The sequence below is a fragment of the Callospermophilus lateralis genome, chromosome 4 (genome assembly GCF_048772815.1).
Source record: "Callospermophilus lateralis isolate mCalLat2 chromosome 4, mCalLat2.hap1, whole genome shotgun sequence".
NCBI classification, from domain to species: domain Eukaryota; kingdom Metazoa; phylum Chordata; class Mammalia; order Rodentia; family Sciuridae; genus Callospermophilus; species Callospermophilus lateralis.
Window position 1 is genome coordinate 13182149 of NC_135308.1, and position 265082 is coordinate 13447230.

The following is a 265082-nucleotide window of genomic DNA, read 5'->3' on the forward strand; positions in this document are numbered from 1 at the left end:
CTCCAGCTTGCATATTCCATTCTCGTCCAGCTCCTCCTCCAGCTTGCATATTCCATTCTCGTCCCAGGCACCTGCCCCCATCAATTCTGTAGGTGACTTACTAACCCTGCTTTTACCACACCCCTCTCCTGGCACTGCGATGCCTCCTGGAGCCCACCCCAGAGACCTTATGCTATGAGCTCCTCCCAACCCCCAGTAATGTGCACTCTGGGGCAGGTGGCATCCCCAGCCTGCTCTGGGTACAAAGTTCAAAACCAATTGTGAGCAGAAGCAGAGGCATTTCAAGATGCAGAGCCTGAGCAGGGTGAAGGAACGAAGCTGGGTCAGCCTGAGGCTCTCAGCTTCTCTGCCCAGAAGCTAGGGGGTGCCATCTGATCCCCATGAGGAGATAGAACCCTTCTGGGCCTTTGCTCAAGCATTCTCCTCAACGAAAACACAGTTCTTCTCTCTACCCTCTTCACTGGACAATACTTCCTTATCTTTCAAATCAGCCTCATACCACTGCCTCCTGGAAACTCACCAGAAACACCCAGGTCAAATCTGAGTTCCTGCTCTTTATCTATCTGTGCTCCCCTAATAAGACCAATCATGCTGCACTCTGATTGGGTGCCTCTCTTCCTAGCAATACTGAGAGCTTCTTTAGGGAAGAGATGATGCTCAGGGCTAGGGATGGGTAGTTCAGTGGTAGAGCACTTTCCTAGCATGCGTGAGGCCCTGGGTTCCATTCGTAGCACCACACATAAAAAAGAGAAAGGTTATTTCTCATGCGGTTCTGGTGCCTGTAGCCTAGTGCTTCAGCATGCACACAACAGACTTTCAATAAGTGTTTGATGGGGGATGAACATTCGGGGAGAGGAAATTGAGGTGAGAAGGGACAATGCCACAAAATGGCTACTCACATGGTATTCGGAGAGATCTTCCATGAGCTGTGCAGCCTTTTCTCTGGGTTTCCATGGCTCTGTGTTTCCTGTGTTCAGGGCCAGGGGGAGGCAGAGGGGAGGAAGGGAATGAGCACATTGAGAGTGACCCAAGGGAAGGGTCCATCAGCCCAAATGGCAACATGACTGCTGCTGTCTAAGGGAGTCAAGGAGCCAGGTAAGAGGCAGGAACTTGGCCATGGCCAGTCCCAGGCTTGAGGCATTTGCACATTCGGGACTGGTTGGGTAATTTGGAAAAGAGCAGTCAGCTGTCCATCAGAATGCTTGGATTCTGTGCCAAGGAGCTGTGTGATCTTGGACAAGTCCCTGTTTATGCTACGGATATGTGGTGTCCCCCAAGAGTTCATGCATGAGACAATGCAAGAAAGTTTAGAGGTGAATTGTTTGGGTCATGAGATCCTTAATCTAATCAATACATTGATCTGCTTGAATGGATTAACTGGTGGTAACTATAGGCAAGTAGGTGTGGCTGGAGGAGGTAGGTCACTGGGGTGGGGGTGACTCTGGGGTGTATATTTTGTCCCCGTGAGCACTCTACTCTACTTTCTTTTTCACTCTCTCTCCCTCCCTCTCCCACCCTCTCTCCTCCCTGAGCTGTTTTCCTCTGCCACACCCTCCTACCATGATGTTCTGCCTCATCTTGGGCCCACAGCTATGGACTTGGCCATCTATGGACTGAAACCTCTGAAACTTTTCTTCTTTGAAAGTTGTTCATGTCTTTTAGTCGCAGCAATGAAAAAGATGAGTGAAACAATCCCTCTCCCCTCTGGGCTTATTTTCTCATAGACAAGGGTCAGTAAACATCAAGGCTCATGTCAGAGCTGACTTCCAATGCAGTACCTAGCATGGAAGATCCAGATTTTATTGGTAGTCCTTTTCATGGGGGCAGATCCTGACCCACAGTGGAACTCAGCACTGTATCAGCTGAGAGCTGCTAATGTGGAGACTGAACAGAGAGATATCAGGAAGAAAAAGTGGGAGTAGACACATGGTAAGAGACATAGAAAAGCTAATTCCACAATGGACCCCACCTTGAGTTTCCTTAAATGGAGAGTCACTGTCTTGGATTCAGATAAGCCAAAGAAATTCTAGAACTTCAGCAGATCAGTAATGATCAAGAAAGGCTTGGAAAGGCCACTGGACACCTCTGGCACAGTTAGCACGGTATTGATATTTGGGGGCGGGTGGGGATAGTTGAATCCTATAACAATTCCCCCAGGGACAGGGTGTTGACAGGTTAGGAGAAAACCAATAGAAGAAGAAGCCCCCAGGAATGAGAACAAAACAAAGCAGAGGAGCCATTGCCTCCGTTGACATCAACCTTGAACCAGGCTGCAGGACTCTGGGCCAGGAGCTTAATCTCTCTGGTCTCTCCCTGGGGATAACAGTACCACTTCCCTGAAGACAATAGATGGCTAGCTGACCTTCTCACTGTCCCTTCCAGTGGTGGGATCCCTCTAATTCTTCCTGAACTTCAATCTGCTGCCCCTCGCAAATCCTGTCTGTAGGTGTAGGGGGACCTAACTCCCATTTGTGTCCCTGCCAACTGGTCCCCAAGGTGGAAGCAGATAGCACAGAGGGCATGGGGTGAGACTAGGGAGTGGAATTCTGACAGTGTAAACCATCAGGGTGTGAGAATCCCATGTCCACCTTGGCCCTAGTATCCTGTGGGCCACCTGAGAAAACCAAGGAGAGGTCAGGGGAGACAGGACAGGGAACATGAGTGGGAGTGCTTACTGGGATCTCCAAGTCCAGTTAGACCCTTGCAACAGACCTTTGGCCACACCGTGCAGTGAGCAGAGCTGCCCACAGCTGGGCCTGCAGAATCCACTGGTGCAGTCTGGTCTGGCCAGTCCCCCTGGCAGAGGGAGTGCAGACCCTTTGTCCATTCCCTCCGTGCTGTCTACCTTGGCTTGCTTCCCAGGAAGCCACGGCTGGCCCAGGACCCTAGGAAACATTCTCTGCAGCCTCAAGTGGCTCTTCATTCAGTAGAGAAAGCCAAGCTCTTGTTGGTTTTTGTCTCTGAAGAGCTACAAGTGCTGCCACTAATGCCACCATGAGAAGCATGCCAAGGAAACGCGGGATACGCAGCGGTGGTGCGCATCTGGCCCTCGCCTCCTGGGGTGGATTTCTCAAGACAGGGCCCACATCAGGTGGGCTTGCAGCAGAAAGAAACCAGTTGGTGTTGCTTCTGCCCCATTTGATAGGCCAAGAAGAAAATACAAGAGGGGCCAACAACACGACCCATGGCCGGTGCTTCTGGGCCCAAGAATTCTTAGCTTCTAGCAAGCTGCAGACCTTCTGAGCAAGGCCAGGCCCCGTCCCCTGAGCCCTCTGGAGCTGAGAGTGTGAGGCTTTGAGGAGGCTGATCACCCAAAATAGATGTGTTTTTTTCACAACTTTTTTTTATGAGCATTGGCATCTCTTGCAACATGGGGGGAAAAAATAGCCTCAACTGTTAACAAATAAAGATTATAAAAAGCCCCAACTGTTCGCCATGGGTGTCCATGTGGCTGTGGTGTTTGGTGGAGAGGGGAGGTGTGCCCCCAAAAGCCCCTGCTCCCTTCTCTCTGGCCCACTTTCCCCCTCCCACAGCAGTTCTGAGAGCCCAGGGGTCATCATCAGGACCTTCCGATGTGGTCCCCTGGGAGCGGGTTCACGTGTTCCGCCCTGGGAGCCTTCTTGGCACCTGGACCTCCAGCAAATGCAAGGAGGAGGGAGTGTAGAAGCCCCTGAACTGAGTCGGGAACCGAGTGTTCATCCCTGCAGGGTACTCAGTAAAATACAGTGCTGGCCTGGGTGACTCCTGAGGGGTCTTTGGCCCTGACCGTTAGCAGTCAGAAGGGAACCCTTCTGGCTCTGTAGAGCTCTCTGTCTGCACAAAGTCTGACATTTGTCCAAGACCTACTTCTCCCACCTTGGTCAGCTCTGCTCTCCTTCCCTCTCCTTCCCTCCTTCCCTCTCCTCTTCCTTTTTGTTTCTGTCCCCTGTCCCTTTCTCTCCCTCTCCCTGCTTCCTGGGCTAAAGTTTCTATAAAAATAAATGCATGGGCCAGGCGCAGGCACACTTGTAATCCCAGTGACTCTGGAACATCTGTAATTCCAGGGACTTGGGAAGCTGAAGTAGGAGGATCACAAGTTCAAGGCCAGCTTCAGCAATTTTAGGAAGGCCCTAAGCAACTTACTGAGATCCTGTCTCAAGAAAAAAAAAAAAAAAAAGAGCTGGAGATGTGGCTCAGTGGTTAAGACCCCCTGAATTCAATCCCTGGTACCAAACAAACAAAAAAATAAAATAAAATAGCCCTACAAGACTCTGGCTTAGTTGGCCTTCAGGGACACCAGAGTGCCTAATGGGCATTATTCAACCCTAGGTGGTCTTCAAATGAATGTGGCAGGGGATGCTGGGTGGTGACAGTGATGAGGAACCAACAGAACATCCGCACTGTCCCTGGCCTTCTCGGGACCCCACACCTTCTCTCGGGCTCCCACTGGCTGGTTAGAAGCCATTTCCACCCCCTTCTGCTACTCAGGGAAAATCCCACTCCTTCCCAAGTGGCTGTGGTGTTTGGTGGAGAGGGGAGGTGTGCACCCAAGAGCCCCTTCCCAAAGTTATGGATTTTAAGTGGCTGAAAAGGGAGGAAAGACTGGGGGAAGGGGCAGGGATTCTGAGAGTCCACTTTGACCTGTGACAGCCAGAGTGTTGCTTGGCAGGGCACGGTCATGCCCGGCATATTGCCTCCACTCACGGGGGCAAGGTACGCAGTGAGAGGAGAAAGCAAGAGCAAGCCTCGGGGGGCTGGTATGGGACCCAGGGACCCAGGGACCCAGGGTGTGGAGAGGGGGAGGAACTGGTGCTGAAACGGAAGCTTTCCATGGAGCAGGTGGGATGCGTTCCACACGTGACCTGGGTGCAGGTGCCTGGGCAGAGGGGCAGGGCACTGGCTGCTGCTGGGGGCCCTTGGAAACACAGTTCAGGGTTCCTCAGAGGCCACTGAATGCATGCCTCTGAGTTGTCTGAGGCTTATCACTTGAACTGCAGAGTTCCCAGCCAGTCACCCCACCCTCCTCCCAACCCACCCTCTTCCTCCTCCTTCCTAGGTGCACCCACAGGGAACTCTCTGGGAGCCCAAGTGGTAGGTGAAAGTCCAGGGCTGGAAGCAGCCCCAAGAAGAGCCCCAAATGGAGAATGTACTGCTGCCCTCAAGCCGAGCAGGGCCCCTCCAAGACCTTGGCTCGGATCACTCCATTTTACAGAAGCAGAACTGAGGACCAGGGAGCCGGGGGCTAGGAGGAATCAGAGCCAGTGGCTGAGTTCAGGTGTCCTGACCACAGGCCACCTTCCAGGCCGCAGAGGTTGGGGAAGAGGCAACATAGAGGCATTAAGAGCCCTGCCAGGCCAAATCAGGGTGACCAGCCTGTGCCACCAAGTCACACTGCCTAACCTGGCCTTCCCTTTTCTTTGAAAACAATAAGGCTTTTGATCCCTGATTCCTGTAGGTACTCTCTCTTTCTTTCACTTCATTTATCAAATGCATGTTAAGCTCCAGCTAGGGCCAGGCACCGCAATAGATATGGGGAGGACTATAAAGTGATGCAGGTGCATCGGTGTCATCAAGGAGCTTAAGTTTGATGACGATGATGATATTAATGAATGATTATAATTTATTCAGTGTTTATTATGTGCCCAATATTTTTTTTTAATTTTTTTTTTTTTTTAGTTTTCGGCGGACACAACATCTTTGTTTGTGTGTGGTGCTGAGGATTGAAGCCGGGCCGCATGCATGCCAGGAGAGTGTGCTACCACTTGAGCCACATCCCCAGCCCTATGTGCCCAATATTCTACTACAACTACCACCCCATGAAAACTTCAAAAATAATCTTGTAAGGAGAAAGTATTATTATTATTATTATCCCCAGTTGGCAAAGGAAGCAATAGAAGCTTCCAGAGGTACCAGGGATGCAAAGCAGGCAGACAGCATGAGGATTCCCACAAAGCAACAGGTTCAAGAGACTCCCAAGGGGACCAGCCTCCCAGCCTCCAGCCCCTTCCAGTCTCAGACCCGAACACATTTCTAATTCATATGAGAATGACTCTTTCCTTTACAAGAAAACTGAGGCCCAGAGCAGGAAACTACGTGTACAAAGTCAAAGAGCTAGTTTGTAGTCGTGTGAGGCATGATTTTATCTCAGTTTTCTCCATGAAATGAAAGTTACTCCTTGAAAGTTTCATTGATTTCTCACATTTTTAAAATCCTGACAGTGTGATGTTATCATATCGTATTTTCTGCCATCGGGGAGAGTCCACATAAAGCCAATGGCCAGAGGGGGACAGAAAGCAGAAAAGCAGGAATGGACAGAATGAGACTTGCCTCAGGACCTCCTCCAGGCAACACCACCTCAAGGTGTGGCCAGGACCATCCTTGCCCCGCAGGCTGCCAAGAGTGTGGGCTGTCTTCCTGCATCCAGGCAGGGGGCTGTTAGTCCAGTGACCAGCCCAGGAGCTGACTGTCTTAACACTTGCAAATCAGGAAGTGTGCCCTCCAGGTGGGGCAAGAGGTACAAGATAGGAAATTCCTTCACTCACTCTGAGCCTGGGGCCAAGATAACTGTGAACCTGGGCAGCAAGATCCTTAAACTGTCACTTCTGCAGAACTTCTTAGACAGCCTAACACTTGGGCAGGACCTGTGCCCTTCTCTGCCTTTGCCCAGACCCAGCATGGCTCAACTCTCACCTCAACCCCTTGTCTGAGTCATCCCTGCCTGGCTGGGACACTCGCAGGCCCCAAGAAGCCTCGGTGGCAAGCCTCCCTAGTCCTTTTTAATGATAAAGGAGCCCTTTACTCAACTAGGACTTTGCAGTAAAGTGACATGAGTGTTGGGGCGGGGTGGAGGGCCTGGGTTACCCCAGAAGGCCTTCTTTCCTAGTGCAAGCCCGAAAGCTTCTGGTCAGGTGGGACTGGGAAGAGGGACAAAGTCCAGGATTGGGGCAGGAGAGGAAGAGAGAGGATCAGGGGCACTGCTCAGTTTCTATTCGGATGAATGGATCCTACTGCCAGAAGGGAAGGGCCATTTAGTCAGGGGACACTCGGCATGGGGGAAAGCGGGTATAGAACATCTGGAAGGCTGGGCACTAGCAGAGCAGAGACTTCCCTGTACAAGTCAGACGCAGGTGGGGGCCCTTCAGGTGGGGAGGCAGGAGACAGACTGGCCATGTCTGGTGCCAAGGCAGCTCCAACATTGTAAGCTGTTGCTGTTCCCCTTCCTGGCCAGGGGGCCCTTTGATGGATGAGAATTCAGTGTGCTGAGGGGCAGCCTGGCGGTGGGCAGGGGATGGAAATCATCTTCTTGGCTCCCTGCCCACTTCTCCTTCTATTCTGATTAGGTTCATAGGAGACAGTGGAACCCAAGCCTGCACCAGTACATGGCCACTATAGACCCTCCCAGGGCAGGTGGAAGCCCCCTGCCCCCTGCCACAGGAGGCTGCTGGGCCAGTCAGAGGGCTGCTGTCCCTTATGGGTAAGACAACTGGCTCCTTAGTCCATCCATCCCTGTCCTGCTTTCACACATCACCTCTGAGAAGAGACAGATGTCCGAGAGCTTCAAGTCGTACCAAGCGCCCAAATGACAAGGGGAAGACAGGTAGAGCAGCCAGGGCCTGAGTAAAGACCCAGGGGCTACAGACTTACCTGCTGTCTGCCCTCTGGGGTCCAGCAGCTGGGTCGCTCTTTCCTGGCCAGGTCGGTGGGAGGGGATATGTAAGGCACAGGCAGGCAGGTTTTAAGATCCAGAGCCCAGCCTGTGGGGGCTGGGGTGGGGGACCAGGTGAGTGCACTGCTTATTATATCCGGCGTGTGACCAGGAAGCTGAGGCTGGCCTCCTAGTCATTTCCCTCCTGTCTCCAGGACCTTAGAGAATCCAGAGATAAGTTACCAGTCCCTTCTTTGGCCTGGGGAGCCTTCTGGGTGCCTGGCCTCGCCCCTGTCCCTTGTCCTCAGGCTCCTATTCTCCCTCAAACCCTGGCCTGACCTCCTGGGTCCCCGAGTGACTCACCGCTTTGGAATTTCACTCTCTGGCCTTTCTGAAGCACATGGGAGAGGCTGGCCGGACCAGGGAAAAGCACTGGTTTCAACCCCACTGGTGATTACTTTTGGCCACCTGAGCTCCAGGCCATAGAAACTGGGGAGAGGGAAGGCATGGCCGCGGAAAATCCAGGTCAGGGTGGGAAGGCTCCGCTCCTGCCTTGCTCACCTGCCACCCAGGTAGGAAGCAACAGCACAACGGCAGGAAAGCTATCCGTGGGAGTGGTCAGCGGGAGTGGTCAGCCAGGAAACACAGGGAGACAGAGTGGACTGGCCCCTGTGCGTCTTAGAGTGGCTCTCTGGACTAACCCTTTTGTGAGTCTTAAAGCTTTGAGGTCCCCAGATTTTTGAATACTAAAAACTATCACCTCCTACACACCTGACAGTCCTCATGTGTCACTCCAAATGGTCTGAGCTCTGTTAGCCACCCCTGTCACCATTTTTTCTATTTTTTTGTACTGGGAATTGAAGCCACAGATGCTCTACTACTGAGCCACACCCCCACCCTTTTTGATTCTTTATTTTGAGACAGGGTCTCACGGAGTTGCCCAGCCTAGCCTCAAATTTGTGATCCTCCTCCCAAGTAGATGAGATTGCAAGGCAAGTAGATGGGATTCACAGGGCGCCACCATGCCCATTATCCCCTCATTTTGAATACCACATGAGGGGTTGGCCCTGGTGGAATTGTGGAGAATGGGAGGGGAGAGAACTGTGCTCTGGGCTGGGTACAAGGAGACCCAGAGTCACCTTCAGATTGCCATCACTTGGCCTCCCCGAAGGCCCTCACAGTGAGATGAGACAGGATTAACAGCCCCCACGGTGCTCACCTCCACTGGGCCCCTGATGGTCACTTGAGTGGCTATCAAAGTCCTGGCTCTGGGCCCCACCTCCATTCCTTGGGAGGCAACTGCTTCTCCCACTCCCTGCCCACCTGTCCTTGGTCTCCTACCTCCCCGGCCTCCCAGACCTGGGACCCCACAACCCGCCTCTGTCCAGCCAGCCCTGTGTGGAGAAGAGCTCTGTGCTCCAGCCAGGCTGGCCCGTGGGTTCACTAGAGAGTGGGCCAGGGCCAAGGGACCCTGAGTGGATTCTGGAAACAATGCCCTTGCCCCATGGTCCAGCTCCTAGGGAGTCTGAAGACCAACAAGCTTAGAGGTCTGGTCAATCCTCTCCTTGCTGCTGAGCGGATCTGGCTGGGCATGGCTCTCCAGAGGGGCATGGCTTCTGCACCCCTGCCCTTCTCCGTCGTAGCTACACTCAGGGATCTCCATCACCTGGGAAGAGGCAAAGGAATAAGAGGTAAAGAGTCAGGGGTTGGGGTTGGGGTTGTGGCTCAGTGGTAGAGCGCTTGCCTAGCATGCGTAAGGCACTGGTAAGGCACTGGTTCAATCCCCAGCACCACTTAACAAGTAAAAACAAAATAAAAGTGTCGTGTCTATTGTAAGGTCAGGCAACCTCGGCCTCCAAAGGAGGCAGATTTAAAAAGTCCTTCCTTCGGCAGGAAGGGAAGGGCCTGGGACAGGAAAAGGGATTTTTAGAGTCCCCTGTCCCAGTGGAGTTGGTCAGGGGAATTAGCTGAGATCCAGGATTGGCCAGGAGACTCTGCTGATTGACAGGCAGGCAGTTCCATCAATGCCTGATTGACATTTCTTTAGCGCACACGCAGGCTGCGACTCTGCTCCTAATTCCTCAACATGACAGTTCTGGGAAGTGGGGCCTGCGGAAGGTGTTGGGGTCCTGGGCTGAGCTTTCAGGAATGGATCAAAGTGCCTCAAGGAAGTGAGTAGGTTTCTGTCCTCTGCAAGAGCAAGTTGTTAAAAAAAAAGTTTACCCTTCAGGTTTTTTTGTTTGTTTGTTTGTTTTTCCTCTTCCGCACATGCCTATCTGCCCTTCCACTCTTCATCAAGAGCAGAGCCGCCTGAGACCCTCAACAGAATCTGAGCAGATGCTACAGCGTGCTCTTGGGCTTCCCAGCATCCAGAGCTGTGAGCCAAAATAAACCTCCTTTCTTTATAAATTACCCAATCCCAGGTGCTCTGTTCTAGCAACAGGAAATGGACAACTAGACTCTATACCCATACCAATGACTAATAGGGACTTTCCCCCAAAAAGTACCTTTAATACCCAACAATGTATCACGATCATAGGGTGTGATGAACCCAGCCTCATTCCATGTTAAGATTGGGAGCCATCTTGTCACAAAGTCATGAAAAGTTAATTTCTGTTTTACTATAAATAACTGCGATTTCTGAACTTGTCTGGAATTCCTGCCCGTGCCTTGAATTCGCTCATGCCTGACTCTCCCCGACCAGAAAACAGCCCTTTCTGAAACCTTGGCGGTGCCTCATAGATTCTGATGTCGGGATCTGAATTTACTCCCTACCTTGAAAAGAGCATGCCATATAGATCATTAACCTACTATCTGCCTTTGTATTCTGCTTGTCAAAATCCTATTAACTATAAGTTCTCAAGACACCCCCCTTTGCAACTTTTTGTGCTATAAAACCTTATTCCTGGAGAGCTGGGGCTGATCTCTGGCCCAGGGTTTTCAGGAGAGACAGTCCTGCCCAGCTCCAGTGTACACAAATACAAGCTTGCTTTAATTTGATTTGAAATTGAAGTCGGTGGTCTTTCCTTTGTGTCGTGGTTCAATAGGTGTAAGAGTTTGCAATCCTAAATGAAGGGGCTCACATGGAAGGTGGCCCCCTTACAGATTTTGGATATGCCTCCTGTGTCCTTTCAGAGTCATTAACATTTTTTTTTCTGGTGCTGAAGATTGAATCCAGGACCTTGGGTCCACTAAACACAGAAACTGTCCCTGAGCTATGTCCCTCAGTTCATTACTAATATTTTAAATCATATAATATATGATACATGAAGATGTTACAGAACATAATAAAGTTGGGTATGGTGGCCTATAAAGCCAGCAATTTCAGAGGCTGAGACAGAAGGATGGCAAATTCAAGGCCAGCATGGGCAACCTAACAAGACCCTGTCTCAAAATAAAACATAAAAAAAATAAAAATAAAAAGGACTGAGGATATAGCTCAGTAGTAGAGCTCCCCTGGATTCAATCCCCAGTACTGCAAATTAGTAATAATAATAATACCCAACATTTGTGAAGCCCTTATTTAATATACTCCATGGTGGAAGCTACAGATCTATAATTCCCCATTCCAACTTCTGACTTCTCCAACAGATGGAACCCTATTCTATATTTTGAACTTGTCATTCCTTTGCTAATTTAAAATATTTTGTATCATATTGTGTGGGCATCCCTAAATAACATGCAGTTTAGGCTTGTTTACTGTTAAATTTTGAGAAATTTTTTCATACTGTATGTACTGCATCTTGTGGACTTGTTTTTTTCTCTCAGCTTGATGTTACTAAGATGAGCACCTTGACGTGCCCTTCATTTTCAAGGCAGAATAGTATTCCAGGTCCAGTTGTTTGCTGTTATGAAAGCTGCTTCTTTGAATATTCTTTTGCATGTCTTTGAGTTGATGTGTTTGAGCAGTTCTCCTTGGGTCTATGCCTGGAGCTGGAATTGCTGGGTTACAGAGCTCATGCTTGCTCAACTACATAAAATAATGCCAAGCCCTTTTTCCAAGTGGGGATGAATGTGGTATTCAGACATAAATTTTGGCCTCTCTGTTGGGTGCAGAATGACAGCTCGGTTGTAAAGACTGTGGTTCTCTGATCACTAACAAGGTTGAGCCGATGTTTTCATACATTTGGGTACATTGGTGCTTCTTCTTCTGCAAGACGCTCATTCATGATCTTTGCCCAACACTGTCGTTTTCTTATCATTGGAGATTTGTAGGAGTCATTTGTATTCTGAAACTCATGTCTTTATTGAGTTAGTTACATGTGTGACAAATGTTTTCTCCAGGAATGTGGCTTGTTTTATGACTTTATGGGGTCTTTTGATAGAAATCCATTGCTTTGCAGTTGAAGTTATCAAGTTTCCTTTCATAGTAATATTTTTTCTATCTTCATTAAGAAATTCTTTCTTATCACAAAGTGCTAATGTTTTCTTTATTTTTTAATCAGACATGTCAAATCTTGCTTTTTTCCTTTTAAATCTGTATTTCATCTGCAATTGGTTTTTAGCAGTTGAAAGGAGTTTTGTTTTGCCTGTTTTCATTTTTAAGATTTCTTTTTTTAATTGATGATACTGGAATTGATGAATGGCCTCGCAAGTGCTGAACAAGCACTCTACCATGAACTCATCCCCAGCCCAAGGGGAATAAAAAACAAAAACAAAAACATTTTTTTTTAAGTACTTAAAAAAAAAAAATACTTTTCTTGCTGGAAGTGTAGCTCAATGGTAGAACACAGGCTTAGCATGTACAAAGCCTTGGGTTCAATCTCTAGCACCAAAACTGAAATAAAATATAAGCAATAAATAAAAATACATTTGGCACTCCAATCAACAAAGAAAGCTCGGAAAAAGTGAAAAAACTAGCACCCACTAAAATTTTCATATGATACATTTATTTTATTTCTTTATTTTTGATACAAGGAATTGAACTCAGGGGCACTTGACCACTGAGCCACATCCCTATTTTGTATTTTGTTTAGAGACAGCATCGTGCTGAGTTGCTCAGGGCCTCGCTAAATTGCTGAGGCTGGCTTGGAACTCCCAATCCTCTTGCCTTAGCTTCCTGAGCTGCTGGGATTACAGGTGTGTGCCACTGTGCCCGGTTACATTTTTTTTTTAATGTACTTTTTTCTGATTGTTCAAATTTATAGTATAACATTCAGAAGATGGAAAAGAAAGAAAGGGGAAAAAATGAGTGTTTCATGATATCTGAAAGTTAAATGTTCCTCCCAACATTCTCACTGGACATGCAGGAGCAGAACTCTGCACTGGTAAGAAGATTCCAGATCATGGTCATCACTTCCATCAGCATAAATGTGTCATGAGGGGAACCCTCTACGACCCAGTAAAATTCCAAACAGGGCTGCTCAAGTTCCAGGAAAAAGAAAATTATTCTGTTGAATATTAATGGAACCATCCAAAGGAGCTAAAATTGGTTATTTAAATGACAGAAAGACATGCTTCTATTTCCTCTTCACACTAAAAAAGGGTTTTTTTTCTCCTTAAGGTAGAAAAGAAAAATACAGGTTAGAACCAGCATCACCAAAACCAAGTATTCCCTCCCCTCTGCCCCATACCTTACCATTATGGGCCAGGCTATATGGGCAATGACCAGACAGTCTCCATTTTACCCTGAGACTCCATGCCATGTAAGAAATGCTTCTCCCGTGGGAACACCCGCCTCTGTACCCACCAACAGTTGCTTAGCACAGCACATTGGCAACACAAAATGGCAATTCTTATATAACGTATAATTGTTCTCTTTTTGGTTCCCATTTTTCTCGGACAATGGATTGTCAGAGAATGACAGTCTAGACGTTAGTAACCATTCTTTAACTTGTGCTCAACTAGGGTTGTTTTGACCCACTTCCCCTTCTGCTTATGATTTTAGATCTCATGATGCTTGTTTATGGTTTTGAATCTTAGCAACAGCCACTTATGGTTAATGTGGTTTGGGACTAGAAAGGCGTACTGGGACCCTTGGAAGGGGTCGAAGGGGTCGAAGGCTGTAGACTTGCCATCTGCCCCTTGGCCCACCAGCTGGTGAGTAAAGATAGTTCTATCTCCTGCGTTGAGAGTGAGTGGGTGATTTATTTCAATCTCTCCATAACATTGCCTCCCCGCCTCCCTTTTTATGTAGACCATTTGAATTTGGCTCATTGACTAATGTAAAGGAGTCTACTCACAGTAGGTACTTGTCTCTCTCCTGGGTGGCAGGTGGAGCTCACTGGCCTCTTCCCCACCACGTCTAAACCCACATCTTGCAGTCAAGGCACGGCCCCTGCCAATGGGTTGCACTTTACACAGAAGCTAAAGTAGAACCTGTTGGGAGTTCCACCTTGGTCCGTGCTCGGGTCTGAACGCAGCGCCCCCTTCATATATTGATAGAATCTGCGGTGTGGTGGTCATCTTAAAAGGCGGAGCTTGTGAGAGGTGATTAGGTCATGAGGCCTCCACCCCCATTCGTGGGATTAATGCCCTTATAATAGACGCTCAAGAGAGTTGGCCCTTCCTCCATGTGGGGACACAGCAAGAAGGTGGCATCTGTGAGGAGCAGGCCCTCATCAGACACCCAATCTGCTGGTGCCTGGATCGTGGACTTGGCGGCCTCCAGAACTGTGAGCAACACATTTCTGTTGTTAGTAAGTGACCCACTCTAAGGGATGTCACAGCAGCCTGGAGGGACTAGGACAGAACGCAAGAAAGACCTGAGAAGGAGGTGCGTGGAGGGGGCAGGGGTGGCCACGAGGTGGTAGAGCAGAGCCCTCCACAGCAGGTGGAAAGGCCAGGAGAGGGTGAAGGAGGGTTCCAAGCAGCACTGCCCTCCTGCCCAGGGCCTTCCTCGGCCAGCGCCAGAGTAAAGGTGACAGCACTAGCCAGTGGCCTCTGAGTCTTCCTGCACTCAGGGTGGGGGGGAGGGTGAGAGGACAGAGCCAGGGATCATCAGGAGTCTGGAGGGTTCTCTCTTCTGGGCCACTGGTCCCAGCGCTCACCCTCTCCAGCCATGGTCACCACCATTTATACAGCGGGATCTTTGAGATCCCAGTAGGGAGTCCTGGGGCTGGGGGTGGGGTGGGAGGAGTGGACGGGGCGCTGTGGCACCTGAGCAGACAGTGGTACTGCTATGGGGCCTGGGCGGCAGCCATGAGGCTGAGGCCCCCGCCATTGGGGCTCAGCTGACTGGGCTCAGGGCCAAGCTGAGGCCCTGCATGCTCCTGAGACAGCAACGCTCTCTGCAAGAGCTTTCCAGCCTGGAGTGGCCTGTTGCTCATTTTGCAGACCTGGAGGGCCACGGAGCCACACAGGGCAGGCTGAAGGAGGAAGGGTGAGCAGATGCTACCTGCCTCTGTCCCCTTTCAGCCTCACCTCCCCACCGAAGACCTCCCAAAGGAGCCTGCACTGGCCCCAACTAACTACAAATCCCCTGCAGGGACCTGGCAGCTCATGACTCCGATTGGCAAAAGACTCAGCTTTGAGAACCAGCCTAGTTGGAACAGTCTCCAGGGGCCTGCCCTAGTGAGCGGAGTCTCAGGGCGCTGCAGAAGCAAAGGAGGGCGGGGCCGGAGGTTGCTCACTGCGGCTCTGGAGGGTCCCACTCTGGGGACAGGCTAAAGGCAGCTCCCCCAGGGTGTCCTGAGCTCTCATTCTCTGGGGGGTGATAAAATTCAGCCTAGGCTTCAAAATAGCTGTCACCGTAACCACAGCGAAGGAGCCATTTCACTTGGGCCAGCGGTGGGCTCACCTCCAGTCAGTATTTACTGGACTAGCTATGACTGGCACGGTGACAGCCAGCGCTGACATTTGCTTGGCCTTAGGAAGTGAGATGGCAAGAGAGAAACATAATCCGACAAGCCGACCTTCGTGTACAGTGAAGTAGAATTCTGGAAAACACTTTTGTGGATCTCAGTGAAAAATCAGCAGGAGGTTTTAGAGTGGAAAAGTTGTGGACAAATTCTTTGGCTTTAATCTCCACAAACAGATAACATGTCACACTGGAAAGAAGGTGGCACAGAGCAAGTCGCTGTTTCCTTTTGATTGGCCGTGGCGGAAAGAGAAAGTTAAATATAGGAAATTTGAGCAAACTGAAAAATATTGTTTTTGGGTCACAGCTCAGGGGCTGGGTGCCATTAATATAATCCAGTTGAAACACGGAGTTATAATTTGGGATTTCTAAAGTATTTGGGACACCGCACAAAGCTGGTAGATTAGATGCCTTGGAATTTAGAGCTCTCCTTTTAAATGCCCTCACAGTTTTTTTTTTTTTTTTTTTTTTTTAAAAACTTGGGATTGGATGTTAGTTGAAAATTTCACTTTGAAGATAGTTAGGATAACAATCAAAATTGTCCTGATTAAATGAACTGGCCCTTCTGGTTTTCAAAATTATTAAGGAAATTGATTAAATGAATTCTTTTTTTTCTCTCCACACTGGTAAGATAAATATACAACTTGTTCACTGTTTGTCTTCATAAATATTTTAATGTGATACTTTGAGCATTTAAAATTTGAAGAATTTTAATTTACTTAGAAATTATTTTTAGCAAATAAAAATAGGCAAAGAACATGCAGATATAATTCAGTTAAGAGGCAATAAATGTGGAAATATTTTAAAATGGTTTTATCTCAATAATAAAAAGAGTGAAGATTAGATTAACTTCAACTTATCAAATCAGTAAGAACCTTGGGTTTTGGGTTGTTTTTCTGTTTTTGTTTTTGTTGATGTTAGAGATTGAACCCAGGGCCTCACACATGCCAAGTAAGACTTTTCTTAAATGATAATACTCTGCTCCCTGCTCGGTAGGAACATAAATTAATATAACATATCTGGAAAACAGATAACATGTGGGGGTCTCCTCAGAATCCCAGAGTTGGTATAAAACCTTTCACTTTAACCATTTCATGAGCCAAATACTTCTTTTGTTGATTTGTATGTGCACACAAATAACCATTTTCTTCTGTTACTGTGACTCTCATCAGCTTAAGTTACAGACCCTAGAAACTAAACATAACAGGGTAGAGAAAGTTTTTCCCCCTCTCCTTCGTATATATAAAGAGGCTTTCAAAAATTCATACACTTTGATCCAAGAAAATTCTAACCACAAAATCTAAGGAAATAATCAGAATTCAGGAAAAGATTTACATATAGGATAGTCACAAAACTAGTGATATTGGGGAGAAATGAAGACAAAAAAGTAAACTGCCCTACTATAGGGAAAGCTTTAACTAAATGATGGATGTCCCTATAATGGCCTGGGTGTAGCACACCCACTGCCAGTGCCTGTACACACACACGCAGGATGGGATTACTCATCAGGATGATCTCAACTGTTAAAGAAAAATTCCTGCATGAATAAAAGGATAGAAAGACATTGCAAAATTTCTAAATGGTGAAATATGGATTTTAAATTTTTCTGCTTTCTGTATTTTTCTATATTTTCAGATTTTTATAATAAACATGTAAAAACTTTACATTGATAGGGAAGAGAAGCACAAAGCTGCTTATTTATTATTATTTGCAAAAATAATTTTTAAAAATTAGTTACTTTGGACGGAAAGAGGGAAGGAAAGAAAGGAGGGAAAAAATGTCTGCCAAGCTTTTCTTTCTGTTCTAAATTGTCATGAAAGCCACAGATTTAGGTGAATTTTTTTTCCTTAAGGTACAAACAGTATTTTAATTGTTTTATTGCATCCCAAAGGTCAGTGATAAAGGAAAAGGTAATATAAGCAAGGTAAAATACAAAGTTGCAACTTGATGTTTAGTAATTAGGTTTGTAAAGTCCAGATACACACATAACAATCGTGCCCTACTTGATGACAGGTGAGAAACAAGTCATCAGGAGATTTCGTGTGTGGACTCACACACACACCTGGATGGCACAGCCTACCTCATACCCAGGTGTACGGGAGGCACATAGGGCAGGGCCTGTTGGTCTAGGGCCACAACCAACCAGCTTACATTAAGCACAAGAGAAAAGGGCAATCAAGAGACACTCTCAAATCGCAATAAAGAGTGTAGCAAACATATAAACCTAGTTGTTTTTTATTATTATCATCAAGTATTAGGCACCATACATACTTACATGTGATGCATGGCCAGTTTGTTCACACCGGTGTCACAAATACACAAGCAACGTGTTGCTCTCCAGTGTTCTGCTGGCTATAGTGTCACTAGGAGTCAGGGATTTTTTTTTTTCTTTTTCTTTTTTTTCTTTTGGTACTGAAGATTGAACCCTTGGTGCTCTACTTACTGAGCTACATCCCTTCCCCCTTTTATTTGCTTAGGGTCTTACCAAGTTGCTGAGGCTGGCCTTGAACTTGCAGCCCTCCTCCCTCCACCTCCTGAGTGACTGGGATTACCAGCATGCACCACTGCATCACACGGGGTTCAACTCCCTTGTCACCCTAGGGGATCACTGTCACACTTGTGGCCTGTCCTTAACTGCAATGTTTTATGGTGTGTGTCTGTGGGTGTGTATATGCACATGTTGTGGCAAAATATAAGATAAAGGAAGTTATGCAATGAACTGCTTATTGTAAATAACTTTTTAAGTATACTTTTCAGTCAGGTGTGGTGACATACACCTATAATCCCAGAGGCTGAGGCCGGAGGATTGCAAGTTCAAGGCCAGTTATAGCAATTTAGCGGGGCCCTAAGCAACTTAAGGAGACCCTGTCTGAAAATAAAGAAAGAAATAAAAAGGGCTTGGATGTGGCTCAGTGGTTAAACACCCTCTGGGTTCAACCCCTGGTAGGGAGAAAAAGAAAAAAAAAAAAACTTCAAAGATAAGAAAACAACAGGAAATTAAGTAAGAAAGATCTGCCATGATTTCAACATCAGAAAGCCAATTATTTTCAGTTCTTCTATTCTCCCAGGTAGAAGTGCTATTGCCTGGGGATCTGTCACTGAAGCAGAATGTCCTGGGGGACAGCTGCTCTCAGACTGTAGGAATCCCTGGCTTGTCCTCAACACACTGCCTGAGGCAGCCTCATAATTTTAGCCTAAAGAGAGGATCGGCTGGTGTGTGGTGCAGGCCCAAAATCCCATGAACTCGGGAGGCCTAAGCAGAAAGATTGCTAGTTCGTGTTCTGAAGCAATTGAGCGAGACTGTGACTCAAAACTTAAAAAAATAAAAAGGACTGGGGATATGGTGGTGGCTTTGGTCTGCACGGAGCCAGCAGTAAAACCACTGCTTCTCTGGCTGCTCTCAGGGAAAGTGACTTGAGCATCTCCCCCACTGGCTAGAGAAGTCTTTGTTCTGCTCTTTTAAAGTAGAAATAGTGTGGGACAGATGGACGGGCTGGCCGAGGACAGCAGCATCCTCGGAGGCAGGGCTGAGTTGGGGGTCTAGGGCACAGGCAGTTCTGTTGTGATTTTTGAATGCGGTGCCCAAGTGGGACGGCACTTTAGGAGACATGGCTTGACTCTCAGGGGAGAAGCATAGATGTAGGTTTTGGGGTCAGTAGACTGGGGGCAGACACGGGGACTCTGTCAAGGGACGTCTACCTGTAGGGAGACTACTGAAAGAGGCTTGAGGGCCAGGGTAGCCATTGAAGTGGGGACCGGGCCACTCGGCCAGAGAATCATTTATCTGGTCACCGCGTCCACAGGCCTTCAAAGTAATGGGGGCTCTGATTAGTACCTCTTGGCGCACCCTACCTGGGCCAGGTGGCTGCGGCAGCCCTTTCTCTCCCCCTGCTGGTCATGGGGTTAAATTATGAACTCAGGAAAGGAGATTCCCAGGGGAGGGGCCCAGTGGCTGATTAAAACTCTACTGACTGCATTTCACAGGCTTAGACCTCCACTGGGGGACCTAAGCCTCTCCCTGACCTGTGCTGCGGTGAGACTCGGGTATTAGGGCCTCGGGGGAGGAAGACTAGGGTTGGAAATGGGGGTAGTGAAAGGGAGGAGGCCACACCTGGGGCTTTCTGTTGTCTTGGATGCTGGGGAGAGAGCCCTGGGCCTCTTGAGTCTCAGCTCTGGAGCTCCAGAACTTCCGAACCCGGCTTGTCTGGCCACCTCACCCTTGACACTAAAAAAGGCACAAAGAGCCAGCAGGCCACCCTGCACCCGCACCTCGCCTCTGCCGTGTGACTGTGCTTAATATAGGTCAAATGAAAACAGCTCCCAAAATAGACCTTCTCTGAGAGGCAGCTGCAGTTGTGAAACGCTCCACAGAAAGGAAAAAGGTGTGGGTGACGCCTGGTTCTCCTCAGGTGTTATGTAACGGGTCTCGGAATCGGGGCCAAACATCTGCTGGAAAAAGCGAGCTGGTCCCCGCCCCTCCTGTGGCCTTTCATTGTCCGCCGCAACCCCCAGACCTGGGAATGAACCTTCCCTGGCGAGGAAGGAGCTGGCTTCCTTCTGGAGGCAAGGTCACCCCTCAGAGCATCACTCCGGGGAGCCGGTCATGCATGCCTAAGTGGTCACGTGACTCCCAGCAGAGCTGGCCCGGAGCCCCAGGAAGAGTCAGGTGACTCCCTGGAAGGGCTGGTGCCTGGGGTGGGTTTCATCTGACCCAAGTGGTGCCCTGGGAGGGGAGGGGAGAGGGTCAGGACCCAGCAGGAAGGGGCTGTTGCTCCTGTCTGCAGAGCCCCCGGAAAGCATCGTGGAGGAGGGGCTGCCCCTGGGGCTCCCCAGAGCCTCTTCCTGGGACTTTTTTCATCTGTGCCCCCATGGGAGGGCGCGTCTGCATTTCAGAGCTCAGCCTTCCTCACGGCTCCTGGCTCCTTCTGTCAGTGGTCATTTCACGGGGGCTGCCGTTGGCCACGCCCCACCCAGGGCCCTGCAGGCACAGTGTGAAGAAGACACACCCCTCCTTGTCCTCCAGGGCCTCAGAGTTTAGGAAGCCAAGGAAGCAGACAGGTGGAGTTCAGGGCAGTAAAAGCAAGGGAGGGGTGTGTGTGTGTGTGTGTGTGTGTGTGTGTGTGTGTGTGTAACCCTGGGGGGTGACACAGTCTTGGGGGTGGGTACACCATCAAGACTACTTTACTGAAGAAGTGACATAGGAGAACAGACAGGAAGGTAGAAAAGGAGCCAGCCAGGTCAGGGGCGGGAGCAAGGGCTGTAGATAGCCCAGACCAAGAGAGAAGCACATGCAAAGGCCCAGAGGCCAGAGGGAGAGCACTCAGGCCTCCATGAAAAACTGCAACTCTGTAGAACTGCCGGCAGGCAGATTCAAAAAGGCAGAGTGAGGGATGAGGCTGATAGGGTAAACAGATGGCATGTCCCTAAAGGCCTTGCAAAGCCGCATGCACTTTAACCGCACAGTGACAGTGTCAGGGAAGGGCTGAGCAGGGAGGTCTCTAAGCACAGGGAGCCAGATCAGGGTAGAAAAGCACATTGCCGCCCCTCCTCCCAAATCTGGGCATGGGGTCCTGCAGTCTGTGCTCTCACCAGCCCCTCCAGGTGGCTCAGATGCATGCTCACTTTTGAGAAGTGCTAGCACAAGACTTTAACACAGGCCAAGGTGTGATCTGCTCACAGAGACTCCTGTGGTTGCCGCGCAGGAAATGGTTTGCAGGTGAGGAAGACTGGAAGCCCAGCAGGAATGAAGGGCACCTGGGGGAGGGGAGGGCCCAGGGGCTGGGCCAGGGTACTGGTGGGACCGTGACATCTAGTACATAGAGGAGGAGCAGACTCACAGAAGGAGATGGAACCATTTGTCCCACATGGTTCCAGCGCAAGGTGCCTGAGAAAGAGCCCAGGAGGCAACTAGCCAAGCAGGGCAGGGGCCTAGGTGTAGATGTGGAGGTCACTGCCATAGAGCAGGTGGCTGAAGCCAATGAAGAGCTGAGGCTGTCCAGCCGGGAAGTGAGAAGACGAGAATCCAGAACCGTCAGAGGCAGCAGCGCCTGCGCATTAGAGGAAGGAGCAGACAGAGAGGAAGGAGTAGACAGAGGTGGAGGAAAACCTGAAAAGTGCAGGGTCAGCCCAGGGAAGGCCGTGCTGAAGGGGGAGTGATAGGCAGAAGGTACAGCAGGGGGCAATGGAATGTGTCCCTTGCTGAGGTACCAACAAACACGGTGGTGTTGGCTTTGACCCAGGAAGGTGTGGAAATCGTCTGGGAGCTGAGGTTTCTCCTCCAAGAGGTTTGCTTGGAAGGAAAGGAGAGAGATGGATTGTGGCTGGTGGGAATTGGGGGGGGGGGGTGATGAGAGTGTCCTGTGTTGGTTTCCCGGGAAACGGAGGCCGGGATGGGGACTCACAGGCAGGAGATTGGGGGAGTCAGGAATTATGGAGGCAAAGGAGTCGGGGAGTGGGGTGCGGCCCAGGGAGAACGGAAGCCTCTTCAGAGCTCTGTCACAGGGCAAAGGGTCTGGTCTTCACCCTGGGTGTGGACCGTGCCTTTCTGCGGCCTGTATTTTCGAACACTCTGACATCAGGGGTCCTTGGGGATTCCCCAGAGCTAGCTAGAGGCAGCAATGAGCCCTCTGTCATTTAAAGCGTCCAATTCAAAATCCATGCCTTTCAGTCACACCCGTTTTGGGATCAGGCACCAGACCACGAGGGAGAGTCTTCCACCCCAAAAGCTCTTGGAAATCATTCAAATTAAGCCAATTTACCCTGATTTCCCTGTTTTCCAGAGGCCATCTAACAAAGGTTCTCAGCTGACCCTCTGGCTTCTCCATGTGGTTTTGTACAGCGAGTGTTCTGAACTTTATACCCTCTTTTTGTTTCTGAGGATTGAACCCAGGACCTCACACCTACTATGCATGCACTCTACCCTGAGCTACACTCCCTGATGTCTCCTGTGGCTAAGAATTCCAAGTAACAAAAGTCTTTCATGACAGTCATTTCTGTCTATGTGTCTTACCGTGCCAGACTGAAATAAATCCCAGCAACTCTTGAAATATCCTGTCATGGCTGGGTGCAGTGGCACATGCCCATCATCCCAGCAGCTCAGGAGGCTGAGGCAGGAGGATCAAACATTCAAAGCCAGCCTCAGCAACTTAGTGAAGCCTAAGCAACTTAGTGAGACTTCTGTTTCAAAATTAAATAAATAAAAAGGGCTGGGGATGTAGCTCAGTGGTTAAGCACCCTTGGGTTCAATCCTGGTACCAAAAAAAGAAACCCCTAAAATCCTTTGTTATGGTTTAGATTGGTGCCCCCCAAAAGCTTACATGTGAGACAATGTAAGAAGGTTTGAAGGAGAAATGATTAGGTTATAACCTTAACCTAATCAGCTAATTAATCCCTGATGGGATTAACTGTGTGGTAACTGGATGTAGGTGGGGTGTGGCTAGAGGAAGTGACTCATTTGGAGACATGGCTATGGAGTGTATATTTGTATCTGGAGAGCAGAGTCTCTCTGCTTTCTGATCATCATGTGAGCTGCTCCCCTCTGCCACACTCTTCCTCCATGACGTTCAGCCTCACCTTGAGCCTCTAGGAATGGAGTTGGCTGTCTATGGATGGAGACCCCTGAAACTGTGAGCCCTTCAATAAACTTTTCCTAGTCTTTGATTGTTCCGGTCGGGTCTTTTAGTGATAGCGGGAAATAGCTGGCTAAAACACCCATCACAAACCAGCCACGGGATGCTGCCTGCCTTGAACAGTAGGTGTCGCCTTGAGCGAGGGTGTTGCCCCTGGCGAAGCCCAGAGGGGCTGATTGGTGAGCTGTCAGCAACCACTGCTTACACAGGAGAAAGGACCAAGGGGCGAGTGTGGACAGGAGGGAGAGGTCTGAAGCCCTGGGCTCAGAGAAGCAGGGCTTTTCCGACATTGGGAGAAAGGTGGAGGAATCCAGGTGGCTCTTGATAACAGCTTCCTTTCCCCACTCCCCCCACCTTTTCTGTAAAATAGAAAGGACTAAGAGAAAGAGGGAGGTTTTTGGCCTGGCGTGGTGGCACCTGCCTGTAGTTTCAGCGCTTGAGAGGCCAAGGCAGGAGGATCATGAGTTCAAAGCCAACCTCAGCAATGTAGTGAGGCCCTAAGTAGCTCAGCAAGACCCTGTATCTAAATAAAATACTGATTTTATTTAGATGGGGCTCAGTGGTTAAGTGCCCCAGGGTTCAATCCCTGGTACCCAAACAAACAAACAAAGATAGGGAGGTTTATTGAAGGTTTGTAAACATGGGTGAACGGGAGAGTAAGAAATGACATTGTGCAACAGTGAGGGCCCAGCCGAAGGTAAAGGCTGTCACATTTTAGTGGTGACTATCTGTGGAGTTGCATGTTTTCTCAGCAGAGTGGGGACAGATAAGGCTGGAAGTTGTACTCCCCCGAGGGGTGGAGTTCGGCTGGTGATTTCAATGGGGTCAAGAAACAGTTATGGTGGGAAGAAGTGAGTGGATGGAGAGTGGAAGGAGGGGGCTGGGAAGTGAGATTTCAGATTGCAGAGGTGGAGTGGTTCTGGGAGACCAAAACGTTAGGTGTGACCTGAGAGGGGACAGGGAAGATCCTTGGAGGTATGGCACTCAGAGGTGAGGCAGTAAGAACTGGGAATCCGTGGGTTGGACAGCTCAGACTTGTGGATGCTGAGTTCCTCTGGGTTCCAAAGTCATCAGGGAATGAAGAGGTGGGATGAGGAGGGCAACAGATGGCATTGAGAGGGAGGCATTGAGGGCAGCATGTCCCAGGGGCTGGAAGAGGGACCTTAGAAGTCAGTTGCAAGCACTGTGCTTGCAAGGAGTGATTTTTCCAACTACTCTTCCTTGTTTGTATGTCACTATTTAAGTCCTGAGCTGATCTGCCTTGTCTCATGGCCATTACCGTGTGTTACAAGGTCTGTAAGAAAAGAATTTGTGATTCTTCTTGTAAAGGAATTTTAGAGCAAAAGGAGCTTCAGCATCCATAATATAGTTTTACCTATTTGAATAAAATCTAATGAGCTGGGGTGTCAAGTCCCATGAAGGACATTGTATCCTCAGAGAGATTCCACTATGCCTCCTCTTTCTTCTTTACATCTTATACCTATCTGCTCTCCTGTATCCCAATCCATTTATTTACTGTCTTTTTAAAAATAGATTTACTTTGTTTATTTTTATGTGGTGCGGAGGATCGAACCCAGTGCCTCACATGTGTGAGGCAAGCACTCTACCACTGAGCCACAACTCCAGCCCCTAATGTCTCTTATTATAATAGCAAAGCATGTTTATTTTAGAAAACTTTGAAAGAAAATAATGAAGAAGAAAACACAAGAAACTATGACTCCCTGTTTCCCCAAATAACCATTCAGAGCTCTACCACCCCCAAAGAAACACCTATGAATATATTGACCTTTTTTTTGCAGGCTTCTAATTTCATCTTCTTAAGACCATGACCTATATATAATGTTTGCATTTGGGGGAATTAATATGTTTTGGGGCAGGTCTGGAGGCTGGAAATCCAAGATCCATTTATAGACCGGCTTGGTTTCCCCCGAGGAGCCTTTCCTTGGCTTCACTTAGCCATCTTCTCACTGGTGTTTGCATAAGGTCATTGCTCTGTGCAGATATCCATGGTGTCCCTGATTTAGGGAATCCTCATTTTATTTGTATAACATTTTTAATTCAACAAACACAAAAAGGAAATTTTATATAAAAATGAACCATACTGAAATTTTCAGCTCGGGTAGACCACTGCCTGGTGTTCATTTAAGAGAGGGGGCATCGTATTGTAGATCTTGTTTTGTAACCTGTTCACTCTGTTTCACTTTGTATTGTTTCACCAGGTGTCCTGTGAGCCCTCGGGGTCCTCTCTCCATCTTCTCTGCTGGCTGTCCCAGGAGGCTGACTGTGGAACAGCCTTGTCCTCTGGCTTCCTCTGCCTCGGGTTAAGGAAAAGCCCTGAAGAAAGAGGACAGAGGAGCATGGGGGCAGGGGTTCGTCTCAGGCAGCCTCCTGGTGGGGTCACGTCGAGCTCCCCGCTCACCCCATTAAAGTTCATCGAGGGCTTTTCTCTGAGTCTTGGGAGCATCCTCACATCTTTGATGAAGAGCAGACACCCACACAGCCCAGGTGGGGACAGGGTGGCTTCCTTGTGCCTGTGGCCGGGGACAGAAGGAAAGAGCAGTGAGTGTAGTTTTTCAGCTGAGCAGCCGAGCAGGACCAACTGGCAGAGGTCACCGGATGTATAAAGCCCAACGCAGGGATCTGTTCAAATAACAACCCACAGTGAAATTTAAGCAGAAACAGGATATTGCTATGATCTCAAGGTGTTTCCTCCCACAAATTTAATAATTACAAAGGAGAGTTTACACACAGGATTTTTGTAGGCACAACCTTAACGGTGTGATCAAGGTCAACATCACTGGTGATGCACATCAACATTGCGTACCCCTGATCCAATGCATTGTGGATTCCTCCCCAAGGAACATACATGACCTCCATGTAGTCATGGAAAAATGTCCCATCAAGTATCTGACCGGTACACTTGGGAAATGTCAAGGTCATAAGGAAAGATGGAGGAACTCTTACAGACTGGGGCGAAGAATTCATCATGGCGATGAACGTGACGTGGATCCCAGATTGGGTCCTAAAACGGAAAAGAGCATCAGTGTAAAAGTTAGTGAAATCTGAGATAATTTAGTGGTTTCCTTAATAGTATAGTACCAAGGCTAATTTTGATAATTGTTCTATGATTATGTAAGATGATAATTATCATTGGGTGAAGCTAAGTGCAAGGTACACAAGACATTCTCTGTATTATTTTTGCAATTTCTCTGTATAAAATTAACTCAAAAAAAAAAAAAAAAAAAGACCCTCCACAAACCCATGGGGGTGGTTGACAGGTTGACCAAAGGTGAGCACCAGCAAGGCCCCAGAGCTCTTGGTGTTTGTCTCCAATTGGGATTGTGCCCATTTGTGATTAGCTTTTGACACCTTCATTGGTCCTTGAAGAGGAAGCTCTAGGAGCTGTGTCCTTCCAGATCCTCAGTACCCAGCGCAGAGTGGGTGCTAAAGATTGAATGAACGAAGAACGAATGAATTAGATCCTGGTTTTCATGATGGAAGCAGAATTGGCCTCTGCAATGATAGTCTTTGGAGCCACTGCAATTGTTAGGGTCTATGGGTTGGTCTGGGGTCCTGAGGAATCAGACATGGAGCCAGGGTGGGGATGAACTTGGTTTGGGGTGAATCTCCAGGGCCAATTGTCCCTGTAGCTTCCTTTGCTTGGTTTTGGTGGCGCTGCTCTTCTGAGAGGCTCTCAAGGGGCAGCCAGAGTCAGCTCCCAGGTGATTTTACTCCCAGTTTCCTCTTATAGCTCCCCCACTCCCCACCCAACTACCACACACACACACACACACACACACACACACACACACACTTTGGGATTGTTGATCTTTTTCTTATCTGATTTGGAGGAGCAATTTATAAATCCTGAATGTGGGCCCTTTAATGGGTATGTGCAAGGTGCGACATTTTAAATCGAGAGTCGATGATATTCTAAATATAGTCAAACCTGTGGATCATTCTTTGTATGATTTATGGGGTTTTTCCAAATTTCCTATCTTACCTTAAGTCCATGAAGATATTTTCTTCTAGAGGTTTTAAATGTTCCACTTTAATATCTTATTTTTTTAAGTCCATCCAAAATTTGTTCTATATAAAGTGTGGCTTCATAACCCAATTTCACTTTTTATTTTCCATAGGGAATTCCATCATTTCACCCTGCTTTTGGAAGAGGCTGCCCTTTCTCATCGACTTCACATGCTGCCTCTGTCGGGTAGGAAGGTTTGTAATAAGATATCTGGTGTCTGTAATAGAAAACTGTATTTGGCTACCCTGATACAGTGGCACACACCTATAATCCCAGGGACTTGGGAGGCTGAGGCAGGAGGATCACAAGTTCAAGACCAGCCTGGGCAACTTTGTCTCAAAATAAAAAGGGGTGGAGAAGGGCTGGGGTTGTGGCTCAGGGGTAGAGTGCCCCTAGTTTAATCCCCAGGACTGAAGGATACGGAAAACAACAACCCCCAGGGGGAAAAGGGGGGGACAACAAGCCCCAGGGAGTAGAGGAGGACAGTAGGTCCAGGGAGAGAAGGAAAACACTGGGCTCTGGACTTTCACCATTTCCAAGCAACAGTGGGCTTTGAGCTATCCCCCCCACCCACCGCCCCTGCTATGAGTCAGTCTAACTGAACCCTATAAAACTTAGACCCCTCATAACCAGTTGCCATTTTCCTCCTGAAAATGTGCCCTTCCACTGCTTACTAAAGCCCGGCTGATCTGTTGAGGTCTGTCCCCATTTCTTTTACTTCTGTTTTTAAGTACCACAGGGGAAAAAAAAGTAAGCTTATATTTGGGCCAGTGCCGCTTCCAGATTCTGATTCTTTTCTTGGTTTGAGCTATTTTACAACTTCTTAAGTTGCAGGTAACTATTAGCAATATGGGGTAATTCTTGTGTATAGACAGGTACAAAGTTCTGGCTGCGGAGGTTCCACTGAATTCCCTCTCCTGCTGTGGAAGAAGCCAGGGCTGCAGCCAGTCAGGTGTTCATTCCAACATTCCTGATCTACTAGTGTGGCCTTTCCTTGGCTTGCCCTTTGAACTGGTGTGAGAGCTTATCAGTTCCCTCATTGTAAAGAGTTCAATGAAACTGGTCCTTTAAAGTTGCATATCAGTGAAAGGGAACACAAAGCGATCAAGTTAGCACAGGAGGGCTCTCTACTAGCCAGGAAAACAAGCAAACAGTCCATATTCTTATATGTATCTTCAGTATTCCAAGGGAGCTTTTCCATCTGTGATAAAGGCATAATCACCACTGCACATCTGGCATGAAGGGTCCTGACTGAGCAGAGAAAGGTGGGCACTGTCCAGGAGCAACCCACATTCATCCATCCACTCAGCAAATATCTACCATGTCTACACTGAGCTGTTTTTTGGTGTCAAAATGCAATAGAAAAGTAAAGAAGAAAAAGCCTCTTTGATCTGGTTAAAATTGATTTTCTAATTTAAAAAGGAGAAACTGAACCACTCATGGGCCCTACCTAAAGAGATATATCATGATTGGTTAGGAGAGGCTATATTATGATGTCATGAAATTAGATGATACCAAAAAATATGACATTCTTACTGGGTATGCGTGGGTCAAAAAGTCAGTTGTTTATCCCAAGTTGCGGGAAGCAGTAGCATCATCTGTTAATCTGGTGTGCAATCTGGTGACCAGAGGGAGACTGCCTCATTATCTAGGGGCATCTGCTTGGGCAGCCCAAAGCTGGTCACAAGGAGGCTCTCCCAGGGACCTCACCAGTTCACAGAGCAGCTGCCAAGGAGAGACAGAAGGTCTACTTGAGAGGACAGTCGCTCTGCAAGTGGAAAGTTAAACGATGGAGTATGGTAAACAATTTGAGTGTGTCCCCCCAAGTTCCCGTGTTGGAAACTTAATCCCCAGTGCACCAGGGTTGGAACATGGGGGCCAATAAGAACTTATCAGGTCCCTGGAGTCAGCAGGGCCAGTTTCCAATCCAGCCGCCATGGACTGCTGTGGACCTCAGGCAAGGTTCTCAGACTCTGTGTCCTTAGCTGAAGAGTGGGGATAATCGTGCTGTACCTCACGAAGTATTTGTGAGAATAAAAAGAGGCAACACGGTAAAGAACATTGATAGAGGAAAGTGAATAGTGGTTCCCCTAAACAGTTCTTAGATATTTTCTAGCAAAATTATTCTTTTTTTTTAATACTCAAAATAGAACCCTAACATAGAAAACAGATCAATGCTCCAGCTAGTCAGCCTTTCCTCCCCACACGTTGCACCCCGATGATTCCTGAAACACTTTCACAGAACAGGGGTTGAAAAAACAACGTCTTTGCCCAAGAGGACAATCTCTTCTGCAAGGTCCTGGCAGGGCATGGTAGGGCTGGTGTCTGGACACTTTGCTCCTGGTCCCCCGGGAGTCCAGCAGGGGACTGGTCTTCCTGTCAGTGGTTGCTGGCTTCATGCCTCTGGCTAGCTCCATTCATCTCCTCTCTGGAGCTTCAGAGGATGAGGAGGCTCCCCAGACTTTCACCTGGGAAATAATAACACAGGTGGACCCTACACGTAAAAGGAAGATGGTCCAACTGAGTTCCAGAAAGATCTACCCTGACCTTAGCAGGCACCTTCCTAATGAGGCCCCCTCCCCAGGTAAGCATGCTGGATGAGGCCAGGCGTAAGAGGAAGGTGAGGAGGCCCAGGAAGCCCACCCTCATTTTTCCTGTGAGGTCTCAGATGACTTTCCCAGGGAAGAGCAAGAACCCAGCTCCGTCCAAGGCCGGACCTTTGTTCCTTGGCTGGTGTCTGTGAATCTCTGACACATGGCCAGGCCTCTCAGGCCCCCAGTCTGCACTTGCTGTAGTGGTTTCAGTCTTAATGACTGGCACCTTTACTCCTCCACCATGCAGCGTCACAGCAGTGCTGCTCCAAGGGGACTGGTACAAGGACTCCCTGGAGAGGCGCCTTGGAGGCCCCAGGCATGAGCACTGAACCGGGGGCTGCGTGAAGAGCGCTGTAAGGCTGCGCCGTGCATGATGAGATGCAAGGGCTTGGGGCTCAGGCAGGCCCTGACAGATTCAATGACTAGCCCCCCTCAAAGAGCAAAGGACAAGGTCAGAGTGCACAGCCCCTGAGATTCACTGCAAACGCCCCTCCATTGTGAAACCTTCACTAACTCAGGTCTCACGAGCTTTCCTACTATTTAGTTTACTCCTTGATTATAATTCTTATCACAGTCTCTCTTATTTTTCTGTTGGTTAAGCAAAAGCCTTTCAGATTAAACCATGGAGGCAAACATGTGCTGTGTGTACCATGGTGAGAGTCCCCAAAGTCTAGACACTGCTCTGTACATGGCCGGGCCTGGAGGACGTTTAAATGGAATTGACAACTGCCCCACCCATGTCCCTTTTTTTTCCCCCGCTAATTGCACATTGATGATATAGTGGAAAGGAGTCATGCAGCCTCAGAGACGGTGGCATCTGGCCCAGAGGAGACCCCAGAGAATAACTGTTGAATGTGTGAATGAGTAAATAGGATGGGACACAGGAGAGTGTCCAAGAGGGTGGATCCAAAATGTCCTGTGACCACTGCAGTTTGAGACTCAGAGAGATGGAGCTCGTTATAGTGAAGAGGGTGCTAGAGGCCTGTGGAAGGAGGCTGCAGTTCAAGCGGCCCAGGATGGCCTAGCGCAGAACTCAGGCTCTGCATGCAGACAGGCCTGGGCCTCTGGTTTACTAGCTGTGTGGCCTTGGGGAGTTTTCAAGCAGACCACACTTCTGCTATAAAGTGGGGACGAGAAAGCCAAGGTCAGAGGGCTGCAGGGAGGATGAGATGGAGTGGGGGGTATACAGGCTCACACACTGCCTGGCACACAGTGAGCGCTCAGGGAGTATTTCCACTGTCATTGGGACAGCTGCAGTGGCACAAAGCGTCGAGTGGAGCAAAACTACTGGGGCCAGAGAGCAGAGCTGGAAAGACTGTCTCCTGGCTTTTCCTTTCTGCAGAGGGTCAGGACACCTATGGGCGGCTGAGCTCCTGCAGCCTGTTGTGACCTCTTTGCCCTGCAGCTTCCTCCTGAGGTACTTCAGGAAAGCCATGAAACTTAGCACAGCTCAGTGACGAGGCTGGCACTGGCTAGCTGAGCCCAGCTCAAGGCTCCTCTGCAGGTCAGCACCCCGAGGGCCCCCAGATGGCAGGGACTGTCTGGAAGAGACACTCTTACTAAGCTGTTCCCACTGGCACCTCGTGAGCTACCATCTTGCAGGGGCGTCATCTTGTTTTGCAAGCTGGGGAAGGGACCAGGGCCTCCACTATGCTGAGCAGGTGTTGCACACGGAACTACACCCCCGCCCCATCTCGCAATTCCCATGGAACGTGTCTCTTTCTGTTCTCATCAGATGTAGGGAGTCTTCCTGGTTCAGAGGGAACAAGATAGAATCAAATTTATGATGTGACCAGCACTGGGCTCAGCATGTTCCCCAGTAGCAGGTCCTGCTCCTGGTTCAGCAGCCTGGTGTCCTTTCAGCCTCAGTGTCTTGCATGACGGACGCCTTCCTCCTGTCCCCATCTCAAAGGTTTCCCTGCTCCTCACCCTGTAGGAAAATCACACTGTTGGTCTCAATTGTCTTCGTGGGATTTAACTTACAGCAGTGATGAGTGAGGACAGGGGGAGGCCAATGCCTTCCTTTAAAGGGAAAGGACGGGCCACACCCCACCACACAGGGCCACAGGGGGAGTGCCTGGGTCAGTCAGAGGGGACGCATGGCCAGAGCTCTGGGGCCCTTTTTGTAATTTCTGAGGGGAAGAAGGGACAGGCAGGTGGGGCAGCTAAGCAGGCTTAGCACTGTTAGTTCTTGGGTAATGCTGGTGGGCTCTGGAGCATGGGGGTGGTCTTCAGCTGTCTGGAGCCGGACCCCAGGAGTCTAGGGTAGAGGGAAATTGGCTTGGCTGTTAGAATTGATCCAGGAGGCGGTTGGGTGTGACTTGGTTGCTTTGTCTATGACAGGCGTCTTTATTAGGAAGTTGTCACTACCTCCAGGAACCAGCTGGCCCTAGGAGGGACAGTCTGTCTCAGGCCAGGAAGGCCTCCTAGATGCCAAACCTCATCAAAATCAGAAAATAAAAAACCCACTCAACACACCCTCCTCTGTGCCTGAACTCTGCACACCTGTTGGCCCCTTGGGATGGCCCCACTCTGTCCCCCAGTTGGGACCTCTGAGGAAGTTTGTCGGTCCCTCCTCACCTTTCTGCTGTCTGTGACCATCTGCCTTTTGTGCTCAGATGCTGGACGTCTGTCTTGGGATGCTGGTCCCAATGGTCATCTTTCCCTGGGCATCTGTCTACAGCTTTCCTGTGGCACATCTCCAGTGTCCCTGTGCCTGCCCACCGTGAGCCTCAAGAGCAGGAGGAACAGGAAGAGAACTGTGTCTGCCATTTCCACCTAGAATCCTTGGAAGGAAGGAAGCTGGAAAGCTCTCCTGTCCTTTCCCTATTCTCTTCCACCCTCCGTATTAACTCCTCTGTGGAACTTCCCTGGAACTTTCACTAACTGCCTCCCCAACAGCCAACTGCTGTCCCCTCTCCTGTGCTCCAGGAACTTCTCAGACTCTCAACACCAGCAGACCTTGCCTGCTTGAAGGGCCACGCTGTGGGGCATCCTGGAGGGAACTTCCTTCCCACCTTCTCCAGCCCTCAAGCCTTCTTTCCTACCCACAGCCGCCACCCAAGAGCTCCCGCTCTGCTCTAGGTAAGTGACGCAGGCTCTTCCTGTTGATGTGAAGCAGGGGTTTTCTATAAACTGAGAGAGAGAGAGAGAGAGAGAGAGAGAGAGAGAGAGAGAGAGAGAGAGAGAGAGAGAGAGAGACAAGAGCTTGACCTAGTGTTAAGAGTGGTATTTCCTATTTCCTCATTCTAGCATGATCGGAGGATCTTATTAGGGGCATTTCTAGGTGTTCACCTCTGAGCATCAAATATTTCTCAAACTCTGCCCAGAAAGTGCACTTGGGTACATTTCTACTGCTGGAGTTGTGGCTGGATTGAGCAGTACAGACTTCAGCCAGGCCTTGCTTCTGACAGAGTTAGCAAGGATTTTTCCTTTATGGGGTCCTCGTTTCCTCTTCCATGAGACAGGAAGAAGAACCCCTCTTTCCTCCATCCTTAGACCTGTGGGGAAAACAGAGACTGGATCTGACCCTGAAAGGAGGGTAAGGTTGGGTTTTAATGAAGTCTATTTGCCTATTTTTACTTGAATTGCCTGTACTTTTGATGTCATATAAAAACCATAGAAACCATTGCCAAATCCAGTCCCATGAATCTTTCCCCCTCTGTTTTCTCCTGAGATTTTTATGGTCTTAGCATTTAGATCTTTGAACCATTTTGCATCAGTTTTTATATACAGTATATGGTGAGTCCAACTTCATTTTTCTGCGTGTGTCTGTAGAGAGCAGGGACAGAGAATGGGAGAGCAGTGACTGAGACTGGGGTCTCTGATGACCTCGTGGCTATGGCACACTTGGTGCCTGGGAAAGTTTCTGTGCAAAGGTGCAGGATAGCTAGCTGCTCTGGTAATTCCCTGCATGAGAGGCTCTGTGCTAGAATCTTATCAGCTCTGACCTTGATCTCAGGCACACAGCTCCTGGGAACAGAGGAACTTTCTTGCTTGACAACCACAATGTTTCACCAGCTCTGCTGCTCCTGAACAATGGACTTTCTTGAAAGCTACACAAAGCTCCTGACATTGCATATGGCAACTGTAGAATGCCACTATGAGAAAGCTGCATAATGTTGCTAACCTTGTAACTTTCCCGAATACAAAGAATAATGCATAATGCTTGCAAAGTCTTTAACCTGATAATGAGACATATAAATCAAGATTGCTGGCGTAATTCTTTAGACGTGCTTCTCCATCAGAGAGCAGCCCTCCACCTGACCCGAGCTGAATCTTCAAAAGCATCTATACATGTGTGAGTCTTTATTTTTCTTATCCCCCTTTGCCCCTCGCCAGAACCTGCTAGTTTGGCCGTACTGCTTGTGGCATGTGTCTACCCAGGTGTCTCAGCACCATTTGTGGACGTGACTGTCCTTTTCCCACTCATCATTTAATGGTTATACAGATAAGAGTTTATTTCTGGGCTCTCTGTTCTATTCCATTGACCTATTTATGCATCTTTATGCCAACATCACATTATTCTGTTTGTTTGTTTTGTGATTCTAGGGATTGAACCCAGGACCTCACACATGTTAGGCAAGTCCTCTACCACTGAGCTACATCTCCAGCCCCTTTTACTTTGAGACAGGGTCTCACTAAATTGCCCAAACTGGCTTTTAACTTGTGATCCTCCTGCCTCAGCCTCCTGAATAGCTGGGATTATAGCTGAGTACCCCAGTGGCCACCTCAATGTTTTAATATTGTAGCTTTTTAAGTGTTAGTTTTCTAACTAACTGTGCTTTTTTTTTTTCAAGTTTGTTTGGCTAATTGGAGTCTCTTGAGCTTGCATATGAATTTTAGGATATGCAATTAACCACATCATTGGGATTTTATAGGACTTGCCTTGAATGTATAGATATTGTCATATTAACAATATTAAGCTTTCCAATTTGGATTTCTTTCTGTGTAGCTCCTTCACATCTTTTAGCAAGATTTGTAGTTTTCAGTGTACAAGTCTTTTTGCCTCCTAATTAAATTTATTTCTACTTGTTCTTTTTGATGCCATTGAAGAGTTGTTTTCCTAATCTCTTATTTGAATTCTTTGTTGTTAAGAGGACAGAAATGCATTTGATATTTGTTGATTCCGTATCCTGCAACTTTGCTGAATTTGCTTATTAGCTCTCACAGTTTTTCTTTTCTTTGAATTATTAGGATTTTCTGTGTATGAATTCATGTCATCAGCAAATAGAAATCATGGTTCTTCCTCCTTTCTAATTTGTATGCTTTTTATTCCTTTATTTTGCATAATTGCTAGAGTTTCCGGAATATATTGAACAGAAGTGACAAATGCACATATCCTTGTGTTGTTCTTAATCTTAGGGAAAAACTTTTATACTTTTGCCTTTTATCTCCATCATTAATGGAGATATGAGGTTTTCATACATGGTCTCTCTCTCTCTCTCTCTCTCTCTTTCTCTCTCTCTCTACCAGGGTTTGAGCACAGAGGCACTTAACCTGAGTCACATACCTAGCCATTTTTATTTTATTTTATTTTTATTTTGAGACAAAGTCTCTCTAAGTTGCTAAGGCTGACCTTAAACTTGGGATCCTCCTGCCTCAGCCTCCCAAGCTGCTGGGATTGCAAGCATGCAGCACCACACTTGGCTCATACACAGTCTTTAACATATTATGAACATTTCCTTCTTTTCCTAGTTCATTGAGGGTTTTTATCATGAAAGTATGTTGAATTTTGTCAAATACTTTTTCTGCATCAATCGAGAAGACCATGCAGAATTTCCCTTCCTTCTGCTTATGTGGTGTCTTACATGGGTTAGTTTTTATCTGTTGGACATCTTGCATTCCAGAAGGAATCTTCCTTGGTTATGATGTCTCTTCTGTCATGTGCATTTAAGTTATTTGCACTAGTATGTTGATGATTTTTGCATCAATGTTCATAAGGGATATTGGTCCGTAGTTTTCTTTTTTTGTGGTGTCTTTGTTTGACTCTGGTATCAGGGTAATGCTGGCCTCATTGTATGAGTTAGGAAGAATTCTCTCAACTTCAATTTTTTGGAAGGGTTGGAGAAAGACTGGTGTTAATCCTCCTTTAAATATTTAGTACACTTACCAGCAAAACTACTTGGTCCAGGACTTTTCCGGTTGTTTTTGGTGACTTTTCCTATTGTTTATAGTGCTAGGGAAAGAACCCAGGACAGGTTAGGCAAGAGTCTACCCCTGAGCAATTCCTCTTGCCCTTTGTGAGAGGTCTTTGAATCTCAAAATAAAAAGGATCAGGAATGTAGCTCAATGGTAGAATGTCCCTGGGTTCTTTCCCCATCACTGCAGAAACCAAAAACAAACAAACAAAAAAACCCACTCATTTTGTGGCTTAATATATGGTCTATTTTGGAGAATATTCTATATGTGTACTTTACGAACATACGTATTCTGCTTTATGGACTATTTGGTGTGTGTTTTATATATCCATTTGATTTGTAATGTTGTTCATGCCCTCTGTTTCTTTATTGCTCTTCCATTTAGTTTATATATTATTATAACTGGAGTATTGACATTATCAACTATTATTGTCAATTTACTATTTATTTAATTCTGTCAATGTTTGCTTCATATATATTGGATTCTGGTACTTGGTGTTTGTAAGTGTTATTTCCGTATTAGTCTGTTTTCTGTTGCTAAAACAGAACTCCTGTGGCTTGATAATTTATAAAGAAATTAGGTTTGTTTCACTCACCATTTTAGAGGTTCAAGAGCATGTTGCCAACATCTGCTCAGCTCTGGTGAAGGGCCCCTTAGATCTAAAGTGAATCTATTGTAAACAGCATATAGTTGAACCATGTTTTTTAATCCAATCTGCCAAATAACTTTTTTTCCCTATGACTTGGGGAAATTAAGTAATTACTTACAGGCAATCAGTTCTTTCTTTTCTTTCTTTTTTTCTTTCTTTTCATGAATGAAGATCTTCATGTTTAATTGGTTTTTCTTTTTTCTTTTTCCCTGCGCTAGGCACTCATTTCCTTTTGTGTATGCTGTATAGATACATTTCTTGGTCACCATGTAGATTGCACATAACATTCTAAAGTCATAAGAATTCAGTTTGAGGGCTGGGGATGTGGCTCAAGCGGCAGAGCACTCGCCTGGCATGCGTGCGGCCCGCGTTCGATCCTCAGCACCACATACAAAGCAAAGATGTTGTGTCCGCCGAGAACTAAAAAATAAATATTAAAAAATTCTCTCTCTCTCTCTTTCTCCCTCCCCCACTCTCTCTCTCTCCCACTCTCTCTTTAAAAAAAAATTAAAAAAAAAAAGAATTCAGTTTGAGTTGATACCAACTTAATTTCAATCACACACGAAAGCTCTATTCCTGTAAAGCTCTATGTTCCTCTCCATTTTATGATATCGATGTCACAGTCTACCTCTTTCTATATTGTATACCCAACGACATTGATTTATGATCATTTTAATTCATTGTCTTTAAGTCCTGTATTTAAGAAGTGGAGTTACAAACCCAAATTATAATAACTCGCTTTTATGTCTGCCTATGGGTCGACCCCAATGAAGGACTTTTTATCTTCAACCAATTTCAAGTTACTCTCTGAGGGACTTCTGTTGGCATTCCTTACAGAGCAGCTCTTGTGGTGATGAATTCCCTCTTTTCTTTCTTCTTCAGCTCTGGGGATCCAACCCAGGGCCTCACCTGCGCTAAGCAGGGCTTCACCGCTGAGCTACACCCTCGGCCCGTCCCTCAGCTCTTGTTTACCTGAGAATTTTATTTCTTCCTAATTTTTGGAGGCTAGCCTTGTTGGGAGTAGAATTCTTGGTCCATACTTTGTTCTTTTAGCACTTTAAATACGATCCCAATTCCTGCTGGCCTCCAAGATTTCTGCTGAGCAATTGGCTGGTAATTTTTCAGCAGTTTGCTTATGTGTCTCAGAGTAGGTCTCCTTGAGCTGACCCTACTTGGGATCTTCTGAACTCCTTGGATTTTTAGATTCATGTCTTCAAGTTTGGGAAGTTGTGGCCATTTGTCTTCAAATAATCTCTCTGTTTTTTCTCCTCCTTTATCTTAACCTCTGCAAATGTTGGTCTGCTTGATGGGACCCCAGAAATCCTGAGGTTCTCTTCACTCTTCTTCATTCTTTTTTTTTTTTCCTTTTGGTCCTCAGAATCGATGATTTCAAATGTTGTCACCAATTCTTTCTTCTACCTGCTGAAATCGGCTCTCAAATCCTTTAGCTGAATCTATCACGTCCATTATTATATTTTTCAGCTCCAGAATTTCCCCTTGGTTCCTGTTTGTGATTTCTATCTCTTTGTTGACATTCTAATATTGTCATGTGGCATTTCCTGGATTTCATTTCAGTTTCTGTGTTTTCCTTTAGGCTTTGGAGCATACTGTTGTTTTAAAACTCTTAGTGTACCAAGTCTGATGTCTGGGCCTTCCTAGGGGATGCTTTCCATCAATTAATTTTATCTCTTTGAACCGAGTGTTTTGCCATTTGGTTTTCTCTCTGTTTTTAGTTTTTAAATTTAAATATATATATATATTTCTTGTTGGTGATTTTGTTGTTATTGGAAACTGGGCATTCGAGGGAGACATGGCCCCTTCTCCCCGTCATGGCTGGCAGCTCTATAGGGGCCTTCCTCAGTTCTCTGGTCTTGGTCTAAACCTAGGGATCGGTGGACATGGAAGCTCTCTGGCCTTTTTCAATTTTATTTTGAGTCAGAGTCTTTCTAGATCACTGAGGCTGGCCTCGAATTTGCCCTCATCCTGCTTCGGCCTCCCAGACAGGTGGGGTCACAGGCACGTACCACTATGCCTGGCTTAATTCACCAGTGCAAAAGTGTACATGTCCGTTGTTTTCAGATTATGTGCAACTTATCACACAAATTTAGAACTTCTTCATTGCCTCCAAAGGAAACCCCATACCTTTTAGCCATCATCCCCAAACCTCTCATCATCTCCTGCCCCCACCCAGCTACTGGTCTGTTTTCTAACCCTACATATTTGCCCATTTTGGACATTTCATGGCAGTAGGATCATATCTAGGGAGTCTTCCCTTCACCCACACTTACCCCACCCCCTTACCCTGGCTGTAGAAGGCACAGGACATCAAGAAGAACAGGACCAGGCAGACCCCTGGACAGGTCCCAAGCTGGCATTGTACCCTGTGGCTGCAATGCCAGGACTAGGGGAAGGACCCGAAGCTGTTGGCCTGTAAAACAAAGTGTCCCAGGACCTAGGCACCAGATGGGAGGTAGTCAGAGTAAGCAAGGAAAGAAAGGAAGTGTTCAAGGACCAGAGCGAAGGTGGGGGTAGCTGGAGAGCAGGAGTGAGAGGGGGTTGCCATCAGAGGCACGGATGCTGGGGTTTCAGAGCTGAGTCAGTTCATAGTGATGACAGTGTCCAAAAAGAGCGTCCATAGGGAAGGACATCAGAGGGGAGGGGAGGGCGGTGTTGGACAACTCACAGAGGCAGGAAATAGATCAGGTGCGGGCAGGGGGGGGGGGGAGGGCTGCGGGGACGGTAACTGCTAATGACTACAGGACTTCTTTGGGGTGATGGAAATGTTCTGTAGTTAGTGGGGATGGCTGCACAATTCTGTTAATATACTAAAACCCTCTGAATTGGACATGTTCAGAGAGACTTTTATGGGTGTGATTTTTATCTTGATTAATAGAATGAAAGAAAGGCCCCGGCACAGTGGCGCAAGCCTGTAATCCCAGTGACTCAGGCGGCTGAGGCAGGAGGATCGAAAGTTCAAAGCCAGTTTCAGCAATTTAGTGAGATGTTAAGCAACTCAGTGAGATCCTGTCTCTAATAAAATACAAAATAGGGCCGGGGATGTGGCTCAGTGGTTGAGTGCCCCTGAGTTCGATTCCCAGTAACCCTCCACCCCCCGCCAAAAAAAAATGAAAGAAAAAAATAATAAGTGGCAACAAGTTCACTACAGTCCAGGTATGATGGCAAAACCAGACCTGGTTGTGAAGTGAAATTACAAAAATGTTATGGTAAGAAACCAAAGCCTGGGGAAGGGCTTTCTCCTTTCTCCTGGAAGCCCAGGAAGCCGGATTGACCATGGGTCTGTAGATAACCTCCCCAGGGAGTTCTACTCTCCCCTTTGAAATGTAAATACACCTGTGGAGGCTCAGGCCTCCTCAAAGGAGCCAATTCTTCCCCTTATCACACTCTTCTTCTGTAAACATGCTTCTGTCCAGAGAAACCCCCCCCCCACACACAGCACAACCTTATATCAGGCAGACTTGATTCTGCAATCTGTATACAGGGTAAAAATGGGAGTTCATAACCCACTTGAATCTAATGTATGAAATATGATATGTCAAGAGCTTTGTAATGTTTTGAACAACCAATAAAAAAAAAAAAGAAAATTTATGACACTAAATAGCCTATTAAATGTCTGAGAAATTGGATGGAGCTCAGGATTTGGAGTTTGCTTCCTCTGGGTCCGCCAGTGTTAAATAAAGTTTGGAGTCCTCCTCCTGAGTGCTGCTCTGCTCGGCAGCCAGTCAGTTTCCTGCAGCAAGGGGAGCCCAGAGGGCACAGGGGGAAGGTTAGGGAGGAAAGAGGGAAAGTGAGTCTGGGCAGGGAGAGGAGGTGAGCTGGGCAGGAGTGGGAGGGGTCAGGCCCATCAGGACAAGAGGGACGAGGTGGGGTTCCAGAGCACTACTCCAACAGGTCCCAGTGGTGGGAGGGACCACGGCAGCTCAGGAAGTCCACCTGGCCCAGAGGTGTTGCCTGGAGGAGGACCCAGTCCAGGTGACTAAGGGAGGGGGCGGGGCACTCAGGGAGCCAGCCCCGGGAGATCCCGGGAGCGAGGCAGGAGTCTCCTCTGCTGCTGGGGACAGGGAGCTGGACTCCCCAGGCTTGAACCTGCCCCCCCCCCCAGGCTTGAACCTGGCCCCCAGACCTTGCACTTCAAGTATGAATCCCCCAGGGAAAGATCAGGTTTGAAAAAGCCGAGAACCACCGCCTCCTGTCAGATTCTCTGTAGGAAAACAAGCCAGAGAAGGTTAGATAAATAAGCAAAGGGATCCAGGGCTGGGGGCCAGGCTGAGCGACTAGCTTCCTACCGATGTTGCTGGAGAGCTGTGAGCTGTTAAGTGAAAATAAGGACTATCAGAAACAGAAATAGCAAGCTGGTCATGCGCTGAGACACGTGTTTTGCTGAGCATCTGTATACTCGAGGCGTGGAGCGTGGAATGCTAGACAGACTTGGCACTGCCCCCAGAGGCTGCTCGGCTGAGGTCTGCGTGGGGGTGGGGCTACCACTAAGCAAATAAGTACGGAGAACTTCATCGCTTCATTGGAAACGTAGGAAGGATAAGGTAAGGAGAGGGGAGCTCTGGTTGTGTGTCACAGGAATGTCATCGAGCCTGGGGTCAGAGCAAGTTTCACTGAGGAAATGACCCCAGAGGGGATGGGCTGTGGGGGATGGTGCCTACCAAGGCCCTGGCACAAGGAGGAGCTCCAAGGACCAGCTGGAGTTAACCTGCCAGAGGGGGAAGGTGGAGACAGCTAGAGAGGCAGGAAGAGCCAGACTGTGCAGGGCATTGTGGGCCACTTGGAGGATTCTGAGCCTTATCTCATGGGAAAGGAAAGCAGGAAACTTAGGGTACAAGTGGGAGGTCCTTGAAGCAACAGCAGGGGTCAGTGGAGCAGAGCAGTTAAGAGCATGGACTCTGGAGTCAGATTGCCTAGGTTCAAATCCCAGGTCTGCCACCTATAGTCTGTGCAACCAAAGTCAGGTAAACTAACCTCTCTGTGCCTCGGTCTCCTCCCTTATAAAATAGGGTGGCTACGTATCATACTACTTTATAGAGTTAGCATGAAGATTGAATGATTGAAGTGTCTGGCACACAGAGTGAGGAGGAATCGCTGTCGTAAGTGGGCTTGACAGGAGCGACCCTGGCTGGGGATGCCCCCCTATCTCCAGGCAGACATTCTGGGTCCCGGCTAAGAGCTATTGGCACCCAGGAGAGTTCTGGCTTCTGTAGTGGCTGCCACTTTGAAGACAAGGGTCTCTTGGCCTTGGTGACCATTCTTCTTGCATTGTCCTCTGGTTCTGACCATCCTGTGAGCTGCAGGAGGATGGGGACGTCACTCAGCACACACCCTCCAGCTCGGCAGGTGACCAGGTGAACGAGTAGCTGACTGGCTGGGTCGGTGACACACCTGGACTCGATGAGGGGGCTTCTGTTGGACCCTTTCTACTGGGGGAGTCAGTTCCCTGCAGCTGTAGGAGCCTGGGGATGGAGGACCGCGTTTACTCCGCAGCCCCAAAGGCGGGCTCTTTGCTGGAGGTTGGGATCCTGGAAGCAGGAACTGAACCAGGAGGCAGAAAGCAGTTGCTCTAGAGACAGGGGCATGTCCTTTGATCTCACGTTCTTACCAAAGCCCCAGGATGATGGGGCTATTTCTTTCACTTGCTTCTGAAAGGGATGAGTGATAGCTCCCAACCGGGCTGGCGGAGCACCCATCCTGCCACGGGAAGGGTTGCTGGGGAGAACTGTGCTCTGGCCCCAGCAGGCTCCCCACCCCAGCCCCACCCAGGCCTGGTCCTGAGAGGAGGCAGGGCCGCCCGAGCCCCTCCTCTCCACAAGGTGCTGGTGCTTGGGAGGTGCTGCCTGAGCCCTGCCTCCTCTAGAGACTATTATTTTGGGAGAGTGCTGAGCTCAGCACAGCTGTGAGTGCAGCCAGACACAGGCACCCTCTGTCCCCAGCTGGCCTTTCGGAGCTGACCAGGGGTGAGAAGCCCTCCCCATCCCCATGCAGCAGCCCCTCCTACACAGGGTCACCCTGTCCAACCGTATCCACCTTCAGATGGCCCAGAGGCTCTTCAGGTGGTGGAGGAACCGAGAGGCAGGCAAAGCAGCATGGTCTGTGGGGACGCAGCCCAGCCAAGCCGTAGTCCCTGCCCCCAGCCCCAAGCCTGAGGCTGCCAGCCCCCAGGGCCCAGGCCAGAGCCGACCTGGGGACTCTGTAAGCACTCCTCACAGTGGGCTCTCTGGCCTGGTAGCCAGGACAAGAGTGACAACAAAGCCAGCCCTGCCAGGGAGGAAACTCGGTCAGGACTGCAAAGCCCAGCTTGGGCAGGGCCAGGTCCTCCCAAGGTGCCACGTCCATCTGGTGGAGGATTAGCAGCTGGGGCCCAGCCAGTGTGGGTGGGGCTGCTCCCCAGCTCTGCCCTGCAGGGGCTGGGCTGTGGGAACAGAGCCCCTGCTGAGGGTCCTGCTGCTCTAGTGGCTCTTTGTGTTCCAGGTGCCCCACGTTGGACAATGAAGCTGGTCACAGCAGCCCTGTTGCTGGGTCTCGTGATGGTGGCCGCTGAAGAGGAGGAGGAAGAAAATGACCCGTGTGTGTACGAGAACCTGCCCTACGAGGACACTGGGCTGTGCAAGTAAGCGGCGGGCGGGCGGCCGGCCGAGGCCACCAGGACAGGGCAGCACTGAGTCCAGGCTCTGTCCTCCCTTCCAGAGGACTGGAAGTGCAGCTGTTCCCTCAGGGGACTTGGCAGCTGGCCTCACCCTCCCCTGGAATCAGAAGGGTTTTGTGGGTCCCGTGGGGTATCTGGGCCTTATCCCAGGAGAAGAGGCACAGGGAATACGGGAGCCTCAGGGGAGGACCACAGAGCAGCCGCAGGGGACAGTGCCTCAGAGAAAGGCCCCCTCCTTGCAGCCCAGAGGGTCCCTCCCAGGCAGCCACTCCCAGCCAAGTGGGTATGTTGAGGGAAAATGGCATCAGGAAGAAGGCGCGTGATCGGCCCCCAGTGAGAGATGTTTTCTCTAATGGGCCACAGGTGTGTTTGACCAGGGGACCCCCTTTGGCGTGTGGGACCCTAGATGGAGCTTCAGCCCTTCCAAGGACACGGATTTCTCCCACCCTGGGTCTCACCAGGAGCTGCAGCTCAGCCCTCCTTACTGGCTCTGTGATGCGAAAAGTGAATCTCTATTTCCCCACACTCCTGGGTCCCCCTGAGGGCTCCCCGGGGCCATTTTGATGCCACGCCCTGTGGGGTCTGGTGGCTGGGGAAGGCACTGTCCACCGAGCCATCCCAGGAATGGGGGAGAGGGAGAGAGCACTGTGATTTCCTACTCCTCTCGGATGCCTTTGGATTTTTGTCACCATTTAGAACCATCTATAAATCTTCACCCTTAAAAAGTGATAGAGTTGAATCCTAAAAAAGAAAAAAAAAGTATGATCACACATATTTTGGTCATCTTAGCACATTTTAAAGAAATCTTCATAAACAGCACTGCATGGACTCTCTGTTGGGAGAAAGGAGAGAAATGAGGCTGCCTCCCTCTCACTTTCCAGTTTCTTGGGCCATCTGCAGAGTGGCCCCAGGGACAGCAGGCTTCTGAGCCCCGTGCACACAAGGTCCAACCCCCATCAACTGGGGGGTCAGCTGACCAGGCAAGGCAGGACCAGGCTAGGATCACGGCCCCCTTGTTTCCCACACCCTGGAACACAAAAGGGATGGTAACATCTGCTTGTCCCCTGGAGGTGGCGGGGGGGGGGGGGGGGGGCAGGTCCTTTGATCTTCCCTGCTCCCTGATGACCCTGCCTGCTACTCCCTGAGGCACCTGCTATGTCAGACAGACACTGTGCCAGCACGTGGGCTCCTTGACAGGCTTGACTGTCTCAGTTAACATACAAGGGAGGAGTCACCCTCCCCACTTTGCAGAAGCAGGGACAGAGGAATCCGTGTGCTGCTTGGGAGAGGCCGAGACCCCCTCCACCCCGACCCCTGGCCTGACTCTCTGCTCCTGCTCTTCCCCCTCCTTTCTCTGGTGCTCCAACTGGAATAAAGGGGGCTCATTCTGGGGGCTCTGGGAAGATGCCCGCCACCCCCAGTTTGAAAACCATGGACTTAAAACACTGAGGGTGAATGCTGGGAAAATTATAAGCCATCAGTGCAAAGAGAAGAGGACCATGGGAATGAAGGTGCTTCCCGGAGGCCCCCGGGAGAGAGCAGCACCTCCCACCTGGGCCCCTGCCCAAGAGCCCCCTCAACCAGGCTTCTGACCTCGACAAGGGACCCCGCCCCTGTCATAGGTATTTGGAGCCTAACAGGGAATTCTGCAAGGCAGGACTCATACCTGACGGCAGTGATCTATAAAGGAGGAGGCTTATGCTGAGTGACAAGCCTTGAGAAAGCACCATGAAGAGAACAGCATTTTAGGAAGAAGAGCTTGGGGGCGTCAGGACTCAGTCTCAGAATCCAAACAACCGGGGTGGCCCCACCCCACACCCAGTGGGTGGATCCCTCCACGGCTCCCCAGCTGCCGTACCCAAAAGCCTTGGTGAACCCCCCAAGTAATGGCAGCTGATGCCTAAATTTTCCCTGAAGAGCCCTGCCCTTCAGGAAGCCCACCCTGGTCTCCAGGCTTGGGGGCTCTTCTTTGACATCAGCCGATTGTTTCTAGTTGTGACCCAGAGGCTGCATAGAACACATAGGTGCTTCCTGCTGGTCTTTCTCTTTGGAGCTGGACACCACGTCCCCCTGTCCACCTTCACTCCAGCCCTCAGTGCCTCCCAGGGGCCAAGGTTCCCAGCCTCCACTTTCAGGACGGGAGAGTGGGGGATGGGCCACTGTCGCACCAAGGAGCATGCGTGGTGTTGGGGGTACCCACCAGAGCCCCCGCATGCCTCCTGAAGACAGCCTCACGTCCCATGGGCCTTCTTGTCACCCTTGCCGTCAGTCCATCCGGCTGCTCTAACAACGGAGCCTTAGACTAGGGAACTGATAAACGATGGAAATTCATTGCTCACAGGTTGGAGACTGGTGAATACAAGACCAAGGCGCCAGCGGATTTGGTGACTGGAGAGGGCCATTCTCTTCCTCAAGATGGCGCCTCATTCTGTCCCCAAGTGGCATAAAGGAAGGGCAGCTTCCTTTAACCTCTTTTATAAGGACACCAATCCCTCCTCATAAGAGTAATTTGGTCACCCACTAAGGCCCCACCTCTTGTTCCTATCACACGGGGGATTGAAGAGATGAGTGGCTGTGGCAGGGGACATCAGCCTTCCAACCAGGGCCCTGGTTTTGGGCAGGTGAGATTCTGAGCCCCGTCCACTGGTTCAACCGGAAAGCCACATTTCTCCAACCCAATCCTTACCATGACAAAGAGCTGGGAGCGCTCTCTAGCTCACAGGGAAGCCACGTGGTGCAGGGAAAAGTGCCCTGATAGTTCCCCCCAGACTTAGCAGCTTTAAGTGTCTTAGCCTCCACTTCTCTGGCCGCAGCTCAGCGGGCGCCACTGGCTCAGGGTCTCTCAGGAGGCTGCAGTTCAAGCTGTTGTCTGGGATTCCGCAGTTCATCTGAGGGAGCGACTGGTGGGGTGGGACGCTCTGTCCCCAAGCTCGCTAGCTGGTTGTACACGTTGGTCCTCTGTCATGTGGCGTCCTCCCAAGACCGACCCCCCACTCCAGGAAGTATCAGAGAGAGAGAGAGAGAGAGAGAGAGAGACATCTTGTGAGAGAGGGACCCCAAAGAGAAGCCAGTCTTCTGACCTAATCCTGGAAAAGAGTGCACGTCGCTTCTGCCATATTTTCTTGGTTAGACATAAGTCCACTAGGTCCAGCCCACTCTCAGAGGAAGGGACTACACAGGGTGCAAATAGCAGGACATGGGGCCATTGGGGCCCTCCTAGAGACTGCCCACCACCTTTCCCTTCCCCCCCTCGGCTCACCAACATGCGACCCTTGTGAATCACTTTGCCCTGTCTCCCAGTCTGGGAGAGGAGAATGATAATCATCGCTTGGAGGCATCACTGAGTCAAGTAAGATAAGCACACAAGATGCTTGAAGGGGCGTGGCCCAAAAGTCCCATTCCCTTTTCTCACGGTCCCTTCTGCAGCCCTAGCTGACAGCAAAGGGAGGGCCCTATTCTCTTGGGTGCCTCTAGGCCTTGTCAAGGGGATCAGGAGAGTCCCCATATCTCAGGATGGAAACTGGAACACGTCCCCTGTGAGGTAAACCACAGGTAGCAAGGGCACCTGAGAAGGTGGCCCTTCAGGGTGGTTGCACATAATGCAGTCACCACTGCAAATGTAACAAATTTGTCTTCAGCGTCTTTATCCCAAGCTTTTTTTTTTTTTTTTTTTGGTGGTGCTGGGGATTGAACCTAGGGCCTTTTGCAAACACTCTACCAACTGAGCTATCCCCAGCCCAATATCCCAAGCTTTTGATAAAGCAACTAAATGGCACAGAGGCCTGCCTGTGCTCCTTGACATGACCTCCCATGTGGAACAACATGTCCTCTTCATTGCTGGCTGGCAGCACCCCACAGATGTGATGGGCAGGGTCAGAAACACAAATCTAATGCTTGGTCCCGGGCATGTCCTCTGTCCCATCACGACACTCTCTAGCCTCAGGCCCACTCACCAAACATCAATTTGCTGATTTCATGTTTGTTTGTTTGTCTATGGTCTTGAGGTTCAATTCAGGGATGCTCCACCACTGAGCCTCATCCCCAGCCCTTTCTAGTTTTCATTTTGAGACAGTGTCTCCTAAACGGCCCAGGATGGCCTTGAATTTCAAAATCCTCCCTCAGCCTCCTGAGTTGCTGGGATTACAGGCCTGCACCCCCACTCCTGGCTGCTGATTTTGTTTAACTATGTTAACATGTGCAGCGATTTTACTGGAATTAAGAGGGGTGAATGGCTACCTCCCACTCACCTCTTCCCTGTCGGGTCAGTTTTTCCCCAGTCTGTGCTCTGTGTTGATGGTCCGTCCCTCTGTCCATGGAGGGTCCCTTCCGCCTGCCTCACATCTTGCTGGCTCCAGTGATCAGGAGCTACAGCAAAAATATCCAGATGATCCCTAAAAGGCTATAATGAAGATAATGGAGAACCTATCCCCTAAGACTCCAAAAGCTGCAGACGCCATGCCATCCAAAAGGAATTGCTGCAAAGGAGCCAAGAGTCAGCCTAAACAATGAGCAAGCTCCATTGCCATAGGTCCACCCCTGCATCAGAGCTCGGGAGGCCTTGGCCCACCGAAGTAGCCTGCATCCACTCCTGCTGGGCTCAGCTGCCTCTGCCCTCCGTCACCTCTGGTCACCTCTGGATCCACGGGGAAGGTGGGAGGCAGACAGTGGAAGGGCGGGGCAGGGCTGTCCTCCCAGACCCAGCCTCTGGAGCTCTTTCTCCAGAACTGTTCCCCAAATTATATTCTGGGTGCCCCAGTGAGAGGCATCACCCCCAACAAGGCACGGTGGACAGCAGTACCACTGTCCAGCTGGGCAGCAGCTCAGCCACACTGGGCTGCTAGAAAAGGTGGGGGACCAGGAACACCTGCCTACTCTGTACCTCCCCCAAGAGGAGACCCAGGTCTTGGTGCAAAAACTAGCACAAGGGTAAGAAAGAAGGACAAGTTAAAAAAAAAATATATTGGTACCAAGATTTTTAAAAATATCTATTTGAAATCTGGCTTAGATTTCTGGGTTCAAGTGTAGGTGAGTCGCAAGGTCAAGCAGGAGAAGCCACATATCAGTCACGTCTGTCCTAAGCTGCTGCTGCTCTTTGTTCTGCATCGTATTTTCTTCCTTTGGGGAAGTCAGATGCTCAGAATCTCTGAGCCATTCAGGTTCTTCTTCTCAGGAAGAAAATAAGTAGATGGTCTCTGAGTGATGGGATGTTTTATCCACTGAGAGACATTTGCATTTTGAAAGCCTGGGGTCTGGGTGATGCTTCGCCTGAAGACATGGGTTATTTAAGTAATGGTGGGAGTTTTAGGCATGGGGAGTTCTTGATTGTTTAGGAGAGAGGGAGGGTCTTTGTCCATGAAAGAGGCTGTGCTGAATTGCTGAACTAAGAACATTCCTGAAGAGCAGTGCATATTGTCCTTATAAACCCAGTCCTATTTTAAATTCACTGGCCAAGTTTGCCTGAGGATGTACAGTTGGCCCTCTGTATCCATGGGTTCTGTATCCATGGATTCAGCCAACCACAGATCGAAAATATTTGGAAAAGAATTGCATCTGCACTGAACATGTGCTGATGCTTTTTTTGGTGATCATTCCCTAGACAATACAGTGTAACAACTATTTGCACAACATTTACATTGTATTAGATGTAAGTAATCTGGAGGCGACACAAAGTATGGAGGTTACATGCAAATATTACGCTGTTTTAGGGTGTAAGATATTTAACATTTTACAGGTTCTGTGCATAGGTTATATGCAGATATCACACCATTTTATATAAGGGCTTGTGCATCCAAGGATTTTGGTGTCCATGGAAGGTCCTAGAATCTATCCCCAAAGGATACCAAGAGATGACTGCAGATTCTTCTTGGGGGTAGACGCTGAGGATGGTCAGTTCCTCTGACCGCTCAGCTGTGCTGGACTCTGCTGTAAATGCCGATACTAACTTTTCCCACCAGCCCTGTGAGGCAGGTTCTATTAGTATCCCCTTTTACAGGTGAGGGGACTGAGGCACAAAGAGGCCAAGTGACTCTTGGGGTCACTCAGCTAGTTAGTGGCAGATTTGGGATTTAAACCCATTTGACTTTACCTTCCAATAATGTTAGCCTGCAACCTCATGGACCCCTAGGACCCTGGCATGGTGTGACCACCTCCCTCTCTCCATAGGGGCCTTGATGTTTTCTACCCAGAGGTGGGAAATGTCGCCTGCATGTTTATTCCTGACTGCAACAACTTCAGGCATAAGATCACCTACTGGCTGGAGCCGATCGTCAAGTTCCCCGGAGCCCTTGAAGTGAGTGAGTTGGGCTGGCTGCAGGGGGTCTGGGGGTCTTGACTTCTTCCTGAGCTCCCTCTGCTGTGGGACTTGAAGCCACATGCAGAGCCATCAGGGTTGGGTCTGCTGGTACCAGAAGGCTGTTGCTATGAGGCTGTGCCTTCCCTATAGTGGCCCGGTGGCTTAGGGACAGAGTGGGGTGGGGAGGCCTGCAGACTGGACCCTTGGCAGTGCCGTGCATCTTGATGCTTGGTTGTCACAGTAGGAGACAGGCTCTTCTTGTGCCCAGTCCCCTGAAGTAGAAGATAAAAGTGTTTTAGGAATTGCAAGTGATTATTTCTTATTTCTTTCCCTGGGGAGTGATCAGTCCCATCCCGTTGTGGAAGCTTCCCTGGGCTTGGAGCTCTGGTGAGCCTGGGGAAAGGCCGTGGAAGTGGGGAATGGGGCTGCGGCTCCCAGCGGTCACGCCATGTCCCCGGGGGGCTGCTCCGGTCTTCTGAGCAATTTCTTTCTCTCTCGACTCCTGGGCTCACCTCTTGCTCTCTGCTGTTTTGCTAGTGTCAACAGGGACACAAGGACTATGATGTGGCCAGGACACAGGTCACTAACAGGATGAGACACAGGGATTGTGGCTAGGATGTGATTGTCATTTCTGTGCAATGTGCTGGGAAGCACAAGGGTTGCTTCCTCTCTCCTGGTGCAGCCTGGCGGCCCCACACTCCCCTGGTCAGGCCTGACAGTGGCCAAGCCAAGCCCAGCAAGGAGCAAGCTGGAGAGAGCAGCGTCACATGGTTGAGGCATCTTTGTTTGTCCAAGTGTTTGTCACTATCAGGGAACTAGTATGTTTCACAGCTTATGTGGCTAATGTCGGGAAGCTTCACTGATGGGTCCTGTTGGCAACTGTGACGAATGTCCTTTTACTCTGGAAGGCTGAGCGAACAGGCACACACATGCACACGCACACCTGCACACACATCGTCCCTCCTCCCTGGAGACCCTCAACCAGGCCACACCATGGACAACCAAGAGGAGCACAGAACAGAAGGCTGCTGTGCTTCTAGCTCCTGGGACAGGGTGGAGGGCCACCAAAGCAGGGCAGGTATCCAGTTCCTTAGGGACAAGTATATGCTCTCTAATGGGACAGGACTCATGACTCTCCCATTAATTCCCTTGTCCTGGGGTTTTCACTTGCAGGGCCCCAGGAGGTCAGACCAGATGCTTTCCCAATGACATCCCAGGAGGACAATCTCCCCTGCTCCATTCCCTGAGCGGCTGTTGCCCAATATGTCCACTAGATGGCAGTGTAGACTTTTCTAGCTCCTGGAGTCCCTCCTGGAAGGGATTTGAAGACCGCTGGGAAAGTCCTGGGTTTGGGGTTTTGAGGATGGGATTGTCCTGAGGTATGGACACAACAGAGAAGATACTGCATCTGTCACACCCTGAAATGAAATCTTTCACTGTCAAAAAACCCATCCTATCTCAGCCCAGGGCTAGGTGGGGCAGAAAACTGGTCTAGAGCTATGGAAATGACAGAGGGCTGTGTCAGAGAGCGCCCAGGAGAATAAAGACTTTGTGAAGGAAGGTTTGGTTAAAGCAGTGGGCAGACAAAAAAGTAGTATCCTGTTCCCATAGCACTATGGTTTACAGAAATGTAGCAGACTATGAGAAGGCGAAGTCGGTGACAAGCTGCCCTTCATTGAGTGCCACCTTAGACTGGTTGTTATTCATGTTGTCATTTCACTCAATTCTCTCATCAAGTCTGCAAGCTAAGTATTTCTTTAGTCAAGATTGACAGTGGCAAGTGACAAAAATCCAACTCAAACTGGTTGAAGTCAAAAGAAAGGGGAGAACTTGCTAATAAAAAACTAAACAAACAAAAAACCCTCCAGACACAACTTCAGGTCTGGTTGGATCTAGGTGCTCTAACTATGTCACAGGGATCTTTCCATCCATCTCTTGACTCTGCTTTTCTCTCTGCTATTTTTACTTATAAATAGACTCTTTCCTGCGATGACAAAAATGGCCCCAATAGCCTTAGGCTTAAGTTTGACCAGTTTATCAATCCCAGTGGGAAAAGATGAATTCTCTCCAACCATTGAAAGTCCTAGGATCTGTCCTGCTTGGATCACACGCCCACCCCTAAACCAAACGGTGACTCTGGGCAGCCCCAGCGAGCAGAAGAGGGTGGTTCTGCCTCGGGAGCACCAGGTGCTGCCTGTGCGAAGGGTCAGGTGGGGTAGCAGCAGTTCCGGTGGAAGTAAGGGGCCTGGCCAACTTCAGAGCCCACAGGCCTGAGCAGTGGACCCTGCAAGGTCCGCTGAAGCCGAGCAGAGCTGGCAGAGCTGGGGGCTTGCTGGAGGGAAGCCTCCACTAGTCAGTGTGGGAGGGGGCGGGGGACAGTCGCTGCTAAGGAACCTGGGGCTGGAGCTTCCTCAAGGGCTCCAGGGGACAAACCTGCCCTTAGAGAGGACGCAGGTGCACCCTGGGAATAGAGTCCCTCAAAAATGGGACAGGAGAGGGGAGGAACCCCAGTCCTCCAGAGAAGGAGGAAGCCATTTCCACAGGGCCCTGGCCTGAGGGAGGAAGGCAAGAGTGGGTGACTGGCTACACGGGTCAGTGCCTTGTTTCCAAGGTGATTAAAACAGTGCCACCAAGGCCTCAACTGCCAGTGGACAGGCCGAGGGTGCCCCCCAAGCAAGGCCCGAGGCCCTGGCAGGAGGGGTGCAGTGGGCGTGGGGCAGCCTCCACGCCCTAGCCCAGGCTGCTCACCCACCCGTGGGCCCTTCTCCCATCCTGAATCCTCCTCCTCCTCCTCCAGGACCCCTTTGCTGACTGTCCCCCTCTGGGCCTCGCCCCCACCCCTGGCTGATGGCTTCTGGCTAAGACTCTTCAGTGTCTCCTGCCCACTAAAGAGGGTGTTGGCTTTGTTCTGTCCTGCCCATTCATGTCCTGCCATTGCCCATTCGTGTCCCTCACAGCTGCAACCACTTTGTAAACACTAGGAGATGGAGGAGGCCGGGTGCAGCATTTCCTGGAATCACCCACAGCTCCTGCCAGCATCGCAGGTCCCATGCTGGGCCACAGGGCGAGTGAGTGCACGGATGAGTGAATGGGTGGTCTGGAAGAATGGACAAGTGAGTGGCAGGTATAAGGACCCCTCCCAGAGTGCAAGCCCCCAGCTGTGTAAGCCCCGGGGTTTGTGGTTTAAGCTTCCAGGAGTCCTGGGCATGTGCAGGAAAGCTGCTGAGCCCAGTGGACCTCAGACAGCCGACAGCACAGAGGTGGAGCTGGGGTTGGAAAGGAGAACCAGGGAGGGAAAGAGAGGAGGGGGGAGGGGTGTTGGGAGCAGAGCCGGCAAAGTCACGCTTCTTGAGCACCGTGGCTGGGAGCTGGGAGCTGCGGAAGTAAGTGGAAGCTTTTCTCCTCCTGAGCGCTGACAAACATTAAGGGGCCAACATTTTAAATGCATCCCGTCCTCAAGCCAATGAAAACTGAAAGGACCCTGAGAAGTGTCTTGACTGGGGCTTATTCTTCACCTTAAATCTAACCAGCTGGAATCCTTTTGAAGGGAAGAAATTGCCGTTAAGTGGGGAACGTGCACGCATTCGAGGGAAGGAACAAAAGCCAAGCGCTCTGTCCTGCTGTCCTTCAAGTTTCTAATCAGGCGCCAGAAAGCAGGTGTCCCTGCGCGTCCCAGGCCGGGCAAGTGCATCTCCCGCCCCTGCTGCAGCTGCGCGTGTTGCTGCCCCCTAGTGGCGGTACAAATTTCAACACCAAATCGGGAGCAGAGGGGGCGTCCAGGTCCCACGCGAGCCAGCCGGGCAAGCGCTCTACCCGTGAGCTACAGGGTTTCACTGAGTTGCCCAGGCTGCCCTGAGTATGTGATCCCCCTGCCTCCTCTTGAGTAGCTGGGATTACACGGTGCACGCCAGTCACTTCTTAAACACCAATTTATAGAGGCTGGAGATATGGAGACCTACCTACAGGGTGGGGAGTCACAGGCTCCTCTCTGAAGCAGACCCCAAGCTCACCAGCGCAAGCAGGAAAATGAGGGCTGCTGCTGCTACTGCCACAGAATAATGGACCCTGTCAGGACACTGGGCTTCCAATGCCCATGGTGGTTTCAGTAGAGCAGCCCCTGGTGGCTGGAGCAGATCCCTGGGCTGGGGGGGGGGGGGGGGCAGGCCTTCCTTGCAGAGGGTGAGAGTGATACGTGTGGCCCTCAAAGCCAGGTGTTTGCGTAGGGCACTGCAGTCACAAATGACTTGGCATTACTCACGCTGGCACCACACACCTGGCCCCCTGGACACACTGTCAATCCAAGGATAAAAGACACCATTACAGAGTTTCCAGGATGCTGGGGGGAGAGACAGGTAGCTGGCAAACAGAGAGTCACAGGGTGTCCGTGAGCCAGCACCTGGCAAGGGACAGGCACCAGGGATCAGGATGGCTAGGGGAGGGATGAGGCTTGGGAGAGGGCAAGGACACATCACAAGGAGATAGAAAGCTGGGTGGGCCCCAGCGTGGTGCATGGACTGTATCTGGAAGCCAGGCGGGTGGGGGTGGGATCACCATCTGATGGTTAGACTGGTGAAGGTGGTCAGTTTAGCAGTTCTGGAAGGTCACCTGGCAGCAGGTGGAAGAATGGAGAGAAGGTGAGCTTGAAGGCAGGAACGTGGAGTGGGGTAAGAGATGTTAGAGAGGTGGAATCCATAGGGCTGGGGGTCTGTGGGGGCCGGGATGTCTGGGATGGGTGGGTGAGGGTGAGATGGAGCATATAATCTATCATCCCAAACAGGACTCTGTGAGGGTCAGGTGGGGGTGCTGTTCATAATTATACCAGGACAAAGGGTGTCTTTGGGCACAGCACCAACAAGCTGTAGTGGACATGGACCCCAGTGACCCTGAGAATAGTGCCTTCACCAAGCAAGGGAAGCACTAGACTGATAGGGGCCAGCAGCCTGCAGCAGAGCCTTCTACACACACCAGATCTGAGGGCACTGTGCACACCCAGAGGTGGCACAGCCAGAGGCTTACATTAGGGTCACTGGCATCCAGGCAGAAGCAGAATCTGTGAGGCCACCTTTCACTTAGGGAGAGGACGTGTTGCAGTCAGTAGAACTGGCTGGTGGTGTCAGATGGACACCCACTGGACCCAACCACCAAGCCACAGGCAACCTGCACCAAGGGATCGGGAGGGAGGAGAAGTGGAAACTGTGGAGGGGTTGGCTACTCACACCACACCAGAGCTTGCCAAGAGACACCTGAGACTCACGGCTGGGAGGAAGGGTAATACCAAAACAGGGCAGAGGAGGGCATATAGGGCCTTCTGGAACACCACCAGGATAAGAACAGGGGTGGGTCAGAGAGGTGGGGTTTCAGAGGGTGTCCCAGACACCTCACAACTGACAGGACCTGGCACTGACTGAGGTCAGAGACTGGAGCCCCCCAAAAGATTGGAGGAGCAGGAGGAAGAAGGTGGTGAGTGGCATGGGGCATGCCATCATGGTCACAGCCAGTTGGAGGGTGCTGCTCAGTGCTGGGGTGAGGGGCCCCCAAGCCCCTGTGGGCTGGAGTTCCACCAGCAGAGCCTCATCTATGGGGAGAAATGTTGCAGAAGGTACCAGGGGAGGGCAGGTGGCAGGGCTCTGGGGACGGGGTGTGGGGAATGCCCAGATCATGGGCAGGGCAGAGCAGAGGGTAAGGAAGAGTGCAGGGCAGGAAGGAGCAGATGACCGGCAGCATGGGGAGAGGTGGCCACGAGGCTCTTCAAAGAGCAGAGCTGGAGTAGAGCCAGTGGGTTTGGCTGCTCTTGAGGGATGGAGTGAGTTATTCCAGAACAGGGGATGGGAGGTAAGGTCAGGGCAGGGTGAGGGGTCCAGTGTGGGAAGACCATCAAGGCCAATTATCGGGGAACAATTAATGAGATGTGACCATCACTCATTGCCCAGCACCTAACCAGAACTTCGTAAAAACGTATAGGTTGTCACTGTGGTCAGACGGGTTTGCTGGTTTGTCACCTAACAGGTAGATGAAAGATAGAAGGAAGGTCGGGCTTCCTGAGGTCATAGGAGGTGCAGGAACTGGGTGGGAGACGAGCACAGGGTGGCCGAGGCTGGGAAAGAATTAGGGGTCGGAGCTGATGGGTAGAGCCAGGTCTAGGAAACACCTAGTGCCCAGTAGGGTGCCTCCAGGAGACCTTGCGCACACGCCTGTCATTTCATCCTTGGTTGCTGCCTCCTTAGCTCGGGGGTCCAAGTCTGTTAATCACCCACTGTGTCCCAGCCCAGCCCAGGCTGCCTGGCCATGTTGTCTGGGGCGCCTCTGGGCACAGCAGTACCAGGTGAAATGGGAGAGATGATTATCAGGTTGCAGAGAAATTTCCCGGGAAGGATTTCACAATCCTCTACAGCAGGTGAGGGACACCGCCCAAGGCCCCACTCACCCGAGACTGCAGGGTCCTGCCTCCCAACCTACTGCCCTTTCGCCTACCTAATTTTACCTCTGGAATCACCTAATGTTCACACCGGACTCGAGGTGTCATTCAGTCATTTATCCATCTGAGCCAGCCTCGATGGCGCGCCACTCTCTGACCCCTGCCAGATACTGTCATGTCTGCCCTGCCCGGGAAGGCCTTCTTTTCCCAGTAAGGAGGTCAGTTGAACTCTGACAACAGAGGGGAGGCCATAGAAGAATGGACTATGCCCTCAGATGACTGATGTCTTGCTCCTGACCTTCAGCCCCAGCCACCTTTCCTGTTGAAGTACTCACTGCTTCGGGGCTTGCAGAACTTCCAGCCAGACCTGAACCTGACCCCTGTGCAGAGGGCTGCCGGGCCCTTGCTCAGCAGTGGAGTATCTGGTGTCAGCTGAAGCTCAGTCAGGAGCTGCAGAAACAGTTCCAGATGTTTTTTAGATCAAATAGTGTTTCTTTGAAAAAAGTGTGTGGGCCGCTCCTCTGGGGTGGTGTATGGAACCTGAAGGGAGAGTCCAGTGGGTTTGCATCCTGGGTTTAGAAAAGAAGCCCTTCAGCAAAAATCTGTGTGGGGCTCTTGGAAGGACTGGGATCTGCTCATAGGGGACTGCTGAGTGTCAGAGAAGGCTTCTTGGGATTTAAAATGGCTGTGCAGCTCTCTTGGGGGACAGTTACATCTTAAATGCTACTGGGACTTGTTGCCTCTCTCATCAAAGAAAGAGAAATTTGGGGAAAGTTTCCCAGATCTAAAAAAAAAAAAATGTAATATGTCACTTATTATTTGTTAAAATTTGCACACTTGGGAGTGACGGGAGGAGGTGCCGGCTGCAGTCCACAGCCCTCTTGGCAGAGAACTGACTGAGGACAGGGTGTGGTGGGGACAGTCAGCTTACCATCCTGACTTTGGAGCACACATTGTGCTCGGTCAAGTCTGCCTGGCCCCAACCACAGCCCGCTGGGTGTCACAGGCAGGCAGGACAGGTATTAGAGTCTCTTTTTTACAAGTGAGGAAACAGCAGCTCAGGGGAAAATATTTTTAATAGAGTTTGTATGTTGGAGAAGCTTCAGATTTCACAGTAAAATAAAAGAAAACACAGAGTGCCCATAACCCCCTGTCCCTACACACAGCCTACCCCTGTCAACATCCCCCACGGCAGTGGTGCCTTGGATGTAATTGGTGAAGCTGCGTTGACATCATTGTCACCCAGAGCCTGCAGTTGACATTAGGGTTCATTCTTGGTGCTGTAGCTTCTATGGGTTTAATGAGGCCATGATGACACATGTCCATCATAATAGCCCTATGCAGCCACTCCTCTGCCCTGGAAACCCTCTGTGCCCTGCCTGTCCTTTCTCCTTCCCCACAACCTTGGCAACCACTGATTGTTCCACTGTCTCCATCGTTTTTCCTTTTCCAGAACGTTGTAGAGTTGGAATCATGCAGCCTGGCGCCTTTTCAGATTAATAGAGCCCAGACTGCCATACAGGCCTCCTGACTCCGATCCCAACAGTTTCCTCCCTTTATTACTAACACAGGGGTTTGGAACTGCTGTGGCCTCTTGCCCAGGGGCTCAGCTTCCTTTCTGAGAACTGCTCTTCCCTTAACTGGGAGTTTCAACTCCCTCCACTTTGGGGTGGATAGAGAGCCACCCACTTCCGCCCCAGGGGTTATCTCTAGCATCCTCACCATTCATTTTCTTGTCTCTTTCTCTAAGGAGAATGTAAACTCCTCAAGGGCAGAGACATCTGGGTGTTTGCAAGAAAATAGGAGGTTCCCATGCAGTGCAGTGCGATTCATGCTACCATGTGGCCCCAAGTGCAGGGTGCTGGGAGTTTTGTCTCTTGTTAAAAGCAGAGTAAGCTTCATGGTTTTCAAAGTGTGCTCCCTGTCTTGCAGTCCTTTCTATTTGGGGCACGTGCTGTAATTTCACATTCCTGGTTCTGATCAGTCTCACGAGACAGGGCAGGCAGGTAGGTGTTGGTCTCTGTCCATGGTGGGGAATCCGAGGCTCAGGGAGGTACCTCATTTCAGTCTCATCGCACTCTGGCGGGCAGATGGATTAAGTGGAGTGAAGAAACTACAACCCGGACCCCCTAGCTTCTAAACCTTGTTCTTTCCCACCTGTCCCATCCCTACTGTCACCAAGTGGTTACCACTCAGTGATATTTATTGGCCATTCTCCATGTGGCCAGGTTCTGTGCTAAATGCTCTATGAACATTGATTATCCCACTTAAGCTGCGGGGCCACCCAGCACAGTAGGCAAGATTTATGGTTGTTTGATGGATGAGGAAATGGAGACACAGCAAGATGCCATGGCTCATGAGCAGCAGAGTCAGGATTTGAAGCCGGTTCTGGGTGCACTCCAGAGCCCACGCCCCTATTCACCCACTGCACGCCCACTGAAGGGGAGAAGGCAACTCACAGTGTGCCCCAAATGACCTGAGGTGTCTCCCAAGCGCCTGGTCCCCGGAAGAAGCCAGATCAGGAAGCGGGACAGGCTGGGTGTGGGTCCTGTGGTCCTCGGTTCAGTCACCTCCCTTTACAAATGGTGGTCCCAGCAATGTCAAGTGACTTAGTTAAGCAAGCGATGAGGCTGGGCTGAGGGCATGCAGAGATGGGGGTCCATGAATCAGGGACTCTATTTTCTGCTGCCTGTTGGGTCTGAGACTGCCAGCCCAAGACAAAAGTCAGGAGACCCCACAGGACAATTTTACTCCCAGTCTCGTTCTGTTCCCATCACGCGAGGAAAGTAGACTGGCCTCGGCCAGGCCCAAGCGTGGGACCCAGAATCCCCATGAGAGGGTACGGGAGGGTGGATGAGCCACCACTGTTCCTTAGCCTCTCCCCAGGCCCCGAGGTGGGTAGGCGGGGGATCGCGTCTGGGGCTCCTGGGGCTGCAATTTCAAAATCTGACACCAGGGGGCGATAGGCGACCATCTTCCTGCCCCAGGAACCGCGGAGCCCGCTGCGTGGCAGGGGCCACCCAGGCAGGAAGGCTGTGCAGCAGCCGCGTGTCACACGGTGGAGACACACCTGGTACTGAAGACCCAGAGGGTCTCTGGTTGGGGTCAGGTGTGCACACCTCAGCACCCTACCCCCTCTCCCATCTCTCCCTTTGCCAGTCGCTTGCGGAAAGCAGTGCCCTGCTGTTATGGGTGTGCAAAAAATCCCTAGAGTGGACCAGAGTGCTGACCCGACGTGCCCTCAGGGGTCAGGTTCCCAGAGAGTTGGGTGAAGCAGCGGGTAGAAGGAAAAGGAGAGGTGCGGAGGCCGCCACTGGCTCCGAGAAAGCCTGTCACCCACTGGGGATTGAAAAGGGTTTTGAAAACCTGTTCCGAAGGTCCCCTCTTCATGGCGGGATTTCTCGACCCGCAGACTTCATCGTCGGAGCTGAAGACTGTAGCGGGCATGGCAGGTGTTGACCTGGAAAGCCGCCAGCAGACCTTTGGAGCCTGAGGGGAGGGTGGGGGAAGGGGCGGGGGCAGATGCGCACCCACCTCGATGTTGACCTTCTAGTGCTGTGGCTTGGAGCTCTGCGACCTCTGTCCAGTTACTTCCTCCGCGGAGATGCCTTTCCCGTTACTTAGAATGAGAAATCTCGAGTACCTTCCCTAGGGTAAGAGCTCAGCTCTGATCTTTCTTGTCCCATCTGGAATATTAGACCCAGCAGTGACTTCTCTCCCTAGACTGGGGTGGGGGTGTTTTTACTGGGCTGTTGACCCAGGCTGTCTGGATTCACCTTCTCATTCCTCACTTCTCTGTTCCTTTACTGGCTGCTCCTCTTCTCCCCAACCTCTTCTCCTTCCATGGTCTCATCCAGGGTCATGACTTTAAATATCCACATAACAAAGATTTCCTTCTCACATGGCCGCTGGGGTATTCGTTGGATCCCTCAAATAAGACATGTCTAATCCCAAGCATCCAATGGCCAGCCTCCCCTCAGCTGCGCCATCTCCAGTCTTTCTGCATCTAGGTAAAGGGTAATTCCAGCCTCTAGCTGTGTGGCATGACCTCCCAGAGCCACCGGGCAGCTCCTCTTCTCTTCCACCATGTAGCCACTGCACCAGGAAATAGACCAGAAGCTGACCACTTCTCTTCTCCACGTTCACACCCTGGCCAGGGCCACCACCCTCTTGACCTGGATTATTGCAATGGCCTCCTTGCCTGGTCTCCCTGATACCACCCCTGTTTCCCCCCAAACACCTAGCATGTTCTTGATCTAGCAATCAGAAGGAGACTGTAAGTCTGCAGGTCAGACCAGTTCACGCCTCTGCTAAGAAATACTCTGATTCCCCAGAGTAAAAGCCAAAGTGCTGACAGTAGCCTGCCAGGCCCCAGGGGACCCTGTTCCTCTGCCCCTTACTTCCTTTCTTCCCTCTCTGGGCCTGCCTAGCTCATTGTCCCCTGGCCTCCTTGCACTTCGTGACCAGCAGTGTTTTGGGGACTTGGCCCTGGCAGCAGCCTCTGCCTGGGTGGCTTCCTTCCTCTACCAGCATGGCTCACACCCTCACTCCCTTCAACTCTCTGCTAAAAGGTCACCTCCTCTCGGAGGCCTTCCAGATCCCCCAGTTCTGACAGGCCCGAGCCCCTCACCTCTCAACTTCTGTTTGCTACCTCTAACCTATGTATAATTTAGGTGCTGTGTTTTGTTTGTATATTGCCACCCCTCCCCCAGCTAGAACCTAAGCTCCACAAGGGCAGAAATTCTTCCCTGCTTTATTCACAGGTGCATCCCAAGTGCTAGAATCGTCTCAGACACATAGTAGGCACTTAATCAATATTTAATGTTGGTTGAATGAAGATTACTAGAGGAAGCTTTCACGACATCATTTATATAAAGCTTGTCAGTGTCTGTTGTCAGCAGCTTTCAGTAGACAGTGGTGGTGGTGGTGGGCATAACAGTGGGACGGATGGTCCCAGTCACCAGGTGACCAGAGCAGGCTTACAGCATGACAACTGAGCAAGGCAGTGGCTAGTTGGCAGGAGGTTCAAGACAAGAGAGATTTCTTTTTCTCTTTTTGTTTTCCTTTTCAGTGCTGGGGATTGAACCTAGGTCCTTATATGTGCTAGGCCAGGGCTCTGCCCGGGGGCCTGAGAGTCCCCCCCCCCCAGGGATTTAAGGAGAGATAAAAGGGAGGAGAGGTGGAAAGGAATTATTGTATCACTCGATGAAGAGGATCTATAAGGCTGCAGAGTGTAGACACCTGTGGAATGAAAAAACAAATCCCCTGCTTGCCCTACAGTACATGAAGAACTTATTTTGACAAACTGGCTGTACAGCCTTGGTGAAAAATCAGAAGGCTGGAATGAAACAGGGACCATGGAAGGCAGTGACCTCCTCAGCAGGGACAATCTACAGTGTTCCCTTCCCGGAGAGAGGCTGAGAAATCCTTTGCTCAGGATCATGCCATCCTGCCTGGTACTTCCGACTCTAGGGTCTCTTGCTGGGAAGTGGGGGTGTTAAACTGAAGAGAAGACCCCCAATTCGGGGAGCAGATGCCCCAGGTTCCTTCTGCCCCAACATCTCTTCATGGAAACCTGGCCTTGGTTGATTTGCAACGCCAGCAAAACTGCCTCTGGCAATTCCTCTTGCAAGTAGAGTGATGGTTAATTTCAGCCTTGGAGCCCTGGATTCCTAATGCGCTGAGCCTGAAGCCGCTTGCCAGCTCTCCATACATCTGGCGCTCCCATCCTCCACCACCCCCAGCTCAGATGGGAAACCAAGGCCACGTGAGGTGTACCTTTCTCTCTGTGTAATCGGGGAACAGCTATTTCCTCCTCCTCGTTCATCGTTCTTCTCTTCCATTCACTAGCAACATTCCGGGGCCCCTGTGAAAGGTGCCTGCAAATCTTGAGTCCTGACAGACAGGAGCAGCCGACAGGCTGGGTCCTGCGTCTGCCTGGCAGTCATCTCTGCCCCAGCCAGATGGGCTCCTGCCCCAGGACCCCTGGGGAAGCTAATGCCCAACCACATCTACCTGCAACCCAGGTGGCTTAGAGCAATTGACAGAAAGCCAAACCCCCACAGCTAGAGAATACCTAGAGGAGCAACATCGAGGTAAACATCTATCTGATCTCAGGGTGAAGGGGGTCTGCCTGAGCAGAATGGACAGTCAGAAAGGAAACAAAAGACAGATGTGAGTCACAACAATATTTCAAACTTCCGCACTTAAAACATGCCATGAACAAAGTAAAAATTCCAGGATAAACTGAGAGAACATATGTGCCACAAATATACAAAGGGTTATTATTTTTATGCATAAACAGCTCTTATAAGTCAGGAAGAAAAAGATGAATATCACATAGAAAAAGAAGGCAGAGGATGTTCATCAGTGATTATAGGAAGAGGAAAAGTTCATTAAAAATATGAAGGGAAGGTTTAATTCTATTTATAATTCAAAACATGCAATTTTAAAAAATGGTATGCACTTTATATAAAATCAACCAGATGGCAGTTTGTACTTTTTTTTTTTTTTTTAAGGAGAGTATATCTTACAGGTAGAGGTACAGATTGCTTCAACCTTTCTGGAAGGTGATTTGATAATGTGTATCAAAATCATTAGCAGATTCATTGTGTTGGAAACAATGATTTTAGCTCTTCATTCTAATAGGATTGCTTAATCAGAGACATATGCAAAAAATTATGTAAAAGGATGTTCATTGTAGTGTTATTTAAAGTAGCAGGAAAAAAAGGAAAACCATCTAAATGTTCAACAATAGATTGGTTAAACAGAACGTACCCTATCCATATGAAAATGTACCGTAAAGCCACTCAAAATCATGTTCTCAAAGAATATTTAGGGCTATTGGAAAGTCTCACAATATATTTTTAAGTGAATGAAACCAAATGATAAAACAGTAATTTCACTGTAGTCCCAATTTTCAAAAATTATATCTTTTTATGCATGCGAGAATACAAAACCAGATGAATGGGGAAGGCATCAAAATGTTACCATTGGATCGCCTTGAGTAGTGGGATTAAGGGTGATTCTTATTTTCTCCTTTACACTTGCCTGTGATTTCCATATGTTCTCCAATGAACGTGCATTACTTTAATAAGGGGGAAAATGCTATTTGGGGGAAAAAAAAAAGAGTGAACACTAAGAGGAAAAGGCTTCAGCTCCCCAAATGGTCTGAGTGCTGGTTGCTGTGGAAACTGTAACTTTGAATTGCCCAACTTTTTGTGAATTACTTTCCTGCTCTGCAGGGTTATGATCATGCTGGATCTGCATTCTCCAGGCGGAACATGGTGGGGGTGGTAGAAACAGAGGGGCCCCGCCTCCAGCAGAGTTTCACCAGGAGGCACCCTGCTCTTCCTCCTGGCTCCCTCTCCCCTACAAGTGAGGAAGCCCTGGGTCCCGCAGTGGATGCCTGGGCACAGGCTGCTCCAGGTGCAGCTCCTTGCTCAGGGCTTCCCTGGCTTCTGGGCCATGTTTGATGGCTCACATAGGCAGCCTTGCCCCTCTTCCAGCCTGGCATCCAAAGACAGGGTCCAAGCCATGGTGTGCAGTGGTAGGCAAGTGTCTTTATTCGTGTTGTTGCCTCAATGAACAAAGATGGGGACTCAACTGAGCCTCAGGGGCTGTTCACTGAAGCTGGGGATCTAAACAGAAGTCCTCCTCCCAGCCCTGCCCTTGCCTGTTTGCTCTTTCGGGTCGTCCCTCTCTTTGCCAGGGCACAGTCATGCCTTCCTTGAAAGGCACGCAACATGACGCACAGGAAACGAAGAAGCTGGAGTCCAGGTGCCCTTGGTGGAGCTGCGAGGGCTCCTTCCTAAGCCTCTTCTCAGCACACACGTCTTCCTGCCATTTGCAAGTCCTGCTGGGAGCTCCCGGGTGTGGAGAGCTGGTTGATTTATAGATTGAAGCAGCCACAAGTTGGATTTTAAAAAGCAATGTGTCCTTTGAGCAGGAGCCCGGGCTGGGGGCTCTGCAGGCTGTCGCTTTGTCCCAGGGACCAGATGGAACTTGTTTTTCTGTGCACTTGGGGGTTTAACCCTTCACACACTCCCTCCCCAGCAGCCCCATTCAGGAACTGCTGCCTTCAGGGTGAGAAGTTAGGTATGAGAGAGAACTGTTCTTGAACCTCAATAACATTTTTTTGGAAATGCCTCCTCTTTTTAGTGACCTGCCTTTTATTGGATTGTTTTGCTCTATTTAGCATACACTGACATGCGCCAGACATGGCTCCAAGCACTTTTAGAAATATTAGCTCATTTACTCTTCACAATCATCCATTATTCCCATTTTATTGATGAAGAAACTGAGGCACAGAATAAGTGGCACAAGGCTGAGCCACTTGTTCAAGGTGGCACAGCTGATGAGCAATGAAGCCCAAATTTGAATTTGAATGCTGGTCATCTGGTTCTCAAATTTGTGCGTTCAATCATAACATCGTGGTTCTGTCTCAAATAGCAGGCAAATGAATTGTTATTCTACTAGTAACATTTCTAAGCTCCTGGGAAATGCTTCCCAGTTTGAACTTTGGGAGTGTGATCCAGTGAGAAGGAATCAAGTCCCAGGTCCTCACTCCTGATAGATCCCTGCCATCCTTTCTGGCCTCCTCAGTCGGCAATTTCACTACGGAGAAGGTCTGTGCAGTATTTTGAGAAGAGTCCAAGCTCCACCCCACCCCACCCACAGTGTATGCAAACTCAGGTTGTCCAGCAGGGCCTGGGATCCTGGGCTTGGAGTTTTCATTTTCCTAAAAAAGCTTCCTGGCCAATGCATCCCCCCTGCCCTCCCACGGGAGTCCCCGGGGCTCTGCCTTTGGACAACCTCTCTTGCCTACTTACTTATGCAGCAATAACTGCAAGGCCCTTTGACCCTTCATGAAATGTCGGAAGCTTAACTCTTGTGCAGGAGGAGCTGTTTCTTACCCTAGGGGACATCTGTAGTGACAGGGCTGGTGACAGAGCTGCCCTGGAGTCCAGGCGTCCAGGCCCCTCAGACTGTGGGGGCAGAGGCTAAGAAGGCATCAGGTCCTTACAAGGTCATGTGTATATGTGGGACAACTCTCTGCCCCACAGGATAAAGAGAACCCAGGGAACTTGGTGTGGTCTATTCCAGAAATGACATAGTGCTTGGAGTCAGGTGGTAGGTTTGCTTTTTAAACTATTAAAAATGGCAATATAATAATACTGCATACTGCACTTGGGAACGAGATGCTCTTTTTAGCCCTTTTCTCGGGTAGCTGAACCATGCTCATTTGCAGACTCAAACTTCTTATTTTAATCATTTTTTATGGCAGTCTTTCTAAAATAGATTATGTATGACCTTGCCTTCCAAAACGAAGTCTAAAGAACGTGATTTAGCTTTGTTAACGGAGTCCCTGTCATTGTGGGTAAACAGGTGTCACAGAAGAGCACCCTTACTTGTGTCAGAGCCTCTCTTTACCGTGGTGGTGGGGGTCATTGGCTTGCACTCTGATGGGGCTTTGAAGCCACACTTCTACTTGAGTGAGGTCATGCCCCCTTGCAGGGCTGGCATCGCCCTGAAGAGGAGGTCACCACCCTGTGCTGGGATCAGGATGTGGTGTGCCACCCATGTGCTGAAGACTTGGGGCCCACTGTGGTAGTGGTGAGGTGGTAGGACCTTCATGAGGTGGGACCTAGTGGGAGGTGATGCGGCCATTGGGGACATTGCCCTTGAGAGGACTTAACATTAGCTGGTACATGTTTGTGATGCCAGTAACTCGGGAGGCTGAGGCAGAATATCATAAATTCAAGACCAACCTGGGCAACCTGGACTCTCTCCTCAAAATAAAATAAAAATGGCTGGGGAGTAGCTCAGTGGTGGAGCACCTCTGGATTCAATCTGCAAAAGGAAAGAAAAAGGGATTGATGTGGGTCTATGGAGTTAGTTCTCATAAGAGCAAAACGTTACAAAAGGGCAAGCCCAGCCCCTGGATACTTCTCTGACTTCCTGTCTGGCTGTGTGATCCCCCTTTCCTTCATGCAGCTGTTCCCCTTCCCACTTCTCTATCATGTTGCAACTCAGTCAAGGGGGTCCTCCCCAGTGGCCAAACAGATGATTTTTAGCCACAAAAACTATTGAGCTAATAAGCCCCTTTTGTGTGTATATCCTCTTATAGCAACAGAAAACAGATTAACACTCTACTAATTACCCATCATCTAGGACAGGGCATTAGAACTCTGAAGGTTGCCTTAGTTCACAGGACAGTGTAGAGAGTAGATGGGAAGTTTTAAAGATAATGTCAACCACATGCCAGATCGGGAGGGAACCTGTCCCTCCCCAAGGATCAGGGCAGAAGGTGAACACAACATGCTCCCTACAAGAGCACAGGCAATCCAAGAGGGCAGAGTCCTCAGTGAATACCTGATGCTCTTCTTGATTCCCAGGGCCCTAAGGGTGGGATAGGGTCCAATCCCCAGGACAGAGGCTCAGAAAGGAGAGAATGGGTTTGGGGAAAAGGCCTCAGGGCTGCCTGAGGCTATAGATTGCCTTTTATATTCGTAAAGAAAGCAGGAATTTTCTTCAATCACTCAGAAGGATCTCTGTGGAAGATCAAGGAAATTCATAGGGCTATTTGCCTCTCCACAAAACCACCCAAGACAGCTAAAATTATTTTTTTTAATTTATTTTCCTCCTGTCATCTGTCACTTCTTGCTGCTGTCAAAAGATGATTAGTATCCTTATGGTCTTCTAATTTGTGACAGGATGGGAAACCTAATAATGGAGAATGTCAGAATTCTGTCTAAACTAAGAGTAAATAGGCTCAACATGAGGGTGTGAGTCAAGGCCTGAGTTCTCACCCACCAGCCCTGTGACATACATGAAATGCCTCCCTGTGAATTATTTTAGAGCTGGGGACCAGGAAGGCAGCCTAGAATAGTCAGAGCATGAACCATGCAGTTACTCGGTTAACAACTGGTTAACAGCTTAACCAGTTGGTGATCTTGACTTCCTAGTGCATAACAGGTCGGGTCGTCGGCTGATAAAATCTCCCGGGCCATCCCTGCTTCCCCAGAATCGTTAGGCTGCTCAAGAGGCCTAATGCCCAGGGGTGCTCTGAAAAAAATAAAAACAGAATGTGTGCGAATCCTGCAATCTTTCAGCAATAGTTTAATCCCTTTCTAACAACCCTGGGTGGATGACATGCCTCTCTCCTCTTTAGCCCCCTCCCACTAGGGAAAACAGAGCTTTTCAGAGAATGAAAGGTACTCCCACCGAGGTGCTGCCTGCAGACACCGTGGAGACCGCTCAGGGTGAGCTGCACGTGCTGGAGGCCCAGCACCCAGTTCTTAAAGACAGGCACAGCCAAAGCCTCCCCGAGCACACTAACAGACTTTTTGCCCCCCTGCAAAACGTTCCTTGTCAAGCGTGGGCTCTTTGGAATCAACCATTTTGATGGCCCAGTTCTCTGTTTAAGGACGTCAGACCCTTCAGACAGGAAAACCTCAGACGGTGAGCACCTTCTTTCTGCCCTCCATCAGCTAAGCTGCCCAGAGAGGAGTGGTGCTTGCCCAGAGGGCCTTGAGCTGAGAGAGGATAATGAAGACCAAATGCCCAGGCAGCCCTTGGTCCCCAGGTCACCTGCGGGTTGTTTAGGCAGCTTTCCTACCACCAGAGATGGGGAGCTGACTCTATATTTAGGCACTGCTCCAAGGGTGTAGCTGGGCCCAGGTCACAGAGCTGGTCTTCAAACCCCAGGTGATCGGGCTCCAAAGGTTGTGTATTGCCACCACGAGGTGCTGCCCATTGATGGCTTGAATTCACCAAGTCACAGTTCTGTGATAACTTCTACAGCAAGGGCTAGTAAGGAAGACTTGACTTCCGTTTCCTTATGGGTCTAGTTTTCATCCCTTTCCTCTCTGTCTTCCCCAACTCCATCCTTCCGGGCAATAGGGAAGCCTACTTGGGGTTCAGTCCCTCAAAATTCCCCTACTTCTTATCTCACAGGGCTCTCCAAGCTCATTCTGCCCTTTGTCCTGAATTTCAATCACAAATTTCCTCTTATAAGCAGTGTTTCACATGCCACACATCCCCAAGAAAGACTTACTAAGAGAGGGAGGTTGGTAAGAGGAGCTAATAGACACCCAAAGGTTGTCCACCTTGGGGACAGGGCATGAGGGAGAAATTCCCCTGAGAAAGAGCATCTGTAGTTGTTTTTCGAAACCCACCCTATAACCTGGTATGTAGAGCACTTTGATTAAGCACCTGCATAAGATTGAGCAGCTGGCACCTGGAAGGATCCTTACCATGTCCTCAGATTGTGTCTTAGTCTGCTCAGACTGCCATAACTCAGTGCCATGGACAGGTTGGCGGGGGTGGGTGGGGGGGTGCTTAAACAATAAATATTTCCACAATTCTGGAGGCTGAAAGTTCAAGAGCAAGGTGCTGGCAGCTTCAGTTCTTGGTCAGGGCTGCTTCCTGATTTGCAGGTAGACACCTTTCCACTGTAACCATATGGTATGTACATATATGGAATCTCCTCTCATAAGGGCACTAATCCCATTATAAGGACCCTATCCTCATGACCCAATCACTTTCTGAAGGTCATTCCTCTGTATATTATTGCACTGGGGGTTAGAGCTTCCACATGGGAACTTTCAGGACAGAGTTCAGTCTGCAGCAGAAAGGAAAGACTGAGGGGAGAGTGAGTTTAGGGATGGCCCAGACATTGTGAGTTGAGTCATTATCAGATGTCCAGGAGAGAGAGAGAGTGGTTGAGAATGTTTTCATATATAAGAGTTTGATGTTTGAGGGAGACATCTGGGCTGGAGAAAGAGATGCATTTCCCCAAGACAGTTTCCTCAACTATAGATTTGGATTAATAACACCCATCCCATAGGGTTTTTGAAAGTTTTGAGTAAGAAAAGCAAATTACTTGGTGATATTTTTATTGCATCCTAAAACCAGAGAGCTTATTGCTGAGGGTCCAGTGGTAGAGATAAGCATGGACTTGCCTTGGCACCTTGGCCCACCACGTGCTGTGTCCTTTCCCACAGCTCCTTCCCCTGTGGGCATGGAGAGCCCCCATCTGCACCCATTCTTCTGAAACACCTCACATCATCAGGTGGTGACTGGTGGCAGCTTAAAATGTTATCTATCCCAAGGAACTTTGCATGACAAGAAACTGAACTATTTTAAATTTAAAGAAAGAGGAGGTGGAGGAGGAGGAGGAGGAGGAGAAGAAGGAGGAGGAGGAGGAGGAGGAGGAGGAGGGGGAAAGGGCTATTATTTTCTCCACTAGCAGAAAAGAAATTTAGATTTACTCAATTTTAAGTGTTTCTCCTATAATTTTCTTAAATATTTCTGTATCTCAGTTTCTACAATAAGCCTTAGCACATTCAGATATTTGATTTACACACACACACACACACACACACACACACTGATAGAAAGGTATGTAGATATGGATACTCGGTAGCCCTTCATACCCACAAGCTCTGCATTCTTGGGGTCAACTAACCTTGGATAAAAAAGAAAATTTTTAATTGAAAAATATAAATGTAAAATTATATCTGTACTGAATGTGCACAGACTTTTTTCTTGTCACCATCTCCTAAGCAATACAACAACTATTTGCATAGCATTTACATTGTATTAGACATTTTAAGTAACCCAAAGATAATTTAAAGTATGTGGGGAGGCATGCATAGATTATATGCAAATACTATGACATTTTATGTAAGGTACTTGAACATCCATGGAATTTTGGTATCTCCAGGAGATTCCTGGAACCTATCCCCTGTAGATACTGAGGAACAGCTGTATTATCCATTTTATATGTCTGTATATAAAATACTGTAATATCATATAAGCAATATATAATATTTTATATGATTTATATATAATACATAATGTGATATATATATATGAGAGAGAGAAGATAAACCATCATACACTATGTATTCAATATAAGTTGAGAACTAGTGAACTAAAGGAGATGCTAATTGTGGGATTTTAGGCATCATGTATGTGGTAAGATAGTTGAGGCATCTGACACCTGTGAAATTCTTCCTCATGAACCCTCGCATCCCAACCTCTGTGTAATGCTGGTTCTGCCAGTGGTCAAACGAGGCATTGGCAGAATCCGAGAGACTGGTGAGCTCAGAGTGAACACAGATGGACAGATAGACCAAAGAAGGAGGGGGAAATGAGAAGTTAAATAAATATTCAGTACCAGAAAAATCTTCCTGAATAAAAGGTTGGGAAAGGAGGTAGGAGTGCACCTGGCTCAGTTTCCCAAAATCCATGAGTTGAGGATGAAAAGGAACTGATAGTTTGGGTGATGGGGGAGGTCAGAGGAGACCCCATTTAACCTGAGGTTGCTTTTGGCAAATAGAATGAAGGCCTGATAATATCTCCACGGGATACTCCAGCCATCAGGTATATAAGCCATTGGGGTGAGAATCGTGGGGCCGGGAGAAACAAAACTCCATGATTCCTGATTATCAATAGGTGTCAGCCCTCACCCAAATGCATAACACCACACTAGGGCTAGGCCAGTGGTTTTATAAATTCAAGTCCCTATCTCTTCTCTTAGATTACACGTCTTCCTTCTCTCACCCCATGTTCTAATGGCACCCATTTCACTGTATGCCAAGGTGGTGTTTTGGGAATATCTCACCTCCTTCAATTACATTACCAGCAACTTTAAGGCTTATGTCTTATGTCTAATGTGTAACATATCAGACCTGCCCCAGGGAAGAGCAGGCAGTAGAGGGAGCCCCAGGAGACAGACTGGCATGAAGCAATATGCCCATGAGAACAGGGCCCATGACACTTAGTCTGTGTTCAGGTATAGGTCTCAGACCCTGCAAGGTAACATGGTAAAAATGGCAGAACTTCTATCAAGCCCTGAAAACTAGGCTAATTGAAATAGGAACTCAAGACATGCTTATCAGCAAATTAGACACAACAGATAAAAGAAACAGTGAACTTGAAGACAGAGCAACAGAAATGATCTAAACATACATAAAGAGATATCAAAGTGTGGAGGACAGAACAGAGCATCCAAGCATTGTGAGACCACATAAAATGGTCCAACATACGTGTAACTGGGGCCCTACAAAGAAAAGAGAGGGCACAGAGCAGAAGAAATATTTGAAGAGATAATTACCAAAAGCTTTTTAAAAAGGATGGAGGGCAAGAAACCTCAGATCCAAAAAAGCTCAGAGAACCTCAATCAGGATCAAACCCACCAACCAGAAAACCTAAAGATATCATGGTTAAACGTGTGAAAACCAAAAATAAATTCTGAAGACAACCAAGGCAGAAGGAATGCTAGCCATTCCCTTGCCAAAGTATTTCTAAATGCTCATGAAGGAAGTGTGTGAGTTCCAGGAAATAAGCCCACTCCAACATTGCTATCGCTCCCTGTGTACTTGGATTCCTTCCTTGGTGCTATGTCAAGGTACCAGTGTCATCTCAGTTTCATTTAGTGTAAGACACATTTGAGTTCAGCTAGCTGTCAGCACACTAAGCACGCAGAATCACACTCAGGTAATGAGGCTCATTCTTTGAGTCTAGAGTCCATTTTTGATCAGTATGGCCCCATCAAAATGTAGCTGCTTTCTTCTGTGTTCTAGAATCTCACTATATATTGCTCAGATTTCTGCCCCAAACTGGCAGTCACTTTGGTGTGGAAGTCTACTGTTTCAGGGTCAGTGCTTGAACTTGTTTCCCTAAGGCAGGCTAAAACCTGACTCAGGAGCAAGTCAGGAGCAGTGGGTATGGTAAGTGTAGGATCAGGAAGAATGGGGGTCCTCTTGCAAGGCAGGACCAGGGAGAAAGTTCAGCTTCTGATGGAAAAGGAGACTCAGTGTGGGCTGAGGTTCTGTCACCTGAATCCACCATCCCAGTTCACAGGGTCCCACATTTCCCAGATCTGACGAGGCAGCAAGTCTAACCTGGGTTGCAGTCTAGCACGCTGCAGGGTCACACACCATTTTTGACTTCAGTTTTGTTGACCCTGAAGCTAGAAGGCATGGGAGAGTCTTTTAGGCTAGTCATAAGTCAGTCTTTCTTTTCTTTCTTTTTTAAAAAATTTGTTCCTTTTAGATATACATGGCAGCAGAGTGTATTTTGACATATCCTGTTTTTCTAATTGTTCTTTGAGCCAAGAACTGACACCTTGAGCTTGTAAATTTTTCTTTAATCTTTCCACTCAAGTCAGAAGCAGCCATCTTAACCTAGCATATTTGCCCCATTTATCCTGCAACTCTGCCAGTCAAACGCTTATCTTCAGTGGGCACATCATTCTAGGCAACCACAATTGATCGTGAAGAATCTTTTGCTGCTGTGTGTCATGGACTATCAATGCTGCATTTGCAAATGGTAACCTGTCTTTGTCTTTGCAACTATAATGCTCTTGGGTGGAGTTTTCTTTGCGTTTCTTTTGCTTGGCATTTCTTTTTGTTGGGCTTCTTAGATCTGTAGGTTTATAGTTTTTATCAGACTTGGAAAATTTTTGCCATCATTTCTTCTACTATTTTTTTCTGCCCCCTTCTTCCTTCGGGGATCCCAGTTATATGTGCCTATGGCTACCTGATGATGCCCCACAGCTCACTGGTGTACCACTCCAGGTTTTTCCCAGTCTTTTCTCTATGTTTCATTTTTAATATTTTCTCTTGCTATGTGTGTTAGGTAACTTCCTGTCACTGTGGCAAAACACCTGAGAAATTCAACTTAAAGGGAGAAAGGTTTATTTGGGTTCCTGGTTTCAGAGGTTTCAGTTCATGGTCACGGGCCCCGTTGCTTTGGGCCTGTGGTGAGGCAGAGCATCATGGCAGGGAGCATATGGTGGAGCAGAGCTGCTCACCTCATGGCAGCCAGGAAGGGAAGAGAGGGAGGAAGGGGCTGGGGACAAAATATTCCCTTGGAGGGCACACCCCCAGTGACCTCCTTCCTCTCTGTAGGCGCCACCTCCTAAGGTTTCCACCACAGGCTGACAGCCAGTCCTTTAGCAAGTGGCCTTTGAGGGACAGTTCAGATCCAAACCATAATACTATGTCTGCCAGTTTAATAGAAGCTCTGTAGCTTATTTTCTGTTAAATTCCACACAGTTTATTTTTCATCAGAGACATTGAAACATATCTTTTTTGGAGGGAGGTACTAGGAATTGAACTCAGGGGCACTCAAACCCTGAGCCACATCCCCAGCCTTATTTTGTATTTTATTTAGAGACAGGCTCTCACTGAGTTGCTTAGCGCCTTGTCATTGCTGAGGCTGACTTTGAAACCACGATCCTCCTGCATCAGCCTCCCCAGCTGCTGGGATTATAGGTGTGTGCCACCGCACCCGGCTGAAATTTATATCTCTTAAAATTCTATGTAAATCTTTTTAAAAACTATTTTCCATGTCTCTGGGATATTTAAGCATTCCTCTACCTTCCTGGACATATGGGATATAAATATAATAACTTTTAATGTATTTTATATTACTTCTATTGTCTGTCATTTCTGGGTTCGTTGTTGATTGATTTTTTTTGTCATCAATGTAGTTTCTATTTTCCAGCTTCTTCACCTGCCTAGTAATTTTTTTAGGTGTCAGACATTGTGAATTATCATTTTATTAGGTGTGAAATATTATATTCTTGTTAATATTCTTTTTTTGGTACTGGAGATGCTTTACCATTGAGCTACATCCCTGGTCCTTTTTATATCTTGTTTTTTTTTTTTGTTGTTGTTGTTATTATTGTTGTTGTTTTGAGACAGGATCTCACTAAGTTGCTGAGGGTGGGCTCGAATTTGTGATCCTCCTGCCTCAGGTCTCAGAGTCACTGGGATTACAGGAGTGCACCACCATAATGAGCTTATTCTTTTTTTATTTTTAAAATGTTTTAGTTGTTGATGGATCTTTATTTTATTCATTTATTTATATGCGGTGCTGAGGATCAAACCCAGTGCCTCTCATATGCTAGGCAAGCGCTCTACCACCAGTCCGAGCTTGTAAATATTCTTGTGCTATGTTCTGGCATATTGTTGGGTTCATTAAAGATAGTTTGATCCTTTGGGGGTTTGCTTTTAAGCTTTGGTGAGAGAGACTAGAGCAGCCTTGTCTAGGGCTGCTTTTGGCCCATGGCTCTGTGTTCTGCCTGTTGCCTGATGAATCATAGATGTTTTATTACCATGCCTGGTAAGATCATGAATGGTTCTCAGCCCCTAGTGAGCCCTGAAGAGCGTCCCCTCTATTGTTGTGGGAGAGTCCTTTCCCTGGATTCGCATGGTTCCATCACATGTATACAGAGTCTTCTGTAGTTTTCAGAATTCTCTCTCCACCCTGTGAATTCTGGGGACCTTGACTTCCCTAGGCCTCTTGCTGTGTCTCCTCCACTCAGTGTGACTACCAGGATCCCTGGCTCCCCTCTCTGCAACTTGAATCTCTCTCTAGGTGATAAGCTGGAGTAACTGTAGGGTTTACCTCATTGGTTTCCCCTCTCTCACCGATCACCATCCTGCTCTGCCTGAAGTTCAAAGTCTAAAGACAGCTGTAGCACATATTTGGCTCAGTTTTTTCATTGCCTCAGGTAGTAGCGTACATCTGACCCTTGGTACTCCATCTTGGCTGGAACCAGAAGACCTTCAATCCCAACCAGGCACATCACCCATCCCCAAGTAGGAGGATCAATTGCCTGTGGCCTCTTCTACTTAAGTCGGTGTTGACTTGCAGAAAGCTGGAACCACAATCTAGCTATTCTAAGAGGAGAACTACTTCCTCCTGGAAATTGAGTGCTTGTGATGTTGTGGGGTGAGTTGAGAAGTAGGCTCTAGCTTAAGGCCTCCAGGATGGCTCCACCAGGCATAAAACCACCATACAACTGTCTTTAATGAACCCAATCTGCCCCAGAGAGAAAGCTGGGAATTTGGGAGGCTGCTGTTGACTTCAAAAGCACACTTCAGTCTCTGCAGTCCAGGGGTCAGGAAGCCACACCACCTCTGCCTCAGGAACCTCTTAAACTCCCACCAAGTCAGGAACTAGACATGAGAACCAAGTCTGATGTCTCTACTGCCAAATCTCTCCCCACACCCATGAACCTGACATTAACACTGGAATGCTGCCACCGAGAAACCCAGTCATCCTTGCAAGTGCACAGACCCAGGAGGGAGGAGAGGGCCTCTGCCTCCCTGGCTGCAAGAGTGCATATCGCTGGTGAAATCGCATTTGCATCCAGAACTAGGGTCTCCAGGGCAGACGCTCCCTCTTCTCAATGGCTCATCTGCTTGCAGGGCCCCGCAGCTCTCTGCCTGTTGAGGGTGATGAGGTCTGGCCCGCACTCTACTCACTCCTCCCAGAGAGTGTGGGTCCAGGTAACATCTGGTGGTGCTCAGCGGCTGGCTCGGAGACCTCAATATTGCTTGGCTCAACCAAAAATAAATTGGAAAAGAAAATTGAACATTGCATCAATTTGGAGCAAGTTTATAAATTCTGCAGCTAAGCAATACCAATAGAAAATGATAGATCGCCACAGAGCAGGGCGTCCCTGCAGTGATGTATAGTCACATTAGCTGAAATACCGTATTACATGATTCTGCTTTATTACCAGTGTTGGTGGCAGACAGAAAAACAGATTACACTTGAGTTCAAATCGATAGGAACTTTATTTACTGGCCTTTTAAAAACATATTTCTGCACTTTATAAAAACATACGGTAGATGCTATTGATAGAGCTTGTCTGCTTGTTAAAAAGCAATTTTCCCAGAACGAGGCTTTTAAGCTGTAATTTACGGCATTACTTTTTACCTCCCTTTTTCAGGGTTCTGTTCATCTGGCTGTGCTTTGACGACTTCCTTAGACTTTTCGTGCCTTTAATTTTCTCTCCCACTTACCATCTCGCGAAACTCTGAGCTCCCCAGGGCCTTTGAGCAGGATGGAGAACCCAGTGCCTCTTCTCCCACCAGAGGCTGGGGTCTCCCCAGAGGCCGCCTTCCCTTCCTCAGCCCCTTCATCTCTTGTGGATGTGGAGGGGGCACCTGTGGGTTCTGAGGGGCAGCCTTGGTTTCAGTAAACCCGTGTGGTAGGAAAGTCATCCCCATCTTACAGCCGTGAGAAATCCAGCTCCCAGAGGTCAAGCCTAGGTTTTCTGACTCCAAATCAAATCAAGGCAATTTTGAGGTTCAGAGATGTGCGTGGCAGTGACCCTGCTGCGAAGGGAAGGCAGGGCTGACACATGAGCCGGGCTGGGCTGGAGTTCATGATCCAGCTGGGGAGGAGAGCAGTATTCCTCGGGGAGGCACTCGTCAGTGAGTTTGCACAGTGACAGAGGCACGTGTGGGTTTGGAAAAGAGCAGGGACAGGCGGCAGAAGCCTGGGAGGCTTCCTGGGGGGTTGAGGACTTGGTGAGGTGCTGTGGTTTGATGTGTCGTGTGTTGGAAATTCAGTCCCCAAGTTTATATGTTAAGAATACTTATAGGTGGGTCCTCTGGGAGATAATTAGCATTAGATAAGGTCATGAGGGTGGGGTCCCCATGATGGTATTAGTGGCTTTATAAGAAGAAGAAGAGAGGCCTGAGCTGGCACACTCTTGCCCCCTGGTGCCCTCCACCATGTTATTATGATGTAGCAAGAAGGCCCTCCCCAGAGACTGAGCAGATTCTGGCTTCATGCTCTTTAATTTTCCAACCTCTGGAACTGTAAGCCAATAACCTCTTTTCTTTATAAATTACCCAGTCTCAGGTACTTTATTTTAGCAAGAGAAAATGGATTAAGACAAGCAGTTATCCCAGGATTCTCTAAGAAAAGAGAGGGATAAGCTGAACAAATAAGGTGAGAGAATACTGAGCCCATCGCTTGCTTTAAAGGCATGGTGTTATATGCCCCCTGACACCTAGCAGAGAGCTGAGATTGGACAGGGACAAAAGGGAGGTATAGGTTCCTGGGTAAAGGAATAGCTTGAAAATAATGGTTTAGGAAGATTTGCCCCATATCTTCGCATAGTGATGTGAAACATCCTGGCTGGACATACATGACCCAGAGACAGTGCCTGCAGCAAGCCAGGGGTCCTCAGCTGAGAAGAGCGCTAGGGTTGGAAAAGCAAGGCCCATGGCCACCTCGCTTGTAAGCCCAACCTGGAGCAGGAGCCAAGGCTGTCAGTTCTTCTTTGGCTTATGCGTGTAGAAGGGCTGGGTCAGCTGAACACCCCAGGGTCCATCCTGTGTCCAAGGACCTCATGTTCTAAGGAAGATGGAGTGTTACTGTGAGTCCCCGCATGTGAGAGACAGTGAAATGGAAATATATAGGAAGCAGTTAAACTTAGAGCAGAGACTCCCTGTTGATTAGCTGTTGTTATTATCATTTTTGGGGGGAGTTAGCATGTACATCAATAAGGGTCATAGTGAAAAACCAGGCTCCCTTCCACTCGTTTCTCCACCTCCAAAGCAACTATGGCCATCAGGTGTGTGTGTGTGTGAGCGTGTGTGTATACAAGAGTACATCCTCCAGAGGTATTTCAGAGAGCTTTATTTTAAAAAAGAATAAAATATAAATGAGTACATCATAAAACTTTATTTGGTAAATGTTATAAAAATATACTAGGTGTTTCCTCAGGACCTAGCAACTTGAGAGGGTTTTTAAAAATAAAGAAATAGAGGCCACAAGGAGTAAAATAAGGACCGAGTCGGGTTAAAATGATGACCTTGTCCCTCCCCACCCTTCAACTTTGCTTTTCGATTTGAGCAGCACCTATCCTGGGGAGATCCCTGGTGCCCTCTGACCTCTCCCTCCCCCCAGACCCCTGTTCCAGCAGACAGCGCCATGCCCTCCACCACCCACCTCTGCCTGAGCGCTCCCCATTGTCTATAGGATGAGTCTGGTGCCAGGGTCTCAGCCCAGTGGGCCACTCTGTCTCAGGTCTCTGTCACTGACATTGCAGCTCGGGGGACCAGCAGACTATTTAGAGGCTAAAGTCTTACCCTGAAGGGCCACCAAGTGGCCCTCTGTGGCTCCCTGATCCTGTGTCTTGACCTAGATCAGAGAACCCAGATTTCAGAAGCGCTGAAGGTTCTCTACACATGGTTCCATTCAACCCTCACCTCTCCATGAGACAGGCTCGGCTTCCTGCTGCGCTTTAAAGGTGAACAAGTCTAGACTGGGTCCATTGAAGACACGCCCAAGTTTTCCCAGCCACTAACTGATAGCCAGGGTGACAGCATGCTATCAAATTGAGGGGCGGGTTTAAATGGCAGGGGGCTGCACTGAACTGCCTCTTGATGGCCAGTCTGGGTGGCTGCTTCTGACAGAGGGCAGAGATGGACCTGAATGCTCTGTGGGAGGAAACTCTTACCCAAACATTAGCCCTAGCCCCTTACAGAGTTGATTTGGAGCAGAGTAAGTATTTATCTAGTAAGGGATTCATTGTTCAATAAATGAAATGAGCAAATGAATGAATGAATCAACAAATTGGCATGCAATTCCATGTTCATGAATTACAGAAGAGAAGGAGCCCGACTCCTAAGAAGGGTTGGAGAAATCAACTCTTCAGACAGTATGTGACTTTGAGGTTGTTAGGCAGATTCTTGGTGACCTATAGCTTGGGATAGAGACAATTCCGGAACACAGGTGTTCCCTGCGTTTTTCACATATGGGCTGCGTGCCTGGAACACAACACTGACTTCTCCAGAGGACCCTGGGGGACACCAATGACGAGAATTCATTTGAATGTGAGTGTAGCTTCATTCAGAAAATCGCTGGGGACCTTTGCCAGAGCAGCTTCGATAGCAGCAATACTGCAGAAGCCATAAATGCAGGTCGTTGTGTGGGCTGTCCTCCTGTGTCCTTTCAACCTGGCAATTTCAGAGTCTTTGTCACCATGACACTAGAGCATACAGCTCCTTTGCTTCAGCAAGAAGGCCAGTGTCAGCTTCCTGGAAGAGTCCCAAGGGACTGTAGTTGTGTCATATGCCTGGTGCTAGGGTAGAGAGCAAGTGGGGACTAGCGACCAGCACACCCTTGCTTGGTGCTCATATCAGAGAAAAGTCCAGCCCTGGCCTGTTTCTTGTGTTTGAGTGGAAGGGATAAGGAAAGATGTAGGAGGCAGCCAGACCTGAATTTGGATTCAGCCCCAAACTATATTGTGATCTTAAATTCACTAAGCCTCCCTTTCCTCATCCATAAAAGGGGGAAATAAGAGAACTTACCTCTTAAAATTTGGAAATGATTTGAGTGTGTCCCCCACAAGCGTTTGTGTGAAGAAGCCAGATCCTCAGTGCGACAATGTTGGGTGCTAACAGCAACTTTAAGAGGAATGTCTCAGTGGATAAGCAATTAGGTCACTGGGGTCAGTGCCCTTGGAAGGGACCTTGGCTTTTTCCCATAAGAGCAATTTTCTATAAAAAGAGTAAGCCTGGCCCCTGAAATCTTTCTGGTTTCCTGCCTCATCAGGTGATCTCCCTCCCATATGCCATCCGCCATGTTGTGACACAGCTAAGGGGACCCTCAAAGGGGCCAAACAGATGGGGACACCCGATCTTGAACTTTCCAGTCTCCAAACTGAGCTAAATAAACCTCTTTTCTTTATACATTATACATTACCCAGCCTCTGTTACAGCAACAAACAGACTAGTACACAGGACTGTTGGAAAGATTGAATGAGATGATTCATGTAAAACACTCAGCTTTCAGAAGCTCTCAACAGATAAAAGCCTTCTTTATTCACCAGCGTCTGGGGAGGATGGTGGACATACCCTAAGGCCAGGTAGTACCTGGTTTCAGTACGATCTCTCTCCTTGCATTAGGAATGTGCCATCTAGTGCAAAGAAGCAGAACATTCCACCTTACTTCCAACAAGTGTACCCCTCATGTGGGGAGAGCAGCAAGCTCTGGGTTGGAGGTAACCTGGTAATTAGCTGTCAAAGAGCATTGCAGGGTGGGGCTTTCTGGAAGAGGAGCCTGGCTATCCCTGGAAGGATGAGCAGGACTTAAATGAGTGGAGAGGAGAGGAGAGGGGAAGGCTTTTCCAGCAGGGTAAAGGGATTAGAAATAAGCCTTAGACATGGAGGCAAAAATTCACATTTGAATGCAGCAAAATTCAAGAGTGGACAATAAAAGAATATGGAGAAGTTATAGAATTGAACTTGTCATGCGAAGGCTGGGGACAAGTGGGAAATGCCCTCAGAAGACAGAAAGTGCCCTGGGCTTTGGGGGAGTCAAGGCAAGAGGCTATGCTGGTGGCAGGGGCAAAGCTCTCCCTTCTCCCTTCCCTGTACTCATTGGGTGTGGACTGAGCATCTTGTCCTCGGGCTCCTCGTTGATCCCCTCTGGCTTCTTTTTGATCAATCAGCACCCTCCTGAAGCCTCCTGGAGCCTCCTGGAGCCTCCTGAGTCACGGTTTGCACTCACTTCTATCTAATCGGCAGTGCATCCACCAACCCACTCGGAGAGGAGAACTTGCATCCTGACAGTACAACAGGCTCAGCAGAGAAGGCAATACTGTCATTGTGGTGGTGACAGCGGGCTCCAAGGCCTGCCAGGTAGCTTTAGCAACTTTCCAGTCCTCCTTGTCTTACTAATTAGGAGAGTCTATCTCACTGACTTGGGCTACGAATCTCAGATAACAGCTCTTCAACCTTCATAAATGCTTCTCACGAAATACTAGAAACGGGTGCATTTCATATTCATATTCATTTTAAAGAGGCCCAGCGTTTGAGATCTGTGCACAAGCCCTCTGCAGCACACAAGCGAGCTGATCTGCCAGCGGTGGCAATTGGAGGGACATTTTCCAAGTGGCTCTTCAGTTGCCTCCAAACTCTCTAGCCCTTGAGACAAGATGTGTCTGCTCCATCCACTCCATCCTCTTCCCAGCTCTCTTCTCAGATGCAAGGACAAGGACATGTGTCCAGGAGTCGGGAGCTTTTATTGCACTTCCACATAAATATTTGTGAGCACCCAGAGCTGATGGTGGAGGTTGTCCTCTTTTTACATCCCCCATAAATAGTATACAGTAATCAAAGTTTAAGGCGCCTGAGATGAAATAATTGCTTAACAATCATATAAGACAAAATGATTCAACAAATGACAATGCCGCCCCGTGATATACGGAACAGATGCATTCAGTGTACCATATTATAATGTGCTAATACAAGATTGACAGCACAATAATAGGAGTGAGCAGCAATTCAGCCTATAATTCCAAACCAAATGTGAGGCTGTCCACAGAACTCAAATCCTAGCAGGCTGCAAAATTAGAGGTAACACCGCGCAAGGTTCAAGACGACTCATTAGCAGGTTGGCAGAGTGTTCCAGGAGCAAATTTGTCTGTTGAAGGAACTAATTTGGTGCCATCTTCGGCTGCTCAATGTTTTTTTTTTTTTTTTTTTTTTTTTTTTAATTTTAAGAGCAGATCCAACCTGCCCTGGATAGGCACACAGGGGCAAGAGTTTAAGATCTGCTTGCAGCCTCTTGGGGCACAGAGAGGTCACTGGCGTCAGTTTTTGAGTGGCCAGTTTGGGGTTTGGAGTGTGGGTGTGTTGGGGGGGGTGATATGAAGCAAAGGGATGGTGACAAACACTGCTCTGGCCAATCTCAGTGTGACAGAGTCATAGGACCCCCTGCTGGCTCTTGGGGGCTGTTCCCACATCAGAAAAGGCTTGATCAAGGATATAATTAAGGGTAATTGTGCTAAGGATAATTCGAGGTCCTGAATTTCTGAACCTCTAAACAAGCATTGCAATCCCAGCTTTCTGCAGATGCCCTGTTGTTCGCAGGGTACCTGGGGTTTGTTTTAATCAGGTGTGGTACGACACCAGGAAGGGAGGTGACTGTCATGAAGGAAGAAGTTTATTCTCACAGATCCCTGGAAATAGGCAGGGCACACCATCGGGGGCTACGGGAAACACCAGGGTTGGTCAGGAGGCAGAGGCATGACAGGCAGACAGGAGCAAGAGTCTTATCATGGTTTCCATGGAAAGGAGCAGGCGAGGCAGGGTGAGCAGGCTCAGGATTACTTTCAGCAAGCTCTGGGGACTAGAGGCTGTCCTAGTCCTCTGCCACCTGGCCCTGGGTGGCCTTCAGTACGACAGCCGGGTTGACCAGCGTGCTTATGAAAGGCTTGCTCAAAGGGGTGGGGTCATTATCTCTAGGAATTAGCTCTTCCTGGGAGGGCAGCAAGGCCCCCAAGATGTCAACGCACCCAAACACAAGATCAAGACCATGACAGTAGCCTCTATAACCCACACCTGCTATGTCTTTCTTCCTGGTGCCAAGTTCCCTTCGGCCAGGTGGTGGCCTCCCTTTGTCCTTTGCCCCAGACCCCTGATAGAAGCAGGGTGCGGTAACATTGCCACACACACGGGACAAACAGCGGCAGCAGGTTCTGCATGCCTCTCCAGTGCTGGACCTGGGAGGTCCCGGAGGGAAGAGGTCACCCACCTTCACCCAGGGGAGCCCTTCCCCTGCTCCTGTTGGGCTGCCTGGGTCTGGCTGGCACCAGCATGTCACTGGTCCTGTCAACGTACAGGCTGTCATAAGGGTGACTCGGAAACCCTCCACTCCTCGACTCTTCCCCAGATGTGCTATGTGGCCTGGGCAAGGCTGCCTCGTGCTTCTCAGTTTCCTCCCCTGAAAATAAAGAAGATAAATCCCAGTTTTAAATGCCTTTCTTACCCCTGAAAAAGTTGGGGGGAAGGACGGAGGGAAACAGCAGAAAAGATAATGAGATAGGTGTCAAAGGGAAGATTCTCCAACCCGTGACACTAGACAGTCACCCTGGAGGGGTCCCCAGGTCTCACCAGTGTTCCTTCTTCATTGGTCCTGTTGAGCTAGACTCTGAAGGGGACGGGGATAATCACCGACGCTCTGTGCCATGGGGTAGCCAGGGTTTTCCATTTATTACCTTATTTACTTCTCACAGCCCTGGGTTGGATACCTGCTCTCAGCCCGATTTTATAACTGAGGTTTACGGAGATTTCAACCACGTGTTCCCACTTCCCATGGTCAAGTCTGGAGCCAGGGCACTTGGCCTGCAGCCTCCACCTAACTGCTGCACTCTACTCTTCCCTCTGTGGGAGGACGCTCAAGGGCAGGTGGTCCAAGCAGATATTGATGGCATGTGCCCCAGGAGACAGAAAGGGAGAGTAGATTACACAGGAGAGGCGTTGCACATGGGGACATCTCTGGAACTTAAGGGATGTCACTCACTCCTGCTCTCAACAAGTCCTTCTGTGTCACTAGATGCCTTGTATGGCTCTAGTCTCAGGAGTGGCCTCTATGAACAGGACTGTCAAAGTCTCAGGGAGCTTTCAGCCTGGCACAGAGGGACAGACAAGACAAAGGTGGATGAAGACATACCATAGTTGTAGGAAGCAGTAGGTGACAGGATTTGGCCTCTGTGTCCAGGCCTGTGCGTTGGCTGACTCTGATCACCAGAGCAGGCTAGGGGGTTGCTGCTGCTGCCTTCGGGGACTGGATCAGCATCCCTGCAGCCTCTGAGAATCAGCAACTGGGTCCAGACAGATCAATAGAAACCCACGCTTAACATTGAAAACACAGGGCATGCGGCACAGGGCATTGCTCACGCAGGTGACAGGAGAGTGGAGAAGCCGAGGAGCAAATGACAGATAATTAGAAAATTAGTAGCAACCAGAAGTACTTACCATCCACAGGGTGGAAGGGCCAGGTGAGGCTGGGAAGTTCTGAAAGTTCCTGGGCTGAGGTATCCCTGGGAAGGGGGACCCCCAGGAGACATGGCAGAGGTCAGGGACACTGTCCTTCCTCCCTCTGGCCTTGTCATCTCCTGCAGCACCTCTGGCGACCACTCAGACTCAAGCCAGATGACATGGGAGGTCTGGGAATCGAAGCCTGCAAAAGTCAGTTTCCACCCGGCCGTCCCCACGCAGAGCAGGGCAGAAAGTGGGGAAGGAAGGCCTGAGTAAGCGCCAGTCGACCCAGGCCCCACATTTCTCTTTCTTGAGGTCACAGCATCAAATTCTTGGGGCCTACAAAACTCTTGGTGGAGCAGGGGAATCGCTGGCTTTGAGCAGTATCCTGAGGCTGAGGCTCCTCCCACCAGAGCCCCATAGGACCTGTCCCCTCCCTCACTGTTCCTCCTTGGTCACCCCATGCATCAAGACTGCAGAATGGGGAGAAAGGCCTTTTCCTAAGATCCGAGAAGGAGAGAAGGGGCCCCTGCCCTGATTGTGACGAGCAGGGAGGGGAAGGAGGGCACGGACCATGTTGAGATGTCCCCTGGAGCTGGCGTGAACCTGCCACACAGGGCAGGCACCTGCTCGGGGAAGGGATGGAGACTCTGTTTAGGAGGACCTCATGTTAGTATTAGGAGCAAGATGAATACAGTCGTCCCTCAGTATCTTCAGGGGATTGGCAGCATGACTCTCCATGGATATCAAAATCCACAGATGCCAAGTCCCTTACATTAAATGGTGTGGTATCATGGTAACCTGTGCATATCCTACTGTATACTTTAAGTCAGCTCTAGATCACTTACAAGACTTAATACAATGTAAATGCTATGTAAATAGTTGTTATGCTGTATTGTTTAGGGAATAACGACAAGAAAAAAAATACATCTGTACCTGTTCAGTACCGAGGCAATTTGTTTTTCAAATATTTTCCATCTGGAGTCGGTTGAATCCACAGATTCAGAACCTGTAGATGTGGAGGGACAACTGTACATGCCCTGTCAGGGAAGAGAACAAAGCAGAATGCAGATGCCTTAGGAGTGGCCTTGACCACTTTTGCCTTTAAAACTCCAGGACGGTCAGCAATAGTCTCTCTTTGATCTTTATTCTGGAATAATAATATCTTACACATATGTAGCCATTTGAGTATCTGAAAGTTACAAAAAACCCTGTGAAGTACGTGTGTCTGGACAGTAAGACAAGTGTCCACTGGCAGATGGAGTCAGCTCAGGGTCTCCCTGGAGGCCTGTGTGCCAGGCACCCACCTAGTCACCCTCTTCCCATAATCCACTTTCTTCTTGGCCCACTTCTCGGATCCAGAAAAAAAAAAAAAAAAAAAAAAAAACACAGTGTTTGGCACCCCGCTGTGCCAATGATCTCTGTGTGGCATAGAAATTCATTGCGTTTTATGATGAAATTAGCATACTAGAAAAAAATTTTTTTTTCTTCTTTCTGTGAGCGAGGGAGGATGAAGAGGTTTGGGTCATTAAAACTCGAATCGATCAATGCTTAGATCTCAGAGATCACTGCACTGCTGCTGCGGAAGTGGTTTGAATCCTGCACTTTTGTTTTTGCGGCATGTGTGCTCCCCGCAGCCTGCAATCACACCTCCCGGTGGAGCACCCCTGTGCTGCCTCCCTGCCCTTCCCCACCGGGGAGCAGTTTAGGACCTGTTTAAATGACCTGTGCTTAGGGCCTCACTAAGTTGCTGAGGCTGGCTTTGGACTTGCTGGACTCCTGCCCCAGCCTCCTCAGTTACAGAAAGTGAAGGGCCAGGGAGCTGAGGCCACTTACTAAACTTAGTGAGGCCCTAAGCAACTTGGCAAGATCCTGTCTCAAAAAGGGTTGGGGATGTGGCCCAGTGGTTAAGTGCCCCTGGTACCAAAAATGTTTTGAAAGGAAGGATGTCACGTGGGCATGGCCTGGATGTTGTTTGCTGATCTGCACCATGCACTGAGCCTCTTCTTAGGTGAAGCCAGGAATTGCTCCCCTGTTAGCAAATCTTGGGCTCCACTCCAGACGTGGACTGGCCAGGTGTGAGCAGCTTTCCGGTGTTGGCAGTGGGGATACCCCAGCCCCATAGAGGGAAGCTTTCCCCTGCCTGTACTCTGCAGTCAGATATGAGCAACAGATGACTCACAGCCTCCACAGCGGAAATCGCACTAACTTGGCGCGTCAGGTAAACTCGCACTGAAAAGTAAGAAAAGTGCAACCTGGAGATGGGAGCCTTCCCATCTGGGTGCAGCATTCAATCCTGGCCACTGAGCCCAGGCTCTCCACAGGCTCCCTACACATCTGGCCTGCGGGATGGGTTTTAAGTAGAGACCCCCAAATACCACTTTACATGCCAGTCCCCTCCTATGTGCTCCAGCCTGAAATACCAGGGATTTTGCCCTCCCCCCTCCACCTTCACTGGACCCCTCCCTCCCCGGAGCTGCTCCTGTCCCTGCCCGGGATTCACCTGCAAACAGCCAGCTTGTAGTAGCTTGGTCTTCCTGTCCCAGCCAAGTTACTATTTGGAGACACAGATCGAATCCAGGTGAAGAATGGGACCGTGCGGCCTCCCTTCTGCCTGCCGGTTTCAGCTGAGAAGGTGACAAACTCGCGTGTGTGCGCGCGCATGAGGTTAAGCTGCTCCCTCGTCCTGCATCGGTGCCCCTCCCTCCACCTCCTTCCAGGCTCCGACTGCGGGCGACCCACACTGCAGGTGGCCCAGGGCTGCGCGTTTGTAAGCTTCTCCACGTGGCTCTGTGAAGCTACCGCAGGAAGCAGCTGTCAGTGCGAGGAGAGCCCCGCTGCCCACACGCGCGGTGGTCCCCGACAGGCTTCATAACAGGCGAGAGAGAGTGGGTGAGCCTCGGGGCGCAGGGGACGCACTGGGCTCGCCTGGGCTCGCCTGGGAGTGTCCCCGCTGCGCCTGGCCTGGGTGCGGGCTCACAAGCCGCCGGCTCCGGGCTTTCCCTGCACCGCAACTGCAGCTGGCGCCTCCCTCCGCTCCGGCCGGGGTCCTGGCAGTCAGGCCAGCGGGACTGCAGTCTCCAGGCTCTGGCCTGCTCCACGCCGGCAGTGGGGCTTGGCCTGTGCTGGGCGCTTCACGTAAGGACTGCTAATCTGACTTCTTGAAGGCTTCAGAGTCCCAAGAACCTACCCATCGACCAGGGGGCTCAGACCACCTGGCCCTGCAGTTACTGATTCATAGCAAAAGAAAGTCTTTTAACACTCATATTCCCTTCATTCCAAAGCCACCTGTCCTCATTCAGACATCCACGGGACAAGGAGGAAGTATACCAAAAGGGCCTGAGCAAGGAGACAGGTGGAATGGCTGGGATACCTTATCCCCAAGGGGGAGGGGCTCCATTCAAGGATTCCCATCCCCCCTGAAGTATCAGGGAGCCTCCTCACTGCTTAGTTGTCTGGTGACTACACCAGCTGTCTCTGGAGAACCAGATTTGGGGGGGGGGGAGTTCCAGATACTCATGGTCCATTTGATGTGTTTTTAAGGGCAGAAAAAAAAAAAATCCCTGAAACTCAAAACATAATTAAATAGCCAATATGCATGGAGTGCTTCTCTGTTCCAGCATCATGCTGTGTAATTTGCATTTAGATCCTAACCAGGACTTAATAAAGGAGGCACTGTGATTGTTCCCATTTTAAAAGCAAGTGGCCAAGGCCCAGAGAGGTTAGTAAACTGACTCAGGTCACACAAAGGCTGGGAGAGAGGTGCTCATCTTCCTTTCTACCCTTAACAGCATCAGACATTTGCTTACGTTTTCTTGCTGACCCAACTTAAGTTTTGACTTTGCTCAAGAAAGCTAATGTCCCACCTGAGAAGACCAACAAGTCTAGAAAGGCCGGGAAGAGTGTTCAGGTGGAGGAAAGAAGAAATGCAGTAGCAAGGGATCTAGGTGGCTTTGGAAGGATATCATGAGGCTTGGCTGGGAGACCAGCAGGGAGGTAGCCCCGGGCCAGCCTGTAAGAACTGCGAGTGCTGGAATCAGGCCACCTGACCCTTCATAAATCCCAGCCTTGCCCCTCACAGATGACTAAGGAGCCGGCCAAGATTGTGAGCCAGTCCCCCGCCCCAAAACAGAAAGTGCTGAAATTTATAAGCAGTTTCCTCTTAAAAACACACACACACAAACAAATAATTGGCTCATATTGAAGGTGATTACTAAAATACTACCCTACATGGCTTCAAGACTTGGAGAAAAGGGTGAAGTCACCCTTTGATGGCTGGGAATTGTGCATAAGGGCTGGTGCCCTGGCTCACAGGAGCACGCTGTTGACTTCTCTGGTACATGAGTCTCGGTGGTGAAAGGGCTGCACACCGCTGGCTCCGAGGGATCCATTCATTATTCGCTACTAGGTCGGTTCTGCTGTGGGTGCAAGGCCTGATAGAGAAACAGGCGAGCGGCCGCAGACCCCACCCAGAAAATAAAACGCGAAGGTAGGTAGACCACCACAACCTCCGTGTCTTAAAGCCCTGATGAACACCTGGAAATGACTTGCCCCTGAAAAAAAAATAATAATAAATTCCACATTATCATTTCAATGGCTCCTCACATAAATACTAAAGAATCAGAAAAGCTGGTGCCTCATGTTGCTCCCGGAATCTAAGAAATGGTATCTTTCAGTTATCGGATTTTATTTCTTTGCAGCATTACATTTTATACATATTTATTCATGCAGAACAGAAGCGCAGCATTATTGAGGCTGCCATGGGAGTGGAAGGGAAGGCTGTTATACATAAGAATGCACCGCATTTACATCGCCACACTCCACAACAATTGAACTATATGCAACTGTTTTTTTTTTTTTTTAATAATAATAAAAAAAAACCCTCTGGTTTGCATTTAATTTGCTGGGTTTCTTTCTTTCTTTCTTACTCCAGAATTTTCATATGCCACAGAAATGTGAAAGGGGGTGGGGGACGAAGATCCTTGAAGATTAGGAAGGTGGGGAGCTGGCAAGAGGCAGCTTTAGTGGGGTGGGGTCGTGGATCCACAGCTAGTTTAGAACTATTTCTTTTTTAACAGATGCAGTTAACTGAACTGCAAAACATTCATCTTCTGGTTTAATAACTCATTCTCCCTGCATGGAGACAGGGGTATTATAGTGCTAGATATTGCTTTTCGGGCTTTTGAGTGTCAATGATGAATCCCCATCTTTTAATAAAATACATTTTCATAGTAATTGAAATAATACTTTTTTTCCTCTCCATTTTCCCAAGTACTTTAAAAAAAGCGGGGGCTTTTGACTTCTCTCCCTTTCCCCCTGGCCTGACCTACTCCTCCTCCTTCTCCTCCTCCTCTCCTTCCTTCTCCTCCTTCCCCTTCCCTTCCCTTCTTCTTCTTTAATTAAAAGTCCTTCCACTCCTGAGCTGAACCGTGATATTCTGCCATCTGTGTTTTAGTGGCCTGAACACTTCTCCATGTCCACAGCTACTGGGTGGACTCCAAACACACAGAGCCAGTTAGGGGAACTGAGGCAGCAAGACCTGAAATTCCTTGCTGGGTTTGGCTTTTCATCTCCAATTGCTCATAGAGCTGAGTGATCCCTAGGGATACGGACAAATGCCCTAGACCTACAAACCCTGAAGTTCACACACTAGGCAACCCCTAAGTCTCCCCTCACACACCCAAGGTCAAGACCTGGGACTGCTCTTCCCCATTTCAATGTGCCTCTCAGGCTATATGTAATCTCATCCTCAGGAATGAGTGTGGATATCGGTATGTCAAGCACCACGTTCATTTCTCAAGTGTAAAATCAAGGCGGGGATCATGTGGGCACTGATGTTATGCTGAGTGTAATATATTTAATCTGCAGCTCTGTTAACAGGGTTACTTTAAATGCTATCTTGGTGAACTTAACTTGAACTGAAAAATGTAAAGTTGTCTCCTAAGACACCTTTTCCTCTTATCTTTTCCTTCATGGCTGACAATGAAGAGAAAAAAGGAAAATATAACTAAGATTGTGACAGATTTAAGAACAATTGAGGTACAGCCTCTCTAGTCTTCAGAAGATTCTCCTGGCCCTTTCTCTTTATCCACCCAGGGAAGAGACCTTGCTCAGTTTAAGCTGTCATTTAACTTTGCCTATAGGAATTCTCCTTTGTCTATGTCTAATCTTCCCTAACCTAGCAAAGAAAACTTGGAAGATAGGAACTAGAGCTTTGAAACAGTCATAGCCAGGAAATCAAAGCAGTTGCTAAGTAAATGGGGAGGAAAACTCACAACCTTCAAAGGCAATGCCTTTATTCATAGTGTATTACTCTGTTTTCTGTTCCTAAAACAAGATGCCTGAGGCTGGATGCTTTATAAAGAAAAAGAGTTTATTTAACTCATAGTTCTGGGCATTTGAGAGCATGATGCCAGCTTCTGCTTGGTTCTGATGAGGCCTTGTGGTGATGGCCTCACAATGGCAAGAGTGCATGTGGAAGAGATGTTTCAAAACAGGAATCCAGAGGCTAGAGAGGGGCCAGCATTGCTTTTTACTAATTTTTCACCTCTTCAATTTTCCAGGTACTTAACAAAAGGTTGTCAACTTCTTTCTCCTTTTCCTGTCCTAACAACAGAAAACTCAACCATGGCCCTGGCAGGTTTTGGAGACCAGGCTTCACCAGGCAGGGGTGGCTGCAGAGGAGTGCAAACCATGAAGAGTCCTGTCTCCGGCCCAGTCCATCCCTAGCATGATGGAGCAAGGTGGTTAGGGGCCGGGCTTGTCCTTCCCTTGCCTGAGAGCTGACTGCAGTAGATAGCAACTTCTCAGGTAAAAAGACCCAGGTTGGAATCGGGACTCCAAGAATTCCCTAGCTGTGTTGCCTTGGGCAAGCGGCTTGGTTCATACATACTAGTAGGGACATCATGCGAACGCTACAGGGACTGAGACAGTATATGCAAATCCAGGCATTGAACCTGTGGCCTCACAATCCATCGCAAGAGGGCAAGGGCTATTTATCCTAGAGAGGCCTTTCTCTGGCCCTTTGGTGTCCATGAGCAAGAATGAAACTACATTTCCTACCACAGTGATGAGAGTGACAAAATGTGGTATGAACTGTCCTTAGGGCAGAATTGCTGCAGGAGAGGACACGAGGGGCTGGCTGACCTGGACTTCTGGGCAGAGGCCAGACTCCTGCTCCTGCTTTCCAGGGCCATCATCAATCCCAGCTGTTCCCTTTCCTCTATCCTTCCCCACATCCCAGTGGATTAAAGGATCCTGCTTTGCCTGGGACCTTGGGGTTGGGGGTGGGAACAGCAGCAGAAGTCTTTTATTTTCCTCCAGTTGAGCAGGAAAGGAGCAAGCCAAAGGGGTCTGCCAAGGACCCACTGGGTGTTGCCTCCACACCCTCATCTAGGGCCTTCTTGGATCCTGAGAATTTTGATGAGGATTGCTCCAGAACAAAGCCCCATCTCTGGCAGAGGCCAGGGGTTTCTGTAGATAAGTAGTCATTCAGAGCCTGAAAAGTCACTGCCCGAAAACACCTGTGGCCTGTTGGCTTTCAAAAATACACTTTATTTTTTAAGAGCAGTTTTAGGTTCATTGCAAAATTGAGTAGAAAGCACAGAAAGTTCTCCTCTACCTTCCTGGTTCTTCCGACCCCTTTCCCCTGCACCCACATCTCTCCCACTGTCAACGTCTCCCACAGAATGGTACATTTGTTAGTGAACCTGCACTGACAGACGCACCACTATCACCCAAAGTCCAAATTTGTATTGGGGGGTCACTCTTGGTGATGCCCATTCTATAGGTTCAAACAAATGTGCAATGACATCCTTCCATCATTATAGGACCAGACAGGGCAGTTTCAAGGCCCTAAATATCTCTGTGTTCCTCCTATTCATCTCTCCTCTGCCCCCACCCACTGACAACCATCAATTTTTATTTTTTTAATTTATTTTTTATTTTTTGCTGTCTCCATAGTTTGCCTTTTCTGGAATGTCACATAGTTGGAATCATACAGTTTATGTAGCATTTTCAGACTAGCTTCTTTCACTTAGGAATATGCATTTAAGATTCCTCTGTGTCTTTTCATGACTTGATAGCTCCGTTCGTTTTGGTGCTGAATAGTATTCTACTGTGTGAAGGTACCAGTATGTTTATCCATTCACCTTCTGAAGGACATTCTCGTTGCTTCCAAGTTTAGCAATTAAGAATAAACGTCTATTTGTGGGCATCATGTGTACATAGATTTTCAAGTCCTTTAGGGAAATATCAAGGGGGTGCAATTGCTGATTCTATATTAAAGAGTATTTTTGTTTTATTAGAAACTGCCAAACTAGCTTTCACATGGCTTCTGCATTCTCACCAGCAATGAATGAGAGTTTGTGTTGCTTCACATCCTCACCAGCACTTGCTGTTGTCAGTATTTTGGATTTTGGCCGTTGCAATAGGTGTGTTGTGGCGTCTCACTTTGTTTTAACTGGCAATTCTCTGATGACATGTGATGTTAGAATTTTTTCATGTGCTTATTTGCTACTTGTATATAGTAGTCTGCTCTATTCATGGAGGACACACTCCAAAGATCCCAAAACTACAAACAGTACCAAACCCTACAGCTTTATTCCTTTTTTCATTTTAACTAAACACTTATCACACGCTATGGCCATAAATATGCAGTTTGGGCATGCAGCAATAAAATCAGAATTTCTTTTCCCTTCTCCACAATTTCATGGGTGGATTTATTCTCACTCTAGATCTTAGCAACCTCAGCATATGAATTTTTTTTTTCCTTAAGTAAAAACTTTTCACCTTTTCGCTCAGAGGGCGGTCTTCGAGGCTGCTCTAAGGTATCTGAACTGTCAACATCACTGTTCTTGTACTTTGAGACCACTATTAAGTAAAATAAAAGTTACTTGAGCTCAGGTACTGCAATCCTGTGACAGTGGATCTGATACCTGAGATGGCCACCAAGTGACTAATGGGCAAGTAGCATAGACAGAGGCCATATGCAGGACAAGAGATTCACACCCCAGGCAGGATGGAGGGGGGTGGCATAAGACTTCATCATGCTACTCAGGTGAATTATTTCTGGAATTTTCCATTTAATATTTATGGACCATTGTTGACTTTGGTGACTGAAACCTTGGGAATCAAAACTGCTGATAAAGGAAGACTACTATTTTCTTCTCTGGTGAGGTAACTGTTAGATTTGCTTTGCTTTGCTTTGATTGTGCCAGGGCCTCAGGCATGCTAAGCATGCACTCTCCCACTGAACTACACCCACAGTCCACGGTCCATTTTTTTAAATTAATTTATTTGTTTTAATTAGGTCTATATGACAGCAAAATGCATTTTGACTCATTGTTCACAATTGCAGTACAACTTTACACCATGGCCCACTTTTTAATTGGATGGTTCATTTTCTTATGGCTGAATTTTAAGAGTTCTTTGTTTTGGATTCCAGTCCTTTATCAGATATGTCTTTTTCAGATACTTTCTCCCAATCTGTGGCCTATCTTCTTACTCTTTTAATGGGGTCAAGAGAATGGATTCAGCTTCGTTTCCTCTTCCTATGTGTCCAGCAGATCCACAGCTCCTTATCTTCCTGAAAGACATGCAAAAAGCTAGGTGCGCTGTGGCAAGGGGCGGGGGGATATGCAATTCAGCAAGACTCTGTCTCTAAATAAAATTCCCAGGGCTGGGGATGTGGCTTGGTGTTTGAGTGCCTCTGGGTTCATCCCTGGTACCAGAGAGAGAGAGAGAGAGAGAGAGAGAGAGAGACAGGCAAAGAAACCAGAGTAGCTGTGGAGGGGCCAGTCTTCCTGGGGACAGAGTGCAGGCCTATGACCACCATTCCCTTCAGACCCACATGCCTGTCTGATTCCTTAAACATGTGCACTATGCCAGGCACTAAGTCCCGGGGACACATCCCTGAACAAAAGAGACAAAGTCCCCAGTCTTGTGGAGCACACTTTCTGGGAGGGGAGTCATATAATATACTAAAAAATATAAAGACATGCGCTTCAAGCAAGGATAGAACAAAGGAGATTGGAGGTGCTGGTACAGAGGACATTTGCTATCTAAATGTGGTGGCAGGGTGGGCTTTAGAGAGAGAGAGAGAGAGAGAAGAAGGCAGAGAAATCAGGCAGAGGGACCAGCCAGGGCAAGGGCCAGCGTGGCTGGAGTGGCCCACAGGGGAGATACAGTGGTGGTGGTGCCGCCAGTGGGTACACACAGACCCTAAGAGTCCTGGTCCTTGGATAGCCTACTGTAGCTTTTGCCTGGAGAGAGATGGGGAGCTATTGGAGGGATCTGAACCGAGAGGTGACGGATCACACTTAGATTTTAACGCTAATCCTCTGGCTACCATGATGAAAACAGGCTGTTGAAGTCCAGATGGAAGCTGGGAGGCCCTTGCCGCAACCCAGCAGGAGGTGATGAAGGCAGTGAGCCCAGTTAGGTGGGCTCCTGTTCCCCACATATCTGAAGGCAGGGCAAACAGGGTTTCCAGCTGGGTTAGGTGTGGGGTGAGAGAAAGAAGAACAGTAAACAACACCAACACTTTTGACCTGAGCCTTGGAGAGGACGAAGTGGCTATGAACAAAGATAGGGAAGGACAGGCTTCCTAGCACAGAGAAGGCGCAGACTCCGGGATTGCTTTTGAGGATCCCTCCATTTGTGCTATTGGACAGCCTCCTGGAGATGGTGGGCAGTGCTGGAGAGAGGGTTTTGGAGTTCAGAGCAGTCTGTACAAGACACTGGGCTGCGTCCTATGAAGAATAAAGGGAAGAATAAAACTCAGTTCTGCCGCCCCCACCTCGGCTCAGGACTCACTGGGGAGGCAGGGAAAAGTGGAGGAGGGTGAAAATTCAGCCACACCCAGGGAAAAGCAGCTCCTTCCAGACTCCCTTGAGGCTTGGAGGCAGTCAAACAAATCCAATTTATGAAAAACTACACTAAGGAGACAATCAGATAAAAGACCAACCCTGAAACACTTTACTCCGTACTAAAAAGATGGCAAGCAGGGGAAGCCAAGGAATTTTCCCTTCCCTAGTGGAGCGAAATAGACACTTCAGAGTTTTAGATAATCACAATGGCTCTTCCTACTTGGCCTCCCCACCTACCAGGCAGGTGAAGGAAGAGAAGGGAGGCTGAGAGGGGGTCCCACCAAGCCCCCTTGGGCAATAGCTTCTGCTCTGGCTCCAGCTACTCCTCAAGCAGCCATGTCAGCCCTGGGCCCCCCAGCAAGGCTGGGCTGGGTCCTGCTCTCTGTGCTCTGGGATGCACAGAGGGAATGTCTGAAGGGAGGAGATCCATGTCTGTAGGCTTGTCACTTACAAGCCAGCATTAGATCAAATCCCTAGCTTTGGTAACCCTGGTCCCAGGGCTCCAGCACCAGCTGTGGTCCTCATCTTGAAAGACAGCCAACTGCCCAAGCAGAAGCCGTGGTTTCACATTAAACGTCCCTGACTCTCCTGTTCAAGTGGCAGATGGCGAATTTCATGCAATGACGTGAGCAAAGGCCCCTCTATTTCCAGCCCTGGAACTCAGACTCTGCGGAGAAGCTGCTAGTCTGCATTCTGTGCCCTGAATGCTGCAACTCTCCAGGTGGGAGTGGGAGGAGTCCGGGATGCTTCTGCCAGGGCCAGAGCCAGGAGGGGAACAATGAGCTGGCCTTTGTCCCAGGTTCCCCAGCAAGGATAGGGGAACCAGGGCACTTTGGGAAGCCTGGAGAAGATGTGGGGGACAAGACCTGCCATCTACCACCTGAAAATCTAGTGCTTTAATAAGCCGAGGCTGATATTAGCACTGGTGTACCGAGGAGACCTCAGAGAGCCGGTCGGAATGGTGCGAGCGGGGGCTTATTAATGGAATGTCTTTGCTGGCTCTAATCTGAGCGCGAGTAAGCCTGAGTTATGGAATGGGGCCAGATTAATGAAAATGTGCATGGGAACAGTCCATCCTCCATGATTTCCACCCAGCACTTGGCACCTCCTGACCCAAATATGTTGACAGAGTCTAATGTCCTACACCCAGCTTTCTCACCTCCAAAGACAGAAGAAGATTTATGGCACAATAATAACCTTCAGGAATCTCAGCCCACTCCTGGACGGCTCTCTTGAGTCGCCAAGGGAATTCTCTTGGCAGAGCAGATTGAAGGATAATATTAGGGGTTTGGGGATCTCTGAGGGGCTTGCTTCCCTAGAAATGTGACTGGGGCCTCATTTCCTGCACTCTTTTTTTTCTCTTCCTTCCTATGGCACTGAACCTACCCGCTGTTTCTTCAACCGGCCTCTGTTTTCCTGCCATTCTTCACACACACACACACACACACACACACACACACACACACCAGAATTCTCTCCCCTACTGATCTCAATCCCAAAACTCCTCCTCTTCCAGTGAGGCAAACTCAAACATCATCACCTTTGGGGAAGTTTTGCATACAAGCTGCACATTATTATCATTTATTGCTTTCTTCCTTTTTATAAAATTCATGTTCAGTGCAGAAAATATGGAGCTTATTTTTTAAAGAAAGAAAACAAAAATCACCCATCATTTTGACATATATTCTTCTGGTCTTTTCCCCCCCTCTTCTTCCTGTGTTTATATGTATTTTAATTGGGAGCATACTGTACATACTGTTTTGTGATTTCCTTTTTTTTTTTTTTTTTTGTCTCGAGGTTATATAGTCAAGCACAAAAGAAGCAGCTTCACACAGTGGTTACGTGTGGGTGGGCCCTGGAGTCGGACTGTCTGGGTTCAAATCCTGGGCACTCTACGATACTGAGTCTGTTTCCGTGTTTAGAACAGTGCGGTTTGCACCTCGCAGTTGCATTGTTTGTCCCTGCCCTGTGTCTTCCGCGAGGTCAGAGAGCGGTCGCTGCTCAGCTTTCTGTCCTCAGCATCTTGCTGGGCACACAACGCTCATCTAACGTTGCCATATGAGTGTCCCCACCCCCACAATAATGCTTAGAGCTCGGAAGCCGAGGAAAGTTCCTGAACCGAGGGGACCTGATACTCGCGTTGGCAGCCTTGTTTCTCCCACTCGTTAGCTACAGCGGGTCAGCAGATTGGGTCGCCGGGGCTCCCGTTTCCTCGCAGTCAAAGCGAGACGTCAGGGTGATCGGAGACAGGCAGGTCCCGCTGGGGAACTACAACTTTCCAAGTGAAGTTTAAACGTTCCTGATTTCCCGGGACTGCGCTCGGGCTCTGGATCCGGGGACAGGAGAGACCCGGAGAGGACCGCGCGGGCTGGGCGCAACCGCGACGGCGGGCTCGGCGGCTCCGGGGCCCCCTCGGGCGCCGAATGGGGTGGGAGGTGTGGGGGGTGGGCACTCCGGCCACCCCGCAGCCAGCACCTCCCCTTTGGTCCTGGCCAGTCCGAGTCCCGGGGCTCCTGCGGGCGCTGTGGCTGCTGGTGCCCCATCCATCGCAGCCCCTCCCCTGGGCCTATCCACCGCCCACCAGATCCGGCGGGGAGACCCCTTCCCTGTTCCCGCGGGCCTGGCGGCGGGGGGCAGCAGGAGGAGTCCCCGCTGCCGCACTCGGCGGGCCCAATCCCGGGCTCTTCCGAGCAGGGGGCGGGGGCGGGGGGCGGCGCGGGCGGAGGGAATCCCTTCCCCGGCGGCGGCGGCGGCGCACCGGCAGCAGCGCCTTCCCTTTTTAGCTCTCCTTGGAGGCGCTTTCCCGTCGGCGCGCTCTGCCGGGCGCTGGGGAAAGCGGCGCCCTCCGCCCGCGCCCGCCGGGCCCCTGGGAGGGGAAAGGCCCGGGGACCAGGTCGCTCTATCACCCCGCCTCCCGCGGGGGACCCGGGGTGATTCCCAGCCGCCCGCAGCTCTGGCCGGGCTGCACCGAGCAAGTTGTTTTGTCGTTTTGCAAAAACACCTTCCCCCCGCCTCACGGGCTGTTCCGAAATGGCACTGAGTCAGACCTGAGTCACAGAAAAATGTGGGCCTCGGCCCCCTCCCCCTGCGGTTCTTCCCCGGCCCGCCCCCAGTCAGCTCTTCCACCCGCGGCTCCGCAGCCGTCTGGACCCGCAGGCCTCCCTCCGCCTGGCCACCGAGCCCGGGCGAAGCGCTCTCCGACACTCGCTGTCGCATGGGCCCGCCCACCCGGGGGCCACCCCTGCAGCTGCCTGCCCTTGGCCCCAGCCCCTGCTGCTGTGAAGATGGTGCATCTGAATCCTGGGGCCAGCGGTCCCATCCTCTGTCCCCTGCCCCCAGGCACGACAGGCCACCTGCCCCTGACCTTCCCAAACAGATTGGGAGTGCTGGGGGTCAGTTCACCAGCCAGCGGTCCGCGGTGGCCGCTGGCTCACTGGTGCACTACCCGGTAGGACTGGGTCAGCCTCTTCCACCTCTGGCTACCTATTTTCCGCGCCCCTTCCACCCTTTCCGGAGCTCTCTGCCGGAAGGTGCTACACGACTCTATTTTTAGGCCTAACAGGCTGCCTGTGAGGAGCCGCTTCCATCTGCAGCTTTCTGAGCCCTTTACAAATGCTAATGAATGGAAGCTGCTTCCTCTTGAGTAACCGAGATTCTTCTAGCTCTCCCTTCACTCCTCCCCTGTGCTTTCCCAGTGGGGAAACTGAGGAACGGGGCTAGGGTGGAGAGAAGTGATCCAGCCCAGATGGGAACCCCAAGCTTCCCATGGCCTGTTGGTGGTTGTGCCCTCTCCAGTTCCTGTGACTGCCCCGTCTGGGGTTAAGGTCAGAAGCGGCTGTCCTCAGTGAGCCGTGTCCCTCGGAGAGCAGAGTCTAGAAACAGATCCTCACAATACAAATAGGTGGCCCCACACCGCAAATTTGGCCGAGTGTTACAGGAGCACTGAGGTCCCAGCCTGGCAGGAAGGGAGGGGTCAGTGCTGTTTATGACCTGTTTATGACCAGGAGGAGTGGAGCTATAATTGAAGGTTGAAGTTCATTTAGCAAAGGGCAGTGGGCATGAGGGCACTCGGAAGGACCCACCCACATTTAGCAGTTGTGTCTACTGGGGCGGCAGGAATGTGGGGAGATGGGCCTTTCCCATATAATTCTTCATGTTGTTGGCACTGTGCCTGGAGACTCGTGGCTGCCTTCTCTGCAAGCAACTTCTGATGGCCATCTTCCTATTATCAAATCCCAGGCTGTGTGGCAGTGGAGGTCACTGTACTGTTTGAGGGCTGGCTGCATTCTAGGCGTAAACTGCAGCTCTTCCTCTCTTGCCAGTTGTGTGGCCTTAGAGAAGTTAAATGATTTGTCAGCCTTTTGAAATCTTGGTTTCCTCATCTGTAGATTGGGTATATATTAGGGTTCTTCTGGAAACATAAGAGGTGATGTCTGTTTAAGCACTTACAATAATAGTCTCTGGTCCATGAGAAGCCTGCAATCAATATTTATGATTGTTAATTTTGCCAGAGTCCTCTGAGCTCTGCATGATGTGACTGTACCTCCAGCTCCTCTCCACCTAACCAACACAAGTCTCTGGGTTAGATCCTCTGAAAGAGTCTTGTTTCCTTCCCTCTGTTTGTTTTAAATCCCGGATTCTTACCAGGAGAACCACTGACCCTGTACTTACTAAATCACTCTTCAGGGGCAAGAAAATATACTTCATTTAGAAGAAAAGCATCGCTTCTTATTGAAGTGAGATACTCCTGTATAGAATTGGCTAGCATATGGAGTCGTAGAATGTTGTAGCTGGAAGACATCATGAGGTCCTAATCCAAGCTTGCAATGCTCTCTCTCTCTTTTTTTAATATTTAGTTTTTAGTTGTAGTTGGACACAAAACCTTTATTTTGTTTACTTATCTTTATGTGGTGCTGAGAATTGAACCCAGGGCCTTGCAACATGCTAGGCAAGTGCACTGCTGCTGAGCCAGAACTCCAGCCCCTCAAGCTTGCAATTTTCTGAGACCCAGAGGCTGAGCTCCTTGTGTGACTAGCAGGAGATCAATGGTGGGAACCCAGGCCTCCTCCCCCTGTCATCCTCTGGACTGCACTTCTCAGCCATCCCTGTGCCCTGTGCTCACCCTATCCGTGCCTTCAGTTCAACCTGAGTCCTTCTGGTCTTTTCTTTCTCCTTCTCCCATCTGTGTTAGTCAACTTTATGTCACTATAGCAAAATACTTGAGATAATTGATAAAGAGAAAAGGTTTATCTTGACTCACAGTCCAAGATCAGGTGGATCCAATGCCTTGGATCTCTGGTAGGCATGCTGGATGGCAATGACCAGTAGCAATGATGGGACAAATTGTTCACCTCATGATCTGGAAGCAAAGGAATAAGAGGAAGGGGCTGGTGAGGGACAATCCCCTTGGAGGATATACCTCCAATGACCTAAGGGCCTCCCACCAGGCCCCACCCACTAAAAGTTCCACCACCTCCCAATATTGCTACCTGGGGGACTAAGGTGGAAACTTTAGGGGACACTCACCCAAGCCATAGCACCATTACTATGATCAAATATGATTTTGCCTGGTCCCAAACCATCAGTGGTGGTCTGTTCTCCCACCTGGAGATAGATATGGGAGGATTTATTGCAAGGTATTGGCTTACACTCTTGTGGAGATAGCGAGGCACAACTCTAATCCGTGGGGTAGGTGATCAGGAAGAAGGGTGGGAAACTTTCAGGCCAGAGCTTACCTGCAGTCCATAGGCAGAATTTCTTCTTCCAGGAAATTCAACTGATTAAACGAGGCCCACCTGGATTATGTTGGATAACCTCTTTTAAATTCAACTGGTTGTGGACATTAATCACATCTACAAAATACCTTCACCGTCATGCCCAGATTAGTTATTTGTTGTTGTTTCTTTTTAATGGTGAAAAAAATTATATTTAGAATTAGCTAGCCGGACTCAGTTCAGATGATCCTCGTTTTGGTTGGCAACATCCGAAGCATCATCGGCAGGAGCCACCAAACATACACCTTCCTCTCTCCACTGGGCCCGCTCAAGGTGTTGACCTTGGGCACATCAATAGCTTCTTCACAGCCCTTTGATCTGGTGTTTGTTGGCCTTGACACCCCCAGTGGACACAGTGTGTCTTCTCTCTTCTTCATGGTGGACTCAGTCGTCGGAAACTTGATGGCATGTTGGTCAAGCTTGTTTCTCCCCGGGGGTGCACTTGGGCCACTGGTAGGTGGACGATATGTGGATTTTCTCTCTTTTTTTTGTGTGGCTGTGGACAGCTTTTAGTACTGTCTTCTCAGCCTTCAAAGCCTTTTCTTTGGCTTTGGCTTTGGAAGGAGAAGGACCTTTCTTCTTGGCTTTGGTGCCATCTTGGTGAAAACTCTTGGTGAATAACTGGGTTCTGTAGCCTCACCTTGTTGACAGGTAAAACTGACCTCCATGGCTCCCTCAGGGTCTCTGTTCCTCCTCTGTCCGGCCCAACTGACACATTGCTTCCATGTTAACCTTCTAAAAACTCTGCCTCGCCCTCCTTTTTTAAAGTTGTCCATGGTGGTCCACAGTTATAGGAGAAAGCTCAGCTCCTCCGCCCCCTGGCCAACGGTTCACCTCACTGCTCTACTTCTGGAGCCTTCCCTTCTAGCCCATGTGTTCCCTGAACAGTAACCATCTCCGTGACCTTCTTCGTCCACGACCACTGCCTAAGTCCCACCCGTCCCTCCCACGAAGATCCCCCATGCCCTCTTCACCCCTGCAGCCCCCTAGGTCCCACCCTGCCCTCCACACCCAGCATGGTGCTTAGCTTAGCATGCAGGGGAGATTAATTCAAGGGTGAGAATGGGTGGGGAGGAGGCAGAAACAACCACTATGCGCCCAAAGCCTCCTACCACCTTATCACCACACTGAAAGGTGGGGCCTAGGGTAACCTGAAGGGCGGCTGCAGGTCTTTCCTCTTGGTGTCTTTCCATCTCTCTCTACCTGCCACCGCACTCCCACCTTTCTGTGAAGAGAAGTTCTTAATTCTCGATATTTATTTTTCACCAAATTGACATCCTTTGGACCTAGGGAAGTTTAGACCCCAGATGGGCTGTCAGACTCTAAACAAGACCCAGAACAGAAACTAGATCCCTGACATCAGACAGCCCCTGGTCAAACCCCTCGTCCCCCACTTGTCCATTGCGGTTTGGAATCCAAACCTGTGTAGTCCTGAACCTGGATCAGGTAACAGCTCTGGCAAACAGTGGACAGTGGCTTCCAGCTTATCCTGTTGACTGGAAGCCTTAGGTTCACAGAGGGGAAATTTAATACTATTTGAGCAAATATTTATTGTGCATCTCCTGGTGCTGTGCCCTGGGAACACTGAGAGTAGGTGTGGCTCACAAAGGAGACAACTACTGTGAAAGCCACCAAGTAGACCTCAAGGCAATAGGGTGTGTCATGAACACAGGCAGCCAATGGCCCGTAGGCTTGGACGGACTGTGGAGGAGAGACTGCAGCTTCTCAAGCCTGTCCCTGGCACCTGGCACAAAGCTGATGCTCAGAAGGTGTCTGTGAAGGACTAGCTGTGACTGAGGGCCTCCGGGAAAGCTTCCTGCAGTACATGCCCTGAGGTTTAAGCTTTGCAGAGGGAGTCAGAGGTTGAGAGGGCTGCAGAGATGGAAATGTATAAGAAAATGTGGTCAAGCCAGAGTGGGAGATTACTTAGCCTAAGAAGGAAGGAAATTCTGACCCGTGCTGCGGTGTAGCTGAGGCTTAAAGACACTATGCTGAGATAATCTTGACACAAAAAAAGGTCCAGTGCTGCACCACTCCACTAATGGACGTTTCTAGAATAGTCACATTCATAGAGGGAAAGTAGAATGGTGGTTACCAGGGGCTGGAAGGAGAGGTGGGGACGTGAGTCCAGAGTTTCAGTTTTGCAGGATGAAAAGAACTCTGGAGATTGGCCACCCATCGGCGAAGATCTACTTACGAGGACTGAACTGTGCACCTAAAGAGGGTCAAGGTGGAACATTGCAGGTTATGTACATTCTAGCACTAAAAAAAAAAAAAAAAAAGGTGAGGAAGGGACCTGAGAGCAAAGGTGTGAAGCAAGGTGCAGAGGGTGGGAATGTAGGGGATGCCCAAGGGACCAAACTGAAAGTACAAGGAGGAACTAGTAGGAGGTGAGGCCAGATGGAGACCAAACAGGCCTCGAATGCCATGCCAAGGAGTGCAGAGTTAATATTTTGGCTTTGATTTCGTATATGGCTGAGGTGGGGCTTTCAATATTCTCTTCACCCTCGGCTGCTATAGATAGTCAAGAACCCTCCCCGTTACCTTGGTTCGCCCAGTCCAGCCTCTTCTGTGGAGCAGCCCGAGGCTCACTTCACCTGGGCAGGGAGGGCCCACGGCACCAGAGCACTCTCGAGGTTTCTTCTGCTAGCTTCAGTCTGAGCCGATCCCCGGGGTGTTCAAGCTCCGGCTGCACTAATGGAATCCAGTGAGATTCCGGCCTGATTCACTTGACTTCTTTCCAATGAACATTCACAGGCAACCTCAGGGCGGCAAGCTTTCCACATGGCACATTACCGGCTCCGCCTCAGAAGCTCGGTGGCATCCCCATCTTTGACTTTCTCCTGGGGTGCTGGCTTCCCCCGGAGACTTCTGGCCCTGTAATGAGGTCCCCTGGTAGGTGGGCCTCAGTTTGCCTGGTTTGCTTCCTAGCCTGGGCCTTCTTCAGCCTAAGTTCAAAGCAGGAGTGAGCTGGTCTATGAGGGTTTGGAGCTCAGGGGTGTTTTCTCGTCGTTAGTGAATGCTGACTCCTAATGGAGCTGTGAACCGGATGCCCCGTGGCAGACCTCTCCAGAGAGCTTTGGTATTTACTTAACACGGGACTTTCAAGCTTCGGTTATCTTCCCTACGTCTGAGGTTTTTTTTCATCTCTAAAATAAGCATATCATTTCTTTCTTGCTTCCTAAAGGTATCAAGACAGTGACTGCGGTTGACATGACACACTTACAGGTATTACATTCTACAGTGACTGAAATGAAGACAGAGGAAGAGAGTTCTTGTTCTGGGGTTGATGTGGTCACTCGTGAAAGCCAGGCTCATTTCTTTCTTCAGGGAAAGAATAGATTTTTCTGATGTCCTTCCAATTTTGTTGCCCAACATCTGAGAAATAAAAAATAAAAGGAAAAAAAAGATGATTAGGAGAAGTACAGGAATCTGCACTGTTCTCCTCCCCATTTCAACCCCCACCCCTCACCCCCTTTGGTCAGCTATGCCTGTTGGGATGGCAGAGAGGACCCTCCCTCATCACAATAACCATGAGCAAAATGCCTCAAGTGTGGCCACCTCAAAGAATCTCACCTGGTCTTCATGCTCTAGGGAATGGTGGAGGCGACGGTTGGCATGACAGCAAAGAGTCTGACCATCTGTGTTCCCTTAAACGTGGCCCGCCGCCCCAGGCACCACTGGCATCTGTCTGTACCTCATCCATGGACAGCTCCTATTTCAAGTAGCTCTCCTCTTGCATCCTCTCCACCACTTTCAGTTCCTCTCCATGGCTCATGGCCGCCTGACTCAATACACTGCCTTCCATAAGTACAAAGTGAGACAGAGACAGCAGCTTATTACTAATACTTCGGTATGATATTGGTTTCGGGCTTTTCAATCTAGTAACCCACTTCCATCTCCAGATTTGGTTCTGGACTCTCATCCCACTAGAATCAACTCCCATAAGCTCCCCCAACTTGGGGTTCTCTTGTAACTTCAGGTGAAGGACTCACCAGTCTTGGATGATTGGAAGCCAGCCATCTGGGCTTCCAATACTGGTTTTGAAATCTTGATCACTGCTTAGAAGCTGAAATATACTGCAGTATTGGTGATCCTTCAAGAACTTGGCTCTAGCCATGAGTGTTTCTCATGACAGAAGGGTATAATCTTTGGTGGTGGTGTGGGCCCCATGTGGTGTGGAGGATTTCTCTATAAAGTGTGAATTCTCTCTGAATGCCTTAGGGCATAAACCAAAATGTGTATGTGTACCATTTCAAAAAGTAGTCCATGTGTTCCCTGAACTACCCAGTTTTTATTTTATTATTATTATTATTTTAGTTTTCGGTGGACACAACATCTTTGTTTGTATGTGGTGCTGAGGATCGAACCCAGGCCGCACGCATGCCAGGCGAGCGCGCTACCGCTTGAGCCACATCCCCAGCCCCCAGTTTTTATTTTTAAAATAAAAGAAATAAAGAAAAATAACTAAATATCTCTACTCCCACAGTAAAAGATGACTAGTAGTATATCATGGTATAAATACCTCTGCACTTTTGTGTCTATAAGTTGCATCTTATTTTACATGTAAGTCTATATTTTTTTCCATATCAGTTCATGTCATCAAATATTCACTTATCATTTTTAATGGCTGAATAGTATTGAACCTATGGTGTGATTCTACCATACTTCCTCTATCCAATTTCCCTTGCTTGGACATTGGATTGATTCTGGAGATATTTTCCCCCTTCATTATTATAAATAATTTGGTTTCAGGAAAACTTAGACCTAAATCCTTGACTATTTTTTTTTTTAATTCTAGAAGAAAAATGAATAGCTCAAAGGGGATGTACCTTTCAAAGTTTTTGATATTTATTGCAAAACTGTCTCCAAGAAAGTTAAACTACTCCTGTACCTTCAACCCTACAAAATATTGTGTATTATGAGTTGTTTAAGTAAATACCAATATGATGGGTGAAAAGTGGTATCTCCCTTATCAATTATGAAATAGGCTGGTCTGTTTTTCATATGCTCTTTAGCCATTGAACTTTATTTTGTGATATTTCCATTCATTCTTGCTAATTTTTTCTATTCAGACTTTTTTTTTTAAATGATTGACCAGAGCTTTTTAGAACATTAAGGATATTATTCACTCTATCATATACATTGGAAATATTTCCTTGGTCTTTTGTTTGCTTTTTAGTACACTTACGGCATTTTATTTTTTGAAGTAGAGAGATTGTACATTTCTTGCATGGTCTAATCTGTCAATCTTTTTCCTTTATGGTTTCTATTTTTATATCACTATTGGGAAGGCCTTCCCCACTCATTAGAGCATTTTTCCTCATTTGATTTAGCTCTGAGTTCCAGGAACATAATTTTCAAGCTATTTTATCTCCAGAATTCTGGACCCCAGGGATGCCAGACCTCCAAAGACCCTCAGGGTAAAAGGGAAATACGAAAATGTAGGTCTTGGCACAGATGCCACGGCTGAGGATTTCAGCTCTGTTCTAGTCTCAGTGACAATGTGGCACACCCAAGCTCCCCTTGAATACCCCTACTGATCCCACCTGGGGGGCATTTCCTTTTTGTTCATATTGTTACCAAATCTCCCTGGGTTCAGAATAATGTCAGCGTCTTCCCAGGTATCCCTCTCCCTGGAGTTCCCAATGTCACTAAACCTGTGGCCTGTGCACCCACACCTACCCCAGGCAACTACAGGTGAGAGAAGTACCAGGAGGAGAAAGAGCTCCTCCCAGGGAAAGGAATTTGTCACCACCAGCAGTGAGGACCCTGACAGAAATACTGCTGTGCTACCCAAACCTGGGTCACACCGACACCTCTTCCAGGGTTAGAAAACGCCTTTCTTTCCTCTGTGTGTGCTCAGCACATTTATGCATCTGTGTGCACAGGCACAGGTACCTACTCCCTCACACCAGGCTGTGTGGCACTCAAACACACACACACACACACACACACACACACACACACACACACACACTTTCTAACCTCGCCCTTCTGCCAGTTAATCCTAAATTGGAGAAACTGTCTGTAATTTGCACAGGAGGAGGGGGAGGGGAGGGGGATCAAATAAAACCTGCGGTAGAAACAGAAAAGGCAGTGAGCATGTGCAGAGCAATTTTCCCTTCTGCATGCTTTATTAAAGAATTATATGACATAATTACACGTTATAATGTCTTTACACATATTTATGGTAATTACGTCAATGTGCATTTGATGTTCTGTAATTACAGTAAATACACAACAATCCTGACAAATCACTTGATCAAGAATTCAAATTCCCTAAGTGAAGACTGGGAGAAAGGATATTAACCCTCTGTTTCCTGAGGGCCCAGCCCCTGGTTTATTCCTCTGTCTTTTCCAGGCTGTTGGGGGGTGTTTTATGCCCCTGAGTGTTATTGAGGCTCGGTGACACCACTTCCACTGGGGATGGTCCTGAAACTGGCTCTGACTGCAACACTAAATTTTGGTATTTCCTCTGGGAGGCTGTGTGGACACTGGCTGGGTAGGAGGAGTGAGTACCAGATTCTAAGAGATGCCCCAGGTTCAGATTGGTGGAGGATATGCGTATTGGGTGAGTCCTCTGTGAAAAGAATTGACGTGGGAGGTACAGGTTGCCGGTCAGCTTCCACCGGTGGAAACTGGAACTTCATGGGTGGAAAGAGCCTTGGCCTTCCATGAACCCCACAGTAGCGTTTCCCTTACCCACAGACTCAAAGCCACTCTTATTAGTTAGATCCTAAAGGACAGGCCCTTGCCCACTTCTCCAGCACATGGACTCATGCACTGGGGTTTTTCATCTTGAGGCTATGACGCCCTGCCAATCTGTGTGTGGCACTGTATGCACTGATTACTTGGATGGATCATTTTCTTCTCTTATATAAGTATTTTTTATGGTCTCATGGTCTCTGGATTCTGGTGTTGGCGGGTTTGTAGTTTTTGCTATCTGGGACCCAAGATCATGATCAATTTATCAAAAACAATTAGCAACTGGTAAAATTATTGCCCCGGTTGTGATATGTCCCCTGTGATCTGTCCACCTGTTAGCCCCAGTCCCTCTTAAGGCCTGGAAGAAAATGTCTCTTTACCTTCACCCGACAAATTCCTGGTTTGAACTTTCCACAGATGTTTATTTAGCCCAAGAAAGAAGCACTGGGCTTCTAGCAGGCGGATCATAAAAACTGAGTCCAGGATTGAGACTCCAAACCTCCTAAGGGACATAACAATGGCTCACTGTGGGGGACTTCCTCGGGAAGGGAATGTGCTGGGAGGTAATTGTTGAAATGAAGGAACACAACCAGAGGGGGAAGTCCTGTTTCTTTCTATTCCTGTCTACACCTGACCAGCAGCTTCGCCACATTCTCTCTGGGGAGAAGGGTCCCTTCCTACCTACTTCATGGGCCTTGAGCTAATAGATGTTAAAGAGTTTTAGAAGTTAAAAGCTTTCAATAAGCGTAAGGACTTTGCAATAAACTCTTTCCAGTGCCCAGCACTGACCTCCTTTCGTTTGGAATGGAAGCAGGAACAGCCTTCCCTGTTTGCATCTACCGACTTCATCCCACCTCTGTGACCCAGAGAAACCAATTATCCCTGGAACAGGTGGTCTTGAAGGATGATTTCGCTGGTCCCCACTGAGGAGGAAAAAGAAATCTGTTACTCTGGTTCAGACCAGTGTGGGAAAGGACTAAAACGAGGGCTGACTAATGATTCGTAAAAGTAGCAAACTTATTGACTAATAGAATTCTTAGTCATGAAGCCTCCATGCCCCATACATACTGAAATCAAAGCAATTACAGATTTAAACGAAGTGGGCTTCTTTGTGCAGAAAAAGCTTGTTTCAGCCCAAGTTGGGGGCTCAAGGTGAGTGACCCTTTACTCCCCCATAATGAAAATGCCTCTGAGCCTGCAGGCTTCCCGGTGGTAATTGCTGCCAGCCCAGATAGAGATTCCGCGGCGCTAATGATGCCCGTTCCTTTTCAGAGGCCTCGCTGGCTGTAGTTTCCATGAAGGGCCAAGATAGCAGAGGAGATGCAGCCCTGTAGAAATTAACACATGAACGCAGGCATGTTAGCGTTTTGCATTTTTCCAACATCACTCTCATCTCCTGGTCTTCCTCCTGCCTTCTTTCTTTTCTGATTGCTAATCGCTCAGGACCTAGTCAATTTAGACCCATCTCTCATCCATGCATTTAAACATGGGAGCGGAAGAAATGGAAACAGATGTAGCATTTTTCTTTCTTCTTCATTTTTCCTTTTTAGTGAGGACTCGCTCGGCCAGGAACCATAATTCATATTTTCTTCACACTCACAAAAGACTCTGCTGGAACCAAGTTTTGTGTTGGAAAACAGATTTTTCTAGGCTCATTCTGGTTGGGCATCAGTGTGGGGTTTAAAACTGCTGTTCATTTATTAACTCGTAGCAAAGGTGGGCTCAGAGGGAGATAGACCAAGGCCTGGTCCTTTTCACATGGGTTTGGACAAGAAACTGGTATGTTTATGCCCCTTGAATGGTCTCTCATGCTGGGAAGGAGCAGGAACCAGCAAGATTTACTTGTTAAATCAGAGCAAGGCCAGTTCACCAAAGCAATTTCTTGCCTCAGTACAACAGGTAGGAAGAGAAAATAAAAAATAAAAAGAAGAAGGAAACTGAACTCTTCTCATTTCTAGGGGTTGTCGCTTTGGAGGTGGAGGGCAGGAGTTGGAAATTAAATATTCGGGAGAGAAATAAGCGAGAGGCGAAGTCTCCAGCAAGAGAATGTCCATTACATCTCAGTGATGGGATTGCCTGTAATGACTGCTGCTCTCCCTCTCTCCCGCGCCTCTTCCCGGCCAGCAGCACTGGGGAGTTGAGTTCCTCCCCCGGGGGATTCTGCTCTATTCTTTCCCGGTCTGTGCAGTCCTTGGCTGCAGAGTGGCCAACTGTGGCCCCATGGGATTGAAAATTAATTTTGTTCTCTGCACCCCTGCCCCACGCGGCTGATCCCAGCTGGCCCATGGCTCATCTGGTTGCTGGGGTCACATGCGTAAGACCAGCAGGTGCTTGAAGTAAATGATCAGGGCCTGGGGCGGCCAAGGCATCTAACAATACGGAAATCGCATTTTCCACTCAACTCAATTGCAGTGCGTCAGACAGTCTCTCAGCACCAAGATTCAATTATCAGAGCCAGTGTGTGTCCCACCCTCCCCGCCTCAATCCTACCTGTGCTTGCAGGGAGCTGTTTAATGTCCTCCTTCCCTGGCAGTCATGGGTGATGGGATTCCAAAAGGCAACAAGGAGAAAGGTCTTCTCTGCTCACCGTCTGCTGCAGGTGTGGGGACCGCAATAGCTTTGATGGTGGATGACATCATGGAGAAGCACCACAGTGACAGTGATAAGACCCTGATTCTAGCTGTGTGGTTTGGGCAAGTCACTCAGGCTTCCTGAGCCTCAGTTTCCCCCTTGGTACAATAAGTTACAGCAGATGACCTTTGAATCTCACCATCTAAAATCCCAAGAAATCTATCTTACCACGTCTCCCAGAGGGTCCCAAAGCACTTCCTTCATGTTCTCAAGAAGTATAAATGTACCACAATGGGTTTCACCTTTATGTATATCTATAAAGCACCAATTAAAAATACTACAAATAAATAGAGGGAAGAATGGAGTAGAGGAAGGAGAACAGGGTAGGGAGGAAGGAAGAAAAATAGGAAGTCCTGGGGACTGAATTGGAGCAGATCATGCTTCATGCATGTCAAAATGAACCCCAATATTATATATAACTATATGCACTAAGGGAAGGAAGGAAGGAAGGAAGGAAGGAAGGAAGGAAGGAAGGAAGAAATTCCAAAGAAAGCAGAATACAAAGTCACAAATAGGTCATTCGGTCTTCAGGAAATGGTGTGGCTAGAACTCATTCCAGATGTTTGGCCTTCTAGTCCAGGGTCTTTTGCATCTCCTTCCTCTGGAACCCAGTAATCTCTGTGGGGTCCTGCCTGGTAGGACTTACTTAGGAACCTTGCAGGCCAGTCATGGATGGGTGGCAGGAGGTTGAGACTATACACAGAGATCCACTGTCCCCAAGAGCTTGCTTTCCTAGGGCTCCCGCTCCTCGGTCTTCAGTTTGTGAGGCTGTCAATGGAAACTGGATCCAAGTGTTGCTGATTCAATGATGTTTGCCCAAATGCTGTTTCCTAAGAACTGTTGGATGCCCAAGATGCTTTCTGAGTCTGTTTGCTTTTTCCAACAAGCCCGTTTCTTTTCCTGGAAGTGGAACATGGCACGAAGCCGGCGGAGTCGGAACCCAAGTCTATTCCAACTCCTTCCTAAACATGGATCACACTGCAAGGACAGCCCTTCTTCCTGCCCCTCCCCAGGGTCCTGGGAGGCTGTGGCTGTTAGTAAGCCTCACCATGGGCAGCACTCTTTCTGCCTAGGAGCTGGACCTGGTACACACATCGCGTTTCAGTTCTTTGAGCCACGCTGGGAGGAAGACTGTCCATTTCACGGAGGAAGAATAGAGATTAGGGGTCACAAATGGCCAGCTGTACATTCAGAGCAAGGCCCAAGGCCTTGATCTTTCTTGCATTGCACACACATTTGCCACGAAGATGTGCCCTTCTTTAGATCAAGAAAAGCCCCTCCTGGTGGCGCCGCCCTGGCCCTGTCTCAGCCCTGCACCATCATTGCTCACCTTCTATTTGAACCTGACTTTCTTGTCTGGCTTCCCAGTTCTCCCAGCAGACCGGCTTGCTCCAAAAGTCCCCGGTTCTTCCCTTCCACTTCTAGGTGGTCTGGCGGTGCGAATCCGAGATGCTGGCCTCTGGCTACTGGCTCCATTCACTCTTGCCTGTCCACTGTCAGGCAACCTGACCCTAAACCAAGAGTTTAGGTAAGACACCTTAGATTGAGAAGGACAATTCTTCCAGCTCTGTCACTCACTGGCCCAAGTCCTTGAGCCCACCATTTATTTCTGCTAACGTTTTCTGTCTTGAAAGAACATGATAATAATACCTTCTCCTGGGGAAGCCAATGAGTCCACATGAGCAGACTAACTTGGTGAACTTGGTGAACTATAAGACCTCAGGTGGGACACAAGCCCCTCTGTGCCTACCACTTCCAGCCACTTCACTCTATTTCTCTCCATGGGCATTGGTCAAATGCCCACTCCTTCTGCCTCTTCTCACATTGAACTCGCGTCTTCTCTCCCTGCCCCACTTACACACTGGTTGCATTCCACAGCAACAGATGACACATTGAAGCCCTGGACACTTGAACATCTTGGGTTGGCTCCGTGTAAAAGAAATCAGAAGCATCCGATTTTGACATCATATATATAATTTTTTTTTTTTTCCTGCATAAAAAGTAGATGTGAAGAGTGAAGAGTGTAGTAACACCCCAGGCCAAGTAGCATGTTCAAGTCAGCATGGCAGGTGACACCCAGGATGTCAGAGAACGTGACAGCAGCACTGGGGACGTGAATAGCATAATGCCACACATCAGTGTTGCCGGCAGAGCCAGGATAAGTTGGCAGTGGGCACAGAAACACCGTCTGGGTCAGAGGATGCCAAGAAGAACTGGTGTGTTATCATTAGCACGAGCAACACAGACTCCCCGCGAGGCTGCTAGCACAAGTTGCTGTGTCTTCCAGGCGTCTTTGTGTTCTCTGACTGACCTCAGGGTGGCAGCTTCCCTTTCCCCTGCCCACGAAGGGGACTTCCACCTTCCCATCTGCACCATAAAGCACCTCAAAAGGGTCAGGTCTTAAACGCCAGGCAGGCACCTTGCAGGAAGAAGGCACTTAATATCTAATAACTAATGGCCACAATCTCTTCTGTTCTTTTCTTCTTGGTACCAGGGACTGAACCCAGGGGAGCTTATCCACTGAGCCACACCCCTAGCCCTTTCAGTATTTGATTTTGAGATGAGGTTTTTGCTAGGTTGCTGAGGCTGGGTTTGAACTCACGATCCTCCTGGGGCAGCCTCCCGAGCCGCTGGGATGACAGGTGTGTGCCACCATACCCAGCCACAATCTGTTCTCATTCAGTGACTCAATTTCTCCATTTTCAAAATAGGAAAGTAATCCTCATGTCTTCTAGAATAAATTTTAAAAAAAGTGTCCCACCCACAGACAACAGGACCATCTACTAGGACACCCTGCGTTCACCTTTGCTTTGGACAGTGACCTTACCCGTCCATCCCTGTTGAAGCCAAGCACTGAGCTGGGACTTAGGGTGCTTGCTGACCTTCAGGTCTAAGCCCCTGAACTGTTCGAGGGACAGGGAGCATGGACCTCTGACTCTGGGCAACAGTGGCTAGCACCCCTAGTGAGGACGAGGTGGTGCAACTTAGGCCTTTAACCAACAGCAACAAAAAAATGATCCGACCCCCTGCAGTCATGCCCAGTCAACACACATTTGGTTTTTCCTGAAACAAAACCGAGGAAAGGACATCTCTGTTTCCTTCCGACTTGCAGTGGCTGCTACCAAAATCTCAGGAGCTCCACCTCTGGGACCCCATGTCCTCCTTTCTCCTCACCCCTTTCTCTGGCTACCCGGCAGTCAACACTGACCTGTTTCTTATGGGTCCGAGTGGGATCTGGCTGTGTTTGGAAACAGCCAGGCAGAGGTGACAGGGCCATGGGACAGTGGACATGGGTCCGGCCACATGTGCCTGGAAAGTGAGCACACACACCACAGCCATACGCACGTGAGCTGGTGAACATGTACACATCTCCCTCCTCGGAGCAGGGCTCAGCCCCTCTCTCCCATACCCGCTTGGGCTGGTCCTGCACACTCAGCCTGGCCTGGCCCAACCCCCATCACCGCTGCCCCCCCCCCCCCCCCCCCCCGCCCACCGTGCCCCGCTGTGCCCGCTCACTGGAGCAGACAGCCCTCCCGCGCCCTCCCCAGCCTCCCGAATCCAGGGAGGGGGCAGGGAGAGCTGCCGGATAATGAGTTGAGAACTTCCAGCCTCTGTCTCTCTCTGGCTGGTGACTGACACAAATGGAATTCATCTTTAATCATCTGTTAACTCGTTGTCTATTATAGGTCTTTAATAGCACCATAGATATTCTTAATGAAGCATGATTTAAGGTATTTACAGCGCATGGACCGACAGACATCACTCACAGTGTGCAGGTAATGAGGCATAAAACAGCTTTTGAATTTCCCCCAAAAGAGAGAGCAGAGAGACAGAAAGAGCTTCAGCACTGGGGGGGAAGGAGGGATGAAAAGCCTTGCGTTGTAAGGTTTGTTTTAAAATGTTTAGGCATTTAAAGTCATTTTAGCTCTTTCGAGGTGTTTGGCTCACAGAGCTCAGCAATTACCTGCGCCCAGGGCGGCAGGGCAGGCTAGGGTTCCGAGTCCTCCGGCAGCCCCCGGGGTCCAGGCGTCTCCTGCACTTGGAGGCTGGGTGGTGCGGGGCTGCTCAGGCAGACGCAGGGAACTCAGCCCTCCCTCACCTGCCTTCCCTGCCGTGTTCCCAGGAGCAGCCCGAGTTAGAGGAAGCAGGGGCAGAAGGACGGCCACCATTCCCTCAGGCCTCACAAAACCAGACATCTTTCTCCTTCAGAGTGAAGCCTCACATCTGACCCAACCCTTCCTCTCACCCCTGAGGAGACCCAACTAGTTACCCAGCTAGTTAGTGACACTAAGACTAAACCCAGGGCCCCCTCTCCCCAGCCCAAAGCAGGGCCCTGTTGTTCCAACTCAACAGAGTCCCTACAGTTCCCCCAGAAAATGAGGACTTCCTGGGAGCAGCGGGGGAGAGATGGGGTGGGGGCTCTTTCCCAAGGTTATGCTTTAAATATGGAGCTCTCCACAGAGAGGGGGCCACTTAAGGGTTTGGGAGAGGAGCTGCTGGCCTGCCCTGACCCTGTGGCCCAGGTGGCCCTTGAACAGGCTCCTTTATGTTCCCTCACTTCCTCTCTCTGCCTCAGAGGGGGGAGGTCTTGAGGCCCAGCTCCCCAGGGCACTTCCTTCATGTCACCTCCACTGAACCCCCTTTCTGCTGTGCGTGCTACAGCAACTTGGCCCGAGCCCACGGCGAGAGCCAGGCGGGCATGACATGCCTCCCGTGACCTTTCCTTCAGCTGACCCAAGGTGGCCCTGCCCAGGCCACGGTAGAGAACGATGCAATCCAGGCCTGGCGGGCTCTGCTCTTTTGAGGGAGCTCCCGAGTGCAGACCTGGGCTCTCTGCCAGTCTCACCCAGACAGGGGCTGGAACAGGGTCACCTCCGTTACCCCGGCTCATCAGGCAGAAAAGAAGGGGGTGCGATGAGTGGGAGAACCCCACCATGTAGGCCCAGTAAAGGTCCCCAGAGTCTCTCCAAGTGCCCACCATCATCCAATCAACTAATGACCCAAGGTCGAGAGCAGAGAGGGGCTTAGGGTCAGGTCCCAGATGTGCTGGCCTCCTGTCGAGGACAAGGCAGCCACCCTGTGAGTAGGTTAGGAATACCTTCTAAAGCCAGGGCTAGAGAACAGGGTTCTGCTCACTCCTGGCGCCAACACAGCCCCCGTAAGAAACCACCTCCTGAGCAGGAGAGAAAAGGTATGGTAGAAACAGCCACAAGAGGGCAGGGACGCTGCCTGGGACTGCGCTGGGGCACTCGAAATTCTCTAACCAGGAAAGGCCTTGAGAGCTGGGACTTCCCTGGGGCCAGGGCTCGTCATAATTAACAGTGCCTTCTTTGCCTCTCAGCTGAGAAGTGGCAGTTCCTAGCTGCATAAGTGTCTGGGGACTTTCTGGGGCCTCCTCTTGGTACTTCTCTAATGACATTGGGGCCATCTGAACCTTCCAGTTAATTATTTCAGCAGTACGTCTTCCCTTCCCAACCACCTCAGTAAGTGCTCTGCCAAGGGTCGGCACCTCTGTACTTTCTAAGGAGGGTTTGGGGGAACTTGCTCTGAAGATAGAACAGCCGAGACCCCCAGGAGTGAAGTGGCCATTGGAACTGTAGCTTCAGAGCGGTGATGGGAGACCACCAGAGCCCGGAGAAGGCACAGCCCGGTCTGGGGCTCCTGGGAGAGTCTTGTCTTTGTTTTTCCCCTTTCTACAGTATCATCTTCATTCTTGAATCAGAATCCCAGCTCTTCAAACTTCCCAGAAACCGTGGGAGTGGCCCTTGTCATACATGAAGGTCATTTCTTAAGAATGTTTCTGGAAAACGGGCAGTGTCTAGGGGAGGCTGCCGTCAACCCCCAAAACATCTGCTCAGGGCCAGGCCCGGTAAGCCTTGGTTTTTCTCTTCTCTAGGCGATTTTGGAATTTTCTAGAAGATTCCATTCCTGGGCTGGCCATATGGCAGGTCATTGAGCACCATCAGGTGTGCCCCACATTCCCGGGCACTGGTTTCTCGGATTCTATTCCCTGCCATGAGGACATGTTTTTAGCAAAGCTTGTGCGCGGCACTTAGACGGAGCAACCAGTTACCTAGGAAACTGTCCCTTCTATACATGCTCTGCGGCTTGCCATCATCCGGATCCAGCTGCCTCGATTGGCCTTTTTCCTTGGCCTCCTTTGACAGTCCCTCCCCTTATTATGCCAGCAGAGTAGCTGCTTAACCAGGACCCAGTTGCATAACCTGTTGGGCCCCGGGCGCAAAGTGAAAATGCTGGGCCCCTAGTTCAAAAATTATTGAGAATGTCAAGATGGTAACAACGTAGCACTAAAACTAAGCACTGACCCTCTCAGTGTGAGGCCCCACGCGGTTGCACAGGTTGCACACCCATGAAGCCTGCCCTGTTTCTACTGTCAGTCATAATGGCCCTGAACCTGGCTCCTGGGGCTCTGCAGGCCTGCTGGGGTCCTGGCCTGGTGACAGAGGCATGCTCCCTCCGCTTCTCCACAGTAGCTTTCCAAGGCTTCAAAGGCTCAGTCCTTGGATTCTTAAGGCCCTCCCCGATGACAACTAAACAGGGCTTCTACATTGATAGGGACCAGGACCTTGATGTAAGCCAGATTCTCTCTACCCAGAGAGCACGTGCGTACTTCCCACCTCCTTCAGCCTGACAAGAGCCTCTGAGTTGGCCCCCCCATAGTCCAGGTGGACCCTGGCCTGTCCAGCCGTGAGTGCTGCCTCTGGTCACCACATCCAGAGACTTTTTAACGGCCATGATCCTCCTTTCTGCTCTCAATTCTCGGGGACCTCCTCCTGAGTCCCCAACTCCCCAAGAACCCATTGTGAACGGATCACCCACAGGTTTCTCCAAACCTTTTAAAGAGCAATTTGTATTTTCAGCCTGTCTCACCTCTGGGGATAATGAATGAGACAAATTTGCTACCCACTGTGGAAGTCAGCAGCTCCCTTTATCTGTGCTAACTGCTTCCTTTCCGAGTGTCAAGAGCTCCCCCCAGTCCTGCCTCGCAGAATTGGATGACCAGGACTGGGTCGGAGCAGTTTCTCTGTCGTGTGAGACGCCTGGATCCTACCTGACCTTTTCCTGTCCTTCTGGGTCTCACGGAGTGTTGGCTGGTGCCTCTAGGGGACATGTTGTCTGTGGCCAAATCGTACTCTTTCCCGAGTTGTCCTCCTAGAATTGCACGCAGGATTCTTCCTGCCTGGGCCTGGCCTGGCACAGGTCTGCCCAGCGTCTCTGCTCTCCCACAGCCCCTCAGGACAGCCTGGGCTTGTGCCCCCAGGGTAGCATTGCGCAGGTCAAGGACACCCTGGTGGTCTGGTTCCCCGGGAGCATCTGTTGCCCCATTTCAAATAAAGGTGTAGAATGAAAGGCCCAGAATTGAAAGCTGCTCCCTATCAATGACAGATGGCCCCCCCAGGTTCTTAATTTCAAAAACCACCTTTCGCAGGAGTGGCACACACCTGTAATCCCAGGGGCTCAGGAGGCTGAGGCAGGAGGATCACAAGTTCAAAGTCAGCCTCAGCAATTTCAAGGCACTAAGCAACTCAGTGAGACCCTGTCTCTCAATAAAATACTGGGGATAAATAAAGGACGAGGGAGGTGGCTCAGTGGCCAAGTGCCCCTGAGTTCAATTCCCAGTACCCCGCCCCCAAAAAGTCACCTTTCAAAAGCTTTTGAAAGGCTAACTGCAGTTTTCCTTCCTATGAAGTCATTTACCTCTGAAGAAGCCCAACAGATCAAGAGGCATGAGTGCCCTGTATAGAAATCCTCCTTCTTCCTCCTCAAGGGCAGCAGAAGGAGCCCCGAGGGGCACGCTGGCCTCAGTTTCCTCATCTTTAAAATGGGAGAGATGGTGTTGAGCTGGAACGTTGGCCGTGGACTCACACGAGGCAAGGGATGGGAAGTGTTTGGCATGTGACATAAACAGGTTGAGTTTGGGTGGCAATCGTTTGTCTGATAATCGTTTATTACCAAATGCCTCCATTTGTACCTCCAGGGTTTGCCTTTTATGGAAAGGTGTTTCCTTGGCGGGGAACTCGGCTGTGAGCACCTTCATTGTGGATTTCGTGAACTTCATTCATGCATTCCACACCCACATGTATTGGGCGTCTCGTGTGTGTCAGGCACTGGGCCAAAATAGTCATGTGTCGCTTAATGGCAGGGACAGTTTCTGAGGAACGCGTCTGTAGGTGATTTCGTTATTGCGGGAACATCCCCAGGTGCGCTCACAGATAGCTAGATGGTCCAGGTCAACCACCCCGGGGGGCCTCTCGATACAATCAAGAGGTGAGTGAACTCGGCTGCGAGGCTGTGGCTGGGTGACGGGGCGCTGTTTTATAGTCAATTTTTTTTCTTTTGTAAGTAGGAGTTCCCTACTCTAAAAAGCACAGTAGGGTAAATATGTCAGCCAGTGACATGATGATTCTTATCAACATCGTTAGTACCAACAGAGCTGTGTGTGCTGTCCGTTTGCACAAGCATCAGAGCAAGAGGTCTGTGTTCACCAGCATGAGTGACGCTTAGCACTGCAATGTTATTATGGTGACATGTCTGGGCAGTGGGAAATTTTTAGCTCAACTCTAACTCTTGGGACTTTGGGTAGAGTTGGCCCATCATCCATGGAAATGTCATTACATGGTGCATGACCGTCCGTACTCAGCAGTGGCCACTAAAAGCCTGTGCCAGGGAGCTCTTGAGGTGCAGGTGGAAGTCAGCACACCTAAACCAGTACCAAGAAATAACTAGACAGACATTGTCACAAGGGCCTGAGTCACATTGTGCCCAAATACAGTCTTTGGCCAAATGAGAACAGACGGATTTTCCCAAGATGCTGTGATCCCAAAAGGTTGTCAATAAGCAGGAGTCACTCAAAGCCCTCCCCTTCCAGGGTCTCAATAAGTGAGCCGGTTCTTCTGGGACCATCAGCCAACGGGCCCCCGTTTTTATCCACACCTCCCCTGAAGTTCCGCCAGGCCCCGTGACTTGTGGAACCCAGTGGTAAAGAAGATCTAGAACTTCCTTGTCCGTTTAATGAGCGGTGTGATGTGAGAAGGACTGGAAAAGTCTAACATCTGAAAACAGATTTGCACTGTGATCATCACCAGAGATGATTCCTCTGATTCTCGGAGCTTTTCCAGAATGGGTGGGGTTTTTTTGATCCTTTGATGGTTTGGAGAATACTATGTAGTGTGTCTCACACACAAACATTTTTCCCTTGACAAATGTCTGTCTTACAGCGGCCAGTTGCATTCTGTGGGTTTCTTTGGAATAAAAATGCTCTCTGGAAATGGAAAGAAGATTTAGAAGGCACATGGCTGTATCCCTCCGTTTTCTTCTTTCTTCCTGCATCACGAATGCTCCTAAGAGTTCCTCGGCCACCCCAAGTTGGGTTTGGGCCCAGGGAGGGACCCCCATCTGCAGCCTCCCCAGAGGAGACGCGACACTCCGTGCCAGGCTCTCACGTGGGTGAAGTGGGGGAAGGTGCCCGAGTGGGTCTCAGGGGCCCCTCAGGTCGTGGGACGCACAGTTAGGCATGGCTTCACGCCGTCCCTTGGGAAAACAGAGAACCCCTCCTTGGGTTCACGGGTCCCAGCGTGTCGGGCGCAGCAGCCTGCGCTCTGAGCTTGTAGTCATTACTGTTATTTCTCGTGCCAAGCCTCCTCACCCTCCCAACCTTGCCCAGAATTCTGAATGGTTTGCAGTCTCCCAAAAGCTGTTTAAGAAAGGGAGCCACTGAGATCTACCTCCCATTCCCATGTGGAAAGACTGGCGCAGGCAGAAGCAGCCATGGAGCTCAGCCTCCTCCTGTCCCCTCTTTCCTGCTTCTCTGGCCTGGACACCTCCAGCTCCAGGAGCAAAATGCCACCACCTCTTCCCAGGGCCCTGCCCTCCCTGCGCCTGCTGTCGGGTGGCCCCCTGGGGGTCTCTCAGTGGGCCCACCCTCAGGCGACCCGCGCCACCTCCAAAAGCTGAGCCACCAGCCCAGCCACTCACCCCGGCGGACGGGGCCTGGTCACCGGGACGCGTGTGAAAACCGCCACCTTTGCAGGCCGGGATCTGAAGGGACTCGGAGGCCTGCTGCTCGCTCCATCCCCACTCTCCTCTCGTGTTTGCTGTTATTTTTTAACACTTTTTTTATCCTCATAAAAGCACTCTCCTCTTCCCCAGAGCTTGCCTGTAGCGAAGGCATGGTCTGTACAACTGCAATTATTTCAGAGAACAGATGGAGCGAGGAGCAGAAAGTCTGTTAATAGTAATAGAAATGCTACATGTTAACCTGGACAGCGTATGATGACAGTCCCATGACTACCCGTTCTGTTCCCACCAGCTGGGCAACCGAAGTAGGCATGAGATATTCACAAACAGCCACCAGCCACGTAGCCACCTAAAGTTAGAACTCAAATTCCTTCACACTGGGGCTCTGGCGACCGCAGCAGCTTAGCCCAGAGCACGGGAGGCCAGGCCGCCGCTCCGCCTCCTGGGCCTCCCGAGGCCGCCTCAGCTCCGGCTCGACCGCCAAGGCATCCAGGGTGGATGGACGCCCAGGCCTGGCTTCGAGGCAAAAGCCAAACTTGCCGGCCCTCGCCAGGGGCCCACCCTCGCCAAAACCAGTGCTTTCCATGGGTGCTCTCAGGCAGGGCGTTGGGCTCGGAGGCAGCAGGCAAGGTGCAGGCCACAGGCTTCTGCTCTCCCTGGCTGAGGCAGATGGACCGTGTTGAATGGCCTAGGGTCAAGGCCAGCCGTGCAATGGACTCGTCCAGCTCTGGGAGCAGAAAATTTCTTTCTTTTTCTGCAGCATGAGAAACAAAACAAAAGCAAAGAACCATGTCTTATTCCCACGGTAGGAATGGACAAATTCATTTCAACACGTATTTCTTAAGCATCTACTCTGTGTAAGGACATATCCCAGGTACTGCAGACATGGCAAAGAAATAATGGCCCCCACCTTCAAGAAAGTTAGACTCTAATAAGAGGGACCAGCAGGCACCTGTGTGTAGCCAAACACACAGCAGAATATGGCGTGCTTCCCAGCAAGGTCACAGGAAAGGTGCGATTGGGATTCAAAGAAAGAAGACACCTTCTCTGGCTCAAGAATAGGTCTTCCCACATGACACATGTCTTAGAGAATAAGAAGAGGTTTTTTGTTGGGTAGAGAAACCAACAAAGGCCAAGAGATAGGATGCAAGGATCACCCTGGGGAACAGAAATGTCTCCAGTCTGCATGGGCACATGTAGGGGTCCCGTGGGGACAACTGGGCAAGCTATCTAGGGCCTCAAATGCCAGGTTATGAAGACTTAGGAGGTTATTACCTCCTAAGTCTGTGGCCAGCTGGACTTCAGGAAGATCAGTGGCCAGTGATTGCAAGTGCTGGTTCTGCACATCTCTCCCCACCCATCCAGCAGCCTCCCCTGGGTAGCTTGGGTCAGCCATGATGTGAATATTTATTTCCCCATGGAAATGAGCAAGTGCTACAAGTCAGGACCTGATTTTTTTTTTCAGAGACTCAGTTTACCAAGACACCAGTAGATGACCCTCCTCTTAAGCAAGCTCCAAATAAGTAGGAAAAAGGTGTCATGGGAAGAGTCCTCTAAGGATGCTGTTGAAATAGTAAGACCGGAGGCCCAGCCGAGCTTCCCCAGCGTGTTAGAGGAGTGAGGAGAGGCCAGAGAGCCCCTGGCCTTGCAAGTGTGTAAGAACTGGGCATGACCCGAGAGGGAAGGGTCAAAGGGTGCATCATGACCTTGGCTGACAAAGAGGCTCCACCTAGAACCAGGGGAAGCCAGAGGAGGAGCTGGCTGGGTGGGTGAAGGGGACATGAAGTGGCTTTGCAGCTGGAGATGGTCCTGTGATGAGGACTTGGACAAGAGTGTGACCCACCCTCTCTGCCGCTTAGGGACTCGGCTTCTCCTTTTCCTGGCTTCACTTCCTCTGCCCCCTCCCTCCCTCCTGAGCCCCCTGGATAGTGTCTTAATTTGCCACTGGACATGTCATGATGGTGGCTAACCTGCTTGGCTGGGGGTGAAGCTTTGAAACTTAAATGAGCCCCTCAGCTTCATTAAGACAGAAGAGTGGCAATGGCCCGGAGGGCCACAGAGCACACGGGCTCCCAGGAGGGGACAGGATGGGGAGCTCACCAGGACTTGAACTCAGTTCTCAGCACACCAGTGGCCTCCAGGCAGGCAGCCATGGAGCCGGGCGAGAACCTTCCTTCCCCTAGACATCTGGAGTGGGCAGATGTCATAGAGGGACCGTTGTCCCTAGAGGACTGGGCAGCACAGTGGCAGAAGGCACTAGACGCAGGGACTCTGGGACATGCTGCCAACAAATATATCTTGGTAGTGCGTATGCTGTAAACTACAGAAGCGTCCAGAGACCTAGGTGTGCAGGAATTTGCAGCCCACAAACCAATACCACATTGTGATAAAAGTCAATCCTGAATCTGTTCCTCGGCCCCCCAGGCTGTGCCTTCCCATTGTGCAGGAAGAAGAGGGTAGAATTTGGAGACAAGGGGCATGATTTCAAACCCTGGAGAGGCCTTCATTTGTTCATGGTCACCGGCATTTACTGATGACTCTGCGTGTGCTGGGCTGTTAGGACCCATGCATGAATTCACTTCACGTGTAGAGCATTGAGGAGGAAAGCACTCTGATTATTATTGTGCCCATCTTATAGATACTGAACTTGATGCCAGGAGAGTTTAATCAACTTGCCCAAGGCCACACAGCAACTAAGTTGGATTCACGTCACGAGAGTATATTGCTTTGGGCTGATCCCCTAATTCCTTAGAGTCTCAATTTTCCACCCGTATGTTCAGAATAATAATTTCTGTTTAGAGGATTTTTCCTGCAATGGCTCCTTGTTCCCAGTAATATGATTCTTGCCACACCAAATTATGGCTTTAGCTGACCCAAACCTATACTACCTGCTACCACCCACCCCAGTATTCAACCCTGCAAAGTCTTCCTTTCCTCTTCCTCATTAAATACCACCTTCTGTCGCCCCGTGGTAGAGCGCTCGCCTGGTATGCCCAAGGCCCTGGGTTCCATCTCCAGCAAAATAGATAAAAAAAAAAAACAAACCAACAAAAACCCACCTTCCCTAGGAAGACTTGGCCCATCCCTGTCACCCGGGTTCCCACAGCTCCTGTTTGGGTCTCAATCCTAGATCCTGGTACATCGCTGGTCCCGGGGCTGTTTACCCCTCTGTCTCCCTCTGTGGTTCGTGAGCCACCCAAGGCAGGGTGTTGGGAGTGTTCAGGGAGCTGAGCCAGTTGAAGAAGTGGCAGGATGGGTGGTTATGGTAGCTGCCTGGGAACAGCTGGGGGCCGCCATGGGGAAGGACCGGCCGTGTCCTGACGCCGTTCCTGTAGACTGAGTTTTCGGGAGCCTTTGGCTCTGGGAGACTCCTTTCTAGAGACCTGGCTGCTGTTCCTGAATGCGTGGCATTCCCAGGGTGGGGAGGGTGGCCCCTGGCTGGGGCCGCTGGGGACATGATCTGGTTTTCTCTGGGTTCCCCATAAAGGAAGCCCCCCTCGGCTCCTGCCAGCAGCATCTTCCTGGCCATCTCCACCCCCTGGGGACCCGGAGAGAGAGGAGGAAGTGAGGGCTGCCCCGGAGGTGCACCGGGGTCCCCAGGAGACCTCTTCACAGACTACTGGAGGGGCTGAGGAGCTGGCTGGGGCTCCCGGCTGCAGGAGACAGGCCTTCCAGAGGAAGCCTTGAACAATTGGGGACAGACGCTGATGCCATTCATTCACAACAACAAAACCCAACCCTGGACACTGCTTCACAGTCTCCAAAATGCGTTCACACCTCCTGCTCCTGTCACCTTTGGAATAACCCTGTTGTGTGGGACGGTGTCCCTGCCGTTCTGCGGATCAGTAACCACAGCTGGCTGCTGGGAGAAAACGACTCCCAAGATTCCCAGCCTCTCCATAGGACAACCGGGGCTCAAAGGCAGGCGATAGGAATGTGGAGGGGTGGGAGACGACCCCCTACTCTCAGAGATAAAGGAGCTGGCTTCATGCACCAAGTCTAGAGGCTGGCCATTTTGATCTAATTCCGCAGCTCTGGGACCAGGCTCTTTATGGCCTTTTGCTTTATCACTAGCACCCAGGCCTTTAATGGTACCTTTGTCCCCTCTTGGTCACAGGATGATTGCTAATCACCCAATATCACATCCACATCCCAGGCAGGAAGAAGGGGAATGGGTGAAAGAACAAAGGACACCAAGGATTTTCTCCTTTTGGCCTTTTATTCAGCAATGGCTCTCAGCAGTCTCCTACATCTTAGCCAGAACAAAGCTTCCCTTCAGTTCAGTAGAGGCTGGGGAATCCACTATCTCAGCCTCCCAGCCTCCAGAGTAGAGGCAGGGAGGGAGAAGGACAGCTGACCACAGTGACAATACAGCACCTCTTTCCAAAGATGGCAAAGCATGACAAGAGCCCCCGCCCCTGGGCAGAGGTACCTCGTCCACACGTCCTGGGGTGCACCTTGGCACCTTTGGCAGCCACAGTGGGAAAAAGGCTGCCCTGCTGGGTGGGTGCCAGCCTGGATTGGGAGCCCGACCTGGGGGACGAAAGGCTTCAGGCTCAGGGGTAGCACCAGAGGGCATCCTGGCGGGCACACGGCCGCGGCCAGCAGCAGCTGTTGCACGCAGCCTCCCAGGAAGAAGGCTCTTAACTAGATTTCCCATGCAGAGCTTTGTGGGGGAGGCTCAAGCCTCCACCCACTGTGGGCTAAATCTGGGTTCCAGCCTCCATCGTCATGAACAGTGGGCGCACGGGCGGCTGTCGGTGCTCTGGGCTCCTCGGAGGCGTGCTGGAGCCCCGTGGTCTTCAGGGCCAGGGCACGAGGGACCCCAGCTGAGGTCAGTGGGAGCCAGCCTCTCTCTGTAGGGGACACAGTCTCCCCGTGCACTGTGCAGGCGGGAGGGAGCTGCACTGTGGTCGCTGGTGGATTCGGCCAGGAGCTCGGGGAACCAGGCTCCGATTGTAGCTCTTGCCCCCAACTCTGCTTCAGAGCCACCTGGGAACCATTAGCCAGAACCTCGGCCACCCCGCAGGGCTCAGCCTCGGCGGCTCTGACAGGCACCCCAGGTGACTGTCATAGTCAGGGGCCACCTTGGGGCATATGGCTCTCACTCAACTTGACCCTGAACCTGGACCTGAGCAGGTCCATGCGGTCTCCGTTCAAGGTCAAGCGAGTGCCACAGGCCTCCAGATACATCCGTGTCCTATTGGAAAATGAGAGCATGCGCTGTTGGACCCTCCCCAGCTTCCTCCCTCCAGAAGGGCTGGATGGATGGACATGGATGTCCATGGATGGACATGAGCGTATCTCAGAGTCAAGGGCCCTGCTGCAAAACGCATTTGGAATCTGCTTTAACTGGGTCTGGTAAGATGTAGAGATGGAAAAGATAGAGACGATGGGAAAGGTTCATGTGCCTAGACACAGGAGGCACCGTGCATATGGCCACACGGGGAAGCACCAAGTTAGGAAGGGAGTGGGGGTAAAGAGCGAGTGAGGTCTGACTCTACTTTCTGTTGCGATGACTGAATGCCACAGGCTGAGTAGTTTATAAAGAACAGGGGTTTGTTTGGCTCATGGTGCTGGCATCCGGGGAGGGCCTTCTTGCCACATCATAACGTGGTAGAGAGTGTCACATGATGAGACCGCAAGTGACCCAGCTTGGGCCTCTCTTCCTTTTCTTATAAAGCCACTAATGCCATCATGGGGATCCCACCTTCATGACCTCATTGGATCCTAACCCTCCAAAGTCCCCCACAAATTGGGGGATGAAGTTGCCAACACAAGAACTTGGGGAGGACACATTTGAGTCATTGCATTGGCTTAATGAGCCTGCATTGAGTTTGTTTGTAGGAAGGATTGGGAGGGGTGGGGTCAGCAGGACACGTGGGTTTCAGGTTGGCTGGTTTGAACCATGCTGGTGGGTGCTGGTGCATAGCCCACCTGACGCCTGGCCCCTAGATAACTCAGGCAGGGGGACAGTGGCTAGGCCTGATGAAGGAGGTGTCGGGTGGTGACCTGGGGTAGGTTGGCTTGTGTCTGAAGCCCGTGCTCTGGGGAGGGCTGCTCTCTGTGAGAACTGGCCAGCCCGGTCAGCAAGGCCCAGCCCCACGTCAACAGCAGCAGAAAATTTAGGAAAAAAAAAGGACAAGATTAACAGGGGCCCCGCCTTCTCAGTCCTGGGCCTGGGACTGTGTCTGCTGAAGTCCAGGCACACTCTGTCCTGAGATGCTTTTTCCTTCCTCCTGTCTGGGAAGGGCAGGCTCGGGCTCCTCAGACGGCTGGGTGGGAGGGGAGGCCCTGGAGAGTTTGAAGCAGCAGAAAAAGATCTTATTTGTGTTTCAGAAAATTAGGATCAAGGTCAAAGTGAATGTGGCGAGACAGTTAGGAAGCCATCCGGGAGGGCAGGCAGAAGATGATGGCGGACTGGGCTGGCGTGGTGGCCCTGGGGGCTGGCGTGGTGGCCCTGGGGGCTGGCGTGGTGGCCCTGGGGGCTGGCGTGGTGGCCCTGGGGGCTGACAGGGCTTGACGGTGGACTGCAGGGGTGGGGCCAAGACGGCGCCTGGGCTTCCGACTTGCAAGACCAGATGGAGGGTGCCTTTGTTCACGGAACAGGAAACTGGGAAAGCAGACAGTGTGGGTGGCCATGGCGAGCGGAGGGACTTTGAAACATGCAAGGTGACATGTGACATGGGTCTCTGGACACAGGCCTGGTGGCCAGGCGCAGCTCTGGGCTGGGGAAGTGAACGCAGCTGTGGCCTGACCCTCCGGAGGGAAGAGAGCCTGGGCCTCAGCCCCAGGGGAGTGAGCCTGAGGAGGGAGATGACCTGGGGCCAAACTCCAGGAGGAGAAGGTACTTGGTGGCCGAGCAGCGGCGGCCATGCCAGCTGTGGCTGGGTCATCAAGTATGACAAAGATGGGAAAGTGTCCCCAGGACATGGTGACGCGAAGGGGGCGACCTTAGTGAGGCCTGCAGCGGAAGCCGTGGGGGCAGAGAGGGGTAAGGAGAAGGGGGAACAAGGACTCAGAGACGGTGAGTCGGCATCTTGGAGGGGTTTGCCGATGGAGCAGGAGGAGAGGAGGGTCGGGGACAGCTAGGAGGACACAGAGCCATGCCTTTTAGACATGGAAGAGAAGTGGCCATGTGGTCGTGCTGAGGAGGGGCGGGAAGGCGGGCTCTCTTCAGGAGGGGGCGGTCTGAAGGACAGGTAGAGGGGTGGTCTCCTCCTTGAACTTGGGCCATGCAGCCTGTCAGACGTGATGAGGGGCAGGGGGCAGCCGCACTTGGGGCCTCTGGCTTTGAAGCCCGTCTTGATGATGGCCTCATCATTCTCTGAGAAGTCACCAAGGAAGAAACCTATCATCCAAGGTCAACTGGGGAGAGTTGGAGGAGGCTGGAGGCTTACGGATCTGGATGATAGGAGACCAGGTTCGCTCAGGCAGTGCCTGGTGGCCCTGAGGGCCCATAAGGAAACTGGTGACCAAACTTCTTGTATGGCGGAGCCAACCTCCCTCCCCCTGGTGAGCACCGCCGAGTCACACTGCCGACGTCAAGGAGGGTGGTTTGCCCAGCCGTTCCCTGACCCTCCTCTTCCCTGGGGTTCTGGCAATTTCCTCTGGATTCAGACACCCATGAAGAACAGAGGGACATGATGGGCTTTGGGGAAGCTGCCCATGGTCCAGAGTCCCCTTGAGGTCAAGGGCGAGTCCCCAGCAGGCTGGCTGGAGAGGAGGTCGTGGCCAGAACTGGTGGGTTTTGAAGACGGAGCTGATCAGGGTTGGCCAGTCTTGGAAGGGGCCCCTGGAGTCAATGGCCGAGGCCCGGGAGGCAGAGGGGCGGTGGTGCCCGAGGGGTGTTCCACAGGTTTGTTGAAGCCACGGGGACAACGGCAGGATCTGGGCATGAGACGAAGCCTGAGCAGGAGGCAGGCAGCATGGGTGACCCTCACAGCAGCATCCAGGGAGGCACGGGTGGCAGCGACCAAGACAGGACAGACCGTGGACCCGAAAGCCCTGCCCCAGAGGAGCTGAGGGACAGGGAGCAAGGACAGCCTCCTGACCTCCTGGCGCTGGGCCTGTGGGCACAAGAGAACACACGGTGGCCAAGGAGTGCTGGGGGACGGTCCTCGAGCAGAGTCCGGAAAAGACAAGGACGCGGAGACAGCAATTTCTGGAGAGCCGGAGGGGGCTGAGAGAAGGCTGGTTAGCAGCAGCCCTTCCAGAGGGAAGAAGGGAAGAGTCCGAAAGAGGACGGGTGTGGAGGACTGGCTCAGAGGCCAGAGAGAAGGGTGAACCTGCAGAGGGGTGTAGCAGGGGACCAGTGACTGAGAAGGGCAAGGGGGCATGACTGAAAACCAGGAAGGGAGGCAGACTGTGGAGGCCCAGCTGCCTCTTTAAGGAGGCCAGTGGGGCAGTGACCAGAGGACCAGGCTCACTGGCCAACGGGAGTCAGTGTCGGTGTCTCTTTCTGCTCCCCTGGGCCACAGTGGCAGCATGGGGCACAGACTGTCCTGGAGAGGGACATTTCTCTATGAGAATCACCATGGTGGGCTACATAAGTCGACAGCCCTGTGTAGCGATGGTGATGGAGGACAGAGCCACAGGTTCAAGGATGAGGCAAACGTGGCTGGAACAACTGATGGGGGTAGAGGTCCAGGGCAAGGAGGCCACCTGTCCATCAGTAGAAATATTTGCCCTCTCCTTGGCTCCTCCTCACTCCACTGCCTGTCTTCCCTAACTCCCAGTTGGGACACACCCACTAAAATTCCTTTGGGAATAAGAAGATAATCCAATTTTAAAATGGGCAAAAGATGGACATAGAGATTTCACCAAAGAAGATATGTGAGTAGTCAATAGGACACGAAAAGATGCCATCATCACTAATCACTAGGAAAATGCAAATTAAAACCATGAGATACTACATTGCAACCTCTAGAATGGCTACAATCAAGATGGCCACGAGGTGATTCTGCAATCTTTGTAATGTTTTGAATAACCAATAAAAAAAAAAAAAAAAAAGATGGCCACGAGGGCTGGTGAGGACGCCGAGAGCCCAGAACCTTCGGGCACTGCTGGGGAGATGGTCAAATGGCGCCAGTACTTTGGAAAACAGTTTGGTGATGTCTTAAAGTGTTGCGCATAATTTGCCATCGGACCCAGCCATTCCATTCTAGGTATCTCCCCAAGAGAATTGAAAACCAATAGCTACACAATGATTGCATCAGCATCACACATAATAGCCCCAAAGTGGAAATAACCCAAGTGTCCATCGGTGGAATAATAATAATAATAACGGCATTTGGACAAGTTCAGACCTAATTCTGCTTCTGTGTCAGCATCGTGGTTCCCGAGGACTGTGACCTGTTCTCACGGCCCTGGGGCCTCACTCCTGTCCTGTTGCTTGGTGGTCAGGCTCTCGGTCAGCTGCTCTTCTCCAAATACCCTTCAAAATGGATGAGGACTCCCTGAGCCCTCTGCCACAGCCAGCCCTCCTTACCTCTCAGCATCCGGGGGAAAGAGACAGAGACTGACATCTCCCAGGTAATGCTGTGAGATTACTGTACATTCGGCTTTAGGTTGTAATTTCAGTTTATTTTTAGCAGTTAATAGCTCACAGGCTCAAAATTCAAAACCATGGAACGAGCACACAGAGGCCTCTTTCCTACATCTATCCCACTTGCCGTAAAGCTACCCCATCCACAGTGTCCACTGATTATTTAAAAAAAAAAAATATTATCCTTCCATAGTTTGTTTATGCAAATATAAGCAAATGGGAAGAAATATCTCATCTTCTCTTTCTTATATAAAAGTAAGGAACTAGATGCGCGGTTTTGCACCTTGCTTTTTCCACTTAATTTACCCTGAAGAGCTTTTCACATCAGGTCTGAGAGATCTTCATTGTTTTCTTCTGACTGTTTTTTGCAGCTGTAAAGTTTCCCATTGTGAGCGTATATCATTGTTGATTAACCAATCCCCAACTGATGGGCACTTGAGTTATTTCTAACTTTTTTGCTGTTACAGACAGAGCTGCATGAAGAACCCTAAATACAAGTCACTTCATAAGTGGGGAGAGATTTGTGAGTGGGGAAGTGACAGGCGTGGGATTGCTGAGTTGAAAGGTCAATCACCCAGTCATGCATTCCCAGAGCAGGGTAGAACCCGTGTGCCCACAGCCCTGACAACAGAGCACGCCGTCAGCCTGCGGGTTCCCACCATGCGTGGAAAGGGCTTTGGTTCTATCCAGCTTCCTGCAAGCATGGTCACTTTCTTTTTCATTTTATTTTATTGTGCAAAGAATACTTAACAACTTAACAACTAAGATCTATCCTCAACAGACTTTTAAGTAACAATATAATATTGTTAACCTCGGATACAATGTTGCAGCAGATCTTTAGAATTTATTCATCTCAAAATACTGAAATAGCGAGTCCCCATTTTACCCCAGCGATCCCTGGCAACCCCTGTTCTGCTTCCTGCTTCTACAGGTTTGACTGTTTTCTGTACCTGTAAGTGGGATCACATGGCATTTGTCCCTCTGTGACTGGTTGGTTTCACTCAACATAATATCCTCCAAGTCTGCCTGCCCATGTTGCATATTAGAGCATTTCCTTCCTTTTTAAGGCTGAATAGTATTCCATTCTATGTACAGATGGTCCCCAACTTATAAAGACTTGACTTCTGATTTTTCAACTTTGCCAGGGTATGACAGGTGATGAACATTCAGTAGAAACCTTGCTTTGTGTTTTGAATCTTGATTTTCCCAGGCTAGTGCTATATGCAGTACCTACTCTCATGATGCCCAACTATAAGTGAATGCCAATGTTCTGAACACATTTCAGTCAGGCGAGGCTAATCTGCCATATTCGATAGGTTAGGCATAATAAATGCATTTTGGACTTAGACCACGTAATTTAAGGAGCATCCATATATACCATTTTGTCTTCATCCGTTCATTGATGAGCATTTGGATTATTCCATGTCTTGGCTACTGTGACCATTGCTGCATTGGACGTAGGAGTGCAGAGTTTTTCTTCGGGCCTCTTTGGGATTCTTTCAATTATTTTGCACATATCCCTGGAGGTGGGCTTGCTGGGTCAGACACGCAGGCTGACCTTCACCTCACGTCCTAATGCACCAAATAGATGTCAGAATCACCAAGCTCCTCCTCTTGGTTTTTTAGCAAGGACTTAGCTGAAGTCCCCCACGTGGCAGTGCAACAAGTGTTCATCCCTGGAGTGCCTGGCACTTAACTCGGAGTGCGTGACTCTCCTGACCGTCTCTGACCTGGGCAGGAAGACATGTGGCAAGCGTGAGACGGGCTGGGGCAATGCCATTGTTGGTTTGGCGGTTCTGCCGTACTGGGGTTGGACCCAGGGCCTCGGGTGTCCTAGGCAAGCCCCAGCGCAATTCCATTGTTGAAAGTGTTGGCTGTGGGTCCTTCTCTCTGAGCTGTACCTACAGGACGAGCTGCCACTACAGGACGAGCTGCCATGGTCAGGAACAAGTTACACGTTCTGGGAGCCTGGCCAGTGCCCTCTTCCCGACTCTACTTTAGCTTGTCCGCTCCAGAGAGTGGGTGGGATCCTGAGTCAGACTTCGTATGGCCGACCGAAGGTCCAGCACTGTGTGTGTGTGTGTGTGTGTGTGCGTGTGTGTGTGTGGTGCTCGGTTCAAACCCAGGGCCTCACCTCTGTCAGACATGCTCTCTGGCACTAAGCCATATCCTCAGCCCACAGTCCAGCTCTGGAATACCTGTTTCCCAATTTCTCTGGTGAACAACAACCCCTTGGCGTACACTTCTGCCCAGTATTTGCTAGATTGATTGTTGGCAATCAGGGTCATGGAGATGAGTGGGACCCAGCTCCTCAGTCCACTAAGACAGAAGATCTGCAAGACCATCAGCACAGTGACTCTTTCTTTGCTGCTGAGTCTTTGAAGAGGTCTCTTAGGAGGTTGCTTAGCAGTGAGGTGATTGTACTAGCCTCTCTCCTGTTACTATAGCAGAATACCCAAGTTTGGATATATTATATAGAAAAGAGGTTCGTTTAGCTCAGGATTCTAGAGGGTCAAGGGTGTGACACTAACCTGTGCTTGGCTTTAGTGAGGGCCTCATGGTGGATGGCATCACAATGGCAGGAACATATGGGAGTAAGAAATCGCATGGTGAGACGGGAAGCTAGAGAGCAGCTGGGGACTATCTGGGGTCTGATGAGAAGTACAAGAACTACATTAATCCCTTCCAGGGGCTTGAGGACTCCCTGCAGGCCCGGTCTCTTTAAGGTCCCACCACCACACTAAGGACCAACCCTCCCACACATGGGCCCTTGGACAAATCACATCCAGGCCACCGTAGTAATCGAGGACGGACGTGAGGATACGACCACCTCAGAGAAGGCCATGCAGCTGACTCAGGAGTCCACTCTCGACTCACAGAGTAGAGATACAGCGGTGATGGACAGCTGCAGGTGGGCAGTGGGGCGAGGCAGTGATGGATCAGGGATGAGGACCACGGGGAGTGCCCTGGGCATTGTCTGAACAGAATGATGAGGGTTCTGGGATCTCCCACTGCAGCCCAAAGGCAATGTGTTCTAGTGCAGAAACACTGGAAAAGGCAAAAGTGAGGTTCGTAAGGTTCTCTCTCCACTCTCCTTCCCGTGGAGGACATACCTGGGCACGGCAGATGATTCCCGTCTTCTTCCCTTCTTTTTAAAGACAATGAGATCATGGAGCACAAAGGGTTTTCTAACCCACCATGTGGTTCCATGTCCTTAAAAACTCTAGACATAAACATTTAAAATATAGATTAATTTTATAGGCAAAGATGGGATTTAATTTTATTTTATTTGCATGACCTTCATTACTAGTGAAATTGAACATTGGCTCGTATGTTTATCAATCGTTTGTATTTCTTGTTTTACGAATTCTTGGGATGTTGCTTGTCTGTTTTTTCCACTGGGTTATCAGTCTTTTTCTTATTCATTTAAAAAGTACTTATGTATTAAGAATCCAAACACTTTTTTCAAAAGTATCTTGCAAATATTTACCCTAAGTTTATTGTCTTTGAATTTCACTTGGCTTTTTTCTCCATATACAAGATTCAAAATTCTATCTAGTTAGATTATATCAATCTCTTCCTTCATGCCATTTACTGCTGACAGTTTGGTATGTAGTTTTCCAGACATTTTCTATGCATATGCAAATATATCTATAAATATATATATAGAGGGAGATAGTTATATATGTAAAGTTTCCCTGCACATTTGAGATGTCATATCCACTCTTCTGCAACCTGCTTATTTCATGCACTAGCATATTACAGACATTTCCCCTATTAGTATATAAAGATATGATTCCAACAGTATTCCCTTGAATGAATTCAATATTATGTTCTTTAAGCCAGTTTTTAAACATTGTTTTTCATGTACACACTTAAATATGGAAGTTTTCTGGGGTTTGAAAGAAACAGAAACCTAAGTTTATTTATTCTGTGTAGTGGGTCAATAGTCCCAATGGCATTTATAAAACAATCTGTCCTTTCCCTCTGACTTGAAATAACTTTGTCTTATATTAAATATCATATATAAAATGGTAACTATCATATATTAAATATATATACTGAAATTTTGAGTTTTTCTCAATATTTTTCTTTCTTCTTTTATTTATTCCTCAATCAATGCCACATTTTTCTAATTATTATAGCTTTAAAATATATTTTAATACCTATAAAGTCAATTCCATTTCCTGTCTCATCTTTCAGTATTACCTTTTTCAATATTACCAATTTTTCCTTTTATTTGCTTATTTTATTTTGCATTTAATTATGGGCTTTGGAATCATTTTTTAAATTCCCAAAACATCTAACTTGGGATTTAGATTGCGTATGTGTTCAATTAATAAAGTTTTATTGACATTTTTACGAAACATTTCAGTTTAAAAGGAGAGTGTGTATCTCTCCATCTGCTCAATTTTTCTTCTTATGTTCACCAGTAAAATTTTGTTTTCTTTATATCCTGCTTATTTTGAGAATTTTTTTTGCGTTTTTTATTATAAAATTACATTGAAAGTGGGATTTTTTAATGTATGTTTTATGACTTATTAAGATAGAGGAAGCATTGGTTTTTGGGTACATTTGGTAACAGCTTACTTTACTAAATATTATTCTAGTTGTTTTCAGTTTTTTCATGAATTCCTTATATTGACAACCATGTAATTTGCAAAAACAAAACTGGGAAAAAGGAAGGATAGACAGTTTGATTCCTTCTTCTACTTATTTATACTCTTTTTCTTTTTATTGTTTATTGTTTGAGCTAAAACAAATTCTGGGTTGAATCAGATAACAGTTTTCTCCTTCGGGGAGTCCACAGAGATCAGACACACATCCTAATATTTTCTTCTCCTTCTCTTTCTCTTCCAAGTTCTTAGAAATTTTCTCAGGTTTATCTTCACATTCTCTGATTTACTTTACTATGGCATCTAATATGTGGTTCCTTGTCCTTTGGATTTTAACATTCAACACTCAGCATTTGCCTCCCTAGACTCTGGAAAGCTACCAGTGATCCCAATGGTCACAGCCAACGTTCTTTCTGGGTCATCACCCCCAACTGTCATGGCGGCCTCCACCCCATCCTTGAACCCAGGACTCCAGGCTCCCCTGGGTTCCCTCCTGACTCTCTTCCCCTCCCCACCCTTTTAGTTCTCCCTCCACAAGTTCTCTCTGAAGGATGCTGTCCATCCCCAGGTCCAGTGCCTGTTTGCCAAGTCTAGAGAGAGCTCCAACCTCATCACTCCATTGAAGGGACACCTGCCTGTGCGTTCCAACACCAAACCCACAGGCTCGGCTTCTCCAGCTTTCTACTCCTGGTGTCCAGGTGCCCGAGGTCCCAGCTGTTCCCCAGATGTCCCCTAGGCGTCCCCATGCCTTTGCACATGCCACTCCCTTTGCTGACAGAGGGCTTATCCTGACCTTTACCTGCTCATCCTTCAAGATCAAGCTCAGAGACAACCCTGTGCAGCCCTCTGGATTCCTGAGGTCCAGAGGTCCGGGCTCCCTCCCTGCTGTTCCCTCTGTACTTGGGCACCTGGAACAAGGTAGAGAAGTTGCATATGTGTCCATCCAGGTCAAAAGGAGGGCCAGCAATCCCTGGTCATCCATCTCCTTGCCCTCTCCTCCCCCTACCACCCCCCCCCACTCACAAGTCTAAGCCCCCACCCAGGTTCAATCCCACCTGCATTGTGCATGCTGCACCTGACCAGCCACACGGCACACGACCCTGCCGAGCCGGACTGCCCAGGGGCCCAGCTCCATGCCTGTAGTGTATTCCTTCTCTCACTTTCTGAAACGACTACTTAATGCTTCTTCTCCATCCCTCAGTGTCCTACAACCCTTTCCCTGATGCCCTTGACTCTAATTCATTGAAAACTAGAAGCAATGGAGAGACAAACGTCCTCGGCCCTCACCACACCTTCCAACTCTGTTGCCTGGGAACCCGTGCCCCCTGCTCCTCCCAGAGACCAGGCCCTGCCCTTTGCTCTGTTCCTGTCCCCTCCCACCTTCCCCTGGCCTTGGCCTGGCGACAGCTGTCTTCTTCCTCTCTGCCATGGGCACCTGCTCTCCTGCAGATCATTTCCTTGGGCTTATAAACATTCTGACTACCATCCGCCGCTGTAAAGAAGCCTCCTGGCTCTTCCTTCCTCTCCAGGCACAGCCCCCCGCGTCCCACTGTCCCACACCCAAGTTCCCTCTCCCGGCTCACCTCGGCCTCCTGCGAGCCTCAGTCCTTCCTCCTCCGACGAAGCTTGTCTTGCCAACATAACAGTGATCTCCACGCTGTCACGTCTCAGCCCCCTTCAGCAGGGCTGGCCCCTTTCTCCTTCTAGAAACACCTTCCGTGTGGGCTCCCATGACACCTGCTCTCCAGGTGCCCACACGTCTAAAAAGGAAAATCAAGGCCCAGCGTTGCCCTGCCCAGAACCCTCCTGGGGTTCTGCTGTACTTCCAGTCGACCCCCACTCCAAAACCTGCTGGGCCTGGACCCTGGCACCCGCCACCCCACCCTGTCGTCCTCTGCCGCTGGCTGCAGTGACGTTGTTCCTGTTCCCACCTGAATACCTGGAGCAGCTCCTGCCTCTTCCCAGAGGCCCGTTCCCACTTGTCCCACCCAATTTCACCTTCATCACAGCTGGACACCTTCTTACCTGTTCATTTTTATTATCTGTGTCTTAGAATAAAAGCTCCCTGGGAGTGTGGAGCGTACCATCCTCGCTCCCCTGGCCTCCTGGCACCTGTCTGTCTGGACAGAGAGGGTGTGCGGCTGAAGCTGGTTGGAGGGTGGAATGAAGGTGTCTGTTGACTTGCTCCAACTGTACCCGAAGCTCCCGGAGGGTGGGTGCCCTGCTTTAGGTTCTGCTATTTCCTGTGCGGTGCTAGGGACCTCCTTATAAATAGGCCTCCTTGGACTTATTTCTTCATCAAGGGAAAGCCAACAGGCTACGGGGTCTACTTCATAACCTGCATTTCTCTGAGAATAAACACAATGAGAGGGATGCCATGAGATCAAGGACCAAGTCGGGAGGAGGGCTAAGGGCTGGCCAGCCCTCGTCAGCTGGAATGGGGGTAAGGGAGCGCCCCCCCCCTGGATTCTCAACAACCTGGCCTGGTGCTACATCACCTTCTGGTATGTGTGTTACAGGGTGCGACCTACACCTTGATGATGGTGGATCCCGATGCTCCCAGCAGGTCAGAGCCCACCAAGAGATACTGGAGACATTGGCTGGTGACAGATATCAAGGTAAGCAGCCCAAGAGGCACTTTGGGACCTGTTTGGAAGACTCTCATTCTGTGCAGACTCTCCTTTAGAGGGGACGAGATCAAGCGAGGATGGTCATGTCAGATGGCCCTGAACACTCGGCTGTCAGCTTCTCCCAAGTTCACAGTGATTTAAAAAGAAGTCCAAGGACTAGCGATGGCTGCACCAGGACACTGAGTTCTCAGCACAGAGCAGGAGAAAGTCCCGATATCTAGAGTTTGTTGATTTTTGTGGCCTAGGTAGTCCCATCACGGGCAATTTCAAGACACCAGTGATTTAAGAACCAACTCACAAAACATCTGAGAACACGATGGTTGGCGCCAGCACATCAGTGGATCTGGGGGCCCTGGTGCGATTCCTGAAATCCAGCTGGCAGTCCTGGCAGTGGGGGGGTGTGTGTGGGGTCCTCCTGCTGGGCAAGGGGCGTGGAGGAGCGGGGTGACTGCCCTTTCTTGTGCAGAAACAAACAACACCATCCCATCTGACCTGTGAAGGAGCCTGGCTCACCCTTTCCCAGGGCAGGTCTCAGGGACACAGATTTGGTGGGCTTCTGGGGAGGGGGAGGCTCCATTGCCAAGCAAGCCTTTGATACTCTGGGTTAAATGGAATGAACCCCATTCCTCACCTGACGGCCTTCTAGAAATTTCTATTATCCTCATATACACAACAGTCATCCCTTGGTGCTCTCAGGGGTTGGGGTGCCAGGACTCCCCCCACCATGGGCACCCAAATCCACAGGTGCTCAAGTCCTGTATATAAAATGGTGTAGGATTTGCATCGAGCCTATGCAATCCTCCAGTAGACTTTAAATAATTTCTACATGATTTATAATACAACATATATGCTATGCCAATAGCTGTTATACTGTATTGTTTAAGGAATAATGACAAGAAAACAGTCCATATGTTTGAATTCAATTACGTGTGTGTATGTATATATATGGATGGATAGATAGATAGGTAGTGATCAATATAGATAGATACATTTTCAATTCTCAGTTGGTTGAATCTGAGGAAAAGGAACCCACAGGTACAGAGGGCCAGCTGTATATCATATGCATTTATTTCTCAACCTCATGAAATCACAAAATCGTTTGTTCACAAGCGCCTGGCCATGTCATTTGGGGCATTCCACACTAGCCTATGGTGTTCACAAATCTATGCCTGGGAATCCTGCGGATGGCTTTTGAGAAGAGTATGTGATGTCCTCAAACCCTGTAAGGTAGTGGGAGCCCAGAGCTAGGAAGCCTAAGCTTGGATCCAGTTTGGTCCCGGCTGACTACCAGCTCCGTGACCTCGGGAGCCCGTCTGGCGTTCCTGGCTTTGTCTACGATACGGGAGTCGTGGTATTGATTTCACGGGGTCATTGTGATGATGGGTGAGATGGCCCCCTGAGAGCACACTGGAAAATGCAGAGAAACCCACAGACCACAAGGGCTTGTGTTTTCCTGCCGCAGCTAAGGACAGAGGAAGAGGCACCCGTATAACTAAGTATTGACTCCTGAGCAAGACACCAGAGTGGGGACCAGGAGTGGGCAGTTAGCCTGGCAACCAACCCCAGCCCCGCAACCAGGCCCCTTCCTAGGAAGCTCAGGGGGCAGCCCTCCTTGGGGGCAGACTGACTGCTGCCCAAAAGGGCTCCTCTAGGACTCCCCAGTAGCAGCTTCTTGGGCAGGGACCAGCTGCCTCCCAATGCCCTTCCCTGGCCAGGTGTTCCCCTCTGGAAACACTGCAGGGGGGCAGCTGGGGTAGGGCCATGCCACGGGGATGGTGGGGAGCAGAGGACTCAAAAAGGGAAGCGCTCCCCGTCTAGAGCACTGCTGTTTTCTGGATGCTGGTGACGATGGCAAAGGGTGGTGGCTCAAGAGCAGCACACGCTCCAAAGGTCAAGTTCACTGCCTGCACACTCAAGCACACGGGGCTTCCTGCGAGAGGGTTCCACTCCATGATTCAGAAGCTAGAGAGCAGACGCAGCCTCGGACGGCATGGTTTCAGAGCCAGGGGGCCTTGGGACCATGACGCGGCCTCTCTTCAAAGCCCTAAGCCCCGCTCCCACCCTGCCACTCCCCTCACCCCAGTCTTCACTCGGGACACATTTCTCACAGGAGCCTGTGCCACAGATGTGCTTAGCCCCAGCAGCTCAGTTTAGAGGCAAAGCAGGTGGCAGGTGACAGGTGCCAGCTGTCAGGCAAGACTGCTAAGCCGCAGAGCTTAGCCAGGGCCACCTGCCCGGGTGCAGCCCTCGACTTCCCGATGGGCCAGCTGGAGGAGGCTCTGGTTTCAGTCACATTTTCACCCACTTTCCCTCGTCTGGGTGCCCAGCAGGAAGCAGCAGTCCTCCCGGCTGTGTCCACTTGACCCTGCCCACCTGCCCCCGAATTCCGCCAGCCACAAAGACATTATAAGCCAAACCCGCTGAGGTCCGGGGTCCTGGACCTTGGCCACAGGAAGCCAGGGCTCTGATCAAATCTGGGAGCACTTCCTCTGCGCTGGTGCTCTCCCAGCCCAGCGGGTCTCCATAGCATGCACTCCATGTGCCGGCAGCTGGTAATGCGGCTTCCCGGGCCCTTCGGCGCCAACACGGCCTCCGGGTGAACGAGCAATGTGGAGGAAGGCGAGGCGTGGGTGCTGGGAGGCTGTGGCTGTGGGCAACAGTGCCTGTGGTGGACCCATCCTCCAGTGAAAAGCACCTTGAAACTTGCCAGGTCTCCACCACCATGTAAAGTAGCATTGCCCATCTCATAGATGAGGAAGCAAAGACTGGAGGGCTGGATGATGCAGGCTTTCAGCGGGGTGCGGGGGCGGGGGGGGGGGCTGAAGAGGTGGGTCTTGGGTGCATGCCCCAGACTCCAAACCACGCATGCCTGACGTGCAGGGTGGGGTTGCAACACATCTCTGCCAGCTTCCCTCCGTAAGTTGGGACAATCATCTCTGTGGTCCCCCGAGCTGCCTCCCAGGGCTCTCTGAGTGACTGCTTGGTAGGTAGAAGCTACCCAGAGAGTGCCCCCAGGGTAAATAAAGCACGCCTGCTCAGTGTTTTGAACCTCAGGAAACTACACCCCACCCACCATCATTCCCCCAAGTCTCAGCAGGAAAGCATGTGGTGACCTCCCTGCAGAGTGACAATAGCCCTGAGAGTCCTCAGGCCACAGAGGCAGACTTGGTGGAATCTGGGCTGGCCTGGAGATTGGGGGGTGGAGTCTAATTAGATGGTGGGCCAGACCATGCCCAGAAACATCTGTAGCCCCCCAACTCACCCCAAAGAGAAGCTGGCAGGGTATAGACTAGAGTTAGGATAACTTCTATTCCTGCAGGCAATTTAAATGAAAACTAGGAGTTAGAGAGATGCCCGGTAGTAGGGACCAGGCATTCGAATGGTACCCTTTTGTTCACTAATTCAACAAATAAATACATTGAACAGTACTCAAGGTAGCGTAGTGGTTAAGAGCAGTGACTCTGGAGCCAAACTTCTGTGGTTCAAATCCCAAATCCACCATTATTAGCTTTGAGATCTTAGGTTAGTTGCTCGACTTCTCTGTTTCAGTATACTCCCTTGTAAAATGGACACAGTAATAGTCTCTACTTCACACTGTCGGTGTGAAGCTTAAACGAGTTGTTTTAGAGAAAGTGCTTAGGACAATACCCAGAACACATAGCCAGCCCTATACAGTTTTTATTATCATTGCTCTAAGTCAAATACCTCTAGAGGTCTGGGTCATAAACCCAAAATAGAAGAAGGCATTGTGCTGCACAATGGTAGTAATATGAGAACCCAGGGGCAGACATGGGGTGGAACTTCCTATATCTGTGGGTTCCCATTAGCTCAGGAACAGGGCTAGAAGGCAGTACCCAAACCTAGCCAGACCAGGGCAGGCTGGGACTGATGTCGTCTACCGCCTGGTGTCCTTCCTGGCCTCTCTTGGAAACTGTCCCACAGAGTAGAAGAGCTTTGGACAGATAAGGTCTCCGTGCCTCTACCCCAGCCCTGTGTCTCCTGCCTTCCCTCAAAGCTGCTTTTCAGTCCTCATAGACTCTGATTAATAATCCTCATGCTGAAGCTTCATTAAGATATCAATTAATTTGCATCCGTTCATTTCAAGAGAAACACGGACTGGTTCCCCTTCTGTTTGTGTCTGAGATGAGTGCTCGGGGCTTTCCGTGTAGAGACTGTCATTAGACTCCTCATTGTTAATGGGAATATCGAGCGCAAGAAGATGGTGCATGAATACTTTCCACAAAGAATGTCATGATTGGTGACAAAGAACACGAGGAACAATTAAGGAGACAAGAGTACCTTTTTTTTTTTTTTTCTTCCAAAAAAGAAAATCTTCCTAGAAACCGTCAATGATTCTAAAATTTGCCCTGAATATCTTTTTTGTTTTAAGAAAGAAAAGGAGCCAGCAAGTTCCTGTTTCTCTTTCATTCAGTGCCCTCAACCTTTGGCAGCTGTAAATGCAACCAATTCCGGGGCGAATTGAAAGGACCTCTAAGGGGTCATTATTCTGTCTACTTTTCTATAGGGTTGAATTTTTTCCATAATTGGAGTTGGATTTTTTTTTTCAAGGACCTCTAAGTGCGTTTGGTGAATAAGATAAAGGTGGGGGGGGGGGGCCAATAAACAGGGCGATGATGATAGCTCCCTGCTTTCTTGAAATGTGGTCAGTGTGTGCCAGCATCCTTGTGTGTGAGTGACAGGTCCCACTCCTGAGTGATTTCAGTCAAGTGGCTTGACTTCTCTGAGACTGTGGCTTCTCCTCTGGAAAACAGGCACAAATCCTTACTCCCCAGGGCAGAGATGAGCAAAGGAAATTACATAAGCAAAGGAAGGCTTCCTCAAGAGGTACATTAGCCTGATTCTTAATCAGTCCAGCAGCGAATCCTGTAGAAATCTAAATATGTATAAATAATTATGGAATGTAAATTTTTTATATATACTCAGAATCCCACTAATGATAGCAAACAGAATAAATGATGTTTACAGGACCACAAGGGAGCCAAAGAGCCCTGGCTTTTCAGGGTTATGGCCCTGCCTGGGGAGGGTTCACTTTAAGTAATGAGACACCTGGGAAGCCCAGTTATGTCCCTGAGAGCATGCATGTTTAGATCCAGGGCCATTGAGAGTGTTGCCTGTTGGGGTCAGAAACCAGGTTTGTTCCCCCCCCTTGGTGGGAAGAGCTGGAGCCTGGACTTCAGGGTCTGCCTCTTTCTTCTGGCCGGGAGTCTCTAAGCCTCCGTTTCTTCACCATTACGATGGGTGTAATATGTATTTCCAGGTGTTCAGGCTCCCGATACATAATGGTAGGGACTCTCTCCCCCAACACCCCAACCTTGAGATCTGACCACAGCAGAGAGCTAATGAAGAGGTAGCCAAGTTCCTTAGAACACTGGACTCAGGTTTTGCAAAGTTAAACTTCCAGACAGGGCCCTTTTGTCTTTCAAGTCTAGCAGGACTGGGGCCCAGCCTGGAGGGCCCGGCTTGAGCTAGGCCAGCTAGGTGGAGGTGGCCAGTCAATCTTGTCCTTCAGCCTCTGGGGACCACCCTGTGACTTGCTGGATCAGGCCCCCTGGGATCGTCCCTGACAACAGGGGGCTGGGTTGCAGGGGACGGTCAGGCCTCAGCTGGCCTCTCACAGCCGGGGCTGTGGCCCCTTCTTCTTTTATTTTGAACACAAGCCAGCAGCACCCCTCACCATCTCCTTATCACCACCGTCCCCAGCCGTTGTCATTGTCCTACCCCAGGGATGCCTTCGCTTCCATTCAAAATGATTTAAATAAAATGTTGCTACAAAGTGGAATATTATCTTTTGATGAATGTTTTTAAAGCCCTTTAGGTTTTCATGGTAATTTGTGGTGTAAAATTATTTGGAGATAAGAGCCAAATTAGCTCTCCTATGCTGAGGTCGCCGTGTCCTGTTATCCATGTGAGCAGTGTTTAAATATAATCAGTCCTTAAACTAATGCAGCATAATTGTTCATTTGAAATAGCTTTTTTTTTTACTCCATTCAATGAGTCATTAAAATATTCAAGGGATAATGCAGTGAATTGGAAATGAATTTATCATATTATCCCATACATACTGTAGCGCTTCAGGTAACTAAGGAGAAAGGCGGGGAGGGGGAGAGGAGGTGGATGTCCCGCCCCCGGGGGGGGAAGGAGCTGGCACAGGACCGCAGTGAACAGGGCTTTTGGTGGGTCTGTGGCCAGGCGGCACCGAGGGGCCGACGGGAGGGAGGGGAAGACAGAATGCTGCTCTTCAAGGAGCTCTCTCTCTCTCTCTCTCTCTCTGCACTCTGAGAATCTGTGCTCCACCACAGCTCCGCTGTTAACTTATTTTTATCAAATATGTGTTTATATCAGAAAGTCGTTATGGAAACCAATTCTGCCATCCAGGAGAATTCCTGGATCAGGCAGAAAATTCTCGCAACGCCCCCCCCCCCCCGCCACACACACACACACACACACACACACAGCATTGCACGGCCTTGCTCACCCAGCTCTGCACTCGCTCTGACCTGACGGCAGGGGAGGTGGGCACCCTGGCTCCCCTCCAGGGGCAGAGCTGTGAGATGGATGTGCCTGAGGCCAGCAGGCCCCCATCCACCCCATCCTACAAGGAGGAGCCAGGGCTTGCTGCTGGCCCCTGGGAGTCATCACCCACCCTCTGGCAGAGGCTCTCAGGAAAGGACAGGGCTGGGGGTGGGAGGAAAGGCCACGGCAGAATCTTTGAAGCACAGTGATCCTCCCTTCGTCTCAGGAAAGTTCTGTCCCTCTGCATGGCTGGTGCCATGCCCTGGGCACGCTATTTGAAGAGGCCTGGGGACCAACCCGAGGACAGTAGACAGAACTGTGAGGCTCTTTAGAAGCCACATCAGGTCAGCAACCACCAAAGAGGAGGAGGGCCAGCCTCAGGAAGCCAGAGGACTAGCGGAGGAGACCTCACTGAGAAGCAGGGAGGTCCTGCTGTCCCCGCGGGGCAGCATAAGGACCCATAGGTAAAATGTGACAGGCTGCAATCTGACTCCTTATCAGGAAGGACTTTCTAAGAATTGAACTGCCTGGTGAGGAGCACATACCCTGCAGAGCAAGTCCCTCTTCACTGAAAGTGATTATCTGTGGGGGGCCCAGGAAATGTGCTCCCCAGGTGGAGGCTGGTGCAGGGGACCAGTCAGATGTGCCCCTTGGCACCTCCAAACAATGTCTTTTTTTTTTTTTTGAGAGAGAGAGAGAGAGAGAATTTTTTTTAATATTTATTTTTCAGTTTTCGGTGGACACGACATCTTTATTTTATTTTCATGTGGTGCTGAGGATCGAACCCAGCGCCCCATGCATGCCAGGCGAGTGTGCTACTGCTTGAGCCCCATCCCCAGCCCCCAAACAATGTCTTTAATGTGTATTTCCCCTCCTGACCAGAGACATCTTAGAGCTTATATCCATAAAACTAACATATAAACACCACCAACAACTCAAGAAGGAAGAATAAGGAGAGAGGGAAGAAGAAAGATAGTAAGAAAAGCCATTTACACACTTGGCAGATGGTACCAGGCATTGCCTTTTATATCAATATCTCATTTAATTCTCACAAAAGGAACTAAATAGAAGAGGAAGGCAGAAAAAAATAAGCAACATGCCTAAGATGTCACAGCTAGCAAGTGACTGAGGTTTGAGCTCAAAGCCTAACCACATACTCACAATGCCATAGTGCTTTTATTAGCACTTTTTGCTGCTATAACAAAATACCCGAGGCTGGGTCCTTTACCAAGGAAGGAGATTTCCTTAGCTCGCAGCACTAGAGATTGAGAGTCTTTCAGTTGGAGATTGAAAGTCCATCTGGTGAGGACCCCATGGAGGATGGCATCACAGTGATAGGAGCCCATGTTGAAGAAATCAAATGTTAAGACAGGAAGCCAGAAAATTTCAGGGACCAGGCTGGCTCTTCTTTATAACAACTCAGTCTTGAAGGAACCAACTGAGGTCTCCAGAGAACTACACTGATCACTTCTGCAGAGTTCAGGTGGGTTCCACACCCACTACCTAGGCACAGCCTTCGTCAGAGCTTGCTTCGGGGTTGGCTGTTTGGGGAGCCTCTTTTCCCTCTCCTGTGCTGGTGGGAGTAGTGTGGGTTGAGGTCAGTGTCCTCTCTGTGCTTGGCACCTCAGCTGAGGCACCGCCATGACCCTGGCATTCAAATGCAGCCTGGCCCCAGAGATCAGTTCTCCAATACACCATGAGCAGATGATTACCTCCCCAAGTCTGTGGCCTCATCTGGATAAGAGAAACCACTGCCGACCCCACAGGAAGGTGGAGGACTGGGTGAAGAAATCGGTTACACACCCAGCACACAGCAGTTTCCATGTATACGCTGCCTCTCTAGTATCTCCGTCTCTGTCACCCTAAGTCCTCCACGGGGAGTTTAAAAATGCTAAAGCCTTTGATAGTAAGGAGCATAGGTCACTCCCAAGAGGTACGACGGGGCCTGACCGGGAGAATGATGACCACTTAAAAGACCTGGAGGGAGAACAGCCACCCACAGGGTCAGACTTCACAGAAAGATGTTAAGAACAGTTGCTTGGTTGTGCTCAGCACTGACTGTGGCTCTTCAAAATAAACTAAATTAAATTAAAATATTTATTTGATGAGTACATGTTAGGAATCTTAAATGCAGTTCTTCTGATGCCCACTTGGAAAGACAAGGCCAATATACAGCAAACACCTCAAGTGATGCTCTGTGGTATGGGACCAACTCCAACTGGCCCCTTGTACTCACAGAGCTATGAGGCTTGGGAGCATAGCAACCCTCGAAGGAGGCGACCTCTCCTCCTCCAAGGCTCAGCTCAGATGTCACCTCCAGCCAAAGTCTTGCCATCACATCCGAGACCAAGTCAGTCCTGCTCATGCTTCTTCCACACTTAGCCAAACCACTACTAGTGCCCTCACCACTGGGGTTTGTTATTATTGGACATTCTTTTCCTTCTTAAACCATGAGTTTCTGGAGAGCAGAAGTGTGTCTTATTCTTCATATATCCTTAGCACTTATCATGGGGCCCAGAACATAAAAGATTGTCAGTAAATGTCGAATGAATGATGAAAGACATGGATGGACAGCTGGGTGAATGGATGTTGGGTAGGTGGGTGGATATATAGATGGATGGATGGATGGATGGAGAGATAAATGTTGGGTATGTGGATAGACAGATAGACGGAAGTGGTATCGCTCTGTGATGACTTCATGGTGGAGATAGAAACTGAGCTGGGACTTGAATTGTGAGCAAGCCAGAGAAGGTCAAAAGATAAGGAAGGGAGCACCATAACAAAAAAAGCTCAATGTTTGATGGGGCAGAGAAAAGAATCATAAATACAGAATAAAAGCCAAGATGACTGAGTCACTTGAGGCCCTTATCACTTGTCTCTGGATTTTCATTACTAAAGTCTTCACTGGCCCCCACTCTTGGAATCTCACCCCTACAGAAGTGTCCATCTTCCCTTCATGGGATGATTTTTCTAAACTCTAGATGTGATCACATCACTTTCCTATTTGAATCCCCAAAGTGACTCCCCAGTCTCCAGGGATAGAATCTCCCCAGCATGTTGTTCAAGTCCTTTGAGGCTCTGTCCCTGCCTGGTCCCCTCCCAGACTTGATGATCTGTTATCTCAGGTCTCTGTGGACCACTACATGCTTTGATCCCTTCTCCCTAAAATCCCTGCAGCAATCTGCAAACACCTGGTTGCTTTAAAGGGGTCCAGATCTCTAGATGAATTACACCTTTCAAGGTCCAGATTAGGTTCAGATCACAAAATCATTTCCAGAAATAGGAGAGGCAAATGTAGATTCCTGAATTGAGACTGGTGAGTGTGATATCAATCCCCATCAAAATGAAGAAACAGTTAATGCGCAGTGGCTCTGAGACAACAGAAAACAGTACACATTCGGAGTCTGCCTAGGCTCACAAAGCAAGCCCCTCCTGACCACGCGGATTTCTTTGTTGGTACATGCTCTTATCCTTTGGGCCCAGAAAGAGCTGTAAGCAAGCCCAGCCCAGCCTGACTGCAAAAAGCATGAAACTTGTCAATCATGGGAACCTGTAGGCAATCAGGTGGGTTTGTGGCTTGCTAATGAACCAGTCCTGAAAAGTACTGATGAATGATTGAGTCTCAGTCTTAAAGCTGGTCACTGCTAACATGCCACGAGATTCTGGTATGAGCCTCATACCACAATGTTTTATAAATAGGATGCCCACCAAATTCATAGGTCACATGAAATTTCAAGGAGTACTAAATATGAAGGATCACACAAAACAGTTCATTTGGTTAATCAGAAGAATAGGCCTGCATGGCAAAAATTAAATTTAATAAGGATTAATCTAAAGTTCTATATTTAGATTCCAAATCAACCGCATGCATACAGAATGGGGAAAATCTGGCATGTCAGAGGTTCATGAAAGGAAGAGATCAAGAAGAATTTTTTTTGTTAATTCTTAAGCTAATTTAAATCCAAATTTTAAGCTAATAATAGAATGTCAAACCATTATGCAGAAGTTAAGACAGTTAATATAATCTTAGGCCACATCAGTAGAAGTAGAAGAATCATTGCTCTCCTTTCTGTGTATGGACCAGACCACCCCTGTTTACATGTTCATTCATTCATTCATTCATTCATTCATTCAACAAGTGCTCAGCATATCCTAGGTGATAGGTTCATTCAGTCACTGAACACCAAGAGTGTATGCCATCAGATCCCTTCCATTAAGGAGTTCCCTGTCTGGTAAGGGAGAGGAACAAAAACCAGTGACTATAATGGACAGTGTTGGGATGAAGTTAAGTCCCGAGACCCAAAAGAGATGAGAAGAAGGGCAAGGGGAAGGGTCCCGAGAGCGACAGACACCTGTGAGCAAAGTAGAAATTTACCAGGCAACCAAGTAAGGAGGGGGGACCAGGCAGCGGGGACAGCAGGAAGGAGAGGGTGTGTTCTGGACAGAAGGTGGCCGGCGTGGCTAGAGCCAAGTGGCCAAGGGGGAGCATACAGAAGATGAGGTCAGGAGATAGTGAGGGATGTCACGAGGCTCTAACCCTGGCTGCCTCTTGAGTCACCCCAAAGCTGCATCCAGACCCATTAAGCCCAAGTCTCCAGGGGTGGAGCCCAGGCACCCCCTCGTTACCCTCTCCAGGTAGGTAACTGTGCCTTGGGGGAGAGGGAGGGAGAAGTGGGGTGTTGTTATCGAACGGGTCTGAAGTTTCAATGATGAGGGATGATAAAGTTCTGGAGACCTCTTGTACCACATTGTGCCTGTGGTCAACAATACCGTATTGTACACTCAAACACTGAAGAGGGCAGATCTCATGTCAAGTGTCCTCACCATGATAAAAAGGAAGGTGAGAAAAATAGGTGCCCCTCAGCTGAGAACCACCGATGCAGGGTCTTCATCCAGCCTGGGCAAAGAGATTCAGCCACAGCCTGCTGGAGCACTTTAGCCAGAGGTTCAAAAACATGGTGCCTTTTAAAAGATCCCTCTGACTGCTGTGCGGGGCAGCAGCACTCAGCCATCAGAGGCCACTGTGGCTCTTTGGGGGGGGGGTGACTATGGCCTTCACCCAAGCAAGAGCAAAGGACGTGGAGGGGACAGCTTCAGGACCTGTCATGAGGTTAGGGGTCAACCAGACCTGCTGATGTTGGACACAGAGGGCCAAGGCTGGCCAGACAGTGGCTCCTAGAGCTGGGGGCCATTTCCTGAGATGGGGACACTGGAGTGCAAGTAGGGTGGGGGGCAAGGCGTTGTAAACCCGCCAATGCTCAGATGCTTTTTGGAGCTCCAAGGGGAGGTTTCAAGTAGGAGATTAGGATCTGGAACTCCCAGGAGAGGCTGAGGAGCCTGGCTTTGCCATGGGTCTGTGGTACTCACAGTCACGGGGCTGCTGCCTTTGGGGAGAGAGTTGTCTCTGGAGATGTCCCAGGAGAACCCGTCTGCCAGGGTTGGGCAAGAGTCTGGGCTCCATCATCTCTCTGACACCGGGACTCCATAAAGAAGCCTGACACCAGCATTCCTGGAGCAGAGCATCGTCCTAAAAGGAGCCTCATGGGAGAGACAGCGAGGCCAGGGCTGTGTAGGACTTTGGAGGCCGCGAGGTATCGGCTCTGTCTAGCAGGGGACTGGGTGGTACTTCAGAAAGAGTTTAGCATCAGGATTCAGAAGACCTGCCTGCTAGGCCACTTGCAGGCAGCGTGACACGGCGCCAGTCTCTGCTCCTGATAATTGAGACAGTTAGGTAGACGGTGGTGATAGCACTAGCTCTGACAGTTTATGGTTCCATACCTGATCCTCTACTTAGCAGCCCTCAACCTTCCTCTCTGCCAAAGTGTTGCTCATAAGCACAACCTGCTCCCTGGGCCTCGGAATACATAACACAAGCTCTAAGTTCCACGCAGTTCCCTGCGCGCTCGCTCTCCCTGTCAACAAGACGTTTCCAAACGCCAGCAAGAGCCGTGTGGTTAGACATGGAAGCTGCTCTCATTTATTTTAAAGGTAAATCACTCGCTGGAGCTTTACCTCCAGCCACAACTGCCCGGGGAACCTCCTTTCTCATGATTTGCAACCTGCAGTTGAGACTAGTGTCAGGTCAGTGTTCGCGAACCTCAACTACAGACCAGAGGATCAGAGGGAGCCACTGAGTGGGGCGAGGCCTGCAGAGCTCTTGTTTTAAGAGAAAGAGTGAGGGCTGGGGTTGTGGCTCAGTGGTAGAGCGCTTGTCTTGCACGAATGAGGCACTGGGTTCAATTCTCAGCACCACATAGAAATAAATAAAATAAAGGCATTGTGTTCATATACAACTAAAAAAAAAATGTTTTAAAAAAGACAAAGAGTGAGCCAGCAGCCTCCTACATACATGGGCAAGGACAGCAATAGGAGGCATGGGAGGGGTGGCTGCAGGAATCCAGGTGGCCAGGATGAGAAGGTGGTATAGGGCTGCAGGACTGGGGAGGCCCAGGGATATTCGGGGACTCTCCTGCCAGCCTCCATCCAGGAAGACCAAGGTGGAGCCGGGGGAGAGATCAGAGGCTACAGGGCAAATAGCCAGAGGCCTGGAGTGCAGAAACACACCCTCCTGCCCTGGGCTCTGTTGTTTCCCAGAGAAGAGGGGAAAGCCTGGTCCAGAAGACTCAAGAGGAGTCTGCAGACTCTGCTCATGTGTGGGGAGGGGGCTGGGGGAAGGACTTAACCCAGGTGGAAGGACAGATGCCCAGAGCTCCTGGGGCTGCTGGCCTGTCAAACCTTTGGCTAAGAATTAGCTTTTCCTTTCAAAGAGGGTGGAAGTCACTGTTTTCTTGTCTCAGTTGATGAACAGATTCTGGGTGGCAGGAGTCACCATAGAAACAGGTGCTATCTTAAGCAAATGAGCCTTATTAACCTTAAGAGTGGTGGAGTTTTCACAAGATTGCACATATAGGGTAGGAGGGAGAGCGGAGTTTGGTGGGGGGAGGGCCGAGGTGGCTGGGAGTCGAGTTGCTGTGGCTCTGGGTATGGAGGTATATGTGCATGCATATGAGTGCGTGTATGTGTGTATGTGTGTGCGCGCTGAGTATACGTGGTTGCCCATCTACATGTGCTTCTGCAAAACCAGGAGGTGAGCTCAGGTTCTGCCTTCTCCCTAAGAAGTATGCATTTCCCTCAAAGAAACCAGCCTCAAGATTGCAGGCGCCAAGAGCCACACTATGACCCCGAGCTTTCTCTCCCCACCACTTAGTTCCTAGTGCCTGCACGTGCCCTCCCATCTGCTGCACCCCAAGACCTGGGAAGCCAATGAGCAGGGCCCCCTTTGTTCCAGGAGGAAGTATGTGCGGTGCCAGTGCAGGGGTGGAAACAGGGATCCTGGCCCCAGCAGGACCTGTGTCCGTATGGCTATTCTGTGACTCTGATCAGCTCTGTCCCTCCGTGAGCTCCAACCTGTGAAAGGCAAAAACAGCATGCAGTTCACAGGGCTGAGGCGAGGCTACGATGACATCATGTTTGTTGAAGTCAAGTCTGTCCCCAGACCCTCTTCCTGGGACCTGCCTTCTTTCTGGGGTGAGGAGCAGGGTGCGCGGGGGTGGGGGGGGGTGGGGGGGTGGGGGGGTGTGTCGCTCTTCCAGGCACAGGAGAGATCTTTCCCAAAATGATGTCATCTGTCAACAGGCTCCTGCTCAGTACCTGCCCAGAGTTCAGTGCTTGGCTGAATCTGGGAAGGCAGAGAGGGAGGACAGGGCCAAGGGCCTACCCTGGGGCAGGGAGGGCTGAAGAGCTGGGGTTGGGCAGGGCTCCTAAGAAGGACAGGATTGGGATAAGCAGGGAGAAGAGTGACGAGAAAGAGGGCAACTACTCACCTCTTGAGGACAGGCAGCCAACTCCTGGATTGCTCCTAGGTTAAGAAAGGTAAATAAGAAATCCGTGCTCTCCCTCAGGACCTGGGAGATGTGTTTGTTGGTTCCAAGAAGCACCGCTGCTGCCCTCTGCAGCCCCTCTGGTTATCGGGCCACCTCACCCAGTCCAGAGAATGATCCTGACAGTCATCCAGGAACTTTCTGTGTCCCTAGAGCCCCAAGGTGCACTGGCAGAGAGAGATGGGCTGAGCCTCCTGTCCAGAGGCTGTGCACCCTGGGAGGACTCAGCCAGGAGGGTGTCTTTTCCCTTGCTCTGAAGGGTGAAGGTCAGAAAGCACCTGAAGCTGGGACAGGACTGCCAGCCCAGCTGGGGGACCCTCCCCGGCCTCAGAGATTTCCACATCTCCAGGGCTGAAAGGGGTCTCGGATTCATCACTTGACAGATGAAGAAACGGAGGCCCCAGGTCACACAAGCTTACAGGGCAGAGTGTGGACTGGATTGAGGTGTCCCACTTTTAGACCTCTGCTTTCTCTGCTCCCTCTCTCAACCTTGCTGAATGAAGCCCCCGGTGAGAGGGCCCCGGGGCAGTCACGGGGTGGCTAATCAAGTGCCAGGGACCCTGAGCATAGGAAGCATCATTAGGGTCCAACAAGTTCCCCCTGGGCCGTTCAGCTCATTCCTCCTTTCCCTTCCAAAATCCAAATCCAGCATTTTGTGAGCCTCCCCTGGGTGCTGCTGAAAACTGCGATTTTAGAGACTCCAGAAAAATTATCCCCATCCACCCATCCCCAGCTCCCAAATAATCATCCCCATTGGCTTTACAGGTGCCTAAATTCCTAAAGAGCAGGGAAAGCATTGTGAACAATTGAAGGTGTGGCTGAAAGGGGTCCTGGGGGGAGGGTGGCAGTCATGGGCTGGCCTGAGCCCCAAACTCAAAGCAACAGCAAACAACCTGGGAATGTGGGTGGGAGCGCTCAGGGAAAAAGAGCAGCAGGGCTGGCCATGAGGGAGAGTCAAGGAAAAGAGGGGGGTCATGCCCTCAGCCTGCAGAATCTGCCCCTTCCTCTACACAAGCAGCCCCCAAATGTGTGGCTGTACCCCTTCCTCGTGTTTTAATGGCACCCAGGTTTTAATTTACAGGCGTCACTGAGCAATGACTTGGAGAGAGCAATACGGTTGCAAGAAGTTTGATTACAGTTCCAAGGGAAGAAGGCCTGTCATGTCACACCATGCAGGGTCACATGGGGACGCACCAGGGGGGGTCAGGAAGCTAAGAAGTCGAGGGAGATCACGGCCTGGAGTCTTTATTCTGGTTTCTGCAGGAAAGAACAGCTAGGCAGGGTCAGCAAGTTAGAAAAAGCTCAGTATCGCCTGTTGGCATAATGTCTGCGGGCTCTGGGACAAAGCGGTGGTCTCTGACTGTTGAGTGCCTGGCCCCAGGATGATTTAGGGCAGGGAGAGTATCAACCTATTGTGTGAGGGTTAGATGGAGTTTCTCAGGGGGTGCTGGATTGGTTGGTGTATGTATGAAAGGTGTGCTGGCTGGCCACCTGTTCATTGTCCCTAGGAATTAGCTAGTGTTCTCTCCAGAATTAGCAAAGCATCACAAAATATAGAAAATTAAAAAAAAAAAAAAAGAAACATGAAAAACATGCCTAGAACTCCTTCTCTCCAAAACACTGCTCCTTTTTAAGTCGGGCTCTGAACACCCCCCCCCCCTTAGGATGCCTTTCTGGGACTCCAAGACCCCGCCCCTTCTCCAGCCTCCCTCTTAGGGCTCAGCCAGTGCCCAGCCGGTGCCGCACAATTTAGCACCTGATTCCACGCTGTCTTGTTTCCTAGTTGTCCCAGGGCACTTGCCCCAGTTTCCCAGCCCCCTGGGAAGCTCTGCGCACCTCCCTCCTGCACTGGTGTGTATCCAGTCCTTACCAGGAGCACCACTGTATTGGCTCAGTTTTGCCCCGCCACTATCCCCAGGAGGGTCTTGCCCTGACCACCTTGCCTTTCGTGCATTCATGCACTATCCCTCCCACAGACAAGACTCCCTCCTGCCAGTCCTTCTGATTGCACGGCCGGCAGGCATCCAGTGGCCTTCTCCAACAACCACACGCCCTCCTCCTCCTGACTCCAAACCTCCTCTCTCACCATTCCTTTCCTGATATATCCTCTCTCTTCTTCCCTCCCCAAAGTCTTCCCAAGTTTCCAAAACTCTGTTTAAAAGCCACCAGGTGACCTTCAGAGTGTGTTCCCTGACTTTAGTCAAGTTACTCATCTCCCTGAGTCCTCCCTGGGGAAATGAAGACTTGGCCTCAGGGCCATCTAGACCCCTCTGGGCTGTAACTGTCTGGATACTGGCATTCCCATGTAAGCCGGTCCTTGGCCTGTGGCAAGAACGTCTTCTTCAGCAGAACGTGGGCAAAGAACAGGACTGTGCTGGCTGATGTACCCTCTTCCCAGGGCCTCTCAGAGCACCGCCTCACGGCTTGCTGTTGACCACACAATTGATGGTTGTAAAAGCAAGACACAGTTCTGTTCAACCCAACCAGGGCGTACTGAGCACTGTCTGTAAGATCCGCTCTCTGCTAGGTGTGGAGTCGGGTGGAGGGTGCAGAAAGCCAGGATTAAATCCCTGCCCTCAAGGAACTCAAAACACAAAGGAGAATTAATCTGTCACTCTGTTACACACACACACACACACACACACACACACACACACACACAATTCAAGAATTGCCAAGGTAACTGTTGGATCTATGAGCTAAAGAACCTGGTATTCATATCAACTTGAATCACTGCTTTTGCTTCTGTTGTTGGATTGTTTTGCGGAGCAGGGATGGAACCCAGGGCCTTGCACATCCTAGGCAAGCACTCCGCCTCTGAGCTACATCCCCAGCCATTGAGTCACTGTTTTTAATCCTGCTTTGGATTTGTCAGCATTAGACTACACAACCATGTGAGCCATTGACTGTGTGCCAGGCCAGACCGTGTGGACTTAGTTTCCTTTGATATTCGTCCAATACTACTTCCATTAGCCTCACTAATTTGCTGAGGCTGGCTTCGAACTTGCCATCCTCCTGTCTTACCCTCCCCAGCCACTGGGATGACAGGCATGTGCCAGGGCGCCCGGCCACTTCTTCCATTTTAAACATTCCTCCCTCTTTTTTTTTTTGCCCTGTTAGCCTAGATATGCTCTAGAATTACAACATTTCAGCATATAAACTGCACCTCCCAAATAAATGTTCTTGATACTTAGAAGCACAGAAGAGAAAATAATAGAAAGGAATATGTTATTGCTTATGTTGACTGTTGACTCAGAAAATATGGTAAATCCATTTATATTTTATACCATTGGCCACATCCCCAGCCCTTTTTAATCTTTTACTTAGAGACAGGGTCTCACTAAGTTGCTTAGGGTCTCGCTAAATTGCTAAGGTTGGCTTCAACTCATGATCCTCCTGCCTCAGCCTCCCAAGCCACTGGGATTGTAGGTGTATACCACTGCACACGATTCCATTTATATTTTATAGCAATAAAGGATATAAGATTGATAAAATATGACCCAATAAATGTGAAGGATATCAATGAAAAAAAACTTTCATGGAGAATAAAAGACTTGAATATATTGAGATATACATTCATAAATCAATATCCCCTAAATTAATTTTCACATGTGCTTCTTGCTGATGAGAAAAGGGATTTTGATTGGAACTTAAGGTGATTCCAAAGTGCACCCTAGAAGGGGAAAACAACACCAAAGAATATTCAAGAAAATGTTGTAAAATAGAATTAATAAGGGTATGGGTCAGATGGGCAGTTTTACTTCTAGATGTAAATACATTATAAATCTTCATATGGAATATTGACCACATTTTATTGGAATATATGTGTATCAAAGTAACCCACAAGGCATTTACAAATCAGTAAGATAATAACTTTACATACCTCATGGGTCTGTTGGAGTGAGGAAATTAAGCAGCTTATAAGTACATAGAATAGTTCCTGGAATATAGGCACTCAATAAATGTTAACTGCTATGAATCAATTTTCTTAATCAAGAAATGGGCAAAGAACATAACTAGGAAGTCCACCCTTCTCTTTCTCCTTTTCTATGTTATTTTTTTTCTCTCCCCCTCCCACCCGCACAGTGCTGGAGAACAAACCCAGGGCCACCTGTTCGACCCCGGCCAGGAAATTCTTTAAAAGAAGCACAACAAACAAAATCAAAAACCCATCAGCTCCCTCTCCCCACCAACATCTGCCTCGGATGCTCCTTAAATTGGCAATGTTTGGAGTTTTGTTTTATAAAAGAACTTCCAGTGTCCTCTCATATATTGCTGGTAGGAGTAGGAGTGGTTAAGAGCCGTTCTGGGGCTGGGGATGTGGCTCAAACGGTAACTCTCTCGCCTGGCATGCACAAGGCGCTGGGTTCGATCCTCAACACCACATAAAATAAAATAAAGATGTTGAGTCCACCGAAAACTAAAAAATAAATATTAAAAAATTCTCTCTCTCTCTCTCTCTCTCTCTCTCAAAAAAAAAAAAAAAATGTTAAAAAAAGAGCCATTCTGCAGGGTTCTCCAGCTGCCTGTACCAAAGGCCAAATGCCTGTAAAATGCACATAGCCTCTGACCCAACAATCTCCTTCTAGAAATGTATACTAAGTTTATATTTTTTTAATGTTATCTACCAAAGTAAAATAGGACATGTTAAGTGCCAGATAATTACTAAGGAAATTATAATGGATGTGAGCAACATTTTATCCACAACGCTATTTATCACCATACAGTTTATAATGTCAAAAATTACCATTCCCAGAACTGCAAAAAAAAAAATTAAAAATTAGAAATAACCTCTTTGTCTAACAAGAGAGGCAACTCAATGTTGGCAAATAGAATGGTATGCAGTCATTAAAATGAATGAAGATGAGTATAAAAGGACATCAATAAAATAATTGCATCATATTGTTAGGTGAAAAGAGAAATGAATAAATAAATAAATAAATAAATGATCAGAGCATGACCCATTTTTGGTGCCTGGGAAAATCGCACAGGGAAAAGAAACCAGTGAGCACCAGAGTGCTGCTGTTAGTCAAGTCTGGGTAGTATAATAGGAATAAGAGTGTTTTTTAGACTCTTCTTTGGGTGTAGTTATATTTTTCCTAATTTTCTATAGTATGTATTTTTATCATTAGATTTCAAAATGCTATCTGAAAAATTAAATTGTGAGGCAAGAAAATATCACAAGTCTTGGGGGCTGTAGAGAGAATTAGGAAAAGGGAGCCCTAGGCCATCTGCCCTGCCCCCACCACGCTCCCTGGGCACCCAGCACACACCTCTGTCATCCACCCTCGCCCCCAGCTCTTTCATCTCCTCCTAGAAGCACCCAGAAGTATTCTGCTGGGACAAGACCACATAGACCTGAGAGGTCACCGGTGGCAGGTAGCCCTCATGACACACTAGTGTACCAGTGTTACACAAAAAAGGGCCATCTCTTTGTATTAAGGGAACACTGATCTGTGACATATCCAATCAGCTCATTCAATGACTGCCAATACGGATTTCCTCTCATTTGTTGGAATCTGTTTATTAAGAATCCAGTGGGTTTAAAGGTTAGCTTCCAAAAGGGACCTCTCCAACTTGTTCATCGCTTTTCAGCCAGGGCCTAGGAAGGTGTTTAATGAATAGTGAGTGCTTATTAAATGTTTGTTGAATACATTAAATATGGCAACTTAAATATTGGCTTACAGGAGTTTGCACCGCATGACGCATATATGTGATGACTATATATATATATATATATATATATATACACACACTTCATGGCTGCCTTGTGAATATGCACTATGTGTTTGTACATAAGGTATGTAGAGAATCCAAAAAACAAATGTGCATGCATGTGTGTGTGTATATGTGCGCGCGCACACATACACACACACACACACACACACACACACACACACAGGGTGCATTTGGGAAAATATCAAAAGGAGAAGCCCACAGCTTTCTCAGGAGTCAACTGCATCCTTTGAGAATAGAATTCCAATAAAATAGAATTTGGATGGTGTCACAAATAAATTTGCCTTTCTAAAAGCTCCCAAATTAAAATTTGAGAGGCTTGAACATGAGGACAGGATGGCAATGAATAGATATGAATTTGCTTTATTTGTGCAGCTCGAAAATCCTCTCAGTACCATTTCAGGGAGACAAGGCAAGCTGAGGTGAGGGAAAGAGAGGAATCAGGAAGGGCTGCTGCTTGCCGGGACGGTGGCCTCCCTCCCCCACCCCCCAGCACCACAGCCTGAGTCTCTCCCAGAACCCAGGGGACACTGCAGCTCCTGGCACTGTCCCACCCCAGAAGCCCTGCGATTCCGCTTCTCACTTACTGTGTGCCCGGGGTGGGGAGCGTGGTTGTCTGCAGGAATGCAGCACTTTAAGCTAATGGTGCCTGTGAAATTACCCAGCTTAGCTGTCTATTCTTCTGGGCCTTCCGCCAACCAAAGGGCACTGGCTGCCCCCACCTCCCCCCCTCCAGGAAAAAAGTTCCTACTGTCACACTGCTCCAGCATCTTAAGCCCTGGGGGATCATTGCATGTCCCAGGCACTCACAGATCCCGGCGCCTCATGCTGAAGACTGTGTTTAAGGGTAATATAAACAGTTTGATCTTTAAAGAACCCTGGATGCATAATATCTATACATAGTTCTTGAATTTTTATTCTAAAAACAATTAGCCAAAAAGCCCTTTTTATATGATATTTGCAACTACACTGACAGTAACAGCAATTAAACCCCGTCTGTTTGCTGAGAAAGGAGCCAACTCTCCGTTTCTCCAGAAGCCTGTAAAATGTACAAATGCAGAACTAGAACACTAAGCCTTCAGAGGTAGCCACAGACCCTTCAAGGTCAGGCATTCGCCGGTTTACGTCTCCCTCTGACCCTGCTTGATCCCATCATGTTGACTAGCTGCAGCAATGCCAAAATGTTCCTGTGCTTCCTGCTACTTCTAAGCCTTTTGCCAAACTGTGTACCTCCTCTGGAGCTTCCTTCTCCTGCCTCCTCTCACCCCCACCCTATTTTATATTTCCTGGCCTGTCTCATCCCCTGACTTTCAGTATCTGCCTCTCAGAGGGGCTCCCACCTGGCCTGGGGATGATCCGCCCCATGGGTCTGTGTGCCCTTCTGACCTGTGCTTTCCTCAAGGGCAATACTGCACCTAGCTCTGTGCCTCTCTGTGCTATGAATGAATGAGCAAGTGAATGAATGAACAAACCAATCAGCAACCATCCCCTACCACAGAGGAAGGCTAACACAAGGAAGTTCACAGATGTACTGAATGCAGACTGGGGTTCCAGGGCTGAGTTACAGATGGGAGCATGGGGTGGGATTTGGAAGCAAACTTCCACCTAGACTTGAACTGCCATTCTTAGCCCTGTACCTTGAGGTCCGCTCATTCAATGCTACCTTAAACCTCCTCTGCATGCTTTCTTGATTGGGGAAATGTTGCCAAGCTCTTCATTTTGATATCTCTCTCTCTCTCTCTTTGCATTCATTCAACAAATATTCTTTGAATGGCTGCTCTGTGCTCCTCTATTCTAGGCACTTTAGATGCATAGGTAAACAAAACAAAAATCCCTCCCTCATGAAGCCTTCCCTAAAGGTGGGCAATGCTAGAAACAAAAGTAAAGGAATCGTCTGGCTGACCAGGAGGTGCTCCGCACTCTGGAACAGGCTGGCAGGCAAGACAGGATGCACAGTCTGCAAGATTGAAACTGTGGCCAGGGAGGGGGTCCTGATAAGGTGACATTGGAATGACACTGGCGGAGGTCAAGGAGTGAGGCTCATAGATGGGAAAAGCGGAATCCAGGAATAGGGACCACCTAGTACAAAGAGCCTGCAGGATGTCCAAGGAGATGCTGGGGATCAGCATGGCAGCAGAGAGCCAGGGTGGACAAAGGAGGAGGGCAGATCAGGCCTGGTGAGGGCTCCAGCTTTACTCTGGGTGCTTCAGGAGGCACTGGGGCATGTGAGCATAAGAGAGATGGGTTTTTTCGAGGTTTCAGCAGGACGCCTCTTTCTGCTGGGGCCAGGGGTAGGAGAAGGAGGATCTTACAGGAATCACTGCAGTGGTCCAGGTGAGAATGGAAAGCCAGACCCAAGGAGCTCTCTCTCTTGTGAGAAGAGGGTATGTGTTTACCCCTCCAACATGGATCCCCAGGCATCTGCAGTCACACCTGCTCCCCTGAAACTGACCTCAGTGAAACTGAAAGGCTGTGTTGGGGAGGTGACAGACTGGGGGGAGGAGAGGAATCTTATTTTGTCATGTCACAAAGTGCCTGATGAGGTGAGGGGACATTTTTTAGGAAGACAATAAAGCCCACTTCAGGGTCACCCAGGGAGTGATGTCCCTTTGGAGCACTGCATCAGCTCGAGAAGGGCCCCCGCACCCTACAGAAGTCACCCCAGAACTCTGTTGTGGGTTCAGGTCCAGTCCTGTGCCCTGGAGTAGCCCCGAGCTTCACAGGCCTTGGGGGTGGCAGGAAGGCGGAGGCCACAGCCCCGACTCAGGGAGCTTAGCAACAGGGCCGGTCCCCCAGAGGGGCAGCAGTGCACTGGCATCAACTGTGTGTGAGTTTGGGGCCTGGCACCCACTGCATTCCGACTGACTGTCCTGGGCTTCCAACCAGGCTTGATTTTCTGTATCCAAAAAGTGAGGAGATTCAACCCATGAATCCAGGGTGATTTCCACCTCTAAAATTCTGTCATTTTGCAATTTCTCTACTTCCTTGACTCACTGATGGCCTATTCTCCATCCTGATGACTTAAGAATTCACGTGTACACACTTAGTGCAGAACTCTTGTCTTTCTGTTTGATTTTCTAGTTACATTATTCCAGATAATACTCCTTTTGCTTGCCAAGAGAAGAAAAAAAAACTGACATTAATTAAAGATTTGGTCTGTGTCCTAATCAAAAATTTTGAAAATGAATGTATCATACTGTACGTTCTGTAATGTAGTCTGCTTTTTTACTTAGCAATATATCATTAACATTTTCCCATGTCAACACATAATCTTCCAAACCATGATTTTTACTGCAGAAGTAGTTTACCATATGGATGTACTATAATTTACTCAGCCAATCCTTAAGTGTTGGACATTAGGTTGTATCTTTTCTTATATATATTATCACCAATGCTACAATGAATAGAGTCACTAATACACAACTGTTCATTCACCTCGGCGGTGACTTACTTAGGATAAATCCTCTGAGGTCAAAGGTTTCCCATATGCAAAAGCTTCTTGGTACATTAGAAAAATGTCAGCCAGAAATTAGAATTTCTATCCATTTAGAATCCTACCAACAGCATGTGATCAGTCTTCAGGACAACCATCTTTGGGGGTTGAAGGGAGACCAAGTGAGGCTGTGGTCCAGCCCCTCTATTTTACAGGGGAGGAGACTGAGGATCCAGGGGAAGGAGTGGGACTAGACATTTTCCCTGGGTGGTCCCCACAAGCTTATGTGAGACTCTGAATGCAGCCAGGAAGCAATGGATCATTTGTGCCCGCCCCCCTCCCCATGTACACACACACACCCCCACACCTTGCCTGCTCACTCTGTTCCCACTGCCATAGCTCAGGCTTCTGGAACCTTCCTGTCACCAAGGAGCCCCTGCCACTCACTCACCTGGCTTTCCACAGCCACACTGCCCCCAAGAACAGGCTGCTCTAACAAGTCCTCCCTTGTCTTCCTTGGAAAAGTTTACCATCTTTTCCCTGATAAACTGTTCTCTTTGACCTTCTCACACCACCTCTGGTGGAAACATGTGGGTTCTCGTCCTAGAAGCTGCTGGGAAGGGTGGTTAGAAAGAAACCCCCACCTTGAAACCCACTCCTTCTTTGCTTGCCAGAGTTTTCCTCCCACTCTGTAGCCAGCCCTCCCCAGGTGCCTCCCACTACCAGACTTTTCCTGCCTATTGATCCCACTCCCATGCACCCCTTCCCCTAACCCCCAGCTTTCCCAAGATGAGCCCTCTACTCCCAAAGGTTTCAACTAACTGCATCCTCCTGCCTCCACCTGGGCTCCTGACTGAGGACCTGTGGCTCATCTCTCCCTGCATGCTCTGCAAGGCCATTCGAAATGCATCAAAGACCAAATTAGTTAAGCTCTTGCCTGCCCAAGCCCTCACCTCCATCTCTCACCTGCCTAGAACATCCTTCAATATTGAGCTCAGATGTCACATCCTCCAAGGCAGCAGGCCACCCCCTCGGTCCAGGAAGCTACCTAATACACGCATTCCCTCCGGCACCCCCCCCACCCCGCTGGGCAGCATAGAACTTAGCATGGCAGCACATTTACACAACACAGTCGTTTATGTCTCTGACTAGACTCAAGTTCTTGAGAGGAAAGACCATGTTTAATCCCCAGTGGGCATTCATGGACTGAAGAGCCACGGTGGAGAAGAGTGAATGTCATGGTTACCCTTTACATCCTTCTTCCTCTTTGCCATCACTGGACAACTGGGAATCTGTACGAAGAGTCTGCAGGTTTGGGACTACAGGGAGAGGGTATGGGTGCCATGAAAACAGCACTTAACCTGTCGAAATGCTGGGATCCCCTCTTCCTCCATATCAACCAGTCTCAGACCCGAAGAATGTCCTGCCAGCAAGGGCAGGTTGAGGTTTTCAGGCCATCTCTAATTCTTGCCTTCGGACCACTTCTCAGTGCCAACTTCACGCTAACCTGACTGATAAGTCTATAAACAGACCCCAGCGCTCCAGCTCCATTTGCTGAAGCTCTCACCACACGAGCAAACCTCCCCACCCTCGGAGAAAACACTCCTGGAGGACACCCCTCCCTGTGCCACTCATCCAGAGCCTTCCCAGGATGGCGGGATTCGCACTCCTCTGCTTCTCTCGCAGAGAGAGAAGAAGGTGAAGTGGGCAGGAGGGAAAGAAAGAGGACCAGGTGGGTTCATTTCTGCTCAGCTCTGAGCACTTTCAAAGCATCCATTTTCATATTCCGTTCTTGCTACCACACCGAGATAACCACGAACACTACTGATGTTGTAGGAAACTGTGGTTCAGAGAAGTTCATTCAGTTATCCAGCGTCCCCTGGCTATAAGGAGCAGAGCTGAGATTTAAACTCAGCCAAGTTCATTGGCAACGCACGTGTTCTTTCACGTACACCTGTTGTCTCCAGGGTCAACTTCTGGGCAGCAGCGAAGCCCGGGAAAGAGCACTACGGTGGCCTGTTGGTCCCCACTCTACCTCCTTTATATCACTCACTGATGACTTCCTCATAACAGATTCACAGAACCCCCCAAGGAGGGAGTAGGCCCAGAGAGGACATACAGGTTTCCCATGTCACGTCACTACCGTGCTACCACGTGGCGGAGCTACCTCCATCTGACTGTCCCACCTCCAACCACTGTCACCTCCCTATCCGGGCTTCTGCCTCAATATTCCTCCCCCTAGTGATCTAGAGCAGGATCTGTGGCCAGATGCACCTGTCCCAAGCCAGCCCACACCTCTGCCCCACACCAGAGCCCTGGCCTTCTCTGAAAGGCCATGTCGGAAGATGCTCAGGGTCTTGATATGGCTGTGGCTCTGTCCTGGGCCAGACTCCTGCAGGTGTCCCAGAAGAGCAGGCAGCTCCCAGTTCTATTCCGTGAGGTCTGGCACCCTGGGCTGGGGACAGCTGAGGGCCAATTGTTTGTTTCTTTTTCCTCAAATAGAATTGGCAGGGCGCGGCTGAATTTGGCCCTCGTTCATGCCCTCCCATCATTTGAGGAAAACGCAGAGAAGCTTCCTGAGCGAAGCCACCACTGTCACCAGTCCGGGCCGCCTGGGTCTGTGCTGAGCTGCTCTGTTGTTCCACTATCCTGGAAACAACTTCTGGGCCTGGGGAAAGCTGAGGGGAACTTGGCAGCAAGGGTGTGAACACACCAGGATGCTGAGGAATCCGGTCCACCACAGTCACATGTTGGAGCCCCGCCCACAGGCACAGACCAGGCTATGTCCCCAGCACCCTCCAAAGGTGGCAGAGCCTCCAGTGGAGCCCAGAGCGTCTCGGATGGCCCTCGCCTCCAGCTCGCTGCCATTCTCCCAGTGTCTTGTGGTTGACAGAGGGTTATATAACCTGGAATGGGGGGGGGGGCTGGAGTTCTCCCCAAAGCAGGAGTGAATCAGTTTTTGCTGCCGTCATTTTCTCAGCAGGAATCTGCTTTATGCAGATTGGATTTAGGGGTTTTTCCTGGATGCTTCTGTTTCATTTAACATGCAAGGGCTAATAACTTGTCACAATTCAATAAGGCGGTGGTTACAAACACCCGGGCGGCTGCTTATTTAAATGCAGGTTTGTTAATTAGCTTCTCTTAACAAGGCGTGTGCTAAATCAGGCTCCCGGCTGGCAGCACCCAAGCCTGGCACGTCTCCCGGGACGCGAGGTCAGGATGTTGGATGTAGGGTCACATCCAGTGGCTGGCAACCGGGTCAGAATTCAAGGCTAGGAGCCCAGTCACAGTCATCCCACTGCCTCAGTTCCCTTAAAAATCAAGAAACCAGTGATAAATTTTAAAAACAACTGCAAGAGGACCACACTCTGTCTCTTCCTGCCTTCTCTAGTCCTTTTTCTGCCTTTGATTCATGAAACCATCCTCCTTCCATGGGTGTGGCTTGTTTATCATTGCCGCTGTTCTTCCCAGTCCCCACTTCTTCCGCTAAACCTTCATATGTTCCTTTGGTCCTCGCTGACATTCTTCTGCATTTGCACACTACTACATACTCAGTTTGGGTGGCAAGGGCCCAGGGACGAGGGGTAGAGGAAAACCAACGAATCCGAGGTGGCTGCTGCATGCCAGAGGTTCTCTGTGTCATCTTCATGACAGCCTAGAGCTGGGTGTCCTCCACCTCCTTCTCCAAATGTTGAAATCGAGGCCTGGACAGGTTATATCACCCCTCCAAAGCCACTGGGCCAGTGAGAGTCACTCTAGGTTTTAGGTTAGACTCTAAGCCCATTCTCTGTCCACTGCCGGTGGACCCGAGGCACTTGAAATCAAGCACGGGCTATGTGAGTGTTATTCCTTGCTGCCAGCATGGTGATCCCTGCGCTGAGATCTTGCTGAAAACAATGGCCCTCATGGAACTCCCAGGAATCCTGGAACCTGGTTCCACCAGGAGCCATTAGGAATCTTGCTGAGCATCTGACCACCAGTCACGAGAAAGCTGCAGAGAGCCTCCAAGAACAGCTGAGCAGCTGCCCTTAGAGGACCCACCTTTTGTGAGTCCTAGCAGAGTAACCCAGGCACCAACATCAAGACGGGGGAGGAAGCTGAGCCTTGAGCCAGAAGCAAGGGGGAGCTGGCCGTGCCCAAACCCCAGAGCGCATTCAGACACCTGCCATCCCAGTTGGACAGCCGCACCCATGTTTCCTCGGAGGGAAAACCCAAAGAAAATTGGTCTGCAGTCACTTAGTCTCAAGAAAGAACTGCAAAAGCATCTAAATATAAAAGGAAAATAAAACTGAGGTTAGAAAGAGGAAGATAGAGCCTGAGAAGTACCAGGTTGCCCAAATCCTTCTCCTGGAGAAGCAGAGGCCCTCTACCCAAAGCTGGGGGACCATTCTCAAAGAAGAAGCAGGTGCCCATCCAGTCCCCTCTGTTTGAGGTTGGACCTGGGGTGGCTGCTGCCTGTCGTAGGTCTTGGCAGGAAGGCTGGAAAGACCCCTGACCCTGGCAGTAGCAAACCCCAGGAGTCCTGGGGGGCAGTTTACTAGGTCACCACTGTGGACACTAAAGTCCAGGTGCCATGTGTGTGCAGGCTGTCATCCTCAGGATGTCTGAAAGTGCGCTGCTTCCAAGGCTGGGTCAGCCTCTAATAAAAGGGTCCTGAACCTTCTGGAGACCCCAGTTGGATGAAACTGGTGGGTGTCTCCCTAAAGAAATACCCAAATAAACATACACAAAGGTGTACAAGGTTCCAGTTTCTGGTCATGCATCCACCTCTTGAAGCCTATTCATGAGTCCTAGGCTAAGAATTCCTGCTTGGAGAAGACATTCTGAAAGGCCTTTCTCCTGACCCTACTCTGAGCCTCAATGAGGCTTTCCATATGTGGCCCTCGCAGTCCCTGTCTGAACATTATAGTTCTCTAAAATTCTCTGATGGGTGGCTTGGTCATTTTCATGCCCCAGGAGGCAGAGGCCCGGATCCAGTGGTTGTTCAAGGACTTGCACGATACTTAGCACATAATAGGTCTGCCACAAATGTGTGTTAAAGTGAATGCAGGAAAGGTTCCTACATGCTCTGTGATTTTGTACTTCTCCATTTTCACAGCTCATGCAGGTAGCGTGGAGCCCCATGGTCAAGTTTCTACTATGGTTGAGGTCAACATTATGGCCTTTCTTTCAAAGGGAAGCATAGGAGGTACACAGTGTCTGGCCTTCTGAGTCTTCTGTCCAGTGTCTCTGGCATCTACATTAAGAGACCTCCCCACACCCAGCCCAAGTCTAACTCTCCCAAGGCCCTGTGCACCAGTATCCATTCAAGACTGGCATGGGCAATAGCAGGCAAGCCAAAGAGGAGGGAGGGAGGGAGGGAGGAAGCCACACTCCTGGTCTTCGCCCCACCAGGAGTGAGATGCCTGGGCCCTACTCCTAGGGTATAGTGGGTTTCCTGGGCCTTGGTGAGATAGGCCCAGCTCTGTCACCTCCCAAACATGCCCGGCCTGTTCCCTCTCCCCAGAGAGGATCACAGAGAGCCAGCCATATCCAAAGTCCAGCTGGGGCACCTCCAGGCATGATCTGAGCCTGAGCCAAACTCGAAAATGTGAGGGTCCAGAATGGGGGCCGAGGCCAGGCAAGGAGTTTGGTCTCTCCAGATGTCTCCGGTGGCGGGACCACCTGACATGCCAACTGAGGCGGGAGTGGCTGTGTGGGAGGCCTGGGTACAGGGGGAGGGAACTCCTACCCCCGCCCAGGCCTTGGAGCATTTGAAAGGCAAATGTGCTGGGTTGCCTAGGGAACGGGAGAAAAGGGACTTCCCTAGCACCGGTGACTAGTAAGGGATGGAGACGGAGCTGTGATGCTGAGAAAACTGTTTCCAAAAAAAAAGTAAAAAGCGGTGACTAAGCAGCCCTGGTTATGTAAAGCGATCCCTGAGGAAGTGTGGGGGAAAGCCTGGAACCCACCCCCGGGTCCCTCCTCCCCACTCCCAGCCCCGCGCCTGCTGCCTCGCCTGCTCGGGGAGTTTCCACCAGCCCCTTCCCCCTCCCATCAACCTCCGGAACTCCCTACTCCTCCACAGGACTGTCAGGAGGGGCCGCAGCCAGGATCTCAAGCCAAGGGCAGTCCAACACGATGGGCAGGATAGGGCAGGAACAAGGGGCGGCCATGCCCTGTCCCTAAAGGGAGACCCCCCACCCCCGGGATGGTTCTGGGACCTCTGCTCAGAACATGGTGCCCAGGATCAGGCCAGTAGGAGACAAAGGGTCATTTGTCATCTTGCAATCAAAGGGCTATCCACTGGGAAGCCAGGGTTCCAGATTTGAAGCCCGACACTACTGTTTGCTAAGTGTGCAGCCATGGGGAGGTCACCCAGCCTCGAGCCAGTCTCCTTAGCTGGAGAAGGAGGTGGTGTCTACCCCACAGGCTGTTGGGGTTATCCATCACAATGACTCAAGTGCAGTTCCAGGCACAGGGTGACAAACGGGAGGCGCTCAGCCTGTGAGCTCTCTTTCCCTTAGGCCAGGAGGATCCCTGGATCCCCTCTGGTCCTTTCACGGCAAGGAAAGTACAAGACTGACACAGGACCCCTCCAGGTCAGTGGGATGAGCTACACTGACCCAAGCACCTGATCTGCCTGGGGGTCGGGGGCGGGGGGGCTTGGGGCCTCCTGAGGTTCTCACCTCACTTCCTAGAAGGTATCTCTCAAGAGCAGGCCAGGAGAAATGTGGACCCCAAAGGGTGAGTGAGATGTGGTAGCCCCAAAACCCTCCTCTGGGCTGTTGGGGTTATCCACAGGCAAAGTCACAAATGCCTCTGGCTTCCCCGTCTCCTGCTGTGTATCCTGCAGATTGGGAAGACGGGTGCTTGGGACAGATGGACCTGCGGGCACAGACTCACCTGGAACCAACAAAGCCATAGGAAAGGCCTGGGGACACTGGTTTCTGGCATCAGTGAAGCTGACCAGGGCCTCAGTGAGGAAGTAAACTGTAACCCGCCCCCATCTCCAGGTAGAAAGCTAACCACCTCCCATATGCTTACACTTCAGAAACTCAGTGTACAAAGGAAGACATCCCTTGGGATTCAAGGTCTAAAACTGACATTTTTTCAGAGGTCCCAGGGACGGGAAAGCCCTCCGCTCCTGTTGAACTCTGTTTTCTTTACTTCTCTTGGACTTGCTCTTAAAAGGTTCCCCCGGGTCAAAGGGCAGATCTGTTCTGCTTCTCAGGACAGATCAAGGAAGAAGGGCAGAGATGCCTCCTGCAGACACCTTGGCCCCAGATGCCCTCACTCCCACTGCCCTCCTCTACCCTGGTGGCAGGTCTGGGACTCAAGTCCAGCTTCTGCCCAGCCCAATAGACCAATTCAGTTCTCTTCGAGGATCCTCATTATCTCTTATATTTGCTATTGAACCTCAAGCTTCAGTTGGTGTCTTTCCTTCCAGGCTTGGCTTTCCTGGCCCTTCTCCACCTGACACATGGGGCAAGGGATGCTGTATAAGTCATTGATGGAGTTAGGCACAGTGATACATGCCTATAACCCCAGCAACTTGGGAGGCTGAAACAGGAGGATTGCAAGACTGAGGCTAGCCTCAGCAACTTACGAAGACCCTATCTCAAAGTTTAAAACAATAAAATAAAATATAAAGAGCTGGGGATGTATCTCAGTGGTAGAGTACCCCTGGGCCCAATCCCCAGCATTAAAAATAATTTTAAAAGAAGTAATTAGTAGATATTTGCCAAAAGATTGAATGTTCCCAGTGGAGATGCTGTCCCAAGAATTCTACCTGTTGACAGGCGGGTGTGGTAGGGGACCAGGGACCAAGCCCAGCCTCTCCTTGGGCTCTCAGTCTCTTCACATAACCGGCGGGGGGCGGGGGGTGGTGACTCAGATGTTCTGCTGAGATCTTTAAGGCTATTTGCCTGGTGGCCTCTGTGATACCTTGAAACTTGGAGATCCCCTAGCTGGATCTCTCCTCTTAGCTGGGTGATCTTCGACGAGTCACTTATTAGTTTGTACCTCAGATTCTTTACCTGCAAGTTGAGGCCAGTATCAGCGACCTCAAGTCATAGTGAGAATGAGCTCCTGTGCCTCAGAGGTCCCGGGAAGCCTATGTGAATGCAAACACGGGGCCCCTTGGACCCTCGTGGGGTAGGGTCCTTCTGAGGGCACTCTGGATCCCGGGGACTCTCCTTTCTTAGGATTTCCAACTCCCCTCTGGCCAGCACCGCAGGATCAGGCAGCTATCTGGGTGAGGAAACCCCTGCCCCGGCCTCCCCCGCCTCCCCCTCCCACCTTCCCACCACCTACTCCCCAGAGACTCATAATTGGTGTTGTGAGGATTAGTCACCGCAGCAGCCAGCAAGGCTCTGCCTCCCCCACAGCCCAGGCCCCCCACACAGGCAGACTGGCTGAACGCTTAATTGGAGTTCCTCACACCTCGGAGGACAGCCTGTGATGAAGTGACAGAGGAGTCAGATCCCTGGCGGCAGCAGGCCCCAACTCTGGAGGGGCGCTAAGACCGGGGGAGGACTTTGCCTTCCCTAAAAACATCCCCTTCAGATGGCCTCAGTGGAGCAACAGATGGCCCTCAGATGGCCTCCGCTAAGCAGGGAGAGGCCAGGCCAGGGCAGCAAGAAGGCCGGGCAATGTCCTCGGTGCCCAGCACTCAGGCAGACAGAACTTCCAGAACCTTCTCCAGAGGTTTTCTGGGAAGATCTCCACTCAGTTCTGTTCATCTCAGCAGAAAGGTGGCCCCAGGCTCACTCCATCAACAGACCCTTCCCCTCCCAGGAGGACCACACAGGAGGAAGACTGGATGGCAGGAAGGCAGGGGGAATGGCTGGGGCCGAGCAGCACCTGCTGAGGTTCCCCCAGGAGGCCCAGGACCTGTCCCCCAGCACTGCCCCTAAAGTAGGCTGAGTGCGACACCTTAGAGGCAGCAGGATCCAGTCTCAGATGGAAGGTCACTGATTTCACTGCTGGTGGCAGTGGGGTCAAGGGGAGTAAGATCACTTGTCATTTTTTATCTAAGCCAAATAGGGCGAGACAGACACTTGTCACAGAGCTCAATGAGCCCAGGACAAGTAGGAGAGCCAGGTACAGATGAGCACCCAGCTCCAGGGGTGTGGGAGGCAGGGTCCTCCGCCCCAATCCCAGAGGCAACTAGAGAGGGAAAGGAAGTGTGGTGGCCACTGCCTGGGAGCGCTGCTGTCTCAGGGGTGCCACTCTCCATGGGGACTGTCCCACCCTCAGTTAGATGGAGTGGTGGTCAGAATGTGCTGAGGACCTGGGAGAGGAAAGTGGAGCCTGGGGGGCAGGCATGAGGGAGCCCGGCTGCAAAGTCTCACTGCGAGTCAGCGAAGCCAGAAAGCAAAAGACGACCTTTTCCCACACACGGCGGCTCCCAGCCTGGCATGTCTAATTGGATTCCCTCTGCCTCCTACAGGGTTATCCTCCGCGCCAGGAAAATACCTCATGGTCGGGTTCTCTCCTCCCTCTCCAGAGGAAGGCCGGGGGCTCGGAGCAGCTCTGCCATTCACAACATTTCCCCCGGGCCCCAGCCACCCCCAGCTCTGGGGTGACGGGCGTGTGGAGCTGGGTGAGAAGAGCCTAGAAAGAGGAAGGCTGGGGCACTCGGGAGCCAGGGGTGGAGCTTCCCGGCTGTCTTCCACCTGTTCCTGGGAGACCTGGTCAGCAAAAGCCTGCTCTTCCTCAGGGCCTGACCCTCCCCACTTCCTCCCTGCCTGCCCTGGGCTCTGGCTCAGGTCACTCTCTAGAAGGATCCCACCCACCATCTCATCCTCCCCAACCTGGTGCAAATCCCACCTTAAGCAGCTCCTCGTGTGTATCCGTGACCCCGTGGCCACAGCAGCCCTTCCTGAGGCGTTCCCTGTAGCAACCTGTGGTCCAGTTGTCCTCCCACTTCCCCAGTTAGAGCACTGCCCCAGGGACAGGGCCACATCCTGCACTTCTCTCTTGTGAGGTTGGGCGTGAGGAAACACTCGGGTGATGGAGTGCTCACATTGTCCTCAGCCAGCAGCCCAGACCTCTGTCCCAGGGGCCTGTTTAACCCAAATCTGAGGCCTCAGAAAGCGACAGAGGGGCTTTTCTTCCTGCTGAGGGCATTTTTTTCTCTAGTCTACAAGTTCCTAGAGGACAGTGTTGGTTGTCACACGTGGGATCCGCATGGCACCGATGGTTACATAACAGAGGTGCTCAACTGGAAGTTGAGGGGGGGTGATAAGAAGGTGGGGCGGCAGGATCCTTCTGTGCTGTGTCCCTGGTGTCCACTGAGGTCAACCCATCCAAGTCCAAGGCAAGGGACCCTGGCCTGTGTCTGAATATAGCCCAGTGTTGTCTCTCCACCAACTCCACAGGGCCTGATAGGCCAGCGGGGAGCAGGTCCAAAGGTTTTCCAAAAACGTCTATTTGTTGTTGAACGTAGAACTCTGAAGGCGCGTCTTTGGGGCTAGGGCTGTGACCCGCCGTCCACTGTGCTCTGGTCCTCCCATCCCTGGAGGCTCCCGTGGGGCAGCCATGCCCTCTTTGTCCACTCTGCAAATGTGAGAGTTGCTGCATGGGGGGACATGGGGAGAATGGAGGAGGGGCAGAGCAGAGAAGGAGAAGAAGGAAGGGGAATCAGGAGGGAAGGTGGGACTGACCCCTCGGCTGCTCCTTGGGCAGCTGCTTTCTGGTGGTCCTGGCCCACCTGACTACTTGTCTGTGCAGTTGTGTCCTCTTTAGCACGGTCCCTCTCCAACCTCACTAGTGCCACCCTCTCTTCTGTCTAATGCCCACCCCATCTGTCACCAAGCCTCCCTCCCTGGGACCAGTCACCAGCTGCCCCTTCCACTGTCCCCATGCCGTCCTCCATGCAGGACTGACTGATGATACAAGGTCCCCTGTCAATCATCCCCTGGTCTGAAGAGAAACTGGCTGGTGTGGACTTCAACAACATTTTGGATGACTTGATCAAAAAAACAGCCAACCAACCGGTCTCCTTCTCCCTGTCCATCCGTCCTGCTCCCTAGCATCATATGTCTACAACGAGTGTGTTTAATCAGTGGGAAGTAAGTGGTGGGATTAGAGGTGGGGAGGACTCAGAGTCTGCAAATAGGGAGAGAAACCGCATCCAGAAAAGATAAGCAAAAACACAGAGGACCCCACCAACAGATAAACTGGTGAGCCGAGGGTGCAAGAGGGTGGCGTGGCAGCCTGGATTCAAGACGAGTGGATCCAGGCTTCAAACAAGGCCGATGATGACCAGAGGGGCCAACAGACCCTGCAGTGAACCTCACTGACAATAGAAAGGTCTCATCTGCCTAGGCACCCATGGAAACCTCCTGATCTTTCTTACTGTCAAAAGACTATATGGACCAGCTTCACCATAGATTGCCCTTCATAATTAGGAGACTGCTCATTTTCTATCAAACCCCATCTATGGGTTAAAAGAGGGTTGAAGGGAGGGCCAAAGGTTGCAGTGGCTTCTGGAGGCCCATGTACCTCCAAAACACCTTGGCAGAGTCCTTCTACTCAACACAGGCACCCCTAAAGCATTTCAGGATTCTGTTCTGCAAAGAAACCACTGCCCCTAACTGAGGCTTCCTTTTGACACAGGAGGGAAGAAGGGGACAGGTCCAGATGCCCTGGGGCTCTGTGGAGGTGATGAACTGTGCCCTGGGTGGCCCTGGCCAGGGACCCCCATGTGCATCAGAGACCCTCACTGTCCCAGGGGTGAGCCCAGACCACCCTGGCCTTCTCTGGTGGGGACAGATGGCCCAGCGGAGCTCACTGCCGGCGCTTTCAGAACGGGAAACCCCCCAAGAGCCAAGGAGTCGGGCAATCCTTCCTGCCCACTCAGAGATTCCGGAAGCCCTCCCAGCCTGGGGAACCCGCCTCCCCAACCTCTCTCTAGCTTCCTCTGTCTGTCTCCTTCTCGCGACTCCTGTGAGTGCACAGGAGGGCTGAGGGAAGCCCCGTGTGCTGTGATGAACGGAGCTAATTTCTGGTTTGCTGGTATGCCGCAGAGACGCTCCTCCGTCCCCCTCCCTCCCAGCAAACCCTCTCCCACACACAGACAAATAGGCTGCATATTTAATTGGAATTCCTCACACCTACAGGGTAAAGCCTTGTCAGTAGAAATAGAGCCCACAGCCAGCTGGCTTCCCCCATTCCACCCACCTTGTCTCTTAAAAAGAAATCCCCCCCCCCATACGTGAACACCACCCACGGGCCCTTGCACTTCCCTCCCAACATGGTTGTAAGGGAGGGATTGGTTGGCACTGCCGCTCCTCGCCTGGGCTGCTACAGCTGGGCCCACCCGGCAGAGACCACCCAGGGGCTTTCCCTGGCAGACAGGTCCTGACACCCTTCTCGTTGCCCACCTGGGGACACCCCCTTACCAAAACTCTTGGGCCCAGGGTCCCTGAAGGACGCTGCCAGGAGATGCCGGCAGCTTCAGGATAAGGGACCAGGTGGGTGGAGAAGGAAGGAGAGCCTACAGGCTGGAACACTGCCTTCAAAGAGAACTCGAAGCCCATCTCTCGTGGCACAGGTGGGAAACTGAGGCCCGAGTGGTGTCAGAAGAGGTGTCACATGACAAACAGATGCAGAGCTGGGCTGAATCTGGTTCCTGCTCCAAGGAGGTGGCTTTGCCCCTTGCCCTGTGGCATCTCTCCCCTAACTGGGAAGGGAGGTCACACAGAGGCTGGCAGGACCAAGGGAGGCCCGGTGGCTGGGGAAGAGCCGGTGAGAGGCAAGGGCTCAGAAGGGCACAGGACAGACGGGCTAGGGGCTCTCTAGGGGAAATCAGATGGGTCTAACCCTCAAACATCCACAGGGAGGGGGCCTCGGGGAGCAGGATAGGGCAACAAGAGATAAGGGGGGAAAAAACTACCGCAAGCCTCGGGGAGGCTGAACTCCTCAGGAGAGCCTCAGGGACACCCTGCGCAGAAAACACAGCTGACCGTCCCTGATGGGGACAGATGGGCCAGACACTACCCTGCCAACGGCTCCTGAACGGGAAGCCCCATGCCTTGACCTCAACATCCAGGGTCAGCATCCTCAGCTGGGTTTATGGGGGCCTTGGTGTCCCCGAGCGAGTTCCTGTCGCGCTGCCTTCTCCCCGAGGGCCTCCTCCTTTCCTCTCTGGTTAAGACTAAGCCTGGCGCAGGCCCGCGCCAAGCCAGTGTGTCAGCGGGTAGACAGCTGCCTAGGGGGCTCTGAAGAGCGCTGTGACATCCTCACGCTCCCCCACAAAATATCATCTCAGTTTGCCTGAAAGTTCACCATTAGTGACTCATTTCTTTGGGTTAAACATAGCCCTCCCTTCTTCAACTCAGCTGCGCCAGGAAAGGAGAACTCATTGAGTTCTCAACATCCCCGCCTGAATGGGGAGAGCCAGGAGAGCCAAGCACGAAGGTGGAAGCCGGGGAGACAGAAAGCAGGAAGGAAAGTTCCGGAAAGGGAAGAGGCCAAAGAAAGGAACAGCAAGAGGCGGATCCAGCCCAAGCCATGGCCACTCCATGTGAAAGAAGTCACCCACCGTTACAGGGGCAGCGCCCTGCGATTCCCAGCCCTTTAACGTCGGTCCTCACTTGATCCTCGGAGGGTTGTATGTCCATTTTACAGGTGACTCGGTGAGGCTCTGGAGGCTGGAGGTCTTGCCATCCAGCCAGGGAGCTGGAGAGCCTGGACACTACCCCCACAGCCTTGAGCGGAGCCCTCAGGCTGCTCTCAGAGCTCCCTCCCCACCTCTCCAGCGTCCATCACTCCTCCAGGCAGAGCAGGGAGGGTCTCGGGTAGAGGAACAGGAAAGAAAGAGGAGGCAAAGCGAAGACCTTCCCCCTCCTAAAGCCCAGAGGAACTCCAGGCAGAGCAGGCCAGGCTGGGGCAGGCCCCCACTCACTCTTACAAGTCTGAGACCACCGTGGGAACCATCCCCCTCAGGGACACGAGGCCTGCAGAGGGCTTTGCTGCCTTGTGGTATGAACAGGAGGCTCCAGAGGGAGCAAGGAAGGCCGGGCCCAGGAAGGTCCCGGGAGAAAGTGAGGGAAGCCTGAGCCGGCCCCAGGCGCCCCACCGAGAAATCCCACACACTTCCTCAACGCGTGCCCCACTTCTCCCCTCCTTCCTCCTCGGCTCAGCCTTTCTTCCTCCAGCCACAGTCCACCCCTCAAGCCCTCTGCCCTGCAGGAAGTGGCCTGTCCGCCATATTGAAACGGTCCCCCATGTCTCCCTCTTAACGAGCCAGGTTAAATATGCTGTAATCAGAGTAATCATACACCTGGGCTGGTTCTCGAGAGAACTGCCTTTTGTACTGCGATAGGACATTAATAGCAATTATTCTGCTTTGTAATTGGAGCTTTAAATACTAATTCAAACAGCCAGAGGAAAACCAATTAGTGCTAATTTATCTCTATGTGTTTTCCAGAGCTGGTGTCTGTCACACTGTGAAGAAATAGGTTGGTAATTAGTACAGTTGGGTGGTAGATAGAAGTAATTATCAGATTCTTTCATTTTTCTTTGGGGGGGAAAATGGGTAGGGGGCGGGGAAGGCCAAGATAGGTTCTGTAAGTCTTTGTTCCCTTGGGGTTTACAGGGAGGGCCCTCATGTGCTGGCTCTGACATCCCAAGCCCCAGCATCCCAAGCCATTCAGGTACTCCTGAGAGGCACATCAGCCTCAGGTAGAGGCCACCTGGACGAAGGCTTTCACAAAAGCCCTCCAGCTCACCAGCCCACGGAATACCAGCAGCAATGTTACCTCAAGCAGCCTTTCCTGTTTGTCGGAGGCAAGGCTCTTGAGCCCCCCACAGCTGACCATAAGGCCAAGGGGACAATAGGACCTGGGTCCCAAGCCAGCCTCTCAGTCCCTAGTTGTGTGGTCTGGGCAGAGGCACTGAGTCTCTCTGATTGCTGCTTTCCTCACTCATAAAACAGATACAAGAATACCTGCCTCACAGGGTGGCTGTGAGGACTGAATGAAATAAAGTTAAGTATATAATGGGCCCGTAACCCCGTCGTAATGGTATGAGTTATTGCATGCTTGCAGTTTGAGACTCTTCCAGATGCTTTTGCACGAATCATCTCCAACCGTCCAAAGCCACAGGCAGGCTCACTGTGTCGGTTATTTCCCTGCTCCCTCTCCTGTCCACCTAGACAGACCCGGAGAAGTCGCTTGACTGAGGCAAGCCTCAGATTCCTCATCTGTGTAATGGGGGCAAAGATGGTACCTTCCTCAAAGAGTAGTTGTGAAGATTCCATGAAGCCATGATCACAAGGCTCTTCTTAGCACAGTGCCAAGAGCGGGGTAGGAGCTCCGTCAAGGCTACTGGTCGTGACCAATAGCATTATGTTACCGTTTCATTACAGATGGTTTTGTAGTAACCTATGCAAGCCCTCTGTTGAAGGAGGTGGAGATGGTACTATAAATACCTCCTATCAACAAACCCACGAGTACTTTATCCAATGCTTGATCCAGACTCAGGACTGTAGGGGAGCCAGCTCCCACTATTTAGGAAGCTAAGACTAACCTGCCCTGACAAGGGAAGATGGGGAGCTAATGGCGTTTCACAGAGCTTCTCAGTGTGCAAAGTGCCTTCCCATATACGATTCCAGTGCCTTCTCACAAGCGCGTGGGCCGAGAATTACTTTAATCCCCATTTTACAGGTCAAAAAATGAGACCTGGAGAATTTAAGTGACTTGCTCAAGAATGTGCTGGAATCAGAAGTCAACCCAGGGGCTTCTTTCACTACGAAGCCTGCAGAGGTGCTCAACAAATACTTACTGAATGGGTGAATAAATAAACGTGTTTTCCACTAAACCAGATATCCTACACTGCCAAGGCATGCATCCTGCTTCTGCGCGGAGGGCTGGGCCGACCAAGGAGAGGTGGGGGCAGAGGCACAGAAATCTCCCAAGGAGAAATGAGTGGGTGGGGAGTGGGATAGCTTTCTTCTGCCCGGGTTAGGTCTTTTGAAGTGTTGAATTACAGAAGTTTCCGGCTTAACCACGGTTCAAGTTAGTGATTTTTGACCTTAGGATGATGCAAACATGATCTGTGTTCCATAGAAACCGTACTTGGGGATTTTGAACTTTGATCTTTTCCCCGCCTGGCGAGAGGCAAAACTCTCCCCTGATGCAAGGCAGTGGCCATGAGCCACAGGTCCCAGTCAGCCGGTTGATCACAAGGGGAAACAACTCACGGTCTACATGGTACAGCCAGCTAAACCGAGACTGCAACAAGATAGATTAAATACACCTTCCACGGCAATAATTTCCATCTATGATGATCTTGGCAGGACATAACCCTCTCATAAGTTAAGGAGCATCTGTCGTGGATAACACTGAAAAACGGGAGGTTGTATTTAATAACCTGGAGGAAGATTGGGCCTGCCCAGGCCCTCTCCCTTTCACCACAGACCCCCACCCACCCCCTGATGCACTCAGGGGACCTGTATGGACTCTGTAGGTATTTGAGGTATGAGCCTGGGCCACACCTCCAAGGATGGGCATGTGACGGTAGGGAAAGGGCTGCACCTGGGGGATGCAGCTTCAGCAGGAGCCTGAGGAGTGAGGGATCACATGTATTTGACAAGCAGGGACAGACCAGCCTGAGCAGGGAGGATAAGTGCTGGGGGGAGAGGTGAGGTTTCAGGTAGGCTTTGTACCTGCGAAGGTAGGCTTTGGCAACCACGCAAAAAAAGCAGATTTGATGAGGGCCACCTCCTACAGGGTTTACTACTCCCCCAAAGGGAGGCTGCTCTCTGTCCACTAAGCCACTTAACTAGTCTTGGGATACCTTACTACATTGTCTGTTGCTATAACATAGTACCTGAGATGGGGTAATTTATAAAGAAGACAAGTTCATTTGCCTCATGGTTCTGGAAGCTGGGAGTTCTAAGAGCATGATGTTGGCATCTCCTTGGCATCTGGGAAGGGCTTCATGCTGCATCGTAACATGGTAGAAGGTATCACATAGCAGAGAACAGAGCAAGTATGCCCGCTTCTCTTTTCCCCTTCTTATAACGTCACTAATACCATCATGGGGACCCCACCCTCCTGACCTCATCTAACCCTAATTACCTCCGAAGCCACTTCCAAATGCCATCGGCATCTGAAATTGGAGATTGAATTTCCAACACACAAACTTTGGGGGACACATTTGAAACCACAGTGCACACTTCCTCCACCCTGGAGAAGGGGAGACTTCTTTCTAATTCACAGAAAGGCCCCTGCCATCTGCTTGCCAAGCTGTGGGCTTCTTCCCACAGGGGTGCCTATTTCCTGTGGCTTCACAGCTGCCCCGGACTTGCCTTGTAAGAACGAGAAAGTATGAAGGCAGTGTTTGAGGTGGTTCAACTCCTCGAGGCAGCAGGGGAAAAGAAGAGAGAGTCCAGAGTCCCTGAGGGAGGGAGGGCAGCCAGAATGGAGAGGGATGGAAGGAAAGAGCAGGGCGCAGACACGTAAGCAGGGGCAAGAGACTAACTGGGCATGCGTCCAAATAATGGGAATAGCTTCGGTGGGAGGGATTGTGGGTAATTTTTTTCTTTGCTTATGGGAACTGTATTTTCTAAATTTTCTACACTGAGCATATTTCTCTTTGATATGAAGAAAAACAATGAAACTTATTTTTAAGAGAGGAAGAGACATATGCTAGAGACATTTTGAAGGAAGAACTGACAGGATTTGATAAGTGACTAGATAAGGGTGATAAAGGAGATAGATGAATCAAAAATAACTCCAAGATTTTGAGACTGGGTGAGAGCGAAAATGACAGAGTGCCGGCAGGCAGGCGGGCCGGCAGGGGACCTCGGTCCTGGGGGGAGGTCCGCTCCAGTGTTAGGCTGGGAGGCTCTAGCTGCTGGCAAGACCCATGATGGTATCTCAGCAAGGAGAGCAGAGGCATCGAGAGCAGAGGCAACTCTCCAGGTTGCGGGCAGCCTGGGGCCAGGGACAGGACTCAGAGCATCTTCACCCAAATGCTCAAACCAGAGTGGCTGGAAAGGAACCTAACACAGTAATTCTCCCACGTCAAGTTCCCGGGGACCAGACCACCTAGCCAGCCTGGGAGCTCGGGCTGCATGGCTGGAGTGAGGGGTGAGGGTGGCTGAAGGCACAACCAGAGAGCCAGGCCAGGGAGTGTGACACGGAGTGATGAGGCTTGGGAAGTGAAATCGCGCCAGTGGGGAGGCCCCAAGGGTCTCCGTGTCACTGGAGGTGGTGGTGTAAGGATGGGAAGCGATCCTGGGGACACTTCTCACATAGAGAAGGAGCCCCAGAACCTTAGCCTCCAGTCAGTGCCTCTCCCTAATGTATATAAAGGCATTAGGGGTCCATTCTCCTGGCTCCTGATTCAGCTGTGGGCTGCACAGGCTTCACCGACCCAGGACACAGAACGCCAAGGCAGGAAAGGCTGTTGCCTGGGGGCCCTAGAGCCACCTGCCTTGTACCTGCAGTGACAGGGTCAAGGGTGGGAGTGGAATGCCGCGTCCAGCGCATCAGCAACCTGCCCGCCCCCACGCCCCCTCAGCTCCCTGTCCTGGGCCCCCACACCTCTGCCCCAGCCCTCCCACATCAGGCTCGCCCCCAGAACCATTGCCTAGGAAGACTCCGTATTGACCGGCCCAGCCCCAGCCCAGGGCTGCGTCACTGTTTCCTTGGCAACTGAAGGGGCGGGTGAAAAGTAACACACAAAGCAAACAAAGTGAGCTCCACATGGGTGACCGGAGCCAGCACCTCAGCATCCCTGCCTCCGATAGCCAGCGAGGGGTGCCTGTCCAGCTCCCTTCACTGAGTCCACTCGTCCACTCGTCCACTCGGGTGGGGGGGGCTCCCGTCAGCACCCCAAACCTCAGGCGCTTCCCAACACACCGTGGTAGCGCCCTTCCTCCCTGTGCCATGGAGCTGTGTCGCCAAGAAAAAATAAGATATCTGACAAGGATCCCGTCTGTACTCGCGCGGGTGCTAACCAAGTTGGGACATCAGGTCCCAAAAGGCTGTCGCCTGCCAGGGGGTAGCTGGGAGGAGACACTGGGTGGAGCAGCAGAAGCACTGGGGAGAGCTGGAGGGCAGTCCCTTCAGGACCTGGTATCGACCTGTTAACTCAGGGCTCCTGCATTAACATGGTCACCTCACCGCCCTCACCCCCCACCCTGTAGCACTGGGGGAAGTTCCCTCCCAGGCTGTAAGAAGACTTTGTACGTGTTAGACTAGGATTCCATCATTTTAAACACTTGTCATGAAGTTCTAAATGCAGAACCAAACACACAGGCCTTGAAAACCATCATGGTTTTCTCCCGCAGAACCACCAGCAAGATCAAATGATAGATTATTTTCAATGCCCAAAGAGACCCCCATATGCCTCTTCCCTGTCCACTTCCACCCCGCGGGGACATTATTGGGACTGCTGTCACCACCCATGGGGTGTGTTCTTGAGCACTGTGTAAGTGGTATCACGTAGCGGGTGCTGGTTTGTGTAAACTTCCTCCCCTGGGTTCTGCCAGTGCGGTTGTGGAAACAGGGGTTTGTCCCTCTCTCGGTGCCTTGTACCTGTTCTCAAAGGCTTTCGTGTTTGTGCTCCTCTCCCAGTCAGGGGCTTCAGCTGGGACTTCCCCCAGGTGTCTGTGACCCCACAAGCCAGCACATCCACACCGGCTGGGCTCAGCTCCTGGGGCCCCTCTTCTACCCATCCCTATTCTTCTACCCATCCCTATTCTTCTACCCATCCCTATTCTTCTACCCATCCCTATTCTTGGAGACAAGACACATGGGAATGAGAGGGAGTCCTATAGCTCTGTAGGGATAACCTTGAATTCCCTCTACTTTACAAAAAAAAAAAAAAATAGGGGGGGGGGAATTATTCGAAAACGGCAGCACTTTATTATTAGTAACATATTTGTCTGTGATACATCTCACAACTGCTGGTCCCACACCCCAGCGTGTCACAGCTTAGAGGCTGAGAAGTGCTAGTCTAGGTGGTGTGATTTCAGAAGTAAAGGAAGGCCACTTCCTGCCCCCAAAATATCTCTTTCCTAAACCCCACTGTTTCCCCCTTGAAGTTTTACCGTGATTTTTTGGTCTGCGTGAAGCAGCCCCAGTGTCCTCTTTTAGCGGGGAGAATCCACTAAGTCCACACCACTGCTGAGTGTGACTTACAGAGGAATTGGAAACTCACAGGTCTCACCCTTGAACATGTGGGGACTCTCTCCAGCCCCCGACGAGGTGAGGAGGATGGTATTGTTGTCCTCACTTTACTCAGGAGGAAACCAAAGCACAAGCAGGTTACAGAACTAATGTAGAGCCACACAACTATCAGGTTGCAGAGTGATCCTTCAAACCCAGCCTCCTGTCCTCTAAAGCGGCTGTTGTGACCACCAGTGGGGTGGCGAGTCGTGGGAATCTATGAGCAAGGACAGAGAAGCCCCACTGAAGAAAGCGATGCCCTGGAGCATAAAGCAAAGAGACCCTTCTCGTTTTGGATGCCATAATCCCCAGGTGGGCTCTGCTAGGGGTGCCAGGATGCCCTCCGTGGTCACTGACATCTGCTCCATTCTCGGTAATCACCAAGACCAGGTGCAGGAATGTATCAAGGTACGAGGCCACGTTCCTACAAAGATATGGACAGACACTCATGTCCCTGAAGGGCCAGTCTCTTCCTGAACTTCTTGGGGTGCACAGGAATACCCACTATGAAACTTTATGGAGTGCTTGCTGTGTCTCAAACCTTATGTGTGTTATCTTAATCTCTACAGCAACTCTGTGGCCGGGTATTCCAAGCTTCTGCTCAGAGAGTTAAGTAACTCCTCACTTGGCTGTAAGCTCCAGGAAGGCAGGGACCCTATTATATGGTGGTCCCCTGAAACCAGCTTCTTCTACTATGTTGGCATCATCTGGGTGCTCATTACCTATGCCTGGGCTTCACTGTCCAAGGTCACATGGACATGTAGGACTAGGTCTGTCCAACTTTGAAGAGCATGTCCTTCCCACCATGTCCTGTCACCAGATGGTCTCACTGCAACAATCCTGGTCAGATATTCAGTGTGAGAATAAGGGAGGAATCATGGACGTGACAGGAAGGAGGGTGTCCACAGTGCATTCTCCATTGTCCCATCAGCCTTCACTTACAAAACACAGGTTCAAAGACGCAATTCCTAGGGGGCCATCCAAGTAGGCCAAGGAGCTGGCTGCCCAGATCTGCTGTGTGAGGCAAGAGCTTTCCTCCAAATGGCTCCCCCAGTTCCTGATTCCATCACAATATGTTTCCTCCCCAAGGTTCTAAATTTTTAGGGTCATAGTTGCACGATTCACTAAACTTGTATCCGAGACCCACTCTGTACCCAGGCACGGTGTTAGGCTGTAAGATTAGAAACCGGATAAAATGTGATTGTGTCCTCAGTGTCTAAAACAGGGAGGGGAGGTACAAAAGCCCACGAAACCTCGGCACTGCACAGGCTATGGAGGGAGGCCACCCAGGAGGAGGCGAGTCAAGTATCTGCAGGGACAGAGGCACTTACACGGGCACCTACCAAGGATTTTTTTGTGCTATCCCAGGGCTAATGGAGAATCTTGTGCAAGGGGTTTTAGTGGCAGAGTGACCTGGTCATCTGTTTTCTGGGATGCCACCTCAGCAACTTTGGCATTAAGGATAAGAGAGCAAAGGCTGGGGACACCTCCGAGGGGTCCCTAAGAATGAACTAGAAGCAGGTGACACCTGGATGGGAAGGGAATGAAGAGGGAGAACTTGGCTTGGTCCCTGGCAGGGCCAGCTACGTGATTCACAGGACTTGATACTGGTGGAAATGAAAGAGGGGAAGTCAGTCTCCTCTGCTCACTGGCCCGCCCACCCTCACGGCCAGGGGCATCCCCAGTGATTGCAACCTCCAGTCAAGAGGTGGCTGATCCCTGATTGGGTGTAGGCAAGAGACACTGAATGCTGCCAGCTGGGGATCAGAGGTCACTGTCCTACCCCAAGACACAGCAGGGGGTTGTGCCTGGTCTCCCCTCTGTACCTGGGCCCAGGCTCCCACTCAGCTCTGAATCCGCCGTGCATTCTCCGTTCTCCCATCAGCCCTCACTCACACAACACAGGTTCTAAGATAAAACTCAGGAGCTGAAGTCAATGGCCGCAGAGCATTATTCCCAAACAGCAGGGCCCTTCACAGGTCAGAGCTCATGGAACTACAATGGTCACATTCTCAGGACGCTGGCCCTGGCACCTGAGGTTGGGCTTTGTGCGGTGAGCAGGGGACTATTGAAGGAGTGACATGCCATCGGCTACCCCCTCGAAGATCCAGTGATAGCTCAGTAGAGTAGCCTGGACGCGAGGACACAGTTACCTGCCTCTTCACGTGTGTATGCGCACATGTGTTAGGTTCAGCTGAGTCCCTCCAGCCCAGGGGAACCCCGATCTCTTGAGTACTATGAGGGATGCTTGGGTAATAGAGTCTCATATCTGATACCATTTTTTACTTCATCCCTGGCTTATTTCTTTGGATGATCTCGCATGAGAAAATGGGCGGGAAACGTTTGCACTGTGTTAAGTAAAGAGCAAGGGAGGAATCCAGGAAGGATTCCCGGGGGAAGAGGAGTCCCAAAGAGAGATTGTAAGTTCCTCTTGGCTGTGGGCTCCTTGAGAGCAGGAAGTGGCTGTCCCTGGCATGCAGGGGTCACCTGGGGAGAACTGTGTGGTGGAAGAACAAACAGTCAACAGCAGTCAGCTAGAGGAAAGCTTGATCCATGAGCCACAGGCAGAACAACAGCCATGGTGGTTGGGGGAGGGGTTCTTCACAGTGATTGTTCTGGGGGCAAAAAGCTCAGCCAAGAAGACGAGTTTTCTACCAATAATAACAGCTAACGCTAGTCAGTCTCACGGGATGGCCACTGCTTGACATGCATCACCTTGTCACATCCTCCCAAAGCCCCATTTTACAGCCAGGGAGGAAACAGAAGCAAAAAACAAACAAACAACAACAACAAAAAAAACCATGCTAAGTCACTACCCAAGGCAGGATGCTGGCGGGTGGCAGTTCCAGATTTGAAGCCAGGCTGGCCAATATTCGCTGCTCTTAAACACCTGCTTCCGGCCGTGAGAACCACACCATGGTGATCCCACCACCATGGAAGGGAGCCAGGAGCCAAAAATGAGCAAGTCCTTGGTTAGGGACATTGTGAAGGGGACTCAGCAGCAACCAGAATGGGTGGACTCCATAACTTTTAAGATTTCTTCCAGGGCTGGGGATGTGGCTCAAGTGGTAGCGCGCTCGCCTGGCATGCGTGCGGCCCAGGTTCGATCCTTAGCACCACATACAAACAAAGATGTTGTGTCCGCCGAGAACTAAAAAAAATAGATAAGTATTAAAATTCTCTGTCTCTCTCTCACTCTCTCTTTAAAAAAAAAAAAAAAAAAAAAAAAAAGATTTCTTCCAACTCTCCAAGAAGATAACTCCATCACTTGATCCTTCCCTTTTTTTTTGGGGGGGGGGTGAGTACTGGGGATTCAACCAGGGGTGCTTTGCCACTGAGCTATATCTTGGGCCCTTTTTATTTTTTATTCCAAAATAGGGTTTTGCTAAACTGCCGAGACTGGCCTCAAACTTGTAATCCTCCTGTCTCAGCCTCCTGAGTTGCTGGAATTATAGGTATGCACCACTGTGCCCAGCCCACTTTGTACTTTAATTCTTGGTCATTCCTGAGAAGAAACTGTGGCTTGGGGCTACTTGGAAAAGGATGCTGGCCCAGGAGTCAGGATACTGGGTCCAGCCTTCACTGTAGGTAGCTATGTGATGTTAAGTGCTGTGCATGGTCCCTCTTGGCCAAGGTTCTTGGGCTGTAAAACAAAGAGCAGAGGAAATCTCCAATCCCTTCACTTCCAGGATCGCACAGTTCTTAGGGTCAGTGTGGGGGAGGAAATGGAAGACCATGGGAGAGAGACAGCCCCGCTCTGCTACTTTAGCAGAAGTGACTCTACACTCTTTTCCTCAGTGGCTTGGTCACTGGAGGCCTAATGAAGAAGAAGCCAGGTGGGTCATATCAGGCCGTCCATCTCCATGGAACTCAGCCTTTTCCTGCCTTCAGGACCAAGGAGCCAAGATTCTAAGGCATCTCAACATGGATCCTTCTTTTCCCTTAACCATGGGCTAGGGTGAATGTCAGAAAGACCCAGAAAAACTGATGGGGCAGAATTCTGGCAACATCTGTAGCCAGACCATTGGAAGGAATTTCCCCAACACATGGCTTTCCACCCCTGAGTGGCTTCATAGACATATATATATATATATATATATATTTATATACGTATAAATATCTCTTTCCCTGAGGGACAATGAAACTTAGCCAAGTGAGAACTCAGTGTGATCTGGAAGAATTGGTTGCAAAGGAATTCTGCTGGGGTGCGGGAGCAGGGATTGTATACTCAGGACACCACCTAGTTAATAAAAACTGCACAGCTCCCCAAACATGAGATTCTGTTTCTTCCCCCTTAAAAATCAATGAAGGGTGTGTTGTCTCCCCCTCTTTTGCCAATTTATATTGTGATTTTTTTTCTCTCCTTTGAGACAATAAGCAAACTAACAGTAGGGGTTAAATAATTTGTTAAAGGGTGGGGGATAGAGAAGAGTTGGGGTTTGGAAAGGGGGGTGGTGGGGACTAAAATCTGCCAGTAGCAGCCATAAATGCAGAGTTATGCCTAAGGCATAATATATCAAAGAAAATATAATGCACCCAGCTTAAAACTAATGATTGCCATATAATTAGATGAGAAGCATTGTGCTATAAATGTGTATTCTTTAGCGTGCTGTGATTTTACTGTAAAAAAAAGAGAGAGAGAGAGAGAGAGAGAGAGAGAACGCGCGAGAAAGAGGGAGACAGAAAAACACAGAGCCCAGCAACATACTATAAAAAGAACCCTCTGTTGACTTCTCTGCTGTTTAGTATTCCTTGGCTGTTCCCCTTGGGAGTGTGTAATTAGTGCTTTATGAAGAGTACATTTAAAGCAGTTTAATATTCACCTCATTCAATCTGAAACAATGTGATCCATGCTTAGACAAATCAGTGCTCCTTGCTGACATAATCTGTCAGAACATTACCTCTGAAAAGACCTTTCAAGAGGTTTGGCTGTTAATTAGTTGTCTATCATGTACAAACAGAGCAGTGAGCAGAAGGGCCTCGACAGGCCAGAGGGATACGCTGGGAAATGCATTTTGTATGAACGCGGCTTGCAGGGGGGTCTTCTCGCGCTCCAGCTCCCTCCTCCCCCAGCCTCGCCTCGCCCTGTCTGTACCACACATGCCTTGGGCCTCTTCCGGCCAAGCAAGGCGCTTTCCGGTTGACTTCAGGGGGCACTGCCGGCCCCCACAGCGGGCTCTGAATAATGCAAGAGGGATTCCCACACATGCCACCCAGTGGCTTCCCAAGACAGGCCCACCTGCAAGGTGTGACAGCTGTCTCCCCGTCAGGCCCAGGAAGCATGACCCCACAGGCCCACCTGAGCTTGCTGGGAGGCCCCCAAGCCCGGGCAGGGGCCCACCCGCCACGGGCAGAGAGGGCTAGGTAGAGCCCGGGGATCTGGTGCACAGCTCCCCACTGCCCTTAAAGTCTGCGTGCATGACGGGGGATTAAGGCACTTGAGAACTTTTGCACATGGACACCAGGACTCAAAGAATGCCAGCAAGGTTCAGAGTCATGTTCAAGGTCACATAGACCAGGCCCTGCCCTCAGGAGGAATCTGTGTCCAAATCTATTCTACAGGACAGGCTGTAGGCTCCCCCTACATTAGCTCTCCTTTCTTCTCTCTAGCTCACCAAGTGGTAGGTTCTGGAGTCTGTGGCAAGGCTGGGGACTCCAAGATGGCCTAGCCCAGGCCTTGCAACATCCTCCTCTCCTGCTGGGGCTCCAGACACCCAGCACCGTCTCCACTTGGCTGCCTCCCAGGCCCATTCTCAGGCACTCCACCCTCCTCAGTGGCCTCAATCCACACAGCCTCTTTATTCAACATTCAACCCATCCTCATCCATTAAGCACCTACTGTGCGCACTGTACTGTAGGCAACATTCTAGGGCAGCAAAGATGAATAAGTCGTGGTCTCTACTGATGGAAACTTTTACAGACCCATCAACTTATAATTACAGTTTGGGGCGATTGTAAGGGAAGCAATGTAATTTAGCGATTAGGAGGAGGGTGCTAAAGTCCAGCTGCCCGGATTCAGATACCAACCTGACCACTTAACAGCGAGGTGACCCCTGGGCATGTTGTTTAGCTGCTCTGAGTCCAAGTTTCCTTGTCTGAAATGGGGGTAAAAATACCTTTAAGTGTTAAATGAGATAATGCAACGCACATAGGGTGTTGTCAACGCTCAACAAACAGCACAAGGGCGAGCCAGGGGTTCAGCCCGGTGCCTAGCAAGAGGAAGTTCCTGGGTCCCATCTCCATCAGTGCAAAGAAAAGGGTAAAATAGTGCCTGAAGGTAGGAAGAGGGAGGTACTCACTGTTTCTAGGTAATCTTGGAAACCTTCCTGGAAGAGGTGACATTTGGGCTGTGTTCTAAAGGACTGAGGAGATGGTTACCAGACAAAGAAGTGACCAAGTGCTTTCTAGATAGTGGGAAGGGGGCACAGAAATGAGCAAGGTATATGGAAACCATTAAGATGTTGCCCTTTTGCTCTGAAGTCACATTGCTGGTGACATTCTGGGAGTTTGGTCTCAGCAGAACCTTGTGCCATGAGACAGCACCGGCTGAGTATTGGGGGAGGGGGTGCTTCTGGCAACAAGAGAATCAAGCACCTCTCCTTGTGTTTTTCAGAAGAGTCAAGATCTCAAAACACCCCCAGCCAGAGCGCCCTACCCGAACCTGAACCCACCGCAGAGAGAGGTTCAGGGGAGGCAGGAGGATGTCAGACAGAGCAGGCCAACGACCCCAGTCTGTTCTCACCCCAGCTCCAGGCCCCACAACCATGGAGCGAAGGCCTCGAGCCCTCAGCATGACACAGGCTGGCTGGGAGGATGGGTGTGCAGGGGCCAAGAGGTGCTCAGTGAGTGGTCCCTGTCATCATTAATGAAAAGCACTCAGTCCACCCACGTCATTAGAGCCACAAAGCAGGCAATTAAGTTCAAGCAGGGGTTCCGAGGCACACAGCTAGGCAAAACTCCTGTTCTGGGCCTTTCCTATTTCCAGACTCCCACCCACCAGGTAAACTACCCCCAACCCAACCCAAGCTGCAGCCTGCAGGCCGTATCCGTAGGTTTAAGTAGGGCTTGTGAGCTAAAAACAGTTTTTTACATTTTTAAAGGGTTGTAAGAAAAGCAGCAAACAAACCAAGAACATGTGACTAACACCAGATGTGGCCCCCTGAGGCTTAAACATCTCCTACCTAGACCTTTCCAGAAAACCTGCAGGCCCCTGAGACAGCCCACGGAGCGGGCAGGGTCAGGCGTCAGGTACCACGGACACCCAGCCAGAAAGCACAGTGGGGGAGACAGACGCATGACCAGGGCCACTACCCTCTGCAACGCGCTCGCTTCAAAACCCTCCCCAAACTGTGGCTCGCAGGGATGAGGTGGGGCTCCTGGGAGCACCAGCAGTGACCCTCTGTGCAGGCTTCGTGGTTTATGAGGAAATATCTCACCATGTTTCTGTCGTGGAATTAGCATCCCCATTTTTTTTTTATGAGAAATGGAAAAGCTGAGGTCAAATGACTAAATGAGGGGTCCCCGATGGGTCTCCTTCCCAAGTCCCATGACCTCAAAGCCAGTGCTCTTTTTCCATCACACCAGGCTGCTTCTGACCCCCAGGGCCTCTGGCAAGGGTGCTAGGGTACAGAGAGGCAATCCGCAGCCCAGCAGCCAGGAGGAGGGCACAAGGGCAGGGACTCTTGGTCTCAGGCCACCCTCCCTTTTCACACAGACTGAGTTTCTATGGATCTCACATTTTCCTTTTTCAAAACAAGCCCGACTCTCTTGGAGTTTTTTAGCCCCGAATCACCCCCTCCCAGAGGAGCACCCTAATTTTGTGGATCTCAGACGTTAGTCTAGCTCCCCTCCATCAAGCTAAGTAACTGCCTCCCAGGGCAGGGAAGCCTGATTTCAGTCATGGCTCTCCTGCCATCAGGCTGTGTGACCAAGGGTGGGCCTCTGTGCCTCTCTGTGCCCCCTTGTCCTCCCTGAGAAGTAGAGTTAAGGATCCCCACCCCTCCGTAGCCTGTATGGGATCTGGGAGAGCAGATGAGGTCATGTCTGTGAGCTACTTGGCGGAAGGAAGCGGCAGGAGGAGTACAAGGCCGCATTATCTTCTAGGGCTGGTTGGGCAGTTGCCATGAAGTTGCTGAGATGTGAGAGCATTTCAAGGGCCCCGGAACCAGCCTCGGGAACACCATGGGAAGGCAAAGTGTCACGACCAGCTCAGGCTTCCAAGTCTCCCCAGTGTGAGTTCAAATCCCAGCTCAGCCACTTTCCAACTTCAGCAAATCAGCCAGTTGCTTTCGGCCTCAGTTTCCTCACCTATAAAATGGGAATAATCCCAAGCAAAAAAGGTTGTTTGGTTCACCATAATTAAAATGATCCCTGGCACATGGCGGGCACTCGCTGTGGCCAATGCTGTGGGGCTATCATCTCCTCGGGACAACTCTTTATGTTTCCCAAGATCCGCCTCCACACAGGTGCAAAGAGCCTGCACCTGTCTCCCCACAGACAGCCTTCTGAAGGAGGGATGGCCGAGCACTCCATGCACCTCCTTTTGGACAAGAAAAATAGAAACTGAGGCAGACACACGGGGCTTTCCCCCGCATCACCCAGGAAGCCTGGGAGCCACAGAGCCAGAGGTCCAAGGTCAGAGAACTAGGAGTGGCCGCATTTTCAGGACTTCTTTCTCCCCGAGTAGTGATGGAGATGGGCCACTGAATTCTGAACCTAACAGTTCAACTTCTGCAAGCCACAAAGCCCAGGCTGGCCGGCCACCCAGGGTCAGTAGGCCAATGCTGTCCACTCCCTCCCATGGATGCAATGATGGGGCTCAGGGAGCCGCAGGCAAGGGGGTCTGGGGACGGACATAGGTGAGCTCTCTCTCTCTCTGGCCTCTTTTTTTGTAAGGTAAGAAGGGACACACAACACAGATGGGGGTTTGGAACCACAGAGAACAGAACTGCCTCCCTAACCTCCCTTGCCCAAGTGGCGGAGGTGAGGCCAGCGAGGAAGCTGAGAGATCCTTCCAGCAGAGGGTGTGAGGAATCAGCCGCAGACTGGCCTCTGCGCAGCTAACTGCAAAGCTGCCGCTGCCGAGCCAATCTGGCCAAGACTGTCTGAATTAGTCACCAGTCTTGACGAGGAGTTAAACCAGTTACATAACAGCCTCCCTCGCCCTCCCTGGTTGGCTCGCCTGAGCCCGAGCTCTCCTCTACCCAGGTGAAGGGTCTCCGGCAGGCGGGGTCACATTCCTGGAGCCCAGGGGCGAAGGTTCTAGCACCAGCCCTCCCCCGGCCTGTTCCAGCCCTGTGGGGCCAGAAGGAGGCGCCAGCAGTTCACCTCCTGCGGGAGGCTTGCCACCCCGCCTCCAAAGCCATCCCACACTAGTATTGCAACCTACAGCTCTAGGCCTTAGCCCAGAAGATGCCCCAGACAAGAAGTTAAATGTTTCTTGACTACTGGCAGCTCAGTACACCCTGGGCACCCCCAGGCCCACTTCCCCTGTTGGATTTCGCATGATGCACCATTATAATAATTATCATCAATAAGCATTGAGTGAGCGTCCTTGGTGCCCCAGTGGAGGGATGGGAGGGGCTACAAAGAGGAAAAGCCACAAGGGTAGCTTGGAACTCTGAGGCCTGTGCTCCAAAGGAGAACCAGCTCCAAGACACAGGAGCTGGAAGCCGCTAGCTCCATTTCCTAACCATCAGATTCAACCCCTCCGTAAAGGTCAGAGGCACCGGCTTCCACAGGAGTTGCCTAGGATGGCAGGTTTCCTGGGACCAGATTTTCTTGCTGATTTACTCACCCACTGTATGTGGCTGAACAAAGAGCAATAAATGTTTAACAATATGAGTGAGTGATGATGATGACGAAGACGATGGTGGAAAAGGGCATCTGTGAGTGTCCTGTTTGGGCCCCAGGTCCTAGGGGCTTCAGGACTTTCCTCCTGCCTATTGGTGCTTCCGCAGACAGCAGAAACCCAGGAGCCGGAGCCTCGGAAACATAACAAGAGTTCACACAGACCTGCTGACTCCGAGCAGGACCCAACTCCACCGTTCCGGAAGAGGCCTCTTGGCAGCAAGTGGGTGAACCCAGGAATCAGCAGGACTGGAGCCTGCATGAAGGAGCAAGCCCTAGTCCAGGGGCCCAGGGACAGTGATAACCACCAAGGCCCCTATTGCTACTCCATTCTATCAGATTCATGGGTGTTCAGACCTGAAGGGGGTCTCAGGGGCCATCTGATCCAATCTGCCCATTATACAGATGAGAAGACACTGAGGCCCAAAGAGCAGAAATGATTCCCCAGAGGCCAGACAGCTAACCGGGACTCACACACCCCCCTCCTTTCATTCCGCTGTGAAAACCAGGGAGAGGAGAGAGGGAAGGGGTGGGGGGGGCCTATCAGCCTCTGCGCTTGCTGAGGTCTGTGCAAGCTGAGCTTCCTGCCTCTCTGGCTTGACACTAGGCAGGTGACAGCTTTCCGTGGAGGGAGAGACCACCGCCCCAAGGAGGCCACACAAATGGCCATGATGCAAGCCCGGGGGTACAGTTTCTGGAACAATGAGCCTTTCCCCTTCACTCTGCTCCCTAGAAAAGAGCAAAAGGGCTAGCTTCCCCCCAGGCCTGCAGGCGAATTCCCAATGAGAAGTCTGATCCTGCTTCTATCTCCCAAAGATCTCTCCGGGGTGTCTACGCGGGGTAAACTTTCCCAGCAGCATTTGAAGCCAATTAGAGAAAATTAAGGAATGAAACAGGAGACCTCAAGCTGGTTCAGGCCACAAAATCATTTATTCATTTAACAAACTTCTACTTTGCCCCCTGTCCCCGCTCTCCCCCTAGAGCTCAGAGACATTCTTTGTTTCTGTTGGAATGTCCCCCATGGGCAGCCCCCAGCTCCAGCCTCTATCTTCCGACTTTCCTTTCCCCTCATTTCCCCATCTGGGACCCAAACCCAGCCCACACTCCACACGGAGATGGTGGGAGGGGCCCACCAGACTCACACCCGGACAGATGTGCTCTGTTCCCCACAGCTGTCCCAGCAGCCCATCTGCGCTCACTTCCTGCCTCCCTGCTCCAGCCCCTCTCACCTCCCACGCAGGGGTGGGGAAGTCTAGTCCAGAGAATTTTTTTCTTTCTTTTTTTTTTTTTTTGTCTTCATCCAAAAGCCAGTGTTGAGGCGGCCGGCTACCAGCACAGCAAAGGGACCCTGGCTCCTGCCCTGCCCACTTCCCCACAAGTAGTAGAGGCCTCAAGAAGGACTTCTCTTGGACCACTCTGAAGGGCTGCACCTTGGACTTCAACCTCAGTCTCTTGGCAGCTACTCTGAAACTGCTGGGCTCTGAAGTCCTCCCAGCATCCTTTGTCCACATGAAACACACCAAGAGTTTCACTGATCCGATTTTCATTATTCTGTCAAGACTAAGAAGTCCGCTTCACCCACGCCAGGTGCCTCCAAGAAAAGGAAAAATTGCTCTCAAAGAGAGCCTGATGCAAAACGGTGTCCCACCCTGGTGGTTGCGGAGTCCGTTTGGCTCCCCCAGTCTCAGTGCGGGGAGGCAGGGTCTGCTTTGCAGAGGGGAGGTGACATCTCTGGGAACCTGCTTGTTTCTGGGAAGCTCCTGGCTCCCTCCTGGCTGCAGCCATGAGCATCCATTTTCTGGCAGGCACCGTATAGGGCAGGAGCTGGGTGACTCTGAGTTTTATGTCCCCATGGTACCCAGCCCTGGCTCTGTGCATAGGAGCCCCTTCATAAGAATGTGCTGAACTCGGCTGCCAGGCTGCTCACCCAGCACACACCTGGGTCAAGCAGGCAAGTGGGGAATCTGATTAACCCTTCAGTTTGCCTTTGGGAAACTGAACTTGGGCAATCAGGAAATGGAGAAACACAGCCGCAATGTCTCAATGAATGGAGATGAAGGGTGGTAGAGGAAGGGAGATTGCACTGTGAAATTAACAGGTGTGCCCTACTTGGTCCACTGCCTCTTCTTTAGTAGCAGGTCCTAATGCGTTGAGAGTGAGACTGAAAGACGCTGAATGATTCCCTTCTCCTAGAAACAGAAGTGCTTTAGGAGTGTGTGCAAACCTCCATGTACTCCACCTCCTCAACAGTGACATTGCCTCTCTGAGGATGGCTTCTCCAGCCAGAAATGAATCCCCAGAGCAAGAACAGGTGCCAAGAACAGGCCCAAAGTGCTAATCCAGACTTTCCATTGGCAAGAGGGGACTCCCTTCCCGGACCGGGTAATTCCAATTCACCCCACTCTCTCCCCCGCATACATAGACACTTACAGTCCCTCACCTAAAGCAGGCACTGCTGGGTGCTGAACCTCTCTGCCAGGTGAGGGGCAGTGCTATTCTTTCTGACAGGCTGGGAACCCCTTAACCATGGCGTCCACTTGGACTTTTCGATAGCTTCCTTTTAAGATGAGCTGCCTCTGGGTGGCCAGGTAACTGTAGTTTTACATTATTTTACTTCCAGAGAGTTTTGTTAAGTATCTAAGAAGGGGAAAAAAAAAATTCTTCCACAAAGATACTCATGTCACCTTTTTCCATTTGACAAATCTGGACGCCATGATTGTGTCAGAGCCCCTGCCATTCAGGTCCCGGCCTGAACACTCTGATCTGATAAGTCTGAGCCTAACGTCACAGAAAGAAAGGATAGCTGACGACGGGAGGGCTGGATGACAGACAAGCAGGAAGGCAGGCTGATAAGTGCACGGCAAGCTCAGAGGCCAAGGCCCATCCTCATCCAGGGTCTTGGAAGAGGCAAGCAGCTTGGCCAGGGGCTCTCCTCTGCTTCTGGAATCGTGATCTGTGCTCCAACCAAGAGCAACTTGAAATACAAATATAGGGCCACACCACACACACACACACACACACACACACTTCCCTCCTCTAAGACAAGCCTCCTGTTTTACCAGCCCACCAATGACTGGGCCTCTCTCCCCACTGTAGATTTCAGAGAAAAGGAAATGTCACATTCACCTATTCACCTGGGTTCCTCTTCCAGTTCACTCCAGTTCATCAAGTTAGAAAAACCCGGGGTTCTGGTTATCAGACCCATGCTCTCCAAGGCAATGGGGACTTGGAAGGAAGGGACAGGACTTTGTTCTGAGTCACAGATTATCTTGAGGACCCTCAGCACTCTCCAGGTATTATGCACATTTAACAGCTTCTCTGAGCTTCTGAGTTGAGGACTTCCACCTCTGCTCTCCTACTCACGGGATCTTAGTCCAGATGGCCACCTGGGCCAATCTCAAACTACCTGGAACCCTACCAAGACCCCTGGAAGCAGGGGCCTTGACCTTGGAGCCCCTGCAGCATGAATTCCCTGGGACAGATTTCACAACCCAGCACTGAGTTTTACTACAAGTTTCAGACAAAGAAGGTGTGTCAGAGCCGAGAGCATGCTTCTGCCCGCTGCGTGGGCGTCAAGTTCAATGCCTTCTTGTCAACACTTGAATGTGTTGAACATCACTCACAAGGGCATTCTTTAAGAAACCTATTAAGTTAATTACCCAGGCATTTTTTTTCTTTCTCTCCCCCTATCCATGCATCTCACATAAGAAAAAAAAAATTGGCTTTCTTCTTCTCTGAGACACTTTTGATGCAACTCCCTGGGCACAATAACATCTTGTTTATTTCTCTAACAGTTAGTCAGGTTGGCTGCACCGGGGAGACCTACTCTTTTGCTCAGGTCTTAGTACTAAGAGGAGCTAAGATTCTGTAAAGTGTGACCTTGGCATCCTCCCTTCTAGCTAACTATCCCCAGGAGGGGCAATGGCAAGGGTGAGAACAGTGAAGGATGAGATAGGCGTCACCCAGAGGAGGAGGTCAATCAACAAGCTTTTATGAAATACCAGCCCTGTGCCCAGAACTGTCCACCTTGTTTTGGGAAGAAGAAAAAAATTCTGTCTAGATAAAATTTTTTTCCCAATTTCATGCACATCCAAGCTCTAGGAAAATGAAAGCATTAATTTGTTATAAAGAATCTCAGCTGGGCATGGTAGTGCACACCTTTAATCCCAGAAGTTCAGGAGGCTGAGGCAGGAGGATCATGAGTTCAAAGTCAACCTCAGCAACTTAGTGAGGCCCCAAGCAACTTAGAAAGATGCTGTGTCTAAATATTAAAGTATATATAAAAAGGAAGGGAGGGCTGAGATGTGGCTCAATAGTTAAGTGACCCTGGGTTCAATTCCCAGTACCCCCTCCCAAAAAAATAAAATAAAATAAAATCTCAATCTGGGAATCAAGAGAACTGGGTTGCAGACTCATGCCATTCTCTGTATCTGGTCCTACAGATGCCCTGAATTTGCTCCTCTGTCAAATGCAGGTGGCCTGGCTGAAGGATTGCTGGGCTCCCTTGTGGTTCCCATCATTCAGGGCTTCTCTCTGCCTACCCAGCGGCCCACAGCACCCCACTGGACAGACAGGGGCAATGTTCAGACAGACTGCAAATGGGGACCAGCTCAGAGAGTTGATCCACATGCTGTGTTAGGGGCCATGCTCTGCATGGCAGCACCTCTGTCCAGAGAAAGAAGAGATGGGTAGAGGCCTGGGCAGACATGGCTGTCTAGCTCTGGCAGGTAGGTGGAGGTCATGAGCCTAGGAAGGCAGGCGTGCTGCTGGGGGTGACATGACATAGATGGGACCTCTTGCATTCAGATGAAAGCAACAAGAGGTCCAGAGAGACATGGGATGTACCAACCGGCCAGATCTCAGCCTCCCAATCATTGCATTGTGAGAAGTCAGGACTGTGAGCTAGGATAAGGAGAAACATCCCCCACACACACACAGCTTCCTGGCCAGGACCCTGCATAACCCAAAAGCCATTTCCACTCTTTCCCACTTCCAAGAAGGCAAAACCTGGGAACAAGTACAGACTCTGCAGCAGAGCAGTATGGGATATGCCCGCCCATACCCACACCCATTAGTTACCCTGACACAAGACTGCTGTTCCCCAGTCCCAACAGTAAAACCACATAGACTCAGTGGGCTCATCTTGGTCCTCGGGGCAAAGCAGCACTGATGTGGTGAGGCCTCTGGGTGAGATTAAGGAGTTCAGAGGGACTCAAGGACCCACCTGGACCCACCAGAATGACTTAGAAGTGCTGCTCCTAAATCATTTGGGCCTTGTGGTGGCCTTTTCTGTTCTCTGGGCCTATTGAAGGGCCAACCTGTAAGTCGGGAGCCCTGTACCTTCCAGAAAGGCTCTCTTTCCCCAGGATGCTGTTTTCCTAAGGAACCCCAAGACTGCCTAAAGTTGTTCTCAGCCTCCTCCCTGCCCTCCTTCTGACTCAGGGCTGATGAAATTCTGAGGACCTCTGACTCACACCCCCATTCCCTACTCCCCCCAGAGACCACCTCTGTCCATAGCAGCCTAGTGCAGAAGGGTGTTGGGAGAGGGCAGGAGTGCTGGTAGAGAGAGGCCAAGGACTTGACCCTGAGCACCTCCAGGTTGGAAAGTTGGGCTCACAAGCCCTCACTGCCCTCTCCCCCGAGGCATCTAACACAGTTTCGCTCTGACGCAACCCTCCACCAGGCGGGTTCTGTGACCCAGGATCCCCGAGGCTTGGGCATTTTCAGAGACAGAAGGAGAAGCCATCCTCTGCTCTCTGTCAATACTGACTGCTGGGCTTCTCTCCCCTGGCCCTGGAGCACCTCTCTCAATGGTCCATCTGACCCCAGCCCTAGACGTGGGGCCACATCCAAGCAGCCTGACAACAGCCATTTCTCAGGGATGCCCCTCCCCTCTCCAGATCTGGGGAGACCTGTGGGCAGAAGCTTGGAAGGAGGGCAAAGCAGTAAAGACAATTTTATCTCCCTTCCCCACACCTCTCTGCATGGGGCATGCAGGTGTGTGTGTGTGTGTGTGTGTGTGTGTGTGTGTGTGTGTGCGCGCGCGCGCGTTCATGCAAGCCCCAGTTGCTCAAGTTGACTGAAAGTCTAAGTATTGCATAAGCCAGGGCCTGGATCCAGGCAAAGACCAATCTTCGCTCCTCCTTCCACCCAGGCCAGGACAGACGTGTCCCCTAGCGCAGGCCACAGCTCTGCAGGGGGGCGTGCACACTGCTGTGGGCTCTGCTGGATAGCGTCTGTGCACACTCACACTCACACCAGCAGCCTCTGCGGGAAGGCTTTCTAGGAGAATTTTATGGCCGAAGAGGAAATCTGGGTGCTGTGGGAAGAACCCAGGCCAGGGAGTGGGCAAAGCCTGACAGGAGTGGAGTCAGGCTTCACCTTCCTCTAACTCTGCAGCCTGCAACCCTTCTCCAGGTCTCAGACTATTTAGAGAGGGGAGCCAGGCAGAGAAGCAGGATCCCCTAAGGACCTGCTTCTGCCTCTCAGTGCCCCTCCTCCTCACACGTGCATGCATGCACATGTAGACAAACACAGAGACCTCAGAACTGGAGAGGAACCTTGAGACTTGTAAGAAATTATCCTCATTATTTTACAGAAGAGGCAACAGAGGCCCACAGATCAAGTGACTCACCCAAGGTCACCCCACTTTAAGCCCAGAACCCAGGCCTTGTGTCCTCTCAAAATACCAGGTCAGAAGGCTAGGCCTAGAAAGTGGTGCTTGGGAGAAAGGGGAGGTCTGGACAGGGTGGTGGGAGCCCCTGGGGACCTCCTAGAGCTCTGCTGTCCTGCATAGTAGCCACTCGCCAGGGGTGGCTCTATTTAAACTAACTAAAGTGAGATAATTGCTGTTATAACTCTGTTCCTCAGTAGTGATAACTCCCTTGTGCAGTATTTGATGGGCACCGTCATCTGGCCACTACTCTACAGCATCGTGTAGGGCGAGGTATTTCCAGACATCACAGAGCACTGGGGTGGACAGAGCTGATCTAGAGAGAAGTAGATTGGGTATCAGGTGTCCTGCAGGAATCCTTTCCCTGAGGGAGGACTGAGGTCTCCCACAAAGGAAGAAAAGAAGGAGGGAGAGGAAGAGAAAAAAGAAGAGAGTGGGCAGAACAGAGGAGGGGAGAGAGAAGAGAGAGAGGTGAGAAAGAGGCTTGAATGCGAAAGAAAGGTAGGTGGAAAGGGGGAGTGGAAGGAGGCAGGTGTCCTGTCTGACCAACCCTGACCCACGGGTCCTAGCCTCAGGGAGACTCACACTCTCCTCACTTACTCTAGAGGCCCCAGGGTCTGGGATGAATCACAGGCACCATGACCAGGGACATCCCCCGGGCCGCTCCCATACCTGAGTTCCTAATTGGCAAAGATGCCCCTTGTCCTCTTCCACTGGGAGGGAAAATCTAACTGGGGCACCCTGAGGTCCTCTTCACAGTCCCTGACAGTAAAAATCGTCTTTGAGAAAAGAAAGGGAGGGAGGGAAGGAGGGAGGGAGGGAGGGAGGGAGGGAGGAAGGAAGGAAGGAAGGAAGGAAGGAAGGAAGGAAGGAAGGAAGGAAGGAAGGAAGGAAGATCAGTTGGTCTACTGTATTAAAATGCTTCTCTTGCTTCCAGTTGGGCACGTTTTTCAAACCAGGGGACACTTTGATTCCATTCCATAGACACATGAGCAATCCATTGTGTCATTTCCTCCCACAACCTTCTAAGCAAACATTTGAGAGATAGCACTGAGCTGGGCAAGAGCATCCTCCATGACTTCAGAAATGCCTCACCTTCATTCCAGTTCTGCCATCTAATGACTTGCACAGGCCCCGCCTCCCCAGCCTCAGTTTCCTGCCTTGGGGGCTGCTGCGGTTTTGAAGGGCCCTGACGGATGTGGAACTCAAGGGCAAAGCAGGCCCTCTTGTGTGCACCAACTGCTTCCCTGTGCCCCAAATGCTCACTGTGCGTCTTCCTCCTGCGTGACAAGGGGAAGCAGAGAACGGGAAGACTCTCTCAAACTGCTCACTGTCAGAGGAGAGGCAGAAGAAGGGTCCCGGCAGAGTGGGGTCCCCAGCACAGTAGAGACAAGCCCAGGGGGCCAGGGAGGAAGTGCCCAGTGGACAGGAAGAATCAAGGGAATCCAAGGAGGGCACTTGAGATGGTGAAAATCTATGAGTCAAGCTCAGCAGGAACCTCATCAGTTTCTGTTGGTCAAACTAGACCAGGGCCCTGAGGAGAGGCCCAGACTTGCCCGAGGGGAGCCTCCAGCCATGGGGCCTCGAGCCCCCCGAATCACCCAGGCTGCCCCACATCCCTACAGGTCTCCCTCCTCCATTAGGTTGCCAGGGATGCCTCCATGGAACCCAAGGATAGGGACACGCTGGCTCATTACAGTCCCTCCCCTCTCACCATTGGCCCTCAGAGTCCCCTAAGTGGTCACTGCAGTAAGTGGCCTGTCCCTGTCTTTTGTCCCTAGCTGACACAAGAGAGTTTAGGAAGCTCTAAACTGGTCCTTCCGTTCCATGTGAGCACATCTAGGTCATCAGAGATTCTAGCAAAGGGGAGAGACATCAACCCCCGCCCCCTTCAGAACCGGTTCCCTCCACACTCCCGCTTTGTTCTGAAGCACAGGCAGAGGAACGGTGGGCTTAGTCAGGAGACACATGAGCCAGGACCCCTGGAATACTCTTCCGAACCTGCTTCCAAGTGGGACTACAATCCCAGGGAGTCTCTTCACCTCTCAGGGGCTTGTGCCCCTCAGCTTGCAATCAGGGGTGACAGTCTCTGCCCTATCGGCCTCCTGGCAGAGGAGGATTGGGTGATATGGTGGTGCACACACGCACCAGACACACCTGTAGTGCACCTTGCTGGCTCACATCCAGGACGGTTGTCTTCACCCTGCAGCACCCTGACACCACCTCTGAGTGACTCTCTAAGCCTGTTCACTCCCCACCCTCCCAATCCAAGGATTTGGCACTTGGTCCTCTCTAGATATTCCGTTCCTACTGCTGTACTCCCACAGAAGGCCAGGTTGACCAGGGGGTGGTGCTTTGTCGGCCCTGCCTGATGAGAGGGCGATTGTCTCAGGGGAGAGAGGGCTGAAGAAAGGAGGTTAGGTTTGGGCACAAGGAACCCACATTCTTGGGATCAAATGCCCTCTGTTGACCCCAATTATCTGCAGGCTGCCTGGAGGCAGGGCTGGGCCAGCGCATGGATGGGAACACTGAGACTGCAGGCTGACTCATAAATGAATCTCTTGCCACTTGCAGACCCTGCCGTGGTGGCCTGTGGCCCCTGTCCAGGCTGTGACTGGAAGACCCCTGCTCGTCAGTTCCAGAGCTCTGGGGAAAGCAAAAGTCCTGTCTCTCCATCCCCAGGGTGGGTGGGGGCTGTGATTCTGCCCATCCACCTCCCCCAAGTGCTACACTCACCAAGACCCCCTGACAATCCCCTGGCCACCCTCAGCTCCTACCCAGCTCACACTTCTCTAGGGCAAGCAGGCTGGATTGTTGATTTCCACTACGCTTTATCCCAAGTGATTACATGTCCCCTTGACCAGTTTCTACAATGTTGGGGAGGGGTGTTGAAGTACGACTTGAATCTCTCTCATTGAGTGAATCCTGGGAACACTGGGCGAGTATCTCTTTAGAAATCCTCCTGCATAGCAGGTCACACTGGCCTGCTGCCACAACACCCGGGGCTGTGAGCTCACCAAGCTCTAGGAAGCCAAACAGGGTCAGGCTTGGCTGGTCCCTGAACGGGAGACCTCCCAAGCAAAACACAGGTGCTGCTGGTGAATCAGCAGGCCAGCCCCTCCCTCCCGGAGTCTGGCCCTTCTCAGGTGTTGGATGGCAGCTAAGATGATTCAGTGAGCTCCTATCAGCACCTGGCCAGGGGAAGGGAGCATGGTGCAGCCCGAGGGCTTTTCTGCCTTGAGTGTTCCATTCTTAAGAATCCGGGTGTCTGTGTGTCCTCCATTCCTGTCCCCTGCCTATGCCCACTTCCTAAGGCTGTCTATTCTTAGCCATCCACCTCAAATCTGCAGGCTATTTGAACAAGATGGACAGAAAAGGTAGCCTCCTGAATCCATGGCCCCCAACCCCAAAGAGCTGTGGCCCTGGCTGTCATCAGGCTCTGAGCCTCAGCCCCCAGGACAGTCCCTTCTGCTTTGGGAACAGTGAGGATGAAAGGTGTCCATGAAATGAGGCCCGTCATTAGCCTGTTTTATGAGCTCGCAGATATTCATTACACCCCAACCCCATCATTAGAGGCTGCAGGGAGAGCTCAGGCCCTTTCTTTATTGCAATAGAAACTGAAGGGGTTTCTCCTGCAAAGAGGAGCTCTGCTTCCACTTCCAGGCAAGGGGTCCTGCCCAGGAGGGGGTCAGAAGCCTCTGTTCCTGACTCTCACAGCCCCTCAGGCAAGCTTCCTTCTCCCCCCTGCAGCCAGGCAGACCAAGGGAGGGTCAAGCAGCTCACAGAGGGTATGATAAAGGCCTGGGGCTTATTGGGGAATGGGAGACCCTATTCAGATCCCAAGTCTAGCATAAGAGGCCACCCCAGCCCATAGCTCTCCCTCACTTCCTTGAGAGGCACTGCTATCTGCAGAACTTCTCTTCCGCTCTTTTCAGGAAGCCCTCCTTCCCCCTAATAGGCCCTCTGTGCTGTCCACCTAGAAGGAGCTCACAGCAAACTAAGTGGGGACTGAGTTGGCATAAGCCAGGAGTCAGGGCAGGGCAAGTGAACTGGGGAAAAAAGACTCTGTTTTAGCCCCTCATTCTCTCTTTACCTTTTCCCACAAGGCCAAGGATCTCATAGCCTGGCCACTTACTCAAGGCCACGGTCAGCACGTGGCTGAAAAACAAACCACCTGCTCTGGCCTGGGCAGTGCCCCTGCTCACCTCCTAAATTTAATCCCTTCGCACAAATCCCACTGAGCAGCTGGTGGGTCCTCCCCTGCAGTCTGCCCCCTTCTCGTCCCCAGAGAGGTGACTACAGAGCCTCAGGCACGGCAGGACCTCAGGCCTGGGGGCCAGAGAGATGGAAGTGCCAGTGTTGGAGTCCACCCTGCTGGTGCAGGCCATGGAGGCTGAATGGAGCGTGGCCAGAGCCCACAGAGAGGAGCTGGCCTCCAGAGCAGGCGGATTAATCAGCCGTCACTTGGCATTCATTAAAGGCCCCTTGCTTGTCTACCCTAGCCACTGTCGCTAAGGCAATTAACTGTTTACCACAGAAAGTTCAGTGGAGAAGTTTGACTCAGTCCCTGCGGCCTTGCCTAGACGCTCTGCACTCCCAGGCTCCTCACGGGACGGCCTCTGGGGACGAAGCGTGGTGGACTGTGACTGGAAAGAGATAGGGTGAGCCTCACGCCAGGAGGGACCAGGAGGCCTTAGGAGTTTGTAGCTGTCCCTTGACTCCCTTTGGGGCTCTCCTCTGCTGTTACCCAGTGGCCTTTCCTCCCATCTGCTCATGCCCCTCGGCACCATCACCTGGAATGGCCAGGCCCTCCTCAAGGTTGTGCAAAGATGATTTCAACACTTTGAAAGAGAATGAGGATGCTCCTTATGGCGGGAGGGGTGGGTGGGTTGCTGTGTGCCAAACACCACGAACTACCCTGAGCTGAGCCCTGTGCCTGCAGGGGGCGATTAGGCTTCTCCACACGCAAACCTTCCTAGCCTCTGGCCCTGAGCTGCCCTAACAAATGGCCACCCAGATTCACCCTGCTGTTCAGGAATTGGGTCGGTTCCCAATATACTGCAGAGACCCATGGGACCAACTGTAAGGTCAGGGTGGACTTTACTGCTAATCTGTATTTTTTTTTTCATTGTAATTCCCAAGCTCCCAGGTTGGCATCTGCACTGTTAAAAGTGACACAACAGAATAAGAGCAAGCCTGGACCTAGCCGTCAAGTGCCTGGTCTCGGAACCCAGCAGGGCCCTGGTGGGCAATGTCCATCCTCCCCTGGGCCCAGTTTATCACTAGCAGGAGGAGATAAAAAGGCCCCCACACAGGCCCTGCCTCAGCTCAGGGAGAGTAGCAGTTCCCCAGGTGGCAAGTTGCTTGGGCATCTGGGAGAGAGAGAGAGAAAACCCAGGGAGTGGCTTGGCCTCAGGGGTCCTTCTGGGACCAGGGCCCTGGAGCACATTGTGACCCTAAACCTAGGCCACTCCACATGCCTCCTCTGATCTATAGGCTATTAGAGCAGCAGCTCTCTGTTCCTGTCTCTCTCCTTCCCCAGGCCCCTGAGGTCCCTGCCTACCTGGGAACAGGCTTCCCCTTCCTCATATAAGGTGGGACTGAGGAGCATGGTCTGAGGAAGGCGCACCAGTGGGTATCTAGAGCCCACAAACAGAACCAGGTGCAGTGGCACACACCTGTAATCCTAGCAGCTGAGGTAGGAGGATGGGAAGTTCAAAGCCAACCTTAGCAATTTAGCAAGATCCTAAACAACTCAGTGAGACCCTGTCTCAAAATGAAAAGGGCTAGGGATGTGGCTCAGTGGATTCAATTCCTGGTACCCCGCCCCCAACAAAAGAACCCACAAACACCCCTGGGCACCCATCAAGCAGAGCACTCCACCTACCCAGGAATTCAAAGGCTCAGAGCATCCTGGGTCTGAGAAGGGAGAGGAGGGGCCCTGCCCCCCAGCCCCTGCCCTGCTGACTCCCACACAATTCACTGCCCCTGACCACCTGACTGAACCACCTCACCTGACAGCCAGGGCCATCTTGGGACTTGAAGGTCAGCCAGGTCCTGCTGGGGGAAGCGCCATCCCAGGGGGCCAGATTTTATAAGAGACAGGAAAGGGGGCGCAATCCAGATAAGGGCTCAGAGGGTTCCCATTATCAATGCCACCACAGGCCCAGAGACCCCAAGAAATCAGGCAGGTCTGGGGCAGGTGTGTCAAGAAGTTGATGTGTGTGTGTGTGTGTGTGTGTGTGTGTGTGTGTGTGTGAATATCACCTCTGGTTCTTTTTTCATTGTAATTCCCAAGCTCCTGATTCACGAGCCTAGAGCGGGGGCCCAGGATGGTGCATTTCTAAGGAGCTCCCGTCCCAGGTGGGACTTTGAGTAGCGAGGTGCTGGGGTTCCAGGCAGGCTCACTGTCAGTCCTCAGAAGAGCAAGACGGGACTCAAACGGGGCTTGGACTATCTCTGCTCCTTGTCACCCGGTTTCACAGAGCCTCCCACTCTTGCCAGCACCTTTTCTTGTGTTCCTGACCTTTCTTCCACTGGGTTCCTCTCTTCTTCCTTTCTTCTTTCCTTCCCTCCTCCCTCTCCGCTTCCTTCCTTCCTGTCTCCTTTCCTCCCTCCTCCCTGTTCATGAGGCAGCCAGGCCTGGGCCCATTGTGGTGAGGAAGAGAAGCAGCTCTCTCCAGCCAAGCTGAGGACGGAATCCTAAAACCGAGCAAAGGAGGGAGGAAGAGCAGAAAAGGGAACCCAGAATCTGATTCCCCTTCCTGGATCTGGCAGCTCTTCCCCAGCGAGGCTGAGGCTCCTAAAGGTGGAACCCCTCCTCCCACTCCATCCCCTACCCCAGCCTGTGTGGCTGGGATCTCAGAGAGGACCCTCCTCTCTTACATGGGAAGTGGGGAGGGCCGTGCAGTCTGGAGACCCTTGACCATTTCCAGTTGGCAGTGAGAGCAGAACGGGATGGCTCAGGGCCAGGGTTTGAGGAGCACCTCTCAGCCAACTAGAGGAGAGGCAGAGAACTGCTGGGCCAGCCACTGTGGAACCTGGGGCACCTGAGGCAGAAATTATAGCCCCCAGGGGGCTTTTATAGCCCTGTCTGGGGCTCCAGACGCCAGCCTGGCCAGGTCCCACAGCCCAGGCCAGGTGGGTGCCAGGGGTCTGCTGGGAACCTCTGTCCAGCCAGAGTTAGGGCCCTCCCTTGTTCTTGCCTCCTGGGGGTGCGGCCACCCAGCCAGAAAAATGGGGTGCTGGGGATGAGAGATGGAGAGCGATAAGAGCAGGGGCTGAGGAGTGAGCCCTACAGCTCCTCCTCTCTGGTTGCATTGCAGTTTCCCAAGCCCTGTTTGTTTGGGGGATTAACTGCACCCCTTTCCTGCAGCCTCCCACATGCAGGCTGGAAGGAAGGCCAGTCCGGTGCTCCTGCCGGCCTCCATAGCTCCCAGCCCCACGACCCTCACAACCACAGTGGAACATGCCGACCGAGAGCCTGTTCAGACCTCAGTCCCAATCAGTTGTCTGTTTGTCCTGGTGCCCTTCCAGGGGCCAGAGAGTCCCACACCCACTTCTAATCCCATGGCCTCTTCCCAGATGCCAACTTCCCTGCTCCTCCCATTAGGGGGCCAGTGTGTGAATATCTGTGCATTAGTGTGCACTTGAACACAGGTGTGAGTGTGTGTACTTATATGCATATATGTGCATTTGTGTGTGTGTATGCATACATGAGGGTGTAGGTGAGCATGAGAGAAAACATGTGTGAGTGTGTGAGCACAGTGCATGTTAAGTATAGGAACATGTGTATGTGTGCATATATGTGAGTGTGTAATACTGAGTATAATATGTAGGTTGTGTGAGCATGAGGGATAACCATTTGTGTTTAAGTGTATGAACATGTGAGTAAGCGAGCGAACATGTGTGTAAGTGAGCACATATGTGAGTGTATGTGTGATCATGTGGGTGTGTGTATATGATCACATTTCCAGGGTGAGTGTGTAGGGCATGTAGGTACATGTGAGCACATGTGTGTGAGTCTATGAGCACATGGCAGTGTGTGGGTGTGTATGTGTGTGAGCATGAAATGTGCAACGATGTTTTGCAAGTGTGTGTTCCCCTCATGGTTCCTGGCTCTGGCTCTCTCCCTGCCCCGGGGTGGACCCACCTCCACCATGGATCCCCCTTGTCAGCAACTCCCACCCTGGCCTCTGTCCTGAGCCTCCTGGCAGCCTGTGTCTCTGTGTCCCTGAGAGAGTATGTGTCTCCGTGGGATGGGGGGTGGGGGCACAGAAAGGAGCAAGGAACAAGAAAAGGAGGAGGCCAGGCTCAGATGGTGTCATTAAGAGATACTAATGCCCCTCATCAAGGCATATTAATAAACATCACGCACCACTCGCTCCGCACACCCGGAGTGAGCACAGGCCCAGCGGGATGGGCCACAGTCACAGCTGGGTAACCTCCGAGCCCCCGGCACAGCCATTAGCCTCACAAGGTTGACCCTGCCCGGAAACTTCTTGGACCTGTCATAGCCAAAGATTGCTGTTGGGGTGGGTTCTGAGGCTCACAGCCACCAAGGCCCCTCCTCCCTCCTCCACCAGTCGTTTCATGACAAAGTTTCTCTGGGAGCTCAGCTCAGTAATGACCCTTGCGCTTGGACAGCACCGTGGGACTCCAGAACACTCCATGTCTAAATTGCATCTTCGCAACTCTGTGAGGAAACCAGGGCTGTGTCATTACCATCGCTATAGATATGGAGACTGAGACACTGCGAAATTGAGTGGCCTGTTCAAAGTCTTGTAGCTAATTGGTAATGACATGGACTGAGGCTGGCTTGCCCTGTAGAATGGCCTGTTAGAGGTTGAGTCACCCAAGTAGGGCTGCTGTAGCTGAATGTCTCCATTTCCCAAGTCCCTGTGGCTGCCAGAAAACAGACCACAAAGTCTGCACATTAAACTGAGTAGTGGACCCTCACCATCCAAGCTGGGGTCCCCGGGGCCACTGCACTTAGCAGGGAATTTCCTGAAAAGGAGTACCAGAGGGAGCTAACTCATGCACAGAGCCTGGCAAAATGCCTGCCACCCTGCAGGAATTCTCCCAAGGGGGTTCCCCTTCCTTTAGGTGGTGACCACTGAGTAAACATTCCATTATTGGCCTCTAGGGAGCTTGAAGCGTGGAAGGCTGAATGGCACGTTCTTTTTATTGGCTTTTCAGCTTTACAGCTTGATGCTGTAGTAGTGTGCAAAAGTGTTGTTCACTGTGACAACCGTGATGGTGTGGAAGATTACATAAGGTCTTCTCCATATCATGTGTTGAAGAAGACAAGAGCTAGTGTTTTGATAAGATAGCTATCCAAAAGAGTTAAGATAAAAGAAGTCAGGGAGCTAAAAATATGAGTCGAGATATCAGGGGAAATGTACTTAGGAGGTATACCCTGTTGCCTTCATGATTACAGATAAATAGAGTATTCTGACACCAAAAGCTCTGACTTTTGTCCTGCATATCTAGAAATGGCAATCTTTAGTGGCATTTGCTTTCCACCAGTCTTAATATCTTGGGTCTTCTCACATGCCGGGTGCTTGATTCCTTTTCTTCTTCCTACCCTCCTCCTAACCCTTCCCCTGAGCAATGTCCACAGAATGAGCAACCCATGACCAACAAGGGTCCACAATTCCTGGGGTACATTCTACTGCCTGGGTTTCAGGGACTGAAAGTAACTCAGACCAGTGTCACCAAGCAAGAGTCGCCCAGGACAGAAAGATGGCAGTCCTGGCCATTGCAGGTCCCAAAAGGAGCCAGGGGCTGGAGGCTTGTATCTGTGTGACAAGAAAGGAAGGATGTTCTCCGGACAGTTGTTATGTCCATGTGGTAAAATCCAGGCTTTTATTTATTTTTCTTTTGAGTGCTTTTCGGTGTTTTAAATCTTTTTTGCAATAAACGTTTTGTTCTTTCATGAGCAGAAACAAAAAAGCTACTGTTTGTAAAGGAGCAGTGATTGGGGGCCAGGGATCCTGAACTCACCTGCTCTGAGCCAGGCCATTAATGAGTGGCGGACTCGGCTGCATCCTCTCTGACCTGCTGCAGAGGCTGTGGCCCAGAGCCCCACCCCATCCATATGCTTTCTTGACCCCAGAGGCAGCTCAACCAGCCTGTGGAGCTGGACCCTCTTGGGACATAACTGCTGAGCATTTGGAAAACAGAAACAGCCTTGCCTGGGATATCAAGGGTCCACCTGCTGATAGCTTTGCTTCTCAGAAATCAGAAGCATTGCCTGCCATTCAAGCCTGACCTCCCACCTGTCTTCTAGCCTTCCTTTGAGTCTCTTCCAGACATGCACGCTGGTTCTTGCTTCAGCAGACAGCTCATTCCTGGGAAATCTTCTCATATCTCACTTATACATTTAGACATTACGTAGGCAGCTTCTTCGGCTGAAGCAGTCCCTTTTTTGTCCATCGGAAAACCAAAAAAACTTCTATGCATCCTTCAAAGCCCAGAGTGTGCTGTGTAGCCTCCTGTTAATAGCTCTCTGATCACCGTCCAAGCAGTTGCACCTCCCATCCTCTGTGTTCCTCTGACGTTGCCTGTAGACCTCAATCATTTGAGCCTGTCGTAGTTATTTCTTTGTTGATTTATCTGCCCCACTAGACCATGAGCTCCTAGATACCACGAACATCTTATTTATATTTCCATCTCCAATACAGAGCCTCTCAGTCATGCATTCCTTTTCCCATCTCTCCAGCCGCCATTCCTCAGCTCCACGCTAGAGACCATCACACACACACCCAACCTTCAGAGTGTGAGGCTTATTGGGGAACCATGACTGGAACAGGGGGCCAGGGCAACCCTTACTTTTCAAGGCACAGAGAGGGCAGGGAAGTAATTCAGCAGTAGAGCACTTGCCTAGCATGCTCCAGACCCTGGGTCCAGCACAGCAAAAATTAAAATTCAAGCCACAGGCAACGTTGACCTTGACCTTGGTCTTGGAAAACCCAGTGTCAGGAAAGATGAAGCTCTTGTAAAGCTCCTCCCATCCTAGGTAAATACTTACTTCTCCAAGAAGTAAATCGTCCCCCCTCAGTCCCAGCCCACCCCATCCCACTTGCCTGGGGAAGTACCAACTCCAGATTGGAAGCCAAGCTATGAATGAAAACCCAGGGGTCCTGTTGCCAATTGGTACCAAGATACCAGGATCTGCTGCTCATCCATAAAGCAGCAGATGATATTTACCATGCTGTCTCCACTGCCCATGAGGTTGCTGGAAAGAGGCCTATCAAGTCTTTGATCTTGACATTTCTCATGCGAAACGGGTGCACAAAATATTTGACCATCCTACATCCTGGGGTCTAGAAACAGTCAGGTCTCAGATCTGTGAGTCTCCTTCTTACCACTTCCTGCCAGGGTGGGCTTCATTTCACCCCCTTCAGTGGTGGTTCCTCCTTTCTCCATCCCAAGGGCAAAAGAGCAGGCCATGGGGTTGATTGACTGGAAGCCTTTCCCTTAGAGCAGGCACGGTCTCCTAGACTGAGTCTGCTCCAAGCCAGCATTTGTTCGGTGGCCTGGCAGCCATGGCCCCTGGGGATCTGGAGCCTGGGAGCTGTCAGTGCCTTCCACTCACTTACCCTTTGTTAATTGCAGAATACACAGAGAGCTGGATAGCACTTCCCAGTGCCATGCCTTTCCCTGGATTCTTCGCCACTTGGCAGCTTGCAGGCAGCTGTGCAGAACAGCAAGGAGCTTTCTCACTCGGTGCCAGTGTCAGGGAGTCTGGAACTCTGTTTCTGTTTTCCCTTTTCTCTTCCCCCCACCCCTCTCTATTTTCCGCCCAAGGGCTCTGTGGCTCATTTCTCCCAGGACTCTCCCTCATCTCCCCAAGCCTCACCTTTCAAGTTCAGGACTCTTCAGATGCCTCCCCTCACCTTCTCAGAGATCAAAAAAAGTGAAACTTCCCACTCTGGCCGGGGTTCACGGCCAGGCAGAGTGATTGAATGCTCCTGTCCAAATGGGAAGAGGTGGGTGAAGAGATTAAATCATCTCTCCCGTGCTCGAAGAAATGTGCCGCTGACCTTGCTGACCTTCTGCGAGGGGGTCAGCGGGTGTGAGGACCTGAGGCCTCCTCAAAGCCCAGGTGGGCGGGCAGTTGCCTGGAGGTAATTGAAAGGGAATGAGGACAGCCAGCATCCCTGCTGGGACCAGCAACTGCTAGGCCCCTTCCCCACCCACCAGAGCTCACTAGCCAAGTCCAGCCACATAGCCTTTGCCTGCAAGGCTAACCAGGGCAGAAGAGGAGGGTCTCTGGACTAGACAAATGGCAGAGTGCATCCCTTCCCTGGAGACGCTGAAGCCCCTCTGCTTTCATTCTAGTCTGGTAGGGATAAAACTCTACCCCTCCTACACATGAGGTGTTGTGAGGTCAATCGGTGGGACACAGCGCCCTGGAGAATACCTGCTAGGGATATAAACTAATAGTGGGTACAAACAGACCCCTGGCTTCCAGTGTTGTGCTCTTGATTTGACCTGAGACAAACCAGTCAGAACAAGTAAGACAGTCTTGTGTCACCCCTATCCTGGTATGGGGTTGCTGTGACCTCAGTGGAGCCCCAACTTTTCCTAAGTATCTCACATGCCAGTTTCAAACTAGCTTGACAGAGACAGTGGGGGCTTAAGTGGGAGAGAGCTGGCTCCAGGGCCTGGGCCTTTTGGTCCAAGGTGCTGTCCTGTGTTTAGTTCACCAAGTCATGACAAGCCCACCACTCCTCTGGGAGACATCGTTTTTGGAAGACCCTTATTAAATCTCAGAGAGATTAATGGTGCAAGGAGCAGATGTTTAATGTAGACTGTGTCCTTAGCGGCTTGAGGCCCCAGGTCCAACTCCCGGGAAGTCGCAGGTTCTATAAATGCAGAAAATCCCCCCAAGTGTCCAGAGGGCCCAGCTCCTCCCCTGCACATAAGAATAAGAATAAATTGTGCCTATTCCTATGCCAGGGAGTCATGCATGCACCCAGCATCCTAAACACATTTGTACATGTGCACATTCACATACATATGCACATGTGCACACACACATACACACACACACACACACACACACACACACACACACACATTGGGACCAACTTCTAAGAAAAAGGAGCAACTGCTCTTCTTATATCCTGGGCCTATAAGGAGCAATTTACCACTCCTCCTCCATGTCCTTGCTAAGAGGATCATGGGTCAGACTCCCCAACCCCAGAAGATGCTACAAAGGAAGATTTGCCTCCCTGAGTCCATCCTATCCCTGAATGTCCTCCTTGTACACCTCCCAAACACCTCAGGTGCCCCTGTCCTGCTGTTCTGAAAAACCCATCCTTGACTTTTCAGTGTTCTTAAGGATCAGAAACCCAACTGTGTCTGCGCTGTTTGTAATTTCCATAATTATTTCCTTTTTTTAACCTGAGCATTTAGACAAGTTCCTTTTGAAAATGTCAACCTGTCTTTAGCTACAGTAAGGGAAAGGAGGTTTGGTAGTTGGCCCTTCTTAAAGAGAAGCAAGCACACCTGGAGACCAGGCAGGGGGCAGGTGGAGGTAGCAGGTAGAGGGGAGGAGGCCCAAAGTGTAGGGGGCTCTCAGCAGTCTCTAGCCTCCTGAGGATTCTCCTTCCAAAGCCCATCTCTGTGGTGTCTGCACTCCTCCAACCCTGGCTCCCACCCCATCCCCTGCAGGGCTCTCCCTGGCTCTGCTCCTGAGCAGTGCTGCCAACTATGACTCCCCTGCTCACCTCCTGCAACTGAATCTCACCCATCCCTGGAGAGTTCCAGCTTTCTAAGGTGATCAAAGGCTAGACATGATTTTCTAAAGAATTTAAGGAGAGCTGATATAGGATGGGGGAGTGGGCATTTCCATTCAGCCCCAGCCACCCAGACTATGTCTGGATGTTTTTGTAAGACTTTTATTTTCTGTTATTTTTTTTAAGTTTTTGGTGCCGGGGATTGGACCCAGGACCTCATGCCTGCTGAGCTCACATTCTACATTGAGCTACGTCCACTCCTTGCACCACCAATAAGGGTCTTCCAAAAACCATGTCTCCCAGAACAGTGGTGGGCTTGTCATGACTTCATGGATTAAACACAGGACAGCACTGTGGACCAAAAGGCCCAGGCCCTGGAGACAGCTGGCCTCAGCGTCTGTGGCCCCTTCCTCCATGAACATTCTGAGGTTTTCCATTCACTACTCAAATGGCTCAGGACAATTATTTTGACTTCTCTGTACCCCAACTTTCTCACCTTTCAGAATACGGTTTCCTAAGGCCCCTGCCAGGTTTGGGTTCTATGGCCGAATTTTCAGCCTCTCAGGACTGACCAGTGAAGGGAACTTGGCCAGTCAATTTACCCAAGAAGATCACAGTTGCTCTATCCACTCACTGTGTGGAAGCTCTCTACCACTGGGTCCATGTCTGCTCTTTCTGCCAGCAAGAGCCAGTGTCTGTCTATAAGATGAGCTTGAGACTCGGAAGAGCATAAATACCCTCTGTGCCCCAGCAGAGAACAGGGCCAGTGGGGCAGCTGGGAAGGGAAGGCAGGCAGGAAGGGCCAGTGGCTCGCCTCAGTGACCCCACCCCAGAGTTTACATACAGTCTTTGCCAAGCTGGCCCCAGTATATGAGAGGACACTCCCAGGGTGAAAGGGTGGGGGGATGCCTCCCGCCCTGAGCAAGGCTGCAAATCAGACTTTCCACACTGGCCCAGCCCCGGGGACAAGGCTCACTGACCTACAGGCCCCAGCTCCCACCCTCACCACCTCCCTCCGGAGGAGAGAGGCCTGTTTATCACTCTGGGTGGGACCCAAGCCTGTGGGGAATTGAAAAGAAACAGGCAGCCTGGGTTGCCATTGTTTGGTTTAAACAAACCGCTGGCCTGGCCCAGGATGACTGGGAGAGTCTGAGGAGGAGGCTGCAGAACAGAGCTGTGGGTTGGGCTGGCTTCCCTGGGCCAACACCACCCCCCCCACCGCCAGCCCCTGCTCTGGTTCTCTCGATATTGCTAGGGTGGGAAGAGTGGCTGCTAGGCCCCTATTGGGTCCTGACCCCCTCTCGGAGTGCTTCCACCCCTTACTCTCCATCCCTGGCCATATCTGGGCCTGGACAATTTCAGAGCCCAAACTGGGGGGAATCAAGAGACTGCAGAGGAAGTGCCAGCCAGGTAGGGCTGGAGCATGCCACTGTATGTGTGGGGCTGAAGGTGAAGACTGCCTGGGTGCTCACTATCCCTCTAGGGAGGCCAGAAGGACGGAAAGAAGAGACCCACCTGCACAGTGGGAGAGAAAACCAAGTGTGGTGGGCTCTTGGGTGCAGGGGGTGGGTGTCCTGCTCCTTCCTACCAAAAGTGACTTAGACCCAAACTGGGAGAGGGATACTGGCAAGGAAGCTCCAAAGTGAAGACAGTAATGAATGAGCTGCAGCCTAAAGGGAGGTCAGGTAGGTTCTGGAAGGAGCCAGTGGGCACCCAGGGTGGGATCTCACCCCCACCACCAACTCTCCCCCACTACCCAGGTGGGGCCTCCCAGCCCTCCCCTATTCTCCCGCACTCCCATGAGCATCTGCTGGAGGCAAGGGGCAAGAGCCATCCCAGGAAGGGCTGGGTGGAAAGGGGGCCAGGGCACAGTTAGGTGTTGGCAGAATCAATTAAGCACCATGCTAATCACCATCATTAAGGCTATAAAACTCCACACCTAGGGGCCGCAGGGCTCCCTGGCATGGCCCGGGGTCCTGAACCATGGCACAGACCCAGGGGCCCGGCTCCAGTCCCTTTCATCTGAGCATCTCCCAGTCCTGCACAAACAGTAATTAGCGCCCGCCCCCAGGAGCACCTCATTATCCCACAGACACTGGAGTGGAGGGAAGGGGGAAGAGAAGGAGGGAAACTGAGGCCAAAAAACTGCCCAGACCTTGTGACTGAAAGAGCTTCCTCGAGCAAGGCCGTCCAGCCCCTCCCTCTGGTTGCTTAGGATGCTGAAAGTCTCCAAAGTCAGCCAAATTCTCCCTCCTGAGAGGACGGGCTCATTAGCAAGTCCCTGAGAACAATCAGGTGCCCAGATCTACAGGTTGACAATCAAGTGCTGGGCCCAGTCTCAGGGTACAGTGATCATGAGGCAGCCCTTTGGGGAGGGTCCTATCAGGATTTCCCAGAGCTGCCTGTCCTTCACCTCCAGACCACCCTCAGACACCTTGTGTCTTCTCTTCCTAGGCCCCTTGGGGACTCCTTCTAAAGCCCCATAGCCCATCCCCCAGGAGCAGCCATGCGCCTCCTCTTCCATCTTGCTTCGCAGACCCCGGGGACTAAAGCATGGTGGCGCTGGCCTACGCTGCCCCAGAAGTAACCATGGCTCTGTTTGTCTCTCGTTTCAGGGCAATGACATAAAGAAAGGGAATATTCAGGGCCAGGTGCTAACACGTGAGTAAACCCATCAGTGCTCCCTCCCCCAGCCAGGGTCTCGGTGACAGTCATAAGAGTCATAGCAACACAGCTTCCTGGTGCTGCTTTGCCAAGTGCAAACACCAGCCCCAAAGGTCCCTGTACACCCTGATGTCATCTGCACAAATGCCTCACAAGTTTGCTGTTTTAAAGAGAATAAAATAGGAGTAGGACCTGCCCTCCCTTTCTCCCGGCCCCCAGGCCCCTTCCTCGGGTCTCCACTCCCAAGGTGTTCCCTGGACTCCATTTACAGGGGATACTCAGGTGGTGAGCTGGCCGAGGACAAAGTCCTCCTGGTCTGTGAAACAGCAGGGGCTTAGGCCCCACATAGGTCTAGATTCAAATCCCAGCTCCTGGTGGCCTGGCTTGACCTCTCAGCCTCCAGTTCCTCTTCCAGAAAATGGAGATCATACCCACCTGCAGAGGTGGGGGAGGATGCAGATGCCATAAGTGAAGGTTAGGCACCCCAGCGTTTGTGTCCCCCACCCCAGTTTGTACTTCTGGAGGTTCTGAGTGGAGGATTCTTTAGGAAAGCCCTAGTGAGAGGGGTTGTCTCCGTCTACCCTAAAGACATAGCATCAGTGGCTTCCAACTTCAGACTTGTCCACACAGAATCCTGGTCATCTGACTTTGGCAGCAGGGAATATGCCCATCTCAAGGGTACATAGCAACCCCCACGTCCACCAGCCTGGCCAGAAGTTGTCACATCCCACCTGCCCTCTACAAACTCATTCACACAAAGAGATTCTCAGCACCCCATGCTCAGAAATCTTTCCCAGCACTGGCGGTGATTGTGAAGAAAGGCTGATTTACCCAAATTCACACACACCCTCTGCCACAGCCTGGGAGCTCTGGCACACGGGCTGTTCCCATACTCACACCTGCCCCAGTGCAGACCCTAAACCACACAAACTCACAGAGCTCCTGGCACACCCTGCTCTGTTCTCTCTGAGTGTGTGTGCACGCACACACATACACACACACACACACACACACACACACAAACACACATCTGATTTGCGATGGGAAAGATGAACAGTCAGGAATTCCCCTGGCTGTTGGCACACTGAAGGCCCCAGTGGCCGGAAGTACACAATGAGAAATACTTCCAACAGCGCCAAGCAGCCAGTCACTCTTTTGTTTAATGGTCAGGAGAGGAAAGTTGGGGGATGGCCGTAAGTACCACCACTCCCTCCCACCAGCATCCTCACTGCAAACACTCCTTCCCCACCCACCCCAGGAAGATTCTTGGCTCCCGCCTGACTCTCCTCCTTGGAGAGGGAGGTGGAGAGAGGGGAGGGGAGTGGGGGGGCACAGCATTCTTGGAAGGAGGCCCAGTTTAAAAGTTTCAGTCCAGGCCAGCAAAAACCAGGTCCCTGCATAGACTCAAGGGAAGGATAAGAGACATTTCCACCCCACTTTCCCCCCACACCCAAAAAGGCCAGTCTCCCAGAGGGAGAGTGAAGAGGAGGGAGACAAACCTTCTCCCCAGTGCCCCCAGCGCCTATGATCAAACCTTTGAACCCAGTCCCACCCACCCCCGTAACCACTTCCAGATCCTCCAGACCCAGCCAAGAAACTGGCTTCTTTGGGGATTGAGTTCATAAGGAAATGCTGAAAAAAATAAATAAAAATTCACTGCCAAACATACTCACGGGGGAAGATGGGTTTCTCTTGAGGTAGGAAATCCATCTAAATAGACTAGAGCAAAAACAGGACAACACCAGCACCCACTGACCCCGTGAGCCCTGGAAGCCACAGCAGTACCCCAGACCTTCATTCCAATCTGGGGCATTTCCTCCAGGACCACCTTCTTTCCTCCACCACCCCAGACCCCAAAATGGACATCTGAAGTGAAAATACCAAAGGGGAGGTCCTGCCAAACATAATGGCATGCAGCAGGTAAACCTTCATCTGGGGCCGCAGGAAGGTCAGCGGGGCCACGGAAAGACACAGGGGCTTGTTTTCTCGAGTAGCCAGCAGCCTCTGGAAGCAGGAGCTCTGCCCTGGGCAGCAGAGATGTGAGTTCACTGTCTCTCACTTTCTCCACCTGCAGCCTACAAGCCTCCCTCCCCACCAGCAAATAGTGGCTTCCATCGCTACCAGCTGTTAGTCTATCTTCAGGAAAGGGACGAGGGCATCTCTCTTCTTCCCAGTGAAAGCAAATCTCGAGGTAAGGCTTTGGCGTTCTTCACACTGTAGCCAGGGTGGACTCCTGGGTAAAACTGAACCTTCTGACCCCCACCCATGAGCCAAGGAGACTGGGGTCAAAAAGTGGTGTTCTTTGGGAGTGAACCGGAATGAGGGCCCTAAAGGAGACATTGACCTCAGACATGGTCTTCTCCCAAAAGTAAGTCCCAAAGACCAAGAAGCACCCCCGAAACTTTGTGTGGCATGTGCAGGCAAATACCCCACAACACCTCAGCAGGTAATTGTACCCTATAATTGAGGCTGATCTGAGCAAGAGGGCCCTGGAATGCCACCCTGCCGGTCTATCTTCATTGGTGGCTAATTGGTTGGTCTGCCCTGCCATCTGGGTGCTGGGGCAAAGACTTCCTCAGCCACACCCCCTCCACCAGCCTCTCTGAACAGCTCTCCTCAGACACTGGACTGGACCCATTTCCCGAACCTCCTAAAGACTAACCCAACCTGCCTGGCCTCAGTCCTCCAGCCACCAGGGCCAGGAAGCAGGAGGAGCTGTGGAGCTAGCCACAGCAACCCACTGCAGGTGACTCAACTGTGTGAGCCACGCCCCCCCATAGTCCTAGATTTCTCTTGGGGGCATAGGAAATAAAGTCATCCCTATGCACTCTATCACCTCCCAGTTTTAGGCCTGGGAGGGCTGTGTGGAAGGCACAAGTGACATTAGAGGGTACAAAGAGCACATCTCCTAGGCTGTCAGGAAAGTGAGTGGGAGGGTGGATGTCATCAGCCAATTCCTCTCACCCAGTGACCCTGACCAACATCCACCCACCGAGAAGCTGGTGCAGGGATTGTCACAACCCCGATGCCCGAGGCCCCGGAGAAGGGGAATGTGGAGTCCAGAACAGCACTGGCTCAGTCGTATGCCGACCAGGGGCCACCAATCAGAGGCCTCCCAGAGGGCCTTTCCACCCGTGAACCCTCTCCAGGTGCCCTTACACCTTGCCAACCTGCAAATCTCTTTAAATGGCTTTAGCAAAGACAAACTTTGAAGTTTGAATACAGAGGAGGAAAAAAAACTGCATCTTTTCCAGGCCAAGACAAATTTCTCCAGCATCCTGGGAATCAATCTCACCAAAGATATCAGGAAGTCCCTTCCACCAGCTCAGGCACTGTGACTTCCGGGGGCCAGGAACTAGCACCTTTGCCTAGGATGTTCCCACCCCCCAGGGGATTCTCACAGAGTGAGGCAGTGTCTCAGACACTCCCCGTTAGACGCCAGGTCCCAATGCAGAAGCCGGGCATGGAGATGCTCAGACAGGGTCACACCCAAGAGCCTCTCCTGGGTGCTTCCTTCAAAGGGCAGAATGGAGAGGGGAAGAGAGAGGATTAGATGATACCAGGAGGAGCAGTGACAGGGGCCAAGAACAAAGCGAGGCTGTGTATGCCCAAGACACTGCCCACCTTTGCCAAGCTGGGGCTCCTGATCTGATGGCTGCCAACCTCCAGAAAACACAGTGATGACAGGGCCCAGCAAAGGCCACCTGTCATCCTGGGTCACAGGTGGCAAGGCCAAGAGTCTGGATATTCATCAGTCCTAAGACCCTTTATCAATCCCTGTGGACTTTTGCCCAAACCACCATTCCTGTGCACATGTATGCACACACACACACACACACACACACACACACACACACAACCCACCTTCCATTCTCGTGAAAACTTACATCTGGGTGCAGTCCCTTGGGCTCCTGTGCTGCTTTATTTGCTGCCAGAAATGAAAGCAAAAAAATGACCTTCCCAGATGGAAGCTGCAGCCAAGGTACCAGTCGTGCCCTAGGACAGCCTTCCAGGTGCCTAGCCCTGTGCTGGGGGCTTCTGAGAAAACCTAATCCCCACACTCCGGGCATTTTCCCTGCCCTCAAGCAGCTTACTTGGAACTGATTAAATAACAATATGGAGCAACTTGTAATTAAAGTGCTCAGTTATGACCCTGAGGGCACAGGAGATCACCGAGTGGGCTTAGGTCCTTTCCCTTTCTAGGTCCCTCTGTGCTCCAGGACAGCATGCCTCTTCAGCAGGCAGGGAGAAAAGGTGTTTCACTGCAGGGTGAGGAAATATTTCTTCCACTCTCTAGCTAGTGATGTGACTTTGGGGTGAATCAATGATCCTCTTTGGGCCTCAATTTCCTCCCTAGAAAATGAGATGATCATTTGCAGAGGAGCAACAGATATCTGTGGCCCTGAGGCTCCAAGTGAGACAAGGGCTGGACCTCACAGAAAGAGATTCATATCCTTGAGTAAAGGAGCAGGGAGCTCCAGGCTGGGGAAACCGAGATGCAAAGATTTTTATTTTAAATGGGAAGGAAATGGGAAGGTTGTAGAGATTCTTGACGGTCCTGCAGAGAACCTGTAGCATTGGCAGGTAGACCAAGGAAAGCCTTTAGAGATGTTAACAGGAGAAGCCACCCAGGAATGTCACTCTAGAGACAACCAAACTGAGTGATGAGAGAGAGAGGACAGGGGGCCACCAGAGGCAGAGGGATGTGAGGCAGTGAGAGAGAGATTGCAAAAGCAGAAGCAGCAGTCCTTGCTCAACATCACAGTGTAGAGGGCCTGGCACACTCTGCAGCACCTGGGCAGTGCTTGGGGATCTGTGCAGCCCCGGTCTGGACCAGCACTCGAGAGGCCAGGACATGGGGCCCTGCCAATGAATACAGGCCCCAGGACCTGCCTTGGTCTAGTTTTCTTTCCAAGGGAATGGAGCTGTGAAGGGAGGGGAGCATCCGGGATGGCTTCTAGAGACAGAGGGGGAAAGGTCAGGCTGTGGAAGCTGGATAGGGGGCATCAACATAGATGGTTAGCTGAGAGATTATAAGAAACTTTGGCAAAGCGGTTTCGAAACTGAAGTAACCTAAAGGTTCTCAATGTGGTATAGTGTTCAGCTCACTGAAAAAACATGGTAGAGAGCCGGTCTAGAATCATGTTCTAGTCCTAGTCAGACCCCTGCCTTCCCTGGGACTCACGTGTAAATGACAGGCTGAGGGTGAGAAGAGAGCTCAAGATTATTCTAATTGAACCTGTCAGGACCATCTATATAGGTGACAGGGTGGCATTGCTCAAGACCAAGGAGGTGAGATCTCCATAGGATTCCTGTTTGTCCTGTAACTCAGGACAAGTCATGTGGTCAGCAACTGAGGACATTTTGACATTCAAACATCCACTGTGTGACCTTGGACAAGCCACCTTGCATCCCTGGATCTTGATTTCTACCTCATCAGGATGAGGGGCTGGACGAGCTGTTCGCGGCTCAATGACCCAGGACTGGCGTGCTCACTCCTTCCCGGGCTCTTCTCAACTCTGTGCTGCCACACATATGCAGAGAGTGGACAAGGTCTGACTCCCCTAGCCAACTCAACATTTGCCTCCCATGAGGCTTCCTAGCAAGTGGGCCACCAGGACATGGCAAGGGCCTAGCAGGGGTCCAGCTACCCTGCCTCTGGTTAAGGAAGCACCCATGGTCATGCCCCTCCCCCTCCTTCCATGGCCCACATTTCCCAGACCACCCAGGTCCTACATGGTGCCGGGTGCTGGTAGGAGACAAGGGAACCACCTGTCCCTACTTTCTTGGACATGTGTGTCACCGTGGTGGAGCCCGTGGGGAGCTGGCACTCACAAGGAGCAAGGTGGATATCCAAGCGGCTCAAGCAGATGGGGGAAGGACAGGCGGCCCTGGAGCCAATAGGGCCTGAAGGCTGCCTCTGACAAGCGCTGTCCCTGTTGCACTGTCACTGTCCCAAAGGCCACACTCGGCCCCTCAGCTTAGGTTAGTGTTACCTCAGGCCTCCCTATACTAGACTTCCACCTCTGCTTCCTGTCCTTGCTCTGCATCCTCCTCACACCCAAAGTCCCAGCTCTGGCCTCTGGGCTCATCTGATTTTCATGGTCCCCCTACATGTTTGCCAAGAAGCAGCCTCAGATTTGGCCTCTAGATAGAGTTTTGTAGATTGCAGAGGAACAACAGAAGCCGTTGAGGGACCCTGCAAGCAGCCTTCACATGCACCACAGGTTGCCAGAACACCCCTGCTTTATATTCACGTCAAGCCCCCCACAACCTCACCCAACTACAGATTTGCCTGCTGACCTGGGCACACCACTTCTCCATCGCCCAGTCCCGGAAGGCCCTGCCTGCCTTGAGGACACCTGTCACTTCCTTGTGAATATCCACAATACCCCTGGGCTAAACTCTGTTCCCTCTCGGCCAAGCCTGGCGCTGCCCTCTCCTGTTAGTGTCCCCCTCACAGTGTCCCCCTCACTGTGTCCCCTCTCATAACATTCTGTTGGGCCTCCTCGGGCACCTTGCCTCTATCTTTTTTGCCTTGCCACTAAATCCCATTCCGCACCTGTCAGCCTTTCTTCCAGCACGAAGTATAAATTCCTTGAGAGAGGAGCTCACCTCTGCCTTCCTTCCTTTCACCACCTGTCACTGTGCCCAGCTCCCCGCACACACATATGGATCTGAACATTCTCACACCCCCACGTTCGTCAACGTCCTCCAGCACCTGAAGAGACGGCCACCTCTCCAGCACCTGAAGAGACAGTGCTCACAAATGACAGTCTCCAGGCCAAATGTCTTCCCTGTCCCAACCCCGGGCAGGCAGGGCCACCAGCCTGCCCTGCCCTTCACTGAAGCCTTGCCCACCATATTTAGGTGGGCAGGACAGCTGCCACATCTCCTGGGGGCAAACAAGAAAACTGAAGCCCAGAACAGTGAGAGGTAGGATTGACCAAAGGTCTGCAGCTAAGAGCTGACCAATCTTCTTAAATCCTAGGGAAGGGCTCTTCCCACTGCTGCAATGCACCTTCTCCCTCCACCCAGACCACCAGACTTCTGGGCCCCGGGCCAGGGATAGACAGGGAGAATTTGCATCCTGCTGCCCGGAGCCTCAGACAGTCTGTCCTTCCCTCAGGTAAAAAGCTGTGGCTGAGCTCCTGGAGAGCTGTGGTCTGCACCATGCCACACTCCAGTCACCTCACCCAGAGGTGACAAGCTGTGTTCATGATCCTCTGGTGAACGAACTGGGAAAATTCTCTCTCTGTCCCATGATAGATCAAATGCCAAAGCTTGCTTCAGAGCCACTCCTAGACCCTGGGCCCAGGATCGTGCCACAGTGCCTGGGCAGGAACTAGAGGGGTGGCTCGGTTGCCCCCTCACAGGGGCACACAGAAGCCTTTGGAGGGAAAGCTCACTTGTTGCAAAACAGGATAAGGGTGGCAGGCAAGGGTCCTTGGGGTTCTAGGCCAGATGGATTCAGGATTAGAAGGAACAGGCAGAGGCCTGCATACAGTGAGGCTCACCTCAGGGCTCCCAGGTGAGTGAAACATGGGGCATAATGGGGCCAAGGACAGGAGGGCCCCAGAGCCCCAAGCAGCCATCAGCAGTGGGAAGCTTTTGACTGGCAGGAACTCCAGGGACCTGAGGAGCGAGGGGCACGTAGAGTAGAGGGAAGTCTGGAGGGAAGAGGCCCAGAGGGAAAGGTGCCCTGCGTGGAGAGCACCCTCAGACAGGCCCCCTCCAGCTCACACACAGACAGACACAAACACACCCAGCCCACTGCAAAACAGCCCACCCCGCCCGCCGTGACCTCCCATGGTGGTTCACCTGGCCCAGCACCAGACCCCCAGGGACCACCCCTGATCACCGTGTGGGCTTGTGGCAGGCTGCTCTCTTCTGCCTCCGAAGGGCCCCACCCACCTAGCAGGGCCGGTAGGACTAGGGTCCTGGCAGCCACCCAGCTGGGGCCATCTGGGCAACACTCAGACAAGCACCCTGGCTAGAAACTGCCTGAAATCTCTATAGGCATGAGGCAGCCGTCCTGGAGAAGTATGCCCCCATCCAGCCACGCATCAGCTGTCCCAAGGAACGTCAGACAGATCATGGGGAGATAACAGAGAATCCCCAAGTCCCAGCCAACCTTTGCCACTACCAGATGTTGGAGTTGATAACTGGGAGCTACCTTAGCAGCTTTCGGGCCTCCTTCTCTGGCTCCCTTCCCGGTCCTCACCCTCAGCCTCAAGATGGAGAAGGGAGGCCTGGGTGACCTACTTGCTGGACAGGTAGGAATCATCCTTCCGCTTTCCAGTTTTCCTAAGTGCTCTTCTTCAGAGGAGACCTGGTAGCCCCCCCACCACCACCCTGGGACTGCCACAGCCTCCCTGCTCTCTCACGCCAACCACAGGCCAAGAGTCACCTCCTCAGGCCTCTGTCGCCTCTGGAGCCTGCAGGATCAGCCACTCAGCAAATATTCTCCAGGAGTAATCGGATGTGATGGAACGAGGGCTTTTCAGCTCCTGAGTGAAAGTCTCTGGATGTCATTTAATGGCACAAAAAATAAAAGGCTCAGGCCTCCCGCCCACCACCACCAGGACATCATTAATCTCAGGAGAAAGGCATCAGCGCTTCTATCACCGCAGCCAGCTCCAGACGAGCCAGACAAATTACAGACCTGAGCCGGGCCCTGTGTGGGGCGGTTATTAGGTTGGAGTTGAATTCTTGTTGTTTTCTTCAGGGCCACTGTCCCCTGACAAGAAGCAGTGCCCTGCCAAGTAGGAGAGTAGAGCAGGGAAGAGGGTGGCTGCCGTGGTTAGACACGAGTCAGCTGCCCAGGGGGACAGGGCAGCTCGGGGACAGGTGCCCAGGTCCCTCCAGAGCAGGAAGCCAAGCTCAAGGGCTCAAAACCTTGCCCCTTTGTTCTCCAGCCCACCCTTGTCTTCCCAGTCCCCAGTCCAAGTCCCCAGGTTGAGAGGGAAACACTTCAGAGCCCTCAAAGGACAAGTAACAAGTCAGGTGGGAAATGTCCTTGGCAAGTCAGGGGTCAGGAAGCACTGTCCTTTGCTGGTGAAAAGCCTAAGAGTTGGCCCACGGAAGGGCTTGTGAGCATCTGTCAAGGGCCCCAGCTGTTGGCCAAGGCCTCCCTTCCAAGGACTAGTTTTTATTTGTCCTCTGTGGATTGTGTTATGTTAGAAAGTCACTGAGGGCAGGAGTGAGACCGGGTAAAGCACCTCATCCCACTCGCCTGACAGCGGCCCAGGGATGGCTGCCAGTGTTAGCTAAGGGACCCTGCATCCCAGGTCCCCTCAACTGAGCATGTGCATTCTAGCAGAGGAGCTGTCTACGCATTCTCCTGAGCCTGGGAGAATCAGGACAATACAAGGGGGCACATCCCCTTCTCAGTCTCTTGGAGGCCCATTTGGCCCTCACAGGCCCAAGGGAGCTAGCTAGGGGGATCGTGTGATAAGCCAAATTGTGCAGAGCCAGCCCCTCAGATTCAGGACCTGGAAGTAGAAAGAGTGACTGCCAAGACATCCTCCAGAGTCATTTCCAAACATCCAGCCATGGCTGTCCCTAGGACTGAGACTCAGAGAACCAGGCCACCCCCACTGCTGGAGACAGGGGTCCTTCCTTCCACCTGGTGTCTGACGGGAGGTCAGGCACAGAATGTTGGCTCAGAAACGCCCAAGCTTTAAATGAGCTGTCCCCCAACCCACTCCTGCCCAAACATCTCTAGCATCCAACAGCCCTCACCTAAGAAGGTCTCCAGTGGCACTGACCAGCAAGGGAGGGAACGGCCTGGAGGCAGGGTGTGCAGCTGGCTCTGCAGAAATGGGTCCTGCAGGGACCAACCTACACATCAGGCGGCAGCCCTGACTCGAGGAGCCCAGGACATAGTGTCGCTGCCACTGTACAGCTCAAGAGACAGACTGGCAGGCTGTCTTCCCCCAGAGGCCTCTGGAGTGCACTCACCACCCCTGCCCTGTCCCAGGTAGAGTCCAGCCTGGCTGCAAGTTCAGTGGCCCTGGCACAGACACAGCCCTCTTCCTGCGTGGCAGCAGCTTCCCTGCAGCTCGGGGACAGAGCAGTGCCATACAGGAAGGGGCTTTCCTCTGAGCTGCGACCACAGAAGCCACAGCTCCCCATCTCTCCCCATACACCCCTGAGGGCCTGACTCACCCCTCTTCCTTCTAGAACTTGCTCAGGGTCAGTTCCTCTCGCCCTCTGTGGCAGGAAACAGAGTGGTGGGGGGTGTTTAAGGAGTCCTGGGTGAGCCAGGGGAGGAAGTGGCCCGAGGCTAGCCAGCACAGGGCCTGGGTGCCGCAGCTGCCCAAGGAGCCCGAGGACCACAGGGTTGTCGGAAATGGGGCTGGAAACAATCCTGAAGCACCAGGGACAACTCTGAGCTCAGACAGAAGGCAGCTTCTGAGCAGGCAGGCCTGTGCTCCTGTGTGAGGGGAGCCTGGTCTCTCTCAGGGTATAGGGGATTTCTTTCCATCATCTTGCCCTGATCTCGTGATTGGTTTCAATTCCCTCCTTGCCACCCAGGTTCCTTCCTGTCCCACTCAATGGGGAAGGCCCCTTGTCCCCTTGTGTTTGCCACATATCAATTTACCCATGAGCCTTTTCCATGGCATGCACGTGAACACACACAAACATGGACTGGTGTGCACACACATGCACACATGCCAAAGTTTCCCAGGTTCATAGACCAGAATTCCTCTACAGCCATCACAATCCCTGTGGTGCAGAGGCTCCAACCAGACACAGTGCCTCCGAAAGGGCTCTGGAGTGACACAAAGCCACACTATGGAAGCACCAGGGCAGTCAGCTCCCATCCAACAAGCTGGACTCTCTCTGCCCTTTCCCTGAGACACCCCTGCAAGCCCTCATTCTGCAGCTCTCAAGGTCAATCCAAGTACACGGTCACTGAGTCAGATGGGATAGAGAGAACCTGGAAAGACCTTGACCTCATCCCTGCCTCCCAAAAAGTTTTCTCCCCAATAGTGCACTGGGTCCCATCAGAGAGCCAGGGATATACCCAGTCCCCCATAATATGATCCTTAATGTGCATAGTGCTCCTGGGAGAGCACCTGGCACACAGAAGGCACTGCAGAAGTGTCCTGTTGCTGCTATTATTATTATTTGCTTTATTACTATTATTGTGTTTGGGGTTGGGGATCAAAAATTGTCCTCTCCTTGAGAATATCTTTGAAACACCTGGAGAGAGAGGGTAAATGGAGAAGAAGAACATTTGGGTGGACTCATTTTCTTCTTGTTATGAAAAGAGCAATGGGTACACACAGGAGCCAACAGGTGTGGCATTGGTGACCTGTGGCTCTCAGGTGAGGCTTTAAGAATTCCGGGCTGCCAGCCCTTAACCCTCCTCTGTCTGGAGATGATTGGTTTTGACCAGACCATGGCAAATCTGCCACTTGCTAACTTGCTCTGAACAAGGCCTTTCCTGAGTGTTCTCTCCATCCAGAGAAGGTGGCTAGATTTAGACGCCGCCCCCCCCCCAAAAAAATGCAGGATGCAATTCAGTTTCAATTAAATTTGAAATCTGGTTAAACAATGAAAAAGTTTTTAGTCTAAGTATATTCTGTGTAATAAGTGGAACACATAACAGATTATTTGTTGTTTATCTGAAATCCAAACTGGGCTTCCTGTATTTTTCTGGCAACCATCTGCCCAGGGTGCCTGAGGCTCCGGCTTTGGGAAACAAGAGCGTGGGAATGTGCCTCTGACCACTTCCCTCACCTCTCCCTGGTGCTGGTGCCCCAGGAAGTGCCCTCCTTACCCTGCCAGGAGGCCTGTTCACACTCACCCCAGAAGATGTGACCCCTGGTGTGTCGTCTCCCCCTGAGGAGAGCCCCCTTCAAACTGGGCTGCGTGAGTGTCTCCAGGCCCAGCCTGGGAGCATTTCTCCCACACCACTTCCCCCCCAGAATCCAAATGCCATGGCTGCACCTCCACACAGGGCGAGCCCTGTTGCAGGGGGTGGCTGGGGAGCGATTGTAAGAACCAGCACAGACAGCCCCGCCAGTCTCAGCCCCAGCACTTGGGGTGACCAGGTGTGGAGGGAAGAAGCAATGAAGCCTCAGTCGTGGGGTCAGGAAAGCTGCAGGAAGAGGGGGTGGGTGGAGGGGTGATGGGCCCACCTGATTGGCATTTCCTCTCTGTACAGGCAAAGAAGGCAACCTGTGCTAGATATTATTGGTGGTGGTTGTTTCCCAGCTGGGGAGTGAACCCAGGGCCTCTTGCCTGCATGACAAATGCTCTGCACTGAGCTACATCCCCAGCCATGGTATGCTAAATAAGGGGCCCTGGGAAAGGAGTCCCAAGGTAGCCTTGACTTGGTCTGGGATTAGTCCCCAGTGTCCTCTGATAATCAGGCAACTAACTCTGCTACTTCTCAACCGCTCTGCTAGCATCCCTGGCAGCGAGGGGCCAGAAGGCTTCCCAGGAATTTGTCCTCAAAGCCCCACAGCCGGGAGAGTCTGCTTGTTGTATGCCCCCAGAGCTGGCAAATCCCTACCAGCTCCCAGGTGCATGGTCCCTCTTACTGACTCCCTATGCTTATCTGTTCTTCCAGGCTCTTGGAATATGGAAAGTTTTCTGAACCGCTTCCATCTGAGAGAGCCCGAAGCAAGTACCCAGTTCATGACCCAGAACTCCCATGACTCACCAATGATCCAGGCTTTCAGGGGAGGCGTCAGGTATTTCAAGGACAAACCCAAGTAGAGATAACTGCCTGCTAGACCAAGGCTTCAACTTCTAGGCATGTGTCCACATTGCCTACCAACAGATGGAATCCCCTCTGGGTATGGGTCCCTTATCTTCAAAATTAAAAAAAAAAAAAAAATCATACAGGGCTTGATGTTTTGTTTCCTAAACCTTCAAAACCAACAAGGGGAACTCAGCCTGGAGTTTGGGGTTTTCCAGAAATTACAAACGGGTGGAGCAGGGGATGGGTGGACAAGCAGGAAGTGGAAATCCCTAGGCTTGAACTGGTAATGGGTCCCTCAGTCACTGGGCCCTTGAGCAAATCACTCATCCTCCCCAAAACTCTTCCTCCAGCCATGACACTGAGACAGGCAGAAGCAATAAGGGACAATTGGTTGTCACCATGGACCTCTCTAGTTCTGACATGCAGCAGCATTCCCTCAACCAGTATTACCAGCATCTATCCTGTGATAGACAGGGGACTGTGTGGGTAATCAGGTCACACAGGACATGGTGCTGCCCTCAGGGAGCGATAGCCACTGGAAAATTATAACCAACTGTGATAAATACTGTGAGAGTAGAGAGGAGGCTGATTTCTCTTTCTTCTTTGTTATTTTCTTTTAAACGGGGGACTGAACCCAGAAGCACTTTACCACTGAGTTACATTCTCTATCTTTTGCTTTTTTTTTTTTTTTTTTTTTTTTTGACAGAGTCTCGCTAAGTTGCTGAGACTGGCCTCAAACTTGCAATCCTCCTCAGCTTCCTGAGCCCCTGGGATTTCAGGCATGGGTCACTGTACCCAGCTCAAGGGAGCCTGGTTTCTGATGGGGGTGAAGGACTCAGGCAAGTCCTCTGGGAAGAAGTGCTGTTTAACTTCAGGGCTGGAAAGTGGGGTAGGGCTTGAGTGGAGACAGGAGAGAAGGCATTCCAAAACTCCTCCGAGCTGCTGTGGCCAGCAGGGGCTTGTGTGGCCTCTCCTAGTGAAGGGCCAGTGGTAGAGGTGAAATTAAACATATAAAGAAGAGAATGGCTGGATGGTGGGACAGGACAGGAGACTCTAGGCCTGTAGCCACATTAAGGCTTTGGATTTAAACCTAGAAGCAATGGGATATCATCAAATGATAGATTGGAGGGGATAGGTGACATAATCAGAGTGTGCTTTTACAAAGCCATGCGGTATCTCCAGGGAAAGGATTTTCACATCTATTTCCCTTGAACTTCCTCTGTAGGCCTATTGGCTTTCCCACCCAGAGGCCCCCTGGAGATAACGCTCTGCTTGTCTCCAACCTAAGCCTGGGCGTCCCAATTCCCCACTAGTCCTTTGGCTCTGCCTAACCACCTCCTTGGTTCAGTTTCCCTCCAAGACTTAATAAGCCCCTCTCTCTGGCTAGGATGCAGTAGCGTTGGTGACTCATGTGTGCAAAGTGCTTTGAGATCCCCAGATGAAAGGCGCAGCCTGCAGCTGGACACCAGGTTATTACCTTCTGTGAAGCATGTCCCAAGGTAGAGCAAGGCAGGGTCCCCCACTGACCCTCAGCCTAGCTGAGCACACTTTTAACTAATTGGATGGTTTTTGTGGTGGGCTCTGGACAATGCAGTGGGTGAGAGACGAGTTTGTGATTGGGGAGGCAATTGGATGGTGTCCTCCTCCCATTGACACATTCATTCAGTCCCTGCCCAGGCAATGCACAGCAAATCCTTGTGCTCAAGAAGGGCACTGGATGACAGCCCAGGGCAAAAGGGACTTTCCCACTCCCTCTGCGCCACCAGGCAAGCCTGCAGGCAGAGATAAAATAAGAAGCCAGAGGAGGTGCCCATTTGCACTGTCATGAAGGCAGACTCAGAAGGGACCTTCTGAGTCTGCTACTCCTAGGGACCTTCTCCTGGCAGCCCCCACCCCACCAGGTGTAGAGGGTAATTGGCAGCTCTGGCGGATGCCCAGGGCCAGAATAAATAGAAGGTCAGTTTGCTAGAACAGCCCCAAATCCAGACACATCCTCCCGTCTTCTGCTTTTAATTCCTTGTGGCTAGCATGTTTATTTTGGGTAAAGGGAAAAAAATCGGATGTTTATCCTTCGAGGAAATTATCGGCTTGCTTGCTTTCCTCCCCCCACTTCTCTTGCCCCGGTGTTTTGGGCTTTGAGTTCAGCTGCCAGAGAGACCCCCACCCTTCTAGTCCCAAAATGTAAAAAAAAAAAAAAAAAAAAGAAGAAGAAGACACCTAGCTGGTCCAGATTTCAGACTGCAGCCAGCCCTGCCAGGTCATCCCTGGAAACCACAGAGGAGGAGGACCCAGGGCAGAGGAGAGACCCAGAGGCCACGAAGGGGCCTTGGGGGATCATCCTTGACTCAGCTTTTTGCCTGCAAAGCTCTTTGGGCCTCTCACCCCTCTTCTTTTCACTACCTCCTCCTGGTGGAAACAAGAGGGACATGTAAATTGCCTTGAGATCTCTAATCAAGCATCCAAGCAAGACAGAAGTGACCCCTTGACTAGGACAAAGAAAGCTGACATTAACATCATCATCATCATTGTCAGATACCATTTATTGAGCACTGTCTGCATACCAGGCACTGTGCCACAGGCTTTATTATATGTGGTATCTCGTTTAACGGATTCCCACTCTGAGTCACAGCCTGCCAGGGACCTCATACAGGTTCTCTCATTCAGATGTCACAAAAACCTAATCATGTAGATAATGGTGTTCTCATTTCAGAGATGAGGAAACATTCCTTTAAGTTAAGGAATCTGTTGCATATTTAGTAGTGGTGGAATCTGGTATTAACTCAAGCCCTCTCACCACAGTATTCAGAGGTAAACAGCACTCTGATTTTACCATCTGGGCAATATGAAATAAGGGCCAGGGTTTTAACATTCAGGATCTGGAGTGGACCAAAGAGGGAAGACTGGAATTTAAAGCTTTAGGCATCCTGGACCAAGTATGATTTGTGGAGAGGGCGAGGGCTTCTGAATATACCCGGCAATAGCCTGGCCCAGTCCCAGGCCATGTGCCCAAGGCACCACCCCAAAGTTTCCCAACCCTCAACCCATTGAGTCGCCCAGCTCCCTCTCCCCCTCCCTATGTTGTATCTGCTCTTAGGTAAGGAGGAGAGGTCAAAAAGGACAGAAAGTCACCTAGGAAGTCCATGGTGATGGTGGTGATGGTGGTGATGGTGGTGATGGTGATGGTGGTTGTGGTGATTGTGGTGATGACGGTGATGCTGATGTTGATGGTGGTGATCCTGATAACGATAGTGATGATGATAATGGTGAAGCTGGTGGTGGTGATGATGATGGTGGTGATGATAGTGACAGGGTGATACTGACAGTGGTGACGGTGATGAAAGTGATGGTGACAATGGTGATACTGCTGATGGTGATGGTGATGGTGGTGGTGACAATGGTGATGCTGGTACTGGTGACAGCGATGGTGGTGGTGTTGGTGATGGTGGTGACCATGGCTCCAGGCGTTATGGCTGAGCAGCCATGGGATGAGAAGAGACCCTAGCAGATGCATGAGGCGGTATAGTTGTGGAAGCACCACCGACCTAAATTTACATAGAACTTCTGCCACTTGACAGCCCAGTGACCTTGGGCAATTTATTTAACCATTCCGAACCCGTGTTTCAAGTACAAAAAAACAATCCAATGAAAAAAAATTGAAATAACTGCCCTCCTCCCAGGAAGTGTCCCAATGGTGAAGTGACATAGCAGGGCCTGGCAGGCGGGCTGTTAAGTAAGTGCATGTTTTCCTCTCCTTCCCTGCCTCCACCTCACCTGTTCACCTCCCCAGCTCGGCTGAGCAGTGAGGCCGAGGGCGAAGAACCATGTCTCCCAGATGAAAGCCTTCCCACAAGACCCCGAGAGCCTTGGCAGTCCCCGGGAAAGTACCAACTGCCAAGGGAGCCTCAGGCCCCAGCCCAGCATCCCCCTCCCAAGCTGAGCAAAACATCGGAGGTTTGGATCAGGAAAGACACCCAGTTCCTTAGCAACTAGCAAGCATTTCCCTGTAAAGACAAAGACCCTTCACTCAGAATGTTCCCTCCCCCCAGCCTCTCCAGGTGTCTGATCTGCCTTACAGGAGTGTGGCTAGGGGTGCCCACCCCCAGGACTTTTAGAAGCCTCTCGTGCCACCCTCCTGGCCATCCTGATAGTACCTGAAATGATCCCAGAACCCTTTAACCCTGGTGCTATTTGCATTTCCCCTCTGCCCAGCTGCTGCTGGGAGACCTGTGAGCTGCATTTATATATGTACACACTGGTACCCATATTTATGCTTCTGAGACTCTTGCTCCATTTCAGAGACCAGAAAATGAAGGTGAAAGAGAGGAGCAATTCCTAAGTTCCCATATGCCTCCTCCTCGGGACTTTGAAGCAGGAGCTAAAGAAGATGGTTCCGAGATAGGCCAGAACAAGGTCCCAGGGTATCTTAGGAGATGAGAAACAGGAAGGTGGAAAGGCTTTTGAAAGACTGGGAAAACCCATACCAAGACAGTGCTCTCAGAGCAAGTTCACCTTGGAACCACCTGACAAGTCCTTCTGTTTAACACAGAGAGAATATCTTCAAGGAAATGTTTCCAGAGAAAAGGAAAGGAAGAGAAAGAGAAAGAGAAGGAAATAGATACTGTTATGAACCCTGGGGCTACTGTATGCTAGGCAAGTACTGTAAAACTGAGCCACATCCCCAGCCCTACGAGAAGAAAATAGAGGAGGCATTGCTATAAGAACTGCCAGTTGGGAGTCGAGATGCTTCCAATACCAGCTCCACCATCCACTACTGTGTGAGCCTGGTCTAGTCAGCCACCCTCTCTGGGCCTCAGTTTCCTCAACTATCAAATAGTTTGGGATGGATGTTCTCAAGGCTTCCTTCAACTGAATGTTCTGCTATTAGAGAGGCAGAGAAAGCCACCATCACTGTCCCCTTGGCTGAGAATGAGCAGAAGCAGCCAGGATAGAGTAGAATGAGCATTTTCAGAAATCAGAATGAAAAAGAGTATTTGGCTGCAGGAGCCAAAAAATCCTAGTGGGAGGCCCAGGCCAAAGATGAGTTTACAGATATGGAGAGCTAGAGAGCCCGGGGTTTCCCAGGAGAAGCCAGCTCATCCGCCCCAATCCAGGCCAGAGGAAACCCATGCAGGCATCCTCAGCACCTAGTAGAGGGGAGATGGAGGAGCATCTGGGTCCTGTGTCTGCACTTGGGGTCCTAGGGTAGGGTACAGAAACACGAGCTGGAATCTGTCCCACAGGCAAAAGTCAGGCAGGGGCTAGAGGGTTAAAAAGGAGGCCGAGCCCATCAGCAAGGCAGGCTGGCAAGGCCCCTGGGTTCTCACTTTCATTTCCAGTCTCGTGATGCAAGCCAGGACATCAGGCTGAGTGCACCTCCTTGAGGGCCACAGCAGCAGCCCAGCAGTCCAAATGCCCTTCTCCACCCCAACACTAGCCTCACACCCACACAGTGACAGAAATAGGGGGGCAGCACTTTCAAATCACCCTAATGAAACTGACACTTTAGGACAATCTGCGGCTGTAAAGCCAGCTCTCAGCCAGCTTTCTCCAGGATGGAGGTGGGGCTCTGCTGTGTGCTGAGAATCAACAGGACCACAAAAGAAACCCAGGCCAAGCATGGTGGCGCACACCTGTAATCTCAATGGCTCAGGAGGCTGAGGCAGGAGGATTGCAAGTTCAAAGCCAGCCTCAAAAACTTAGTGAGACTCTGTCTCAAAATGATCAAAATAAAAAGGGGCTGGGGATGTGGCTTAGTGGTTAGTCACCCCTGAGTTCAGTCCCTGGTACCCAAAAAAAGAAGAAAGAAAAGAAACCCAGATAGCTCTGAGCCCTGGAAACTCTTTCTGTATGGTGGGAGACAAGATGGGCAAAAACAAGTTCTGTGAGGATGAGGCCTTTCAGAGTTGGGCCCCAGAAGAGAGAACAGGAGGACAGTCCCGGGGGACAGGGTCCAGCTGGAGGAGATGCAGCAGCCCTTGGAAGGGGAAAGGGGCTTGAAGAAAGAAGCTGGAAACAAAGGCACATTAGCACCAATCAGCTGCTGGTGCTCCAATGGGGACACACCCACATGGCAGTTCATTTACTTGCTCTCAAAGCCTGATCCATAGGGGGCACCTACAGTTCAGCCTTTGCCCATGTAGACACTGGTCACCTTTGTCCAGAGTTAGGGTGTCTTCCCCACCCTGTGCAAGCCATGCCCTATCATCCACATATATACAAGCATTCATGCACACATTTACACACGTCTACCGTATGCAACCTGCACATACTGTAAATACAGCAGCCCACACAAATCACATGGTGTACGCACCCACAAGACACTCCAGGGTATCAACTCTGCCAAGCTCTTTCTAGACATCCATGCAGGCTGTGTACACATGCACCGTTTGACCCCAGCGAATGTGCATGAGGGATTTGCATGAACATGCAAACTCCATCCATGCTCACCCCTTTCATTCACAATCTGAACATATGCCAGCCACTGACACAGAGACACCTCCTTTTGGATTAGACTGACCAGGCACGACCTGACCACGACTCTCGCTCCAGTCTCCTGACGCTGCAAGTGGGAGACCTGTGAGCTGCATTTATATATGTGCACACTGGTACCCATATTTATGCTTCTGAGACTCTTGCTCCAGAATGAGGCCTTCCCCTGAAGTCCATAAGGAAGGCACCCAGACACATGTCCACCCTCCTAGCAGCCCTACCTATGGTCCCTTGCCTGCACACTGCCTAGACAGGGAAAGAAGCCAAAAGTGACCAGTCTGAGTTACTAAATCCGACCTTGGTGGAGAAAGGGAAACGCGTCAGTTCCCTGGGGAAGTGGCTGAGCCCAGGGCGGCCACAGGCCCCTGGGCTTCTACTCCAATGGAACAAAGTTGCTCAAATAGATGTGACGCTTTGTTTTCAAGCCCAAAATACCCTGTGGCGTCGGCCGGAAGTGTGACCGCGGGAGGGAAGTAGGGCAAGAGGGGAGGCTTCATTTGAGTTTCCATTGCGGTGACTTTTTCTTTCGTTTGGGGTCTAAAAGAAGCTTTCTCTCCTCTCTGAGAAAGGGTTTGGACAAGAGAGGAGTGGGGTTCCGAGATTTGGGGCTGGGGGACCCATAGACACAGTCACCTGCCCGCTCCTTGGAGGCCTCTGAAAATGATCCTGCCTCACCCACCGTCTGAGTTTTATCTCAGGCCACCTGGTGGCAGAGCGGGAAGCCAACCCAGGATTACAGGGGCTGAGCCCGGGGCAAGGGAACTTTGCCTTCAGAGCTTGACATGCCCTACTATACTTTGATGCAACTTTCTTTTTTACAAAGATCCTGTTTACATCGAGTTTTTCATAACAGCCAATAAACTAGGCCATTGCTGAACTAAAACTCAGACCCACAGATTTAGATTCGATATCTTTGATAAGACAGCAATACCATGGCTGGATCCGAACACGAGGAGGAACTGCTAGAGCAGATGAGATCCCAACCTGGATGCCCTGCCACTCTCTGAGCCTTTGTCTTAATCCGTTTTTCCTCATACCCTTTATCACCACCCCACGCGTATATATTTGTCCCCATCCTGAACACTCATCAGACCTGTGGTTGGCAGCAAGAACTTGGACTGCTTTCACTGATGCCTTACCCACAATGTGTGACAGCATAGTAGATGCACAATAAATAATTGCCCCCCAAAATTAAAAATAAGTGGGAGGAAAGGGATGTCATCAAACAGTTTCTTGCCTCTTAGAGACTTGGTAATTCAAAAAGGTTGAGGCCTGCTATATACCAGACACAGGTGCCAGAAGAGGGGCAGTGGCCAGGGACGGGGGAGAGAGGGGCTACAATCATACAAAACCATTAGTTACTGCCATTGTGGAGCAAATATTTGTGGGGAGGGTGGGAGATAGACGTTTATCAAAAGACGGCAGCAATACAAAGTTAAAACTTAAGCAGGAAGGAGTGCAAAGTCTGGGGCAACATGTGGACTACCACCTGAAAGGGGGCATCCCCGGGTAGGCTCTTTTGAGTATGCTGGGGCACAACCGAAGGATGGAGGCTTGCTTGGAGTGCAATTCCGAGAAGCCCCAGATCCTCCACCAGGAGGGGCGGTCCAGGGAAAAGAAAACAGGGCGACCGTGCCAGATGCGACTGCGACGCGAGTTGACCAGACAGCGTCCTGGGTCCTGGGGATCGCGCAGGCCGGCGGGTCCTGGCCCCTGGCACCGGAACACCAGGATTTCAACTGGTGGCCCTGGAGCCTGGAGGCTGAGCGGCGCCGCGCACGCCGGGGGCCTGCGAACCCGGGCTGCAGTTCAGAAGCGGCCGCGCGGCCTCGGTCCCTGGGTGCTATTTACCAGCTTTTAATGACAGTAGGGTAATCACTCTAATGAAAAACTCCCTCGGGGCTCGGGGCAGCCAGACTGCGATGAGGAAACCGGGAAGCATTTCGGAGCCGCCAGTGAGTCACGCTGAGTGTGCAGCGAGCCGGCCTGCCGCTGAGCGCGAAGGACTCCCGGGTCCCCTTCCCAGCTCCGCGCCGTGCAGCGCTTCCCCTGGGAGCGCCAGGAGCTAAGGCCGCGGGGATGGCGCACGCAGCTGGGGCCGAGGCCGGGGGCGGTCCAGCCCTTGGAGCACCAGCCTGGGCCGACTCTCCTGGCCAACCCACCTGCAAACCCCATTCCCCACTGCCACCCGTGGTCGTGCCTGAGAGGGTCTTCGGCGCCCCCTTCCCCAATCAAGACCTTGGCTCTCCAAGTTCCTGAGTTTTTGGAGGGGGGCCACGCGCTGATGTGTTCAAGACACCACCAAAGATTCCAGGCTGCGCACGGATTCCCCACCTCTCTCCTGGAGATTTTCTCTGCGAGTGCCTCAGTTTCCCTGCCTGAGTAGTAGTTGTAGCTCAAAATTCTCCATGCCACCCCCCCCCTCCACACACACACACACCCTGCCCCCGGGTGGCGGGAGTATTAATTACAGTTTGTTCCTGGCTTTGAAGATGAAAAATGCCAAGGATCATTACCACTCAATTAACGGGGCTATTACCCCTTGAGTTTATGTCTGATTAATCCTACCCCACCTCACCCCTCCCCAAACCTGGGATCCACGTTTTTCCCTAGTGCCCCTTCCTTGGCCATCCTGTCTCCCCAGGATCCTTCCTTCTGGAGTTCAGACTGGAAATGAGCCACCTTTCAGGAGAGTGGAGCATTTAGCACATTTCATCTTTTTAACAGGTATTTATTGAGCTCCCCAGTGAACAGAGCAGATGAGCCCAGTACTAGCTGCTGGGATACAGCCATGAAGGTCACATGTCCAGTCCTTGCCTTCATGATGCTTACATTCTGGTAGGCACCCAAATGTCTAAATGAGATCTGGTATGTAGCCAGGGCTCGCTTCTGTCCCTGTTTCTCCCTGTAGGACATTCATCTGGACCACAAACCATGATCAGGCTTAGGCCAGGCAGGCACTTAGGATGAGTCTGGTGAGAACAATGCTAATCGATTCCCATTTCAGAGACAAAAACAGGGAAGTCCGAATAAAGAGGAGCAGAAAAAAATCTTTAGCTTCTTGTGGGACCCCCACTCCTCTTCCTTTTCTCCTCTCCCCTCTTCACTTGGGGTCTTAGCCCTTCCTCAAAACTTTGGTCAAGCCTCTTCATCCTCCACCAGACTGTCCCCTTCCCCTGAAGAGCTGCTTCCTCCAGACCAGCAAAGGACCTTCCCTCCGAGCTGTCTCTTTGTACCTCCTGTAGTGCAGTTATCATGCCTGGATGTGATCTTTCCCACAGGAGCTTTGTTCCCCTTTTCACATTAAACAGCCTGATCCCTGAGTATAGAACCCCAGTGTCACTTTTGTTTCCTTCTCCAAAGAGTAGCAGGAAGTGTTTTGTAGACTTGGGTCTCTGTGATATGAGAATGCTGAGTCCCAAACCCAGGAGCCCACCCCACCCCCAAATGAAATTCAACTGGATAAGAGGGTCCCATCCTGTGAGGTGGGGAGTGGGGGCTGGGGGTGGACTTAGGAAGGAAGGGACCAGATGAGAAAGGTGAAGTGGTGCTGGCTTCTCCTCAAATCAGCCACCTTACAGAATCAACTGGACACCCGAACTGGATCAGGCAACTTTTATCAAGTACCTACTGGGGACAGGGACACTACCTGGAGGACAAAAAATGACTAAAACTCCCTGCCCTCAGGAAGCTTGGATACCATCTCTTGATTTTTGGTAACTTTCCTGGGTAATCCTGGGCCAAATAGTTCTGAACAACCCAGATGATTCTGCAGTATTGAGAGACACTTTTCCTTTGCCCCTTGACCACGAGCCCTGGCAGGGAAGTCCAGGCCATCAGCCAGGGCTCCCTAGCCCATGTGCAGTTCTCCAGCTGGAGGAGGTTCCAGCTGGGCCCTCGGAGTGATGGGATGAGGCAGGGCAGCCTCAGTCCCTTAATGCAGTAGCTGTAGAAAGAGTTTCATTTCCCAGTACGACAAAGGTCAGGAAGTCCTACGTAAACCACCTGATAAAAGATATTGTTAATACAACCAGGATTTCTAATTCTGGGCCCCAAAGAGTCATTAACTGCTTTTTTCTGAATCTCAGATTGTTGACTACATAAAACAACAAGGAAACTAAAAGTGTGCCTCCAGCTCCTCACCTGGATGGACAAGGCAAAGGGCCAGGATGTTTGAGGCTGAGGAGGTTGCTAAGGCTGGAAGCAGAGAAGAGACAAGGACTTAGGGACTGCAACCCTCTCTGCTTTCCTAAACGGACTTTTTAGGGAGGAGAGGAACCTGCTAGGCTTCCATTCAGCAATTACCCCATGGGCAAAGTCTGCACCCAGCAAAAGGTAGTTGTATGGCAAGCCATGGAGGTGAAAACTTGCCCCCTTCTCTTTCATATTCTCCCCCCCCCTTTTACTCCCCCTGACTGCCTCCCACACTGTACCCCCACACTCATGCCTTTTCTGGTTCATTTCGATTCACAAAGTTCCTCTTTCCAAAAAGCCCCATCCCCTGAGAGGCCTTCAACAGAGACACCATCCCTCTCAGCTGAGAAGGGGCTGTCCCACTGTGGGCCCTGGGGGAATGACAGACCCTGGGAGCACATGACTCCACGTATCCTCCATGACCCCCTGAGCTAACCTCATGGCAAGCCCTCATCCCTTGACCCCTCCCTCCTCTGAGCTAAGGATCCAGCCCAGCCCTCCAGAACCATAAATGTATTAGGACTTCTAATAGATTCAAGTCAGAAACCCACAGATTAACAGAACTAGGAGGAATTTAGAGGTAGGTTGTACAGTCCAACCCTTTCCCAAAACCAGGCATAAGAAGGGCCCAGACCTACAGTCATAGAAGTTTACGGCAAAATCCAGAACTGCTGATTCCCAGAATGGTATGGTGCTTGAAATTTCTACCATGGTGCACTTCAATCAGATCTCACCTTCTACGTCTGTCCTTCCCTTTCTGTCCCCTGGCTGGCCTGACCCTGACCTCTTGACACTGGGACCTGCCTAGGCAAATAATTCACTGCTGTGGACTTCTGTCTTGGGAGTGGTCTCAGGACTATCCATCTAAGGGGCTTGGGGTCCTCATAGCAAATGTACTTTGTAATAAGACTTTCTCTCTTTTGTCACCAGATTTCCCTGAAATTACCTAAAATATGACCAAAAATACCTTCATGATTATAATGAGTTAGTTTGAATGTAGACACAAACAGGTGTTTAAAATGGAAGTATGTGATTGACTTGGGGAGGATCCTGTGTCCTTGACACATCCTAGGGAAGGGGGGGCCCAAGCTCAAAATAGCATAGTTGCCCTCACATCTATTGAGAGGTCCTGGCAGAAATACTACTCCTCCCTGATCTCCCTGGGTATGGCGAGCATCGTACCCCTTTATTCATACACACACCACCAACACCAATACCCTAGTAAGGGCACCTCCCCTACCTCCACACTGGATCCAAAGGGATACTGGGATGCCACGTTCAAGTTTGCCTTTCTTCTATGCATTGCTTTCTCCCCTGGTTTTATACTGATTCACTCTTTCACCCACATCTACGGTCTCATTTCTTTCCCCTGACATGGCCATAATGGGAACAAACATTAGTGTTAAGGACATTCTTTTTGGAGGCATGTAAGGTGAGTTCAGAAGTCAGATCAGCTACTTCAAGGCCAGGTAACTTCAGCAAGCTACTTACTCTTCCCAACAACTTAGATCTTTGCCTTAGAAAGAAAATAAGTACAGTCCTAAAAGCTTCCTCACAGGACTGTTATAAAGACTGAAGAAAACAATGTGTGTCCACAGGGCCTGGACAAGGCAGGCATCTGACATCAGTCACCTCCATCCTCTGGGGCTACAGTCTGGAACCTCTACAAGCCAAAGACTTCTGTTCCTTCGGAGAACATGCTCAGCTCTGAATTAACCAGGAGCCTCTAGCTCTTCAGGAAGCCTGCTGAGCTGCCAATGGTATTTCCCCTTCCACAGGCTTCTAGGCAAAAGCCTCTAAGCTGACTGTCATTACCAACGAAATGCCAACGGCCTCCAGAACTGAAGGGAGGGCTGGTCAGGGGGACTTCACTGGTGAACTGTGGTTCTCCTCTGCACCTCCTGTGCAGCAATCCAAAATGGAAAACAATGGAGGACCCTCAAGAGAAATCCATTCAGGAGTAATCCCACCAAGGTGGCCTTCTACACTAATGCTTGGTATACCTTGAGCAATCCGGTCATCTCTCTGCTCAAATCCTCCCAGGTCGTGTCCCGGACTTGATCTTATGTCATTAATGAGCACCTACCATTTTTCAGGTGTCAAGCTAAGTACTGAATTTAATTTCTTTAAAGTATCTATTACCCTCTCTAAGCATTTCCTTTTAAGATGCAAATACCCTCTGAGAATGGCAATGCACTAAATAGCTAATGCCCCAGGTTGGGTTCATGGGGTGAGGTATTTCTTGAAAGACTATGTTTAGCAACAAGGGGAGCTAAAGTTCAGAGTGTAGTGGTGACTATGGAAAAAGGGCCAAGCCAGAGTTGTGACTTTGCTCTTTTCTGCAGTGGATCTAGGACCATATCTCCTTCCCGTACCCTTCACCAAGACAAATACACCAGCTCCCCTACATGCTGCAGTAGTCCCTGTAAGTGCAGTAGCTGAGGTTAGCTGGATTCCCTGGGAGACAGCAGCCAAGGCCTGGGCAGCCTTGGCTCTGCTGCAGAGGGGCCGCCTGCCTGCCTGCATTTCACCAGCCTGGGGGTTGGGGGGACGCTCTGAACCAGTGCCTACTCGCTCCCCAACGAGTTCAGGGCTTAGAGTTCAGGTAATTAGGCCCTTGGCAATCTCACCTAAGCCCGCCAATAAAACTGAAACAAACACCTTCAGCTCCTCTTCAGGAGGGAGAGAGGAAATGAAGAGGGAAGGAGGGAGGACAGGGGAATTTTTTTTTTTTTTCTAAGCTGAATTCCAGCCTTGGCAACCAGAAGAAAGAAGGCTAGTATTCTACAAAGTAGACACTCCAAACACTCTACCATATTCCACAATCATGGTCATCCCTTTTGCCACAGAACCCTGGCCTCCTTCTGCCACCATTAACCAGGTGACAGTCAACATCTGTTGGCACTGCCACTGGAACAGGAAACATACAATGAGGGCCTAAGCTTGCAGGGCTAGCTTTCTCCAACATGGCTTCTTTAATGGTAGAAAAGAGAAGGCACAGCATCCTGCACCACCACCACCACCACCCCCACCCCGGGGAGCTATAGACACCCCTCAAGAAAGTCTAAAAGGGTGCTCCAGAGTGTTCAAGAGTGACTGGGGTAGGGAGAGAGGAGTGGAGGTTTACCAGATTGGAAGGCAGGGAAGGATAGATGTGACAGTACAATAAAAAGACAGTAGAATGCATCGGATATCACTTTCCTATGTTCATATATGATCGCACAACCAGTGAAACTCCACAGCATGTACAGCCACAAAAATGGGAAGTTATACTCAATGTATGTAGGATTATAAAACATAAAAATAATTATTTAAAAAAATTTTTAAAACAGTGACTACATGTTGGGCTGGGGATGTGGCTCAAGCAGTAGCACACTCGCCTGGCATGCGTGCGGCCCGGGTTCGATCCTCAGCACCACATACAAAACAATAATGTTGTGTCCGCCAAAAACTGAAAAATAAATACTAAAAAGATTATCTCCTCTCTCTCTCTCTCTCTCTCTCTCTCTCTCTTAAAAAAAAAAAAAAAGAGTGACTACATGACTTCTTGTTACTCTGGTGTTACCACCAATTGTTGAGATCTTAATCCTTGTTTGAGCTCCTGTAGAATGGAGACCATTTCTTAACCATGCTGTGATTGGCATACTGTGCAACACTCAGATAGGAATTTCCTTTTCTCCATAAATAATAAAAAAATATTTCTTGTTGATATGGGATGGAGTTCCATACCAAGCCCTTTTTACTGGATGGTCTAAACTCCTTTCTGGGATACACAGGAAGAAGGGCATTTCTGTCATATGGGAGTGTGGGAAAGAAGAAGTTTAATTATAATAATTGCCATTTGTCAATTGCTTGCTAGGGGCCTAGCATAAGTAGTCTACCAGGGTTCTCTAATTCTTCCTACATGGTAGGTGTTGTTATTATTATCCCAATTTACCGATAAGAAAACTGAGGCTAAGAAAGACAGAGGTTTGCCCAAGGTCACACTCAAACTTTAATGAACACTTGACTTGAACTGAATGCTCCCATTCTATACTAAGAATTAGTAGGAAGGAGGGGTAGGGCATCTTGCTCCAAAATACTCCTATCTAGTCTCCCCCAGCAGGTAAGCAGGCCCTAAAACAGTCAATAAGCTCTGCTACATATCCTCCTTGGGAGCAACAGGTCCATCTAGACTATAAAGTTGGAGGGCCTCCTCTGGAGTGGATGTACCCTTCCACCTGCGATGGAACCTGGAAGCCTTCAAGGAACCAAAGGCTACCATTGCCTCTGCCTTTCCCACTGCAGGCTCCTGTGGTTCAGGAATAAAGCTCCCAGTTCCTCATTGCACGTCCTCCAGGGAAGAGATCCCGACAGGTGGAAAGTGGGTGCATTGAGGGATCCTGGGAGTTGAATTGAGCCAGAGGCTTCTCGCTTCCTTTCCAACACCCCCGCAAGAGCTGAGTTGTGTCTCGTGCAGGGAGACGTGGGCAGTGCAGTCAGTCTTGGGGTCTGCGGCTTGTCCAAGACGGAGGACCTCGCAGCATCACCTGGCCCTGGGCAGACACCCTCAGGGAAACACATAACCACATCCTCGGCGTGCACGCGCAACAGAAAGCGCCCCTGAGGAACCAGGACTGGCACTCGCGCGCCCAAAGCTCGCGGGTCCCCTCCTCTCCCCGCCCCTCTCTTACGCCAGGCTCTAAGGCCAGAGGCCCCAGCAGCTGGCTAATTTTTCACGCCCCCCAGACCGCCTCCCTAGGTGACGCTATAGCCTCTACGGTTCCTTTAAAGGCTGCGGGTTCCGTTCTTCTTTCCTTTTCCACTGGATGCCAAAATATGCAAATTCGGGGACCGGAATCTGCAGCCAAATAGAGAAGGAGAAGGGGCGCGGCCGGCACGTCACCGGATCCGCTCCTTGTATGGCTCTTCCCGGCTTGGCCAGCCGCCCCGCGACCCTCCCTGCAGCCGCCAGGGCCCCTCCCGCATCCAGCCCGGCTCACACCGCCACCCACGCCCCCCGACCGGCCGCTCGCCCCCCCCCCCCAGGGAACCGGGGGCGGGAGGCGCTGCATGCCCTGATTCCGGCCGGAGCCAGGGACCGCTGCAGCGCGCTGTTTCCCCGCGCCGCGCGGGCGGAGGAGAGCCCGGGGGCGCTGTGCCTCCCCGGCATAGGAACTGGGAGCCTGGCGGGAGAGGCGGCGGGGGTGGTGGAGAGGGGGCTCACGGGCGGCGGGAATCCCTCCTTTCCTAAGAACTAGAGAAGATCCGGGGGAGACCGGGCCCTCCCATCCTCAGCTTTCCGTGGAGTGAAGTGGCGGGGAGGGAAGGGAGGTTGTCATCCACCCCCACCACAATGCGCAGCTCGGGAGTTCCTCCCACACGTCCCCGGCCCGCATGGCCCTCCCACGGCGTGAGGCCCGGGGATCCTCTCTTCTTCCTTGTCAACACTCCCACTCCCCCTGAGAGATGCACAGTCCCCCAACCCCGACTCTGCAGCGGGGGACGCGGGATTCACCGTGCCCACGCGGCCACCGAGGAGAGAATCCTCCCCCGCCAAGCCGGTGTGATTCGGGGTCGCGCCTCGGTGCGCCCTTCCTCTCCTCCCCCTCGCCTGCGGCCGGGCCGCGCGCGCTTTAGGAGCAGGCCTCGGGGAACACATCACCCGCCCCCGGGATCCGCTGCCTCTCGGGGAGGTGACAGCGCTCCGGGTCGGCACATAGGCCGCGCTTGACTGCAGGGCGCGGGCAGGCAGCAATGAGGACAGCCCTGTGGAAAGCGAAGCGGAGGGTAGAGACTAGGGGAGGCTGCGCGGGGGAGGGGGGCGGTGTTCAGAGATCGTGGGTTCGGTGTTCTCCTGGTGCAACTCAGCGGCGGCCCTTTCGCAGGCAGCAATAGACAGCGACTGTGCTGGGGCCTGCTGGGCCCTCCTGCCATCCTGTGGCCAAAGGGGTTGTTTTGGAACCGTTAGGGAATTTATCTGGGACTCGGTGCACGTGTTTTCTATCCTAAACTTCATTTCTTCTTCCTCACCACCAAAAACGCACATCTTCGACTCCAGATGAGTGGGACTCTTGCCTCCCGCGCAACCGATTGGCAGTTACAACACCCCACCATCACCGAGTTCAACTGGAAGTCAGCTCCGGGCCAGGGGTTCAGGAAGGGGCAGGGGCTGCGAATCAGAGTGAGGTGTGCACCAAAGTTCTCAGGATAATGGACCAAAGAGCCCTAACACCTTGGAACCCCCAGGCAAAGGGAAGCACTCTCGTTAGAGTCTCCAGTAGGGTCCTGAACTCTAGGGGCGCCGCAGGAGCACGATCTGAGCGCTTACCTTCCGGGTTTCCCAGCAGCTTTCAGATTACCAAGGGGACATCGTCGGGTGTATTCAATTTTCTTTCTCCCTCCTGGGGTTGCTGTAGGCCAGTTGCAACCCAGTCCACCCCCCATACATGCTAATTCAGTCCTCAAAAAAGCGCGCGCACGCGCGCGCAAACACACACACACACACACACACACACACACAGGCTTGGTTACTGGTTTTTCCACTAAGCACTAAGCACTGCGTGCTGCGCGCTTTGCTTTCAGCAGCATCCCTCTTTCACATTTTCCTTCTCTTTTTTTTTTTTTCTTCTACTTTTCTCTTTTTCTCTCTTTATTTAAGAGCGGCGAGCGTTGCGGGCGCTGCACGTTGGCTGCGGCCCGCTTCCTGCTTTCTAATGTTCCATTGTGAGGAGCTTCCATTGTGACGTCGCGCCCCTTCGGCTGGGCTTTGTCTGTCCATATATGGGCAGCTACGTCACGGAGTTTTCCCGGGGCTCAGATAAATAGGCTGGTGGAGTTCCCTGGCTGGGAGCTTTTGGGCAGCAGTGAGCTTGCTAGGAAGCGGCGGGGCTGGTGGTGGTGGTAGCAGCGGCGGCAGCGGCGGCAGAGGCAGCGGCGGCAGAAGCGGCGGCGGTGGCGGCGGTGGTGGCAGATCGGGGGACGGGGGGGTGGCGGGCGCGTGTCTGTTTGTAAGATCAATACTGAGGCCGCGTCCGACCCCCTAGAGCCGAGATCACCCGGAGCCCAGCCCCCACCCCACCCCCCGCACACGCCCCACCCCCCACGACCCAGCCTCACACAGCACCAGCTGAGGCACCCCAGAGGATTACCCCCTTTGCCCCCCTCCCACCCACCCCCCAAAAAAGAGAAGATCCCCTCCCCTGGCCCACCCCTTCCCCTCTTCCCTCCCCCCTCCCCCCGAACTTTCCCTCTCGCATGCTTTTCCCCTGCACCACGGATCGCCTCTCCGATGCCGCTTGCCTGGAAGCTGCGTTAGGAGCGAGCGGCGGCGGCGGCGGCGGCGGTGGCGGCGGCGGCGGCAGCTCGGGAGTGCTATGACCGGCAAACTCGCCGAGAAGCTGCCGGTGACCATGAGCAGTTTGCTAAACCAACTGCCTGACAATTTGTACCCCGAGGAGATCCCCAGCGCGCTCAACCTCTTCTCTGGCAGCAGCGACTCGGTGGCCCATTACAATCAGATGGCTACAGGTAAGGGTGGCAGGGAGGCTGCGAGGCAGCAAGGAAGGAAAGGGAGAGGCAGAGAAGGAAGGAACGAGCTAGCGATGGATGGATAGATGGATGGATGGATGGATGGATGGAGAGGTGGGGGCGTGCTGGGAATTTTCTGGGGGGCGAGTTGCTTTTCCCACCCACTCCTCCCGCCCTCCCCGATCGGGAAGGCTCGGTTGGCGACGCCACGGTAGAGGCTTCGGTTCTCCCGGGTGGGGGCAGCCGCCGATCGGAGGGAGGTAGGTGCGAGCTGCTCTGGGGTTCTCCCTCCCCACGCAGGGGGCCCGATCTCTGGGCTGCACGCAAGGCGTGGTGCTATCGCCCCCTTTCTCGGGAGGAGCCCAGCGTCTTTTTTCACCCGCGCTCTCCCCCCTTACTCCCTCAGCCTCCCACCCGGGATGGAGCCATGTGCGGCGTGGAGTCCCCGCGGTGGGAGAGGTACTGCGACGCTGCCTTTCCGGGGCGTTCAGCAAAACCGTGGGGGTGTGGGGACGGCTGGGAGAAGGAGGGGGCTCTCCCGTGGGGCTGGGGGTACTGCCACAGGGGGCGATCCTGGGACCCGGGAGCTTGGGAAGGGCGGCCGCTCCAGCGCTGGAGACACGGGCTGGTTTTCCGCCGCCCTCCACCCTCTCTGGCTGGGCATAGGCTTTTCCCCTCCAGCAAGAGCTGAAAGCCCCTTCAGGCCAGGAGGAGGCTGGGGACCGGGGAGGCGACCGGAGAGCTCCCTTTGCGGGCGGCACCCTTCTACGCTCCGAGGACAAAGCGTTGAAGCGCTCTGGGTCCGCGACCCAGGCGCAGCGCGCGTAGGGGGCATCGCCCTGGCGGTAAAGGCGCGGCGTCCTGAAATAGACAGGGCCAGGGGAAGAGGCCGAGTTGTATGAGCTGGAGAGCGAGAGCCCGGCGCGCTCCGGGTCTGAAACTACCTGTAGCTGCAGCTACCTGCCCGCCCCACCTCGGGAAGAACAACAATGCTTCTCGCGCGCGCGCGCGTGTGTGTGTGGTACGTGAGTGTGTGCGCGGCGTGTGCGGTGTGTGTGCCGCAGCCACTCCACACCCCGATCCGTAGTATTTTGCTGTATCCAGGTTGCGCCCGGGAGCGCGGCACCGCCCGCTTTGCGCCGGGCCCAGCGTTCCTCTTACCCTATGCGCTGCGCACTCCAGCCGGCCGCACCCTCCTCACCTGGGCAAGGACCTGGGCGCCACGGCCCGGAGCCGACTCGGCTTCACTCACCCCTCCCCTCTCTCCCCCGCTCTCCGCAGAGAATGTGATGGACATCGGTCTGACCAACGAGAAGCCCAACCCGGAACTCTCTTACTCGGGCTCCTTCCAGCCAGCCCCCGGCAACAAGACCGTGACCTACTTGGGAAAGTTCGCTTTCGACTCCCCTTCCAATTGGTGCCAGGACAACATTATTAGCCTCATGAGTGCCGGCATCTTGGGGGTGCCCCCGGCCTCAGGGGCGCTCAGCACGCAGACATCCACCGCCAGCATGGTGCAGCCGCCGCAGGGAGACGTGGAGGCCATGTATCCGGCGTTACCCCCTTATTCCAACTGCGGAGATCTCTACTCGGAGCCCGTATCTTTCCACGATCCCCAGGGCAACCCCGGGCTCGCCTATTCCCCCCAGGATTACCAATCGACCAAGCCAGCCTTGGACAGCAATCTCTTCCCCATGATTCCTGACTACAACCTGTACCACCACCCCAACGACATGGGCTCCATTCCGGAGCACAAGCCCTTCCAGGGCATGGACCCCATCCGGGTCAATCCGCCCCCTATCACCCCTCTGGAGACCATCAAGGCGTTCAAAGACAAGCAGATCCACCCGAGCTTCGGTAGCCTGCCCCAGCCGCCTCTCACGCTCAAGCCCATCCGGCCCCGCAAGTATCCCAACCGGCCTAGCAAGACCCCGCTCCATGAGCGGCCCCATGCGTGCCCGGCGGAGGGCTGCGACCGCCGCTTCAGCCGCTCGGACGAGCTGACCCGGCATCTGCGTATCCACACGGGCCACAAGCCCTTCCAGTGCCGGATCTGCATGCGGAGCTTCAGCCGAAGCGACCACCTCACCACTCATATCCGCACGCATACGGGCGAGAAGCCCTTTGCCTGCGAGTTCTGCGGGCGCAAGTTTGCGCGCAGCGACGAGCGCAAGCGCCACGCCAAGATCCACCTCAAGCAAAAGGAGAAGAAGGCGGAGAAGGGGGGTGCGCCCTCCGCGTCCTCGGCGCCCACCGTGTCTCTGGCCCCCGTGGTCACCACCTGCGCCTGAGGCTCGGGCCCCCAGATCCCCTCTTTTCCCCTCCAGTGCCTCCCGGCTGCTCGCCTGAAGGCAGCGGGAAAGCCAGCCACGGAGGCTCAAGGGCAGCGCCCTGGCCTCTCCATGGACGTGCGGCCCTTTGCACCCCTTCGATGCCCCCCATTCCCATCCTTTCACACCGGCCAGCGGTCGAGGGCCAGGCTGGAGGCGCCTTCCCCTCGCTGTCCCCCACTTAGCCAAGGCGTGGGGGCGGAAAGGTGGCGTCTAGCCCGCTTTGTTCAGTTGGGATCGCCTTGATCCAGGGGCCGCTGGGCCGCGCCAAGGACCTGCGGGGGACTGAAGGCGGGGCCCACCCAACCCTCGCCCTACCCAAGCACCTCACTGATTCCCCCCGTGTGTCTCTTCCCCCTCGAAGACCCAAGAGGGGGAGGGGGTATGGAGCGCACCAAAGCGCAGAGCTTGCTGCCCGCCGCACGCACGCGCGCCTGCGTGCGGGGATGCGCGCGAGTGTGTGCGTGCTCGCGTGTGTGTGTGTGTGTGTGTGTGTGTGTGTGTGTGCGCGCGCGCGCGCGTGTGTGAGAGACTCTTGAGCTGAACTGGGCTGTGTCTACCCCCAAACTCTTCCCCACATCGGGTCCCCAAAGCCGCTCGGGGATATCCCAGGCTAGGGGCCTGCACGTGGCTGGAGGAGATGGTCTTCCATCTGCTCCGAAATAATGTTTCTTACAGAAATGCCTCGGATGCCGCCGCCGCGGTGCTGCTGCAGCCGCTTAGGGTTTGGCCCCTCAGAACCCCCCCTTTTCCGAGCGCTTCCTTCTTAGGCCTCAGGGCAGTTTGATCTGCGGGGAGAAAGAGCAGCCATCACTGAGCCTGCCTTTTAAAAAATGTTTTCTCAGCCCCCCCTTTCCAAAATCTATGTTCCTGAGTTTGCCCTCTGCCCTCTCCCTCTTCTTTTCCCCTCTCCTTGACTTCTTCCCCATGTCTCTCAAAACCTTTTATCAGAAAGGCAGGCCTCAACCAGCCACCCAACTTTGTTTTTTCACTCACATACCTATTTCTTCTTCCCACCATTCATGAGAAAGCTGGCCATGTTTTTTGTTGTTGTTTGCTTCTGTCATCACCAACACAACAGATAGAATTTAAATATATGTGTATGGTGTGTGCATGTATGTGTATGTATATGTATGTGCACATGCATATATATACACACACACACACACACACACACACACATACATACAATATGTATTCCTAGCAAAATCAAATCTCTAAGGTACTTGGTTATCCGGCGCAGTGCACTGGAATAAAGAGAACTAGTAGGCATATACAGCTTTAAATGATTTATTTTTTATGAAAATATTAAATGATGAAATTATATCTACATGTTTGTATGTATGCGTGGATATATATATACACATATACATACATATATGTGTGTATATTATACATACACATATCTCTGTCCAAATTTTCCTCTAAGTTACATGACATTAATCCATGTTGATGAATCAGGCACATCTTTTCCATTCCCCAGTCTCACCTTCTCCCTGCCCTACCTCACCTCTTCTCAGGCGCCCCCTCTTCCCCAGCTGTTCTGCCCAGCCCTTCCTCACACAGGGTGGCCCTTTTGAAGTGGAGAAGTAGGGAAGGGTGCTCTCTGACACAGCTCCCAGCAGTCTTGACTGAATGTACTGTTCCCTATTAGCGTTATTTCTCCTGTGGCCAGTAAGCTGCCCAGAGAGAAGGAACAAAGGTCTGGAGTTTACAGAATGTCTGTTTTTAAAGTCACTTTATGCGTTTCCCACTTTTTTTTTTTTTTTTTTTATAAAAAAGCACCGGTTTTGGTGGTGGATAATAATACTAAGAGGACTCTAGTGAAAGGGGAGAAAAACTCAAAGAATAGGGGGATTGTGAATTTCCAGGTACTTGGGCTTTTTGTAGAAGGAGAGAGAGGAAGATGAAGTTTGCCAGGAGGGCCCATATTTTTTCAGCTGAAGGGTAAAATCTTTCTTTGCAGAGACAGTATTTTGCTGAATACTTTTTATAATGTGATGATTATTAAAAAAAAATTTGGTCACTTCAAAGCTGGAAGGAGGAATCAGATATCCTTTAATATTTTTTCCTTGCTCCTCCTGGGATATGCATGTTACTGCATGATTACTCTGAGTTTTCCTTTGTTTTAATAAAACTGTTCTCAGACATTTAAGCTAAACTAAGAGAAAAATAACTTTGTTGCCAAAAGGTTGTGCTATCCAGATTTTTTTATATGTCTGCATGTTTTAAAACCAACAAAAGAAAATGCACTCTAACTTATGTGAACTGAGAGAAAAAAATCAGGTTTTAAACAGGAAAACCTATGGGGAATGATATTTTTTGAAAGACTTTTGTACAAAGTTGAGTACTTAGAAAAAGACAAACCAGATGTAATATATTTTGTGGATGTTTTTATTTCTTGGATTTATAGTACCTTATACTAAGGTTAAAAAAAATGCTTGATATTGTGAAAAGGTGAGATTCTTCACCAACATTTCATTTGCTCCTTTGTCACATTGTTATGCCAATATAATATAGTTAATGAAAACAGCATTTTTAAAAACCGAAATATTGAAATGGTGTAATGTTGTACCATTTGCACTGTGAGCAAATGCCAATACAGTAAATATATTGTGTTTGCTGACAATCAGCCGGCCTTTAAATCTCCTTATTTTATTTCTTGTTTTCATAGCATAAAGTTTTGGTTTGGCCTGTTTTTTGTCTTGTTTTGTTTTTGGCTGGTGGTTTGTTTGATAGGTTGCTATGCCTCATTTTGCTGTTCTTGTTCTAAAAACTCTGGAAATATGGAACCTGGTGTTACTGGAAGTGGGTCAGAATTTTGTGTGGGTTCCAGAGTTTCAAATCCATTTTTGAGTGCCAACTGTGGTTCTAGGAGAATAGGATCCTACTTCACCTTTCTGGGAGTCTGAAACTATCACAGATTAAATGAACAGGTTGGATAAATTCATGGGAGTCAAGACTGGTGACTGAAATCTTCTAGAACCTTCCTTCTGGTTTCCAATGAGTAAATCTCCTACTTTGTGAAGTATTTCTCTAATGATCTTAAGGAATTCCCAAACAGGAGGTCTCTCTGAAGGGCCTCTTTTGCTTAAGCTTTTGAAGCCTGAAAAACAGAAACTTGACAGGGATTCTTCAGGGTTGGCAAGATAACTGAAAAGACTGGCAACTCTTTTGTGGTCAGATAATGGGGGGAAAATCAGATTTTAAAGTTCTACAACTTTAATCCCACTTGGACAGAATTCCTCTAGGCCTCACTTGTCAACAGCTGGGAAAGGTAACCAAGGTGGTCCTGATTCAAAAATAGCTCCTATGATTTTTCAGGGAAGGAAGGACATCTGGGATTTGGAAAACATGCAGGGAAAGTTTGTGTAGCATCAAACCATCACATCTTATGATTTCTATCTCCCATGAAAACAGTGATTCCCTCACCCCGCCAGCTATCTTTCCAGAACATTCCTCATCCTTAACCAGGTTTGCCAGCCAGCCTAGAGCTTTCTCCATTGCTTTTGAGGAAATATGTGCATTTCACTTATTGTGTCTGTATCTCCACCCTCTCCTCTCACCATACTCCCTGTAGTCTTAAAAATCCTTTATCCCTGAAAGGTTGGTTCTAGAGCAGTCTTTGGACAACTCATTCTCTCTCTCTCTCCTTTTCCTTCTGTGTACATTATAGAAAATTCACCTGGTCTTCTCTGCTGTGCCTTTTGCATGTGATCTGCCTTCACCAAAGTTTCCGGCTTTGTAAATGACAATGCGCTGTGTAAATGTAGCACCAGATTGTGAGAGGAGTCAGCATGTCTGTCCCTGAGGTCAAAGTCACAGAAATATGTCCCTGCTCAGAAAGTGCTCTTGACACCCCAATGCAGACCCATCACAGAAATATGGAGGACATTTCTGATTGGCTATAGTTACCAAAAAGTTGAGGCCAGAGCTGGGTGGAGGAGGTGGGCTGCGGCCTTAGAAAAGAATGTTTTTGACATGAGAGATGAATAAAGAGAATGCAGTATGGAATTTTAAATTCTCACACCCACACAATTCTAGGTCACTGGTTGCCATATTGGATTCCTTTCTCTCACCTCAAGAAACTCAGAATTCCAAACTGCAGCTTTATAGACAGAGTTCCTTCTTAAAGGAAATCCAAGATAGCTGAGAAGTCCTAATGATTGCGCTTGTAGTCCATCTTTTCACTAAACTAGATGTTTCCTTCCAGATTTCTATAGTTTTCAGGTGAATATTATCAGAGGTGAAGATATTATCACTGGGTGTCTTCATAGTTAGCATCCTGCCCCACCTGCACCTTCTCCAATCAAACCAGGCCTTCAGAGTTACACTTTCGTCAACAGTGTACAACACCGCATGATTAATAAACTCACTTCCCATTGGTGGATATTACTCAGCCCAACCTGGTTCAACCACTGGGTTACTTGGCAATATGGCAGTCCGCCTGGCTGGCACCAGCCCTGTGTGGTGTAATCACTGATTCACACTTTGTAGATAGATAAGGCTGCCTCTGATAGCATCACACCGGCTACCCAACCTGCCTGGGTTTTGCAAATATGGGGAGAGGAGACTCAACCCTGAAACTTAAGGATGAAGCAGAGAATTGGTGCAGGAAATGCCTGGATGGGAAGGAATTCCATGAGAAGGAATTGATGGCGACTTTGCAGAAAATAAGCCTGGAGCAAAATCATTAAAGTGTGGGAGAATTAGAGGCATAGCTCCTTCCAAGCACCCTCTAAGGTGTTTGAGAGTGAATAAAAGGACACCACAGGCGTGCACACACATGCACCATCTTAAAAGTGGCAATCTGAAAGTGATGGCTTTTTGCGAGGTTGTACTTGGTGAACCAGAGTTTGGTATAAATGAGATACTTTTGAGAATGTAAAGTAAGGAGTAGCATATGTTTTTATATGGTGGTAATGGAGGTTGTGTGTGTGTGTGTGTGTGTGTGTGTGTGTGTAATATATAGAAAGGAATAGCAAGGTGGATTTTGGTAAACAAAGGCCATAGCTTGTGGCCAGTTGTTACTGTTCCCTGCATTTGCTGGTCCAGGATTTGTTTGCCATATATGAGGAGGTTGTGAGCTTCCTCATCCTGGCCCTGATGGGCTTCCCTTGTGTTACAAGCTTGAGGAAAGAAGGGGGCCGGTATGTGTCCCAAAGCTAGAAATTATACTGGCATGATCTTAGTGACTAGTGGGACTTTCTAAAAGGTACTGTGGGGTTTTAACAATAAGTCATAATCCTAAATCTATCTCAAAGCAGTCTGTTCAGAAAACCCAGTCTTTGAAAATAGGAAAGAGATCTTCATAGAAAGGGGAAAGATCTGAGTGAATCTTGAAGACCTTTGGCCAGACACCAGATTAGTCCCTGGGACAGCTCTGAGGACACTCGGTCCTAACCAAAGATCATCCACAGAGGCCAAGAGGACATCATATCCCAGTGGCTTCTCCTAGACACCTAGTTCTTGAAGTTGACCATTCCTTTTGCTTAAAGGTCTCCATCAACCCCATCTCCATTGTTTTCAAGATCGGTCACTTTCACAGCCCTCTGTAAGGATAGGAGTGAGGCTTTCCCTAGTTTGCAATCAAGTCTCTGAGGTGTCCACAAAGCTACTAACAAGAATGACAACTAGAAAGTTCTAAGTGCTAGTCTGGGTGGGAGTCAGACCACTTGATGTTTGCCTAGCTTGCTTCCTGGCCTTGCCTTTGGAGAGGTCCCCAGGACATTGTCTCAGGGTCAGAACAGGTGGCTTTCAGGGTTTGTTGAGATCCTGCTCTGGTTCCAAGTTCTCTAGATTAAAAAAAAGTCCCTTTCTCTGGACCTCAGGCCTCTCTTGCGACTCTTGCAGTCTTCTCCTTCATCCCTTTCCTGGGGCCTCTGGGACACCACCATTCTCTCATCTTCCTGTTGCCCCAGTAGTGTTCCCTGAGCCCTGCTCCTCTCTCATGAAGCATGATCACTAGTCCTTCAGGCTTGCTTCCCCTCTAGGACTGCCCAGGGTCAACAGCCATCTGGGCCTTGGGTCTTTCTTTGTGGTCTCATTACCTACCCAGAAACAGACTGTTCAGCTACATATTTGAGGTCCCTTTGGTCACACACTGAGCTCCTGGGATAGTTCCTGGCATGCCTGACCTCTCAACTCCTTGAAGGAAGAGATGTCTGCTACTTCTAAGGCTAGGGCTGCCCCAAGCCCTCTTCAGGGAATATTACCCTTGTCCGTGAGCCTGTATTCTTTGGAATGTCTCACCCCAGGGGGTGGCCACCCACCAGCCCAGAATCCATCAGTGCCCTGAGAGAGGTTAGTGACCAAAACAGAACTAAGCACCCAAGTCCTTCAGCATCTTTTCAACAACAGGTACAAGAGCTCTGGTACCTTTCTACTCTTGCTGTTTGGTCTCTCCATGTAGTTATTGCCTAGCACTCTGCCATTGCTCCTTGCCTCCTTTCCCCACTGCTTAGGAAGGTCAGTTCATCCTAAGAGGGCCAACAACTTCCAACACCGGTGGGACCCCAGGGTACTAGCGAAAACCTTCTTTGGGGAATCTGTTGCCTACTCAGATCTCAGTCCTGAGAATGAAGTGGCAGTTGGATGAGCCAGCAACTGCTTCAATTTTCCCTTAGGAAAAACATCCTCCTTTGGAATCCCAGCCTCCATTCTGGACCTCAATTTCAACCCTGCCACCTCCTCCCAGTGCCACTGTCCATGAGTTTCTTGGTCTTTCAGAAGTTTAGTTTCCTCCTTTATTTTCACTGCTGTGGTGGAATTCAAATGAGGTCATGCATATGGTACCTGGCTCATTTGGGGGGCTCCATCAATATCTTTCTATCCTTTCCTTGTTTTCCTTGCCCCCATCCCCATCCTCTGATGTGAGAAAAAGAGCTCTGACCCCACCAAGGATCAGTGTCTCAATTCAAACACAGCCAAAGGACCATGTTGTCCTTACCACCAACCTCAAGACCTGCCATTCACTGAAGATCAGTATTCTGAACGTGGATTCTCTCCACCCATCCCCCATCTGCCCAAAGAGAGCACAGGTCCTTTTCCTTCTTGGCCACAGCCAAGGTTCATTGTTGTGATTTCCTGGGTTGGTTTCTGACCCCTTTCCAGGTCCTTTTGTCCTCTCTCTCTTACCAAGATGGGTGGATATAACACCTTCCTGATCCAGTATCATCTGCAAAGTTAATTAATGTGTCATTGGGCTGTTGCCTGCTTCCTGATCCTTATCAAGGATTTGAATAAAACGCAGCTGCCCCAGTTCTGTTCATCCATCCCTCTCCCTTGATTCTTAGTCATCCATCCTTAACCTCAGCCTTCTGGGCAGTTCTTAACTTCCAATCACTGGGCTGGTGGCACTGCCCATGCCCAACCCCAGTTTGGGATCAGAATGGCATCCGGGATTTTAATGATGTAATGTTTTTGAAGAAAACTATGAACCTCAGGGCCCTTCCCTTATCCCGCCTCTGTGGGCAGATCCCCCTAGATTTTTCAAGTCATTTAACCCAACAGACTTCTTTTCAGATGAGGAAACGGAGGTCTACAGAGGTTTGGGCTTGTCTCACACATCTAATAAGGGCACAGCCAAGCTTTCAGATCCCCATCCCATCAGTGGAGGGCTCCAAAGAAAGGTGTTAATAACTTTGATTAGTTAGTGAGTATCTGCTGAGGGCCCTCCAGATGCAACACTTCCTTCTAGGCATTGAAGAAACAGGAGTAAACCAAAGGCCCCGCCCTCTCAAAGCTTACCTTCTCCAGGACAGAAACTGATAAAAACCAATAAACAAATATGTGTTAGGTCTGACTGTGACATAAATTACGAAGAAAAACATAGAGAGTAAGAAGGACAAGGAATGTTGGTGGGGAGAGGGAATGACCATTAAATATGGGTACTTCAGGATGGCCTCCCAAGGAGGGGGACCTTTGAACACAGGCCCAGGAAGTGATAAAGTGGGCTATGTGGATCAAGCAGAGGAGACAAAATACAAAGGTCCTGGTGAGTTGGTGTCCTGGGCTGTTTAAGGAATACCATGGAGCTAGAGTTGCTGAAGGAGTGAGGAAGGAGGTCCACAAGAAGAGATGAAATCTGAGTGGTAGTGTGGGACCAAATAATAGGACCTCTTTAAAGGAGATAAATGCATCCAAAAGAAGTCAACTAACACTGCAGGCTAACAGTCAAGGAAAGGTCCCACAGGCCCTGAGTAGAACCCCAAAATATACCTGGGCTACCAGGCCACAGTGACATAGTTGACCTGTCCTTCTCCCCCAGACCACATCTCCCTGTCCCCAAGGCCTGCTTGTTCTTATAACCTCTGACTACAGTCTTCTTAATCTCTCTTTCACATCAGGGATATCAGGTCCACTGGTGATTCTTAAACTTCAGCTGGGCCAAAGACAGCCAGAACACCCACTTCAAACAACTGCAGCCTGAAAGCCTTTCCTCTTCCCATTGACCTTTGCCTGGGTGCCAAGCCCTAGCAAGATGGAGGACTCTTCTTGCTGCCCAGTCTATGAGTGAGGATGTCTCTTGGGTTCATCTCTCAGAAACTACTCCTACAAATCCAACTTCTTCCTTTCTCTGTGGCTGGAGTGGTCACATTTCCTGCCTCGGCACAAATCTGGTAGATGGCCAGGTTCTGTCAATATGGCCATATTCCCATCTGTAACCTGAACCCAGAGCATGCAAATCAGGACATGCCTAAAGTCACTTGACCCACAATGTACTTTTTGCCCCAAGTTCTCCATTTCCCTATATTCCTGGAAATCTGTTTGGTACCCCATTTCTACAGCCTTATCTAAGCAAGTTCATTCATAAAAAAAAAAAATGTCTTCCTCCTTCTCTCCAAGGTTTTTGGTCTTCCATTTCCTGTCTTTCCAAAAGCTCTCCTCAGTCTCCATCTCTTCCTGGCAACATGACACCATCCAGAGCTTCTTCATATTTATTCATCTATTAAGGAAGCAAAACTGTTTTAAGCCAGGAACAGTGCTCAGCATCCCATGAGAAAGGTGGCCACCCCATGCAAAGATGGATATGACATAGTCCTTGCCCTGGAGGATCTTCTGTCCAGGGAGGTGGACACAGATAATTCCAATATATTGGGAATAGTGTCATGATAATGGTGGTCCCTGATAGGAAGGTACCTAAATCAGAGTCTGGTGGGAGGTAGGGACAACAGGCGTGGGGAAGGTGGGGAATGAAGAAGGGGAACTTCCTAGAGGACCTCAGAAAGTCCTCTTTCAAGTCGCCCATAATAATAAAACCATGAACATACTAGTATTTCCTACATGCCAAGCGCTGTGCTAAGGATATCACATGAATTATCCCTTGGAGTGGAGCTACCCCAAGGCCTGGGGACTGCACACTCTTTTGTCCTTTTCCTAAAGGAGGAAGAGAAAATCCCAGTGGCCATGGGCCCCAGGAAACAGCGTAGCAGCTTGGCATCTCTGGAGTGTGCCCAGCTGGCTCAGTGGAGGTTGTCCAACCCAGATGACACGTCCTTGTACTACATTCTGGTTATTTCTCCTTGCTACAGGACAGACTTTTCCAGAGCTGGGGGAGGGCTGAGAAAGGGGACTCTGTCTTGAGATTCCCCTGGTCCAGGCAGAGCATCCCCCTGGGATGTGGGAGCCAGCTCCTCCACACAGGACCTGAGATAGAGAGCTGAGAGGAAAAGCCACCCACATCCTCTTCCTCTAAGGCATTTAGAGTCTGCCACCACCATTCCAGGCACGGACAACCCTCTACCTTCCCCTCTCTCAGCTTCCTCTCTGCCGCTGCTGGTCAAGAGGTCCAACTTCTCCATCAAAAAGCAAAGCTGTCACTTCTGTCTCAGAAACACCTTTCTCTTTGTTTTGGACCAGGAGTCAATTCCTTCACTTGGCCGAGCCTCAAACTACCCGCCATATCTGTACCATGGACTGATACCCTACTCCAGTAGGTAGTGGGGAGGATCTGCTGAAATGTAACTATATGAAAAAGAGCTGCCCTGACTCAGAAGCCTGAAAAAGGTTGTTGAGGGAGGGAGGTGAGGACACTTCTCCTTCAACAGGTGAATAATCTAGGAAGATATTCTAGGTGGAGCTAGGAGCCTGGTCTGAACTCAGTCACTGTTCTCACCAGGTCAGGTGAGCAAAACACACAGGATCCAGATGACTCAGAGGTGACAAGCTCAGGAATAATCCTCACTTCTCTGTGGAAACTCTATCTCCTGGGTCTTAGGGCACTAAAATCTCCATCCAATGAGAATGTATATGGCAGGCACCTGTGGGCTCCACTGCCTCAGGAGTTAGGAGACCTGGCTTCTCATCTTGGCTCCGACACTGGGACAAAGCTGTATGACATTTGCAAAGTCACAGTCCCTCTCTAGGTCTTGAAATCCCATCAGAAAAGCAAGCTGTCCTAGTAAAGGGGACCCAAATAGTATCATCAGCCCTAACATGCAGAAGTCCCAGGACCATCACCTTGTGTATAAGACCTACTCCTCCACCTCACATCTGGGACTCAGCCAGGGTTCGGTAATGACAGATAGGTTCAAATCCAAAGATCCTGCTTCCTGCTGCTTTGAAGCACAGTCCTCTCCATGTCCTCTCTGTCCTCCATGGGTGCGATGGTGGCATGGCTTCACTTGTTTCTTGGGGCTCTGAGTCCTCAGTCCTCTCATTCCCAAACCCTGGTTCTTTTTGGCCTGAATCCATGGGAATGTTATGTTCTGTACTCATTTCTTGTAATATGTTTTTAAACCAATTTCCTCTCCTTTTTGCTGGAAAAGTCCTTAGTTGGGGTCCCATTCAACCCCATGCCAGAAATGCTCAGCAGTGGCCTGCAGTGCACAGATCAGTCTCACATCCATGGACTGGAAGGTTCCAAGAGATGGTCAGCTCCTAGAGCCACTGTCATAGTGAGGGAGCAGCAGGGACCTGGAAGGCTTTGAATCTCTACCTGGGGTCCATCCTGAGCATTCCTACTTCTAAGAACCCTCCAGTTTTGGTTACCAGCTCCAAACCCACCATCCAAGTTTCTGCCTCTCAGGAGGTCAAGAACCTTACTCCTCCCCATCCTCAAAGCCCAGTATGCTTCCCCTCATCCTTCTCCTAAATGGGCTGCCTGGAACTGCGGCCCCTCCCTGCTGGCACACCCTTTCACCCTTATCTCCACCATCAGCCACTTATTCCATTCCTCACCCTGCTGTAGCGTCTGCAGGGTTACCCAACCACCTCTAGGTCAAGCCTGTGTCGGATGGGCTGAGTCACTGCCTCCATCTCCTTCCAACCCTCCCAGGTCCCAGGGCTGGGTCTGGTTCAGCAGGCTCCATCCTTCCATGTGGGGGAACCTCCAAGCCCATGGGCCTCCTGGGACCAGGATTTTCCAGATAGTCAGCCTAACTTGGTTTTCTCTGGAACAGCCCCTGTCACCAAAGAGACCTCCCAACAGTTCACCTGAGTTTGCTCACTGACCATCTCCCTTCCTACCTCCTTTTATGGCCAGTCATGGAAACTTAGACACACTAGTGAACCTCTCTCTGGGCATCAGATGACACATCTGTAAAATGGGATAATAATACCTCTCCTGCCCCAAGGAAAGACATTGGATCAGCTCATTTTCCAATTCACTCTTTCAGTTCTTATAAGCCTGCTAATTCTCAGCTCTCCCTGACCCTTGCTCTTAGAACACACCATGTGCAAACACTTAGGAGTCTTAATTCATTGCATCCTCATTATCAGTGCCACTAGCTTTTTCTTCCACCTCAGCTTCCACCTCTTTCCCATTCACATCCTCCTATTCTCAGGGTCTCTGCAGACTTCCCTGTGGGGGAGTCATACACCTACCAAACAGGCCTGCAGACAAAGCAGAAGTTCAGGTCCCTGCTTCCTGACCCACCCAATCCAGGGAAACCCAGAGCTCAGAGAGTTAAGCCCAGATTCCCTCTGGGGTTGGCATAGGGTACTGTCCTCTGCAATTGGCTGGGCCCTGAGCAATCCCTGCTGTGCACAGCCCAGGTTGTGTGGCCCCATCTTTGCACACACCCTGCACACACATGCACGCAGCAGCCCTACTCCGTTCTCCCACAAGCACCTGCGCTCCTGCTCTCCCTCCCCCTCTTTTCTCCCTGCACTGTGCCTGTAGGACACACCCTCCCAGCCCACCAATCCCACCCCTGCCACTGTGCTCTACAGGCCTCAGCTCCAGAACCTCCCGTGCTCCTACAGCTCCCTCCACCCCCAAAGGGTGGGCCCCCACCAGCCCACAAGACAAAGATGCCTCCTTCTCCAGCAGTCTTTGTGGGAAGGGTCTTTGCTAGCTTCTCTCACACCTGCCTCCTGCAGCCCCTCACCTCTTTTCCTTTGTATGGAAAAGCAGCCTGAGGCCCCCACAGCCCAGGCTACCCCTCCCCAGCATCTGGTGAGAAGACAAGAAAAAGGAAGAACTGTGGGTTCTTTTCCCTGAGACTCCTAGATTTTGTACCAAAATGCAGGGTGTGCTCCTGTTTGCTTTTTTTTTTTTTTTTTTTTTTGTTTCCTTTCTGAAAATAACCATGAAACTATCATTTCCTCCCACTGCCTTTTCCCTATCTTATTTGGATTAGCAGAGCTGCTGGGAGAGGTGGTTGGGAGCCACTCACAGCCTCCTGCTCTGGCCTGAGTCCTCAGAACTCACAGGTGGCTTTTGAGCAGGTGCAGCCAGATGAGTGCTGAGTCCCTCAGGTGGAGGGATGGAGTAGAGGCCGGGCACCATGACCCACTGTCATGCTCTTGTTCAGAGACCCCTAGAAAAGCAGGTGCTTGCCCTGCCTGGTCTCCAAGTTGGTGAATTTTGGGTCAACCTCTGCCCTGGTGTTCTCTCTGCTGCAGCGTAGAGAAGGAAGAAAGGAGGGCAGGAGAGAGGCAGGGGAGTCAGCTTAGCCCCTCCCTGACAGGTGGGATGCTGCCATGGATGCAGACTCTCCATGGGAGGGTGGTCCATACAGAGGAATTTGTATTAACAGAAAAAGACTGGAGTGCATGGTGGGAAGGGGGGGTGTCTCTCTTTTCCCTGTTTGTCTCATGCAATGCCATAGCCATTCTGAGTATCCATACAGCTCACCAAGAGGCAGTCTGTAAAAGAAGCCAGTTTACGGGGAGTCAGAGGGGCTCCAAAGGAACCTGCTTCTCCCCCAACCTGAGTGCCTTCAGGGCCAATCCACTAATTCTTGCTACTTGCATGAGAAACTGGTGCTCCCTGCCTTCCTAACCCTGTGGATATGCTACCCTGGCAAGCCCCAGCCCTTTCTGACATCTCAGGGAAATCAATGTCCAAGCACACTTGTCAGAGGGGAGAATAGTTAGGAATTGGAGGGGCAACAAGCCAGTCTTTCAATGAGATACTCCATCCCATAGGCTCTGGCCCCAGTCACAGGCCCCCAGCCACCAAAGCTGGAAGCTGCATGACTTTGCATCTGGTTAAAAAGGACCCTGAGGGAGGGCCCCGGTGCCTGGACAGTTGCAGTCCCAAGCAAGGCCAAGGGTGGCTGAATCTGGAAGAGGGGCAACGGACTGGCCTCCCTGGTAGGGGGAGCTGGTGTTCTCAGCAGCCTCCTCATTCTGGCCTAGCCTCTCTTCCTCCCTGCCATGTTCCCTCTTTGGGAATTCCCTCCTGGTCAGACCAGAGGCTCAGCAGGCCAGGGCTAGAGGCAGCAGCTGACCAGGCTCAATGGCACTACCAGCTCCTCCTACCCAGCATTGAGACCCCCCACATGCCCCTCATGCTAGGCACCACTTTTCACTGTGACCAGACTGAGTGGCATGTGCCCTATCTAATTGCTCTGGGTCTGGTCTACTATGATAGGACCTCATTCCTTTCTTTGAGGGTCATGGACTGCACAAAAGGCAGAGGACTTAGCATGAAATCCTCCCCGCCCCAGTGGCCCTTCCTGACCATCCATGCCCCACGCCCCTCAGTCCTCCCCCTTCCTCCTCAGCAGGACCTTTCTCCTCCCCCACTCCCTGCACCAGGCTGGGCTGCTGGGCTATTTGGGGCACTACTGGCCCTGCGGTGTAATCAGTACCCAGGGATAATTGCCACCTGCCCTGCCGGTGTCTGGGGGCTGTCTCGGCCACAGCGGCAAGAAGCGGACACAGAACAGCCAGGCCTGGAGTGAGGTCAGGCTAGGGCAGTCATGCCCATGCCCTGGTCTGCTCACCATGTGGGGGACCTGCAAGGATTCCCTAGGAAAGCCACACACTCCAGGGAGCTGTACTCACCCAGGATACCCTATGGATTTAGCTGGAATTTTATCCCAGCCAAGGGACAAAATTCCCAACCCTACTCTATTCCTTCACAATCAGCCCAAACTATGTCGTCCACCTACTAACTTCCTATATAGGGAAACCTGCTGGCTGCAAGCTGACCTCTGGGTGGTACAGACACCAAGCAGGAGGGACTTTGATTTGACCTTTAGCCCAGCAAGCCTCATCATACTTCTCCAGAGAAGCAGCAAGCACTAAGGACATGACTTAAGGGAGCAAAACTTTTAAATACAAGCTCCCCGTACTGCCACCACTTTCTGCTGCTTTCTTTTATATTCCAAGGCAATTTAGACAGCCTGGGTTTAAACATTCATGCTTCTCACGATCAAATCTATGGCCTTGGGCAGCTAGTTCAGCCTCAGTTTACTCATCTGTAAAAAGGACATAATTTGAGGAGCTGTCCCACTAAGTTGCTGAGAAGAACACTTTATCTGCTATGTGTAACATGCTTCATCCACAATGGTAGTTATGACTATTGGGAACTGCAAGAGGCAGACAGTGGGAGTGGGGAGCATCATATACCAGCCATATGATACTCTGGAAAGCAAAGCCTAAAGAGACTCTGGAGCTGAGGGGACAACCCCAGGGCCTGGACACTTTATAGCAGCTATAGCCCTGAGGCTGGGGGACACCTCATAGGCCTCCAGAAGAACTGCTCCTACTGTTTCAACCCCATTTGCTATAATGCAGTGCCATGGAAGCTTTATGAGGCCAGAAAACATCAAACTCCTGTGGACGTTTTCTTTTCAAACATTATTTTCAAAAGCAAATCAGCAAAGCCCAGCAAAACTTCCATTCTGCTCCTTAGAGAAGAAGTAAAATAGTGTTTCTATCTTTTGTCCTAAAAACATTATTTGTCCTAATGCTCAAAATCCTTCACATAAATATCCATGGTCCTGCCACTTGAAGGGCCACTCAGATGAACATCTCCTTTCCAGAGTGGACCACTACTGGAAGCTGGGCCAAAGGGCCAGGACTCATATAGTTAACCTGTCTCTGAAGCAGTCCAGCTCTATCCCTCTCTGCTTCAGAGTCCCCAAGAAGACCCCAAGCTGGCACCCTGGGTCAACAGGCCAGCCTAGAAGGGTGCCTTAGCCCTTCGGCCCCACAGCACCAAGGTGGGAGCAAAGTGGCCCCTGTGGGCAGGAAGGCCATTCAATGTACGAGGCTCTGCCCCTCAGGGACAGAGAGGAAGTATGGGAACAGGATGTGGGCACCATATCCACCTGCCAGTAACTTCTCAACCCCAGTCAGAACCCTGAGGGCCCCAGCCCAAGGCAGCAGTTGTGAGCCACACCACGGCTTGAGCACTATCCCCATATCACAGTGACTTCCTCCCATGTCCCCTTCCTGGGTATATTCTGCTCCAACCAGGGCACCTAGAGCCACCTCAGACCTCAGGGGCCTTGGCTGAGTGACCCTTCTGCCAGTTTTCTCTAGTGAGCACCTCTACCACTGGTCTGGGCCTACCTCAGAGACCACTGTGAGGGGGCTGCCCAGCCCCAACCTAGCAGCTCCACGGCCCTAGCAGCCCTTGGCCTGATGCCTGGGGAATACATCGTCAGGGTGGGGGCTGTTTTCCCTCCTGGGTACACTCTCTCTCACTCGTCTCCTCCCTGGGCCTGTGAGCTAATCAGAGAGAAGGAGGGGGAGGAGGGGGACGCTGCTTGCCTTCCCCGTTATCTGCAGCAATCCACGGTGACTAATGCTCCCAGTTGGTAAAAAGGCAGTGTAATCAAAACACTTTTTTTTTTTTAGTCCTTAAAGTTAGTCATTCTCCCAGAGTGGAGGAAAAAAAAGCTACAGCAGGCTCCATGAGATGCAAGCCCAGAGGCTCCCACTGCTGGGTGGGACTAAAGCATTGGCCGCTGAGGCTTCTGCAGGTCTAAGGTCAGTCCTCCTCCTCTGGACCCATGGCTATCCTTCCTCCACACCCTGAGTTGTTCTTGCTTTCCTTGACATCTGGGCTGCCTGGTCCCTGAAGGGCTGCCATGCCAAGCCAGGGGCTGCCCTTTGCTCCCAACCCTGCCAGGTACTGCCATCTGCTGGTCGCAGGTTTCCAGAGGGGAGGAAGCATATAAAAGCTCCCAGGATGAGGCGGAGCAACAGTCAATTCCTTCTTAGGTGCCTGGTCCTGTACTGCCAACCTGGCCATTCAGTCCATGCGCTTCTTATGACCCCATCTCCTTGGTGCCTTGGGACCTCGCTGTGCCTCAATAGAGCCATCGATTGTCAGAGGCAGGAACCTCAGGAACCAAGGAAGTGGGGGGGGCGGGTTATACCATAGTGGTGAAAAGCACAAGGGTCAGAGCCAGGACACCAGGTTGGAATTTCTGCTTCACCACGCCATGGCTGTGTTTTAGCCCCCGCCTCTGTAAAATGATAATAATAGTAGTACCTACCTCATAGGGTTGTAAGAATTAAATGAAAACTACTTACTTACCCAGTATGTCATGCGTGCTCAACGAGTAACTCAGCTAAAATAATGACAACATTTTAAAAAATGACATATATACATCACATGTCCATGACTGGCCCAAGACAGACATTACTAACCAATCACAGAACTCTCCCGCCAATGGTAGATTCTCTAGAATCCTCAACACAACACTCCAAGCAGGCAGCAATGAATGATGCAAGTTAGCATATGGAATGACACCCATTTGCCATCCCAGATAAAACCAGGAACCTTTACATTGTGATCAAGGATGATGAAGCCCTGAGGAAGGAACAGACACCCTCAAGCCATTTGGAACCAGAGCCAGGGCCCTGACTATTCCTTGCTGACTACATTAAAGGTTTGAGCACAGTCCCAGTCAGGCCTCAAGTGACTCCTTCCCTCCCATAAGATTCATACCTAGCTTCATCTCCGCAACAACTTCTCTGGGCTTGTCCTTCTGTTAAGGACCTGCCTCACTGGCCTCCTCTATTCACCTATTCCCAAAAGCCTGTAGAGTCAATGTGACAGTGGACTAAGAATTTGAATGTGGGAGACTTTGGTGATGTTATTTTGTCATTCATTTATAGAGGAGGGGACCAAGGCCAGGAGAGATGTAACTGAGGTCACATCTTGTCTGAGGTCAGTCATGTTGTCAAATATGGAACTAGAGCCTTGGTATCCTCCAGTCTTTTAGTCCAGAACCCATTCATTCTCATCCTACAAGATGTGTCTGCTACCTCCACTCCCATCCCTGAAACAGACTTCCCTTGGTATATGGCAGGCTAACATTTTTGGAAATATTTATCATTGCAGAATCCCTGAGGAAGACAGAGTATGGGAGAAGAAAGGATGTAGGTGGGGGAGTCATCCACAGGTGCTAAAGCACCAGGAGACTCAAAAACACACAGCACCCCTTCCATCCATTAAATCTTCTGCAAGGCTGCAAGGACTGACCATTCTCCACCCATGCTCTCTACCCAGGCTGCCCTTTGGGGACTTATTTTCTCTCCAAGGCTGTTCTTGTGTTCATGTTGGCCCATTTCCTGAAAAATAACTCGGTGATGAAGCTGATCTATGTGATGTGCTTGGGGGGCCACCTTTCACTAGAAAACTTGTTTGAATTAAACTGTGAACCCTTTTGAGTGGAAACAGAAAACACAAATTAGAGACTTGCCCCTGTGTCCCACACTCTGAGCCCTCTACTGCACCCTAGTATGTCAGAACAAATCATATATCTCTTATTGTCTAGATCACTGCCTTGGTTGCTCCCCAGCAGCTTATGAAACAGTTGAGGGTCATTTGAAGAATTTCAGAAAGCAGGTCTTTGTGGGGGCCAGCATGGACATCACTGCCAGCTCTTCTCTCTCCTTAGAGAGGGAGCTGTTTGGGTTGAGAAATACAATTCATCCCAGAATCCCAGGCAGCTTATGAGGGACTGAAGCACTAAAGTCTGACTTTGGGAGACCTGAGGCAAGTCAAATGCTTACTGGGCCTCAGTCCTCTTCTTAGCCATGGCAAGTTCCCTCTGTGTGCCCACCACACCCCTCATCTCAGATTCAGCTGGCCTGATTCCACCTTCAAAGCTTGGTTTCCACAATGGCTCCTCCTGGAAACCTTCACTATTGCCCACATCAGACTTAGGGTACCCTTACAGGCTGCCCTAGTCTTGTTATATCCCTTCCTGTATTATACTGTAACTGCCTGTTGACTTCCTTCTGCAAGAAAGCAGCTCTGGGAGGGCAGAGGGCAGGATCAATACTTCTTTTGTGTGGCTGTATCCTTAAGATTTGAAAGATCCTGCAAAATTGCAGGAGTTCAGTTAGTATTTATTAAATGAAGGCATAGAAAGAGTGGGACCATTCACATCATTGGGTCCTGTAGAGGAGACTACGAAAGGGAAGGACCAGCAGTTAGGGAGCAATCCTTACTCAGAGTCTTGTTGAGTAGATCTACAGAATATTTCAGCCCGCAAAGCACTTATTCTATTTGCATTTGAGCCCTGGGCCACCCTGAAGGAGGGAAAGATCTATTTATTGTAACACGCAACGCATGTGTGGAATATAACATTTAAAAACTGGAAGAGTACAGGGCAAATTGAGTCTCCCTCACACTGCGTCTCCAATAGATCCTTCCCCCATGGACACTGCTCCCCAGTCTCAGGACTAGAAACCTCAAGACAGGTGATAAG

At 50.7% G+C, this 265082-nt stretch overlaps 2 protein-coding genes across 3 annotated transcripts; both read left to right on the forward strand.

Annotated features, from left to right (window-relative positions):
- Nucleotides 1-32676: 32676 nt before the first annotated feature.
- Nucleotides 32677-225773, forward strand: Pebp4 (phosphatidylethanolamine binding protein 4). Its single transcript, XM_077109213.1, has 7 exons — nt 32677-32755; nt 42954-43092; nt 49291-49417; nt 136130-136228; nt 212880-212925; nt 215003-215119; nt 225515-225773. The coding sequence occupies exons 2-7, from the start codon at nt 42971-42973 to the stop codon at nt 225661-225663; spliced, it is 660 nt and encodes a 219-aa protein (XP_076965328.1). The 5' UTR covers nt 32677-32755; nt 42954-42970; the 3' UTR covers nt 225664-225773.
- A 17914-nt stretch (nt 225774-243687) lies between these two features.
- On the forward strand, nt 243688-246132 carry Egr3 (early growth response 3). 2 transcript variants are annotated; one of them, XM_076852292.1, is made up of 2 exons: nt 243688-243841; nt 245123-246132. In XM_076852292.1, the coding sequence occupies exons 1-2, from the start codon at nt 243688-243690 to the stop codon at nt 246130-246132; spliced, it is 1164 nt and encodes a 387-aa protein (XP_076708407.1). The 2 variants fall into 2 exon arrangements, with proteins under 2 accessions (XP_076708407.1, XP_076708408.1); XM_076852293.1 differs by lacking the exon at nt 243688-243841 and adding an exon at nt 244261-244300.
- Nucleotides 246133-265082: the final 18950 nt, after the last annotated feature.

What these genes read in the sequence shown, in the direction of transcription:
- Pebp4 (XM_077109213.1), top strand. Translation starts at nt 42,971, where the DNA reads ATGAAGCTGGTCACAGCAGCCCTGTTGCTGGGTCTCGTGATGGTGGCC. An exon ending in AGTTCCCCGGAGCCCTTGAA is followed by an intron (nt 49,418 to 136,129) that starts GTGAGTGAGTTG and finishes TGTGTGTTACAG; the next exon opens with GGTGCGACCTACACCTTGAT. An exon ending in GGCTGGTGACAGATATCAAG is followed by an intron (nt 136,229 to 212,879) that starts GTAAGCAGCCCA and finishes CTCTCGTTTCAG; the next exon opens with GGCAATGACATAAAGAAAGG.
- Egr3 (XM_076852292.1), top strand. Translation starts at nt 243,688, where the DNA reads ATGACCGGCAAACTCGCCGAGAAGCTGCCGGTGACCATGAGCAGTTTG. An exon ending in TTACAATCAGATGGCTACAG is followed by an intron (nt 243,842 to 245,122) that starts GTAAGGGTGGCA and finishes CGCTCTCCGCAG; the next exon opens with AGAATGTGATGGACATCGGT.